This window comes from Lacerta agilis, chromosome 5 (genome assembly GCF_009819535.1).
Source record: "Lacerta agilis isolate rLacAgi1 chromosome 5, rLacAgi1.pri, whole genome shotgun sequence".
NCBI lineage: Eukaryota > Metazoa > Chordata > Lepidosauria > Squamata > Lacertidae > Lacerta > Lacerta agilis.
Window position 1 is genome coordinate 26,078,541 of NC_046316.1, and position 285,540 is coordinate 26,364,080.

At 41.7% G+C, this 285,540-nt stretch overlaps 12 protein-coding genes and 1 non-coding gene across 22 annotated transcripts in view; 11 read left to right on the forward strand and 2 right to left on the reverse strand.

Moving 5' to 3' along the window:
- The first annotated feature begins 5,992 nt into the window (after positions 1-5,992).
- On the forward strand, positions 5,993-32,055 carry CCAR1 (cell division cycle and apoptosis regulator 1). Of its 4 annotated transcripts, XM_033148985.1 has the most exons (26): positions 6,040-6,143; positions 7,138-7,289; positions 7,444-7,564; positions 9,463-9,635; positions 11,188-11,232; positions 13,027-13,059; positions 14,380-14,573; positions 14,705-14,819; positions 14,905-15,097; positions 17,162-17,291; positions 17,525-17,686; positions 19,520-19,745; positions 20,287-20,400; positions 21,718-21,884; positions 22,621-22,831; positions 23,661-23,744; positions 24,340-24,525; positions 25,304-25,495; positions 26,423-26,656; positions 27,338-27,449; positions 27,835-27,917; positions 28,361-28,507; positions 28,914-29,034; positions 29,502-29,687; positions 29,999-30,204; positions 31,520-32,055. In XM_033148985.1, the coding sequence occupies exons 3-26, from the start codon at positions 7,492-7,494 to the stop codon at positions 31,571-31,573; spliced, it is 3,441 nt and encodes a 1,146-aa protein (XP_033004876.1). In that variant the 5' UTR covers positions 6,040-6,143; positions 7,138-7,289; positions 7,444-7,491; the 3' UTR covers positions 31,574-32,055. The 4 variants fall into 4 exon arrangements, with proteins under 4 accessions (XP_033004875.1, XP_033004878.1, XP_033004877.1 ...); XM_033148984.1 differs by lacking the exon at positions 7,138-7,289 and having other exon boundaries at positions 5,993-6,143; XM_033148987.1 differs by lacking the exon at positions 7,138-7,289 and having other exon boundaries at positions 5,993-6,143; positions 13,033-13,059.
- Positions 21,162-21,225, forward strand: LOC117047658. The gene has a single exon (XR_004426724.1). It is a non-coding gene; the product is annotated as a small nucleolar RNA SNORD98 (small nucleolar RNA).
- An 8,459-nt stretch (positions 32,056-40,514) lies between the features above and the next one.
- On the forward strand, positions 40,515-60,339 carry STOX1 (storkhead box 1). The gene is made up of 4 exons (XM_033148988.1): positions 40,515-41,080; positions 54,295-54,447; positions 56,613-58,926; positions 59,985-60,339. The coding sequence occupies exons 1-4, from the start codon at positions 40,708-40,710 to the stop codon at positions 60,142-60,144; spliced, it is 3,000 nt and encodes a 999-aa protein (XP_033004879.1). The 5' UTR covers positions 40,515-40,707; the 3' UTR covers positions 60,145-60,339.
- A 2,291-nt stretch (positions 60,340-62,630) lies between these two features.
- DDX21 (DExD-box helicase 21) lies at positions 62,631-76,674 on the forward strand. The gene is made up of 15 exons (XM_033148990.1): positions 62,631-63,065; positions 64,355-64,612; positions 66,532-66,607; positions 67,928-68,106; positions 68,380-68,497; positions 69,113-69,298; positions 70,038-70,183; positions 71,163-71,312; positions 71,682-71,843; positions 72,095-72,214; positions 72,337-72,410; positions 73,160-73,319; positions 74,694-74,828; positions 75,576-75,620; positions 76,412-76,674. Exons 1-15 carry the CDS (start codon positions 62,646-62,648, stop codon positions 76,598-76,600), a joined length of 2,418 nt encoding a protein of 805 aa, XP_033004881.1. The 5' UTR covers positions 62,631-62,645; the 3' UTR covers positions 76,601-76,674.
- A 1,978-nt stretch (positions 76,675-78,652) lies between these two features.
- KIFBP (kinesin family binding protein) lies at positions 78,653-89,122 on the forward strand. 2 transcript variants are annotated; one of them, XM_033148991.1, is made up of 7 exons: positions 78,654-79,079; positions 81,294-81,392; positions 84,340-84,419; positions 84,500-84,683; positions 85,259-85,343; positions 86,180-86,289; positions 87,706-89,122. In XM_033148991.1, the coding sequence occupies exons 1-7, from the start codon at positions 78,705-78,707 to the stop codon at positions 88,582-88,584; spliced, it is 1,812 nt and encodes a 603-aa protein (XP_033004882.1). In that variant the 5' UTR covers positions 78,654-78,704; the 3' UTR covers positions 88,585-89,122. The 2 variants fall into 2 exon arrangements, with proteins under 2 accessions (XP_033004883.1, XP_033004882.1); XM_033148992.1 differs by lacking the exon at positions 81,294-81,392 and having other exon boundaries at positions 78,653-79,079.
- Positions 89,123-104,131: 15,009 nt separating this feature from the next.
- SRGN (serglycin) lies at positions 104,132-112,318 on the forward strand. Its single transcript, XM_033148993.1, has 3 exons — positions 104,132-104,463; positions 109,546-109,693; positions 111,207-112,318. Exons 1-3 carry the CDS (start codon positions 104,373-104,375, stop codon positions 111,409-111,411), a joined length of 444 nt encoding a protein of 147 aa, XP_033004884.1. The 5' UTR covers positions 104,132-104,372; the 3' UTR covers positions 111,412-112,318.
- A 4,818-nt stretch (positions 112,319-117,136) lies between these two features.
- VPS26A (VPS26, retromer complex component A) lies at positions 117,137-134,098 on the forward strand. The gene is made up of 9 exons (XM_033149000.1): positions 117,137-117,262; positions 123,086-123,235; positions 125,353-125,428; positions 126,881-127,037; positions 128,671-128,835; positions 130,085-130,191; positions 130,927-130,995; positions 131,867-132,009; positions 132,513-134,098. The coding sequence occupies exons 1-9, from the start codon at positions 117,260-117,262 to the stop codon at positions 132,624-132,626; spliced, it is 984 nt and encodes a 327-aa protein (XP_033004891.1). The 5' UTR covers positions 117,137-117,259; the 3' UTR covers positions 132,627-134,098.
- Positions 134,099-135,706: 1,608 nt separating this feature from the next.
- SUPV3L1 (Suv3 like RNA helicase) lies at positions 135,707-150,201 on the forward strand. Its single transcript, XM_033148999.1, has 15 exons — positions 135,707-135,919; positions 136,885-136,962; positions 137,598-137,705; positions 139,717-139,831; positions 140,162-140,330; positions 141,645-141,756; positions 142,055-142,132; positions 143,063-143,154; positions 143,664-143,844; positions 145,118-145,211; positions 145,866-146,085; positions 146,729-146,809; positions 147,129-147,305; positions 147,893-148,041; positions 149,699-150,201. The coding sequence occupies exons 3-15, from the start codon at positions 137,642-137,644 to the stop codon at positions 150,159-150,161; spliced, it is 1,995 nt and encodes a 664-aa protein (XP_033004890.1). The 5' UTR covers positions 135,707-135,919; positions 136,885-136,962; positions 137,598-137,641; the 3' UTR covers positions 150,162-150,201.
- A 132-nt stretch (positions 150,202-150,333) lies between these two features.
- HKDC1 (hexokinase domain containing 1) lies at positions 150,334-177,479 on the forward strand. 3 transcript variants are annotated; one of them, XM_033148997.1, is made up of 18 exons: positions 150,334-150,631; positions 159,848-160,010; positions 161,054-161,202; positions 162,387-162,506; positions 163,674-163,769; positions 164,221-164,320; positions 164,563-164,746; positions 165,484-165,639; positions 166,500-166,733; positions 167,966-168,270; positions 168,763-168,911; positions 170,560-170,679; positions 171,557-171,652; positions 171,949-172,048; positions 173,593-173,776; positions 174,520-174,675; positions 176,141-176,374; positions 177,300-177,479. In XM_033148997.1, the coding sequence occupies exons 1-18, from the start codon at positions 150,626-150,628 to the stop codon at positions 177,442-177,444; spliced, it is 2,697 nt and encodes an 898-aa protein (XP_033004888.1). In that variant the 5' UTR covers positions 150,334-150,625; the 3' UTR covers positions 177,445-177,479. The 3 variants fall into 3 exon arrangements, with proteins under 3 accessions (XP_033004888.1, XP_033004887.1, XP_033004889.1); XM_033148996.1 differs by lacking the exon at positions 150,334-150,631 and adding an exon at positions 154,300-154,563; XM_033148998.1 differs by lacking the exon at positions 150,334-150,631 and adding an exon at positions 156,078-156,182.
- A 16,253-nt stretch (positions 177,480-193,732) lies between these two features.
- Positions 193,733-228,338, forward strand: HK1 (hexokinase 1). Of its 2 annotated transcripts, none has more exons than XM_033148994.1 (18): positions 193,733-193,795; positions 203,302-203,464; positions 205,834-205,982; positions 210,461-210,580; positions 211,522-211,617; positions 212,534-212,633; positions 212,738-212,921; positions 213,462-213,617; positions 214,154-214,387; positions 216,606-216,910; positions 220,291-220,439; positions 220,534-220,653; positions 221,450-221,545; positions 222,003-222,102; positions 222,252-222,435; positions 223,454-223,609; positions 224,371-224,604; positions 227,933-228,338. In XM_033148994.1, the coding sequence occupies exons 1-18, from the start codon at positions 193,733-193,735 to the stop codon at positions 228,075-228,077; spliced, it is 2,754 nt and encodes a 917-aa protein (XP_033004885.1). In that variant the 3' UTR covers positions 228,078-228,338. The 2 variants fall into 2 exon arrangements, with proteins under 2 accessions (XP_033004885.1, XP_033004886.1); XM_033148995.1 differs by lacking the exon at positions 193,733-193,795 and adding an exon at positions 202,972-203,069 and having other exon boundaries at positions 227,933-228,077.
- Positions 228,339-233,335: 4,997 nt separating this feature from the next.
- Positions 233,336-244,898, reverse strand: TACR2 (tachykinin receptor 2). Its single transcript, XM_033149002.1, has 5 exons — positions 244,199-244,898; positions 238,641-238,835; positions 235,974-236,130; positions 234,618-234,814; positions 233,336-233,598 (listed from the first exon to the last, which is right to left on the reverse strand). Exons 1-5 carry the CDS (start codon positions 244,591-244,593, stop codon positions 233,400-233,402), a joined length of 1,143 nt encoding a protein of 380 aa, XP_033004893.1. The 5' UTR covers positions 244,594-244,898; the 3' UTR covers positions 233,336-233,399.
- Positions 244,899-249,475: 4,577 nt separating this feature from the next.
- TSPAN15 (tetraspanin 15) lies at positions 249,476-271,615 on the forward strand. The gene is made up of 8 exons (XM_033149003.1): positions 249,476-249,607; positions 255,046-255,231; positions 257,273-257,347; positions 261,901-261,996; positions 263,870-263,986; positions 267,657-267,704; positions 269,085-269,201; positions 270,727-271,615. The coding sequence occupies exons 1-8, from the start codon at positions 249,506-249,508 to the stop codon at positions 270,877-270,879; spliced, it is 894 nt and encodes a 297-aa protein (XP_033004894.1). The 5' UTR covers positions 249,476-249,505; the 3' UTR covers positions 270,880-271,615.
- Positions 271,616-272,025: 410 nt separating this feature from the next.
- Positions 272,026-285,540, reverse strand: part of LOC117046725 (broad substrate specificity ATP-binding cassette transporter ABCG2-like) — a 37,026-nt gene continuing 23,511 nt past the window's right edge. For 2 of the 3 annotated variants that reach the window (XM_033149005.1, XM_033149004.1), the window contains 13 exons: positions 284,821-284,938; positions 283,293-283,448; positions 282,474-282,631; positions 281,821-281,972; positions 281,500-281,592; positions 279,340-279,530; positions 278,305-278,456; positions 276,648-276,737; positions 275,577-275,701; positions 274,236-274,390; positions 273,486-273,575; positions 272,722-272,774; positions 272,026-272,402 (listed from right to left, as the gene is read on the reverse strand). In XM_033149005.1, coding sequence (XP_033004896.1) covers positions 272,255-272,402; positions 272,722-272,774; positions 273,486-273,575; positions 274,236-274,390; positions 275,577-275,701; positions 276,648-276,737; positions 278,305-278,456; positions 279,340-279,530; positions 281,500-281,592; positions 281,821-281,972; positions 282,474-282,631; positions 283,293-283,448; positions 284,821-284,938 — 1,681 coding nt within the window. In that variant the 3' untranslated portion in view covers positions 272,026-272,254. The remainder of the gene's footprint in view (positions 272,403-272,721; positions 272,775-273,485; positions 273,576-274,235; positions 274,391-275,576; positions 275,702-276,647; positions 276,738-278,304; positions 278,457-279,339; positions 279,531-281,499; positions 281,593-281,820; positions 281,973-282,473; positions 282,632-283,292; positions 283,449-284,820; positions 284,939-285,540) is intronic. The other variant, XM_033149006.1, reaches the window with a different exon arrangement.

Here is a 285,540-nt window from a genome sequence, read left to right on the forward strand (position 1 = left end):
TCCCCTTTTAAGTGTAATTAACCAAGTGTTGTACAGTATATTGATAGAATTGAATTAAATCTTTAAAAATACACATCACACACACAAAATGGCACTGTTGCAGCTTTACGTAGGACTCCATGACTATCACAAGTACTGTTGCAGCATGAAAAAGTGTTCTCTAATGTAATGAGCTTCAATTTAATGAACATAAGCCTCTTCTCAAAAGCTGAAAATAAAGGCGGATTTTCATTTATAAACACCAGTTCTTTATCTCCGTCTTGCAGGGTGAAATGGGCACTTGGACTATAAATGAAAAGCATTCCTTCAAGGGAACAAAAATAAAATAAATCAGTTCTGTAATCAATCAAGAATTCTTTTCTTTGAAGTTTTTCTTTCTTTCACTACGGGCCAAGTAACAATTATGTGTTGGTTTCAGTTTTGAAAATTTGAGGCTGAAGCTAAACAGATCTGTGCCTGGTCAGTGCTTGGGAGGGTGACTCCCTAGGAACCATATTCAGTATCTTGAGTTCCGTAACAGAAGAAAAATGGGATATTAAAATAAACACATTTTTATTATCCAGAACATAGGTTTGCAGCTGTAGACATACTTTACCCCAATCCTTCTGTAAGAAAAAACAGGGTGACTGACTGATTTGTTCCGTGGGATGGTAGGAGTCATAATAATAACAGAATGTGGTAAGACTGAATCATTTCAGCATTTGGCAAATGTTTAATTGAACAGCTGTGTTACACACTCCTTGACCTGTTGAGATAGCATTAATACCATTTTACCCAACTTCATTCCCCATTGCAAATCAAACAGCATTTGTAGAAGGTAATTTTCAGTTAATTCTAATAACAGTGGTAGTTAACACGTGTTCACAAATAACTGTAGGATTGACACCTTAACGTGGTGATGCTAGAAAACAAAATAAATTGCTCAAACCTGTAGTTGTGATATGTAAAAGTTCACAAATGAAGGATTTATAGCCAATTATGTGGTTGGAACTCTAGGAAGTAGCTATTTAGTTTGTCAAAAGCAAACTAGCAATTTAATTTGCTCAACTGTTTCTGTGTGCAGGCCATTGCAGCCATCATTTCAGAACTGCAAAATATAATCATGAAATTGAGCAAAAATCTACTAGTTGTCCAAAAATAGTTTCATTTAGCAAACAGCACTATGAATGAGAATTAAAAGTTATAGTGGCATAGGCTGCAAATACAAGCTGGTTTAGATAAATGGCTTGAGAGGCACCTGAAATGTTAGGGTAACAAAGATGATTTAAAAAGAAGCCTAGTGTTACAATGCTATGTAGCTACACAGACACGCTTTAATTAAGCAATTATGATAGTTGGGTTTCTGCTATATAGTATATCAATATTTAATAAATGTTTGCGGTTTAGCAAGACTATACAATGTTCTTGCATTTGTGAATGCCATTTTAGAGCTATAGCAAAACATGGCAGCTTTGAGATTCTGTCTGTTGTGTCCTTCAATGCTGAATGTAGCTAGTGCCCAAGATGTTGAAGCCAGATAGGCTGGTAATGCTTTGTAAAATATTACAAATCTAATGTTTCATTGTAGTTGCAACAAAACATTTTGATGTTAGACATTTTAAGACCTTATAGTTCCAGTTTTTGAAGTGCTGTCTTTTTTTTCTTTTTAAATAAATCTTCACATTGCAAAAATATGTCAGAAGTACAACTGTGATCTAGAGGACCTTCTTGCCTCAAGTTTCAAAAGTAGCTTGATCAGCAGAGTAGGGGAGTTGGAGGAATGCTGTTTAGAAAAGCAGAAATGCTGCTGTGTGAATAAAGGGGTTTACTATACAGTGGTACCCCGCTAGACGAATGCCTCGCAAGACGAAAAACTCGCTAGACGAAGGCATTCGTCTAGCGGAAGGCTGCCCCGCAAGACGAAAAAGTCTATGGGGCTGCCTCGCAAGACGAAAAATTTTCGTCTTTTTTTTTTTCGTTTTGCGGAGCGCGGCTGTCATTGCCGCTCCGCAAGACGAAAAACCCGCTAGACGAAAATTTTCGCAGAACGAATTATTTTCGTCTAGCGGGGCACCACTGTATTATGGCTATGGTAATCAGAAACCAAGGGTGCAATCTAGTAAAAGTTGCAGTCTTAGGCATATTTATTCAGAAATGTACCACTGAATTAAACGAGACTTAGTCCCAAATTAAGTAAATTTAAGAATGTAGTTATGCAATCTAATCCAGTAAATGTTTACTCATAACTAAATTCTACTGAGTTCAGTGAGGATTACACGGGAGTAAATTGTGCACAGGACTACAGCACTGGTGTCAATAAAATCAGTGGGGTTATAGAATAACTTTATGCATATCTACTCAGAAGCTAGCCCCATTGAGTTAAATGTGCGTAGGCTTAAGCATGTTTGTTTGGAAGTGAATTAGACTGTGTTCAGTGGGACTTCCTTTCTAGTTTGTTTCTGAGTAAAAATGCACAATGTCCCATTGATTTCATTAAGAATTAGTTGTGACTAATCTCACCGGATTGTATCCAAAATGTAATACATAAAACAATCACAGCAGATATGTTCAGAAATTCAGTTTCAGTAGCCTAAAAACAAAAATAGGAAAATGCATTATGCTCAAGCAGAAGAAACTTGAGCTGTTGTTGACTAATATTCCCTGTATTGTATTGTTTCTTGTGTGTAGTGTGTTGTTGTTTTTTTAAATGGGGGTGCATACAATATTTATTTTTCAAAATATATAACTTTGATTTTGGTGGATTTTCCCTCTAACGTTCTACTGTATTTAGATGATCTAGTCGTTGAAAAATGAAAAGGCAAATACATTTTTATCATTTACCATTATTTTAAGTTACTAATAAATGGGAGGAAAGCACTTCATTATTTCACAATACTTACAGGAAAAAGGATTAAAGCTACTTCATTTCATTGGGGGAAAATATATTTGAATATTCTCTGCAGACAAGGGAACGCTTACCAGCAGTACTTGAAGACGCAAGTTTTGACTGCATGTTACTTGAAAGATCTTACTAAGCTACTCTTTTTGGTGCACAGCAGTTGTTGTACATGATTTCATGTTTATGTAGCAAGATGCATTTAAATTGTATTGAAACATATGTGTAAAAATTATTGTTGTGGAGATGGTCTGTTCTGGTTTTTTTGTTTTAGTTTTTCTTGTTTTCCCCCCCTTGTATGTGTCATATCTGTTTAAACTTTTAAATGTTCCTTTAAAAATGTCCTAAAAAGGCAAGATAAATTGCTGTCATTGGAAATATATTTTAATTTTTTGTCATGATTTTTTTCCAAAAAAAATATTACAAAGTGTCTCATTTCTGATAACACAGAACATTGTGGATGGTTTCAAATAAATTTTATACTTCTATTTTGCACTTGATTGTCTTAATTTTTTATTTTCTATATTTCTTGGGCATTTTCTCTTCAGAAGAATAGCACACACAGCCCAGCAAAGGAACACTTTATTCATTCATATAAATGCATCTTAGTAATAGCTTGAAGCTACAGATAAGATTGCCCTTCCCCCACTTTTACCTGCTCCTGTGCTTTTAACAGCAGTTTCATCTGCAGGCATTAGCAGATGCAACTAAATTCCACCTCAGTGTCTGGAGCATAGCTGTCAACTTTTCCCTTTTCTTGCAAGGAATCCTGTTCAGAATAAGGGAATTTCCCTTTAAAAAAGGGAAAAGACAGCTATGGTCTGGAGTGGAAGCTACTCCTAGTGATTTCTGCATCTGTAGCTCCTGTTAAAGGCACAGTTACTTTAGGAACTTAGAAAACAAAGAATTAAAACATAATATAAGACATAAGAAATAAAGCAAACACAAAATTAGCCTTAAAACAATTTGCAGACTATTTAAAACCTTGGGAAAATTAAAAGGGCTTCACCTGGTGCTGAAATGACACACCAGGCAAGTTCTCCTGGGGAAAGCATGCTGCAGTTAAGGTGCCACCACTAAATAGGCCTTTACCCCTGTAGTTAACCACCACACCTCATATGAATATCTTGGTATACTTGCAGACACATGCGAAAACAAGCAGTGTTAAAGTATCCTGGAACCAAGCTGTGACAAGCTTTTGAAAATCAAAACCAGCACTTGCGCTTACCAGGTATAATGTATTATAGCCTAACTGCAGTTTCCAAAGAGTCTTCAAAGGGAGCCCAATATATTATAGCACATTAATCTGTTATTAGCAGGTAATCATGTTACCAGGGCAGGGCATGGATTGCTGAGGTCAGGGTGTATCTGTCCATGTAAGCTGCTACAAGAGAGGCGGCTTGATATTGTTATCGTTCCAAACTCTGCCACAGAGGCAGTGTGTACCTCCAAAAACAGATGGGTCAAGGAGCACCCCAGACTCTAGCTTGTTTCTTTGAGGGAGTGAAGCCCAGTCTAGTGAAGTATTACTAGTATTCGTAAAATATTACTCACCCAGGCAGTATTCTACATTTCTAAATAGAGCTAACAGCAGTTTTATGTAAACTTTTAAAAAGCATGTTGGGAGACATGGCAGAACAGTGCAAGGTCCCATAGCAATAGATGGCAAGAAGTGGAACAGTAGCTCTCAAGCACCAACTTCTCTCCAGTCTCTAACCCAGCCAGCCTGTCCATAAGGACATCAAAAGCCAATGCAAAGTTCAGGAGAATCAGCAGGATCATTGCCTAGTACTTCACTCTTTAAATATTTTAAATTGCTTTTTAGCTTTGGAAAGATAAAACAGGATATGGTTTCGCTGTTGAAAGTTTGTGCTTAACAATGTTCTCTTCTGTCTTAATTGCTGTTTTCACTCTGGCACTATTCCATTGCACAAAAGCTGAACACAATTGATCAATTATTTTGGATTATTTTAGGGGGGGGACCACAAATGGAAGCATTGTTGATTCCCTAAGGATGACATCTGTGACAGATGAACCAGGTGCTTGTCTTGATAACCTGTACTATTATGCTTTGTAGCATTTATATCGTTGAGATTTTTTCTTCATCTGGTACAGCTCCTCTGCTGTTAAAGAGTTAAATAGCTGGCAAAAATAAGCAAGTTTTCGCAACGAATGTTTGTTTTGGGAAAAGCTTTATGAGTTGCCTATGTGCCTCTTGTAGCTAAGTGCTTTCAAAATAAAACTGTATTCCTGTTGCTGATACAGTAATTAATATTGTGGCAAAAATCAGTGTGGTTTGTTCTTTTGTTGTCGTCTTGCTTGTGACGTTTAGTTGTCAAGACAAGCACCTGGTTCATCTGTCACAGATGTCATCCTTAGGGAATCCGTTCCACGGAACGCTCAACATTGGATAACCCACCAGCTTTCATTTAAAGTGACATTTCTAACTGTTTTGTTGTTGTTCAGTCGTGTCCGACTCTTCGTGACCCCATGGACCAGAGCACGCCAGGCACGCCTATCTTTCTAACTGTACCTGAAATAATTAAACTATAGTATCGGCGGTTGGAGAGAGAATGTGAAGTATTCTCCTGGCGTGACAGTGCGCATTTGAGCACTGGAAATTTATAAGGTTAGTCAAACAAATATTAAAGCTGTAACATTTCTATTTCTATTTTGGGCTCGTGATTTTTCAACGCTTGGGGTGCATTCTGAGCTTCAGGTAGGCAGCGGGCATCAGGAAGCGTTTCTGTTTGCCTCACGGCAGCGCGGAATCTGAGACGCTCCTTTAGGCCCGGACCTTTGAACCTCGACATTCGCTCAAGGTGCCTACTCTACTGCCCGATAGTAAGATGGCGCTGCTGTTATGACCCGCCAAGCAAAGTGGCGACGGAATATGACGTAATGCAAATCGAATGACGGCTTTCCTCATAGGATTCTTTGCTTCTCGATCGTTAGGTGAAAGAGAGAGAGAGAGAAGGTGCTTCCCTTGACGCATGCGCGCCGTCACTTCCCTTCCTTGTTTTGGAGACGGTGACCCCATCCTCCCGGAGCACGTGTGTGAGGGAGGGGTGGAGAAATCTCACTTCGAGACGTCACCGAGGTGCGCGGCGCCCGAGTGAATCGCCCCCTCCAACTCGTACGCGCTCGCGCTTCACTTCGACGCATGCGCCGTGCCTCGATTATCTGTGCGCGGGGTGTCGGAGGGGGTGGGGAATGTGCCGGAGGAGTTTGAAATGGCCCCTGTGAGTCCCTATTCGGCCCGCGCCAGGTAAAGGGTCGTCGGGGTTGAGGCGCGTCAAAGGCGTCGAGGCCGGGCTGGCCGTTTCACAAGTGACGAGCCTTGAGGTCTCCGACAGCGGCCCTTGGGCGGGCTGGGCAATGCGAAAGAGGGAGGCTCTTCTCCCGGGCGGCAGGCAGGCCTCGGCTCGGCCCCTCATTGTTGTTGCGGGAGAGGAGGAGGAGGCGCGTCTCCCTCGCTGCTTTCTCCTCGGGCCCCTGTCCCTCCACCTGAGGAGGAGGAGGAAGAGCGAGCGAGCTGGTTAGCAGTTTCGCCCTCAAAGGCCTCTTGTTTGTGTCCCCGCCCGCCCTCCATCCGCCTCTTTTCGCCCCCCCACCCCGCGTGCCTCGCATTCATGGGAAGCGCGAGAGCCACCTAATAGTTACTTCTTTGTTTCACTCCGTGAATTTCCTCCACTCGCATTCTCTCGTTATTTATTTGTAGGCCTTGTTTGTGTCCCCCCCCCCCACGTATCCCATTAAATAGAATATATCTTCCATCCTGCCGGTGAGGTTTTCTTTGCAAGTGGTTTACACAGGACAATTGAACGTGTGATTGCTAAGAAGCGAGTCGGACTGAGCTCAGTTAAGCTGGCTGTCAGATGTTTGCGACCTCAGTCTGCCTACCTACATGTTTCTAGTGGACGTTGCTTTTTCTCTCTCCCGCGCTAACTTCTCGGGAAACTTCCGTTTTCAAGAGATTGCTTTTCATCTTTATTCTCCGAATACATATTGCTTTGGAATGCAGTCTCCATTTCTGTCTCAGGCTAAGTGCTTCAGTATACCTGGCATTCCCCCCTGCTGCCAGACACTCTTTCGCGCAGCAGCTCCAGTCGCTGGACTCTCCTAGGTTAACAATCGTTGATATTTACAGTGCAAAGACCTGTTCTTTAACTGTGGTGCCATTTTAAACTCTGCAAGTCAGTTAAACTTATGTGAACAAAGTGATAGCGTTGCTGTTGGTAAGGTGCCATATTATGTTGCAGATGCATCCACACCTTGAGAGATGAGCTTCTAGAAGTCTTGGTTACAGCTACCTATTGAACTTTTGTCACAAACCAGGTTTCTTTATGCATTTACTTACAATATCCAGGTGTTTATTTGCCTGTGACTTTTGTGCAATCCTCCCCAACCAAAGGTTAGTTTAATAATTGTACTGTTGTTAATTTACTTTCTCAAGACGTTATTTGCCACATCTTGCGTTGAAAACCAGTCTGTCTAATCTGGAATAGACTTGCATTAAAATAATTTAAGTGTTAGTGTGGCTTTCATAAAGTTATTTATTTTGATAGGTCACAGTTGTAGAAGACTAAAACAGCAAAATAATTTTGTCGCTCGCCATGGCTCAGTTTGGAGGACAGAAGAATCCCCCTTGGGCTACCCAGTTTACAGCCACTGCAGTATCTCAGCCAGGTCAGCATTTATATTTCTTTTTAACCAGTAATTACTGCCTTAGCTTCAATCTGACATCCTGCAAGGTTTCATACTTTTTGTCAGAGGAAACCAAAATAAAATGAATAGTTCAAAAGGTTTTAATTGATAAATTGGATTGATTAAAATGCTTTGTCCAGCCAACAAGGTGATCCTGTTTAATTAGCAGAACTATTTTTTTTAAAAAAAATAATTTTAATAAGTTCATTAAAAATGCATGCCATCAAACACCTTAAATGAATAATTTATTCTGATGTGACAGATGAGGAATGCTTCTTCTAAGATTTTGCCACACACATGCATTATAAAGATCGTATGCTTTTTTCTTTAGTAATATTTATTTTTCATACAAATATATATGTGGATTTAATAATTTTATCTAGGTGACATCCCTAAAACTCAGTAATTCTTAAATGTAGCATTGTGTTTATATGAAAAGGCCAGGAAATTTGCTTTGAATACATCATGTATTAACATATTGGTGCCCCTGTTATACAGAGACTGGATTTAGCTTGAATAGTAAGTACTGTAGCATATTTTGTTAGTTGTTGAGCCAACTATGCTTTGCAATATACCACATTCAAGCAAGTTATTAAAATAGGAATGCTACATTTCTTCAGTAGCATGGTTTTCTTCCTTGTTCCCAAGGTGGTTTTTTGCTGCTTCAAAGGGAAGAACCTGGTAATTTTTACAGACTTGGGCCTTCGGCTAGTATTTTTCCAACTCTGTTTTCAAAGTTTCTGTAAGTGTTAAAAGAGTTTGGAGTATGAAGTTCAAGGCTAAGAATGCTTAGCTGGACACATCAGAGTTAGTCTAATATATGGTCACTTTACAAATGATACGGTGCTTTCTGTTGGTGCCTTTAGGTAGGATGGAAATAAAATTGAATGAGATCTAAATTACAGAATTACCAGTAAAATTTGAGAATGAGCAGTTTTAACTGTGAGGCCTGAAATGAAATGTAATTGTTAATTGCATAATTATTTCTGAGCTTTCCCCTCTAAGCATGTGCAGCTTCTCTTCCATGATCATGATGAGGCCTACATGCTGATACTAAGCCCATTAATATACCATGTTATTTACCATGTTATAGTTTCTCTTCTTCCCTCTCCCCTGCTGCATCTATCAGCTGGCAATAGCAGGTGCTTACATACTCTTATGGTGCATCAGTTTTCAGCTCCATTTTTATTCTACATATATTTTGTAACGATTGTTTGAATAAATGCAGAATTATTTATATCACATACTGTTTTGTTAATTGTTAAGTAGCACATTATACTGTATCTTTAAATGGTTACGTTACAGTTTGATACATCACCCAGTTTTGCGTTTATTTTCCTCAAAATGTTTCTTCCATGGCTTCAAAAGATCCAGAATTCATCTATATTTAGCATCAGATCATTAAGTCTGCAATGTGGTTTGAAAATGGCCTGTGATCTGGCACTCCAAGAAGTCTTGGCATAAAGCATACTCCATTCTTAATTTCCTATAACTGAATATACCTTAAAGTTAGCTTTAAGGCTAGGTTTTTATTATTGCTCTCAGTTTTATGTTCAAAGTGAGTTGTTGAAGACTCCATTGCTTTGTTGCTTTGGATCTATCCTGCCAACTGTGTGTGCAGCTGCATGTAGTAAATATGAACTATAATATTCTTTGGCTCTAAACTAAAGTTGAACCTTTTCTGCATTTGAACAGCAGCTCCTATATAAAAAGTGCATGTGCTGTATCTTGGTGTGCAAGGAAGAGTCATTTCCCCACATGCTCTGACTTACAGGAGGAAATCCTTAGTGCTGTTAAAGCCCATGTTTGACCATGATGAGACTGTACTACCCACCCACTCCAAACTAAGATGTCCTAATGCTTAAATCCTACATTTTCAGCTGCTCTTGGTGTTCAGCAACCATCCTTACTTGGAGCATCTCCTACAATATATACACAACAAACTGCATTAGCAGCAGCAGGCCTCAGTACTCAGACACCAACAAACTATCAACTCAGTCAGACAGCTGCTTTACAACAGCAAGCTGCAGCCGCAGCAGCCGCATTACAGCAGGTAAATGGAACTGCATCTGCTGACTCCCATTTTTGTGCAGCCAGTGGTCCAGATAAACTTTATAATCTGCTTTGAGATTTTTATTTGTAAAATGACTTCACTATTGTTTAGATACTGAATGTTATAGTTTTTATGTAGCCTGTCATGTCTAGGGCTTTCTTGTAGTCATTACACTGAGCCTCTGTTTGGTGTTCTCAAAATATCACATACCCTCAGAAATAGGGAAATGTTTTTAGTAGGGACAAATGTTACTTGTTAGTGACTTTCTCTAACAATGGGTACCCAAAAAAAGAAACGTTCAGTAATGGAAAAGCTAATAAAACATTAAATCACAATTCTGTAAACTAGAGTAAAAACTAGTGATGCGTCAAATTTTAATGCTTAAAACGTTTTTTGGAGAAAAGTAGGTTTTCAAGGGATTTGGCAAGTCCCTAAACACATTCATGTACCCCTTAGTGGCTTTCCTTAGTTCTTAAGTATGTTCATGGTTATTATTATTATTATTTGTTAGTTGCTTTATACAAAACTCTCAAACATGATATGCTGCTGCTATAAAATAATTTCGTTCCTCACAGTATGATCTTCACTATAGCAACATGATTGGATTTGGCTACGTGATGATGTCACTGAAAGTATCACAGCCCTCACATTGCTTTTATTCCTGAGGAAAAGAAGAAACATTTGCCTGTTGCGAAAGCAATTAGTCTTATGTTCCCAGCCAAACGATGCTGGTGATTTCTTGATGCACAGTACTGGCAAGCAATTACTTGTGTCCTGATCCCGTTCTGTTTATATATTAAATTTGTACCCCACCTTTCATAGTTATGTGTGACCAGTTGCAACAGAATATAGATGAGAATGTGTGTCCTATTGATAATGTAGTGTAGATTAACTGCATCTGTATGCAGATGTTGCCCTTGCCACTGTTTTCAATGGGATGTATTTGCAAATGTGTGGACATTCTTTTATAACTAGCAAACTGCAACTAGATTTGAGTGAAGGAGCGTTGGCCTAATTGACCTTCACATATTTGCAAAGTGGTGTGAAAAATTGCAGAAAAGTAGGGGGCACTCTTCATGGGGTGAAAAGGTTCATACAGGGCTCCTTTTGCTTGCCACTAATAAAATCATTACAGCATATCTGTCCTCTATGGTTTAACACAAATTAGGTCAAACTGGGATGTGTTGATGAACTAGAATATTTAATCAGCAGCTGGCATAACTGGGTGTTGTGATCTTGCAAAGCTCCTGTTCATATCATTAAGGCTTGCTTATGGATATTTCATAGCAGATTGTACTCGGCATATGTTAAATTAGTTCATGTTGTAATATCTAGACTGATTTGAAAAAATAAATAAATGCTTTTCAAAGAAGATACAATAATGTTTTGTTCAGCTGATGAAATAATAGAAATGCGAGTATCATCTTTTTTTTGTCTTAAACTTTATTTCTACAGTTTGGTTTTGCCATATTTACATTTCTCTGAGATTGTAGTATACAGACATATCTTTTTGGAGTACTGTCTAGTTATCAATTCTGATTCTGTTTTTCAGCAATATTCACAACCACAGCAGACCCTCTATAGTGTACAACAACAGGTTTGTTCACCTCTTTGTGTGCATATTGTCAGTCTCTTATTTGCTCTGTCTGAATCGGTCCATAGTCTTCCAGTTCTGGATGACAGCCCAAAAAATGTATTTTAGTTTTATGTCGTTAAGTACAGAAATGATTGAAATGTTCACATTAAATGACATGTAAAACCATTGATCCCCCAATATACCTCCCTACTTAACTTAGCCTCACTTTAACATATCCTCCAACACTCATAACGTGGTGGGGGATTCAACAATGAAGTCTTATATTCCCCACCCAAATAGCTACCTTCTCATAGTGGGTTGTATCCAGCACTGCTGTTCTGCTAGCACAGCAACCTTCCCCTCTTATCTCTTTCAGCCTCCCTGCCCACAACCTCAGAATCTGCTCCAGAGGGTTGGAAGACAATTCAGAGCAAATTCTGAGGGCATGTGGGGAGAGGAAGAGGAAGGGAAAGTCTCATTGTGTGAGCAGATCTCTGCAAATGCAGTGTGGTATGCAACCCTATGTGTGCAAATTGTTGTGCCCTTATATTTGAATCTCTACAGAACCGTAGTGACTTAACTAAGGAATCTTGGAAACTGTTTTTCTGCTGTGATGAAACTGATCTATATTGTAAAAAAAAAAAAAGCTTCATTTGCTGAGTTCTTTGAGAAGAGTAATGAGGAGACAGAAGTTGGTCTGAGTATGGCAACAAGGGAAGTAGATGTACCCCAACCCTCATATATTGTTCCAGATATTAAGAAGGGGGAGGATTGGTCTTGCCCTTATCCTTTGTATCACATCTTCCCACTGAACCTCAGCCACTGGGGCAATTCCGAATGGGCCACAAAATGGAGGCTCATTATAATCTAGAATTTGTGGATGGGATAACTATATTGGTAGTGTTGGGAAATGTGCTTTGAAGGACTCATCTTTGGACAATAGACGTCTGTTGTTGATACATGGTGATCTTGCCCTGCCACTGCCACTGCCATTTATAGTCTTGAATCATCCTGTATTACATAAAAGGGGAAATCCCAAACCCCAGCCACTGGCCTGTGTGGTTTTATGGAGTTGTGGAGCCATTGCTGTATCCACAGCCCTAACATGCCAGGGCAAAAGTTGTGGGGGTAGGGTGATAGCTGCAGGAGCCTGAACTTGACACAGCCTGATGCCATCACACAATGGTAATGATATCTGCTCAGGATCCAACATACGCTGGGCCAGCCCAGCCCACCCCACATCCAGAATGCTCCATTTTGGGACCTTCTGCTGGCTCCTGCTGGTGGGGGTCATGCTAGTAAAAGGTAAAGGTACCCTTGACCATTAGGTCCAGTCACGGACAACTCTGGGGTTGTGCACTCATCTTGCTCTAGGCCGAGGAAGCCAGCATTTGTCCGCAGCCAGCTTCCGGGTCATGTGGCCAGCATGACTAAGCCACTTCTGGCGAACCAGAGCAGCAAACAGAAACGCCGTTCCTTCCATATACCCATTCTGGCAGCAAAGTGATGCTTCTATCCTCCTGGTGGTGGCAGCCGGTGGAAGACCAGTATTGCTGAGCAGAGGGACACCACCTAATTCATCCCCTCTGAGCCTAGCACAAGGGGAGTTTGGACTACTCTGCAAGAGAGGAAAGCCAAGTGTTGGCCAAAACTACATAAAGAGCAGCTATTGTATAGATAAATAATGTGCTAGAATTCAGGTACAGGCAATCAGGAAAACATTTTGCAGCTATTTCTCAAAGCTTGATATGGCTAAAGAGGAAGCTGGATTTGCACAAAGCATAAAAACTAATTCATGGTCTTGTATTTTTTAAGTTGCAGCAACCTCAGCAAACTCTTCTAACACAGGTTAGTTTTATTAAAGCTTTCATCACTATATAATAAATTTCCCTATGCACTTGTTGGCTCTGCTTTTGTTTAAAGTTTTAAACATAATGGTAACTTTATTATGTCTCATGTAATGCAGACAACTGGTAGTTCAATCCAATGTGTTCTTTATCCCTATGATTGCCTCCCCCTCCCAAACCAAAATATAAGTGCCCTTGTAGTTCTACTGTTATAGAGAGATACTAATTTCATGTCATTAGAAGGGGTATTTCTAATGCATATTTTCTCTTAGACGTCTGTTGAAGTTTTTAGATATTTACACCAATGCATAAGACTAGAAACTTAGGCTGCCATTCTGTGCACAATTACTAGGAAGTAATCTCTGTTGAATATGATGAAATTTACTTCTAAGTAAACCTGCATAGGATTGTGCTGTAAGTAGTATACTGATATTTGAAGAGACTTTTCTTAGGACAGGAAAGTAATTATTTTATGTTCATAAAAAGTAGTCGTCCCCCCCAAGGCAGCCTATGTTACACTTGAAAATTCTCAAACATTTTGCAGCAATGTAAGATACTCATTCATATTTTTGTCTGTGTGCTAGTCTTTCAGAAAATGGTTTTAAACATATATTTCAATGTGCATGACCACTTTAGGGAGGTCAAAACATAGCAATGGAAAGGAATAGGAAAGAATAGGTTGCCGAAAAGATTATTGACACAAATTAAATAATAGAAGCAAAATTCAAAATATGGAAGTGTTCTTGGAAAACATTTGATTACATAGCAACTGAAAAACAATCTATGCTTCCAGATCATGAGTAGTGCTAGTTTGAAGGCATTTCTGTGTTCTGATGTACATTTACAGTTTTCATATTTGAGGTTATTTTTATAGAAATACAAATAAGCCAACAGTTTGAGGAAATGATTTGGAAGAAATGGCTACCATAATAAGCAGGTGGGGTTTCTGATATATTGGTTGAACCAGCTTGTGCAACTGCAGTTTGATAGGAGAAGAATAAAGGTTTATCTGTTTTTTTTCTCCCCCAATGTAAAAAGGTATCGTTTTTATGCACTTTGTACAATGCAACTTTAGTTCAAAATAATTTTCCAGAGCGTGTGGCCTTTGACACCCAAGACATGTTTTCAGAACCCACCCTATTCCTGTGGATGTAATTTTAAAAAAAAAACATTTTAAATATTGAATTTTAAATTGTTGGGACCTGATGGTGAAGAATGGGTAATAAATTGAATAAATACAAATTATTATTATCATTATTTCAGCTATACTATTTAGAAAATTTCAATGCTTACATAATTTTGTGTTTTATTTTGCATGCAGCCAGCTGTGGCACTGCCAACAAGCCTTAGCCTGTCTACTCCTCAGCCAGCAGCACAGATAACCGTTTCTTATCCAGCACCTCGGTCAAGTCAGCAGCAGAGCCAACCACAGAAGCAGCGTGTCTTTACTGGAGTAGTTACCAAGCTACATGACACATTTGGTTTTGTGGATGAAGATGTATTCTTCCAGCTCAGGTTACTTAATTCTACCATAAGTGGACAAGTGGTGGTACTGATAAAATGCATGAGAAATAATACAGAGAAAGAAGTTTATTGAGAATTACGGTAGTGTGACATCTAACCATGCGACTCTTTTCATTTTACAGTGCTGTGAAAGGGAAGAGTCCTCAAGTAGGAGACAGAGTTTTGGTAGAAGCAACATATAACCCTAATATGCCTTTCAAATGGAATGCGCAGAGAATTCAGACTCTACCAAATCAGGTATATACAGCCACTCAGTCTGACTCTTGTTGGCATTTTTAGTGTAAAGCTGATTCACAAGTTGTTCCCTTTTCCTCCTCATTAGAACCAGGCTCAAACCCAGCCTTTACTCAAGACTCCTCCACCTGTACTTCAGCCTATTGCACAGCAGACTGCATTCAGTGTGCAGCCACAGCCACAGCCACAGTCGCTGTTACAGGCACAGATATCAGCGGCTTCTATTACACCTTTGCTTCAGACACAACCACAGCCTTTGTTACAACAGCCACAGCAGAAAGGTATTTCTTCAATACTTGACATTTATTGGATGTTTTCTTTTTTAAAAAATGTGGAAGAATATACTGTAACTGACTGAATAGTATCAAGGCTATATGGTCTTCAGTTTACCTTGTAGCTGTAGTGCAAGAGAGATGCTGCATTCTGAAGTCAGAACAAACCATGATTTGTTGTGATGGGAACTTCAGGCTTGCGTATTCCCACACACGCAGGGTATGGTTGTTAAAGCTTCCAGTTGCTGTTTGTAACCACAATTTCAATTTTATCCCAGTACGGAAAACTGTTTTTACAAACCATGGTTATTTAACGAGGTTCAATTCTCATTTAACCAACTATGATATGTATAAACCACACATTCCCATATTCAGATGAAATGGGAAACTGTCTTGTTGCAAACTGCAACAGAAATCCTTGTGTGCAAAAGGTGGGAATGTAGCTCATAAACCTGACGTTCACCACAGCACATTCTCATAACATTAAACTGGTTTATTATAGCATTGGAATGTAGAACCCAGCCACATATTTTGTAATCAAGGTTATCTGTGGATATTCTATGATTTTGTTTATAGCTCTGGTCTAAACTTTGTTTGTGTTGCCTGTTAGTATCCATAATATATATGCATTTTAACATCATCTGTAGAATCCCATGCTTCATCCTTCTAAAGAATAAAAAGAGCCCCTCCATTAAGAACAAGGTACCTCTTTAAAAAAGTTGTAGCACCAGCATTCATAATCTCTTTGTGGTTACTTCTTGCATAAAATAGGTTGGCATTAGGGCTGGTAAATTGACTAGTTCTGTGTTTTCTGAAGAGGTAAATAAAAAAGATGGGCGTCATTCATATAGAGCCTTAACCTTCAAGAGAATCTGTTTAGTGTCTACATAGAAACTGTTGATGTTTTGGACTTTACTTGAGTAATCTGAACTAAGGAGAAGTTACCTTGTTTGGTTTTGTTTTAAATCTGCTTTGCCTGCATGTTCTTTCTTAGGCCTCCTTCTGCTCTGTGGACTTTGTATTTGCTTGCACTATTTCTGAGGCTCATCCCGTTGTGTGACATCTGGCACAATTACATGCTATTATATGCTCTGGTAGACATTTTCTTGAGTACTGTTGCTCAGTCTTCTTTCCTACAGCTTGAGTCTAATCTAGACCTCTTTTCCTTTGCTGCAGAGAACTGGATTGCCCAGTTGATGAGAGTAACCTCTATTTGTTGTACATGTTGTAGTTTATGGCATTGCCCTCTCACAGTGCTTAATGAGGAAATCATTGTGGTGGTATAGCAACAGAAATAATAAATTGTTGATGATTTCAGGGCCAGTTCAGACTACTTGGCAAATAGTTGTGACCCTTTCCCCCCATCATGTATGTTCTTGTGAACATCTGTAAGTCTTGAGGGCAAGCTGCATTTCTCTGGATGCTTACTGATTAGCAGTGACTCTCCAGCATATAGTCACTGCCTGATTACGTGCGCTTGCTTCCCTATCAGATATCGAGAAGTGTTAAGCAGGGGGCATGTGGTGGACAAACAGTCTCAAAGTGAGGACTGGCCCTCAGAATAAACAGCAAGAGCAGTATTTTGTTGAAATGGACACTTATTTACACCCCACATTGCTGGAAACGGAATGGTTGAGTCAAAATCTTCCAGCATGTTACAATTTTCTGAGTAATGTAGGTTTAAAGCATTCAATCAATATAATGGTCTCTAGAACCATTTTGTTCAGAGTTGTGTCCCACCCCTTGAATTCTGTTAAAGTGAAACTAGCTGCATATCCCAGTAAGATGAGGCTTGAGTTGAGGAAGAAAAATTCATCATCTTGCCTATATAATTTGAAGAGTTAAATGAACGCAGCCCATTGGATTAAATATGAGAAACCTTATGTTGCTTATACCTATTGTTATTAGCTGATTATTATTGCCATATTCTTTTCTGCAAAACAAATGAGCCAATGTTCTATGCCATAAAAAAGCATGAAAACGGATATTCCAACAAATAAGCTACATTTATGTGTTATAATTTGCTTACTGATATGATTCTAAAGAACTTGTGGGATTTCCCCCCCCTCCTAGCTGGTTTGCTACAGCCCCCTGTTCGAATAGTTTCACAGCCTCAGCCAGCACGGAGATTAGATCCACCACCCAGATTTTCGGGGCGAAATGACAGAGGAGACCCCATGGCTAACAGAAAAGATGACAGAAGGTGTGATACAAAAATTCCTCTCAATTTTCTGTACATATTAGAGAGAGCAAACAATTTAAGTATTTGAAGTTTGAATGTAAGTACTGTTCAGTTTTGTTAATGATGATTTGAGAATGGAAGTTCTGTATGTTTTGATGTTTGTTGCTGTTGGTTCTAGAGTTATAGGCATGTGAGCTCTGCGTTCATAATGATAGACGCTAAAACAAGACATTTATATTTCACACATGGTTAAGTCGTGAAAGGGAGCGTGAGAGACGTAGGTCACGGGAAAGATCACCCCAGAGAAAACGCTCTAGAGAAAGATCACCTCGGCGAGAGAGGGAACGATCACCCCGAAGAGCCCGGCGTGTTGTATCCCGTTACACGGTCCAGTTTTCCAAGTTCTCATTAGACTGGTATGTTGTCTTGGTGTCATATTACGATTTCATATTTTTCTGTGGAAGGTATCTTGCTGCCGTAAATTAAGCATGCATTAAATAAACCCAAGGGATTGAAACATAGCTTCATTTTTGTTGACTTCAACGTTACTTAATGTAACTCACAGTTTTACTTGAATGTTGTTCTTTCTCCACCCACCCCCATCCACTGTAGACAGAATATTGTGTGCAAATTAAGGAGATGTGCTTTTTAAACTTTCAGCTGTACAATGCCCCTCTTTGTATTACACATTTTTACAAGCCTGTGAGGTGGCTGTGGACATTGTGCAGGAATTTTGGAGCAAGATATGTTGAAAAATGGAGAGCTGAAACAGTTTACCTGGCAATAAAGCATTAGCTAATCTTTAAGATGTTGCAAGTTGGGTGCATAATTCAGTGCTTTCAGAATCTCAACTTTAATTTGAAAGAACGTGTTTCTAACCCTTGAAGGGGTGAACAAAGGCTTGAAAATGTGAAGGGAATGCAGTATTTTCATGACTGGTATAGGCTGTAGAATTCTGAGATCTATGGTACCTTATTATATGATACATTAAGGGTATATACCTTAATAGTGTACTTTGCAGATTATCATGATAAAACAGGGAGCTTCTGTCTGTACCTCGGCTAAAGCCTGATCAGGGCTGGACTGTAGTGATTTCCATTTACTCTTGACAGTTGCCTAACTGTTCAACAGCTTCTAGAGAAGCAACTTACCCTAAAACAAAAAATGGTGTTGGTTGGGTTTATTTGTTTGTTGGTTGACTGATTAAAACATTTTTTTTGAGATTTCTTATACTTGATAAAAGTTTAATGGCTGTGACAAAAAGTAGCTTAGCTTCTACAAAGGGCTGAACCAAACTTTTGTGAGTCTTGGTTTTTGTTTCAAAATTTGCATGTTCTGTTCCAGAGAATGTTTCAGCAAGCAAAAAAAACAAATTACACAAAATTAAGTTACTGTCTTTTTCTTCCAAGATGTGGACACTAACGGCTCTGAGCTCTGTGAAAGCCTCCAAAGGCTGGCTTTTGATGTTCTAAGAACTATGCAGTGTTGCAGCTACCTGCAGCCCATTGGGCCCAGTTCAGGGGAAGCTCTTTGGCCTTGAGAAAAAAAGGAACTTTCCAAACAGCAGTTGCTGGAAACCACAGGAGCAGAGAGTGCTCTTGCACTCATGTTCTGCTCCCTGGTTTCCCAAAGGCATTTGGTTGACTTAGATAGTCTGGACTAGATGGGCCATTAGCCTGATCCAGCAGCCTCGTCGTATGTTCCTATGAGCTCTGCAATCCCTGAGCATGTATGATCAAACTGAGGAAGTTCCCTGACATGAACAAACTAAAGCTTATGCAGAGTTCCTTTCCATATACAACTTCAGCATTTGCTCTTCCACCCAACCACAAAACCTTGTGACTGTAATAAGGTGGGCTAGAGCTGAGCTCTTGCCAGTCATATGCGCAGGAGATTGTCCCACTCCTTTGCTCCCAAGGCTTGGGAGCTTCCTGAGCTGTGCCCACTGTGCTAGTTCAGTGATGGCAGTTTCCCAGAGCCTTAAAAACCAGCCTTTGTTTTGTTTGCTTGTTCCACACAGCTCTATATAAACAATTAGAATTGACGACTTAGATGAAAAACAGACAATACTACAAGGAGCAGTAAAATCCACACACAAAATGGAGCTGCTTTTCAGTAATGTCAAAAGTAGAAGCAAAAGTATAAAAAGAATGTTTGAGCTCAGTTCTCATTCTACAACTTGCTACAAATTTGTTTTTAAGCCCCAGCTCTTTTTATTGTTGTAAAATATATTTTCTTACTGTTTAAAGCCTTAGCTGTGATATGATGGAACTGAGACGACGATATCAGAACTTGTACATCCCAAGTGACTTCTTTGATGCTCAGTTTACTTGGGTGGATGCATTTCCTATGTCAAGACCATTTCAGCTAGGCAACTACTGCAATTTCTATGTAATGCATAGAGAGGTAGATCCTTTGGATAAGAACACTTCTGTACTGGATCCACCAGATGCTGACCATCTTTACAGTGCAAAGGTATGTCTAACCTAAATCATTCCTGCTTGCATAGAAATGTTTGGAAATGCTACTTTGAAGGGATTCCCATTGTCTTCTGTGCATAGGTTTTCAATGATGTTACCTTCGTCGCAAATCTTGACTGAACAGTAAGCTCAGTTGGACCAGATTCGGTTTCAACTATTTTTTTCCAGAGTGGGTGACATCTTTCCAGGGATTCTTTAGTTAGGCCCTTGATTCATGTTGTGTGTGCATAAAATCTTTGCAAGATTGTAATGAACTGTATGTAGCAATTCAAGAAGCTTTGGATCTGCAGGCTACTTGCTAATTTAGACAAGTTTTATTTTGTGCTTTGGGCATGTTAGATGCTGTTAGAAATTTAAAATCAAGTGATGATTTCATTGAGATTTTTGGATATTTAACCCTTCAAAATAGGTGTATCTTTTTTGACTTTGCATTATTCTAGTCCTATTTAGTTTAGCAGTTAAGTGTAAGATACCAAGCTTTGAATCATAGCTTTGTTACATTGTCTTGTCTTTTTTTTGTCATATTACTTTAACAGGTGATGCTCATGGCCAGTCCTAGCATGGAAGATCTCTATCACAAATCATGTGCTCTTGCTGAAGATCCACAAGAGCTTCGGGATGGTTTTCAACATCCTGCTAGACTCATAAAGGTAAAAATATGCATTTCTAGCAAACAAACATAAACTTAAAAATTTTGCTGGAAAATTGATGCAGGTACAAGCTTTCCACATAGTTTTCTTTATGTTAGGAACATAGAATTCCTATATGGACACAAATAATTACTTTTGAAATGTGTTTTATATATTATTATTACAGGAGGCCCCCTGTAGTCTCCCATCCAAATTATTTGCATGTTTTTTGCTTTCAGCACTGCTGAAGCATGTGGTGCTTCCAACCCATTCACAGGACTAGTTTCGTTTTTAAAAATGGACTTAGATCTGTTGCATTGGAAAAAGCCCTTTCCTTGTGCATGAGTAGGAGGAGAGAAGGTTATCGCCAATTCCCCCTGCTCCCAAACTGCTCTGGATCTTCCGTGAGACTTTGTTCACACAGCAGAATCTTTAGATCCAAACTAGTAAGGTGGTTTTTGCGTCTTGAAAGCAAATAACATTTTCTCTTTGAGAGAAATGTTGTGGGTTCCCCCCCCCCCATAGACATTGTGAAACCATCAGTATAATCACATGCATATTTACTGTGAATCAAGTTCTCCTTTTATTCATTGGAACCTACTTCCAAGAAAATGCCTTCTTATGTTTCTGGCTAAAATACTGTTAAACTCTCAAGGTTATGTCAATGAATGTTTATACAATTCTATAAGCCCCTGATTTTACAGTACAGAATATTATTTTAATCTATTGTTTAAAGCATTTTTATATGATGACAAACTGTTCTGAAGTCTTGCAGAATGAATGAGTAATGATGTTTAAACCTATTCCATTACTGAAATGCGCTGTGGAAAAAAAGAAGCTGAACTCATTCTTGAGCAAGACTTAGGCTGCAAAACTATATTCACTTACCTGGGATTATGCCCATGGTAGACATGTATAGAATTGTGCTGTCGTTATTGCAGATTAGGGATAACTGCTTGTGATGGCATGTAAACTGACAAACAGGTATGTGTAATTTTAATGGGTTGTATCCAATGCAGAATGGACTTCATCACTCTCCAGGGTGTTGGGAGACTGTAGGGCAAGCTTCCTTAATTTCGACCCTCCAGATGTTTTGAGACTACAATTCCCATCATCCCTGACCACTGGTCCTGCTAGCTAGGGATCATGGGAGTTGTAGGCCAAAAACCTGTGGAGGGCCGAGGTTGAGGAAGCCTGCTGTAGGGCATTCAGAAGAAGAAAGGGAATTCCAGTTGAACAGTCAGAAATCATTGCAGCATAGGATTCTACCCTTTTTTGCAGTTTGGATAATCTTTTTTTTCTTGGAAGGAAAGTGCTAAGTAGCCTTTTCTGCTCTAGTTTTTAGTGGGTATGAAAGGTAAAGATGAAGCCATGGCTATTGGTGGACACTGGTCTCCCTCACTGGATGGACCTGAGCCGGAGAAGGACCCATCTGTGCTGATTAAAACTGCCATCCGTTGTTGCAGGGCTCTAACAGGGATTGATTTAAGTGTATGCACACAATGGTAAGTACTACGTTCTTAAAAACATTTTGATGAAATAGCAGCATGCTTAAAATCCTCATGAAAATGATTTGGGCAAAATCAACCACTTCTTCATCAGCAGCTGGTAGTAGCTGTGCAGGCAAACTACTCAAAGTGATATCCTAGTTGACAACGCAAATGTGATTTTGGTGCCAAAAGGTTTGAAGAACGATGAACTTTAAATAATGTGTTTTATTTGTTGTTTGAACTTTGCAATGCTTGTATGTTAAAATATTCTTTCATTTCACGCATAGCTGGAGGAGATCGCCAAGGAAACTTCATTTCATTATTCTCGTGTTTATAAATAATTAGATGTTTGGGGTAGCCATATTTTCTCTTGGTTGATTTACTACTTGTGTTAATCAGCTGTCAATCGCTTTGTGAACAAGCACCTTCCACACAATAAATACAAAAAAAGAAGAATTTAACTTTTATCTTTTATTTCCTCCCGAGTCAGATGAAATGGCACATTTTAGTGCCAAGTGCAAAAATAATTGCCTTCAGCTTTTTTAGTATTAAATTTATTCCCTAGCAGATGTCTTAAAATGCGTTGTACACAAGTTTTTCAAAGAGAACATATGGCTTTCATATTTTTTTTCTTTAGAAAAAATTCAGGTTGTCGCAGCAAAGTTGCTTTACTTGATGTGCTACAGTGATCTAGGCTCTGTAAAATGTATTGTAGAATTTTTTTTCCAACATGCTTCTTCCCTTGCAACAGGTACCGTTTTGCAGAGATTCGCTACCATCGCCCTGAGGAGACCCACAAGGGGCGTACGGTTCCAGCTCATGTGGAGACAGTGGTTTTATTTTTCCCGGATGTTTGGCATTGCCTTCCCACCCGCTCAGAGTGGGAAACCCTCTCCCGAGGATACAAGCAGCAGCTGGTCGAGAAGCTTCAGGGTGAACGCAAGGAGGCTGATGGAGAACAGGCACTGAACGCTAATCCCTTTTTCTATTTCTGCTTCTCACAGGCGCAGGAACACAGGCACAAAATGCACACCACATGCTACACCGCAAACATACCTAGGAGGAACATAATTGGTAACAATGACTGGTAAACCAGCTTTCAGCAGTGTAGAACTTACTTGTGTTTAATTACAACTAGTGTACCAACTTAAGTGTATACTGATGCAACAAGTGGAATTTAAGCTGTGCACTCCATGCACAAATCTTTGTAATCTTAGAACTAGTTGCTGGAATCTGGGACCAGTTATTGAGTTAAGATTTCAGCTTTAAAAGTTGTGTTAAGCATTTTGCCGTTCTACAAAAAAAAACCCTTTTATTTTTTCTCCCATGTGTTAGCCTTTTAAAAAATAATATTAATAATGGTACTTTGAAATAGGCAAGACATTGAAATAACATAGCCTAAAAGAATCTTATCTGGCTGATTGGCAACTTGGTAAATGTAAAAAGGTCTAACAAAATGAGGAGTGTTTTGGGTGGTTTGAAAATTGGGGGATATCACACACTGTGTGGTTGGTGGTGACCAGCAGTGTCTGTGTGTCCCCGATGATCTTTGTGTTGTTGTTCTTTATCACCCTTTTGTGTTTCACAGAGATGGCTCTTATTGGCTGATGAGAGAGGCACTGTTATAAACTAGTAGAATGTGTGTATGTGGCTTTGTTGAAATGGTAACTTTAGGAGAAGACTGTCTGATGAAACAGTTGTGGCCTTGCCCAGGTCAGCTGCAGAATTTAAGAAAGAAACATATTCATTTTGAAGCTTTCTGAAGGATGATGACTTTATTTCATTTTTTAGGATGAAGAGGAGAAGGATGATGGGGAAGCAAAAGAGATTTCTACTCCTACTCATTGGTCCAAACTTGACCCAAAGGCAATGAAGGTAACCATAGCTGAAGACTTCAGGATGTTTACATTACATTACAAAGTCTAGTAAATATTGCAGTATTGTTTCTTTTCTGAAGGTAGTACAGTTATTGAGAATTTGTGTTGCTTTGATCTTTTTAAATGAGTGAAATCTTTGAAAATCACTGATACACATTCAGTATACCTGAAGGAGCATCTCCACCCCCATCGTTCTGCCCGGACACTGAGATCCAGTGCCGAGGGCCTTCTCAGTATTGGCACCTGCCCTGTGGAACACCCTCCCACCAGATGGTGGGAACCAACTACCAGACTTTTAGAAGACATCTGAAAGCAGCCCTGTTTATGGAAGCTTTTAATGTTTAATAGATTATTGTATTTTAACATTCTGTTGGAAGCCACCCAGAGTGGCTGGGGAATAAATAATAAGTTGTTGTTGTTGTTGTTTGTTATATTGGGGCAAATGTATCATTAATTTTAAAAAAATGAAGCTTTGTGATTTTTGCCAAGTTTTGCTTGCCTTATATTTCAGTGATTTGAGATGTGCTTGTCTCTGAATAGGTTTGATTATATAAATTGTGAATTGAATGCTCACTGTAATATTTATCAACTAGGTTAATGACTTACGCAAAGAATTAGAAAGCCGAACTCTTAGCTCAAAGGGCTTGAAATCCCAGCTGATAGCCCGACTAACAAAGCAACTCAAAGTGGAAGAGCAGAAGGAAGAACAGAAAGAATTGGAGAAGTCTGAAAAGGAAGATGAAGAGGAGGAAGAGAGGAAATCTGAAGATGACAAAGAGGTAGAAGTCTAGTGGATTTACTTAGGTAGAAAATGTTCACTAGTAAATGTTTAGTTCATTATTAAACTGAACTTCAGGTGTGTTTGTGTGTGATAGGAAGATCTTCATAATGAGAGTAAGGACTGATCTTATGCATGCATACTGTAGTGGTGGGGGGCTGCTTTCTCATAACTTCTTGCCATACCAATCCAAAAGCTACAAGATCTTGTCTCCAGTGTTACCTAGCCCCTGAGGGAAGGTGGTGGTAGCATGGGAAGGAGCTGCTAAGCCAGTCTACATCTCTGTTTACATGTGCATCTTCCTTGTTGCAACAAACATTACTAATGCTAAGAACACTAAATAACAGGGCTTGTTAAGTTACATTAGGGTTAAATAAATTTCCAGCCACATCATAGTGTTGGTTAGGCCTTCGCTTTGTAGAGGAGAAGTATGCTCTCCTTTTCCTCAAATGCAGGATACATAATCTCTCATCTCCTTATTCTTAGCTCTCTTAGGGTAAGAGAAATTGACCTGGGGATCTTGATCACTGAGTGAAAATTTGAACCTGGATCTCCCAAGTCACTCTCACACTAGCTTGACTCTCCAGGTTCTGTCATGGAGTGCCCCAGCTAGCATGCATATAACATTCACATAGGGGAAGGGAACAGGAGTGTCCAGTAAAACAACTGAGTATGTGGCTCTCCTCACTCCCCCTGCCTTTTCACTCCCCTCAAGAAGTAAATATTTAAAGTTCATACTCTGAAGATTCCACTCCAAATTACTTTTTTCAAATCTTTAGGAAGAAGAAAGGAAACGCTTAGAGGAAGTGGAACGCCAGCGTCGAGAGAGGCGATACATCTTGCCTGATGAGCCAGCAATCATTGTGCATCCTAACTGGGCAGCCAAAAGCGGAAAGTTTGACTGCAGTATTATGTCTCTTAGCGTTCTTCTGGATTATAGGCTGGAGGATAACAAAGAGCATTCTTTTGAGGTCATCTCTTCACCTAACTTTCTCCCCTCACTATTTCTGAATAACTGCTTGTGTGATCACCCTTCTGATCACACAGCATTGGATACAATTAATTAAGGTGCCCCTGTTCTCTAAAGAGTGCAGCCTCTCTGGCTTCAAGCTTTTAGTTTTATGCCCCATCTTGGTTCCGTGATGAGACAGGACCAGCTCAATTACTTATGTCAGATTAAGAAAAAAGGACACTGTTTACCAGCTGTACAGCTGTGAAACCTCCATTCATTTGAATTGGATTTGCACCAAGCTAGACTTCTGTGCTCCTGTTACAGTAAATAAATTATGACAATTTTATCCCTCTCTTCTACTGTAGCCTGGCACCATACATGCAGTGGCTTGGTGATCTTCAAGTGGGGCCTGCTTTATAAGAGAGTTGAACTTTGCCATGGGATCAGGGGATATAGCTGGCCAACTCCTTATTTTGTAACTTCAGCCTGCCTTTCTGTAAAATGATATGGTGAATTTCCTCACTAGAATTTTGTTTAAGCAAAAGAAAATATCATAAAACTGCAGAATTTCAAGTGCCAGATTAATTTTTTATTTCTGCATTCTTTTAATGAACAGGATTTTTGATATTATTGTTTATATTGGAGTTGAATATTATGTAACTTTTCTCAGGTGTTAATCACTTCTAGCAAAACCAGCAAAAAGTCTTGTGGCATGTTAAAGACTAATTTATTTAATGGACAATAGTCCATTTTTTCAGATGTATAAGGTGTTATCCTGGGTTGTAGGTATATTGAGGATGGGGCATAGTACACAGTGAGGTAGAAGGAAATGAAATGCATGAAAGTACAAGCAGAGTTAATTACATTTTAACAAGATTATGCGAGCATACTGTTTGTAATTCTGTTTCGGTGCTTTGTTAATTCTAGTTTGTCGCTTCCTGTGCAGGTTTCATTATTTGCTGAACTTTTCAATGAAATGCTTCAAAGGGACTTTGGTGTCCGAATATACAGATCCCTCTTGTCGCTTCCAGATAAGGAAGATAAAAAAGATAAAAAGAACAAAAAAGATGAGAAGAAAGAGAAAAAGGAAGAACGAGATGATGAAAATGATGACCCAAAGCCTAAAAGAAGAAAATCTGGAGATGAGAGAGAAAGAAAAGATGAGAGGGATGACAGGAAGGTTAGTGGCCATTAGAAGAAAGAACTAATCAGCTGATTGATTAAGAACGGTTTGTGGAGGAAGGGCTTGTTACTAAATTTCATCAGTTTTAATTTTATTTCTCATGCTGGTTAATTTTATCAGATCTTGCCTGATAGGAATTCTATAACTGATTTCTTCCCATTACAAGGAGTTCAAATTGTTATATGAAAAAATAAATTCTCCCCTACCCCCAGACAATGACAACAACTGGAGCACTGCTTCAGCTTAATAGTTTTCTGGCTGTTGGTTCACTCTTCAGGGCAAATAGGAAATGCAGAAACGTAAGCAATATCATCATCCGTTTTCAAGTCCTCTTGCTAGGGGAATGGGATTGAATCCCAGATCTCTGTGATTTGTTTTAGAACCTTTTGCACCAAAGGTGAGATCCAGTGTTTTATGAATGGACTCCCCCTTCCTCTTCTCTCTGGGCACTCCAGAATCTGCTCCAGAGGGCTGAGGGTTCTTCTAGAGTGGATTTAGAGATATACAAGGGAGAACAGGGTAGAGGCGAAGAAGGGATACTCACATTACATAAGCAGAAACGGATTACCCAGTCGGGCAGACACAGTTGGATATCACACCCAATTTGTGTGGTTTGAAGGTTTTTCAATTACTACTGCCAATCATTGGATTGTGTTAATATTTGTGAACTAATTACAGAGAGAAGATAAGAGGAAGGATGATGCTAAAGATGAAGATGAAATGGAAGATGACAATAACCAGGAAGAATACGATCCAATGGAAGCAGAGGATGCTGAGGATGAAGATGATGGTATATGGGCATGATTACTCTAATTAAAAGGTGGCAGGTGCAGACAAGGGCAAAACTGTAGAGCCCTCAATTATGTGTGTTGATTTACACTAGTGAATTTGCAGTGAGTAACAGAATGTGTACAATACTTCTGTACCTTTTGATGTGAAAATCCAATCTATAAAACTACAATTATTGCTTAAGATTATTGAACCAAAGTGGTTCAGAAGAGAAATAATATCTTTGGCACATGCGTGTTAACAGAACTTCTGCTGTTTTTTTCTATGTTGTAAGATGCCCTTAGCATCACATGAGCTGTGTGCATCTTCATTCTAAGATATGCATAATAGCAGTATAAAGCGCTAACGTATTATGAATATGCTGAAGGTAATGTTTGTTTCCATAGATAGGGATGATGAGGAAATGAACAGACGAGATGACAGAAGAGAGGGGAACCGGCATTGCAAAGAGAGAGCTTCTAAAGATAAGGTATTTAGTGCTGTGAGTTGCTAACTGAATCGATGAAGATGCTAGAGAACTGGGAAGGAATAGCCTGTCTGCCAAAACTGTCTTCATCAGTCTTAAGTTCTGTTTCCTGACAGGTTTGTTTACTGGAGATAGTGTCAAAAATCAGTTGAGGTGAAAACTCTCCATATTATGTAATATACTAGTAGCTCTGACCTGTAATCAGTGTGAGAACTAACTTCTGGAAACAACTTTTGTCAGATCCTGCTGCTCCTATCTCTTGTCCTCATAAATTGTATAACCATCTATGAAAGTGTTTAGTGTTGTAGTGCTTTAGAAAATTTGTATATATGCACATGCCTTTAAGGAAGCTGTACTTAACATATTTTCTAATACTGAAATAACTAATGGATAATAAAAAGGGGGGAAAGCCTTATTGTTATAAAATGTGGGTTTGTTTTTTTTAGGAAAGAGACAAAACACAGATGATAACTGTTAACCGCGATCTTCTGATGGCTTTCGTTTATTTTGATCAATGCCATTGTGGATACCTTCTAGAAAAGGATTTGGAAGAGATACTGTACACACTTGGACTGCATCTCTCACGAGCTCAGGTGTGTTGCTAAAGCTTTATGGGAATGAAGAAAAGGGAAGGCCTTGCAGCGCTCAGGTTTTTTTTCTCTCTGATTAACTGCAGTATAATAAAGAGAAATAAGACTTGTCCAGTCACTTTTTAATACATCTGTATTTTCTTTGCTAGAGAAAAGGGAGGAAACAAGGGGGTGCTCATGATTTAAAAAATGATAAATGATCAAAGTCCACATGCATACAGAAGAATTATATTGTCAAGAATTTACGTAAAATTACTCTATTGCTGTAAAATATTTCAAGCTTTGAGATTTGATTTTTTTGCCCTTTTAAGGCATTTATATTGTAAAAATGTATTGCTTATATTATGCATGAGAATCATGCCTTTGTTGAGCAAACCATTAATGTGAATTTGATTTCTTGCTATCTTAGGTTAAGAAGCTGCTTAATAAGGTGGTGCTTCGTGAATCTTGCTTTTATAGAAAACTGACAGATACTTCAAAAGATGAAGAAAATCAAGAAGAAATTGAAACTCCACAGGAAGAAATGCTAGGTGACACAATTTTGTTAGCTATGAAGACATGTCAACCATTATGTATGTTGAAATATCTTCTACCTGTGTCACTTTAATAGCATGTACTCTTTCTTCAGTGTGGTAGGTAGTAAAGGCTGCAGCAGTGAAATTCAGAGAGGGGACCATTTTGAATGAGCAGAAATCCCTGTGTGCTTGCACATGGCACATTTGGATCCCATCCTGTTTTTTCCATATTTTGCCAACATGACGATCTCAACACTATGGACAATCTGAAAGTTAAATTTTGAGTGGAAATTTTACTCCTTATGTTGGGACTGAGGGTGTGGGGTAGGGAAACATTTGTTTCACTCTTGGAATATGCGAGTGCACTGGAATTCTTGAGAAAACGTAGAATGGTGGTAATTTTCTACTGTAGGAGTCTTGAAACACACCAGACATGTTTGGTGGTGATGTTGATTTTAATGATATTTCTTAACCCCCCTTAGGAAACAGGCTGCTGCTACCATCACCTGCTATAAAACAAGAACCAAGAAGCTCAGAAGAAAATGTTGGCCTCATTGTTTACAATGGAGCTATGGTGGATGTAGGGAGTCTCTTGCAGAAACTAGAGAAGAGTGAAAAAGCCCGAGCTGAGATGGAACAAAAGCTTCAGTCACTAGAAGAAAAGACAGGTGGGAGAGTGAGCTTTGAATTATTGCTTCACACATTCAGAAAGGTTTATTATTAAAACTGAAAAATACTTTAAAGCCGAACAATTAAAATGCCTATGATTTGGGTGGAGTGTATGAATACTCATATCTTCTGGCCTGAATAAAGAGGACACATCTTACCAAATCACATTACTAGCTCTGCTAGGTGATACAGCTGTATAATTAGGTACATAGCATCTTTAACACTGTTTGTTCTGTAATGCTTGAAGGAATATAGAAAAACCAAAAGTGAAAGATTAAGTGATTTAAAATCTTTTTTGGGGGTGTTTCAGATGAAGATGAAAAGACTATATTGAATTTGGAGAATTCGAATAAAGGTCTGTCTGCAGAACTTAAAGAAGTAAAAAAAGATGCTGGCCAGCTACAAGAGAATTTGAAGGCATCAGAAGATACAAATTTGCAGTTTGAGGGGCAGCTGAATAAGACAATCAAAAGTTTGGCTACAGTTATGGATGAAATACACAGCGTTCTTAAAAAGGTAAAGGTTTTTCTAATTCTGGTTGGGATTCCACTAATCTGTTGCGTGTGCACAGCGAGGCCTGCTTGTGCAACCAGACAAACTGCACTTTATTAAACTTTGCCTAACCATGGAGGTGCTGTGGCATGGAGGGTGTCATGAAGGCCACACAGAGGACTGTATTTGGATCCTGGGCCTGAGGTTCCCCATCCCTGTGAAAGAGGTGTATAAGATTAGGCATTGCATGGAAAAACTGGGTCGGGAGAAGTTTTTTTTCTTCTCCCTGTCATAATATTAGAACTCTTGGGTTCTAACAAAGCCAAACACAAAGAAAGTAAAATAAAAAAATAAAAAATCCTTCCAGTAGCACCTTAGAGACCAACTAAGTTTGTCCTTGGTATGAGCTTTCGTGTGCATGCACACTTCTTCAGAAAGTACTTCACACAGGGCATGGAACTCTCTTCCCCAAGAGGTGGTGATGGCCACCAACTCAGATGACTTTAAACAAGGATTAGAAAAATGCATGGAAAATAGAGCAGTTGATGGCTTATGTTCCCCTCCACTCTTAAGAGGCAGTATGCCTCCGAATTCTAACTGCTGGGAATCAGAAGTGGAGAGAGTGCTATTGTACTCAGATCTTGCTTTTAGATTTTCCATAGGCATCTGGTTGGTCAATGTGCAAATAAGATGCTGGACTGTGACCTGATCCAGCAGGGCTCTTCATATGTTTATATAATGAATACTCCCTTCCATCAAAAAACAAGCCTTAAAGAGTGTGGTTCTTTAGTCAAGCCACATTGCAAGAGGAACAATTGTAATCTATTTCCTTTAGAACCAATGGATACTGTCACACATGTGGAAGATAACACCCAAAATAACTTCAAGAAATTGAAATATAGCTTCAGTTATATTATTTTCTTGCCAGTCCTGGCATTGAAAGTGTGTATGTGGGAGGGAGAGGGAAAGAAAGAAAGAGGGAGAAAGAGTGAGTGGTGGGTTTGGTTTTTGTCTCCTAGCATATCAAAAATGTGCAAATACCTGTGATTTCACATTATGTAAAAGAGTAGTGTTTGAAATCGCACTAGTATTTGCAACTATTGAAATCTGGTTTTCCTAGGTATTCAGGTATTCATTTTAAGTGTATAGTGTCATAGTTTGGCACTTCAAGCACAAGACACAAAGATCCATGCTTATTAATCACTCAGTGGCTGATGACAGGTGATTAAAAAATAGTACCTGCTATTAGCATGGGAATAATGCTGTATATGAATTTATACATTACTTAGGGCTTCAGTTGATATAACCCTTCATTAGTGTATTTCCTCCTTTTCTACAGGATATTGTGAAGATTGAAGATCAGAAATCCAAAGAAAATGGAGCAAATGTATGACAAACTTGCTGCTGCTGCTGTGGGGAATATGGTGTCACATAATGTAATATAAATCATGAAACTGGAGTGTATGAAAGTGGTGCATGTTTGATTTTAGTAGTATAAATACCTTAGTCCAAGCAAAGGATGTAAAAAGTTTTATAAATGTGCGAGCCTGCTTCAAAGCATTGCTTGTAATTCATAGCTCTCAATTTATTAGACACTCCTTGAGTGAAAATAATTTTGCATTGCAAATATGTTTTAGGGCAAACTTCGTTATAGTTTGAATGCTAATAAAGTTCATCAATTTAATGGAAAGTAGCAAGTATTTAATTACCAAATGTTTTCCTTTTAAAGTCTAGTGGAGACTCCCCCCCCCCATTATTTATAGAAATACCATTCTTAGGTTTTTATTTCAGTCTAATTAGCCTTTTTAAATTCGGGTATAAATCATAGCATGCTGCTTAATTTTGCAAGTAAAGATTTTTAAAGAAAACCTTGAATTTCTTGTCACAGTTTCTTCCCTTTAAATCAAACCTTCTCACTTGGAAGATGTTCTTATTACTGTTTTGGTGCCCAGTGATTAAGAAAAATAATAAGGAACTTACCAGAATGGTAAGCGGATTTATATGAAAATACAGTGGTACCTCGGGTTACAGACGCTTCAGGTTACATACGCTTCAGGTTACATACTCCGCTAACCCAGAAATAACGCCTCAGGTTAAGAACTTTGCTTCAGGATAAGAACAGAAATCGTGCTCCGGCAGCGGCAGCATGAGGTCCAATTAGCTAAAGTGGTGCTTCAGGTTAAGAACAGTTTCAGGTAAAGAATGGACCTCCGGAACGAATTAAGTACGTAACCAGAGGTACCACTGTACAGTTTGGTTTTGTTATGCATTTTTTATTATTACTGCATCAATATACCAGACACTTTTAAGTGTATGAAAATGTACAATTGCATAACTGGCCAGTAGATGTCACTATAATGGTTTATGGGGGTGGGGTGGGGATTGCTACTACTTTCTTATTGGCTCTCATTAAACTGGTTGTTTATTTTCCAGTGTTAATTCATTAAGATTTCAAAAAGTCCAAGTGAGTAAAGTATTACGTGCATTTCAAACAACTTCTTTAAAGATCTAAATTTAAGAAGTGACACAGCATTTTTGTTGTGAAAACAGAAGGTGGTATTTAAGGGAGAGTGTGTAGGTACATGAGCTTTACTCAAGTTAAGCAGGAACATGACCTTGGGGTTGTGATGTGCTACTCAGTAAAGACGTTGACCCAAGTGTGTGGCAGCTGTGGGGAAAAAGGCAAATTCTGTGCTAGGGAACCTTGGGGAAAGCACTGAAAATAAAGCTGCACCTGAAATAATAGGTATATTTCTGGTTGCTGCACCTCAAAAAGGATACCGTAGAGCTGGAAAAGGTTCAGGAAATGGCAACCAAAATGTTAAAGTGATGAGGAAAAGGTTGCAGCAGTTGGGCTTTCTACCAGTGCAGTAGCAAGGTCTCTACACACTGATTGTAACTCAATGTACTGTCACTACTTTCCTAAGCTCTGATCAAACCAAGTTAAGTGTGTAGAATTTAATGCCTTGGATTTTGATTTGTAGAATATGGGAGTCTCTATGTGCCCAGTATTTTGAAAGCTGAGAGCACCATGCAGTTAAAACATACACAGAATGGAGAAAACGGGCACCACAATGCTCAAAGCTTTTGTTTGTCATTTGTTTAAATACAAGTCTTGTTGCTTAGTTGCTACCTATTTAGTTCCATGGTTCATGAAGACCTGTTGCAACCTATGAAGAGGAAAACATAAAAAGCAGTCTGATTAGAGCACTCCTCTTTATTATTCATCCCTTTAACTGTACAGAATTAACTGTATTCATTGGCCCAATTTCTTACCCATAACTACCGGTATATCTCAGTACTGTAGTAACATTGGCAGCTTTTGTGATTGACCTAAATAAAACGTCTGGTACATCTGCAGCAAACAATATGCGAGTGGGGGTGGAAGTAAGGAGTCTATAGTCTGCAACCTTGCATAATTATTTTGCTGCCTCTGGTACTTCTTGTTTTGCCTTGGGATTAACATCTTTTCCATGCAGTTGTAATGTCTGGCTTCTGTAAACCTGAGCCTATGAAATGTAAATGTCTTTTAGTGAGATTTGGGTTGTTTCTTCCTTCCTTTTACTCACATGTTTGCATATTTGCCTTCCTGTTTCCTGTGACATTTAAAAATGGGAAAGCCCCCTTTGTAGGTTGACATTGTGAATTTTAAAGGATTATCCGGAGGACAGGGGAGAGAGACTTCTGTCAAAACCTTGAATGCTCCTTCAGATGGACATATGTGATGATTTGTAAGTGTGAAATAACCACTGCAGATCAAACGCCACAAAGTTTGCGCATTTCCTAAAAAAAAAAAACCCCACTATAGTGAAGACTATTCACATCTTGGAGGTGTTGTGTGCTCTGTTCTTAATGTTGTATTTAATTTGCTTTGATTGTATGCTTTCATTTTAGATTTACTTTGGGTGACATGTAATGGTATTGGCCTGTTTATGGAATGGATTTCAGCTTGCACAGTAGAACTTTCCCTTCTTTCCCTTGTAGTCCCCCAAGGTGGGGAGAGCCTTTGGAGCAAATTTTGGGGTTGTGTGAGAGGCTTGGGGGAGGGAAATATTGTCATGTTCATTTGCACAACACTGGATATCATGCTTTTTTTACTGTACATTGCCCAGAGATCTTTGTTTTATAGGGTAGCATATAAATGCCGAAAACAATGCGTTTGATGCTTATGCTATAGCAGTGCTCCAAATTAGTTGTCTCTGTTACGGAATTCATATCAGAATTGTGAATCCAGGGCTATAGCAAGGTGCATACCTGTCTTGTAGCGTGTACCTTCTTTTCCAAGATGCTGCAGCTAACCGCTTCCCCGCTTCCTCCTTTCTGTAACAGCTGCTGCGGTTAGTGTCTTTTTCAGTATTACAGGTTTATTATGCTAAATTTGTTTTCTAAACTGATGGAAAACCCAGTTCGTTTTGTTTGTCCTTTGGAGATAAAAGTTGTGATTCTATTGCACACGCAAGGAGGTACATCATATCTTCATATAAAGAAGTTACCTGTTTTGATGGAGGAAGTTTGTTTTAGGCTTGCTATCCTACCCACTCTTAGCAACCTCTGTTGAGGATAGGACTGTTAAATTATTAAATCAATTCAGATTATTATTAAATTCACAGACCAATAAGAGGTGGTGCAAATAGCCTCAGTGGCGAGAAGTGCCTTTTACCAGCTGCACCTGGTGTGGTAGCTATGATCATTCCTGGACCCAGAGAACTTGACCACAGTAGTTCAAGCGACTTCAATATTGTATTACTGTGAGGTTTCTCTTGTGCTTGTCCTGGAAACTAGTTAGTGCAAAATGCCGCAGCACAATTGCTGACAGGAATGGCACCTCTGCTCGCAGATCTGCACTGGTTGCAGATTTGTTACCAGGCCAAGTTCAAGATACAAAAAGACCTTAACTGGTGCTGTTACTGGTGCCACAAAATACTTGCTCTGCAATTGTAAATATTCAGTCTTTTAGTGTGGCAGCACCTACACTTTGGAACACTCGACATCAGGCAGAAGCCTTCACTCTACTCTTTGTTTATGCAGGACCATCCAGACATGTAGATGCTGACATACTTTTATATTTTTTGTTAATTTTAATTGTTTTAAAATGCTTCATTGTTTCAGTTGTGTTTATTGATACATTGTGTATTTCTTATAAAGAGCTTAGAAGTTTTCCTACAACAAAGTGGTATATAAATTTTATTTTAAAAATTACACATTGAAAATACTGATTGTCACAGAGGAGCCAAAGAGTTCCTTACCATCTGCTTCCTAATTTGTGTTCAAAGTTTAAAATTGAACTTTTCGGTGGCATAGCAGGGTGATCCCTTAAACAGAAAGATGGTTTTGTAGGTATTCCAGCTTGTGTTCTTAATAAAAGGAAAAGTCAGCTTCTAAGGGCTCTTTTACACAAATTACCATATAAAAGGACATAACCCATGGATTCTACCTTTCTAGTTCCACATTGACATTCATTAGGTGCAATTGTATTAAATCAGCCGGATAGAAAAACAGGGCAGACCATTAAGATGAATAAGCGTAAATGCCTCTCGTAAATTGCATTACGAATGAAAGGAAAGAAAGGCACATACTGATGTAATCTGGATTCAGTTTCAAAGTTGGGACAAGAAAAAGAAAAGTCTTAAAGGATCACTACTTACTCAATCACTACCAATAGTATAGAGAGAGAAGTTGGTATTTCAGGGGGGAATTGTTTGCTGCATATTCTTGTTCTGAGTGCTTTGCTATCAGACATAAAGAGCAATGTGAGAGACTTCTACTTTAAATTAAAATTAGTCCCCTCTTCACCTTCCTTTTTTTAATAACTTGACTCCTTTGAGGGGCAAAGGCAAACATAGGAAAACTACTTTCTAAGAGCCTGGTTAGAATAAGTATTAATTTGCAGAATTTTGCCACTTTTCTTTGATAATGAGTATTTTGAAGTTCTGGGTCCTTCCTGTGAAAGAGAGTCCTTTTGGTTTAGCAATATTTACTGACAGTTAACATTTCACAGTTACCTTATTTTGCTTTTGGATAAGGAAAACCAGTTGGTTTATCATACTTTTTAGTTTTTTGATTAACAGTATTTTATTTGATCCAAGCATCATTATATATATATATATATATATATATATATATATATATATATATATATACACACACACACACATACATACATACACACACACACACACACACGAGTAGATTCAGATTGTGTTCCATATGGCTGGGGTGAAAATTCTGGCTTAAAATTAAAGGGAAAAAAGTAGAGAACCCTATTTTATAAAAAGGGTAAGGGGGCAGAACCCCCACCTTTTTTACCTTTCTCTATTAATCATGCTGATCGCCGAAGAATTGATGCTTTTGAATTATGGTGCTGGAGGAGACTCTTGAGAGTCCCATGGACTGCAAGAAGATCAAACCTATCCATTCTTAAGGAAATCAGCCCTGAGTGTTCACTGGAAGGACAGATCCTGAAGCTGAGGCTCCAATACTTTGGCCACCTCATGAGAAGAGAAGACTCCCTAGAAAAGACCCTGATGTTGGGAAAGATGGAGGGCACAAGGAGAAGGGGACGACAGAGGATGAGATGGTTGGACAGTGTTCTCGAAGCTACTAACATGAGTTTGGCCAAACTGCGAGAGGCAGTGAAGGATAGGCGTGCCTGGCGTGCTCTGGTCCATGGGGTCACGAAGAGTCGGACACGACTGAACGACTGAACAACAACAACAATTAATCATGCATTGTCTCCTGCCCAATTGAACTTAAGATCTGTGGACGGAAGTAGTCTTTCTATTTTTTGGATCAGGAACTGTGTGCCTAAATTAGAGGCATGCAAGCTGTTGATCCACACTGCACTGCTTTCAACAGAATGCACAACTCTGAGATCAGCGCACTGCAGCTAGCCTGTATTTGGATCTGCATGTATATCCAATTTACCTTCAGATTCTTAAAAGTACGAGAAGGCATTCAGGGTAGAGAATCGATGGTCTTCCAGATGTTGCTGGACTGTAAATTCCATTATCTCTGACCATTGGCCATGGGGCTGATGGAAGTTGGAGGACAAGAACATATGCAAGACCACAGATTCCCCACCTGTGAAGGAACAGCCCCCTTACAAGTTAAAGCATGGCTGGAAGAGGGAAAGTTGGGCTATGAACTCAATCGCTCCTTCATGAGACACTGGGTGGCATCACTAATATGCGTTCATGCTTCTGCACTGCTCTCTGTTGTAAGTGTCCCCCACAATCCTAGAGCAGTGTGTGTGTGTGTGTGTGTGTGCCTGCCCTTGATCTCTGCCAGGTGAAGGCATCTTAGGGTAGTCGGGGCTCCCCCCCCCCCCGCTCCTTTCATCCCTCAGGTATTTGTATGTATATTCACTGCTTTACATTTTGGCACCTAGTACAGTGTTTCCCAAATTTGGGGCATCATTGTTGTTTTTTTTACTACAACTCCCATCATTCTTAGTTAACAGGAACAGTGGTCACGGATGATGGGAATTGTAGTCCAAAAAACAACAGATGGAGACCTAAGTTTGGGAAACACTGATCTAGTCTAGTGCATCTGCATGTAGGACACACCAGTAGAAGGAGTGATTTGAATAGGCTTTTTTGTCATCTGAAGAACAGAAAAGCCTACAGAATAATTATCCCATTTTCTCAGCTGCACTCTAGAAGGAATTGGCTAACAGCCAGCCATATTTGCATAAAAAAGCCAAATGTGTTGCCACAAATTCAGCTTCTGTATCATTGGAGACCAAAGTGCCGTATAGTGCAGGCTTAGATTATTAAAATTATTTTTTAACTAAAGGATTGGAAGACGGGAGGTGGCTTGATTGCTATGTTTCAAAAGAAGTATCATCATTGTATTTAACTATAAGAGGAAAAGAAAACCAAACACGTGTAACAATAAATTTTCCACCGTTTTGAGCTAAGTCCTGATTAGAACAGAAATACTTTGGTTGGTCCTTATTCTTATTCTTCCAATCAGTAATATCATTCATTGTAACACTTGGCAAGTATCATTAAATATAGGGAGATATCTGACCCATATAAGCATCTATCCATAACAAATGTGGAGTGTGCCATAATTGGAAAGCCTCCCCTTTCCCTTTGTTGGAAGCTAAAGTGTATCTGGATACTTTTACTGAATAGATAGGCTTGGAGTTGAGACTTCAGCTTTTTAGGAGGACATATGACCACCCACTTGACAAATGGGGCACAAACACAAGATACTGGCTCAGTGCCCAATGCTGAGTCTTTAACTCTTCAGCAGCAGTATTTATGCCAACTGCTTTGTTAGCACAGTGTGCCATAGGATTGGGCCTTTTCTCAGTTTAAAATCCTGTTTAGATGTAATAATACAGCTTTACAAATAAGTTATTTTATTTCATAAAATTTATATACTGCCTGATTGTAAAAAAAATAAAAAGCCCTCAAAGTGGCTTGCAAAAAGAATAAAATATCTGAACAACTTCCAGCACAATCTAACCACAGCACAATCTTAGTACATCTAAATTTACAGCACCCTTCTAATTGTCTATTCAGAAGTGAGTCCTATTGAATCCACTGGTGCTTACTCCTGAGTAAGCAGGTTTAAGATTGTGGTTTTCACGGTGGGATCATTATCTCTTAACATTTTGATCCTAAGCACATTATCGTCTTAGTAACAGCTACTGACTGTCACACAGAACTTGTTTGAAACTATGGGTTGTACCCAATGCTAGTACTACTCAGAGTAGATCCATTGAAATTAATGAACATGAGTACATAACTGACTTAGGCTCATCGGTTTGCTCTGAGTAAACCTAGTTGGATACCACCATAAGTGCATTTAGCACTGGAACATGTAAGGGACAAATCATTTGATGTGCAGGCAGTTGTATTTGCTACTTAAGACACTGGTGCTTGTGGTGACAGCATACATTATGCAGTGGACATGTGCTAGGATGTACAAGGTGGTGTACAATATATACAATAAAAACATAAATCCTCAAAACCAATACAATTATTAACATTTTTGAATAATCAAGAAAATAAAAACAGCTGCATAAAAAACTTTCTTCCAGAGTTCATGGTGGTGAAAGCCCCAAAAACCTTCAGTTGCCAAACTTGGAAATAAATCCTACTGCACAGTTCAGTTGGATTTATTCCTATAGGACTATAGTTTTAATTAACTGTCAACTTAGGCAAGGATACCCTGCTTCTCCCCCATCCCCCAAGTGTTAACTGGGTCTGTTCTGTTTGAGTTGCATTATGATTTTAAAATGGGGTGGGGAGGACAAATAACAATTCACCCATTCTTACTCTTCTCCCAGCATATTATCATATCTAGTTTTGATGTTAAAAGTAGGTAGAAAAATAATAAATGAAATAGGAATGGTTGAGTAACACATCACTACTTACTCTTGTGCCACTAAGTATATCCTGCAAATAAACAGAGCTGTTAATGCTTCTTATTGTCTAAGAAAATGTGAGCAATTTCATATAAAGATCCTTTTAAAACCGTAATGTACTATGTCGATAGCTTCCTAAATGGACAGGATTAATTTAATGGAAGTGCAGGTGTAATAATGTGCAAAAGCTTTGGAACGTAAGATGTGCATGCTGGTTTTTCAAGAATGTAACCTTCCAACTGGATATAAAAATATGAGTGACAGCAATACAAAGTTTCTATTATGGTCGTCATCACAAAACACTTCTTTCTCAATCTCAACTGTAAAAACCTAAACTAATATATACATACTTTAAAAAAAAACAAAAACGTGGAAGGATGCTCACAGAACCCAAACAACTAAATTGAAGTTCAGCTCAGAATGCTGAAGTATTCTGCAAATCAACCGAACACTTTAAAAATAATTCCCAATTCCAAAAATCACACAGAAATAGGAAGGAGATAAGAACATGCAATTATCTCGTAATGACGAAGGTACATAAACATCTCTGTTCCCAGCATTAGCCCATTCTGCATCACTTGTGTTGTTTTATGCATGTCTGATGTGTCAAAGTATTGTGACGAGGACCCTTTCTACTTTAGCAGTCTTTGAACGGCTAAAAATTGGCTGATGGTGCTGCTTGTTTTTAAAGCATGATATATATCGCAAGGTCCTGAATGGTTTTGGGTCCCAAGTGCTGAGAACCTCCCTCAAGAAGCCCTACCAACCCGACACTGGTGAGGATCTGCCCTTTGGCAGCCTGGCCAGAAAACGTGCGAGCGACCTCATTGCCTGCGGGCTGCGACCCTACGAGGATGTTCAACGCAACTTAACGAGCCAAGTTCCCGCCGCGGCTTCGGCTGCGCTTGTTCCCCGGCGCGCGCGCATAGGGTCGGAGCCTGACTGAAGGGGAGCAGGACCTGCCATTTCCAGAGGCGGGCAGGGGGGTCGGGCCGCAGCAGCCGCTTTCCGGCAGGCCCTGCCCACCGTGTGGAGACAGGCCCGCTCTTTCCCCGCCCCCTGCCAGGAAGGGCTCGGTTCCCTTGGTAGCGACCGCAGCGGCAGCAGTAGCGGCGGGAATAACGGGCAGAGTCTGAGGCACCTTCAGGATGTCGCGGCCGACTCGGCGCGCCGTGCAGCTGGCGCCGAGCTCTCTGGCCCTGGTGTTGCGCCGCCTGCAGCAGCAGCAGCAGCACGAGGACGGAGAAGAGGCGGCGGCGGCTGCCCCGGGCGAGCCGGAGGCGGAGAGCTGCGGCTACGAGGCGAGCGGCGCGGCCGTCTTCCAGGCGTTCCGGCGCGCCAATGCCGCCTGCTACTGGAACGGCGGGCTGGCGCGCGCCGTGGCGCGGGTGTGGCTGCAGGGCTGGCTGCGGGGCGGCGTGCTCTTGCTGCAGGGCCCCGCCGCCCCGCTGCAGCTCCTCCGCGACGCCTGGCTCCGTAGGGCGCTGCGCCCGCCAAAGGGCTTCCTCATCAGGGCTGTGGGTAAGTGCGCGAGTGCGCAAACCAAGCAGGTTGGCCAAAGCTTCACCAGCTCACCTGCGCTGGGGCTCCGAAAAGCGCCAGCGCGCGTGCCCAGCTCCGCCAGATTCTCTCTTGGTTCCTCCCTCTACCTTGCGGCTGCAATCCTGGCTCCGTTCCTTTCTCTGACGGATTCAACCAGAACCGACTCCTGGATTGTTTATTTGCCAATTGCCAGGTTTTGCTTTAAGCTGATTCTGGGCCCTTTAGGTTTTTTGTTTGTTTAAGGATGCTCTGAGCCCTAAAGCACGTGTGCTAGTAAGGAAGTGCGTCTCGAGCACATGCTGAGTGTTTTTCTCCAGCTCCAGACTCATGTACAACCAGTTTTCTCGTCTCAGGGCTTCTGATGCTAGACCAACATACCCAAGCTAAGGAGTTTGGATCTGCCCAGGGCTTGGATGAGAGACTGCTTAGGTTCCAGCTACATGTGGGGTTGTATACCTCACTGCTGTTTTGCTTGTGCAGAAGGCTTCCACTTCTGTGATGGTTCCTCTCCCTGGAGGACCCTCTGGAGCAGATTCTGAGGATGTGCATGGAGAGGAAAGGGAAGTCCTATTGCAGGAGTGGGATCCCATGCACGGTGTTGTATACAACCCTTATAAAATGAGTGATAAGCATTAAGGGTTGTTTTAAAAAGCCTGGTAGTGCTTTCCGCATGTGTAATGAAGAGTTAATGTGTGAAGAGTGAAAACAGACCTTATATAACATTTGGGTATGCAACATCAGGGGATGCTGGCTGGCACTGATGAACCTGATACAGCTACCAGGTGGAATTTGCTCTAGATGGCAACTATCCCTATGTGATGCATTGTGGTGTGGAATACTTTCTCTGGTACTAAAAACTCTCTCTTGTGTATGTTTGTGGTAGTGTAGACTGAATGGCCCCAATGAGGCACTGCATGTTAATGGTTTACTATGTAAATTCTTTTAAAGCAGCCTCCAAGCATACATCTGGGGTCTGCATACATTCAGAAAAGGTTGCTTCATTTCTCTCTCTTTCAACCCCTTCGTTCCATAATTCCAAACTCCTGTCCTTCTGTGTGGGAAGCCCTTGACTACCGTAACTCTGGCAAAGAAACATAGGACAAGAGAAGTAAGCTGTTATCCCTTAGAGGACCAAGGTTTTTTTATTAAATAAAGAAACCAGTGGAAATGAGCATCTGGACTAGGCATTTCTTCTTAGGCTTAAGTGATTTGAAGCAAAAAATCAAACCAAACAAAAATCCTCCAGTGTTTCCTGTCAGCTGGGGGTGCCATTTTGACTGTAATCTCTTCATTGCCTTATACCTAATGGGTTCCTTAGCTCACAGAAAGAACCTTGCGGTCATGCTATTGTGTGTAGGGAGATGGAGGGTGGGGAGAGGGTAAACAAGGATTTGTCACACAATGTAGGCACAGGGAAGGTTAATCTGTTCCTTTCTTGCTGTCTCTGTGGAGCTAGGGAGAGCATACTGCTTTTTAATTGAAAAAGAGGAAGGTTCTTTTATTTAAGAGAGAAATATGCTCCTCCGGGGGCACTCATGTGCCCTCTTGATAAACAGCTAACTTCTTTACAGAAAAGAAAAAAGGCATTCAAGCAGGATGAAAATATTCTTGTTTTAACCACTGAGATGTTAGCAATCTTTTGCCTCACCTCAGTAAAAGAAATTTTTAAAGACTTCCTACTTTAGATTTCCCCACCTTAACCCCAGACCCTTAAGTATTTATATTTGTGTGGTTTCGCTTTGGTGAATATTAATCTCCCTTGGCCCTGCAAAATGGGGAGCTTGTATGAGTTTGGTGTCACCTGTGTGCGTAGTAAACCCAGTATTGTAGACAAAAACATTACTGTTCCCATAAATGTAGCAATATTCTGCCATACCCTCTGGTGTGGTACTCTTGGTGCCATATTAAGTAAAGCCAACATATAAAGGAAATGGTTACAAATGCAGAATTCTATAAACATTGTTGTAAGTTTTCACTTAACAGCTATCTCCTTGGTCCTGCAACTGGATCTATATGGGAGACTCTGGTGCCCATATAGAGTCCTGCTGAAGTTAACCGCCAAGTAATACAATTCCTTCAGTGTTAGCTGTTCAGGAATTTCTTGCAAGTGGTCTCATATTCAAGTGCTGAAAATCCATTGAGAAGATGACTGCACAGCACCCTTTGTTTTTGCTTCTTTTTTAAAAAAAACTTTCCTAATTAAAGTAGCTGAAAGTTAACATTTCCAGGTTTCTTGCCTAATTCTACAACTCTGTTTATATTAGTTTGTTAATGTAGAATGAATGAGTTTTAAGAACCGTACTTGTGATGCTCTTATGTGACTCCTTATGTCGAGACGAAACAGGATGAGGCAAAAGGGCCTTGATTATTTGGGAGTTATTCTCCTTCTTACTTCCTTGCTTCAGCCTCTGATTACCATCTTAATAAGGTTGAGGTTGATATTGGTAGAATCTCAGGTTAATAGGGGTTTCCTAATATTGTACCAACATCACAAACATTCTTAAGAAAAGTGCCAAATATTAAGTGCTTCACATTTATCATTCTATGCAACAAGTATGTAAGAATGGCCAGTTCTGGAGTCAGACTAGAAGGTGGCAAGGTCAGTGGGCAGAATTTAGTTTGTTGTTGAACCCCTATAGAATGATGAGGTGAGACAAAGCACAACAGAGGCACCTATACTTTTCCACTGCAAGGCTTCGTTTTTAGATGAACAATCTCCTTAAGAGTTACATTGATTTCTTCCCCATGTCACTTGAGAAAGATTTACCGGTACCTATCTTCTTGCCTGTGTATTGGAATATTTTCTCTTTTTCTTTATCTGTTACATGCAAGAAACAACTACCCTTTTGACAGCCTCCTAAATAGCCAAATAGTTGAAGGTTTTAACTATTCTCTGTGGTGTTTGTCATTAGTCGATAGGTATTTTATTGCAACATCAGTATTTTCACACATGCATGTCCATAACAAATGACAGTTGAATTATTACGGGACTATACTGATGCTTCCCTTAAAAAAGCACAGAGAAGGGTGCTTTGGAGTTTGGATTACTTATTATCTTGGATCACTTTTGACATGGTAATGTGGCAGTCCGTAGAGTGGTCTTAGGAAAAGGTAACAGATGTGTTATGCACAGCAGTTAATCATTAAGCAATATACTAGCTGTATGTCAATTTACAGGCTTGCTTGAGCCTGTGGATCTGAGGTGTATACATATTACAACAAACTACCTCAGCTTATAAAGTGGTAATTATTAACACTTGCACAGGAAAAATTGGAACAATAACTTTCCACAAAAGTGAAAGCTGAGAGCTGGTTATCCAGTGAGAGTCCTTTCAGGGCCCTTCCAGATGATAGTGTGCCCCCCTCCTTGTTTTATTCTTCATAGCCCCATCTTGGTCCAGTGCCAGTGGCACGATAGCCAGCACCTGTGTAATGTACTGGGAGTGTAGCTTTGCACAGAAGGATAATATTTCTACTTCCCCCTCCCTTTTAAAAGGGGAAGATATGAAGTTCTGCACTAGAAAGGCAGAGTGCATAGCTTCCAGAAAGTTAAGGAAAAAGAAACCATAAGGACCTCAAAATTGCAGGGCTCTGCTGGCTATACCTTTGTTTCAGTGTTAGAAACTCAGATAGATAAGCTAATTGCCAAATGGAACCTTAAACCTGGGTTACTGTTTAGACGCCATTCCTCCAATAATGCTATTATTATTATTATTATTATTATTATTAACAATGGTAATAATAAATTTCTATATCGCTTTGTAATTTAAAGACAAAATCTCAAAGCGGTTTACAGCACATTAAAACATCAAATAAAACAATACAGAATAAAACAAATTCAAGCTTCAAGGAAAATATTTCAGATCCTTCTCTAAGTGACATGTTGCTTTCCCCATATTTATTTACTGTACTACATAATTTATATAGCTGCCCCATAGCAGAAGTACTGTAGGAAGCAAGTGTGGTGTAGTGGTTAGAGTGCTGGACTAGGACCTGGGAGATCAGGGTTCAAATCCCCACTCAGTCATTAAGCTCACTGAGTGACCTTGGGCCAGTCACAGCCTATACCTCACAGGGTCGTTGTAGGGATTAACTGAGAATGGTGGGGGTGAGCCATGTACTCCTTGAGAAAAAAGTGGGATATAAATGCAATAAATAAGCTCTTCTGCTAACCTGCTTAAGAAAGCTGGAGGGGCCAGCCAGATGGAGATGTCAACCTGGCATCCAGAGATCTCCACATGGTTGCAACTGGACCTGCGCCAGTCGCAAAACATCCCTGGCTAATTTCTAATACTGCTTTGTTTTTTATGTTTTGTGGGCCATGGCGATATCCACAGAGAAGTTCTCCTGTGCAAGCCTTATTACGATGCTCTTGTGGCATTCTTGTCTACAAGAACAGGATTTGTGCAGGACATTCTGGTGCTGTCCAGCCAAGCCAAGCCAAGCCAAGCCAAGGTGCTTTTCCCACACTTTTAATTTTACAACAGTTGAAACAATTGTGCTTTCAAAGCTCAGGACTAACATTAGAGCTGCATACCAGGCTACACAGGACAGATGCCTTTGGCCCAGTAAGCCATCTCCTCCTCTTACATCTGTTCCTTTGTGTTTTCCCGTTCCCTGTGATGTCTTTCATTCCTGCCTCATTCCATAAAAACATCCAGTTGCCTGTTGAACACGTTCCTGCGGCTTGCCCTTGTGGCTTTTACCTTATAACGTGTTCCATATGTTTGCTGGGCTTTAAGTGAAATGGTTTCAATTTAAACCTGGTGGTTCCTTTCACTACCCACCCCCACCCCAAATATATCCTTAAGGGCAAGAACAAGGCCTATGTTATATAGGAGCTTCAGGAACACAATTGTTTGCCACTGACTTTTGTGCCTCATATTTTGATTGCTGAGCCCAAATAATCCTTCCTTCCTTCATTTTACCTATTGCTTGGTGTTGTGTTCTAGGTATTCCTGCATATCCTCTGGAGTACTTTGGTTTTAGGTTTCTTCAGAAATCAATGGCCCCTTTCAGTTGCTGACACTGTAATTTAAAAGGTATCAGTCCTGTGAGATGGCTTGTGCTTCATTTTCCTATTCTGCTATGCTTTCTTAGTCCTATTCAGAATTAGGACTGGTTCATATGATCACTGACCACACAAACAGTTCCTTTGCCTTGCCCAGGACTAGATGACAATTTACTTATGCCAAACTGATTTCCTGAGGGCTCCAGCAGAGCCACAGAACAATGTGCCTAAGCATACTCTGTGTGTGTGGTGGAGCTCTCATAAAATATTTGACATGGAATGATAGAAATAGGTGTCCTCACAGAAAAGCAACCAGTAATGTGCTCAGTGGTTACATAAGCCTGCTGTTTTTTTGATACAACCTTAGTGGCACCAGATAATCTTTTTTGAGTTGAGGGGGAAACACTGAGTTACACAGCATGTCCTCTCTCATTCTCCTTTGTTTTCTTGGAATGAAAGTACAGCAGTAATTAGGGAGGCCCAAGTGCAACTCTCCACTTGGCCATGAAGCTCATCGGGTGACCATGGGCCATTCATCACCTCTCAGGGTAGGCTTTCTTACAGGGTTGCTGTGAGGATAAAATGGTAATGGGGAGGAGGAAACCGTGTGTGCCATTTCCAGCTTCTCGGAGGACAGGAATATAAATTAAAATAAGAAATAAATTAGCCAAAAAAGAGAGAAAGATTGTGCAACACACTTTTTCCTGCAGTACAGGCATCCCCCCACTTATGTGGGGGTTATGTTCTGGGCCCCTGCATGCATAAGTGAAAATTGTGTAAGTGGGGGAGCAGCCTCTAAACATAATTTAAATGCCCTCTCTGCAAAGAAATTACCAGCTTCCCTTTTTGACTGCAGTCCATTGTGTTGCACTGAACTTTTGAGGGTCCCCCAACTTTTAGTTTGTTTTGGGGAACCACGAGAACCAAAGTTGGAAGGGGTGGAGGAAGATACTTTATCCCATAACACTTTAGATCCTAGCCATTATTTGTGGGGAATATTTATATGTTCATGAACCAGTTCTTTGCCCTTCTGTTAAAGGAACTGAGAAAATTTTCACCTGGTTAAGAATTAACCACCTTTTAATTGTCTGGTCTTGAAATTAAACCTCAATCTACAGAGGATAATAATTAAAGGGTAGAAAATTAATGGATGTCAACCAGTGACCCTGTAATTAGTGCTGGGTTTAGATTATTGATGATAGATGATGTTTGTGGTATGTTATGCTTAATAGTGAAATTGGTGCTATATGCCACAAAGGCTTGTTGTTAGTAAACAATTGTAATGCTGGCTTGGTTTGGTTTCAAAGTTGGGAACAGGTTTATAAACACCCCCCTCCCTGGTCCAAGTAGCACTGGCAGTGATTGATTCAGTTTCAGTGCCAGTTTTTTAATATTTATCTTTCATAATTTCTGTTTGAAACAAGATTTTGCCAGTGGCCACCTTTTAAATTTTATGACATTTTCTGCAATTGTTAAAAAAACACCATAAAACAAGTAATGGGGGGTAACAGGGGGGTAAGAAAGAAGTAATTGAAAGAGGGAAAAAGACAGCTTTGGTAATGGGAAATTAATATGTGTATCATCATTTTGAATATTTGGGCAGCACGTGCAGTCAGGAGCATTACATTGGGATGTTAAAATGCAAGGGAAATGTGTGTTTTGTAAGCAGCACACCTGAGCTTTGCTTAAATGCCGAAATATTCATGAAACTTGTTCTAGCCACTTGTTCTGTGGGACGTGTAGTCTACCAATACCACATGAGCTTAATGAGGGATGGCAAATGAGCAGACGGTTGTGTGTTTTTCTGCTGCTTGGATTCCTTCCATGACTGCCTGCCTTTCATCCGTGTTTTGAACCCACCTGGCAAACGAGCATAGGTTTGAAAACTCATGGCCCATTAATGCTGGACTTAAGAAGTCCTGTTTTGTTTTGTTTTGAAAATCATTCATAATCATTTCATGCATTCGTACGTTTTAATGATACTCTTACAAAAAACAATGTCTGAAATCCATAGAATATCCTTGTAATGGATCAAATAGTTGCTGAAACAGTCTTTCAAATAATTTTGCTAATGCTGGTTGCTTCTGCCTCATTAAAAGGCTAGCCAGGGAAGCCCCACAAGCAGGTCAAAATGGAAACAACCAACCTTGTTTGTTCGCACCATATGGAACTTAAGAGGTATACTACATCATAACATACTGCTTAAGCTGCTGAATCGATCTGAGCCTTCTCTTTATGCTGTTGGCAAGAACAACATCCTGTGACAATTAACAGAGTTTTGGCCACAGGGAAAGTTGGGGGGGGGATGAAAGCCATGGTCTTTAAAAAGTAGGTGGAGGTTGGTTGGTTGGAAATTAACTTTGAGATGGAATTGGCATCAGTCATTATTCACCTATTTAAATCCTGAGTTAATCCTATACTCCTGTTAATGGAGGATAAGGATTTATTTGATCCATTTGACTGGTTAGGCAAGAGAAAGCCAGTCACCTAATAAATCGCCTATCACTGCCAGACAGATCTGTGAATACTCTCATTGCACCTTTTCCCTCTCCCTTTTAATTAGCAGATGAGTTAATAAAGGACTAAGTGTGTGTTGCAATCTGCAACACGACGACATACCATCATATGTTGATGTAATCTAAAAATGTGGAATTACGCATACATTCAAGCAAGCAATTGAACAATGGTCAAGGTAGTTGTTTAACTGAGCAGAGATGCCCAAGTAATCAATTAAGCTTAGTCCTCATACTTCTTTTATCACAACTTTAATAACCAAAATGATTGCAAAAGCATCCTTATCTAATACATGGTGTGGCTTGGGTGAGATTTCTTCTATGCTGGTTAAATGTCTGCCTTACAACAGATAAAAATCCTCTCCTCAGCGAAGTTTTGTTAAATTCCTTTCTCTCCCCAGGGCTACAACAGTTTGACATAAATATACAGCAACTTCGGCTGTCAGTGGAACTTTTGCGTTAGATGTCCCTATCAACTGCCAAGGCTATAATAAAAACTAGGTTGTGGGATATTGAATGCCAGGAACTAACAGCAGCAGCAGAGAAAACATGTTCCCCTCTTTACTTTCAACTCTCTTGGGCACATGAAATCAATCACAATTATCTTGAATTTTTGCTTAACCCCCAAGAAAGAAGGGTATTTTCGCTGGCCAGATTTAACTCAAACCCATCAAACCTTTGGGGAAGGTTCTCGGGCATGGTGGAAGGAGGAAGAATTTGCCCATGTGAAGACCACCAGGTGGAAACTCTCACACATATGGTTCCTAAATGCAAACTATATGTAGATCTCTGTCAGCAATTCCTTGATCAACTCTGCATCCCCAAATAGAAACCAGAGATGGAGGTCATACATTTTCTATTACTGGGGATTGATCAGGAGTTCACCAAGTTAGTGGCTAAATATCTTTATCTAGTTTTCTGTTGTCGAAATACATTGCAGACGTCTGTTCTCCCTGGAGACTCAGAGACGTGACAATAGACTGCTCTGCCCTCATCTTTTGGTAAATGACTTGTGACGCTGGGGAGGTGGTAACTTTGTGTTGATTTGTTATGGATGTTTGTATGTGATGCCAATAAAAGGTTTGATGATGATAATACATGGTGCTTTATAAGTCATCAAATCCAGTTTCATAATGGTACAGTGGAAGGTTTTGGTTATTTTAATTTAGTTGGATGATCTGGTGCTGATTTTTTTTAAGAAAAAAAATATTTCACAAGATTTATATACCACTTAATCATGGAAACTAGGTGGTTTACATGAAACTGAAGTCAAACCTAACTTATGTAGCAGCTAATCATACACTGCAGCAGTGAAAAGAATATACTGGTAGTGGGAAGAAAGCTCATAAGCAGGAATTCTGGGGTCCTAAGCAAATGGACTCTACAAGTTGAAGTCCAAGGCAGCAGTTAAACAGTAGAATGAGGGACAGGCAGAGCAGGAAGGAGGGCAAGGCTGCAGTGAATCGGTCCAGCAAGTTGCTACAGGAAAGTCCTAACAGTGATCACCTGTCCAGGACCTAAATTGGCCTGGAAAATTTTACAGCTTGATTTAAAAATCCTAGCCAATTGGAAGACTTGGAGCTTCTATTTAATATGCTTCCTCATTCATGAAGCTCTTTGAGTTACAAATTCAAAAGAAGACTTGCTACATTATTAAAATACTAATTAAATGTGGCCCAAATCCAAAGAAAGCTTAATATACAATTGAAATCAGGAGGACCTGTTACTTGATGCTATTATATGTCCCATTAAGTTCAATGGGACCTCATAGTGTGACTTTCTTTGAATTTTGAGTACAATGCAAAACATTGTGTTAGAAGAACTGGGGCAGTGGAAGAACTAGAGGCAAACGGGCAGAGGTCTTGTGTAGAATGGAGCATTTTTGGAAGAGAGGAGGACATTGTCAAGTTTGTCCTCCATCCTGATCTTCAGTAGTAACCCCCCATCCCAGGAAGCTGGTCCTGTAAGCAATAAATTATTACCGTAATTCTGATGTCTAGATATAAATAAATAGAAGCACTACCTCCTCACCAAGATACAATGCACAAAATGCAATTTCACAAAATTATACAAATGTCTACAGCCAATCTAAAAACAAGAAAGAGGAAGCTACACATCTCGCTGGAGAGTGTTAGGAAAGGGAAGAAATGCCTCTCCACTGGTAGGCAGGAGCTTTGCCCATGAGGGCAAGGGACATCTACTACACCCATGAAAAGCTCCTCTAGCATTGCCTGCAGTAGCTAACATGACGGCCTGAAATGACATTCTGTGGGCTGGAATCAAAGGAGTCTCTTTATTCTTCCAAGAGGCTTCAGGATTGGGCTCATCAACTACACCACATTGACGCTGTCATAGTCAATTCTCCCTCACTGTTTTCAGTGGGATGGACGTTTTTACAAAATATAGATTATCTGGGCCAAAAAAAGAAATACGGTACACCCCCTCGCAACATATCTTGCTTTGTAAGTGGTTGACAATCTACCTCTTCACTCCCACCACCACGTATTTATTATATATTTATTTTATTTGCCACTTTCTACCCAAGTCAGAGTGATTTGCAGCAGTAAAATTAACACTAATGTGGTTCATGCAAGTACAAAAGTTAAGATCAATAGCGGCAAACTAAAAGTGATCATTCACTAAAATCATCCTGCCCTATTAACAAGGAGTGCTCCACCTTTCAGCTTATAAGTTGCCAATGATGGTTCCAGTTACCATCTGGCCGGAGCTTATATTTCTCCAAGCATTTATTGTTTTGCAGTGGTCCAAATGACATAATTAGCAAACCGTTCTGTTATGTGACTTGGGAATCTTACCACCACATTGCAAAACTTGTTAGAAATTGCCTTTCTAACGGCTAGGGCTATATTAATTCCTCACACATACAATCTAGCTGTGGCTCTCTGGTAGTGTCAGCTTGCTTCCTTTTCTTTTTCGAGAAAAGTTGCTTGTCCTCATTACCACTCAGTGCATAAGGGAGGTGGTCCAAAAGGATCTCTTAAAATTGGGTAAATGGGTTTTTAAATGGAAAACATTACTCAATTAAAAGTGATGTACTTGGGACAAGAAATCCTAACTTCACTCATGCATTAATAGAGTCTGGACTGGTAGTGCCTGGCCAGGAAAGAGACGTTGGGGTTGTGACAGCTCAGGCTTCCTCAACCTCAGCCCTCCAGATGTTTTTGGCCTACAACTCCCATGATCCCTAGCCAGCAGGACCAGTGGTCAGGGATGATGGGAATTGTAGTCTCAAAACATCTGGAGGGCCAAGGTTGAGGAAGCCTGTGATAGCTGAATGAAAATGACCTATTTATCTTTGTGTTGCTGATGAAAACTGATTTAGGCTGCACACTTACCTGGAAGTAAGCCTTATTTAACACAATGGTAGTTACTTCTGAGAAGACGTGTGTATACTGTTTGCTGGGCGCAAACACAGCAGGTGCTTTTTGGAGGAGGATAATTTAGTGCAAGGGAAGCGAACAAACAAAAACCTTTTCTCAGATCTGCTGTTCTGAATAAATTCACACACACCGCCTCTGTGGCTGCTATAAAGTAAAAAAACAAACTCTTGTGAGATGCAGTTCTAGATCTTCCAAGTCTCCTGTAATTTATTCCTAAGCATAATCAGTATTGTTGAACTACCAAGTATGTTCAGCTTTAATAACCTTAAGGTAAAGTTGAGCTCTAGTATCCAGCAGATTGGTTGACCATAACAGATTTGCGCCGACTTGCTCTACATCTGAATCGGAATGTTGAAGGGAAGACAGAAATGTGCTACCTGCCCTGTGAAGGCACCATTAATCCAGCAACACTCAAGTTACAAGGACAGAACAAAACATCTTTTTATGTTGGTGAAGCGTATCTGGAGACTTTTTGTTCCCTATGTTTTGTTATCTGACTCTTGTATTGCAGATGACTTTCCCACATTGAGCTTCGGTATATGCTCTGAAAATGCGTTCTCAGATTTCGCATGTGTAAACAATTATCTGTGTTTGAGTAGACTGGTAAAATCATTTGAGGGCCAATCATACATGAATTTTTGGCAGGTGGCCTATGCTGGAGTTTGGGAAGTTCTTTTTTTAAAAAGTTACTTTGCTCACTGTAGAAGTTGGAGCTGTATTTTTGCAATCAATGGGGCTTGCATTTGCTGTACCTGGTGGGTGCCAGGTTCCTTTGTTCTGGGCCAAAACAAATATTTTTGTTAAGCTTTAAATATATTGTTATGAAAAGTGCCATGCCAGGAGGTGTGCTTTATTTCTGCCGCCACAGAATGGTAAGCACTATATTCCTGTTGGTAACAAACCAATAATTGCTAGGTGCATGGGTTTCTAGTGCCAGGTCAACATATTTATAGGATTGTTGAAGCAGAGATATGACTTTATGTTCACATTTGTACTAGATGTGTGGATACACCAGTGAGTGGAATACTTTCTAAGTAAAGATGGTACTTCTGAAAGCTGATGGTATAGACTTGGGCAAACAGAAGTCCTCATGCAGGGCTTCTGCTGATGGGACTTGTTAGGTGCATCCTGCTCAAAGGGTTTGCAATCCAAAATAGCTATGGATATGAACAATGACCCCAACTGTTGTGGTGTGTGGGTGTTTATCCCCTATACAATTTATTTGTGTAGATTAAGCTTTATGAACAGTTGGATAATCTTGATCTTTCAAGATGCCCTTTCAAGATGGGTGCTGCTGTGTTTGTTAAGCTGAAAAATATGAGGGCTTGAGCAATGTGTTGAGGGACGCATAATTGGGAAGAAATTAGTCCGCCACACATGCTGGTGCTGGTGCTGGTCTACCTTTTGTTTGGAACCTTGGCTTTTCCTGGAAAACTACCGGTAACTATGTAATACTGTCAAAGATAGAAAATAGCCATTTTAAGGTGTGCTTTGCAAGAAACTGTGAAACCAGCTTTTCCATTTACAGTAACTAGCCCCAGTGTTGTACTATTAAGTGTTTTTTCCCCCTTGAATTCCTGTTCCACACAAAGCAAGCTGACACTGATTTATACACCTGCTGGAAGTAGCTTAGCAACGTCATAGAGGAAATTCTTAGGAACTTCTCTAAACACATTATGTTAAACAGAACCATTCCCAGTTGTAAAACAGAGGTCAAGAAGTGTTTAGCAACTTCTTCAAAAGGGACTGTTGTTTATTTTGTTGACTTAAAGAGAAAATAATCCTAAAGAGACCTTTTCTTGCCCTAGCTGTAACACGAGACAGCTGTTTTTAGTAGGCTACATTTAATTTAAACCTCAATTAGATTGCATTACTCATTGAATTGCATAAATGTCTTGGGAAGAGTCCTGCAACACCTTCTAAAATGTTTTAACAGACTACGTGTTTCACATAGTTCCAAGGAAAACCTATAGTGTTTTCACTTCATATGGTATGTATTTGGGGAGAAACCAGAGAACTTAAGTGATGGTCTAAGCATCCAAATACACATATCTGCCTGCAGCATCTGCTTAACACGCTTCAAGATGTTTGTTTTTGAGCTAATGATTGCTAAAATGGCTTTTATTTCTTTAGAACTATGATCATTTATCCATCATGCTGAAGCTAAAACAAGCCAACATTTTGAAAGGACAATAGGGGGGAAAAAAAGAAATATTCCAAAGTAGAAAGGAAGTTCATTTCTCCCCCCCCCCTCTCTATTCCTTTTAGGTGATGTATCTCCAGTGCACATGAATCCCATTTCACAGTCCCAGTTCGTTCCTTTGGCAGAAGTCTTGTGTTGTGCTATATCTGATATGAATGCAGCTCAAATTACCGTTACACAGGAAACCTTACTGGATCAGCTGGGGAAACATTACCCAGGTAATCTGTTAAATCATGGGTTGTTGACACTTCACATAAACATTGGACTCAAGGGGGTTTGCAGCTAGCAGAGTGAAAAAATGCATGCTGTCTGGGACCAGGAAAGCAATTAGAATTCCCTTTGCAAATCAGCAGATGAAGAACAAAACACAGAATCTAAGTGTTCTAACTCGCACTGCATTACAAATCCGGGCTGCCAGCTTGCAGTCCTCAAAATTCATGGGATTGGGGGGAATTAAATATCAGGAGCATAAAGATGGTTGTGTGAAAACAATCTGGGCAAAGAATATACCAGATGAGCAAACCTATATGATAAATGTGTTTGTCACAGTAACACTTTCCATTTTCAGTATATTATATTTACAGCCAAAAACATTTAAGTACAGTGGTACCTCTGGTTGCGAACGGGATCCATTCCGGAGCCCCGTTTGCAACATGAGCAACGCACAACCTGAAGCGCCACGTCTGCATATGTGCGCGGTGCGATTTGGCACTTCTGCACATGCGCAAAGCACGCTTATGCACCGAACCCGGAAGTAACCCGTTCTGGTACTTCCGGATTTGGCTCGTTCGTAACCCGTGCTGAACACAACCCGCAGCGAACGCAACCAGAGGTATGACTGTAGTCTTTAGTGTGTGTATTTTTTTTTAATCCCTCATTAGGCAGCACCCAGATGCCTAATAATATAATATCCAACTTTCCTTCACACTTGAGCACAGGAATGAGAAGCCTGCATCCCTCCATACTTTGTTGGATTTCATCTATCAGCTGCAGCTAGCACAACCAATGGTCAGAGATTGGAGCTGTAGTTTTAACAACATCTGGGGGGCCACAGGTTGTGTTTCCCTACCCCAGCTTTAGCATGAGTGAGAAACAGAACCCAGGATGAAGCAGTGCAGATGTGAGCTGGGTTGATTCTCAGCGGCTGAAACCACTAGAGATGGAGCAGATCCATACACCTCTTTTTACTTCCCCCTCATCAGAATGAATGGCAGTCATTCTGTGTGACAAAAGTAGCATGCTGGAGACACGGCTGTAAATACTGGCACTGAATGGCCTGGCCCTTGTACACTTTGAGTCTGCAGCATGGAGAGTATGCAGGGACCTCCCTGCAAGAGACTCCTGTGTCAGTCTTCCTTCCATGTATCTCCCACTCATTGTAATTGCAGGCAGTTTGCTGATTTACAAATAAATACATGTTATGACGCTTCACCTTTACAAATCACCCTTTGCTGAACTGGAGCGGTAAACTTGCCTTTTGCTTAGTCTAGTTGAGGGAAATGAAGTTGTGGGAGGTGGTTCATATTAAAACAATGAGTTTGGCTACATCTGTGCAGAATGTGCCTTTCCCTCCTGGACTGTGGCAGAAATCGGAACCTGACTGCACTTCTACTTTTGGGCCGAAGCACTTTTCTTGGCTGCAAATATATTGGCAAACTGCCAATTCTGCACTTGGCTATGCTTTGTTGTATTGCACTTGGCTCTGCTTTGTTGTATTGCTCACACTCGAGTCAAAATTTGCTACTAATCTGAAGGGAATTGTAGGATGTCAATGCTGAGTAAGCCCCTTTTGCCCTACTAAGTGTGTTTGCTTTTTAACCCTACAAATGACTCAGTAATTTGTGTGGTAGGGATTTCACTAGCCATCTTGGGGACTCCAATGAGCCTGTAAGCATTGATGATGGATTTTGTCTGCAAGTCATGCATTTGCAAAACCTTCGGTTTGGAAGCATTCTAAATGTGTATTTTATTGTTCATGTTTTAAAGCAACCCCTTTAGTGTGTATTTGCTGCCCCCTCTTGTCCAACCGGGAGAAGGCATATTGCCTTTAGCATTAAAGGAAGACAATTGTTCCATATAAAAATCTATGGTGCATCCATATGAATAAGTTAAAAGTCAGAAATCAGTTAGCGGTAAGCAATCCCCCCCCCCTTTTCCATTTGGAAAAAGATTGGGGCTGCAGTTCTATGTGCACTTACTGAGGAACAAGTCCCATGGAACACAACAGTAATTTATTCTAAGAAAGCACACACAGGAGCAGGCTATAACAGGGGTTTACAGCATAAATTTGTTGACCCAGAAATGTGGTAAGTTATAAAATATTTTTCATATTGACTATGCCACAGAAATGACTAATATTATACTATCATCCCTTTTATTCTAGGTATTGCAACTCCCACACATGATATTCTATATAGTACACTTGGGATGCTGATTAAAGAACGGAAGATATATCACACTGGGGAAGGATATTTCATAGTGACCCCAAATACATATTTTATCTGTAATAATGCTATGAAAAACAACAAGAGAGTCCTTTTGGAAGATAATAGCCCTCAAGAGCCTTCTGTTACATACCTTGTAAACGTGGAAGATGCTGCAGAACTTCTACAAAATAATTTCCCTATTGCATCCCATTGCAGATCCTGCCATTGTTTCCCTGGGCCTGGGCAGACTGCAGTCAATGAGCAACATGTTAGCCCTGAGCCTAATGGGAAAAGTCAAAAAGGGTCTTGTGAATCCAGATTTTCAGTTCAGAATCAGGCCACCAATACACTTGTTGAGAACCGTTCTTGTGGAGCTGCTCACTACATGCAGTCGGGGAAAGAGAAGGAGAAGATAAAGAAGTTTGGTCTTAGCCTTTTCTGGCGCAACACTTCCAAGAAAGAAAAACCAAAAAAAGTGCACACTTCATTTTCTGCCCAGTTTCCTCCTGAAGAATGGCCAGTCAGGGATGAAGATAATTTGGATAATATCCCACGTGATGTTGAACATGAAATTATCAAACGCATCAACCCTGTGCTGACTGTGGACAACCTAACCAAGCACACTGCACTGATGCAGAAAATAGAGGAGCAGAAAAAATATATCAGTAAAGGAACCTCTACAGAAGTGTTGACAATGAAGCACAAACATCTTCCCAAAGGGTTCACTCAGAAAAAGCAAAATAAAGCTGCAAAGCATCGCAGAAAAGTGCAGTCCAACAAAGAAAAGCATGTTAATAAGTCATCAAGGGAGTTTAAAAGTGATGACCAAATACCAGCTAATAGCAAACTGGAAAACTGTATTGAACATCCATCGTCTTGTATTACAAATGAAACTATAGTATGCAATCAGCAGCTGTGTGAGGATGCAATCAATGTTGAGTCTCATTTCATATACAAAAAAGAAGTTACTAATCCATTTAAAGATGTTTCTTGTAAAGGGAATAGGTCAGCGAAAGGACATAGGAGTCAGAAAAACTATGATGTAAAGTCCGGAGCTCCAAGATCAGAGAAGAATTTCCCACAGTCCTGGTCTCTGGATTCCTCAAGAACTGTGAACTGTAAAGCTAAGCAGTCAGTCAGCATCAAATGTGATGCTGAAGATGACAAAATGAAACAGTTAAATTACCTACAATGCAAAGTTTTACAAAAAGAAGTCAAGTATAGTTGTCTGGAGGAAAGTGCAGCTTGCAAAGGTAATTTTCATAGAAGGGCAACCCCAAAAAGTATGGAGATGCAGGCAGTGTCTAACACTTCTGCTGCATTTGTGGACGAAGCAGTAGTGGAGAAAAAGCATCCTCAGAATTCCAGTCAAACTCACCAGTGTGATCAAGTTGGCTTGCTGGGTCAAACAGCACATCAACTAACTGATACCCATCTTCCCAGTGAGGCAGATGCTCAACAATTTAAACAATCTGAAAATATTGTTGCTGACATACAAAATGACAATTTAAAGAGTGAGTGTACTAACATGAACAAATGGCTTGAGTCTGTTAACCCACAAAATGAAAGATTCACTTATGATAAACCAACTCCGTATCAAGAATTGGATGATGGTAACACTTGTAGTTCTCTATATCATGGTGATGAAGAGCAACAACACATGGATTTGTCCAAGCTGCACTCCAGCCAACTTCCATATAATTCTTCAGATACAGGAAAGTGGAACAGCATAGAACAAGAACTAGGCTCAACTGTGTTGGGAAATGGATGTGTTAATTCTCACTTCTCAAGGTACAGAATTGATACAGATACTCACATTGGTCCCTGTGAGTGTGAACAAAATGAATTTCTTGGTTTTTCTAGATCTAAGGATAGCTTAAAAGAATATCAGAAGATGAGCCTAGAAGGAGAAAGTTGTGTGTGCCACCAGGTATCTCAGTATGCCCACAAAAGCAATGAAGAGCGAGAGGATGTTTATGAACATGGGCAGACAACTGATACTGCTGAACCATGTTTGTTTGATTTCTATGATGTTCATGAGGCAAAGACCAGAGTTTGGCAGAAGTCAGTAAAAGAAGTGGGTGGAAAATTAGCATCCTTGATGCTGCCACCAAAAGGCTGGGAAATTAAGACAAATGATAGGAGAAAGCAACAGTCGTTTGATAAAACTGATGCTGCAGTTCTAGATCAGTGTGTCCAGTATGAGCAAAACCACTTGGAAGGGATGGGAAACCACAGCATAACAGGAGACAGTGGGATAGATTCTCCAAGGTAAGAACAACTGTTACAAGTGACTTTCTTAAACACATAAGAATGTTAATGGTATTTCTTGTACACATATGTGAATCGTACTTTAAGGTGTTTTTTTAACAGGGCCTTCAGCTGTGCACTGGAAAAAAATGCAGATTGTCTATTGTAATAGATAACTCAGGACCTTGCAAGGCTGGGAAAGCAGTTTTCCTTGTCCTTGAATGCAAGGAGTCCTCATTATTTTAATGTATTTTATTATTTGTTGGAAGCCACCCAGAGTGGCTGGGGAGACCCAGCCAGATGGGCGGGGTACAAATAATAAATTATTATTATTATATTATCATGAATGCTTGGATAACTTTGCCCACTTACACAACCTTTTAAATACAATGCTATAATTGTCACATGTGTGTATGAATGGTCAAATCATGTATACCACTACCGAATTCTGAATGGCAAAGGTAGGCCATTGTATTCAGTCAATCCTGATGTAAGGGACCTTACGGCATGCCCAAGTGTCTGCAGGGGATAGCAGGTGGTAGTAGAGTACTCTTACTGCAGCACAGCATGTGGAAGAAGTTCTCTTCTCAGTACTGTCACTGTACACTTGCTTCTGGAACAGCACTGATAAAGAAAAGCGGAAATCGGATATTGCAGGAAGGCAAGAAAAAGCCAGGCAATATATCCCAGTAAATGGGTCTTGGTAAACTGTCAAGTTAAATGATGTATACTATGCTTCACCAACCTGATGCCCTCCAGATGTTTTTGGCTGTGGCTGATGGGAGTTGTAGTCCAAAACATCAGGAGGGCATCAGGTTGGTGAAGGATGATGTATAAGGAACACTTGCTGGCTGCATCATATTATGACTCCATATTCCTTACCCTTCAATTGAAATAAATACTATAATTTCCATAATATTCTTGAGCTGATTCAAAATAAAGATGACTTTTTTTGTACTTGTTTAGCCACCCAGTATTTCTTTTGGTAATTTATGGAGAAATAAGTCACTCTGAATGTTTGAATATGGAAAAATAGGTTTCTTATTTAATCTTCTGTCTTACAAAATAATAATTTTTAGAACACAAAGTCTGGCATCTGCGAATTCTGCCATCTTAGATGGACTGAAGAAAAGACGAAGCTTTCTCATGAACTTGGAAGGCATAGAGAAGACTATACATAATGGAAAGACTCTGACACGAAGCTCCTTGCTTCAGTTGACTCCAGTCATGAACGTTTAATTTTTCTTACCAGGTTTTGATAATTCCTTTGTAAATATGTTAATATATTTACTGTAAATTCTTTGAACTGTCATATACATTAAAGTAGGTAAGATCATTATATTCTCCTAATATGTATTAAAACTTTGTAATAAGCATTTTTTCCAGCGACTTTTTCTAATGTTTTATTTCTAGTAATAAATTATATTGCAGAATCGATGATCTTAAGTTGCACTTCATTCTGATTGTCTCCACAAACCATTTAGGATGCCAACTTGTTCCAAGAGTCCTATGATTGTGCTAGATCAGTCCAAGCAATGATCCTAAGGGTATTTACTGATGCACCTCAAACCAGGAGTTAGTGTGCACGCATGCACAGAAACACACACAAAAAATCCCTTAGCTGTGCAGTGATCCAGTGAATTTGGTGGTCAGGATATACCGTAAGTCCCATCTTCACATAACGCAAGTTTATTGCAATTTGCTGCCAGCTGAAATGATGGCCACTGGCTCAGATGCGTTTTAAAGGGAATTAGGCAAATTCACAGGGTACAAGTCTAGCTGATATTAGCCATAACAGTGTAAGCCGCAGCCAGACACGTACACGTTCACTTGGTGAAAGGTTGAAGTTTATTAACAGAAAAAGAAAACAACCAGCCTCAGGTCTGGAGCCCCTTGCTTTCATGACTGCCAGCTACATTGGACAATGACTCATCTTGCTCTACAGCGTTGTTTCTCCTTCCTTTATCCCCATGTGAGGACCCCACCCTCTGACGTCGCTTAAGTAACAACAACTTCCCCTTCTCTTGTAACCCACCCCTTCGATGCTCCTGCAAGCTGGGGGGTGGGGTATCAGTCTCTGACTCTCTTCTGATGTGTCTTTCTGAGCTGCGCACCCCCTCCTTTGCTTCCTTCTGCAGCTCTCTTATCAGTCCTCCCTTCCTGGCCTGGGCTGGAGTCCAAGTCAGACAGCTCCACCAACACGACTACCTACCTGTAACTGGATTGCTCTAGCCTGACAAACAGTTAACTAGAATATCTGTGTTCAGATGCAGTGTATCTGAATACCAGCTGCTGAGGACATACAATATAGAAGAGCTCTTGCCTGGTTGGTTACTATGGGAAGCAGTAGGATGTTGGACTAGATGTGCCTTTGAGAAATTCTTAAGATCCTTAAGGTATCATTAGAATCAGGTCAGCAATAGGAAATACATGATCCTAAAAAAAGAAGCTGCCTCTGTGCCACAGGAGCCAACTCCAAGGGGCAGAGGGGTCTTCGTCCCCCAAATATAATATCTGAGAGGAAAGGCCCACCAGGCCCGCTCCAAAGTTGATGGGCATTGCCATTCAAACTGTGTGTGCCTCATCCTGTTTTTTGATTATGTGGGGAAGGGCTTACCTGGGTCCTCCGTATTTTATTCAAGTTGCCCCCCCCCCTGCTCTGGGCATATGCAGAGTGCAAATTCTTAAGAGAAAGGGGAGGGGGCATTTTCTTACCAAAACATGACTACCAGTAATTTTTTTAAGTTTTTACTTTCGGCTACTCTCTTTAAAGCATGGAAAGTGGGGTGGCGGTGGTGGCTGAAGCAGTGAAGTGGGGGGGGGGTGCCAGCCCAGTTTCATTGAGCCAAGTTGCCACATTTGTTGTTGTTCAGTCGTGTCCGACACTTCGTGACCCCATGGACCAGAGCACTCCAATCTTTCACTGCCTCCCGCAGTTTGGCCAAACTCATGCTAGTTGCTTCGAGAACACTTTCCAACCATCTCATCCTCTATCGTCCCCTTCTCCTTGTCTCCTCCATCTTTCCCAACATCAGGGTCTTTTCTAGGGAGTCTTCTCTTCTCTTCTTCAGGATCTGTCCTTCCAGTGAGCACTCAGGGCTGATTTCTTTAAGGATGGATAAGTTTGACCTTTTTGCAGTCCATGGTACTCTCAAGAGTCTCCTCCAGCACCATAATTCAAAAGCATAAATTATTCAGCGATCAGTCTTCTTTATGGTCCAGCTCTCACTTCCATACATTACTACTGGGAAAACCATAGCTTTAACTATACAGACCTTTGTCGGCAAAAGCAGAGACCTTTGTCTCTGCTTTTTAAGATGCTGTCTAGGTTTGTCATTGCTTTCCTCCCAAGAAGCAGGCGTCTTTTAATTTCGTGGAGGAGGAACCGGCAAGCCACTCCAGTATCCCTGCCAAGGGACAAAGACAAGTTGCCACATATCTCTCTGCAAATTCTTTTCTCCGCTGGGATTTACTGCTCGGCCTCAGGCAGCTGCGACACGACTCGGGCCAGAGGGAAACGGTGCTGAACGATACGGAAACCTTTCGGCTTCACCCCCGAGGCCGCCCTCTCGCCTGCCACCTAGTGCGGCGTCGACCGCAGAGCAGAGCCAACGCAGAGAAAGACGGCGATGACTCACGGGGGAGGGGGAGTGTCCGTTCTCCGCGCTTCACCTCAGGGGAGGCGGAGCAGCGGGAGCTGCTAGCCGGGGACAGTCGCACTCGCTGCCGCCTGGGAGGGAATGGGTTGCCTTGGCCGCTGCCTCACGCAGCACTGCGCCCGCTCGCCGGCCCTGCAGGCTTTGGGCCTCGTTCGCTCCCGGGCTTTGCCCTCCCGCGCCACCAGCGACTGCTCGGCTTCCTCAGCCCCAGGTCTCCCCACGCTTCGCTCCCCCTGTTGGCGGGGCTGGGCCTGGCCTAGAGCCGCCTCCCGCAGCCAAGCACCGCCTCGTTTTTTCGTCAGCAGCGCCGCCGGGGCGGGGCTCTTTCCTTTCGTCCCGGCGTCGGCCTTGAGCAGCCGCTTTTGCCACCACCTCAGCGGAGAAGAGTCCCAGGAAATGCCCGCAGCCCCCCGGCCAGACTACGAGAGCGAGGACGAGATGGAGACCCGCACGCCGATGGACGCCGAGGCCTCCCTGGAGGGCAGCGGCAAGAAGCGCAAGGTATCCGGAGAGAGGGAGAAGGGGAGAAAACGCCGCGCCGGGCCGGCTGGGCCTCGTGGCAGCGAGTGGAGAGGCGAGGCGGACCCGGGAGGAGGAGCCAAAGGCGGCTTTCCTTCCTCATCCGCGGCCCTTGGCGGTCGCGTAGTGGAATTCTCGCTTCTCGGAAGCGCAAGAGCGCGTGGGGTGAGCCGCTGCCACGCGGCTGCCTTTAACAACGTGGGCCTCGCCAGTTTTGCTTCTCTCCTCCAACTCCCCCCCCCTCGCCGAAATTATTTATTTTTTTAAAACAACCAAACACTACTGATTTTATTTATTTTTAAAAAGGGGAAGCGCTTCTTTACGCAGCGCATAGTTTGCAACTGCGGAACTCGCCAACTTGGATGACTTTCCAAGAGGATTAGGCAACGGGAGGATAAAGCTATCCATGGCTACTGGGCACGATGGCCAAGCTCAGCCTCCCCAGTTGGAGGCAGCGGCGTTTCTGAATGCCGGTTGCTGGAAACCACCGGGGGGGGGGAGGAGAGCGCCCTTGTGCTCCTGTTCTGTTTCAGGTGTTTGCTTGGCCAGTATGAGAGCAGGATGCTGGACTATAGATAGGCCATTGGCCTGATCCAGCAGGCTCTTGATGCTCTTAGTAAAGGTATAGGTAAAGGGACCCCTGACCATTAGGTCCAGTCGTGTCCGACTCTGGGGTTGTGGCGCTCATCTCGCGTTAATGGCAGAGGGAGCCGGCATACAGCTTCTGGGTCATGTGGCCAGCATGACAAAGCCGCTTCTGGTGAACCAGAACAGCGCGTGCCCGTTTACCTTCCCACCGGAGCGGTACCTATTTATCTACTTGCACTTTGACGTGCGGACCGAGCAACGGGAGCTCACTCCATCGCAGGGATTCGAACCTCCGACCTTCTGATCAGCAAGCCCTAGGCTCTGGTTTAACCCATGCTCTTAGTACTTGCATGTAATTTGAAAGATGCATGGTTGAGCTGCATTGTAGTGTAAGCAAAGCATTATTATTGTTTATTAAGTTTGTTATTCACTTTATCTTGCCAAACAAGCAAACAAACAAACCAGATACATTAAAGCCAGGGTGGGAATTACATAACAGAAAAGGCAACAGAAGTAAGCCTCACTGAGGTTCAGTGAGACTACGTAAGGATGTAATTGCATACAAACACAATGAACTGCATAGCTTCAAATCGTAAAGGGGGAAATGTGTTTTCCCATGCCGGGGAGGGGAAGATATGTCTGTGCATATTAATTTGAGGTTGTTTATTTATTATTTATTATAGAAGGATAAAAAAGATAAATCTAAAAAGCATAAAATGAAAATACAAGAAACACTGACAGAGGAGAATGAACTGTCTGATGCAGAATTGGAACCACCCAAACCAAAGAAAATTAAGAAAAAGAAAGGTGGTTTTGATGACATTGAAGACATAATTGCAGAACACAATGCAACCTCCACCACCACTAATGGGGTTGGCAACTTAAAAAAGAAGGGTAGTGCTGAAGAATCAAATACGGAATGTGAGAGTGACCAAGATCAGGTGAGATGATACCTTCAGACCTTTCATTTTGTATACTTAATTTAAATGGAATTTCAGTGCAGAAGTTGGGATAGGTAAGTGTATTAACCCATGTACTGAGGCAAGGTATAGTCATAATTCCTTTTCCAAGCACAATTCATAGTGTTGGTACTTAATTTTTGAATCCTAACATGGTTTGGGACTTGGATACATGAAGGAATTCCTTTCTGTGGATCAATGCCCACAGGCTTAGGTTATCTGTGGAGGCTCCCTTTGTGCCATCGCTAACTGAAATGTAGATTGAAGTGAGGAAAAATTACCTCCTTGGTCTGGCACCCTGTTAATGTAAACTTGCTATACAGGGAGGCTTTCCTGGTGATAACTTTATAATCATTTTGTCACCAGATAAATTCTCCCAGACTCTTTAGGTTCCAAGTTTCAGCAGTTTCAATTACTTATATCAGTTGCTGGTTTTAGTTGGGATGTTTCATTTATTGTTATTGTAAAGACTTTATGGTGGTGTTTTGTTGTGGGTCACCCTGGGAAACAGCATTTATTTCAGATATTGCCTGAAGGGAAGAATAGATGAAATAATAATAATAATTAAAAATAGAATGTGCCTCATATTTTCATTTCCCAATCTAGTCCACACATCTGTATTTTTTCCAGCATTGGAAAGTTCTTTCCAAATAATCCATACATTGGAGATGCCAGGGCATTTTGTTAACCTTGGGACTTCAAACAAAATAAAAAAAATTCCTTCCAGTAGCACCTTAAAAGACCAACTAAATTTGTTCTTGGTATGAGCTTTTGTGTGCATGCACACTTCTTTAGTCTTCAATTGCACAGACCCAAGGGTTTGGGTAAACAGGCTGAAGGTATCCATTTTATGAGTTCAGTTTGAGGATAAAGGGCTATGTTCTTGTAGGTGCCATGGCAAAAAAAATACTCCAGCATAAGGGTGGCTAACTCCTAAATTGACTGAAATTACAGTAAAACACCACAGTAGGAAAACCAGTAACATCAAGATGAGTAGCACCAGACTCATTTAAAAAGAGCTCATCTGATGTTTAAAAGGTTGACAATGAAAAGACATGGGAGCATCCCTAGCAAAAGTCCCACAATTGAGATAATGCAGTCAAAATGTTTGTGGTTGCTTTAGAAGTTGGGGTACCCAGAAGAAGGTTTCTAACACAGAACGCTGCCGCCAGTCCATGTAAATCCTGAGATAGATGGACCAGTGGTCTGAATTGCAGTGATGTAGCTTCTGATGTTTGGAGGCTACCAGACTTTGTATGAGGAACTTAAAATAATATTCTTTATGAATTGTCACTTGGTTCCTGTTCAAGTATGTAGTGCCGTCTCTGAGCCACATCATCAACGTTTTGCCCTTGTTTAGCTGTTCTGTTGATAAATTATGTCTCCTGACAATGCACTTTCGCTATAATAGGCTTGCTGTAAGTGTTTTGAACAGTGGTGCCCCGGGTTACGTACTTAATTCGTTCCGGGTTACAGTATGTAACCCAAAAAGGATGTAACATGAACAATTCATTCCGAAAACCCAGAAAAAAACCACGGAAAACGCTCTGCGCAAATTGCACGCGCGTCACATTGTGCTTCTGGGTGAGCGGAGTTCGTAACCCGAAAAGTACGCAACCCAAAGCATATGTAACCCAAGGTACCACTGTACTGAGGTTTCTGTTCTTGTCTTGTTCATCTACAGGTATACTACAAGTTTATGAGAGCCTTATGTACAGGATGTCTTTGTATCTCTTGCCTTCCATTTCTTATTTTCTCCCAAGATGTTTGAATCTGTGAAAACTTTTACCAGATATATTAAACACTTGTTTTTGTTTTCCTTTCGGCACTTCTAGCACTTTTTGGAATATTTTAAATTGATTTTCTATAACTAATCTTTTGCATTTAAAAAATCCCAACAGGAATTGACTGAAGAGCAAAAGGAGGGAGACTTTGCCAACTTTAATCTCTCTAAAGCAACTATTGACCTTCTCAAAGGTATGTTCTTTAAATTTTTACAGTCTGAAGCAGAATGCTCCTCCCCTTCCCCTCTCCCTGCCCATTTTCATCTTGCTCTCACCAGGACTGGTTATTTGATTATGTCTTAGAACAGTGGCTGAGCAATAGTAGATGAAATTCCATGTAAGTACAAAATGATGCACATTGGAACAGTCGTCAAAGTTTACAAATACTCTGATGCATTCTAATTTGGCTGTGAACACCAAGGAGAGAGATCTCAGAATCATAGCTGAAAACAGCTTGGTATACAGTGACAAAAGAAAAAAAAGCATATTTGATACTGAGAATAGAAAACAAAATGGGAATGAAAATTTCAATATAATAACCAAACTGTTTGTCTAAATTTTAAAATGCCAGTTCTAGTAATTCTATGCATTTTTCTTAAGAAAGAAGTTGACTTAATGCATAAACCTTTCACACCTTTTGTGGTGGCTATGCAGTGGTAAAGCCTCACAAAATCTAACACAAAAAATGATATATACAACTGTACAGTAATGTCATTTAATTATTGAAACCTTAACACACCTGATGAAAATGACAAATCACACAGCTTCTAAACATTTTAGACCCATTTCTAGATCATAATGATTCTCTCCAAACTACAGCTCCACCTGAGAATTACCAAACTCTTCTAAATTAAGTGATTAGATTACGTTTTGAAATATTTCTTGTACATTTCTCTGTGGTTCTTCCCCACCCTAATCATTCTTGTTTCTTTCTATCTTTAAGTATCTGAAAATATTTTTAAATTACCTTTGGAATTCTTTACATGATTTTTTTTGTATGAAAATTTCAGTGTTAATTCTTGAGCATCCAGTGCAAGTTGACTGACTAGATTCAGTTAAGAAAAAAAGAAAAAAATTCTTACACGACTCAAAATGCATGACATTCATTGCTTAGATTACTAATTTAGATAAGTTTGAAGAGAGGTTAGACAAATTCATAGGTGGCCATCAGCTACAGTAATTAATTGCAGCTTCTATTTTAAAGAGGCAATAAACCCCTGATTACTAAATAATAAACGAAGAAGTCATCACATTTGTGTATAGCAAAAGCATCTGGCTAGGGAACTGCTATTAGACAGAATGCTTGACTAGTAGTACCTTGATCTACATTGGAAATGTAATTAGCAGCGTATTCAATGAAGCTTCACATCTGTTTTCTCCAATATGTAAATAAAAACAATTGAATTGCTTTCATGCTATGAATGGGGTTTTTTCGTATAAGCAATTGTCAGCTGTTGAATAATGATGATTTTACATCTTTCTATATAAAAGCCTTAACTGTATTCTTCCACAGCCCGTGGAGTTACCTACCTGTTTCCAGTTCAAGTAAAGACTTACAAGCATATTTCTGATGGCAAAGATGTGATAGCCCAAGCTCGGACTGGAACTGGGAAAACCTTCTCTTTTGCCATTCCTTTAATTGAAAAACTTCAGGGAGATTCCCAGGAAAGAAAAAGAGGCCGCACACCAAAGGTAAGTGAAATTGACTCGTGCTTCTTCCCCCTCCCCTGCTGCAGCCCCCACATGCTCCCAGATGTGCTCCACAAAGTTGGGAGCAGATTGGGCAGGTAGGAGGAGGAGATTTTCACCTATGCAGCTCTGAATATCTGCCACCATGTGTATAATAGTGTATGTTCAAGTAAAATTAAAATTGCAAAAATTCAGAAGATTTAAGTAAAAGGATATTTCAGCCCATACTTTTACAACACTCAAAAAACACTAACTGAATTTCAACAAAATGTTTAGGTTATGGTCCTCACTCCAACCAGAGAGTTGGCAATGCAAGTAGCCAGAGACTTCAAAGATGTCACAAGGAAACTTACTGTGGCTTGCTTCTATGGAGGAACAGCATACAATGGACAACGTAAGAAATCACAACTGTGGTTTTTTTTTTTTGCAGTAGTAGTAGCACTTAAAAAAAAGAAAGGTTATCTGTGTGACTGGGGAGAAAACACAATTAAAATGTGAAGAAATAGTGTTACCTTTAGATTAGGCTCTATTACTGCCTGTTACATAAATGTTAGCATTGGTGGTGTGTTATTAGGTGCTAAAGAAACATTCACTCTATATCCCTGCTTTTAAAAAGTACTTTTTTTAAAAAAAAACCTGAAGCAGTACTGGTCCTCCTTTCAAACAAAACTGAACAGTCTGAAGTACAGTCAAACCTTAGCTCCCGAACACCTCCGTTACCATACATTTCGGCTCCTGAATGCCGAAAACCAAAGTGTTCTGGTTTTCGAACGTCTTGGAAGCTGAATGTCCGACATGGCTTCCGCTTAAGTGCAGGAAGATCCTGCAGCCAACGTAGTTCCTGCAAACTTTAGAACATTGTCGTAGATATGATCATGTGTCACAGGAAACTGTTTTTTAGAAATGTACTGCAGAGCTGTTTCATCTTCACATGGCACTTTTGTCACAATTCGTGAAACTTAATTCTTCAGCAATTTAATACATAATCAACATTAACTTTCCTTCTCAGTTGATCTTATGCGTAATGGCATTGACATCCTGGTTGGGACTCCAGGTCGAATTAAAGACCATCTTCAAAATAACAAATTGGACATTTCCAATCTAAAGCATGTTGTCCTGGATGAAGTTGACCAGATGTTGGACATGGGATTTGCGGAACAAGTAGAGGAAATTTTAGCATATGCTTATAAGAAAGGTAACTACTTCATGTGTTCACCTGTCATGTCAAGCCATAGAGCTCTTTTGTATCTGGATCTGTTTGCTCAGCAGACACTGTAGTCCACCTTCGTCTCTCACCTGAATTGAAAGTACTGTGGAGGATTGGTCAATCTGTAGTGGAGGATTAAATTTGAAAGCAATTTAGTCTTATTCTCTTTCAGTGTCAGAGAACTTTAAATATAATTTGAGCCCAGTGCACAATATAGCATATATATGAAGAAATGAGCTGTATGTACATTGGGTTAAAATTATTAAGATACTTTATTTTTAGATTTAAGAGTTATTTTTAAATATTTTGAAATATCCAGTGTCACACATTGCTTCTAAAAGGGAATGATTCTCTTAAAAGGTTTGGGATGGGGTTGTGTTCCTAATGGCATTTCAGTAATGTTTTTAAATTGGAGCTTATTAAAACTAGAACAGGAAAATGCTCACAAGTAAAGCATGAGACACGATATACAAGATATGTGCATTCATTTGGGTTTCTATTTTATACTCTACACCTGCTTCTGTTGAATAGTAATACCTTGAGTGCACATGTTCAGAATTATCAGGAAGTAAGAGTGCACAAAAGTTAATGTAATTTCTTCTCTTATTCTGAGTGGCGTTTTGCCTTTATTATGGATATGATGATTATAGATTTCCTGTATTTTTAATTGTGGAAATTAGTTTATTACTTTAACTTTGTATGATACAATATTTGTTTTGTGTTAAAGATTCTGAAGACAATCCACAAACATTACTCTTTTCTGCAACTTGCCCACATTGGGTTTATGATGTAGCAAAGAAATACATGAAATCTAAATATGAGCAAATTGATCTTATTGGAAAGAGGACTCAAAAGACTGCAATGACTGTAGAAGTAAGTATTTCTTCCAGTGAAACAATATTAAATTTGTGTGTACCAAGTGTAATTCGTTTCTTTAAAAAACAAGCAAACCCACAGTAAAGATAATTGGGTTGGATCCAGAGTTGGTTATACTTCGGTCTAACTGAAATCAATTGCTTTTAAGTCATAACTGATGGCCCACTCCTAGCCATGTCTACTTAGAAGCAAGTCCTATTGAATTCACTGGGGCATAAAGGTAAAGGGACCCCCTGACCATTAGGTCCAGTCGTGTCTGATTCTGGGGTTGTGGCACTCATCTTGCATTACTGGCTGAGGGAGCCGGCGAACAGCTTCCGGGTCATGTGGCCAGCATGACAAAGCCGCTTCTGGTGAACCAGAGCAGCGCATGGAAACGCCGTTTACCTTCCTGCCAGAGTGGTACCTATTTATCTACTTGCACTTTGACGTGCTTTCGAACTGCTAGGTGCGCAGGAGCTGGGACCGGGCAACAGGAGCTCACCCCATCACAGGGATTCAAACCACCGACCACTGGAGAGCCAGTGTGGTGTAGTGGTTAAGAGCAGTAGACTCGTAATCTGGGGAACCGGATTTGTGTCTCTACTCCTCCACATGCAGCTGCTGGGTGACCTTGGGCTAGTCACACTTCTTTGAAGTCTCTCAGCCCCACTCACCTCACAGAGTGTTTGTTGTGGGGAAGGAAGGGAAAGGAGAATGTTAGCCGCTTTGAGACTCCTTCGGGTAGTGAAAAGCGGGATATCAAATCCAAACTCTTCTTCTTCTTCTGATCAGCAAGCCCTAGGCTCTGTGGTTTAACCCACAGCGCCACCTGGGTCCTTACACTGGGGCTTACTCCCAGGTAAATAGGGCTAATATTCCAGCCTAACTTGTACCATTGATTTCAGTGGGAGGAATGTTCAACTAATTTAGCCTTTAGTCATAGCTTCTTTTATTGCTAACCATCATTAATTTCATTAATTTCATTTTCTGACAGCATTTGGCTATTGAATGTCATTGGTCCCAGAGAGCTGCAGTCATTGGAGACGTTATTCAAGTCTACAGTGGTAGTCATGGACGTACCATCATATTTTGTGAGACCAAAAAAGAAGCAACTGAACTGGCCCTGAATGCCTCAATAAAACAGGTGCAATGACCCTCATTTCTGTAAATGATTGCTACAATTTCAACTTTGCTTGAACTGAATGTGGGAAAGGATGTCTTGTTTGCTCTTAGGTGCCTTGCGTGGATGCCATTTTGGCAGTCTCACAATGCAAGGATCCTGTTTTCTGCATGAATGCATTCATGCAGCTATGGATATTTTGGACATCACACTTTTCATGAAAAGGGGGGAAATAGAAAATGGGTATGTCAGAATTCAGGGGAAATATTCTTTTGCATCCAAGATCTGTCAGAGCTCATTTAAATTGCTTTTGGGGTGGGGAGGAAACTGATCCTTGTCATTGGTTGTCACTTCTGCCAATAATCTCCCATTAACTCTGTTTTATGTACTTAGGATGCACAGTCTTTACATGGTGATATTCCACAAAAGCAGAGAGAAGTTACACTGAAAGGCTTTCGCAATGGATCATTTGGAGTTCTGGTTGCAACCAATGTAGCTGCCCGAGGTTTAGATATCCCAGAGGTTGATCTGGTAATACAAAGTTCGCCACCAAAGGTAAATTACTACTGTAGTTCCTAGTGGAAAGGAGAGAACCCCCTTAAATTGTATGTTCATGTTGCAGGCCAGAAGTAGCTTACTTAAAGTGACACTCAACATTGGATGCCACATGCAGTGTTTTGTGCAATCTGTCTTTCATTTTGCATAGCTAAACACTCTTGCATGTCAGTAAATGTGAATGTTTGGCTTCTCTGTAGCTTTTTGGTAAGATTAATATAAGCATTTCCCACGACTTTTCATTTGTGAAGGATGTAGAGTCCTATATTCATCGTTCTGGGCGCACAGGTCGAGCTGGCCGAACTGGGATGTGCATCTGTTTCTATCAGCGCAAGGAAGATTATCAGCTGAGACAAGTGGAACAAAAAGCGGTAATTATCTTCTTCACAAACTTTTTTGTGTCATTTGTATGTTGGATATCTAAGACACTGCATGTGTCTCCAGGGGTGGCTTTTTACTTGAATAATATACAAACTCTTACTCTTAACTTCAGGGGATTACATTTAAACGTGTGGGTGTTCCTACAGCAACGGACATTATTAAGGCTTCCAGTAAAGATGCTATCAGGTACTTCATTCTTTGTTTATATTTTGAACTTAATGCAGTGTCCAGCGCATGTCACGAGTTTCCATTAACCATATCTCTCCAAGATCAGGAATATTGACTTAATGAAGACAGATTAGATTCTGCTTCACAGCCTTCTATTTTAGCTCACAAGAACAGTAGCACTGTTTCACATTTTTGTTTTTCTGCAGCATGATAATCAGCACTTTTGTCAGCTGTGGAGTGTATATATGTGGGTGTGTACTGATTTGATCTGAATTTGTCAGGAAAAACTAAGAAACAAATTACTGGAGGCATATGGGGAAGTTAGGGTAATAATCCATGGGTTGCATCCAGCTGGTTTTCCCCCTCTGTGTTCTCCATGCTCCTCAAAAAGCTGATGCAGAATTTTGGGGAGGGGACTCGCCTGAACAACATGGGGAGAAGGAAATTATCTACCCACTTCTGTTGTAGTCCAGCATATACTGTTGAGTGGAGCTCCCTAAACCCCTGGAGAAAATTTTTGTAGAAGGCAAAGTGGGAAGAGGAGAAGATTATGCAAGTCACCCTCTGTCAGCCATTGGATACAACCCTAGAATTCCAAAGTTGCAATCCTGTACATGTTCTGAAGTAAGCCCCAAAATAGTGGGGTTTGCTCTGCAGTAAGTGTATTCAGGATTGCAGCCTTGTTTAAGCTTCAGTATCTCCTGTGTTATAAAATGTGCACTTCTCATTTCAGCAGTTTACATTACACTGACTAATCTTTTGCTCAGATCTTTGGATTCCGTTCCTCCATCTGCCATTGACCACTTCAGACAGGCAGCTGAACGGCTGATAGAGGAAAAGGGGGCAGTGGAAGCTCTGGCTGCTGCACTGGCTCATATTTCTGGAGCTACTTCCATTGAACAGCGTTCTTTGCTCAACTCGGATGCGGTAAATACAGCATGCAGTTACATACCATTTATATATTCTAAGATCTATTTTAAGGATAATCTTAGTCAAACTTTCCTGAAACTGCCACACCCAAAAGGTCACATCCGTCCCCACCCCCCGACATACTGAATGTACCAATACATTTTCTTTTTCACAAAGGACTAGCCAGTGTGGTATAATGGTTAGAGTGTTGGACTAGGACCTGGGAGGGTTCAAGTGCCCACTCGGCCATAGAGTTCACTCAGTGACCTTGGGTCAGTCACTGCCTTTCAGCCTAGCCTACCTCACAGGGTTGTTGTGGGGATTAAATGGGAGAGGACCACATATGCCACCTTGAACTTGGAGAAAAAGGTGGGATATAAATGCAACAAACTAAGTAAATGAACAAATATTTGAGCCATAATTAAGTGATCGTGCATGGGCCCTGTAATTACTTCTTTGGCAGGGAATCTTTTCCTCCCACCATCAAGGATAAAACACACACTCATAAGACATTGAATTTTGTGCTGGCACCAATATTAACTACTGTTAAGGTTTTCCAGGATTCCCTTTTAACTGGAATTTGAATGCTGCTTATATCTGCACTGGCCCTAAGTGGAAATTAATTGTATGACTGGCCTCCCAATGAGAATGTATTAAGGATATTAAATATAGATTGGTTTTATAAAAGCTGAACAGTCTATTTGGTAGTTTCACTGAATTATAGTGAAACCCTTTTTGTACCCTATGTTGTTTTTATTGATAATAATCAAATTCTTATACCTCACCCTTGGGGTGGTTCACAGCATAAAAATACAAGATAAAACACAAAACACATAATAAAAACAAGAAACAAAACAATAACCCCACCCCCTCTCAAAAACACAATATATAGGATGTCAGTCAGCCAAAAGCCTGGTTGAATGGGAATGTTTTCACCTGGAGCCTAAAGTTGTATAATGAAGGTGCCAGGGGAATCTCCTTTGGGAGAGCATTCCACAGACAAAGATATAATAAATCTTACCAGTATAAAGGCCCTGTCATGCATCACCTCCTACCAGACAGCCCCCGTTGACAACATCACCAAGGCCTTGCATGATTGTAAGGTCCAAATATGGTTGATATCGGGGAAGGCACTCTATTAGATACTTGGGCCCCAAGCCACTTAGGGCTTTATATAGGCTAGTACTACCGGTAACACCTTGAATTTGGCCTGGTGGTTGACTGACAGCCAGTGTGGTGCTTTCAGGATTGGTAGCACATGTTCTTATCAGGCTGCCCCACTTACAACCTAGCAGCCATTAGTTGTAATGTAAATACCTTTATCAAAGCTCTTAACCGCTTATATCCCTCTGCTGTTATTGTAAATGTCTATCGCTGCTTGCTTTTTTAAAGGGTTTTGTGACCATGACTCTTCAGTGTTCAGTAGAAATGCACACCATTGGCTATGCTTGGCGAGGTCTGAAAGAACAGCTGGGTGAGAACATTGACAGCAAAGTGTCCCGAATGCGCTTTCTTAAGGGCAAGACGGTAAGAAATATTGATCTAGACATTTTGTAGGTATTTGCTAGTTGAGCATTTTATAGTATTTGTTTTTCCTCATCTGTTCTGGTAACATGCAAAGCACAGGTTTTGCACTTGAAAAACAAAATGGTATTGGTGAAATGATTTGAGGATGAATTTTATAATTAGAGTTGGTGTTGTTGTAGGATAGAACATAATACATTGGAAATATACAGAGTTGAATCATCACTTTTATGTGGCCGTGAATAAGTCCTAGCTCTCTAACATTGTAAATAGACACATTATGTACTGTAGAATTACTGTGAATAAGGATTGCAGAGCATGTTGTAACATTCATAAAATGTTTGGAAGTAAGGGTTATTTGATTTGCTCTATAAGTGATGGAATAAAATACAAGCACTTCTTTGTGTAGACTTCATATTTTTGCAGGAAATTTTTCAAGTACTGTACAGTTATTACTACTGGTTAGACTTGTGTTTAGTTATTTAAAAAGCAGCCATCTGTTTATCCTCATCAAACGAGTAGCCTTTTCTGGTTCTTAATGCTGGTCTGTAAAATACTTGGCCTTCACCAGTACCTGAACTATTCACTTAGACGCTGCTCTATAATTCTTTTGTACAAATCAAATGTTGGCACTTTGTCAGGCACTTACTGTTGCATCTTAATATGTGAACTAATAAGTTTGCCTTCTTCAAAATGTTGCAGATTTCTTTGTTCAATGCCTGACGGTCAGTCTCTCTCTCTTGTATTCAGGGTGTGTGCTTTGATATTCCTGTAGCTGAACTAAATAAAGTACAGGTGAGAAATTGCTACTTAATGGATTTTTAAGTCCCCCCCCCACTTTATTATTAATACATAAATGAAGAAATATGACCTGCTATCATAAACACATTAAATAGGAATTTTTGCATTTTAGGAAGGAAGAAATTGGTTTAAGAAATTTAATCAAGGGGTGAAATGGAACCTGATAGTTTCTACTCTTCTTTATCATTAAATACCTCTTGCCCAATATTAGATTCCATTCAGTGCAACACCATCACATGGTTAAAACATGTATTTTATTAGATTATGTCCAATAACTAGAGGCAGTGTAATTAACTTTTCAGTGGCTGAATAACATTTATAAAGTGTTTTCTAAACCATTGTTTCTCAAACTTGGGTCTCCAGCTGTTTTTGGACTACAGTTCCCATCATCCCTGGCCACTAGTCTTGCTTGCTAGGGATGATGGGAGTTGTAGTTCAAAAGCAGCTGAAAACCCAAGTTTGGGAAACTGATCTAAACACTAGTAAAAGTAAGAAACATGGCTTTTTTTTACAGAAATGCTCGCTTTTGGAAGTTTAGAAACTTTCCTTTAACCAACTTTCGTTGGTCATTGTATGGAAGAAACATATAAGAGGAAATAACAGGTTACCGTGAGGTGTCAAGAGGCAATAAAACATTACTTTTCTTAACTTACTTGGATGCCTTGGGGGGGGGGGGATCTTCCATGTAGCTCAGAAAACTTCTATCCTTTTATGTGATGTTTGCAAATACTGGTTTGTAAATTCAGTGCTGATTGTCGAGATAACAAAAAATTGTTTTTTATTAGGAAACATGGCAAGATACAAGACGCTGGCAACTTTCTGTGGCAATGGAATTGCCCGAGCTTGAAGAATCACGTGACAGTGGCCGAAGTGGTGGCTCGGATTTCAGGAATGGAAGGCGAGGTGGCGGCTCCAACAGGCACGACAGATTCAGAAACAGGGGCCAAAAAAGAAGCCATAGCCGGGCTTTTTAATCATTTGTTAATATGTCATACACAACTGGGACTAAATCACTTGTTTTATCAGAAGTAAAGTTGGTTACACTTTCCTATGTGCTTTTTATTGCTAGCTTGGATTTGTCTCATTCATACAATTCTGGCTGCACAACTCACTTGTTGGGGGTAGGGAAACAAGAGTGAATCATTCTAGTATTGAATGTTACTAGGTAATTTTGCAATAAGGAATGGGTCCAGAGTTTGCTTAATTCCCCCTTTAAAAATTGCTCTGGGGGGTTAGAGGATCCTAGGGGATGGCTCTAGGGGATTGCACAGGCAGTTGGGGAATTTGACAAGTGTTGCCTCATCCTCTCTCCCCCATTCCACTAGCAGGATTTCACCACTCGATCAAAAAGCTGTGGACAGAAGGAGCCATTGTGTTTGCAGAATGCAAAGTACGGATCCAACCCAAGGGCTGCTATGCCATCCCTTTGTGCTAGTGTGAGTGGATGGTGGTGTAGGATCAGGAGCCAGCTGTACTAAATGTAGTGGTGCTCAACCCCAGTCTTCTACATTTCTCTTAAGGCCATAATCATGATCACTTTGCTTGGCTGCTGACAGATGGCACCACAATCTACAGCTTTCTGATTGCTGCCAGGCCATTGTAGTAGCCTTGGAGGGAGGCGGCAGTGGGTGTTCCAGGCAAGCTTTGGAGAAAGTTACAACTAGCCAGGGCAGTTCCTCATCAGCTGTCCTGCTCCGCTGCCCTCTTTACCCACTATGTTGTTTCAGCTTTGGTGGCAGAAGGCAAAGAGGTGGGAAGTGACAGAGCAGTACGGTTGCTAGGGAGCTGTCCTTACATGAGTGTCTTTCCACAGCTCACCTGAGCTGTTGTCTTCTCCTTGTAAAAGGTCTCAGCTGAGTGGTGTGGGAGACTTTGTGAGGCCTGGAGGGAAGTAGGAACTTTGTGGGGAAGAGTTGGGGCACCTTGACACTGTTTTGCACCTCTTGACATGGGGTGGGGCGCAGGTGGATGGGTTGAAGAACGTTGAAGCTATTGGCCTGGGGCAGGCTTGGGAATCCCTCCCACTTTCTCCGTCTGATATTTCAGATCAGGATGTGTTAGTGGGATAATCACATTTCAGTTATGTGACACTGCAATTATGTCATGTGATGAGCTGGTGGGTTAAAAATGGTAGCCTTGGTGCACCCAACAGGCCACAAAGGGCAGGTTTATATCACTAAACTCCAGAACATTCTATTAGTTGCACATATTTTTTTAATAATATAATTTATTATTTATACCCCGACCATCTGGCTGGGTTTCCCCAGCCACTCTGGGTGTGGATGGCTTTTAATGTTTGGTTTTAAACTGTTGTAACCCACAGTATTATTATTATTTACTGCTTTTTTGCCCAAAGCCCTCTAAAAGCATGGAAATGCATCATACAGAGGAGCATAAGAGGGGAAGTGCCATTGATCAGTAAATAAAACAACACAAGATTGCAAAATCACAACATTGGAGTGTGAAAAAAATACTTCCCAAGTTACCGTAATTGACCACTCTGGTAAATATTTTATATTTAAATATTAAACCATGGGTATTCTACTCGGTTCGCTCCCCTCTTTTGGGGGGTTTTGTGCTCCAAGTTAGGAACCACTGTAAATCTCTGGGCTATGAAAAATCATCTTTAGATCCAGTACTGGACCAAAGACAACAGAGTGTCGTGACACCCTTAAGGACACTTTAAACAACAGTCGTGGCTCCCCCCCTCCCCGCAAATTATTCTTCCAAAGCGATAGCTTGTAGGGTCCCGGGAGTTACTGGGAGACCCCTATTACCCCCTCACGGAGATAATCACAAAACTACGCTTGAGCCCAATTTCCTCTGCAGCCGCGTTCTTTCCGCGCGCGTTGCCTTTGGCGCCCACGGCGACCTCTGCTCGCTTCATCCCTCGGCCGCCTGTGACCGCTCCCTGCGCCTCCATTTTGACTGAGGGAAGGAGGTTGACGCGCATGCGGACTACCCTTCGGGAGGGTTCTGGGCGGGCATAAGGCCAACTGATCGGGAGAGAGAGTGATAGAGCGAGTCGAGGAGGCGAGAGACTAGCGAGGAAAGCGCAGCAGTCCGTTCAGTGTGAAGATGGCGATTCCTGCCGAGTGGGCCTCGCTGTGCGAGAAGTTCCGCAGCGCCGTCAACCTCTCCTACGTGGAGTCCAAGAAAGACCCGGAGACGGAGCCGTACCGCTCCAAGTACAGCGCCCGGGAGCTGCTGGAAGGCATCAAGCAGCAGCTGGGCTCCGAGGAGGCGGAAGGCAGCCCGGGAGGCGCGGCCGGGGCCGACGAGCGGGAGCGGCAGCGCGCCGTGGCGCTGGCCGCCGTGGAGTACGAGCTCGGGGTGAACCACACCGACACCCAGGAGTACTCGGCCGGCGAGGAGCACCTGGTGAAGTGCGCGCAGCTGCTGGAGCCTCACCGCCTCTCCCGGGAGTGCGTCTCCCTCTACATCCAGGCCCAGGTGGGGCAAGGAAGGAAGGGGTCGTCGGTCGCTCCCCCCCCGGCAATAGCTCACCCAAAAAGGGGGCTCAGACCCACAACTGCGAGGAGCTGTGGATAAGAAACAGGGTGCATGAACGCGTGCGCCCCCCGCCCACGCGCGTCAAACCTCTGCGTCGCTTGCGCTTGCGGTGTTTGGGATAATGCAGGTTTTTAAACCTCAGAGTGCCGCATACTTGCCGGGGCATTTAAACATCAGCCCGGGCACGTGGCGCAATGTGTACATTCATCGCCCACACGTCTTAACAGCAAAGGTTTTCTTGGGCCCGGGCAGTCACCGTTTGTCCTGGGAGATGGAATCATTTGGAAGTCAGAAATCAACTAGGGAAAATGAGCTTTCCTGGCCTGTGCAATTTTCCTTACGGAAATGGCTGTGTTTTTAGTTTTGTTAGCCTAATCGATTCTGCTGCATCTCTTCTCGTTATGAAATCTAGTCGATGCCTAATAGGCATCTATTGTTGGCTTGGATCCAGAGTCGGATCTAATGACTCGCGGAAGAGAGCAGGCAACGTTTGCTCCTGCACCTCTTCCCACACTTCCGGTGTTCCTCCATATTAGAAGGGGGGAAGGAAAGGTTAAATCAGCAACAAATATTCTTTCATTCTCTCCTTTTCTTTGAGCATAAATTTTTGTCAGTAACTTAACTCACAGGATCTCAAGATCCAAGTTATTTGATTTGGCACTTTGGAACTCTTGTTGAAGTATTGGATGATGCCCCCAAAAGATGTGTGGAATGTTACATAACAAACATTAACTGTCCACACTTTTTAAATCCATCAATGAATGAAGTTGTTTCCTCTTCACTCTTCTCATTGTTTTGCCTTTTTGCAAGAATAACCTTTGAACTGTTAGCCATTCTGTAGAAGTATTGATGAAACTCCATTTCAAAGTTGGAAATCCAGAAGGAAAAAGATGATGTAATAAAGTGTTATGCTAAAAACAAAACCTAGTACAGTACTGTAATTGATATGAAGTGTGCAAACATTGTAGTTCTGTTCTTGTATTTGTAGCAGTGTTAATACAGCTTTACAGTTTCCTGCAGGCATCCTTATCTGAAGCAAGGAGCAGTTGGCTCTGTTGCCTGTTGCCATAGTATAATTGACCAGGCGCTAGCATTTCTGTGTCTACAAGCCTTGGGAAACTTGGCATGGCCTGTGGCAGCTGTGCCCAGAAGGCCAAAGAGTAAACTATGAGATGTGTTGCTATACAGTTTTCTTCAGTATCCTGCCCACAACAATGCTTTCTATGTTTTGTTGCTGCTGCAGCCATGTGTCTATTTTTCTTGTTTTAGTGCAAGGGGGGGGGCATGTGTCATATTGGAGAAATGCAATGCTGTGGTGCAAAATATTAAGGGAGGGTTGAGCTGGTGGTGATGGCAGACCATCCTCTGGAATATTGGTTTGCAAGGCAGTAATGCTGTTACTTCAAGAAATGAAAAACAAATTTGCAGTTCATGTGCTCACAGTGATTATTTACTATTGCAGTTTGAGAGCTGAGTAACTCCACTCACAGAGTCTGTGGATCAAAATAATTTGTGTGCCAGTAGCAGGCTGTGTACAAACATGTTTAAGACTTCCCCCCGAAACTCTTCCAACAGTAATTTGTTAAGGGTGCTAGGAATGGTAGCTCTGTGAGAGGTAAACTACAATTCCCAGAACTATTAGGGGAAAGGCATGTGGTTTAAATATATGGGGTGTACACAGCCGCAGTGGCAAGGAAGGAAATATAACATTTAGTCCAGATGGCTTTTGTTCGCAAACTATAATGGTGTTAGAACTAGACCACAGTGGCTCCCAGTGACCAATAACATGATTCGAGTCTTAGAATTGTAACCTTTTGGACTAGCTTGAAGCTTATTCTGTTCCTTGCATGTTTATACGAATTGTTTTATTGCTTGCACGTTTCCCATCCTGGGCTCCTTTAGGAGGAATGTCAGGATACAAAATTCAAGAAATAAATACTAGGCACTGGAAAGGATAGCTCATATTGAGATAGTGTGCTGCACATCCCTGGCCTGGCTCCCCTGTATGTGTCTTTAAGGCGGAAAAAGTATAGTATAAGTCTGGTTCTTGTATAATATGTAAGGGGGTGGCCCCTCTTCCCTGTTCAGTGATAGTGGATTTGTACCATTCATAGCTTTACAAAAAAATGTTTCAATTTCCCTCTTCTTTTGTAGAATAACCTGGGCATCCTGTGGTCAGAAAGAGATAACATTAAAACAGCTCAGACTTACTTGGAATCTGCAGAGGCTTTATATAATCAGTACATGAAAGAGGTAATGTATTGTGTAAGCATGCCTTATGTTTCTTTAATGTGGTAGCATCTCAAGGTGTAATAAAAATGGCAAGTTCTGATATCAATGAGTTGCAGTCATTAAATAATAAACAGGCTTTCTGGATTAATTGTTACTGAGCTTTGCAAGTTGAGAGGCCTGTTTTTTCACATTATAAAATGAGACATTTTGATACAATATATGTGTTGTCAGGAGTTTTGATGCCTGAATTCTGAAAAATGATTATAGTACTAAGTGAAAAATATATCTACTGTTCAGATATCATTTTTAGATAGCTTCAAAATGGTTGGCATTTATGCAGAGTGTTCAGTGCAAACAGCTGACTAGAAATCAGTGTCATTTCACAATGGCAGCTGTGCTTTCATCCCTCTGTAACCACATAAAGCATCTATAAAACAGCTTAGGGACACTTCCATTATTAGTTATAATAGCTGGAATATTCTAAAAACACTTGGACTTACTGCTGTATGGCTATAATGCAGCGCAGAATTAACTCTCACCGCCAAAGAAACACAAGCAAACAACAGAGAACCAACACAAACGATGCTGACACCAAATCCTACATATATTAAGGAAAATAGAAACATCGCCTCCCCACCCTCCCTCCCATCCCACCCACCTCCTTCCCCCTTCTCTCCCTAATGTCTCAACAATCAAAATTGATCTGTAAAAATGTTACATGGAAAAATGAGAGAGACGTTGTACACACTTTTGTAAACCAAGAAAATCTTTAATAATAATAATAATAATAATAATAAATAGTTTTCTAAAAAAGAAAGCTTTTCTGTATATCAGGAGGACTTATAACAAGCTAAACTCCTTATGCATAACAAGCAGCCTTCTAAGTTGTTGACTCTGCTGTGCCATAGCATTAGCACAATGGAGCCTTTGTTATACCCTCGGGGGCGCTATTTATGCACTGCACTGCCTTTCTGCATTTCCAGTGTTTGTTCATTCTCTGACACGGCATCTATGAAACCAGTGGAGTGCTGCTCTTTGGCAAATTCTGAAATGTGATGCTGAAAATATTTCACTTGTTTCATATTAATGCTCTTGTCTTATTTTGCTGAATTTGCTTTTGACTAGAGATGATGATGCTTTGGAGAAAGGCCTGAGAAGAACATGCCTGCCTTCTTGTTCAATCCAGTGTAGTTCCTCTGTTTCTTAACAACCTGCCTGTCAGGTTTAGAGTATTCTTCCTGGATTGTTGAATCTAGGTTCCAGTGGCCCAACTTCCTGTGTGCTGGTTTATGTTCATGCTAAACCTGCCATCTTCCTAGTGTCAAAACCCTGCCTTGGGAGGTGTGTCCAGTCCCACTTGATCATCCTTGATTTGAGGTTAAATGTCTCACGCCCTGTCAACTCATTTCCCTTAGTTTTACTTGGTTGAAAATAAGAATTATCTGCCTATTAACACCTGTCATCTTCCAAATATGATGGGCGACCTTTCCCCCTTGCAAGTGCATTTAAGATACCATTGTGATATTGTATGTCTTAGATTATTTAGTGAGGAAGCTGCTTTTATTTCTATATGAAACCGTCTCTCCCCCTCCCCCACTTTTCTCTGTCCCTGATCTTAATTGAGCCTCTTAATTCCGAACCTGTTATTTAACCAGATACCTTGACAGTGCAAGGAGCAGCTGTCTCTCTGTGCTTGGCCAGTGGTTTATGCAGACATAGAGCAACAAAACGATTGATGAATTGACAGGTTGAATGCTGCAACTCAGTGACAGGGAGATAGATAAAGGTGACTGTAGGCAGCTGCCCTGGTCTGGGTTTCACTTGAAAGCGCTTACAGTTGTCCCTGCCGAAGAGGTGAGGTAGTAGTTGGGTAGTGGTGGCAAAAGAAATCTGGGAGTCCAGACTGTTAATCACACCTATAACGATGGAAGGGTTTGCAGCTCCAGAAAGACCTAAAATGAAATGGAGCTAGAGGAACCAGATTTGTATTCAGAACATATTTCCAGAAACCTTTTGTTGGATTTGTTAACTATACATATGGGTCTTATTTATTATTATTTATTTAAAAAATTATCTTGCTTTTCAGCAATTATTCCCTCAAAGTGACTTATTAAAGGTAGAAATGTGGTGAAACATTAAAAGGGGTATGTGGGGGCCAGTTGCTACCCTCTCCCTGATTTTTCAAACTCCTCTATCTCTGTTAGCCCCATTTTAATTGGCGTAGAGCTGGGGCTAACTCAAAATGGCGTCTGCCACTATCTCACCAGTTCTCAAGCAGAAAAAAGAAGAAGCCTTAGTGATTTGCAAAGAGAATAAAAGCAGTTACAAATTAAGCTTGAGAAGTAAATTTATAACAGGGACATGTGACTACTTTGTGCTCTAGAGTTGTTTAAGAGCTTGAACTAATAACTGGATCTCAATATTAAATATGCTGTTCATTCAGTGGATATATTTCTCTTGTGTTACTTGTTTTTACCTCTGTGTGATGTCTTGTATTCAAGTTGCAACCGCTTTTGCCTTGAGTAGCACATAAAGCAAAAATTTCTGAAAGCATATTCCTCCAGAGTTTCTGGCTTGTTCATTGAGGTAAACTTTCTCTCCCCCCCCCCCCCCGATATTGTTAAATTTACTGAAACTCTTGTTTAAATGCATCACATTCTTTCTGTCAGTGCTGCAGAGTTCAGGAGAAGTAACTGTTCAAGAGGATAGAACAGGTTTTTAGAAGAATGTGCAGTTAGAGATGCATGATTGCAGGTTCTACAACACAACAGGGAAGAATGGATTTTTAAAAAAGAGATATGTCTTCTGGTTGGATGTCTTGATACTTACTGGTAGATGTTTAGTGCAGTAAGAACATATTTCTGGATGCATCTTAGCTTAATATTCTCTGCAGTACCAAAATGCAGCCTGTAGAGAGCACAAATCCGCTGTATGTATTTATTAAGTTCGTATATGCTATGTTTTGCAGAATGGGAATCCCCCGCTTGATTCCAGTGAACATTTTATGGATGAAGAAGGGAAACTTACTGACCAAGAAAGATCAAAAAGGTATATGTTGAATTGTAAAGTCAGAGATTGGGAGGGGTGTTTCTGTCTTAAAATTAAATCTAAACCCTCTGTTTCCCCAGATTTGAGAAGGTCTATACTCACACGCTATATTATCTGGCCCAAGTCTACCAGCACCTGGAGCTGATTGAAAAGGCTGCACAGTATTGCCATACCACCCTTAAACGGCAGCTTGAATATAGTGGCTACTATCCAGTAGAATGGGCTCTCAATGCAGCTACTTTGTCTCAGTATTATCTCACAAAGGTAATCACTTCAATGTTCTCTTCAGTGTACTTAATTTGTTAAGGTGCTACCATTGTCAGAGTTGCTATTTGACCAGCTTTCAAAAAGTTATCATTATCTGTGGTATGAGTCTTATTGGCAGGCATTGGGTTGCATCATCTTCCACACTAAGTTAATTACACTTAAGTTCCCTTTGAAATCCATGGGACTGAAAGTCATGACTAACTTCCTTATTGATTTTGTAAGTCAATGTTCTTTCCTAGCTTTGTTGGCATTTACAGATGTCAAACTCGCAGCCAAAAATATGAATAACAAAAAGGTCATGTTTCAGGAGAAGTAGATTACAGGAATTTATTCCTCAAATTTGTTATGATATGAGTGTGTATGTAAGGGTGGGAAGACTTCTTAGAAGACCTTTATGTGTTTGTCCTCAGCTTTCTTACTATACAGCACTGCCAGATTATATCATCAGATCCTTCAAAGAGCACGCATTTGGGCAAACACTTGGGCAACTGAATTATATCGTTCTTAAATATTAAGAGAAAAGTATCTTACTGTGTGTCAGGAACAAACGCCACCATATCTTCTCCTTACAGCAATGTTTCATGGAGTCCAGGCATTGTTTAGCAGCTGCCAGTGTCATCTTTGGCCAAGCTGGACAGGTGCCATCTGTAGAGGACAGTAAGTCATCTCATTTTAATCCTCACTGTAGTGGCTTTGAGTTATATGGGTTAGCAAAAATGTTGAATTCTCAACCATTCCTCATAAAGCCTGCTTTCCAGAACCTTGATCATCTTGGCTGCCTTCCTCTGCAGATGTTCCAGCTTGTCAATATCCTTCATAAATTGTGGTGCCCAGAAGTGGACACAGTACTCCAGGTGTGGTTTGACTAGGGAAGAACAGAGTGGTACTATGACTTCCCTTGAAAGGAACACTAGACTTCTATTGATGCAGCCTAGAATAGCATTAGCTTTTTTTACTGCTGCATCACACTGTTGACTCATGTTAAGCTTGTCTACTAAGACCCTTAAATCCTTTTCACATGTATTATCGACAGTCCAGGTGTCCCACTTCTTATATTTTTGCAGCTGCCTATAACCTGCTATAGCTTGTATTGGTAGTATACCTTGCTGTTTCATTTTTTACTTTTTAGGACTGTTAATGCTAGAAATGCTTAAACTATTTTAACTATGTTATGAAAACTGTGTTCTAAGATGTTCATTACACCCTGTTTCCCTGAATAGAAATTAAATGTCTCCCTGTATTTCCAGTAGAAATATATTGAAGCTGTTTGATCCCTGTTACAGTATGGAAAAGATTCAGGATTAGAAAATATTATGACCAAAAGTTAAACCCTCCTCCTTATAACCATTTAATAGATTCCAACTAATGCTTACTTGAATTCTGGGTAGTCCTTCAGGTAATTTTAAGTGGCTGACTTCTTTTCCCCCCTGGAGATGGCTTTTCAAAATCTAGCTGTCAACTAGCCTAATGAATATTGTAATATTTTAAATCAGATGAAACAGAACAAGATCAGCAAGACCTTCGACAGAGAAGAGCTGAAATTGCAAGGTGTTGGATTAAGTACTGCTTGAACTTGTTGCAGGGAGCCAGGAAATTGCTTGAGGTAATCAAGAAACGGAGTGCAAATAACCTTTTTAACATTTGCAGGAGTAACTAAACACAGTACAGTGGTACCTTGGGTTACATATGCTTCTGGTTACAGACGCTTCAGGATAAGAACAGAAATTGTGCTCTGGTGGCGCAGCAGCAGCGGGAGGTCCCATTAGCTAAAGTGGTGCTTCAGGTTAAGAACAGTTTCAGGTTAAGAATGGACCTCTGGAACGAATTAAGTACTTAACCAGAGGTACCACTGTAGTCGTAACAGCTGCTAGTGGTGCTTGGACTCGAGGGTATAGTAAGTGTAAGTCACAAGGTTGCTGTGTGTACAGAGATAGGAACCAAAATCAGTTGAGTGCTGGAATCTCTGCTTAATTTTTAAACCTTCAAGCAATATTCTGCTTGGGCAGTAGAACACTTAATCTTGTGTTTGCCAGTTTTGACCATATCACCTTGATTTCATCATGGGCCTTGATGCTTTACTGATAGTATCCAAATGGTTTCAGTTCTAGGAGCTAGGTACATTACCTAATCAAGAAAGCAGAGTTTTCTTTGTTAAAGCTAGTCTGCCATTGGTGCATACTCTGTGTTTACACAGTTTTCCACTTCGACTTCTTCGGTAGTTTTCTACTTGCCTATATTGTCCTGTCAGAGTGGATATTTAGCAGTTGGGATAGGCAAGCAGGCAGGTATTCCCATATGTCCCAGTGGCCGTGAAGATTTCAGCATCTCGTTTATTAAAAAATCAGCTGTGTAATTTCCACTGCCTTGTTAGGTTTTCCTTAAATTGTTGTTGTTGTTGTTGTGCTTATATACTGCTTTTTGTCCCAAGTGACCCCAAAGCAATTTTAAAAATAAATAAGAAAATATCATTATGAATCACAAAACACCATTAAGATAACAGTAAAATATTAGCAGCATACATGAGCTGTTGAGATTTTCAATTTGGGAAAGCAGTTCCTACTGTCTGATAACACAGTAGTATTAACAATGGATAGGAAAGGAAAAAGAGAACCCTACAAGGAAATAAACCTGGCACCTAGGAGGTGTCAGATATATTGGGAGTGGTTTAACAAAAAGTTCAAGAATGACAACCACTTGCTGTGAAATACTTAAATGAAGTCAAGGAAAATATCTCAGGGTTACTGCTTGGAGAATTGTTGAAAACTCTTTAAAATGCCTCCTCCACTAAGTTGCTGCTATAAGCTCAGCTTGTGTTTCCATTGAATTATCAAAATAAATAAGAATAATATATGGAAGTACTAAATAATTTCTAGAAATCCAAAACATGTATTTTTCTGTCATGCAAACATAGGAGTAACAGAAGTTGCTACTGTGAACCTGATTAATTTATCAAATTGGCGGTAACTAGTTTTTGGACATCTCGTGGCAAAGTATTTCACACTGTGCGTTCTTGTTTTAGGACAACATTGGGGAGCTGGATCCAGACAGGCAGTCGGAGCTTAAAGCCCAGCAGAAGAAAGAGGAGGATGAGAAGGAAGAGGACAGGAAGAAGGCTGTTCTGTTTGGAACTAGTGATCTGTGTGACTCTATTTTGGCCATGGAAGAAAAAGTGAGCTGTGTGTTTCCACTAGACTTCAATGAAGCTAGAGAAGTCTTCTTAGTGGGTCAGAATTATGTCAATGAAGCAAAAGATTTCTTTCAGGTAGATGGGTATGTCACTGACCACATTGAAATTCTTCAGGATCACAGTGCCTTGTTCAAGGTGCTGGCATTCTTTGAAGAAGATTATGAGAGGCGTTGCAAGATGCACAAGCGTAGGATAGATATGCTAGAGCCCATATATGCTGGCTTAAACCCTCAGTATTACCTTCTGCTCAGTAGGCAGCTTCAGTTTGAATTAGCTGACACCTATTACGAGATGATGGATTTAAAAGTTGCCATTGGTAATAAGCTAGAGGAACTTGACTCCCACACAATAAAGAAAATAAATTCTCTTGCTCAGATGGCCATGAAATACTATGAACTCTTTTTAGATTCATTGAGGAACCCTGATAAGATTTTCCCAGAGACCCTAGAGGAGGATGTCCTGCGCCCTGCAATGGTGGCCAAGTTCCATATTGCCCGCCTTTATGGCAAGTTTATTACTTCGGATGGCAAGAAACAGTTGGAGAACATGCAGACTTCGTTGGAATATTACTCGTTTTTGGTAGACTACTGTGAGAAGCACACAGATGCCGTCCAGGCCATTGAAACTGAGCTAGAGCTCAGTAGAGAGATGGTTGGGCTTCTCCCAACAAGAATGGAAAGGCTTAGAGCCAAGCTTTCTACATTCACTTAAACTCCTTCCTCCCGTGGAAATGTGCAATATTAACACAATCGCTGTCCAAAGAGGCAGTTTCCCTTATGGCAGTTGCCTTGTAGTCATCCGACATCTGTTGTGCGCTCCCACTGTGACAGGCAGCATAGAACCCGTATAAAATGGAAAACTGTCAAGTGTAGTAATTCTCCCACACTTCAATATTAAGTATACAGTGAATGGTCAACTGGTGCTCTGTATTGCTTGCTCCGTACTGACATGCACACCTTCCTGCCTTATTTTTCTCCTTCCACTACGTGGTCCAGTTTCCAACTGTAGTGCTGCTCTCCAACTGTTTCTTCCAAAAGGGAACTTTTTGAGTACATTGTGTTTACAGCCCAATCCATCCCCACAAAATAGAGACTTAGGTAGGTGGAATTTATTTTCCTCATTAACAGTTCCTTTAAAAAAACTTAACATATCTCTAATTTAATGGTGTCATATTTATTTTTGTATATGTTAGCTGTCCTCCTTTTGAATCCTGTTAAATAGGATCAATAAACAAACATGCCTGATTGCACATTCTCTTGCCATCTTTTTGTGTGTGTGTGTGTGTGTGTTGTGGCCTGTTTGGCAGTAGAAACCTGTTCCAGTTTTTCTCCACAAGTTACAGCCTGAGTCTTTAATACATTCCAGCAACAGTCATACCACGGGTTGCGCATGTAATTCGTTCTGGGGTGCCGTTTGCACCCCAAAATGTGCACAACCCGGGCACCGCTTCTGCGCATGCGCGAACTGCGTAGAACGCTTCTGCGCATCCACGGACTGCGTGGACATGCGCAGAAGCGTCCGCACTCCGGGTTTCACTTCCAGGTTTGTGGAGTGTGCAACCCAAACACCCGTAACACGGGATGTTCGCAACCCGGGGTATGACTGTATTACCAAACCATAGGCCAGGACTCTTGTTGGTTCTGTCCTAAAAGTGAAGTTTATATTCCCAACTGTAAGGACTAGAGTTGAACATTTAAAGACAATAAAAGCAAAGATTCTCTGGCTGCTCACATCTATGTTCAATGGCATATTCTCTTATTAATAGTGGTTTTTGAAAAGGAGAGGTGAAACTTAAGAAATGCCCACCATCCTATTCTCACAGTGGCCAGTCAGATATCTATGGGAAACTAGCATGTAAGGCATGAATACAACAGCATTCTTCCGCTTGTGATCCCCAGAAACTGGTATTCAGAGGCATACTGCCTCTAGCAGTAAAGTTAGAACCTACCTGTAAGCATCATGGCTAGCAGCCACTCTTCCATGAATTTGCCTAATCTATTAAAGCCATCCAAGTTGGTGGCCATCGCAGCTGCCTCTTATGTGAAGGAGTACTTTTGCCTGTCCTGAATCTTCCAACATGGAGCTCCATTGGACACCCATGAATTCTAGTGTTATGAGAGAGGGAGAAAAACTTTTTCTTACCCACTTTCTCCAAACCACACATACTTTTAAACACTTCTGTCATGTTCTCCCCCACCCACATACTTGCCATTTTCCAGACTAAAAAGCCCCAAATGTAATCTTTCCTCATTGGAGAATTGCTCCAGTCCCTTGATCGTTTCTGGTTGTTCTTTCCTGAACATTTTCCAGCTCTACAATGTCTCTTTTGAAGTGTGACCAGAACTGTACATAATATTCCCAGTGTGGTCACACCATAGATTTGTCTAATGGCCTTATGACATTGGCAGTTACATTTTCAACCTCTTTCCTAATGCTACCTTACATGGACTTTGCCATTTTCACAGCTGCTGCACATGTGAGTCAACATCTCCATCAAGCTGTCCTCTGCAACCCCAAGGTCTTGTTCCTGGTCAGTCAACAGCAGCTGAGACTCCCATTGGTTGGTTTTCCCCCCAGTGTGCATCACTTACACCAGCCTTTCTCAACCTTGGGTCCCCAGATGTTTTTGGCCTACAACTCCCATCACCCCTGACCACTGGTCCTGCCTGCTAGGGATGATGGGAGTTGTAGGCCAAAAACATCTGGGGACCCAAGGTTGAGAAAGGCTGACTTGCACTAAAATATACCTGCTATTTTACTATCATTCACCCAATTTGGAGCGCTCCCTTTGGAGTTACTTTCAATCACTTTTTTTTTAACATCCAAAGCAATTTGGCCACCTCACTGCTCACCCTGACTTCTAGATAATTATATAAAAAAGCACAGGTCCCATCCAATACTAATCATTTAGGGACTCCACTTTCCCCATCCCCCGCATTAGGAGAAAAGTCCCATTTATTCCTGCTCTCTGCTTACTGTTTCTTAACCAGTCATTAATCCACAAGAGGGCCTGTCCTCTTACTTCATGATTGTTAAGCGTACTCAGGAGTCTTTGGTGAGGTACTTCATCAGCAGCTTTTTGACATAAGTACACAATGTCTGATGGATCAACTTGTGTCAATATGTTTGTTCGCACTCAAGGAACAAGGTTTACTATTGCAGAAGCCATGCTGGTTCTGCTTCGGTAAGACCAGTTCTATAGTCTTAGTAATTCTGCCTTTACAGTGCTTTAGCTTCCCAGCACAGATGCTAAGGTAAGTTGCCTGTAACTTCCTGGATCCCATTTGGGTTCCTGGTTAGGAGCTGAATCCTGGCTTGTTCAGCTCTTTGCACAAGAAGAGCAAAGCAGCTGAAAAGGGGCTCTATTCACCTGCATGCAAGTCACCACAAGCCCACCACAAGACAAGAATGAGCAACGTGTTTGCTGCAGCTTGGGCTGGATGTTTTTGATTTCGCAGTTCTGCCAGCAACTCATTTTTTTGTGTTACTAAATACAGTACCCTTAGGGAAATAGAATTGGGGACGGACGGACGCAAGGGCTGCCATCTTCGGTGTTCCTTGCATCTTGATGTGGGTGGGAGAGCTATGGGTAGACTTGAAGATCACATTACACTTCCATTCATCTGTCCCTCCTGTACGCAGTACATTAACCATTTGGGGAAAAAAAACCTATTCAAGAGAAACACCATAGCAGCAGGATGCTAAAATTGTAAGTTAATTACAAGCTCACCATGGGTAAATATTGGTTGTAACAAGGCAGTGAGGTATAATTGGGGGAAACTATATATTTGATTTAGCATCCCTACAAACCCCCTCTCCCCTCTGTGCTCCTGCTGGTGCTACAATCTCTGACTGGTGCGCTGTGGAATTCTTCAATGATAGGTCGAGTACCATAAACAGTTACTCTGGAATTAGAAGGGTCTGTTATTTGTTTGATGCAGTCTGGAATACTTTTTCGTGAACTAAGCAAAGTTGTATTTTGCCATTTTTAGCTCTTATCAGGAAAGAGGGAAGAGTTGCCAGGCAGCGCTCACAGAGCAACCGTTGCTGAGAGCTTACGCCGCCTCCTCTTGCCCTAGTGAGACTCTCATCACATCACAAAGACCAGCTGGGTTGCTGAGGGCAGCTGCTTAAGGGTCTGGCTATTCAGGATGAGAGAGGTTGCTCTTTGTTCTCTTCCGTTGTACAATTGCAAATTGTTTTGCAAGCCACCGAGAGCCCTAAGCATAGGACAAGATATGTAATCTGCAGGGTGCTGCCTTTGTAGATGGTCTGAAGACTGCAGCTTGTTCAGAGTGCTGTGTTCAGGCTACTGTCAGTGACTAGCTGTTTGGAGCGTATCCCTTTATTGCTCAGTCTTAGGAAGCTGCCTTATGCCTGGGCATATTATTTATACATCTAGGCCACTGTTACTTATTCTGAGTGGCAGCAGTTCAGTTGCACATAACCTAAATTGTCTTGGTCAATGTTGGCACACAAGAACATTGTTTAGTGAATGTAATTACCTCCTCTTCCAATCACAAATTATCCTGTATTAGTATTTATTTAATATTTTTGTTGTGGGGAGGGGAAAAGAAGCTACTGTTCTCACTGAGGCCCCATCCCCGAGCAGCAGAGATCTTATTCAACAACACCTCTGGCTACTGAGGGCTAGAAACTATTATTACTACTGATTTTCAGAAAGCTGAATTCTGTACATTTCCTATGTGCTTACAAAATAACAGGATCACTTTGGCTGTAAAGAGAAGCTGGACTCAAAGGCATAGCGGCCCCTCATCCTTTTCTTTTTTCTTTTCTTTTCTTTTCTTTTTTTGCAACATTGTGTGGACTTCTGAAACCATAACTGCTATGTGAACATCCAGTGGGTTAACCTGTGTTGAAAAGTTATGGAGCAACTTTCCCAATTTCCTGTTGCACTGTAACAGTGTAACAGCGCAGATGCATGCATGTAATTTTCTTAGAAGCAAGTCTCACTGGTGGTCAATGCGACTTACTCTCTAGTGAACATGTTTAGGTTTGGAGTCTAATAAGACCGTTGTCAGTTGAGCTGACTGCCAAAGTTAGGCCTGGATGGCTGTAACGCTCCATAGCTTCCCAGGCAAGGTGTTATGTTGAAAAACTTTGTGAGCACTTGAGTGGTTGGTGTGTTTATGTAAAATCTATCAATGAAAATAACGGTTTTATGTCCTTGGTCTGTTGTTCGGAGAATATTAGCAAAAACAGCTGCACATCCCAACCACACAATTTCCTCTCCCAACTGGTAGTGATGTCAGTAAATGTTAGGTTTGGGTATGAAAATGCAATGCTGATAATCAAGTTTAATCTATTCACCATGACCGCTGACATACACATAGTTTTGCTGCTCTGAAGGAAAGGCTTTGTTTAATCAGGGCACAAGCCAGCCAAAGGTTATTTACCAATTAGTTGTATCAGTTTCAATTACAGGTAGGTAGCCGTGTTGGTCTGCCATAGTCGAAACAAAATAAAAAAAAATCCTTCCAGTAGCACCTTAGAGACCAACTAAGTTCGTTATTGGTATATTTGTCATACAAATAACAAACTTAGTTGGTCTCTAAGGTACTACTGTAAGGATTTTTTTTATTTTGTTTCGATCAGTTTCAATGAGAGAGTTATGGGGAAGAGGCTTTCTCAGTGACAGAGCACGTGATTTGCATGCAAAAGGTCCCAGGTGTTCATCCCTGGAATCTTTAGGTAGGACTGTGAAAGTTTTTCATTTGAAACCATGGTGAGATACTGCCAGTCAGTGTAGAGAATACACTGGTCTAACTTGGTATGGCAGCTTCCAACATTTCTAGTATGCACTATTGAAATATAAAAAATGATGCTTAGCTTTGGATGGATGGTGTTGTAGATCTAATTATCTTATCAGAAAATAAGGCAAGGTTTCCTGGAGCATACCTCTTCACATATCACCAAAAAACGCACACTGCAAGTTACATGAAAGTTACAGCAAGAGGGTGGGGTTGGGGAGAGATAAGCACGTTTGTTCATTAATGATCCCCGCTCTCCTTAATTGCCCCATTGTCCTAAATATGACGCAGTAATTTATAGGATCATGGCGTCTCCCCAACACAGCAGGAGTCATTGATATGCTGGCACGTTCTATGTACAATTGCTGAGGAGTAAGACCTGTTGAAAACACGCATAAGAGTGGGCTGCAAATAGTTAAATTTGGTAGGGGTTCATATTGCATGGCTTTGCAACATGCCTGCCCAACGTCTGTTGTAGCCTCAGCATGAAGCAATTACTGTGAGAAACAAGTGAATTGCACAAAAAACTCCCTCTAAGCCACAAAGCGACAAGAAGCATGGACTATAACTATGGCCTTGTTCTTGGAAACAGCAGATGAGGTGATAACAGTTACATGCCAGAACTGCAAATGGGGCTCGCATGACTGAATGATACTGCATACGATAAAAATCAGGGTCAGGCCAGTTTGTTTTGTGACCTGAGGCATAGGAGAAGATGGCATCCTCCAATGTGCAGAAGTCAGCTAGATTGGCAGTTGACTCTTTCTTCAACACTGACAACGGGACGGCAACATCCACCACCGCAGCCTGGATTGGTACACACAATTCTGTCATCGAACACTTGGGCAACGTTCCCCACCTCCAGCTGCTGCCACCAGAGGCACCTGCCTCACCCTGCCTAGCAGAAGGACCCTGGAAGACATTGCCTATTTCTGCACACAGAAAACTTGATATTGAGGGGAGAGCTTGGCCTTCTCCCTATCACAACCAGCTTTTTCCATGCAGAATTGTGTTTGCAGGAAAGAGCATTCTTTCACATAGCCAGGTGGGCAAACTGGGGGAAGAAAGAGTTCCTTACACGATATGTGTTATGTTCACTATGCATTGGATTGCCAGCACTTTAAATGGAAAAAAAAGCTGGTAGCATGATGGGAGAGTACTACTCCGGATGTAAGGCCCAGAACAGGCCCAGTACTGGAGTCTAGTGCAAATTTCTTGTCACAGGACAGAGCTCAGTGTTTAGGGGTGGGTCTGAGGGGCCAGAGTCTCCCCACCCCACCCCGTTTATTTTGTTATCCCATTCATTTTTGCTATTGAAGGCCACTGCTGGATGTCATTTCGCCACCATGACTATATGCACACAGTGCCTTGGAAACAATGCAAAGTCCCTCGGCAGTCTGGGTAAATAAAATGAAGGCAACCGTGTAACAGTTGCTGAGAGAAGAAGTTCTGCCACTGCTGGAGAAAGATGATCCCTCCTGCCCGCAAATGATACAAATGTCAATAATAAAAAGTCAGTGTGTCGTGCAAAGTGTTAAGACTAGGACTCAGGAGACCCAGGTTCAAATTGGCTAAAAAGCTCACTGGGTGACTTGGGCAAGTCACTGCCTCTCTGCCTGACCTACCTCACAGGGTTGTTGTGGGGGATAAAAAGGGGAGGGGAGAACAATGCACATCTCCTTGAGAAAGGTGGAGAATAAATGTGATAATAAATAATAAAAGTATTGACTTTGCTAGAGGGGCAAGGGGTTGTTGGTTTGTGTTGTTTTTCTTCTTGTTTTTCTTATGTGCTTTGTGTTTTTATTTTGTATTTTTATACTGTGCACCACCCTGAGATCCACATATGAAAGGCAGTATAAAATTTTAATTATTAATAAATTTGATTAATAATAATAATATACGTGTATGTTTTAAAATGGTCCCATTGATGACTACAGATTTTCATTAATTTTGAAATTGGTACTGACTGCACCCCTAGGATATTTGGTTGTGTGGGTAGAATCTAGTAGTAGAGAGCAGAGGAAAAAAATTGTCTGTTCACCTAAATAGTTTTGTTTGAATAATAAGAAGGCTTTTCTTTTTTTTAACTGCTGCTGCTGCTGTTGGTAAAATGTGAACTTTGTCTTTTCTTTTCTGGCAGCTGGGCAGAAAACTGAAATGTAATGGCTTGGTAAATTGATTGATTGATTGATTGAGTGCTGGGTAGTTAGTTAGGCTTCTATAATGTGAATAAATTCTTAGAGGAAAAATCTATCTGGCAATATATTAATGCTGGAGGAAGCAGGTGGGAATATGTTGACAGCTTTTGGTATCTCCCATGACAGTTTAACAGTTATACAGTCAAGACATGCAACTAAGGTAGCCTGTGTCCTCTATCAGAAGGACATCTGTTCTATGATGTTTCATAGATTGGAACTGTGTGGAACAGCTGTTTGCTGTTGATTTACAGATGTTTCCTAATTCATCTTATTTGTGGCTTTAACATTTGCAGCTTTTTGAACTTTCTGCTTAAAACAATGTTGAGCTCCCCCTCCCCCCGGTCATAGAGGATCATATGCTAAATTTCTGTTTAATATCTGTAAGATAAGAGGGTAGCAGTATTTATAGGTAGAATGGACGAATCTGTCAATTTCAATTTGTCTCCGTTTTTCATTCTTGCAATTATAAATCCAGTTTTCCACATTTCCACAGCAGCTTATCCCCCCCCCCCCGGAAGTAAGTGCAAAGAACCACTCTGCAACCAATTTACACAAAAGATGCTTAGGCAGGCGATCACAAGAATCTGGCATCATGTATATGGAACTTTTTCTCCAAGACCCAAGTGTAGTGCAGGTAACTTTTTCTACATTTTTATTCCTCTGTGAAATGAACACCTCTGACTCTCTGCAAGACTCCAACACAACAAGAAGTGTGTGTGCCTACCCACTCAATAATGAGGAAAGGTTCAAAGCTTTTTTTTTTGTTTGTTTGCTAGGGGTGATATTGTAAGGTGTCACCAATTTGTGTCTTTGCCTTGGGTCAGGCTTAGCAGGATTGTAATAGGACACAGGACACATTGTTGTGCTGTGTTGGAACTGCGGTATTTGACCTGCTTTTGACTGCAGATCAATAGCACTGATTCTAGCGAGGAAAGGACCTCAATCTGCTGTTCATCCCTGCTTGTTCTAAATAACTTCAGCCTTTCCTTCTGTTATCTGACAGACATTTCTGTGCTACGCTGTAAGAATCATTGATCCGGATGAACTTAGTCTGGAAGCAGGGGGAGTGTTGGATTTTACAAATCTCAGATGCTACCCCATCATTATCTATGGCTTTATGAAATACATAATACCCTTTGGCAACTCTTTACCCCCACTGTGCATGCAGTGACTACAGAATGCCTTTGTCTTATATCTGGCATATTTAACCTTCTGTATATAAATCATGGCAAACAAAACAAAACAAACAATTCTGTAAGCAGGCATCTGGATATTATTTCATAGGCGGGCAAACATTTTGAATCAGCAAATGCTTATTTGCTCATTATTAGCTACTTGCGAAATAACCCCTAGTATGCAACAATAAGCCACCCGTGCCTGCTTGGATAGGCAGACTCAAAAGTATTCACAGGAAAGAAATATTTCTCCCAAGTTTAATGCGTTGGAAGAATGCAAAGCTCTTAATCTACTTTCCATGTGGCTTGAAAATAGTGTATGCATGTTGGTCCAAAGTGTAAGAAAAAGTTACAGTAGAAAGTAGTATATTGGGCTAACCTAAATGTTGTGTTTCTCCAAGTAGGATATACTACTAGATGATAATGATGGTGGTGATTTATGAAAGATGATGAATATCTGGCCAGTTCCAATGCAACTTTAAGAAAAACAAAACAGCCAGTAGATGCATGTGCTCATAGTTTGTGGACAATATAATCTGAATTTGATATGACTTTTGGTATTTAATAATAAGAATAAGAATAGATAAAGCCATTTGATTAGGTGTGACTTCCCCCAATAGGGAATGAAGTTAGTATGTAAATGACTTTGTCACCAAATAGTTGTGATTTAGGCCTCATTCTGTTCCAGGGAATGCCAGCCTCGCACCCACAGGTGCCAGGGAGCCTCATGCAGATGTCCCATACACTGAACTTTTTTTTCTTTTTCTTTAAAAAAAGGTAAGCCTCTAGCCATCCTAGAAAGAAAGTCACCCTTCTAAGCAATTTATGTGAAATGCGCAAGTCTGCCTGCTCCTGTCATGTGAAAAGGATCTAGGAGTCTTGGTAGACCATAAACTTGACATGAGTCAACAGTGTGATGCAGCAGCTAAAAAAGCCAATGCAATTCTGGGCTGCATCAATATGAGTATAGCATCTAGATCAAGGGAAGTAATAGTACCACTGTATTCCGCTCTGGTCAGACCTCACCTGGAATACTGTGTCCAGTTCTGGGCACCACAGTTCAAGAAGGATACTGACAAGCTGGAACGTGTCCAGAGGAGGGCAACCAAAATGGTCAAAGGCCTGGAAACGATGCCTTATGAGGAACAGCTTAGGGAACTGGATATGTTTAGCCTGGAGAAGAGAAGGTTAAGGAGTAATATGATAGCCATGTTCAAATATATAAAAGGATGTCATATAGAATAGGGAGAAAGGTTGTTTTCTGCTGCTGCAGAGAAGCAGACACGGGGCAATGGATTCAAACTACAAGAAAGAAGATTCTACCTAAACATTAGGAAGAACTTCCTGACAGTAAGAGCTGTTCGACAGTGGAATTTGCTGCCAAGGAGTGTGGTGGTCTCTCCTTCTTTGGAGGTCTTTAAGCGGAGGCTTGACAGCCATCTGTCAGGAATGCTTTGATGGTGTTTCCTGCTTGGCAGGGGGTTGGACTGGATGGCCCTTGTGGTCTCTTCCAACTATATGATTCTATGATTCTGTCAGTGTTTTTAGCCAATGCGGGAAGTCAACACAGTGACTGATGAGTTGTTTAGACCCCAGTCAATAGGAACCCCTAGAGACGTAAAGAGCTGCTGTTTCCCCTTCCACTTTAATGTTCTTTTTCCTGATTCCGCCTTATTTTCTATGCAGAAATTGAACACATTAAGCCTTTTATTGGATGGCAATACAACTGAGTGAGACAATACCGACAACCAGTTTATACCAAGTGGTTGAATATATACATCATGGTAATAATGAGTTAAAATTGCAAATTACCAAGCCATGTTTTGTTCTACAGATGAAACAGACCTTCTTTTATGTTGGTCATCATGATTATGACTTAGATACATGATATAATGTGATAGCTCAGTTGGTAGAGCATGAGACTCTTAATCTCAGGGTCATGGGTTCAAGTCCCATATTGGGCAAAATATGACCCTCATGGTCCCTTCTGACTTGGTATGATTATATGTGTGCTTACGTTTTGGTCTCTGAAGAAAGGGTTAAAGACAGGGAGGCAGTTTATCCTTTTGAAAAGATTACTGCTGTAGTGCAAGATAAGTTGTGAGGGATTTATCAACATCTTTGAGAAGAAGGCACTTCCTTGAGGGAAGTGTTAAGATTAGATTTTGTCTGAGTAGCTAATTTGAACACATCTTTCACTAAACGAACCAGGAGCCTACTGAAGTACACATTTACAACTCATTTTTAAACTCTCTTTCTCCAAACTTAGGGCTATCTCATACATGACAGTTATGACTCTGGCTTAAATTAGTATTCAGGAAAAATGTGCAACTTACATTGGCAATCATGCACGTTAAATCTCTCTCCCACATCCTGGCCTGCTTGAACGACTTTTGCATTTGACCAAAGCAAAGCACAAGACATCTGAAAGCACTTTTAAGGGCCAAATGACAAGATACTACTCAAATGTTTAGGACTGAAGTCTTGTGCCATAAAAGCTTTGAAGCTGATGCTGTAAAAGCTACTTGGTGTGTGTGTGTGTGTGAGAGAGAGAGAGGGGGGAGGGAGAATATTTGGGGTAACAAAAGAATGAGTGGGAAAGGCCTTTGCCACTTCTCTGTTCCAACTCACCTCCTCCTGAGGTGGCTTTTCCTGTGAAGTAACAGCTACCCGGTACTTATTACACAAGTTTATGCGTAACATACTGTTTGGCGCTTAGTGTCTCATGTGAAAATGACCGTAGATTGGTTGGCAACCTTCTCTAACCTTGCTAGACCCTTAATGGAGAATAGGGCTATCAATGGCTACTATCCATGACTGATGTTCTCCTTTCACTGTCAGACATTATACCTCTGTATATGGTTTCTGGGGGGTCACAAGTGGAGAGATTGCAGTTGTGCTCCTGTCATGCTTCTGTTCTGTTCTGTTCTGATGTACTTTCAGCTCTGCCTCCTTATAAAGAGTCTCTCTAATGGCTTCTTAATCATTTTCTCTCTCATTTGCCTTTCTGTCAAGATTATGTTCATCTTCCCTTTGTACATGGGCATACAACCCCATGCTGCACTTTTGCATCCTATCACGGATAGCACCTACATAAGTGTAATTCCTGAGGCATTTCCTGGTGACATGAAATTTATTGAAGACATCATCATAACTTTATCACTGCCCTCAAACATGTCATTCTGGTTGTTGTTGTTATATCTATGTTGGGAATCAATGGCTAAATAGAAAAAGGGGGGGCCAAGTTTTTAAACAATGGGACTTAGGTTGTGTGCACACTATACATTTAAAGCACATTTGAAGCATACAGTATTTCTCCCCTCAAAGCAATCTGGGCACTGTAGATGGGTGACTGAGGGGAGGAACGAAAGGGAAACAAAGCACAACCCAGTCTGTCAAGCTCTGCTCACTAGTGTAAATGACTGCCAGCAGCAGAGTAGTGATGAATATCCACCATGACTGGAAAAAAACAGGAAAGTGTGTAAGCTAAAGTGTTGAATGTACAGAGACAGAAAAACCATATCTTTATGACCCATTCACAATATAAAGCCTCCATATGGAAGCACCTTATGAGTAGGTAATAGTGGGCTTCATAGTCGTGCACAGGATAAGGCAGCTTCCTATGTGTTCATGATTTTGTGCCATTCTCTCTGACCAACCGGGGTGTCCACAGCATGCCCACTCCATTTTGAACCCTGGCTTCCTCTATTCTCACCATTGCTTCCTGTTCAGCCAATGCTTTAAGTTCTTCAGTACCTCACGGGGGAAGATTTTTGGCACCCAATTATTTGTATTAGGTGTAAGTGGTATAGAATATATGAGATGGAATATGGAGGTAGCTGTGAATTTGTTGTGTGACTTCATACTATCCCAGAATATCACTCACATTTCCATATGCTGTAATGGAACACAGAGGATTTCAACTCTTCCCATCTCCTTGGGAATGTTCCTGTCCTCAGAATCAATGTGAAAGACTGTCAGTCTTGTTCAGTGTTGTCTACACTGGCAGACAGCAGCTCTCGAAGGTTTGAGGCAGCGGACATTTTTGGATGGAGTAGCCAGCTTATTATTGGTGGGAAAGTTTTGTGTGGATTTTATTTCTTCAGTCATTTCAAAAGTGTCAATGGAAAGTTTGATAGTGATATAGTTAAAACCCTTTCTGTGACATAAAGGAAGTTGCAGAAGATTGTGTCCTAAGTGCTCAGCCACAAAGTGATTCTATCAAACTAGCTACCCACTTAGGCTGATTATCGTGTCATAACACAAAAGAACACAGTAAAAATAGGAAACAGCAGGCACTCTTAACTGCTGAGTGTATGGCCTGCCATTTCCTTGAGTTGTATCTGCTTGGTATTAACACCACTTGTTAGAGGTTTTGACCATGATGCATATTAAAATGTTTAGGAATTCAGATAAATGTGAAATTGCTTGGTGTGCAATAGCATGATAGAATCACAGAGTTTGAAGGGAACACAAGGGTCATGTAGTCCAATGCCCTACAATGCAAAAATCTTTCACCCAACATGGGGATTGAACCCATGACCCTGAGATTAAGAGTCCCATGCTCTACCAACTAAGCTATCCAGCTACCCCTTCACTCTTCTTAGAGTTTAATCTCTTAATCTTTACTGGAAAAGTTTGAAAAGAAGGAGTGGAGATGGCAAGATATTGATTGCAGAGAAAACTCTTGAAATAAATGGTTGCTCCCATTCACCTGTTCCTTGTGGCCTGCCAAAGAGTTGCTATGGTTTCTAATAATGGCTCGGCCTGGCTTTGAGCCCTCACCCCACCCTACGAAAAGAATGTTCCAATTCGTCTTATCAACTATCCGGCAAGTAGCTTGTGCAGATCATTTGATTTGCTGCAGAAAGAATGACTGAAATTACTATGTGCTTCTTATGGTCTTTAAAAAGCTAAAGGTATCTGTGAGGGGACAAATGACTTTATACACCACTTTGAGGTTTCTTTCTACAATCAAGCAGCATATAAATTTTATGAAATAAATAAATGCAACCAAAGATGGGTATTGTCAGACTTAATGAACAGTTTCCCTGCACAATCATTGGATTCCCCACCCCCGCAAGCAGTGTTAGTACTACATTCTGTTTTCCCAGTGCTTCCTTACCTGATAATTTCCCCGTCTTATGTGATCTTTTACACAATGTAAACATCACTTTTATAAATGTTGTGGGATCTAGTGCATGTCTGTTTTAATTGCTTCCAGACAAAACTCAATTGGCAACCCCGATAACCCCAGAAAATTGTGGGATGGAATTGGGGGCCGTATCCTGGTTTTCTGTTCTTTCCCACTGTTTTTGTTGGTGAATAATGGGGGGGGGGGAACCATACGTACATGTACTTAAAGGGTGGGGAGTGGTGTGTGATGACGTCACACCATGTCCACCACTGTGAATGAAATTTAGTGTCATATATAATTTAGTGACATGGTCATATATCCATCAGAAAGCCACAGTTCCATAATGTGACAGGAACATTTGAAAGCGGGACAGATGTACTGGCATTACAGCTGTGCTGGCTCTCACCTTCAAACACAGTACTTGGACTCTCAGCTCAGGGAAACCAGAGAGCTTTATTTAAGAACTCAGTGCAGGACACATGATTCACAAGTCTATAAGCTTCTAATATTCATGGCTAGGCAGCAGCTAATATATTATCCCAACATTTGACACGTTCCTCCTGCTCAACTTTTGAAGTGGGGCAGGGCCAGTAATTTGCATGGTTCTTGTCCCAGGCAAAAAAGACTACACTTGCAAGCATACACTCCTGTGGGTGGCTGGGTCTGTTCACACCAACACAATCATTGGCACATCCTTGACAATGGGACCTGTGTTGGTTTCTCCAACTCAACTTCTGCCTCTGATTCAGCTGGCCCTATTCATTGGCCAGCAGCCTCCTTAGTTACCATGGGAACTTCACTCTCAAGGGGTTGGGTAAGGCTGACTTAGACAGCTTCCACTCCCCATCTCTGATGTCCAATAACAAAGGGGTCAATCAATCAACTCACTGCTTGGCCTCTCCCCATCTCTGAACTCTGTATCCTTCTCCTTCTCTGCTACATCCTGCCCCAGTTCATGCCACAGGATCCATGACACTAACCTGGAAAACTAAAGTAATAAGATCCGTATGGTGTCAGTGTGGCCGGAGCTACTTCTTGGAGCTTTGGTTAGGTGTGTCTGCCCCATGGACAGTGCAGTAAATAGTGCAATACTTTATATGTCTGTTCAGAAGCAGGCTCTATTGACTTTAATGGGACTTACTCTCAGGTAAGTGTTTATTGGATTGCAGATTAAATTACTGAAAAAACACACTCTCCCCTGTGAAGGAAACCAACCCTAGGAAGTTTTAGTAAGAAATAACTACTGCTCAGAAAAAGAGAGAGAAGGATTTAAAAATATTTCTTTCTTTCTTTAAACCACCCATAATCTGAAACTCTTGTGGTCATTTACAATATTTAAAATGAGCAACAAGATACTAATATTTAGTATTATTTATTATAGCTATATTATACTATAGTTATGGTATATAGTCATTTAAAACAATATTATTATTTGGTATTATTTAAATATAATACTATAATTATTAGTTACAGGTGGGTAGCCGTGTTGGTCTGCCATAGTCAAAACAAAATAAAATAAAAAATTCTTTCCAGTAGCACCTTAGAGACCAACTAAGTTTGTTCTTGGTATGAGCTTTTGTGTGCATGCACACTTCTTCAGATACCAAGTGTGCATGCACACGAAAGCTCATACCAAGAACAAGCTTAGTTGGTCTCTAAGGTGCTACTGGAAAGAATTTTTTATTTTATTTTGTTTTGACTATAATTATTAAATATAGTCATTATTTTAAAAAGCATTTGGGTTGGTATAAAACTGGTCGGTAGATACCCTTATCGTTATAAAACCGCACCCTTAACTACTCTATATTGTATTGACTTGCTGTGTGCATAGATTCTGAAAATTCATTTTTTAAGCCTGCAATCCTTAATGCTAAGAAAAAGCTGTAAGTTTTCTTAGAATGAAGCCTGCAATCCAGTTACTTTGGAGTAACTCCCACTGAATTTGGTGGGACTTACTTCTGGGTAGCCATGCACTGGATTGCGCTGTAACCTGACAGTCTTGTTCGGGCAACTTCCTTCTTGTGCTGAGTGGTTTGAGAGCTGTAGAATTAGGGCTCCAGGTTTTGATGTTAGATGCGTCACTTTTCTGTGCTCAGGAAGTTGTGACGCAAGTCATGGGTTGGGTTTGAGGTTTTGGAAACCTTTTGTAAAGGCAAATCACTCTCCTTGCCCTGTTTCATTTTCAAAGTAGCAGTGACAGTTGGAAGAGTGTGGAGGCATGCAGGCCAAAATGCAGACGCTTGTCAGACATAACGGGAGGATTTTCGTGGCGCTTTGTGTAATCCTCTTTATGGGATGCACAGTACAAGGTAAAACCGCAAGTGGCTGTTTTTTCTTTTTTCTTTAATCTTCTTCTTGTGCTACGCAGCCTGATATAGGAAAAACAAGGCTAGTTAGTTGTGCAATCCTACACCTGTCTACTCGGAAACAAGTCCTACTGAATTCAATGGGACTTAACTCCCAAGTAACTGTGTAGAGGATTGCCGTCTAAAACAGAGCTGCTCCATGTCCTTCTCATGTGGATTTTAAGATTAGCATTATATACAACACCAGTCATGTGTTACTCCAACCCCATGTATGAATGTGGAGGTAGCCTTGCTACAGGAGAGCAATTTGCTGTATTTGGTAAGTTATAGAAAATAATAATTAAAAATGATATCTTATTATTATTTTATAAATTGAATATTACCTTAGGTATGTTTCACCTATGTTCTCTATAGTATAATAGCCAAAAATGCACCAGGGAACCCAATTCTATGCAGGTGTATTCAGAAAAAAAGTCCCTCTGAGTTTAATGGGGCTTACTCTCAACCCTAAGGCTGCAACCATAAATGGACTTAACCTAAGCAAACTTATTAAGGATTAAACTGTCAGTTCAACATACTCATTTTTTAAGTCCTCCGAGCTGTTTCTAGTAACCTATTGTTATACAGTATAGTTAGGGTGGAATCCAACCCTGTGTTTGGTCCATCAGCACAAGGATTTCTGCTTGTGTAATGGAATGTTCTCCCTTCTGATCCCCCTAAAATCTGTTCGAGGGCTCCCACAAACCACCTGCACCAGATTTGGGGGCTGCCATTGGGAGGAACGAGAGAAGGGGAAATTCTATTGTAGAAATGGAAAGTTTGCGCTGACAGGATGCGTTAGTATACTACCCTCGGCTGGAAAATGTAGACACTGTTTTTCTCTCAGCCAATTTCTAGGTGCCTTGTTGTTTTTGTTTGATTGGTGTGTGGTATGAAAGAAAAAAACAACCTGTTTTAGAAGGCATTCAGCTTCCTGTGTTAGGGCTTCAGGTTGTCTTCTGGTACAAGAGGAAATTTGTATAGGTGTGAAGGAATTGAGGGCTCTGTACCTCAGGAGTTACCACACAGGATACATGAACAGCTTAAAAGAAATGCAATTCACAGCCCAAAGATCTGGACCTATTTATCCTCCCCCACACTATACATTTAAAGCACATGGCCTCCCCCAAAGATCCCTGGGAACTGTAGTTTGTTCAGGGTGCTGGGAATTGTAGCTCAGTGGGGGGACGGACTCTAGTTTCCAGGATTCTTTGGGAGAAGCCATGTGTCTTAAGTGTATAGTGTAGATGTATAGCAAACTCATTCTATGAGTGATGGTGCTTATGTAGCCAACGGGGCACCATCCTCACACAAGAAGGGAGTTATCAGCAGACTTAGGGGCACCTTAAGGTTGGCAGAAATAAAACAAAACAAAACAAAACAAAATCTTCAGATTAAAAATCCCTAAGGGTGGATCCCTCACAAATGACTGACTGAGGACTGAGCGTGCTGTGTAGGCACAGAACACCGGCTGACTGGCTGACTTTTGGCAGGGAGAGGAAATGGAAATGGTGCAGAATGGAATAGAGTATTGCAAAGTGTTCTGGAAGATGTCCTGAACAATGAGCACCTTACACTGCATCATTATGTTGAAGGTCCGACTTGTGAGACCTCTCATTTCCTTGGGATAATAACATGGTGCCACATGTCGAACTGTGGCTCATCTTTTGGCGTTTCACAGTAAGCATAGATGGCAATATGCCCTCTTTGTATTCAAACCTCTCCATAGGAATAGCTAAATCTGTCAAATTCAGTTTATTCTCAGTTTCTCATTTCCCTCTTAGTGAATTCAATTCTCCACATTTCCACATCTGTTTGTGGGAGAAATTGTGCTACTGAAAATTCACCAGCATTTTAGTGTGAATAGACACACATTTCATTTTAGTGTGAATAGATACCATTGTGCATGCAATTTTGTGTAATGCACACCTTTTTGAAAAGCATTTCTCTCTATATATTATTGTTCGTTATTTTCATCAATATATACTTTTTATTGCACACTTTACATGACTAAATGACTAAACAACAACAAACGCCAGTCCAGCATATGTCTTTTTTCTTTTTTCTTTTCAACACATTGCTTGATTGGAGAATCAATTGCAAAATTCAGGAAAGTGCAATCTTTGAAGGATGCCTGTGTTTTCAGTTCATGTATTGTTTCGGAAAGGGTTAATTAGGTAGATTTGCCTTTAATGTGAATTTCTTCCACATTCCTAGCTCTGGCATCTAAAGAACTGATTTGGTTTACATAAGGGCACTAGCCCAGCAGATGTTTTGATTCCTCCTCTCCCTTTGAATGGCAGGCAGCATGCCATACACACATGCCACTTTTCTAACTCTCCTAGATTTAAAAACTGGCTGCTGTTTGAGCAAAAGAAGTGCGGAATCCTGCTTGGGCTGATGAAAAACAGTTTTCACAATTTTGTTAAACTGTTGCCTATGGCACTTTTTTAAAAAATAACTCAAATAAAAGTGCTGTTTGAAACTACTATACACAGGCTAAAGATAGCAATCCAAAAGGAAACAACTTTCAATAGCTATCCCCCCTCCCAAAAAAATCCTTAATAAAACCAGTCTGTGCTTTTCAGAAGGCTAGGAAAATAACTTAGTGCAAATTTTAAAGCAAGTGTAACAGGAAAGACACTGCCATAACTTTAACTTAGGTTAAAAAGCATCAAAGGATGGACACAACTATAAAGCTTACTATGTAATCAGTTAATACTATTAAAGAACAGGATGAAAGTTTAATTCCGTAAATTGAAATGCTTATTTCTGCTTTGATCTTTGGATTGGGGGGAGGCCTGCACTGGAATGTGATTAAGCTAAAAAGGAAGGAGTTAAAAGTAAGAAAATATCTAGGAAACATCTGCAGTAACTATTTATCACAAGTGGTAAATAGGCCTTTAGGAGGATTTAATCTATTCTTATTGCCTTTATCCAAACCACTTTCCTATCCTTTGTATTAATATACCTGTTGACACTGGAAGATCTGAACAGAGGAAATATGCCATGATTTCCCCCAATACAGCTGTCTGATGGGATTTGTACTGTAGTCTAAAACATCTGGGCAGCAACAAATTGCGGAAGTTTGGGCCAAAGGAATCACAGCTGTGGGGAGCTTATTTTCCTTTCTTGCCTGAGAGACCTCTGTGGCAACTGTCAGTTAGGCCTTGTGGGTACAGATGTTAGGAGGACAACCTGGTCTGTTCACAGGTCAGAGGACCCAGGGCTTTTTTCAGCTAGAACTCACTGGAACTCAATTCCAGCACCTCTCAGATGGGCGCCATTGCCATTCTAAGAGAACAAGGGAGGTGTTCATTGTGAGTTCCAGCACCTCTTTGTCTAGAAAAATAACACTGAGAGGACCAACAGTTTAATCCTTTCTCTCTCAGAAATAATTTGTATTGTGACCAATAACTGCTGCTCTGCATCACTGCTGTAGAGCACAAGCGGTAACTCCTCAGTAAGATGAGATCTACTGGTATTAAAATGTAAGCCTTTGCAAGCCACAGGAGGGTTTACAACTAGGCAAATGGATAAAAATACATATCTGTGGATAACTATTACCAGATAAAAATATATAACAATAACACAATCCTTAAAAACACACACACACAAAATCCCTGAATAACAATTGCTAGTAGCAGCAGCAGCAACCACAATTAGATCGCCTCAAAATGCCCACTAGGATCTTTTCTTCAGCAGGGAGGAAATTCCACATGAGGAACTGCCACTGAAAAGGCCATATTTGGGGCCTCCACACCATAGAATTAGAAAGAACCCCCAGGATCATCTAGTCCAACCCCCTGTAATGCAGGAATATACAGCTGGTCCATATGGGGATCATTGAACACCCATAGAGGACTTTCTCAATGTCATCTGAGCCACCAGAAACTAGAGGTTACTGGACTTGTAAACAGTCGACAACTTGTTTATAGTTTATATACAGCCATACATAACTTATTTGGTGGCTGCTCCATTTAGACAGTCTGCCTGCACTGATTGAGGGGGAGCAAAAGGAAGTGGTCTGGCTTTATTTCAGATTTGACCAGAATCAACAAGGTTACGTCTGCATGAAAAGAAGTGGAATGGCATCCCCACTCATTCTGTTTAGTAGATAACCTCATGGGACTGCCTTTGATCATCCATGGTCGGACTCCTTCAAAGCCTTTTGAGTCATTTGTCTGCTTGTCAGTCCTTCTTTTGGCCAGTCTTTGGCCAGACCCAGTAGGTGGAATGCTGCTAGAGATTTTGGTCACCATAAGCTCTTAGGCACCCTGATTTGCCTCTGGAGTGATGCAATTCCTTAAGCCTGCTCAGTACAGTCAAACCTCGGCTTCCAAACACCTCTATTTTGGAACATTTTGGCTCCCGAACACTGAAAACCCAGAAGTAAATGCTCCGGTTTTCAAATGTTTCTCAGAAGCTGAATGTCCAACGCGGCTTCTGCTTGCAGGAGGCTCTTGCAGCCAATCGGACGTCACGTCTCAGTTGTTGAACATTTTGGAAGCCAAATGGGCTTCCGGAATGGATTACGTTTGACAACCAAGGTTTGACTGTATTCTGTATTCAGGCCCAGCTTACTAAAATTATTTTCAAACTGGTAAGTATGAGATTGTACTTGCCAATTCTAATATACTGAGGAACAGGCTATGGAATTTTAAGGCTGATCTCTCTGTGTCTTCCATCAGCCACCAACTCTGCTTTGGTTACTCCCTGAGCCGTAGCCTCCATATTTTTAAATGTTACTGTGCATATATGTTCAGAGGTGCCCATTTTAAAATGAAGCTACTGATGGTTTCCCCATGAAGTGATATTTGTGAGAAGTTACTCATCCAGAGTAGGTTGCTAACCTACAGACCTTGGCAAAAGACAACTCTGTTTGGAACTTGAATATTGAATTTTCTGTTCTGTTTTCCATAAAGTACCGTGATTGCATTAAATGTGAGGAGTCTGTATTAGTATTTAATGCAGGGTTATCTGTTGATATTTAATTGTTAAGGGTTATGAATACACCTGATTCTAACAAATGTACATTTTCACCAGGGGCTCCTGTTCAGTCCGGCCACTATGCGTGGGTCAGGTGCAGACCTGGTGCTGGTTCTGCAAATTGCATTGAAGAGCAAGGGCTTCGCTTTGTGATTCCTGATGGAAGTGCTAACATGATCCTCCCTCCCATGGCTGATCCAATGCTGTAAGGAAAAAATAACTTATGCCTTTAGTACTTATGCCTTTAGCCGCCCAGAGTGGCTGGGGAGACCCAGCCAGATGGGCGGGGGTACAAATAAAAAATATTATTATTATTATTATTATTATTATTATTATTATTAGTTTTCACTAAGCCCTGTTTACTAAGCAGTGTTTACAAGATGATGATGCAAAACACAATAGATTTTAGGCAGCTGTACTGATGCCACGAAGTATTTTTCATTTAACCACTATACATCTGCATCACCATTATCTGGATTCCAAAAAAACACAGGCAAATAGAATTGCTGCTCCTTTTTTTCTAGCAGGGTTCCTGTGCATTTTACAGCAACCTGACAGGTTACCCCCTGCTTTCTTTTCCAAGCTCCTTTCATAGAGGTGTGTGTGGAGTGGAGACCTATTCTTTGCTAATGAAACTCTGCAAAACACCATCTATTTTATTTCTTTATATCCTGCCTTTCTCCCATTATAGGAGCAAAGGTGACTCACAACATGAACGAAAACAGATACAGCTAAAAATATACAATCAATATAAATATTTTAATAAAATAAAAACAAGTAGCCATATTAAGAACAGCACTGAAAATACTATAGCTATTTTAAAGCAAACACAAACACGAAAAGAATATTCAACACCCACCCTCAGCAGCCTAACTGCAGCCAGTTAGTGGCCAAAGGTCTGTCTGAACATAAAACCCTTTGCCTACCAGTGAAAGGAAACCAGAGAGGGTGCCAACCTAGCCACCCATGAAAGGGAGTTCCACAATCTGGAAGCAGCCACTGAGAAGGCCATCTCTTGTTTTCACCAAACATGCCTGTGAAGGGACTAAGAGAAAGTCTTCCTGAAGATCTCAAAGCCTGGGAAGGCTCATATAGGGAGATACATCATATCTACTAGAGATGGGCAGGTATTAGACTTTTAGGATCTGCTTAATCTGCTTAATTTTAGAAGCCTGGTGTCAACTAAATAGAGGTGCAACACAGTGTCTTGGATGTTATATGCAAGGAATAAAGGTTGCCTCTGGGTGCATGCTCAGCCTAGGACAAAAAAACCTAGTTTCCCCCAGCTTTGTTTCAACAACCCAACTTAGAGTATGGGGGGGGGGGTTGCTTTTAGTTGTTGCTATGTTTGGACTACTGGAAGTCAAACTCCATTTGATATACTGCAAACCACCCAGCAATCTTTTAGTAGATCCTGATCTACATTCTGCTCACCCTTTATCTACGCAGTAGCGGGGCTGTATATGTAAACAATGAAGCAACCATGCCGCTCATTTATTGCAGCAACCCTGTCAAGTTGCTTGGGCTCTGCCTTTAAGATTTTAGTTCAAATCCTCCCAAGTCTGTTTCATCAATTCCATTTTCACATTTGCTCCACCTTTCTATCAGAATTGCCAACACCTGGAGTTCACCTCTCAGTTTCTTGGAAGAATGAGGATTTCAAAGTTATATCCAAGGTTTAGAATAACTTTATTTTTTATTTTTTGGCTATTTTTCAGAATGAAGAAATTTCAAGAGCACCCTGAACATTTTCTAGTTTCTGGAGATGAGTATGGATCAGGAAATGAAATTGAACAAGAATATGGGTCAGGCATTGAATTTGACACAGATGATGCCACTATTTCTGACCAGATCACACCTGATCCAAACCTGAAGTTTAAACTAAAAGATGAAGCTTTGTTTTTCCAAGATAACAGACTGTAATCTCTGTTATGGCAATCACAATCTAATTTCTTGCATGCTTTTGTGTTTTATGATTAAGTGAAATGACACCCAGTCAAAAGTGTTATAAAAACTATCAAACAAACTATAAACGCCTTAATTTTTTAGTGCTTCTCTTTGGTATAAAATGTGCTGGATGCAAGCTTTCCCTTTTTTTAAGATGTAAACTCACCTTCCAAAATTTGGAATTTCTTTTTAGTTGTCAGAAAATAGAATCTGAACATATCAGCCATTTGTTCAAATAGCACTTAAGTTAGGGGGAAATACCATTTTAAAAAAGCACCAACTTTGGTCACATCCACAACATATGTTTAAAGCACATGACTATTCCCCAAAGAATCTTGGGACCTGTAGTTTTGTGAAGAGGGTTGAGAATTGCTGCTCTGTGAGGGGTAAACTGGAGTTACCAGGATTCTTTGGGAAGCCTTGTGCTCTAAATGTCTGGTATGAATGTGAAACTGGATTAGGTAATGGAATGTAAGGTAAATTTCTTCCAAATGCCTTATTTCCTTTTACTTGGCTTTTGACTTAGGGGTGGCTCACTCTTTTTAGCAGCCCAAGGCAAGCCAGCAAGAGTGTGCCCCATAGCCCTTGTGTGATTCTCAACTATCTGAAGACACATTCTACATTTAGCCAAGGAGTTGGCCATGTAAGAAGCAGTGAAAGAACCCAGACGTTTCCACTGCTTCAGGTTTGGTGGGCATCCTTTGAATTATACCAAACTACGCAGTTTCCTAGTCTGTAAAACACTTTTCAAAAGTTTAATTAGTTCGCTGTTCTTTTAAAAAATAGACATTCTGGATAGTGATGGAGAAATCTGTCAGATTCTCATTGTTCCCATCTTAAATTCAGACCACCAGAATTCTGCATCAGTTTGCATTAAAAAAGGGGAAAAGCGCCTTTACAAAAATTTGTATGCATTTGTCCTAATGTGGTGTAAACGCTTCTAATATAACATTTTTGTAAGCAATTTCACCTAATATAATGCATTTTGTATGCTATTTTCACTAATAAAATGTATATATTTTGGGGTACACTTTCCTTGGATATATACATTTTAAACATATTTTCGAATTGGAGAACTGCATTGAAACATTTGGAGAAGTGGATAGGAAGTGAAGGATAGCTGTGTCTTTGCGTATTGTTTCAGGAAATACAAATTAGGTCGGTTCACATTCAAATGCAAACCAAACCAGATTTCTTCCCCATCCCTAATGCCAGACCACAAAATAGTTATACTTACATTCTATCCCTTCTGGAATTTGTTATTTGCAATCTGAGAAACTATACTGCTCTAGTCACCCAAGTGTTCTTGTCCTGTTTCAGTTTTATCATCATAATGTGGCCTTGTGTTTGCAAATCTGCACATCCTGAATCTTTTATTCATCTTAAAAGCAGCTGCAGAACTTCTTTTATAGTATACTTTAAACTGCTTTCTAACTTTGCCCTGATACCTGCATTTATTCAACTATTATTCTATTAAAATCTAGATGCAATGAAAGACTCTTTTATTTCTTCAGTAATAGTCTAAATATTCTTGGTTATACTGCTATAAATATGGTGCTAATGTTAAAAATGTTAACGTATAAGGCACAAGAAATCCACAAATTGGAGAATATACATATAAAATGCATATTTCAGCAATGCTTTACACGGGAGAGGGGTAGGTTAGATTGTTAGATTATTATATGATACTAGTGGTTTCAGCCCGTTACAATAACGGGCGCTAGAACAGATGCGGGCGGCGCGGGAGGGCTCGCGGCCCTGCCGTCGCTTGTTGTTGGGGCCTCCCGCTGGGCCGGCTGGGCCGCGGGAGCCCAGGAACAGGCCACTTGGCGGCCCGAAAGGGCTCAGGGCCCGGCCGCCACCGCATTTCATTGGGGCCTCCCGCTGGGCCAAAATGGATGCGGGTGGCGCGGAAGGGCTCGCGGCCCTGCCGCCGCCGCCACTTGTTGGGGCCTCCCGCTGGGCCGCGGGAGCCCGGGAGCAGGCCGCTTGCCGGCCCAAAGGGACGCGGGCGGCGCGGGAGGGCTCAGGGCCCGGCCGCCGCAGGTCGTTGGGGCCTCCCGCTGGGCCTGGCGGGCCGCGGGAGCCCGGGATCAGGCCGCTCGGCAGCCAAAATGGATGCGGGCGGTGTGGGAGGGCTCGCGGCCCTGCCGTCGCCGCTGCTTGTTTTTGGGGCCTCCCGCTCGGCGGCCGTTTGATCGGCGGCGATACCTTCCTGCACCTCCTCTCCGGGCCCCCGAGGAAGAGGGAGGCGTCTTCTGCCTTCTTTGCCCGCTGCCCCGCCCAGGCGCCGCCTCCGCCTCGCCGGGCAAAGAGGCTACGTGAGGCCGGGGCGCCCTGCGCAGGAAGGTAGGCCTCGCCGGAGGAGGAGGAGGAGGGAGAAGAGACGGAGCCCCGCGTCGCCATGGAGACCGGGGGAAGGGAGGGAGGAAGGAAGGAGGAGCAGCCGCCGGGGACAGAGAGGTACCGGAGCAGGATGAGGCCTGCTTGGAGCTGGTTGCAGCGATGGCGGGCGTGCGGGGCGGGCAAGGAAGGGGTCGGTTCCTCTGCTCCTCTGCTCCTGCTGCATTGCAGCCTCCCTCCTCCTGCTGTCCGTCCCCTTCTCCCCCCTTCCCTCCGCGTTTGGCGCGCTGCACAATGGCAGGGGGGGCGCAGCCGCGACTCCCAGGCTCCGGCAGAGGAGAGGCCATGGCCTGCAAGAGCGGAGCAAGGAGGGAAGCCGGGGGTGGTGGTGGAAGCGGAGGTTGCGAGCGAGTGGGGGCCTCCGGAGCGTCGGCGCTCCACGGGATGGGCTGCTCTGTGCCGCTCCCGGGCTGCTAGGCCTCGGGGCTCTGTTTGTAGCGGCAGCAGCAGCGTGACCTCCCTCCTCGGCCTCCCCTCTTCCTCTGCAGCGCCGCGTTCCGATTCAACTGCCCCGCTTCAACTGCTGACGCTGCTCGCGGCCCGATCTCTCTCCATCCAATCCCTGTGTCCCTGGGGCACATGCGCAGTAGCGCAAACCCAGAGACACACGGACTGGACGCAGAGACACTTGCGTTTTATATATATAGATAGATAATGTTCTCTGAACAGTGTTACCAGCCACCACTGCCCATTGCTCTGTTTACCATTTGCTCTGTTTACCATAGGTGTATGGAGAACCTGAAAGCTTGCACACTATTTTTTTGATGTTCTGGTTGGCCTAATAAATATGGCTGCTGAAGAAGGGAAGCGTGATACTGGCTTAGTTTGAATATTTTTGCTATCCAAGACCTCTCTGATCTGGTCTTCAATGGTAGTGGCAGAGAGGCACTAACACTTGTGCTAACCGAGAACTGTTCTAAGGAGCAGCAGCGTGTACATACAACCTAGTGCCAATTCAGTGACTGTGGGTCCCTCCTCCAGCCACTTGACTGTAGGTAGGGCAGTATATTTTGGAACCTTGTTGTGTTGCAGAAGTGCTGCCTGAGGCGAGACTTTCAGCCTACATGACTCCCAGTACAAACACACACTATCCCCACTTTCACCCATTCAGTAGATGCCCAGAACTGATGGCTTTTTACTGAAGAACATGGATGCCCTCTGCATGCAGCAGGAGGTATATACTCTTTTCCATATCATTGTACAGTCATACCTTGGAAGTCAAACAGAATCCATTCCGGAAGTCTGTTTGATTCCCGAAACCGTTTGAAAACCAAGGCACGGCTTCCGATTGGCTGCAGGAACTTCCAGCACTCAATCGGAAACCGTGGAAGACGTTTGGCTTCCAAAAAATGTACCACTTCCAGGTTTGTGGTGCTTGGGAGCTGATTTGTTCGGGAGCCAAGCTGTTCGAGTACCAAGGTACCACTGTACTAGGATGTGAGCCATAAAATACAAGACGTCTGCTGGTGATGATGAGAATAAAATCCTAACTTCATTTTTATTTGATGGAATTTTACATTGCAGCAGATGACAACAACTAATGCAAAATCTTGTAGTAACATAAAACTTCATTGGGAGAAAGTTCTCTCATTACATGTCTTCAAGCATGATAGCTAGGAAAAGGGCCATAGTACAGTGGCACAGTGTCTGCTCTGGCTGCAGAAGGTCCCAGGTTTGATTTATGGCATCTCCAGACTGCTTTTCTGAATCTCTGGAGAGCTACTGCCGATCAGTTGTAGAAAATACTGAGTTAGATGCACCAATGGTGTGACTCAGCACAAGACAGCTTCCATATTGCCAAAATAAAATAAAATAAAATAAAATTAATGAGAGATCCAGGAAGAGCTTCCAGCATGCAGTGGACAAAACAGGTGAGAAATGCTGTAGTCCTACATGTACTTATCTGGGAGAAAGTTCCATTGAAGTAGGTGGAATCTACTTCTGAGTAGACATCCACAAGCACATGACTTCTCCACCAAAGAATCTTGGGCATGATAGGATGCTGGACTTGCAGCTCTGTGAAGGGCAAATTACAGTACTCATGATTCTTTGAGGGAAGCCATGTGGTTTAAATGTGTGGTGTGGATTGCACTACAAGTGCAATTAAGATTTGATGAGCATACGTATACTGTATATAGTGAGGAATAAGTGGAGATTGTGCCTAACTTAACTGTGCATTGTAATTCTGGCTTTGTTTTGATTTTTTAATGTAGAATAACCTAGATAACACAGGGACGCAGGTGACGCTGTGCTCTAAACCAGTGTTTTTCAACCTTTTTGGGGCAAAGGCACACTTGTTTCATGAAAAAAATCACGAGGCACACCACCATTAGAAAATGTTAAAAAAATTAACTCTGTGCCTATATTGACTATATATAAAGTAATTCTCTTGAATTTTTCAATTTTTCCCACGGCACACCAGGCAACATCTCGCGGCACACTAGTGTGCCGCGGAACAGTGGTTGAAAAACACTGCTCTAAACCACTGAACCTAGGGCTTGCCAATCAAAAGGTTGGCGGTTTGAATCCCCGTGACAGAGTGAGCTCCCGTTGCTTGGTCCCTGCTCCTGCCAACCTAGCAGTTCGAAAGCATGTCAAAATGCAAGTAGATAAATAGGTACCGCTCCGGCGGAAAGGTAAACGGCGTTTCTGTGCGCTGCTCTGGTTTGCCAGAAGCAGCTTAGTCATGCTGGCCACATGACCCGGAAGCAGTACGCCGGCTCCCTCGGCCAGTAACGGGAGATGAGTGCCACAACCCGTCCGCTTCTGGACCTAATGGTCAGGGGTACCTTTACCTTTCCCCTTGATACCAGAGCTCATGTCCACAACCAATCTGTTATGTCTTTTAAGATTCCACAAAGCTGTTGTTTTAGGAGGAAAAAAGTAGTTGCACTTACAAAAACAGAATTATCTGTATGTTTTTGACATGTGCCATAATATTGTTTCCACCTACCAAAATATATGTAATGGAATACATATTTTATTTATTTTGTTAAAATGGGTACCAGCCAAAAAAGCAGGCAACAGGGAATACGCCCACGGCTACAAACCTTTATCAAAGTAGTTGAGAAGCCCCATTGAATTCAGCGGGCCTTTCACTTCCAAATAAACATGCCTCGGATTGGGCGGCACGGTTAGCTCATTCGCAGAACGGAAGACGTCAAGAGGGGGCGGGACCAAACTTTCTGCTTCCGTGTGTGTTTTCAGCTTCTCTGCGAGAAGTAGCGCCCCTAGCGGCCATCGCCTCCCTGCCTGCCGGCGCCGTTCACCTAGCCCGGCTTTCTCCGTCGCCGCCCCGAGGGAGGGGTGGTCACGTGCTGGGGGCGTGGAGCCGAACGGCGGCCTCTAAGGGTCACATGACAGGGGCGCGGGCCGGGATTGCTACTGTTGCTTGGGGAGGGGGGCTGGAGTCCGACTGACCATGGTAAGTGAGCGGCTGCCGGGCTTAAGAAGGCGGCGGCGGCGGCTGGGTGCAGGGTGGAGAGAAGCGGGGTTGTTCATGGCGGTGCGTCGCCTCGCCTGAACGAGGCCTGCAGGTTGTAGTATGAGCAGCGGCGGCGGTGCTGCCGCTGCCGCCTTCTTCCTTCCTTCCTTCTTGTGAGGCGGGTTGGGCCCCGGGGTGCTCTTGAGGTGAGGGAGGCCGCCGGGCGAGCCGTTGGCAGTTCCCATGGATACGGCACTCTCGGCGCGAGGGGCTTCCATTCGATGCCGCCGCCCCGCTTCCACCACGCGCTCCACCCCGCCTTTCTGGGTGACGCGGGCGGCGTGTGTTCCGCTGCTTCTTGAGGAGAAGGCAAAGTACGCGGGGAGGGGCGCTCTTGCCGTCGGTGCCCCGGGAAGGTCAGGCTCTAGGTTTCTCACGGCGGGCTAAGCAAGCAGGGCGGGGTGGAGGGAAGTGGCTGGGATTTTCATGGAGTGGGGGGACACGTCAGAGTCACCTGGCTTGTCTCTGGTGGCAGTCCCAGGTTTGGCTTTTAGGGGGAGGCATACTTCGAGGAGGAAATGTGGGGAGGGGGCGTAAACGTGTCTGCGGGTTTATATTCTCGGGGGATTTACGTACCTAATCCGGCGTCTTTTAGTGTAGGGAGAGACGACCGCACCACACAGTTATTTACAGTGCGCTGTTACTTCACGTGTTGCCCAGCAGCCCTGGCATGAAAAACCTAACCAGTCTAATAGGGTAGTAGTTGTTGTAAGTTTTAATTTGAAGAATGCTGTTAGTAATTACCAGTAGGGATGAAAGGTGTATAGGGAACCTAAGGAGAACTGGGAGCAGGTTGTAAGGATTGGACTGTGAATGCTTATTTGCTTTTTTTTTTTAATTGACTTTATGTCCTGCATTTCTGCCAAGACATTAGAAGTGGTTTACAATTTTAAAATACTATAATATAAAATGAAGAGTTGATAGAGCCCTTTCAGGCCGACTTGGGAGTTGGTGGCACAAGCTCCCTGACCACCTACCCTCCCTTAGGGCACACAGGTATTCCTGAAGCAACCCTAGGAAATGTGTAGCAGGCACTATCCCAATTCTCTCAGGCCACTGATGGTTCTATGAAGAACTGGGTGGTATGAAGACTTTGCCTGCACAACTGGTTGCAAGTGGTCAGACTGAACCTGGAGTCTGGAGTACTCTAGGCATCACACTTTGAAGAAGGGCATTGACAAATTAGCATGTTCAGAGGAGGAGGGCATCTGAGATGGTGAGGGTTGTTGAAACAAAGTTCTCTGAGGAATAGTTGAATGAAAAGGTAAAGGACCCCTGGATGGTTCAGTCCAGTAAAGGGCGACTGGGGTTGCAGCGCTCATCTTGCTTTCAGGCCGAAGGAGCCCCTATTTGTCCTCAGACAGCTTTACAGGTCATGTGGCCAGCATGACTAAACAGCTTCTGGTGCAAAGTAACACCGTGACAGAAGCCAGAGCGCATGGAAACTCCGTTTACCTTCCCGCCACAGCGGTACCTATTTATCTACTTGCACGGGCGTGCTTTTGAACTGCTAGCTTGGCAGGAGCTGGGACAGAGCAATGGGAGCTCATGTGAGGATTCATACCGTCAACCTTCCACTCGCCAAACCCAAGAGGCTCAGTGATTTAGACCACAGCGAGCCTATGTTTGGCTCGCCAAAAGATTAAAAGGGAGACATGAGAGTGGTCTTCAGATATCTGACAGGTTTAATGAAGAAGATGGAGCAGGCTTGTTTTTTGTTTCTCCAAAGGGCAGGACTGGAACCAGTAGGTGGAAAGTGTAGGGAAGCAGATTTCGGCTAGGTTTAAGGAGAACATTCCTAATGCGGAAGTACCATTTGACAGTGGAATAGACCACCTGAGGAGTTGATGATGGGCCCTCCTTTGCCAGAGGTATTTACACAGAGGTTGGAAGTCTTAATCCTGAAGTTACTCCTTGCACTGGGCAGAGAGGGGGTTGGATTAGATTACCTCAAGGGTGTTTTCCAAATTGTTAGTCTTTTGATTCTAACATTTTTTAAAATCTTGGCAGGGTGCACCTTGTTCAGTGATTCCGTCCAGGTGTGTACTGATAGATAAGTAGCTTAATGGAACAGGTTGGGTATACTATATAGAATCCTTAGGAATTCTAGAACTGGTTTAAGACCTTCTTTATTACATATCCATCCATAACAATGCCTTAAAGAATCTGCATGTGGTCTTACACTCATGTAATAAAATGTAAATTGTTTGGGCAATATATTCTTGAGTCACTAGCAAAATAATATTTATATGAATCCTTAGGGTCAATTGATTAGAAGTGACTTATGTCTGTAAAAAGCCTATGGGGTATTAGTGAGCTTTCAGGCAGTGGCTTAATATTGCAAATGGGTCATTCAGATCTGGTTTTTCTGTGAGTATGATTGGGATGAGTGTTGACACGTATTTTCATAGGCATTATGTTTTTCCCCATCAGTACTAGTGGGTGTTGGAGCCAGAATATTTTCCTGCTGTGTTTTCTTGTTCCTCCCCTGTATTAGTACTGCCCTGCTCTCTGCTACTTTTCCCAGTTTTAAATATGTGCACAGGTATTTCTGTACCTGGGTACACACCTTTAATCCCCCTACTTGTAAATTCACAAAAGCAAACTTAAAAACCCTTAGTTATCATGTTTTATGACTTGTAAAATGGAGACTTCTGATTCTACAGGGTGACTCATTTTGATATTTTTTTTTAAAAAAATAATAAGTCTTGTGCAAGACCACAGAGGAAAGTAGGAAGGTCTTGTGCAAGAAAGGTATTGCATAAGACCTCTATTTTTTAAAGTCCCAATGCATGTCCTACAGTTTGTCTCTGAGATATGCCCCACATATACATCTACCTTCTCTCAATTGGTTAGCTGAAATTTGAAGGTGTTCAGTGTATGGCAGTTGGTGGAAATAGGTAAATAGGCTGAGATTGTTTGGGTCGCCAGAAACAAAGTGACCAGGCTGTGAAAAATGGAAGTAGGGGTGGCAGTAGAGACCACTCATCAAAACATCACAACACATATGACAAACTGCTTACCAAAAAAAACCATAGTATAAGCGTCCGCACCAGGCGTGCCTGTAGCTGTATAATAGGTTGTTTTTACTTTTTTTTTCTTTGCATAGTATGGTGAAATTCAGATTAAACAGATTAAAAAGTCTGGTATTATGATACAGATGTCTTGTGGATGCTGTCAAATCTTGCATCCATGAACACCTACTCCAGAATAAACTCCAGTCTGGAAGCACCCTGAGTCATTTACTTTATTTGATATGTTAAAGTGGTGTGACAATGCCTACAAGAATTACATACAGGGATTTCCTCAGTCTTCATAAGCTGTAGAAATCTTTGGTGTAGTTTGTAGGTTGTAAAATAACTATTTCAGGGATGGCTGGCTACCATTAGTAACACGGTCTGGAAGAGCTGCTGTGAATTTAAACCCCATGACATGTCAAACCAATGTAACCCCCCCCCCCCCCGGCCCCACATGCTGAATTTCTGCTTTTCATGCAGCTGTTAAAGGCAAATGAGGTCTGTCAGACCCAAAGGTTGACAATGCTAATTTGCCTTCGCTTTACTAGCCTACTTATATTAATAAATGAATTCTTGGATGTGTGGCAGATACTACTGGTACCTAGATGTTGAAATACTGAGGAGACATTTGCCTTATATAGTCATCACTTGATGACTGCAACATCAATGTGTTGTGCACGCTTATGAGTGTGCCAAGAGCCCATACAGATAGATGTCTGAATAACTCTTCAAATACAGCCTTTACTCTGGGGGCCTTGCGCATATTCAGCTGACAGTCATTGAGATGGCTCCTATTTAATGCTAAGGTTTGCTGTTAATGTGAATGAGCCTCCTAGGACCCTTGGGCTTACATGTTTCTTCTTCCCAGCACATGTTGTGATCCACTTCCTCTTGGTATATGACAAATTTGCCATCTTGTCTAAAGTGACAAACTATGCTTTGTGATTGACTGCATCATGTTCAGTGCCTGGCTAATTTTGAACACTGCTGTAGAAGCTGAATGGCCTCTGCAATCCAAAGCAAGACAGGATAAACAAATTGTAGAGTTAGACTTAAAGTATGTGTGTGTGTGCAAATATAACAACAGTGTGTTGCAAACACACTCATTTTAGGATTTGAAGGTTTTTTCTAAATTAATTGCTTTTATTGTAGTTATTCCTTAAAGATGTAGTGTGTTAAGGCACTCAACAATGTTTTTCAATTCAATCAGAAAGTGTAGTTTGTTTTGCCTTTAATGGTGGCTTATTAAATTCTTGTAGGGCTCCTTTGAAGTCTGGACTTCCATTGTGCATATTGTTTGGATAGCTTGGTGTTTGCTGATTAGCAAGAATTGAATGCCATCTAGGTTTTCTTTTTTTTACAATGCTTTGAGGCACTGAGACAGGACAGGATACAGGTGGTCTGTTTTGCTTCTGTTCCTCCACAAGTCTCCTTCCCTGTTTGTTTTGGGGCCAAATTAAAGAGTCCTGCTGATTCCTGAAAGAAGGAAATAGGACAAAGGGATTTTAAGTACTGGTAACTTCAAGTATATGCCAGGTGTGGGGACTGGAAACCTTTGGCCCTTGCTGTACTTAAGTTCCCATCAGATTCAACAAGCATGTTGATGGCTAGGGATGCTGGGAGTTGTAGTTCAGCAACATCTGTCAGGCCAAAGGTTTCCCACACCTGGTAGAGAGTCATCTAATGTCTACTCGGAGTAGGCCCATTGAAGTTAAGAAATATGTGATCCATTAATTTCAGTGGGTCTGCTGTGAGTAAAACTTGGTTGAACGCCACCCATAGTCTCTGGATAATTCATTAGCAATTGAAATGCATCAAGCACTTTTTAAATGTCCTTTGGATACCCAAAACCACTATTTCTAATAGTCTAATACAGGCATGTCCAACCGGTTGCTCATGGGGTAGGCGATCATGGTTGATTGTGGGTTCCTGATCATTGCCCCCCCCAAAAAAGCTCAACAACTTTGGTGAAGCCTCCGCAAACAAAGGTCAACAACTCTGGTCAATCCAATGGGTACTGTGCCATTTATGGTGTGAGTAGATCGCAGTCTCTTGGAAGTTGGACGTGCTTGGTCTAACCTTTTCCTGAGTAGTGGTGCTTTTCTTAGATGAGACACAAAAGATTGATGAGCAGCAACTGCAATAATAGGACTAGGCTGCAAACTACCAGTATTTTGGAGTTTAGGGCATGGGGCCTTAGCCTGTCATTTCCCTATTTTGTTCAAGTGGCCCGCAGACAAAACTAGTTGCTGATTAGATTTCTGTAATGTAATTTTAATGTATTTTGTATTATTTTTCCCTTCCTTCAATGCAGAAACATATATGTAGGAATTGTTTTAAGTTGCTTTAGATTATCTTTCGCTTCACCTTTAAAATATTTTGATTTAAATTAATTCTTTAAGAAGTAAAGTTTTATATGGGGTAGCATGTGTGGTGGTGGTGGGGCTACATTGGCACATAAGACAAGGTGAACCTGTATTTCTGTTCTAGCATGATGATTGCTTTTCCACAAATACGACAATTTATAACAGTGTTCTGTTGCTATCTCACACCAGTTCAGTTTCTTTCTACAGCTGAATTTTTTGGTAGAATTAATTTTTTAAATATATGTTTAAAGGAGCAATTAAAACAAGGGCCATAAAACTTTTTCTTCACTATTTAGCTACACTTTGTGGCTGTTATATTGAACTTGATAAAGTTGCTGTATATTTTATCTACGACTAAGTGAATTTGCTTTTTATTGCAGAGTTTTCTGGGAGGCTTGTTTGGTCCCATTTGTGAGATTGATGTTGTTCTTAATGATGCAGAATCACGAAAAACAGCTGAAATAAAAACAGAAGATGGTAAAATAGAAAAACATTATCTTTTCTATGATGGAGAATCAGTTTCAGGAAAGGTAATTAAAAAAAAAGTTTGTACTTTATTAAGATATAGGGAAGAAACGGTTATTAATGATATAGCTGTTCCAGGTAATTTCATAATAGAAACTAGGTTCTAGTGTATGTGTAATATTGAGGTTTGGTAGTAAACAAATTGTTATTGTTGATGTTATCAAGTCAATATGTATATGTCAAGGAAGAACCAACACATTTATTTTGTTGCGGAGCAACCTCTTTCAGTGTTGGCACAGGAGATAGATAGTACAGTCATCCTCATTAATTTTTATTACACAAATATTTGATAATGTCATATTAATGATCTATGGTGTTAACTGATAATTTGTGGGTTTTTTGCAATATTTTATCCAAATATTTAAGTTGTTGACATTCTTATTTTTATAAGTGGTTTCTCTTCATACATATCCCCCCCCCCCAGTCCTTAAAACTACTCTATATCTACATCTTGTAGTTCACAAGCTTGTCTTCTGTGGAGCTTGGTTTCAACACTACTTTTTTGCTTCTCAATTTGATATGGAAAGAATAGAAGAAAATAATATATTCTAATGGTTCAAGTATAATACAAGCAAATGTTGCTGCACTTGGTTCATATTTAAGGTGTTCTGTTTTCACAAATGTTATACAGGGGAACTGATAATTCTCCAGATGTTGCTGGACTACAACTCCTGTTATCTCTGCCCAATGTTCTAAGAAGAGCCTTCTAGGATTAGGCCAAAGGCCTGTCTAGTTCAGCATTCTGTGGCACGGTTGTATTGAACTGTTTTATTCAGAGTACACTCACTGAAATTAATGGACATAAGTTGGTCTTGTCTAGTCTAACACTAGATACAACCCACAGTCTTATATAGCCTTCATGTAAAGTTGCCAAGGATGGGACGCGGGTGGCTCTGTGGTCTAAACTACTGAGCCTAGGGCTTGCCGATCAGAAGGTCGGCGGTTCGAATCCCCGCGACAGGGTGAGCTCCTGTTGCTCGGTCCCTGCTCCTGCCAACATAGCAGTTCAAAAGCACATCAAGTGCAAGTAGATAAATAGTTACTGCTCCGGCAGGAAGGTAAACGGCATTTCTGTGCAGTGCTCTGGTTCGCCAGAAGTGGCTTAGTCATGCTGGCCACATGACCAGGAAGCTGTACGCCGCCTCCCTCGGCCAGTAAATCGAGATGAGCGCTGCAACCCCACAGTTGTCCACAATGGGACCTAACAGTCAGGGGTCCCTTTACCTTTAAAGTTGCCAAGGATAGTTTTATCTTCTACAATTTTTCTTAAACCCTTTATAAGAATATAGAGTCCAGCAATACTAACCCTTTTGTGATGGTTTTGAATTTGCCTTTAACACAATGCCTTCAATTCTGGCAAATGATTAGAAGGGAGTTCTGGTGCAATCCAGACCCACAGTAGGGGGTCTGATGTGCAGAAGAAGTATTTATAAAGCCTGAACCAGCCCCATCTTCTACACAGAAGAATATTCTATTGAAATTCTCTTATTTATAAAATGAAAAAGGGCAGTGTCTGTGCGCATTGCACATGCCCCGATCCAGCACCTCAGTTCTTCTTACCTTCCGCTACTCATTGCCCCTTTAGAATGCTGGAATGATGCCATATTTATCTCCATTCTTTGCTTTAAAACTTGTCTTTTTCTGCTTCTGTCATTTAATGAACTATTTTCACCCATTGCTAAATAGCTGCTTCACCAGTTTCTCTTCCCACAGTCCTATTTTTTTAGTGTTGTAAATGATTGCATAAGGAGGAACTGGCAGGCAGTGCTGGTGACATCTAGCAAGTTTTAACCATTTTTGCTGTGAAAATTCACTAAATAAGAGTTGGAAGAAGGAATGAAAATGCCATGTAGTCCAGCATTGTAACACAGGGCTGAAAAAGGGGCAATGACCCAGAACCACACTTCCTTTTGAAAAATACTGGTTTTATCAACTGCACCTATCTGTTTTTAACCATTGTTTTATTTTGTTACTGATTATTTTTATTGTTCTACATTGCACTTAGTGCTGCAAATGCAGTGGAAAGATGGGATATATATATAGTTTAAATGATCTAAAATAAGTTTTTGTACAAATGGATCATTACACTTACACCTTTTCATTGGTGTTTTGACTTTTTCAGGTAAACATAGTCTTTAAACAACTTGGAAAGAGGCTAGAGCATCAAGGAATTAGAATTGAATTTGTAGGACAAATTGGTGAGTCTCTTAGAATTACCATTTGGATAACTTTGAGTGCTCATAACCCTGATATAGGAATTGTAATCTAGACTGGTCTCTAGGTAGTTGAATACAGTGTTTAAAATTAGCCAGGCTCATTTTGAACCTGGCTTTTGACCTGGGCACCAGGATGTCACCTGACATCTCCACCATCTGGAGGTACATGCTGGGGATCATTGTATATGAACTGTTTTCACACACTAATACCACATCCTGTAGAACTCCATCAGTTACATTTTATCTGCACAACCAGGAGCCAAAATTTTATTTCTATGCAGTCTGAGCAGGAGTGGTGAACAACATTACAGTAAATTGTTGCCTGTCTTCACTTACCCCATCCCACTGCCCTGCTCACAGTTGTGAAGAATATGGTTACGTTATGAATGGTCCATGTCACTATTAAGAAAAAGAGCTCTGAATAGGCCAGTATATATATGTGAACTGTCCCTGGATCAAGTGATTTTTCTTCTTTAAGTTCTCAAAGCTCTTAACCTAGCTCAAGGTTGTCATCTGAACTAGGCAGATGTGTAACTGAGGATCAGTCACAGTCAGTCCACCATTTGAATAATAAGATTTAAGAGCCATCATGCCCCAAAATGGCAACCATTCTGTTTTGGCGACTATAACATTGGTTAAGGAGCCATTTGGCGCCTAGCTTATATATCTGAGTTTCTAACACTGGTTGTATAACAAGTATCCCAAATATGTTTGTTTTGAAGTAAATAATGTTTGCTGTCTGTGATTCAAATGAATTGCATCTGTGATATGTTGCCAAGCAGCAGTTACAAAAACAGCATGCATCTTAAAAATAGTAACTATATTCTAGCTAGATCATATGTGGATCCTGGAGATTAAGATGCAACAAGTAAAGATTACGTAATTTATTGAGAACATCTTTGTATGTTCTGCTTTTGTTTTTTCTTGAAGAGCTTTTCCTTAAAGCTTGTATATTCTGTTTCATAAACCAAAATTTGTTCAGTAAATTCTCTCTCTGCTTACAATATGAGAATATAAAATAAAATGACACATTTTGGAAAACATTATACTAGCCTACCTTTTAAGTTACTGAATTTACTCCATAAAGTCATTTGCTTGTTTGTCAAGCTGACTGTTGATATTAATGCTGGGCTATTCTGCAGTATAATTAACAAAACAGTTGTATTTTGTACTTGAATGGAGGATCTTTGCAATACAACTGACATACTGAAGGAGTTTTAAATTAGACCACACTGTAAAATAAAAAAAATAATTTTTTTGAATTCACATGATTAAATGGAGATAGAAATAACGCCAATATTTTAATATCTTTCTATTTATTTTCTTCTTTTCTTCCTTGCCACTTGCAGCAGTCCCAAGTGTCAAGCCATTGTATACTCCTTAAGGAAAGCTTCTGTTACATTTCCTCTCTGATTCTATTCATTACTTTCTTAGAGCTTTTCAGTGACAAGAGCAATACTCATGAATTTGTAAACCTAGTGAAAGAACTGGCCTTACCTGGTGAATTAACACAAAGTAGAAGTTATGACTTTGAGTTTATGCAAGTTGAGAAGCCATATGAATCCTACATCGGTGCCAATGTCAGATTGAGGTATGGAAACTGTAAAGTACTCTTTCTGCAGTTATGATTATAATAGTTTCTAACTTATTTCTAACTTGTGTATGTGTAAAAATATATTAAAAATTGGTTGCATCAAAAGGGCCCATCTGTTTGTGGAAGGAATTTTGATCTAGCAGAGACATCCACAAAGAGGCAAGGGGTTCTTTTGCCAAATCCCCCTGCAGCCTCTCTCACCCCTTAAATGCAAGGAATGCTTGCACAACAATGTTAATTCTCAAACTTAGTCCACTAATGTTATGTTGGATGTTGCCCATAGTTACATACATTAATATGCAGCTTTTGAGAGATACCATATATACTTGAGTATAAGCCTAGTTTTTCAGCACATTTTTTGTGCTGAAAAAGCTGCCCTCGGCTTATAATCGAGTGAGGCGGGCGGTGGGGGGTGGCGAGAAAGAAGCCCTTTCTCTTCGCTCATGCCGCCACCCGCTCTCCCCAGTCAACCATTCCTTAAGAAGTGTACAAGAACAGCGGTTCTTTACTCTCCCCAGGCAGCTTGTTCCATTCCTGAACTGCTCGCATAAATGCAAACTTGGCAAAGGAGGAAGAGGAAGGAGCAGCCCAAAGGGCTGCTTTCGGGCTGCTCGTTCCTCCTCCTCCACAGCGGCAAAGGTGAATCGGCTTATACTTGAGTCAATAAGCTTTCCCAGGTTTTTGAAGGAAAATTAGGTGCCTCGGTTTATATTTGGGTCGGCTTATACTCGGGTATATACGGTAATTGGAAGGTGTTGGAGCCAAAAGGCATGCAGTGATGGAAGACTCTGAATTTCTGTTCTTTAGTCATTATTAAAATACTTGATTAACAGCATTGTTAATTTTAAGAAATACAAAAATGAAAACAAGTTACACTAAAATGAAAGAAATATAAATTTCTACATAGAAAAAGTAATGTATCCATACAATAAATATGATTATAATAATGATATCAGGAAACTATATGGAAATGGTAAAAAAAGCTTTAGCAAGCAATCTGCTTTCTGAAACACTTCTGAAACACAAAAGGCATGAATTTGGATGTGCCTGCCTTAAAAATAATATGTAAACTTTGAATTTAAATGTAAGTGGGTCCTCAAAATACATTCTACCCTGTTTATAGAGCTGTAAAGAAATACTGGATTGAATATTTTCAGTTTGCAGAAGGGACTCTGATTCAGCAGAGACTCCTGCTAGATTGAAGGAATAGATTTCCTCTGCAGCATCCCACCACATCTCCCATACTGTACCAGAAGGACCTTCAATCCTCTCAAGCCAATCTTCATGGGATGCTGCAGGGGAGTGGGAATGAATTACCTTTTCTCTTCTACCTGCTGAAGCTTTAGAGTTCTGTTGCAGGCATGTCTGGTTCCAACCCATTGTGCTAATAAAAGTTGGAATCGCCTCCTCTCTTGCTATAGGGAAAGCCCTTATTAAGTTCTCATTTTGGCCTTGCAACAAAAGGAGTTAGAATTGTGAGCAGATTGGTTTAATTCAGATTTAACTGCTAATGCAGTTTATGAATCTCAATATAATCTATTTCTGATGTTTGCTAATTTGATAAAGTTGGCCACTTCATGTATGTAAAATATTCTATGGATACAATCTGTGCTAATTTCCTGTTTTGTAGGTATTTCCTTAAAGTTACGATAGTAAGAAGGTTGTCAGACTTGGTAAAAGAATATGACCTTATCGTTCACCAGCTTGCGACATACCCAGATGTTAACAACTCTATTAAAATGGAAGTCGGCATTGAAGATTGTCTGCATATAGAATTTGAATACAACAAATCCAAGTATGTATTATGAATAAGTGAATGTGTGACCTTGAAATGGGTAACCAGGGAAGCTCCTTCAGGTCAGGTTAAAAGTGTGGAACACATAGCAGTAATTAATAACTGATTGCTAATGGACCATGTATAGGTAGGTATAGGTGGGTGAAGCTTGTCCTTCCAAAGTTGTTACAATTCAGGAGTATTATATTACTGTCTTCTTGAACCAACTGCCCACATGGAAACTTCATCTGATACAAAATGCTGCAGCCAGAGCCGTAGCTAGAATTATGATTACTATACCAGCTCCTGGTACTATACTGTACTGTGATTTTGATTACTATATCGGCTCCACTGACACCCAGTCTGTTTGTGAGCTCAGGTAGTTGGAGGAGACCCTGCTCCATGTCCCAACAGTGTTTAAGATTGAGTTGCTGGGTATACATAAAACTATAAATTTTGAGAACTATACTCAAATTTTGGAACTCCTTTCTCTGGGAGTCCAACTGGCACCTCCTTGATGACATTTAGAAAGCAGGTAAAAACTATTCTGCTTTGGTGGCTTATGACTTGATTTCTTAGTCTTGCCTCCTTTAAAATTGTTTTTCTGGTGGCTGTCTTTATGCGTTTCTTTTAATTTTGCTGTTTTTTTAAAAAAATATGCTCATTGTATGCCAATTGAGTGTTCTGTTACTATGAGTGGGATTCAGACTAAGTTAGTTGTACTTATCTAAAAGTTAGCCGTTACTAACTTTTCACATTGATTGCAGTGGGCCTAAGTGCAAATAGCTTAGTTTGCATCCAATTCTACATGATGCAAAAGTAGGATACAATTTTTTTAGGATAAGCATTTTTTTAAATGCTTAGACCAGACCTATGTCTTATGTTAGCATGAGGCTCTTTAACCCTAACTCCCTAAGCAAAAGAGAAGAGATCATTTTTGCAATCTGATTTGTTATGACTTAGCTTCAGTGCATATTGTGATAACTTGTAACAGTCTCTACTATTACTACTAGCACTTTCTGTTCATTGGGCTTTAAAGTGGCTTCTGAAAACATACTGCCCGATTGAGGAATAAAACTGGGTAGCAGCTACAAACTTGAGTGTGGGTCTGCTAGTTGGTAAAATGAGTAACTCTGTTCAATATAGACAGTTCTGTTTTCTTATCCTTTTTCAGCAATATGAATACACACAAGCATTGTAAAATGCTGTAAACCAGTTTTAAAATGTTAAATTCTGCAGTTTACAAGCCCCCTTCCTTTGTTTCTGTAAGGTATCATCTAAAGGATGTGATTGTTGGAAAAATTTACTTTCTCTTAGTAAGAATAAAAATTCAGCATATGGAATTACAGCTGATCAAAAAAGAGATTACTGGAATTGGTAAGATGAATTTTAAAACTGTCATGAATATTTTTACTTTTAATTTGATGTGTTCTAGGACTATCTTTTCTGATATTTCCAATTTATAATAGGCTGTTCTATTTTGCATATGTATGTGTAGCTAGTTAGCTTCTTTTGGCTGTACATAGTGACCAGTACTGGTTTGCAGGTAACTAATTTATGCTTCACAGTGAATAGGTTCCTGAAACCTGTCTTCAACTGTGTTTAACAATATACATGGCAATCAGGCATTCTGTTCAGCTACTTTTCAACTTGAAAGACCTTCTTGTACAATTGCTTTGCACTTCTAAATGTAGTAATATTTCAGAATTGGCATGGTGGGTAGGCTCCAAGTGGCAGATATGATTCACATTAAACTGGGGTAACCTGTTCAGATGTAAGACTTGGGTGACATTTGTTTACTTTGGCTAATTGGTGTACAGAACTACTAATCATGTTGTTGGTCCTGATTAACAGCTGTAATCAGGGCTCAGAATTCCTCTGAGGTTGTATTGGGCTGAGCTGGGGAAGTACAAATATTGGATATTACTAAGAGGAGCCTTGTCTTGAAGAGCTGAGAAGTAGTGATATTTTCTGATTACCTGTGTAATTCAATACCTATTCATAAGGTATAACTGCTAAGGGGCTTTAGTCCATAGAAATAAATAAATGTATTCAACTAAATATGCAAAATTGAATTAAAGGACTTTAAAATAAATATAATTGTTTAACCAGGACCCAGTACAACAACAGAGACAGAGACCATTGCAAAGTATGAAATAATGGATGGTGCACCAGTTAAAGGTGAGTTGGTGTTTGTTAACATTATCAAAGCATTTTTATGTTAAAATATAGATTGTTTCTCTAAATTGAGTGTTAATCCTATTATGGAGTACATAAAAATTATCTTGAAGCCTAGACTGATACAAAAAGAAAATCTAAAGCACTAAATTCCAACTTTGCCTTATGCATAATTTAAGTGCCTTAAATGAATAAGGGGCTCCTAATCTGGGGCCTTCACTCCTTAATACCAATTGGATAGTATTAGTTGGTTTCATAAATTAGAATACTGATTTCTGGTTTGTGCCAGGTCTATCATTACTTTTTCTTGTCTTCTTAAGAGTCAAGAAAAAGAGTAGGGAAAACATGGACAAATGTGCTACCCCTGAACGTAAAAAGAGCTCTATTGGATTGGACTAGTCTAGTGTAGCATCATCTCTCCAACAGTAGTCAACCAGATGCTTATCTTCTGCTGCTGTTCCCCAACAGTTGGTATTCAATAGCAATTAGCTTGACCCTTTAAAGCCATCTACTGATCACCTTGCATGTTGTGATAACAAATTCATATTTCAGCTTTGTGCTCTGGAAGGAGTAGTTTCTTTTGTCTGTCCTGAATTGTGCTCCCCAGCTTGACTGGATGACAGAAATGGATGCAGAGCCATGCTCGCATTTAAATATATAGCCATTTTCCTTTTTAGAGGCTGCGTCCGCCCAGATTAAAAGGCATGTTGAGATTTAGTGTGACTTGCTTAAAAAGAAATTCTCAGCCCCCTTCTTTTTAAATTGATGTCATGCCAATCCCTGTACCTCCAAATTATTCACTGTCAGGAACTATTCTAATCCTTTAAATGTTGCGGAAAGAAGCAAAACTAATCACGACTTCTTTTTATCTAAGGTGAATCTATTCCTATAAGACTCTTCTTGGCGGGCTATGATCCTACTCCTACAATGAGGGATGTGAATAAAAAGTTTTCAGTAAGATACTTCTTGAACCTAGTATTAGTCGATGAAGAGGACAGAAGGTACTTCAAGCAACAGGTATGACATTTTGCACTGAAGTATTGTAATGAGGTGGGTTATTAATTTGTGTTGCCTTTTATGTTAAAAAATATTCAGGGCAACTTTCAAAGTAACTAAAGCCAGCAGCCAATAAAACAATAATTGGGATACTTAAGCAGAAAAAATGCAGTCCTTTCAAACATCAGTAATAAAAGCAGAACAATGCTAATAAAAATCTTATGTCCCATTACCTGCTTAAGGGAAGGCTTTATGAAACAATGTTTTTATGTGCTGGCAAACTGTCTAGAACAGGAGCAAAGGAGGCCTCATGAAGAGAGCTGCACAATATGGGCACCAATCCATGCTTCAGCACAACTTTCTGAAAAGGATTGTGGCTTTCAGTATCTAGGTTTTTCCAGAAGTTTATATGGAAATGCTAGGGGGGGGGCACACGAGTATTCTAGCAGATATGTTTCTATCTGTGACATCAATATGTTTCAAATATGAAGCCTCTAAACTACATTTTCTTCCACCTTAAACAGGAGATCATTCTTTGGAGAAAAGCTCCTGAGAAACTGAGGAAACAACGAACCAACTTCCACCAGCGGTTTGAAAGTCCAGAACCACAGGCATCAGCAGAGCAGCCTGAAATGTGAACTGGGTGTTGGGAGTGAAAGAACTGTTGATAGATCAGCAGGTTAAAGGTGGCAACAGCCTGTAGGGAAGAAGGCCACAACACCCATTTCAACAGTCTTCCTCATCTTACAGTGCTGCATTTCCCACACTACTAAAACAAAACATTCTTTAAGTAAACATTCAAGTGTGTACATACATTTAAAATAAGCGCTTTCTCAAACACTGGAACTTTCTTAAGCTATTTTATACTGCACATTTTACTTTTTGTCTGGTGTGATGCACTCAGATATATGCATAAAGCTTAAAAAAGTTACATTTTTCCATGCATGTAGGCTGGTGCATTTAAGTTTTGCTTATCATCAATGGTAGACTAAAGCGTTTCCTCTTCCTATACCACAGTCATATCATACATCCTTCCTCATTGTCTACTGCCTGTATCCTTCGAAACTAATAAATATATTGTTCTAAAATGACAAATTCAGGGTTTATAATGGGATTTTGTCCATACACTTGGAATAGTTCTCATGCCAGAGTTTTCAGACTTTGTCTCCTTCTGAGGAATGTATATAATAAAGCAAGCTTCTTTCTCATACTAGCTTTATAAGAGGGGTGATGACTCTTCTAATTATTTACTTGGCACCTCCATCTTAATGATTCTATTATCAAATTGCAAAGCCCTTGAAGGTTTATATGCTCTAAATGAAATTACAGAATTATCCCATTGAGCTGTGTTTCAGTGGCAAAGGTGTGTGAAAATGTAGCTTTTACTGATTACACTTTTGGAATTCGGGTCATAGGCACAAAATTCAGATCACTTTGCATTAAAATGTACACTTCATCTTACCACCTCAGACATCGGGCTTGTAGGAAGGAGTGTATGTAAACCAAATTGAATTCTAAGTAGGCTTTGGAATTCTGTCTAGCAAAACACCCAGTCATTTTTAACTTTAGTGAATTTAGTCTTTGGACAACCCTTGTTAGCCTCCATCTATCCACAATTAAGCATGTAGTTTTCAGAAACGGAGTTTCTAACTATGGTCACAATATGGAACCTGCTGAATTAGATGGCTACTCATATTTGTAGTTCACTTGGCCTATCTACCAAGAATGTTTCTAAACTTCACTGCAAGTGTTATTGGTTACCTTACTTTATGAGTAAGTGAAATTCTCAAATTATACTTCTGTAAGAACTGTTTTACTACCATGGCACTTTGATAAAGCAGTCAAAGATGCTGCGTGCTGGGATATTTCTCTTTAGCGTGGATGCCTATGGCTGAGAGAACTTAACTCCCTCATGTAAGTGCCTATTCAGAATTTCAAACAAAAAATGCCAAATATTTTCATGGACACTTGCATGTTGTAATCTGGAAACTATTCCAATAAATTTTTGAAAACTGATTGTATTTAACCAGCCTCAAATTGTGCAACTATGTATAATAGACATAATAAACTGCTCTTTGAATTATTAAAAATAGCTGTATTCTCACTAAAATATCTAGATTGTGTCTTCAATTTTAAATTGTGCTCTAGTGAGTTTTACTTATAGAATTATTGAGTATCTTAAAGTTAGACGTGGGATGTTCTTAAATAGCATTTAATGCATTGTTGGGGTGGAAGGAATTCTAGTTCATCTCAAGTTTTAGTGATCACAGACTACCAAAACAAAACTCTGATTCTCAATGGGTGGCATACTTTCCCTTTGAACCTGTTCATTTAGATATCTTTCTTACACTGCCACAACTAATTTGGTTGAAGTGAATTGAACAGATCAATGTGTTGTAGACAGCTAAGTGGTACTCTAGGTAGAAGTACTGAAATTAAGGGACCTCAATTAGTCATGCCTATTCATTTCAGCAAAGGACCAATCCATTTCTTTCAGTTAGACGTGTATTTATGGAGATCAGCTTTTAGTGCCATGGTGACTAATTATCTGGATAGAGACAATTTTCATATCTAAAACCAAGCCATTATCATTTGCAACTCTAAAGAAATATGCTGCCTTAGGATGTGGTTGATGCATTAAAAATAAGTGTGGCAGTTTTTTATGTAGTTTTTAATCTAAATTGACTACACAAATATGTTTGAAGTCCTCTCTAACACCATTTTTTTGTTTCAGCCTCTTGAAATTGATAAGGGCTTTTCTTTTGCATATGAATTTATAAAGTGTTTTGAAGTGCAAAGCCCAGTTTCCTTCATTTTGTTGTTACCTTAAGGCTAGTTTAAGGTAGTACTTGGTCCCACACACTCCTTAAAATTAGAATATGGCATTCTAATTTAAGAAATAAATGAAAACCCTGAATATATACTTTAAAAACACCTCAAATGCATCTACTCTGAGGCTTGGATGACAGTGCCAATAGACAACAATAACCTATTTACTGCAGCTTTAGTCATTTGCAGATTTCTTTATGGCCGACACATCTATTTATACAGACGGGTTTGATTATAAATGCTGGTGACCTGGGGTTTCCCAAGGCTGCGGGCACGTTTATCCTTAAGCGAAGGTCTGGAAGAACTTCTGATTCTTGGGGTGGAGACTAGAGAGCAGGACAGGCATTGTACAGGCTCAGTTAAGAGCAGCTGATAAAATTTTGAGCTTGGCGTGGCGAGGTTCGAGGACAAGGCGCTACCCGCAATCGCGGAGCGTTATCACCACCACCCCATCACGTGCTTACTGCACTTGCATTCTCGCGTAACGTCAATTCGCCCACGATCCTAACAACCCAAGCCAATGCGCCTTACAGACACACCTCCGCCTCAACGCACGTGGCTGCCAGGGTGCTCGCTTGGCTGCCCTTCTTACTGCCTGCGAGGCTTCTCTCAGGGGCCCATGGCTTTGCGAGGAATGTGTTGGTGCGGAAGGCACTCCAAGTCTTTCCGCCTTCTAATAATACCCCTCCTAAATTCACCTTGCCAACCGACGCCGTCTTTAGGCAGCTTTCCTCCGCACTACTTTTCAGGCACGACGACCGACTTCCCTGAGGACCTGGACCGCTGTCGCGATGACGAAACAGGCGCGCGCCGGCGAGCTCAAGGCGCTCTCTTGTTCCAATGTCTGTGAGCCGGTGTGCGAGGCTGCTCTCTCGGCTGCCGGCTGCACCACTCCGCTATGGCGGCCTCTTTGCTCTCAGGAGCCGGCGCGGTGGGCCGAGCCTGCCAGCCCCAGCAGCGGGTTTCTTCTCCGACGGGGGCGGCAACGGCGCGGGCGCCAAAGCCCCGGACACTTCCTTGTTCGTGCCTCTGCCCGTGTCGCCTTCATCGCCTGGCCCGGAGGGGGACATTGGAGCCGAGCTCACGCGCCCGCTCAACAAGAGTAAGCGGCGGCGGCGGCTCCGCCGGGCGGGGGTGGCGGGCGGAAGGACAGGCGGGCGCGTTCGGTTAGGGGGCAATGGGAGTGCCCTTTCCTTGCCCGTTTCTTGGATTTTTCTGTCATCCAAACAGGGGTGGGCAGCGGGCAGCTTGTGAGTCGCACCTGTCCCACAAGGGCAATTTTACCTGTCCTTTAGTAGCCCTTCCAAGTATACATTGAGGTAGTGCGTGAGGGGAAAGCTTCAACTTGAATAGTAAGCCTGTGAGAGTTACGTTCCGAGGATAGTGCCTAAAGCCAAAATTGCATATACAGTAGTCCAAACAGATTGGGGTGCACTTGTGGTGTTGGTGGGGGATTGCCAAAGGTGCCCCCCCAACACCCGTCATTTAAAAAAAAATTTTTTTGCCAAGCATGTAAAGCTGAGTGTGCACAAGTTAAATGGCATATGTTGCGAGCGTACTGTGTAGAAAATAAGCAATATTGGAGACCCCATGTGCATTTTGTTGTATTATGGCCTCCGCTAGTTTCTGGGAAGTGAATGGGCCACAGATCTTTTGAGGGGATCGTTCAAGACACACGTTTATTCCACCCCTATGTCTGCAAACGGCCTCTTATAATCTGTGATGGACTTACTTTAGATCATGCAGAATTTATTGTACAACCGGACCATCCATGAGGTATCAGACAGGCCCTCCCCTCACTTGCCCATCACTGTCTGGAGAACAGAAATTGACCATCCCTGATCAGATGGCAATTGTAAAGTTACCATAAAGGTAACTATTGTTAAGATTGTTAGTCTCCATAGCAGGTTTATAGAAGGTGGATTTCACAATATGTTTTTGGGGGCTACTTTTTCTTTCGGTGTATAACCCTTTCTTGATTAAATACTTGAAGTGTATAAAGTATTTTTTAGCACAATTAATTTGACATTCCAGTTAGCATGACAGTATCTGTATTTTGTCTTCTAGGTGAAGTCCTGAAAGTATTAAATAAATTTTACAAGAGAAAAGAAGTACAAAGACTGGGGGCAGAAAATGGACTAGATGGTATGCAATATGTGGTTCTAGGAATAATATAATATTGTTGGGTGTTTCTACATGCTTTAGGAGAAGCTCATATCTAGACTTAATCTTTTTTTTACTCTTAAGTTGTTCTAATTCTACATCTAAAACTGACTGCTTAAGTCAGTGCTTAATAAAATAGTGTGTTGTTATTATGATTATTTATTGAATTTATATCCTCCCAAAAGAGCCCGGGCAGCAAACACATTCACTTTTTGTAAAGCACTCCAAAACAGTTAAAACATTCTAAATACAGTTACAATTAAAACATTTTAGAAACAGTTACAATTAAAAACTTTAGTTCATCCAGGAGTTCATGGAAGTAGAATAGGCAGATTTTAGCTGATCACCCCTTTCCCTTAGTTGGAGACATTCTAGAATAGTGTGGGAAGCATTGCAGGGTTACATGGGAATTGTCAGGTATCTTAACATGATTTGAAATGTCTTGAGTTTTTCAGTAACCACATGCATGGGTACAATCCTACTGAAAGCAAAGCACTCTTTAGTTTTGAAGCTAAAAATCTTGTTTTGTCATTAGATCTCTGGTACAATTTGTAGGAAGTGGAGTTTTCTGTGCAATACTGAACTTGCTTGTGTGTATTTCCCCCTCCCCTTTATAGCTCGTCTGTTTCATCAAGCATTTATAAGCTTTAGGAAATACATAATGGAATCAAGTTTCTTGGGTCCTGATGTGCACATTCTCCTAAATGATATATGCTGTGGTGCTGGTAAGTATATTGAGCATTTTCCCCCCCTCCCCTCCCCAATCATTCTTCTTAAAAAAGACATTTGCTTAAATGTTATGGGTGATAAACCTATGGGTAAATAAAATTTGCTTTACCCTTATAAATAAGGAACTTAATGGGTTAGATTATAATCTTTGCCTGTGTATCATAATGGCTAGGAACAGGTGGGTAGCTGTGTTGGTCTGCCATAGTCAAAACAAAATAAAAAACAAAAACAATCATTCCAGTAGCACCTTAGAGACCAACTAAGTTTGTTCTTGGTATGAGCTTTTGTGTGCATGCACACTTCTGCAGATACAGTTCAGTATCTGAAGAAGGAATTTTTTTATTTTTTATTTTGTTTTGATAATGGCTAGGAGTGAGAGATGGGAAGCTGTGAACCAGCATATGGCCTTAGGCAACCCTTTGTTGAATATGTGACAGAGGTGTTAAGTGCTGTTGTTTAAACATCAGATACTGGTTCGTTGCCAAGACAGAAGTGTAACTGCATTACTGTGTCGAACACAGATACAAACAAGTGAAAGATCCAAGAGTGGGTGTGCCCAGTTCCCAGGTAATGATGAATTGACAAAGCAAAATAAAGAGTTTGGATTAAATCTTCAAATAAATTCCAACTCAGCAACTTCATGCTGAAGCCTCATTTTGAACCCTTTTCCTTGAAGTATGTCATCTTAGTCTCTCCTTGCTGGCTTCTGACTGTTGACATTTTAACATCTGGTTTTATTCAGCTTGTTTCTGTTTCAGAGCTTATACCTCTACTTAAATGAATGGGCACAAGTGTGTACTTGTGTCTGCTGTGCTCATCAACAGCCTTAATAAGTTAATAATGAGAATGTTTTAAGATTATAGTAGGGAGAACAAAGAGTGAAAATTATACGTTGTATTTGCTTTTATTTCTGGTACAGTGGTGCCCCGCAAGACGAAAATAATTAATTCTACGAATTTTTTCGTATTGCGGTTTTTTCGTCTAGCGAAGCGGCAATGACAGCCGCGCTCCGCTAAACGGAAAAAAAAGACGAAAATTTTTCGTCTTGCGAAGCAGCCCCATAGACTTTTTCGTCTTGCGGGGCGGCTTCCACTAGATGAATGCCGTTCGTCTAGCGAGTTTTTCGTCTAGCGGGGCACCACTGTACTGAATTCATTAGAGTTGACCCTAATTGCAAAGGAACAGAGACTAGGAAACTGGGCACCCAGAGAGCACTGAGAAGGGAGGCAGAGAAGGCTGCTCCAGGCTGCTCCTTACTCCAGCTTCTCTCCTGGCTCTCTTTCATGTCCACATGGGACATGGAATCCTTCTGCATGGGGGGAGCAGGACTCCAACCCAAATCTCATGGAAACCTTTTGATGGGATTTCTTAATTTAAAACAAGGCATATGAACTTTTGATTCTTGAGGCCATGATTGAAGTTGTTTGCTCAGTGCAGTACTAGAGAAGAGCTGCTGCAAATGGCCTGTAATACAGAAAAGTATGTGAAAATTCTTGAAGTATATTAGAAATTATTTAGTCCCCAAAAGACAATTAAAAAAAATTACAGTGGATGCTTGGGTTGCGAAAGTGATCCATGTGGGAGGCACGTTCGCAACCTGCAGCATTCGCAACCCGCAGAGCCACTTCTGCGCACACGCGGGTCACGATTTGGCGATTCTGTACATGCGCAAAGTGCAATTTAGCACTTCTGCGCATGCGCTGAACCTGGAACTAACCTGTTCCATTACTTCCGGGTTTGGCGCGGTGTGCAACCCAAAATCACGCAACCCGAAGCGACCGTAACCCGAGGTATGACTGTATATTGTGAAATGATAACAAGTGTCTTAATTCTGAGTACTTGGGTTTTCTTGTAATTTAGAAGTTTATTCGCAGTTAATAGAGTTCTAAGAATTGTCCACTGACATTATTTATATCACCAGACTTAGCAATATTATAATTATTCTGAATACACCACTGGGTGATGGTTTACTTGTTGATTTTAATGCACCTTTCTCCTTCCTTCTAGGGCACGTTGATGATCTGTTTCCATTTTTCATGAGACATGCTAAGCAGATTTTTCCTATGCTGGAGTGTATGGATGATCTGCGTAAAATCAGTGATTTGAGATTGCCACCCAACTGGTTAGCTTTTTAAAATCACTTATATGTCTTATGATAACAGTGTCAGCGCTTGGACAAAGTGCATTTTATGTTCCTATCATGTCAGTTATTCTCACTGAAGTTGCCATCATCAGTGTCTTGTGTTACTTTGAGCTACTTTGAGTGTTTTTCTTTAACTGAAAAAATGTTATCAAAAATCACAGAAATTGAGGTGTGAGATTACATGGTTTGAAATCAAAATATCTAAAGGTGTATTTAGTTTTCAGCTTATGTATATACTACAAAGTGAGGTAGTGTTTAAACAAACAGACTGCCAGGCTCAACTATGCATTTCTCTATGTGTCGTTCTAGGTATCAGGACGCCAGAGCTATCCAAAGAAAAGTTGTATTTCATGCTGGTCCTACAAACAGTGGAAAAACCTATCATGCAATCCAGAGATATTTAGCAGCAAAATCAGGAATATACTGTGGCCCTTTGAAGCTTCTGGCACATGAGATCTTCCAGAAGAGTAACGATGCTGTCAGTATGTTAAATGTGTTTCCATGCTTCTGTGACTGTTACAGTCTGTGATGATTCATGATACAGTATTGTCAGTGTACACAATATTTTTCACAGTCACATAAGCAAAAAAACCCCAAGTACCCCAATAAGCGCATAATTATATTTTGACTGCGTGTGCACGATAGTGGATGGGGAGAGTATATAGGAAGAGGTAAAAGAAAGAATAAGTGCAAGAATAAATATTAGTAAAAGTAGTTATCTAGCGATAATTTTCGTTATGCTGCATTGACTACCCTTTTTTGCTTGAGGCATTAGTAACTTCTGGAGTTCTGTAGCTGTCGAAAGAGTAAACAGAATATCTGTAGCCGATACAGCAGAATCCAGATCTTGCGGCTGCTGAATGAGTACCTCTGTCATATTTGAGTATGTGCTTTCTGCAACAATCTCAGTTAAAGGAAGCCAAAACAGTTATGAGCTGTTCAAAGCCTGTATTGTAAGGCTCAGCACACCCTAAACCAAATGCACCGAAGGCAGCAACATTCAGTCACACTGCCGCACCAGTTAACACTACAGGTCCATGACCATTGCAACTTTCTCCACCCATATAGATTTATTTGCCATCATATTTATGTCTTTATCCATGATGGCTTGATAGGAAACTTTCTTTTTTTTGTATCATAGTTGTTTCTGAGACTGAAAGGGCTATAGCTCTTTGGTCAAGCACATGGCTTGCTTGCAGAATACCCCAGGTTTGAACCCTGGCATCTCAAGGGAGGGCTGGGAAAGGCTGCTATCTGCCACCCTCGTGACTTGCTGTCAATTGCTGTAGGCAGTTCTGAGCTTCTAGAACTTAAAACAAATTAAATGTGTCTGTTAAAGCCACAGGGACTATCTCTTGGAATATACTCTCTTAAGAAGTATGTCTATTCCAAGCCGCCTGTGGAGAGTTTGCCTTTCTCTGAAGCAAACCTGGGAATCCTAAGATGGTGGGGTGCTGGCTGGAGAGTGACAGTGTGGGAAGGGTGGTTAACTCTGGCTGCTAGAGGCCTCCTTCAAGGACTTCTGCTTAGTTCCTACTTCCTTGCTTTGGAGGGATGCTCTTCCCATCTACCCGTTCCTCTATTTGCATCCATTTTTTTAGTAGCTCTTGTTTGAAACAAAAATTGGGGTGCTCTGGATTTGTTTTCTAAGATTTTGATTTCTGCACAAGATGCTTTATTGGGCTGTATGTTGTCTGTTTTCATATTTCAGTGTAGTATCCTTTGGGAGCTTACATTGGATTTCTCTTCCTAGAAAAACCACCTGTATCCTCTCTCTCTTTAAACCTTATAGAATGTGCCATGTGACTTGGTAACCGGAGAAGAACGTGTTTGTGTTGATCCTGAAGGCAGGCAGGCTGCCCATGTTGCTTGCACTATTGAGATGTGCAGCGTCACTACACCTTGTATGTAAACGTCTTTCCTTTTTTGTGTTCTTCAAGGTTATTGAAGCATATCATGTTCTAGTTTTATAAATTTTGCCTCTGTAGTGTTCTGATATTTTTCAATTTAGAATTTCTTCTCTGTTATAGCAGATTAACAGGCCAGATAAATGACAATGTAGGAACCATTCTTAAAACTGTTTGTAAAAACTGTTTAAAGAAATTCATAATTGAAATTATTATTTTTCTTCTGTCTTTTACCTTTTAATGTTTGTTTTTCTGGTCCTTTTTACCACATACCACCATTTTTTGTATTTTTAAGATGAAGTAGCTGTGATTGATGAAATCCAGATGATTAAAGATCCTTCCAGAGGTTGGGCCTGGACACGAGCGCTCTTGGGTATGTTTTCTGCAGGTTTCATGTTAGTAAAACAAATTACCTTTAGCTTCTGATATGTGACTTCTCTTTCATATGGACAGTGTAGTGCAGGGCTCCAGAACAACCTTCCTTCCCCAAGCTGGTGCCCTCCAGTTCTGAACTGTTTCTCTGATCATTTGCCATGTTGGCTGGAGCGATTGGAAGTTGTACTCCAGTAATATCTCGAGAGCACTTTTGTGAGGAAGGCTGCTCAGGGATGTTAGTTGAACCTGTCCTATGTATGAGTATGGTGTACGGACACATTGAACTGTATCCAATTTTATTTAGATTTAAAATAAAAATAGCCAGTCTACTAAATTTGTAACATGTGCATTTTGAATAGCTTTATTTCCATCCTGCGTGGTGGGATAGTGATGGCCGGGATCCAAAGAACCACTTAAGGGACACGCTTAGCAGACCATCATACAAAGCCAAGTCCCCTCCGTTTCAAAGTCAGTTCACTATGTGACTTGAGGGGTTGAAAAACAGGGTGTGCAGAGCCAGTTGCAATTGTTTTGATCCTAGCACTTGCTTCCATCTTGGGTAGGTGTCGGACAATGAAATACTGTCCAAATTTGGCATGGTTTACTCAGAAGTAAATTCCTCTGTCTTTCCAGCAAAGTGTGTAACTTGAGATAGCTATTAGGGTGGGGTCAGTTATTCTCCTTGATATTACAGTTTTGAACAAGTGGCTCCACGGAACCTGCATAACATTTGAATGAGGTGGTTATTCAGATTCATGAACTGGGCAAGTCTTAACTGGGCTTTGCTAGCTACAAACGTCTGCAAGCAAAACATTTTATTATGATAGCCTAATAGTAGCAATGCAAACCATAATGTCTGTTTTCAGTATGTGTGATCCATGTAAACTGCTTTTACAGTCCTCCTTTCTTGTGTGCATTTTTTATTTAGGACTCTGTGCAGAAGAAATCCATGTTTGTGGTGAGGCTGCTGCTATTAACTTGGTGACAGAGCTCATGTATACTACAGGGGAGGAGGTTGAGGTAGGCATTGTCCATATCTGTATCTATAGATACAAGGAAAAACCTGTTCCTTGATCTTGGGGACCATCATACAAAATTTGGTTGTGATATTTTAAGAGGGGTCCAAATGCATAGTGAACAAGCAGCTTTCCAGAACATACTCCGATTTTTAAAGCTCCCTTTCTTAAAAATACTACAGCCTGTGCATTAAAATCAGTGCATCAGTTGTGAAGCTGTTAATATGTTTCTGGCATTAGCAAGATTATCCACCAGGCCTCTTCTCCCTTAACTGTCTCAGTGGGAGAAATGAGAAGCAGGGTTCATTCCATCAGCGTTGCCAAAAACCCCACCTCCACCAGACACCTCCTGCCGATGAACTGCTTCTATGCCAGCTGGTCACTATATATTATACTTCCACTTCAACCAACCCCTTGTGTGTGCTAGTGTAGTTTACCTGATTGCTACCCATGTCTCTTATTGACTGCAATTCTGTGATGGTTGCAAGGGTAAATGATGCTTTTTCTCTCCAGGTGAGAAACTACAAGAGACTCACCCCTCTAAAAGTCCTGGATCAGGCCCTTGAATCTCTAGATAACCTTCGCCCTGGAGACTGTATTGTCTGTTTCAGTAAGAATGATATTTATTCAGTGAGCCGGCAAATTGAAACCCGGGGCCTAGAATGTGCTGTCATATACGGAAGTCTGCCACCTGGTAATTACTCTTTGATATATGTTGGGGGAGTTGGGAGGGGTGAATGCTACGTGAATAATTAGGAAATTTCTGTTCAATATTTGAAGTACTTGCAACATCATACGTAAGAATTCTGAGAAACCCCAAGAAACAGTGCAGTTTTTGAATCAGTAGTTAAAATCAGTGCAGGTTCAGTCTTCTATCTTGATTCAAAATGCCATCTGTTTGTATCCAAACAAAGGAAAAAACTGTTCCTTGATCTTGGGGACCATCATACAAAATTTGGTTATGATATTTTAAGAGGGGTCCAAATGCATAGTGAACAAGCAGCTTTCCAGAATTTATAGTATGCTGTGTTTTTAAATGTGCATTTCTTTCTTTGGCACCTTGTCTTGGAAAATGTTAACTTGTTCATTTAGTACTTGTCTGGGTCACATATTCTTAGCAGGGATGGCCTTGATTACCATAAACTATACAGGGGATAGATCTGCCCATACAGCTTTAATAATATGCAGCTCAATCTAGTTTTTAGTTCTGTACTGACTGCATTTCCATGTACAGTTTGCACTTCCTGAAGTGTCCCTTCTTCTCCATGGCCACTTACTATTTCTTTAAGAATTTCTAAAGAGCCCTTCATCCCAACAGATTCCAAGCAGTGTACAGACACTTCATGTTGGGTGTGGGCAGCATGAACGAAAACTTCCAAGTTGCCTGACACACAGGAAGAGGGTAAAGCAGTGGTGGTACTGTCCTAGGAGCTGGTTCAGTCATGTCAGAGTCATCTTGGAAGTCAGCAGAGTTGCCAGGGTGGGATGGAACGTGCATGGCCCCAGAAGCTTGGGCAATACTGGCAACTTAAGGTTCTGCTGTCGCCAGCAGTGTTCCCCAACCTTGGGCCTCCAGCTGTTTTTGGACTTCAGCTCCCATCATCCCTAGCTAGCAAGGCCAGTGGTCAGGGATGATGGGAGTTGTAGGCCAAAAACAGCTAGAGGCCCAAGGTTGGGGCCCAGATGCATATATGGCCACATATACGCTACCCCACATGGAGATACCAGCTCATGCAGATAGTGCTTTTCATGTGAGCCCGTGTCTGCTTCCAAGTTAATCTCAGTGGACCACTGACATATCTGAACTGCCGCTAAGTAGTTCAGAATATTAACTTTTTTCACTGTCGCCTGCAAAACACCATTGTGGAAGGGTAATTTTAAAGTATTTACATTATTTGCTTTATTTCAAACCAAACTTCAAACCATAAATGTAAATTGCAACATAGTCTACATTGTGATTGTTTCAGGGACAAAACTTACGCAGGCAAGGAAATTCAACGATCCCGATGATCCGTGTAAAATCATGGTTGCTACAGATGCAATTGGAATGGGACTCAATCTGTAAGTATCCTGGGTGAATTGCTGATTCTATCAGAATGAGTTAAATGTGTTGGTGGTAGTTCTTGGCTTTTTCCAGAACCATATCTAAGTGTTACATATCCCCTGTGGCCCTTGTGTATAGGCAAGTACTGGTTTCTTAATTTAACCTGACTGGAGCAGGATTTCTAATCATTTTTGTCCCATTACTCAATAGAGTGCTGTTTCCAGTGCAGACACATTAGAAGAAGATGATGATCTAGATAACTAAGCTGTTCATAAGAGCCTGTCTGTGTGGCATTGAGCCTCATCATATCTATTGTACCCTTCCAGCAGTGTGGAAGATTGAACGCCATCAAAAGTTGGATAGGGTTGGTGCATTCATTGGGAGTTGCATTGCACTGGGCCTAGTGAGCATAGATGTATAGGGGTAGAATGTTTGTTCCAGAATGGACATTGGACATCTACCAGACACCCACTACTACTACTACTACTACCACTACTACTACGAGACTGTGGAGATATCTGTGTTCGGAGTCGATCTGGCTTTTCCTGACAAACCTTTGGGTTTGTGGTAAAATTCTGCATTGTATCGACAAGGTTCATGTTTTGAGAATTACAATGATAGCTCTTTGTTCCGACTTCAGTGTTAATCCACTATCTATGCTTTTGTTCTAGGAGCATAAAAAGAATAATTTTTAACTCCCTCATTAAGCCAACTATCAATGAGAAGGGTGAGAAGGAAATGGATACAATTACAACATCTCAAGCTCTACAAATCTCAGGCAGAGCGGGAAGATTTAGCACTGTATTTGGAGAAGGGGAAGTCACCACCATGCATCGAGATGACCTTCCTTTGTTAAAGGAAATCTTGAATAAATCAGTGGATCCTATAGTGGTAGGATATTGTTATCAACAACATCCTCATATTATTGGTGCATTTTTCAGCTGTCTGACAGTGGAGCAGCATTGGAGCATCTTAAAACGAGTTGATCAGTCATAGGAAGCTTCTACTGGGTTGAAATGTTTTGTTTTTCTAGCTCAGTATCATATTAATCTGACTTGCAGCTATTCTCCAGAACCTCTGAGAGGGATCTTCCCATCATGTGCTGCATACAGCTTTTAACTGGGGAATGAATCAGGGGCCTTTTACCACTGAGCCATCTCCCCCCACACCCTGCCAACTTATTTGTGCAAGTAACAATTCAAGCAATTGGCATGACCTGGAATATAAGTACTTGTATGAACATTTGCAACATTTACTAGCAGAACACTTTGGAAATGAGGAAATCCCTGCTCATGGGACTTACTGCTGCTTAATCAGATGAAGATGATAATGTATGAGCTGGTTCTCTGGAACTTTTTTGCCAAGTAGATCAATTACATTAATATTAGTGCAGTAAATGTTGCATAGGGCATAAGCTGACTGGGCCACCTTGTTGTTTAGATGCTTGTTCTGATAGTCAGATAAAATAAATTTAAGAAGGTTTAATTCTTGTAATAATGAGACCCTTTTCTCCCCACCTCTTTTTTTCACCCAGACTGCTGGCTTGCATCCTACTGCTGAACAGATTGAGATGTTTGCATATCATCTTCCAGATGCCACTCTATCAAATCTACTTGTAAGAATCAGGAAACCTGTTAAGTTTTAACATTTCTGTGTACAGCAGTTTAAGCGCTGCATTATCCTAACTAGAGAATGCTAGTTAGGATTTCGAGGAGCTGTTTACCAACATCTAATCTGCACAGCCAGGGCTATCTTTGCAGTGTTTGCTTCTGCAGTTGATAGGTTTCCCTTTTCCTTTTCAAGTCTTAAGAAGGACTCGCCTCATTGGCTGCTACAGGAAATTGCTGGTTTCCTTGTGTGAATATTGATAGATTTCCATGGGGATAGTCAGGGCTTTGTCTAACTAAGAGCATGTTTATCTTTATTTAAAACAGGATATTTTTGTGAGCCTCTCTCAAGTTGACGGCCTCTACTTTGTGTGCAATGTTGATGACTTCAAATTTCTAGCTGACATGATTCAGCACATTCCACTGAACTTGAGAGCCAGATACGTGTTTTGCACAGCACCCATCAACAAGAAGCAGCCTTATGTCTGCACTTCGCTGTTGAAGGTAAGTGACTTGCCTCTCCTGTGTGTATGCATCAGCGTGCATTTTTGTGGGAGTAGTCCGTGTTGTACTAAGTTGGTGTCAGTCTCTCCATCCATTTGTAGGCATGATAAAAATTAGGTGACCCAAATGACAAGTTGAGATGGTCTGGTCTCCCAGCAGTGGTGCCACTGTTGCATCCTGGGACAGTGAGGGGTTGGAGCAAGATGCTGGTAAATTTGTGTTGGCTTGGGCTCAGTGGTGGGTGCACCCGATTGCTTCTGCTGGTGCACCTGAACTGCCCCAGCCTTTAACTCCTGTTCCATAAAGAATGAGGAGTTACTGGACATTTCACAGGCCGACAAAACTGTATCTTATGATTACAGAAGCATTACAACCTTCAGCATCTCCCTTTTCCAGTGCCTGCTCTGAGACACTAGTGGGGAAATTCGGGGGGGGGGGGGTGCATCCAAAGCATTGTAGAAAGTTTATATCATAAACTACTGTCATGGCTGGGTTTGGCAGGAAAAAAGTAGGCTGCTGCAAATGGCATGGGTGGTATTGTTCTTGGGGAAATATTCATTGCTTAATGCTTCTTTTTCATTTTCTAGTTTGCACGACAGTTTAGCAGAAATGAACCTCTGACATTTGACTGGCTGTGCAGGCATATTAATTGGCCTCTAGTCCCACCCCAGAATATAAAGGACCTTGTACACCTTGAAGCTGTTCATGATGTCCTCGATCTGTATCTGTGGCTGAGGTACTGGAGGCTTGGTTCCTTCTTCCTCCTCTTCCTTAATTTGGGCAGCTTTGGGGCATAAGGAGTCCTCCGCTTTGGGTAAAAGCATGTTTCAGTCCTCATGTGAGATGACACCAACACAGAATGTTGGTGGGGAACTATTGGTCTTAAAGCTCCTCCTTTTCAAAATTTCTCTGCACGCGGAAAACACCCAACAGGGAGATGGTGTCTAATGCAGCCTCTTCCAAGATAGATTTGCTTTCCATGTTCAGGGAGATTTTGAAACAGAGGCACTTTGAAACAAGCTATTTCCTGCATGGATTTGGGGAAGGAGCAGTCCTGGGAGAGAACTGTACCATATCAGAAACTGCATATTTGAAGTGTAATTAAGTTGGGACCAGAGAGGAGTCGTTTACTGTCAGCTCTGCTAAGACAGAGGCTGAACAACCAGTTCTTTCGACCTATTCACTTAATGCAGAAGAGAAACAAGAACTTTTTTTGGAGGTGGAGAACAGGTGAGGGACAGGTGAGGGGTGGGGGTGGGGTGTAGAGCACTGGACATAGATTAGGGATACTTGGATTTAAATCCATGCTCAGCCTAAGCTGTTGCATATGACTGATGCAAGTATAAAATGGGTAACCCACTGTGTGCTGCTGCCACAAACATCTTGGAGAACTGTGGAATAAAACACAGCTATTTTATAATGGTTTCAAACCAGGGTGGCTAACGGGTTGCTCTCCAGATGCTTCTGAACTGCAACTCCCATCGTCCTTGGGGCAAACTGGCTAAGGCTGATGGGATTTGTAGTTCAGCAACACTTGGAGAGCCACATGTTCCCTCCCTTCATTTAAAATATTGTATCTTGTCTACTAGGCTATGCATAAACTGTGTATGATATTAGCTTCTTATTGTAAGCCTTTTGGCTTAATGGTACAGTGGTACCTCAGGTTACAGACGCTTCAGGTTACAGACTCCCCTAACCCAGAAATAGTACCTCGGGTTAAGAACTTTGCTTCAGGATGAGAACAGAAATTGGGCAGTGGCGGCGCGGCGGCAGCGGGAGGCCCCATTAGCTAAAGTGGTGCTTCAGGTTAAGAACAGTCTCAGGTTAAGAACGGACCTCCAGAACGAATTAAGTACGTAACCAGAGGTATCACTGTATTGCATATTACACTTACCGGTACACACACACACACACGAATTACATGTGTTCTTGAGGTATTACAACTTGATCAGCGGTTTGCTCTAAATTGCTACATAGTTTCATTTGTATCTTAATCCCAGTAACTTGAAGTGCATAACAGATAATATGCTGATCAGTTAATGCCCAGGACTACAGATGTCCAAAGACGTTTGGGTTGAATCTAGTCAAGTTATTGCATGAGTGGAACAACTTCTACTTGCATAACAGAACTTTATTTTATTTGCTTCACCCCACTTTGCCAGCACCCCAAAATGGGGTAGGGGGAAGCTCTAGAGCAGATCCAAAGAGCATGCAGGTGATGAGAGAAAAAGGAGAGGAAGTTCTGTTGCATGTGCAGAAGTTCTGCTCACACAAGTAGCTGGATTCAGCATTTTATTGAAGAGGTCCCAAAGTGCCTGTTGAAGGGGCTGGGGGCTGTTAACCTTTCAAGAATTATTGGTCTGAACTTCTCATACATGCATGTTTCCTTGTAGCTACCGGTTTATGGACATGTTCCCGGATGCTGCTCTCGTCAGGGACATACAGAAGGAGCTGGATGACATTATACAAGTCGGGGTGCTTAACATTACGAGACTGATCCGAGCATCGCAGGCCACTTCTGGGTCTGTCACTTTACCAGACGACTTTCCTCTCCAGAGGGCTAGCATTGGCGATGGGATGTTGAATGCGGAAGACCTCCCAGAGGCTAACGGAGAGCTTTTCCCAAGCGATGTGAAGACCCAAGGGCACCGACGAGCAAGGGGATCCAAAGCGATGAACTATAGGCCTGCTGAAGCACAGGGCCGAGCTCAGGGTGCTCTGGCTGCCAGACTAATACAGCAGGGACTCCTCACCCAAGATATGCTGAAACAGTTGGAGCATGAGTGGCTAGCTCGTCGCAATGGCGGTGCCACAGATGAAAACACAGGCCCAAACAAAGGGAAGAAGAGGAAATAGGATGCTGTGTCTTTGCAAAATAAAAATTATATTTAATAAGCTTTGGTCTTTTGATGGTATAGTTTAGGAAGTGGGGAACTTTTGCCCTGCAGATGTTTTTGGACTACAGTCAGCCCCAGCCAGCATGGCCAGTGGTTAGAGAGGACAGAAGTTGTAGTCTTAACAGTATCTTGAGTGGCACATGTTTTCCATCCTTATGTAGGTATAGATTTTAAAAAATTGTATTATAAACAGTAAAAGAATTTTCCAGTTGTACATTGCCTTAAACGGTGCTTTACACCAGAAGCAAGAAACAAAATGGGGCACTTAGAGTCTTGGTTTCCAGTTATTATGAACTGCATCTCCCATTTCAGCCTCAGCGAAGTTAATGGTCATGGATTGAGAGAACTGCAGTACAGCACACCATTCCTGATTGGGGCAGGTGGGTGAGAACAGGAGGAGAGGAAAACATAATACCACAAGAGATGAATGTGAGTAAATGCAGCTACATGAACTTTATTGGGCTTGGAGCTGAAGTTGTAGGTGTCATTATAAATGTAAAGTTTGCAGCAAGCATATTCTGTGAATGTCATGCTACCCCAAACCATAACATTGATCCAAAGGGACCACACATCTTTGTTTAAACACTGAATCTCATATAGCTCAACGCCAATGAGTCACATCACAAAGTTCATGCATATTTTTCTAATAATGCAACCTAACTCTGCAGTTGTTCATCCATCTCATTCGACGAGGTACATAGTTCAGCAGATAAACAGATTAGTAGAAAGGTCTTTTGATTCGTAACACCCTCAGATAGGACACCCAACCCACACTTTTTAGTTGTCCTTCACAGGAAGAAAATGGGTTGCATTCTTTGGAAGAGTGCTTTGGAGGAAAGGTCATGATTCTATCTCACTCTGTCTTTTTTTGAAAGTAATGTTCAGTACACTCGAATGAAGTACAAAGAAAATCTATACAATATTTCTCTCTGAAAGGGAAAAATATATTTAGTGGAAAGTGCCCTTAGAATTGAGCCTTTCATTCTCTGAACACTCAGACCCTAGCAGTTAAGAGGGGTGGATGCTGCCTATGTTGTAATACTTGCACAGAAGCAGACTTGGAAAGGGAGAACTTTGCTCCATGGAAGGGCACGTTGGCTACCTGAAGCTGATACCGTAGGCTTATCATTTATTGCTGTAGTATATATTTCAAGAATGAACTTTGTTGATTGCGGCAGTCAGTTGGCTGTGGCTCCCTTCCATGTGACCTTGAGATTGTGGCTGTGTGACATTTGAATGACTCGGAATGTCCTGCAGACAAGAAGGCACTGGAGCTGTGCGCTTGTGAAGTACAAAATGAAATACTGGGTTTTTGAGTTGTGAGCCTTTAAGGAGCAGAGCACTAACTGGGACATTCTTTTGAATTTTGCTGAGATTAGCACTTCCTTTAATTTGCTGCGTGTTCCCATAGTGTCGCCATAGCAACTGTTATAATCACTCTGAAGTTTGCTCAAGCGTTTCTAAGGCTGATTTGGACGAAAGTTTACTTCCACACTAATGATGTGGATACAATTAGACTCGATGAAGAGTTAACTGGGTTCACATGATCTTCTAAATGAATAGGGTGTACTACTGCACTAATCCTCTGCTAACAAGTTCTGGAGCTAGCTAGCTCAGGACAGAATTCTCCACATGTTATTAACCTGAATGGCATTTTAGGATTTAATAGAACTGGGGTGTGTAGACTGGCACAGTAGGCAAATTTTGGAACCTTGATTTTGCTATGGGGGAGATTAATGAATGCCAAGTATTTTGTGGAAAGGAGATAGGTAGTAAAGACTAAGCTCCTCTTCAAGGTTGACTGTAAGAAACATAACAGCTCCCTCCTGAAATGATCTCCTGTTTGTAGTGCTAATACAGAAGGCTTGCATTTAACTAGTCTGATCTCCTGTGGTGAGTAAGAATTGCCACCAGGTAATATGAATCACCATCCTCTCTTTTTGCTTTAAAACATTCCTGTGACCTCTGAGGTTATACAGGAGTTAAATGGGAGTGTCATGCACAGTCTCATTATGTTCCTGTGGTCTGGAGGCTGTGTTTAAGATAGTGTATTAGCATGCTTTTGAGTGTTATTGTTGGCTCCCCATCCAAATTCTCCCTGTCTTTAAAAGACTTTGGGACCACAGAATAAGAGACCGGGCACAGTTGGTGACTGGAGAAGTGGCTAGAGAAGTGCCAGGAAACCTGCCTTGTGCAGTGGAAAGAAAGGAGAAGGGCCTGAACTTTTATGTACATAGCTGCGATAGGTTCGTAAAGTGGTGTGTCAGGTGGGAAAGCAGCGACCTTGGGATGGTGGCAAGCTATGGAAGCAAGCTCGGGAGGAACATATTTTTTGCACACTTAACTTTTACAGACTGAGAATTCTCCTTTAATGTAAATATGCATTAGGGGACCCAGGTCTTAATTTTTAACTGCTGTCATATCCACCTTTGGTCAGGCAGTAATGGGTGCCAACTCGTCCGTTGAAGACCAGCATGTTTGGGAAACTTTTCTTGCATTCGTCTCCCCCACTGCCGCTTCCCCATCAGCCATTTTCCAGGAGGTCATCCGAACAAGGATGACATCGCTGTGCTGCCATTGTTCAGCACTCTGTAGCTGCTGGCCTTTTAATTGAGGGTACAGGGGAACAGATTGACAATGAATCCATTGTTCTTTCTTTCTGTGTGCAATTGAAGAGGCTGAGAGCAGTTGCAGCGGAGTCTCCGAATGCCAGTTGCTGGAAATCACAAGTGCAGAAAGTGCTGTGCTCTTGCTCCGCTTGCAGGCTTCCCAGAAGTATCTACTACTGTGAGAACCACCTTCGTAGCTCAGTCGGTAGAGCACGAGACTCTTAATCTCGGGGTCGTGGGTTCAAGGTCCACACGGGACAAAAAGATTCCTGCATTGCAGGGGATTTGGACTAGATGACCCTCGTGGTCTCTTCCAACTCTGTGATTGTATGAACAGGATGCTGCGTTAGCTGGACCGCTGGCCTGGTCCAGCATCTCTCTTCTTATGTTATAATGTTCTATACCGTTGTATATGCTAGGCATCAGCCTGAGGGGGTGACGTTTTACTTACTAAACAGAGCTAATCTAGGGCTAAGGAAGCTTTCTCTTGGATACACCTTGTCTAGCAGCCACCCGCTAGAGACAGCTCTAGTTCAGCTAGCAGCAAATTCTGGTAAACAAAACTCACAAGCTGTACTGGCGCCATGCTTTTTGGGTTCTTCAATTTGTTGTGAAGTTATTTCAGCTTCGGAAACTTCACCAGCTATAGGAGGCTGGGGATTGGTCATGTTGGAAGATGCAACTGAGGCTGCCGTTCTCTAGATAGATCCACCTCCTTGGTTATGAACATTCAGCATTATAAACCGCAGGATAGGCTGGACCTAAAGTCAAGTGCTTGTGATGTCCATTATGCCTCTGTCAAAGTACTACACAGCTCAGCTCTTTGTGTTTAGTGGACGATTTCCAGCAATAAGAAAGGCTCCTTTTGCATCTGTTGCTGTCCAAGATCTCAACAGCCATGTTACTTCATTCTGCTATGGCAGCTCCTAAGCATCAGTGCATAGTTGAAAAATACATATTTTTTTGCACAGCTCTTCCTTTCTCAAACTCTTTGAGATCTAGGGGTTGTGTGGCAGACGGCTGGCACTTGAGAGCCCACAGGCAAATTATTGCGAAGACTTGCCTAGATAAGACGAAAATGTAGAGGACTGGGAAAATGCACTTTGCAATGCTGCAGAGTGCCAAGCAGCAGGGTGGCTGGGAAGGAAAGTGTCCTCTATTCCCATGCCGTTCCCAGCAGTGTTTCTGAGCAATACAATGCCCATTGAAGTGGCTTGTTTTTACTACTTTTCCCCTGCTGGAAGTGTGCCATGCTGTGGAAGATTGTGCTGGTTTTCAGTTAAGCGAAGAAGCCACCCATAGCAACTGGTTTGTTCAGGGGTAAAACATTTCCAAATTGGGCCAGTAGCTAATTGTTTCCTTTTCCCTGCTTTTGGCAGTTAGCCACCTGTTGGGTATTAGACTATACCAAGTGGTGGGAGGGAGGGAGGGAGGGAGAGAGAGAGAGAGAGAGAGAGAGAGAGAGAGAGTGTATGGGCGGAGAAGGAGAGAGCAAGAGGCTGGAGATTAATCATTGAACCAACTACACTGAATGGACTTGTTTAGGACTCGCTGCTCTGGGGTTTCTTATTAACATCTCTGCTGGCAAATGGCCCCGGCAAGTGAGTTTTGCTGGCCTCATAGTATATGAATGAGATCTGGAGTTAGTTGCTCACAGCCGTTCCGTCAATACTGAGGCAATAGAGAAAAATGTTTGCTGTACACTTAGTCTCGTTTTATTTCACAAAACTAAAAGAGGACCAGATCAAAAAGGTAAGAGTTGGCTGGGCTCGCTGTTTTGACATCAGCTGCTTTAAATTAGAGAATTGTTTTTTGATTTGTGGGTTGTCATTAAAAAAAAAGAAAGTTTTGTGTATGTAGTTACACCATACAATTAACACTTAGCAAAAATTGGCAGAGGGTGAGTTTATTCGGCTATTTTTAATTTAATTGCACTCTCATAGGTGGAAAAAATATCTAAGGAAAGGAATCTTGGTGCAAGCAAAGTTCAGAATCTGTGACAAGTACACCTAAGCTAGAATGCTAATTTTTAGATTTAACAACAATGGACTGTCCCTATAATGGAACTGCACAAGGCTAGAGCTGCTAATCTGGATTTGCAGTCACATTTTAATACTAACATTTTATATGAGGACAAAGCTGCAGTTTTCTTCCCATGGGTAAACAGGCAGCAATAAATAAATCTTTTTAGAAAACACCCCCAGGAAAATTACTACTACTACAATAATTCCTTTAATAATCAAATGGGCTATAACTTAAACCCAGAGGTTTAGTTAAACATAGCATTAGTTATCTCAGTCTGGGAAAGGCTTTCAGATCTAGTTCTGTGATGTGTCTTTCTAAGGTTGTGTTATTAGCCTTCCATCATTCTCTGCGACCTCTGCTCTTCTCTCCTGTCCACCTTCGCCCCATGGTAGAAGAATGCCTTTTAGTCATTCTTCCATCATCATAAAAGAATTCCTAGAATTACGTGTAGGTTGTCACACAACATGTGCCCTAATCTCTTCAGATGATGGCTAAGTGAAGTAATTTCCCTATCTTGTAAATATGTGTCAACGGATTTGTTAAGAGAAAATGTGTACCTTAACATAAAATACACTTTTAAAAAAACAAGATGATCAGTCCTGTAACAATTTTTTTAACATTGATGGTATATTTTATTACATTTCTATTACACACATCGACTGCCTGTGTCCCCTGCCCTGCGGAGGAGGCTGCCCCATCACTGCTGTCAAAAAAAGTCTAAGCAGCTTCTGCATTGAAATGGAGGAAGCTTCACTTTGTCCTTTGCCTCAGACAGCAAAATGTATTGGGTGGGCCTTTGTATTCCTTTTTCCAGCCAGAAAGCTATCTGAGCGACTTTAAAAAATGTAATCGATAAAGGCAGCCCCTTGCTCTCAGACCTACAATCTTAAAAAGACACGACACAAATGGAAAAGGGATTGGAAGGGAGGAGGAAAAAAAGCAAATCCAGTCGTTAGGTCTAAATTTGTAATGACCAGCTGGCATGAAAATATTTGAAGGAGAGGAGGAGCCAAAAATTGTGGGTCTGTCAGCAGAGCTGATGGAGAGGCTCTGTGGTCCCATCTTTCTCCTTGGCATTGTCTATCATCTGATGGGACGGCTGCTGTAGATGACATTTGGGTCTGCCCCAACTGTGCATAATGTGTGGTCTGAAGTGGATCTAATTTCTAGGAAAAGGGGGTGTATTTGTATCTGCTACACCTCCCCTGCTTGACCATAGTCTGCCCTTTCAGCTGCTTTTTCTCCTCAGCTGAACTCTGATCCTTGGCTCAGCAGAAAGAGAATCTTGTGGGGAAGAGGCAGTGAGGAGGGTGCAGCCCCTGCAACCTTCATACCCTCTTCATGTGGTAAACATTAGACATTTCACCCTGCTTGATATGCACTTCAGGGAAGGCCCAGTTTTCAACAAACGGCTCTGTTGCTGCCATGTGTTGTTTGGTCTTTAGGAGCAGTTGCTTGCTAAATTTACAGCACCACACTGGAGATTAGTGTTACCTTCAAGAACACACGTCCCAACTTTTCCTTCTAGATAGCACAACAAAATAGTTAATGGGAACATGGCTAATTTGTAATCCCATATATATCTTGTAATATATTAATTATTACCAGCTTTGGGCCCTGCCGCCATCAATAAATAAAGCCTGCTGAGGAGAAACCCCAGTTTGTTGGAGTAGGCCTTAAACATTTCCTAAGCGTAAAGGTTGTCAAGTAACACTGGTAAAATGTTCTATATTTTTTTCTTTCTTTCGCTTTCTGCGGTGCATTAGCTCAGACCAACTTAAAAGATCTTGTGGAATTTTTATATTTAGAGACCGTTGGTCTAGTGTAGCAAAAACGGCAATGCAGTCCTATACATATTTACACAGAAGCCCTGTTGAGTTCAGTGGGGCTTACTAAGTGGATATAGAAAACCCCCAGTTTGATGATGATGGTGATATTATTATTATTATTATTATTATTATTATTATTATTATTATTAATGCTGCCATCCACTCTGGGCGGCTTCCAACAAATTATGAAACCACAGTAAACCATCAGATATTAAAATCTTGCTTCGTCCATATGTAGCTTTAAGCAAGCCACCTGTCCTCAGTCACTCCTTCTCAGTCGCAGTATGTGGTAAACATGCTGACTTTTACAGCTAAATAATGCATGTGAGTTGGGATGCGGGTGGTGCTGTGGGTTAAACAACAGAGCCTAGGGCTTGCCGATCAGAGGGTTGGTGGTTCAAATCCCCGCGACGGGGTGAGTTCCCGTTGCTCGGTCCCTGCTCCTGCCAACCTAGCAGTTTGAAAGCACGTCAAAGTACAAGTAGATAAATAGGTACCGCTCCGGCGGGAAGGTAAATGGTGTTTCCATGTGCTGCTCTGGTTTGCCAGAAGCTGCTTAGTCATGCTGGCCACATGACCCGGAAGCTGTAACCTGTTCTGGTACTTCTGGGTTTGGCACGTTCGTATCCCGTGATGAACGCAACACGCAGCGATCGTAACATGAGGTATGACTGTATTTGGAAGCTCCCATAAGCTTGTAGCTGTGCACAGAGGCAATACATCTCTTCTCCCGAATACTTCAGTGACAACATTACTGCCTTATCCATGGTCCTCCTGACTCTTGGCAGTGTCAGATAGTCTTCCTGTGTTGACATGGAAGCCCGGGGAATCATTTCTGCTCATTTGGTTTCCAAAGGGAACGAGGAAGGGGCAATATGTCCTCAAATGTGCCCCAGCAGTACAGTTGCTGGCTGGCTGAGTGCGGAAAAGACCTATTTGTTCAACACCCTTGTAAATAGAATTCCCTTCTCATTAGGTCACTCACATGGCTAGTTTTACTCATGCACCAGACTACTGTCTCTCACATCCATTCTACCTCAGTGGTACTTGTAGCCGTGAAAATATAATTTAATGTAGAATAGATTGTTGACAAGGATTATAAAGCTAGCTTTTCGCTCTGACATGGTATGTTGGATGCTACACATTCCTAGTGCAAAGGAATTTACAAAATGGGCCTCTTTCAAGTCCTAACAAAGCAGCTGTGCTTACCTTTGAACCAAAGGAAACCCACTGATTGCCTGTTGATTTCAAGTCTGTGCCAACCTCTCTTGAATCAGGCAGCATCAACAACATCCTTAATTTTGGCTAAATTATGTCTCAGTGGCTTATTTTCACTTTGCTACCATAGCACCTCACCATCTCTGTTTTGTTGGCAGTCCCACAGTCTTCTAGGTTTATTGCATGCTCCTATTTTAATTCCCCATGGGCAGGACTTTTTTTCCCCAGCTGGAACTGTCCAGAAGTCAGTTCCTGCGCCTCTCAGGTGGGCGCCATTGCCATTACAAGAGAACAAGTTCATGGTGGGTTTCGGCACCTCTTTTTCTAGAGGTGCAACCTTCCAACAGTTTGACTTCACTCCCAAAGGTAAAAAGGTAAAGGTAAAGGGACCCCTGACCATTAGGTCCAGTCGTGTCTGACTCTGGGGTTGCGGCGTTCATCTCGCGTTACTGGCCGAGGGAGCCGGCGTACAGCTTCCGGGTCATGTGGCCAGCATTTCTAAGCCACTTCTGGTGAACCAGAGCAGTGCATGGAAACACCGTTTACCTTCCCGCCGGAGCGGTACCTATTTATCTACTTGCACTTTGACGTGCTTTCGAACTGCTAGGTGGGCAGGAGCTGGGACCGAGCAACGGGAGCTCACCCTGTCGGGGATTCGAACCGCTGACCTGATCAGCAAGCTCTAGGTTTAACCCACAGCGCCACCTGCGTCCCAAAGGTACACTTCTCCATTTGTCTCCTGAGACAGACTGATGCCAGCAACTGTCTCTGTAATTTCCATGGTTAGCATAGCTGTTTTGTCAGTGCTAATCCTCTGCTGCTAAGTGGAAAATGTTTTTAAGATCCTTCATTGGATCTCCCTCCCCACTGCCATGCCTCCCAATAAGAACTGGATTTTCTGAATAAATATTTTGAAATGAATTTGGGAGGATGGTTGAAGGGAGGAAGGGAAACAAAGCATTCTCTCTGATCTGACCTCTGTTCATTGGATTGGCCTGGTTATTTACCCAAGGGTTCGGATGTCAACAACTCAGTTAAGTGGGAAGCAGGATTATTGTTGACACAGATAAAAGTGACAAGATAGCTCAGTCAATCCATAAATGGGGGGAACGACATGAGGGCAATAACCTCCATTAGGACCAACTGAGTGGTCATGAAGAAGTAAGTTTCCAAGATAATAAAAAATGCATAACAAAAATAAGAGGGAGGAATAGAGAAATAAAAATATATTGTCAAGGAGGTGCAGGGCCAATGCCAAACTTCTGACCTTGGGGCCACTGATGCCAACAAGTGCTCCTGCTGCTGTTGTTTGCCACTGCTACCAAGCCTCCCCTCTCCCTGCTTAGCCCCCAGACATGCTTTAGTGATGGCACTTTTAAATAGTTGCTAAGCTGGTGCTTGACTCTAGAAGGAAAATGTGTTTGAAATCTAGGGCTTCTATGCAGCCCTACATGGATGGTGCGTGGGTTAAAAGCAGGTGGTGGGAGGATATATATATATATATATATATATGTAAAGTTTATAAGCATCACTGCTACATTGTGGGATGGTAGCAAAGTCAGGGAACATGGACTCTGAAGAATGTCTAGTAACACTATATTGAACAAAAATATTGCAGGGTTTACACAGCTTGCTTGGCTCATGGTTTTTCCTTTCCAAAGCAAGGGGAATTTCTTGCCCTTTCTGTTCCTAGTAGCAACTTGCATTTTGAAGTTTCTTTGGGCAGATATGGGTTGTTGATTGAGTGTACACCAATGAGATTGCAAGCACAGGTCTGTGTACATAGGATGTGTGCATGTATTTTTGCATGTGTGTTGCTACTAGTCAGTGCAAAAAAAAAGAGGCCACTCTTCTGCAGGGGAAAACTGCCTTAAGGTGGTTTTTTTTTTTAAAAAAAAATGAAATAAACACATATTTATTCATAATAACAATGAGTAAAAAATATCTTGAATCTCTTGCCCCAGGTTGATCGGTACTTGTACCACATGCGTCTCTCTGATGACGTTCTCCTTGATTTGATGGCCCGTTTCCAGGCAGAAATGGTGAAAGGCCTGGCAAGAGACACCAATCCAACAGCCACACTAAAAATGCTGCCAACTTTTGTGCGGTCCATTCCTGATGGCACAGGTAAGCAGCCGTTTTGCATTCCTCCTGCCATTATCAATGATAGCAATGAGGCTATCAATGGCTACTAGCCACAATGGCTATGATCTGTCTCCAGTGTCAGAAGGCAGAACACCTCTGGATGCCAGTTGCTGTTAATCACAAGTCCTGCTTGTCTCATGTCCTGCTTGAAGGCATCTCATGGGCATCTGGTTGGAGGATGTTGGACCAGATGGACCTTCTTATTTTGTTTATTTTAAGAGGATGGTTCATGATAGCGGTGCTGAGATTCCCCAAGCCAAAAGCAGAGAGCAGGGAGGCAGTGTGAGGGGAGAATGCAGCTGCCTATCTTCCCCATCTTCCCTCAAAGAGATGAAATGAATTTCAGGATTGTATAAGTAGGCAGTTAAAGCACAATGAAGGAAAACCAAGATCCTGTGTCCTCTAATTTTGGGCAGAAAGTGCAATGCACCAGAGTTGGAACAGGTACTTGCCTTTGGTTGCTGCATGCCAACCTGGAGATGGGAGTGATCTAAGGGTCACTGGTTCCCCATCTCTGCTCTAATATCAACCATATAGTACAAATACATTAGATGATCTGTAAGAAACAGACAACACACAATTGTTTTTTACGTTGAGATTCCTGCATTGCAGGGAGTTGGACTAGATGACCCCCGGGGTCCCTTCCAACTCTACAATTCTATGATTCTGTGTCTGATAATCTTTTGTCTGTGTGTATTTTGGACTGTCAGAGGCAGTATGTCTCTGAATGCCAGTTGCTGAGAATTGTGACTTTGGGGGAACCATTTCACTACTGTGGCACATGGTATGCTACATAGCATAATGCTAGATGCCTGGTGGAGATGCTTCTGGAGAAATCTTTTAAGAAGCATATATGCCTCATATGTGCAAACGAGTTTCTAGAATATTTGGCTTTTATAAAATATAGTAAGAATGGCACCAATGTCCATGTCTGATCTCTCTACTGAGACCCTGCTTGGGCTCTGATGCAGAGTTACCTGAAGTTTGGAAGATCCAACCATTTCTACCTGTTGTTTGTGTTACAGAAAAGGGCGAATTTCTTGCTTTAGACCTTGGGGGCTCCCGATTCAGAGTCCTAAAGGTCAAAGTGTCTGAAAATGGGAAGCAAAATGTTCAAATGGAGAGTCAATTCTATCCAACACCTAAAGAAATCATCCATGGGAGTGGGACAGATGTAAGTAGCGTATCATCCTCTGAAACATGTTCTCTGTGAAGAATGTATTCTAAGACATAAAAAGATCATATTAGCCAATTTTAGTTCTAATATTTGCAAGCTCCCAAGGCTTGCAAACTTTCTCCGGGAATAGTTATTCAGAGCACCTCAACAGATGGCAGCTGCATCTGGAAATGAGCATGGCTTACTAAAAGTCAAACCAAACCATGGCTGCCACATGCTGAGAATATGCATTAATCTTTAGCAAACCAATGACAATTATGGGATGATAGATGCATAGGATACTGGGGGATAATAGATGTGCAGATATAGGATGCAGAGGCTATGGCTGCATTCAGATACATTATTGTGTTAGTTTTGTGGGTTATAGTGCTAGCACTTCTGTCCCAAATTCTAACATTCCTTTCACACCACAATACCCTGTTGTGTTTTGATCACTATACTGCCATGCTGTACTAAATTTTAAATGGCAGGAAATAACAGTATGCCAGGATACTGTCCCAAATTTCATCACATGGGTGTCAGTGAAAACCACAGGGAAGCTACAGAGCACAAATTTCCCGAGGTTCTCCAAGTTAATAAAGTTGCAAACAGATTTTATTTTTCTGGAGAAAATTAAGAGGGAATTGAGTGTTAAACTTCTGCTAGATTCCACTAGATTTTCAAAAGTGGTTTTTACATTGTGTGAAATATTACACAAAACGTGAAAACTGACAGGTAAGAAACTGTTGGGAAGATGAGATAAAGTACCCTCTGAATTAGGGTTTCCATATTTCAATAAGTGAAAATCTAGAAGCAAAGGTTGTTGAGCTTTTTGGGCAAAACTGGAACAACAACAAAATGGACATTTTTGATCCCCCTTTGCAGTAAAATTTCCAAAAACGGCACTGCCGACATGTAGTGCCATATGACATTTCTGCTGATTTCAGCCCAGACACTGCTTCCAAGAGCAATACTCCAAGAAATTCTGGACATATGACAACCCTACTCTGAATGCAGCCTCGTTTATGCTGACCTTGTGATAATGTACCTTAGGCTTTTTTTGTTATATCGCATAGAAAATATAACCATTGTTAATTATAAGCATTGCTTTATCTCCTGTTCCATTTGAGCTGTACAGAGCCTGCATTGTATTCTAGTAGGTAATATATAATAACTCACACTTCTCCCCTATTTTGATGCAGCTGTTTCAGTATGTAGCTGACTGTCTTGCAGACTTCATGGAGACGAAGAATATAAAGCATAAGAAATTTCCTCTTGGCTTTACCCTATCTTTTCCTTATATACAGAGAAAATTAGATGAGGTAAGACCAATGTTCTTTATGGCTTTGTAACCGGGGTGAATCTTCTCCCAAATTACCGTATTAACCAAGAGCTCCAGAGCTGAGAGGCTGCCATTAGCAAGCAGCAGGGGCTCTCGTGAAATGCCACTTTGCCCATGCTAGGAAGGTATAGAATTCATTATGCAGAGAATACAGCTTTGCAAAAGTGTGCATTATATCTGCTGGTTGTGACACTAAGTATATAAAATAGGTGTACAATGCTTGTTTCTAAAACTCGGGGGCTGAGAGTGTGATGGGATGGGAATAGCAGATGTGCAGAGACAAGAATACTAGGACAAGGCACTACATGGGACTCGGAAAGCAGGAAATAGGAGTCCTGCTGCCTTAGGAAAACCTGAAAGCGCATAGGGATAGACAAATTTGTCAATTTCAGTTTCCTTCAGCTTTTTGTTTTCCGAGCCAGTTCTCCTCATTTCCATTTTTTAAATCCTTTCGAAAACTCATCAGCATTATATATCTTCTGATGTACAAATTTTTGTACAGTATGCTTTTGATTAATGTTTTGATGAAGGGAGGCTCAGCTGGTGCCTTCATTATACATCTTTAGGTGCCAGGCGAAAGCATTCCTCTTCAACTGGGCCTTTGGCTGATTAACACCCTATATCCTTTTTCAATGTGTTCCGGTTTTTATTGTGTATTTTGTGCTTCTGTCTTGTATTTTTATGCTGTGAGCCACCCCGAGATCTTTGGATGAAGGGCTGTATACAAATGAAAATAATAATAATAACAATAACAATAATAATAGACACATTTTTCAAGTGATTTCTCCAAAGATAATCAATTTCTGTATTTTCCCCAATAATATATGGATTTCATACTACTTCTGCCTCTTGGAATATCTGTCCAATCAAATATTTCATGCTTAAAAAATGTTTTAAGGTTTTATACACTGTTAATTTTTTTTATTCATATTTAAAATTAGGGCAAAACAATACATTAGATCATGGACTACCGGTAAATTATAGTAAATATGTTACACCAGCCAATGCGTAAACTAGAGAAAGAAAAAATAACAGTCACATAATCACACACACACACACAATAGGCTCTCTCTCTCCTTTATATGCCACTCTTTAAGCCATGCTGCACACATTGTTAATGGATAATTGCTTCTTCTTTTGTTTCAAGGGTATACTGATTTGTTGGACAAAGCATTTTAAAGCCAGAGGAGTGCAGCAGACAGATGTGGTGAAATCTCTCCAGAAAGCCCTCAGAAAACACCAGGCAAGTTCAGATTTAAGATTTGTTTTTAATAATCTGTACTGGGTCATGAAGAGTCAGACACGACTGAATGACTGAACAACAACAAATTAAAAAAAGTTGACATTTCCTAGCAGTTCTGGTGTTCAAGCTGGGACATTGGCACATTCCGTATGTAGCGCTCTGCAGAAAAAGAAACTGCCTCATTCAAACCTACAAAATTGTTATTGCAGAGCTTTTTCCTTCCTTGAAGTAAATGAAAGGACTTGATCAGCTTGTACATTTCATCAGAGAATAATGGTCTGTCTGTCTGAAACTTCTAGGTGGTGGTGATGATATGCACCTCCACTTTGAAATTCCCATCCCTAGGTATTAAGCTGATTTTGTTTTTGAAAATATTGTGGTTCTTAATGACTGTAAGAATCTGAATATGTATAATTTTGACTTTACTGGTATGTTGCATTTGCCTCATTAGGACATTGATGTAGATATCTTGGCTTTGGTAAATGACACAGTTGGAACGATGATGACCTGTGGATACGATGATCAGCGATGTGAAGTTGGTGTCATTATTGGTAATTCTATATCTTTTTTTTTTACCAGAGGCAGGGCTAATCTGTCTTAAGATAAAGTGAGTGTTCTGGGAGTGTAGAACAGTTGAGCCCATGTGGCATTGCCCAAGGCACGGGAAATTATTTTTTCTTAGAAAAATTCAATTTAATTTTTTTTTAAATTATGAAGTCTACACATTTCCATGTGTTTCTTCCCCCCCCTTCCCATCCCCCACCAACCTCCAAAATGAATCCGCTGGACTCAGGAACAGGCACAAATGCTTGCTACATGGAGGAAATGAGCAATATTGACTTAGTGGAAGGTGATGAAGGAAGGATGTGCATTAATACCGAATGGGGAGCCTTTGGAGATGACACATCACTGGATGACATCAGGACAGAGTTTGACAAGGAGATTGATTTGGGCTCTATCAATCCTGGAAAACAATTGTAAGTTTAGTCATTAGCTTGGGATAAGGCGTCTTTCTAGTAACGTAGCTATTTAGGCATGTGCACAATCTCAAAACAACCATGAAATAACATTGGCACAGAAGTAGCATTGAATAGTGGCAGGCAAGTACTGTGAAGCGCCATCAATACCATTTAGGAGGAGTGTTTTGGCCAAGAATCTGGTTAAGTCCTAAATCCCCAGGGGTTTAGTATCCTTCCAGTGATTGTTTGGGGTAGGCGGGGGGACAGTGAGAAACTGGGCTCAAAGGAAGTGCCCTCTTCTCTGACCCCAAACACATTTCTAACTGTACTTTCACAGAGGGGTGCTGAATGGCCCACGTTAAAGAAATTGTGTGTGGTGAAGTGTGTGTGTTCTGAGTTGGGAGCTTTTTCTGAGTCCTTCCTCGATTCCAGCAGTAACTTAACTGCAAAGAGGAGGAAGGGGGGGGGGAAGAATAACGAGTCCTTTGCTGCCTTCTTTCTTTCCACAATCCTTTGTGGGTCTCTAGCAGCAGTAGTAGCAATAGGTAATAACAATAATGATTGTAATAGGGAGCGCTTCCAGACAGAGGATTAATATTACAAATGAGTCATTGGGAACAGGTTTTTTTTTCTTCTTTTTTTTTGGGGGGGGGGGAATTATTGGATTTCTCCCAATAAATGTAAATCCAATTATTTATTAGAAAGCATGAAATGCCCTTGATGCTTTCTAACAACAGCTTTCTGTTGAATTACAGGTTTGAGAAGATGATTAGCGGTTTGTATTTAGGAGAACTCGTAAGAATTATCCTTCTGAAAATGACAAGGGAAGGTTTGCTTTTCAACGGGAAGTTGTCAACAGCTCTCTGCACCAAGGGCAAGATTGAGACAAAACACATTGCTGCCATGGAAAAGTAAGAGGCTTTAATCTGTACATCAGAGAGTTTTCTGTAAGTGCAGCTTCCGTTCTACAATTTGTGCAAGCATTGATTTTGGCCAGCTACTCTGCCTTCAAAGTTATCTGCTTTGGTGAGGCCAAACACTTGCAGATGTTATTTAGGACAGCCTCTTCCTCCTTCTTGCTCCATAGATCAGACCAGGTATGATGAGATTTCAGGTAGGGTGGATAGTCAATCACACAAAAGCAGAACACGTTGCTGCAAAAAGGAGGACACAGTTTTGCATGTAATCTGCATGTACTAATTGGCATGTATAGATGCACCTTTAGAAATTACCATGATTTAAATAGAAACATAGTACATCCCAGGACAGGAGGGAAGGTGGTAGCCAAGGGACTTTTGTATGCCTGCTCAGTCTGCTGACCAGGTAGAAACTGCTGGTGGGCAACAGCAAGACCTCTGCTCTCTCTTCTTATGGTTTCTTGGCTGTGTAAGCACCATACATTTAAAGCACATTACTTCCTCCAAAGAATTCTGGGAGCTGTAGTCTGTTAAGGGTGCTGAGAACTATAACTCTATGTGGGGTAAGCTACAGCTCCCAAGATTCTTTGGGGGAAGCAACACACTTTAAATGTATAGTGTATATGCTGTCTTCATCTTTAATTTGATTTGGACCAGATAGCCCTCCTGATAGAAGATGCCTTCAAATAGAGGACTGTCCTCTGCAAAGTAGGACACATGACAACCTACTTTCAGAAATTTCTGTCCTGCTTATTGGTTCCATACAGAGAGTGGTTCACCGCTGTCTCCTTCTCACTACTAAAAGCTGGAGTGGTGCCCTCAGGCATGTTTCTGATTCCTTTGTTTCGGGTTAGGTACAAAGAAGGCCTGAGCAATACTAAAGAAATTCTGACGGAACTGGGCCTGGCTCCATCGGAGGATGACTGCATTGCTGTTCAGCATGTCTGCACCATTGTTTCATTTCGCTCAGCAAATCTCTGTGCTGCAGCTTTGGCAGCGATACTCACACGCCTCCGTGAAAATAAAAAGTTGACAAGGCTCCGAACGACAGTAGGAGTTGATGGCACGCTGTATAAGACACACCCTCAGTAAGTCACACAGCGAAGTAGGTAGGGTCGTCATGCCTGGGGAAATTATCATTGCTCATCTGCATATAATAATTAATTTAATGGTATGCAGACATCTAGCAGTCATGATGACTATGAGCCAAGTTGCCTTTGAAAAAGGGTCAGGAAAATTCATGAGCTGTCAGCACTTACTGTATCCCATAATGTTTGTCCACTGATGGAAGACTCTTTGATCTGGTGGAAGTTTCCATTGGCAGAATGGAGTTAGAGGGGCATTTTTTTGTCCACTGATGGAAGACTCTTTGATCTGGTGGAAGTTTCCATTGGCAGAATGGAGTTAGAGGGGCATTTTTTTGTTGATTTTCCTCTCCCTTCAGAAGCAACATGGAAGATGGTGTGGAGGCTGCAGTGAGGAATTGGCAAAAATGTGCCTCCTTTGCCATTATAGTGACATAATCATCTGCTGGATCAAATAACCTTCTGTCAGTAGAAGGGCACCAGTAGAAGGGATACAACTTGATACAGTATTTCTCTGGTTACCAGATGCTGTAGTCAAACTTGAGCAATTGGCTATTGCTATTACAGGTACTGTAATGCCTAACTGATGAGCTTTCCACAGATATTTGGCTGGCCACTGTTTGATAGTCTGATCTATCAAAGCTTTCTTCTTTGTTCTTGATTAAAACTGCCCTCAAAGGCTCTGCTTGGTCAGCAAAAAACTAGCCTAAATAAGATCTTATGGAACTTCAGAAGAATGGTCCGGCAGTGGTTATTGCCAGGGAAGTCTGTGGACAGTTCTCTGCGATTCTGTTTCCCTCACACGTCCTGCTTTTGACATGGATTTAGGGTGGTTTAGGCGGTTCCACTAAGCTGAGCGGGTGCAAAATTGAGATGATCCATAACTGAGAAAAACCATTGATGGTGCCATATTTTGGCCTCAAGCAGGGCACAATTTTCTGAAAAATTATGGAAGACTGCCCCTGCTTATGGGCTTTCTATTGGCATCTGGTTGGCCAATGAGGGAAACAGGATGCTGAGAGGAGGGACTACGTAGGCCTTTGACTTGATTCATCAGAGATCTTTTGCTTTGTGCTCATGAACTGTATGGACTTGAATCAAAAGGATTTCCTTGATCTGTGAAAGTGCTAAGCGGCATAAGGGAGAAAGCAATTTAGCGCAATGGTGTGTGCTCCCTTGTATTTTATTGTGCACACAATATTTGCAAGCATTTAAAATACCTTTTTTGGCTTTAGGTATGCTAAGCGTCTCCATAAAGTAGTCAGAAGGCTGGTGCCCAACTGTGACGTTCGATTTCTGCTGTCTGAGAGTGGCAGTGGGAAGGGGGCTGCGATGGTAACTGCTGTTGCGTGCAGACTCTTATCTCAGCGCAAACAGATCAATGAGGTCTTGAGCCTCTTCAAAATAACCAAAGAGAACCTCATAGGTGTGAAAAACAGAATGAGGGCAGAACTGGAGTACGGCCTGAAGAAAGAAACACATCCTACAGCCACTGTGAAAATGCTGCCCACATTTGTTTATGGAACACCCGATGGAACAGGTAAGGACCCAGAAAAGCATATCTAAAACGAAGGGGAATGTCGATGCAGATTGGTTTCACTTATTTGACTATATTAACAGGGAAGGGTGTTCCCATATCCCTACAGCTTCTCATTCTTTGTTATGGTTATATCATCTGATATTCCAAGAAACAAGATTGTAGTTTATTACACTGGTTTGCTGTTATTTTATTTCACAACTCTGTATTTTTCTCTGTTATGCGCCTGGTTTTTCTGGTCTTTACATATTCTTGTACATAACAAAAACATTAAATAAAAAGCTTTTAAAAAGAGAGAGAGGAGGTAATAAAAACAACAGATCAGATCACAGGAACCACAGAAAGCAGTGAACATATTTGAAAAGTGATTTATAATTTTTTTGAACAAGAAGCTCAGAGTCAGCAAGTTTGATCTGGAAATTCCAGAAACCTTTCTGTCCAACAGTTAGGAAGGAAGACTTCAGTCAGATTAAAATGCTGATTTTTCTGTTGCAGAAAATGGAAAATTTCTGGCCCTTGATCTTGGGGGAACAAATTTCAGAGTTTTGCTTGTAAAAATCAGAAGTGGAAGAAGCAAATCAGTCCGAATGTACAATAAAATCTTTGCCATTCCTTTGGAAATTATGCAGGGAACAGGTGAAGAGGTAAAGTAAAACAAGCCGGTTATTTATTTTTATTGAACCTGTGGAGGGAATGGGGTATTTACTTGCTTACTCAGTGTCACTTATTCCTTCTGAACCCTTAACTTACCAATAAACCAGTCACTATGGGGTACAGGCATGATACAAAGCCAATCAGATATAGATATTATACGTGAAGTGTTTACGTTTATTTGCAGCAAGATTATTAAGTGCACAAGCTTATCTGGTTACTTTAGGATAGTATAGTATATTTAAATGTGTACACTTTCTTGTCACTTTAAATACCAACAGCTTGTCCCCAGCTACTTTGAGTTTGCCCTCACCCCAAAGACGCACTCCTGCATTGTCTCCTGAGACAGATAGATGCCAACAACAACAATATCCAGCTATTAATGTTAAATTAAGATAGCTTTAAGGAAGCAGTTAGTTACCTTATGAAAGCGTTTGCAAAACTGCCCTTTTATTCTCTCCATCCCAGCTAAGTCCCATTAATGCTATAACCGAGGACTCCCCCCCCCCAAAAAAAAACCTTTACTGATTTACTGAAGTGCAGGTGTGTCTTGCTGTGTTGCTATTGAAATCTTCTCTCTGGTGATCCTGCCAATCACCAGAGACCAACATGCCAGGCTGCTCCTCACTTCTCCTCCCCCCCCAAGTGCAGACTGGTTCTTTCCTTGCCCCTTCAGCCTAAGCCAAACAATTAAGCTACCCCCAGCAAGCCTTTGGCCACCAAGTCATCCCACCTGCCGCTCAGACCTTCCTTCTACATTTCCCAGTCCATGTCCTCCATTGCCTTCTTCTGACTCGACTCCACAAACACCAAGCACCAAGAACTCCAACACTCCAAGGAACTAACTTTCCACTGACCAACACATGGCCATATATCACTGGCGGAGGAAGAGGAGTGTCTAGCCCTGCCCCCGCCTGCTCTCTGCCCCCCCCCCCCGAGCTGGAGTGTGAAGCTCCACCACTGCCATATATATACACTTCTTCTGGTGCCTGTGGTCAAGCCCCAGCCAATCACACTGCCTAACTGAAAACACTGAACCTGCAACCACCAATAGCTTTTATGTTGTTTTGCACGCAGAGAATTCTAACACCAACCCCTCCTCACAGCTGACAGTTAAGACCCTGAGTGACAGTTAAACTGACTTTCAGCGGACCAGTCAGAAAAAGCTCCACATCAAATACATTACAACTTACATTACAATACACATGCCAGAGAGCATTACCCCAAACCCATTAAAACTCAAATAAAATAAATGGGATTTATTCAGAATCCAAATACAGTGTGTGTGTTTGTGTGTGTGTGTGTGTGTGTGTGTGTGTGTGTGTGTGTGTACAGTGGTGCCTCTGGTTAAGAACCTAATTCGTTCCAGAGGTCTGTTCTTAACCTGAAACTGTTCTTAAACTGAGGTAGCACTTTAGCTAGTGGGGTCTCCTGCTGCCGCTGAACAATTTCTGTTCTCATACTGAGCAGTTCTTAACCCGAGGTACTACATCTGGGTTAGCGGAATCTGTAACCTGAAGCATTTGTCACCCGAAGCGTTTGTAACCCAAGGTACCCCCCCTCTCTGTGTGTATATACATATGTGTGTGTGTGTAGTTTTTTTTTTAAATTTTTAAAAAAATTCTCTTTCTTTCCTTCTAGCTGTTTGATCACATTGTCCAGTGCATTGCAGACTTTTTGGAGTACATGGGCATTAAGGGTGCCCGGCTTCCTCTTGGCTTTACTTTTTCCTTCCCCTGCAGACAAGCATGTATTGATAAGGTAAGGAGGGGAGCTGAGATTTGACATGCTGTTTTGTTTCCTCTTTTAATCTGTCTTAATCTTTGTAGAACTTTCCATGGAAAAATTTCATTATTGCTTTTATTATTCCCTTCCCTTCCCTTCCCTGTGGACTGACAAGAGTTTTATCACACGTTTTACCAGAGAGTGTATAAAATTGAATGTTGTGTTAAACAAAAACCATCTCATTCTTACATGCACTTAGGCAGATTTACTTTGGACAAGGCATGCTTGACACAAGACTGCTGATGCATACAGCAGCTCATGGAGAGTTAAAGCAAATTATTAAGGATGTGTGGAATAAAAACAACAATTAAGATCGGGCCCAATGTATATGTTGTTTCTGCACTGAAAAACCACTTCTATATTGTCATAGGCTTTGTGTTGCAACAATAACAGGAGTGGCAGTCAGTTTGAATTGCATGGCCACTTCTGATACCAGTGTCGCACCTCCATCCAGCTTTCTGCTTCAGCCATGGCCAGTCAGTTACTTATGGCACCTGGCATACCGTGAAGTACCACTGGTATAAACACTAAGTATGTAACAGGCTGCCTTGGGAGTTAGCAAGTTCTCTTTTGCTAGAGAGTGTACATTTGGAAGGGATCTTAGAGATAGCCTTGTCTGATCTCTTGCTTGGTGCAGGAAACCTACAACGACAGTGTGTATAGCCCTTCTGCTCTATTCCCTGAAGCATCCCCCTCTATCAGAATGGGAGCATTTTGGTATTTTAACACTTCCCCAAAATGTTGAACCAAGCTCCTCTTGAAAGTGTAATCCAACTTTTAAGTGTTCTACCTATTTTTCTCCTTTTGGTGTAAGCATCTTTCACTTATTGATTCTACAACTTCCCCACTTTAGGGAACTCTTGTTGGGTGGACAAAAGGGTTCAAGGCAACAGACTGTGAAGGAGAGGATGTTGTTGATATGCTCAGGGACGCTATCAAACGAAGGAATGTAAGTACCATTCTGGGAAAATATCCCAAAGGTTCAAGCACCAATCTCTTGCTATGACAGTAGTATAGAACTGAATTTCAGTTATCCAAATGTAGCTCTATCACTAGGAGCTGCAAATACTCTAAATGCTTTCAAAGGTGTTGGTTTCATTCTGTGGGCTCCTCCAGACATCCTTTTTATTGTGCTTTCATGATGATAGATCGTATAAAGCTAGTGCTTGATGCACAATACATCAACAGGTGTGTGTGTGTGCGTTTTACTCTTCACATATTCACAAAATCAGTTTTATATTTCAGGAATTCGATTTGGATATTGTAGCAGTGGTAAATGATACCGTTGGGACAATGATGACATGTGGCTATGAAGACCCAAATTGCGAAATTGGCCTCATTGCAGGTAAAGAGCAATCCTGTAACACGGGTGGCACTGTGGTCTAAACCACAGAGACTAGGGCTTGCCGATCAGAAGGTCAGCAGTTCGAATCCCCACAACGGGGTGAGCTCTCATTGTTCGGTCCCTGCTCCTGCCCACCTAGCAGTTTGAAAGCACATCAAAGTGCAAGTAGATAAATAGGTACCGGTCGGGCAGGAAAGTAAACGGTGTTTCCGTGCGCTGCTCTGGTTCGCCAGAAGCAGGTTAGTCATGCTGGAAACATGACCTGGAAGCTGTCTGTGGACAAACGCCGGCTCCCTCGGCCTGTAAAGCAAGATGAGTGCGTGACCTCAGAGTCGTCCACGACTGGACCTAACGGTCAGGGGTACCTTTACCTTTAACACTTGTACAGTGGTACCTCGGGTTAAGAACTGGGTTAGCGGAGTCTGTATCCTGAAGCGTCTGTAACCCAAGGTACCACTGTATATAGATGTTCCAGGGTGTGACAGAATAAGATCTGTAATCAACCGTGAACTGATAGGCTGAAATCCTTTGGGAGATGGAATCTCGGTCAACTTGCTGTTTCTGGTGAATGATTCTTGTGGGCAAGGAGGGGAAAACCTTTGGTCCTCCAGATGACATTGGACTCTAATTCCTATTGGCCCCAGTCAGCATGGCCAATAGTCATGGATGGTGGGAATTATAGATGATGGTAATTACAGTGGGCCTTGATGGGAATGATGGAAGCTAATATTGTTTTGAGCAATACAAATTTTGGCAGTGAGGAGAGAAAGGGAACTGACAAAGTGTTGCATGCCACCTAGTGGTATAAGGTATACACTGTACCCCAAGCTATACAGTGGTACCCTGGGTTGTTGCGCATCCATGTGTCGCGCGCCCTCCAGGTTGCGTTAATGGGTTACCGGAGTTCGTAACCCGAAAAGTACATAACCCAGAGCGTATGTAACCCGAGGTATGACTGTAATATGAACCTTAGTTACCTGGCTATAGGGCATAAAATTGATTTAGTTTGCATTTAAAGGTGACCCTACCTAAGTCACACTTTTTGAAACAATATACAAACTGAAACATAGCCACTGTTTGAAATTCACACATCTTTGAATTTTGCAAAGCCAGGTAATGTGTACAGAAATGTATATATTGCAGTCAAATGTGTGTTCACATGCATATATTATTGAAAAGAGAATACCAACATGCAAAACATAATGGAAAACTGCTTTGCAAAATTGTGTATATTAAAATTGCTTACAAAGATATGTCTGTTATTAGAATTTCACAGTAAAATGCTGCTGAATTTTCAATGGCAGTGTTGTTTTTTTAAAGTGGGAAATTGAATTTAAGACTAGAAACATGAGAAACCGATTGAGTAAAACAGAAGTTGACAGATTCGCCTGCCCCTACTTTTAGCCCCTAAATTTTATCTCCCACTTTGAGAGAAAAAAATTAAACTTCTTCCAGGAATTTTTTTTTTCATTTCCCAGGTATTGTGCTTCTCCTGGTGGTTGCTTTAAAGGAATAAAATACACATGCCTCTTTCTTTCTTCCAGGGACAGGCAGTAATGTTTGCTACATGGAAGACATGCATAATATAGAAATTGTAGAAGGAGATGAAGGCAAAATGTGCATCAATACAGAATGGGGAGGATTTGGCGACAATGGCTGCATAGATAATATCAGGACAAAATATGACAAAGAAGTGGATGAGGGGTCATTGAATCCTGGGGAACAGAGGTAACAGTTGGCATTTTATTGCTATTGTAATGTTTTCAGGACGTATGTTGGAATGTCAGGTAATTCTATCAGAAAAGGAGGTGGAAATAGTAGTTTGCATGTTCTTCTGTAGTCAGGAATAGAAATCACTCAAGCGAACACAGTTGGTATTTGTTCACAGCTGTTTTTATGTCCACAAACGTACAACAGTAATAACTTTTTTACATTGGTTTGATATTTCCTTGACATTGAAACGAATGTAAGTTACGTAAAGTATGTTAAGTAGCAGACAATGAGGTGAATGTTATTACATTTAGTGGAAACCACAGTTTCTTCCATTCCTAGGCATATATGAACTATGAGTAATCTTTCCACTTAAGAACACCCCCGCTATCCCACTTTAAAACACCTTACAAAGCATGAGTCTGTTGCTGTCATGTTTATTTTTATTCTAAGAGTCAATGCACATGTTTAGAAAAGGTATGTGGTATTTTCTCCAGCAGGAAGGTAAACAGTGTTTCCGTTTGCTGCTCTGGTTCGCCAGAAGCCGCTTAGTCATGCTGGCCACATGACCTGGAAGCTGTACGCCGGCTCCCTCAGCCAGTAAAGCGAGATGAGCGCTGCAACCCCAGAGTCGGCCACGACTGGACCTAATGGTCAGGGGTCCCTTTACCTTTTATGCACAGACTATATCCCATTTTTGCATATGTAACTGAAAATGTGTTAAATGCTGTCCAAATCCATTTTCTTTTTTTCTGTATAAGGTATGAGAAAATGACCAGTGGAATGTATCTGGGTGAAATAGTGAGACAGATCTTGATAGACTTGACCAAGCAAGGACTTCTCTTCCGGGGTCAGATTTCAGAACGGCTGAGAACAAGAGGAATATTTGAAACCAAATTCCTGTCCCAGATTGAAAGGTAAAACAATGTGTTGTACTGATAGAGTATTTTCCCCACTGCCTGCCACTTTCACACATATCAGACTAGTGAGAAGCAGCTGAATGTTTGCAGCTTTGTAAATATTTTGTACATCATAAGAAAATAATACAGTTGGGAAAAAGAAGTGTTGGTTGACTGAGATGCTGAACCCTGTTACTCAGGGCCACCTGCAGTTTTATAGTGAACAACTTTACTTGGGTTTTATTGGGTGTGAATGAACCCAGTGTATTTCAAACATCATATCACACTGCTTTCAGCAGTAAAGTACTTCGTGTCTGTACTGTTTGCACTGCTGCTTCATAAACTTTAAGTGATCCTTTCTGCTTTGTCCTCAGATTGGAGGGGGTGGAAATGAGCAGCTATTCCCTATGCCCTTGGATTGAGTGAGCATGGATGATGCTAATTTTGAAAAGTACATTTCACCCAGGAGAGCTATAATACTAGCATTCTGCTTTTAAACTAGTATCTGCATTGGGACAATCAAATCTTGGCTGAATAAGCTGAAGTATCAATAAATGTTTTCCCATGCACTCAGCCTTTTCTCTCCTCCCTTTGAGGTGTGAGCAAGGAAACAAGAAAATATTTAGTTATTTATCATAATTCCCTGTTTAGTCTGAACAGGGTAATGATGATTGCCACTCATGACACAAGGCCGGCCCACCCATGAGGCAAAATGAGGTGACTGCCTCTGGTGGCAGTGTCCACAGGGGTAGCAGATCCTGAAATAGATTATTTATTCCCCCACCTTGTTCCTGTCGTAGATCTTCACTCACTGCTTCTTCCCTAGCAGGGAGGAGGGGTGCCATTTTGTGGTTCGCCTCAGGCACCGAAATGTCCTAGGCTGGCCCTGACATGACAGGATATCAAACCATGGAGCAAACACAATTCCACAAAAGGTCAGACTTTTTGCAATACAGTGGTATCTCTGGTTATGAACTTAATTTGTTCTGGAGGTCTGTTCTTAAGCTGAAACCATTCTTATCCTGAGGTGTGCTTTTGCTAATGGGGTCTCCCGCTGTGCGTGCGCTTCTAGCACACAATTTCTTTTCACATCCTTGGACAAAGTTTGCAACCAGGAGCAGCTACTTCCGGGTTAGCAGAGCTCGTAACCTAAAGTGTCCATAACCAGAAGCATTCGTAACCAGAGGTACCACTGTAAAGGAAGTGATAGGGAAATGCAGTGGAAAGTAGAAGTCTCCTTTGTGATTTAGGCTCAGGCAGTAGGAGGAGTAGAGGTGCTACATGTGTGGGGGAAAACCTGTTCATCTATTGACTTAATTAAAAAAAAGTAGGGGCATGGTCACAGATGGGAAGGAGTAGTGCTGGAAAAGTGTGTCCCTGCAAATGACTTTGTGTCTTCTTACACCAGTGCTACCTTCCAGTACATTTGTCCCTAGCTCTGCGTCCTAACCAGAAGTGCCTGTTGTGTTTTGGCTGAGTGCAGTGACCGGCTTGTCCTACTTCAAGTAAGAAGAATCTTGCAGCAGCTTGGGCTTGACAGCACTTGTGATGACAGTATCATTGTAAAGGAAGTTTGTGGCTCTGTTTCCAAGAGAGCAGCCCAGCTGTGTGGGGCTGGCCTGGCCGCTATAGTGGAGAAGATACGGGACAACAGAAACCTCGAGCACCTAAAAACCACTGTAGGTGTGGATGGCACCTTATACAAACTACACCCACAGTGAGTACACAGCATCACTGTTGTTGTTTTGCCTTGCAGAATTGACCAATTTTTAAAAGATAATATTCTGCTTAGTTGTTGGGGATTAAAAAAGTTGGGAAAAAGAGAAATTGCCACAATGCTGTATCAGTTAGCCCTATTACACTTGCTTGAATAAGATTGTAATAAAGAGCTGGGAAAAGTTCTGCTTTTAATGGGCTACAGGCTCCTCCAGAGAGATGGGTGATTTTCTGAAGGTCTTCTGCAACATGTCATTGATGGGAAGGGCCATAGCTCAGTGGCAGAGCATTTGTCTTGCATGCAGAAGGTCTTAGGTTCAATCCCCAGCATGTCCAGTAAGGCTGGGAGAGAATCCTGCCTGAAATCCTAGAGAGCCACTACCAGTTAGTGCAGACAATACTGAGCTAGATAGACCAATGGTCTGACTCGGTATAAGGGAACTTCCTATGTTCCTGTGCAATATGGATGCATTAGTGGTGGATTTATACTGGACCATCCACACCACATTGCACTTTATTAGCTGTTCTGCACTGCTTCCTCAGTACTGCACCCCAGGGCATCCCTCAACTTCCCCTCCCACTTATATTAGTGGAAACTTTCCATGGAGAAAGCTAAAGAGCTGCACTTGCAGATACAGCTGAGGTGAGAGAAAAACCTGCCCTCTTGCCCCGATGCTGGTTGACTTACCTGGCGCTGGGAGCGGGATCTGCCAGGGGGTACAAAGTGAGTGCAGAACATATATATAAAGAGAGAGAAAGATAGACTGGATTACTGTCAATGCTTACAATGTAAAAGCCCTTCCTCTGTATTCTCCTGTCCCTACCCATCATAATGACAGACATTTTGCCAGTTAAGAAATAAACAGCAGTGTGTGATCATTGCAATTTCTTTTTTTTCTTTTTTCTTTCCCCCCCCCTCTCTTTAGCTTTTCTAGGATCTTGCAAGAAACAGTGAAAGAACTGGCGCCTCAGTGTGATGTGACATTCATGCTGTCTGAAGACGGGAGTGGAAAGGGAGCTGCCTTAATTACTGCTGTTGCGAAACGAGTGCATAATGTTGCTGAAAATTAAGTGGTCATGCAGGCATCTGTGTCCAGCAGTGATTTTTGTTTTTTGGTGAAACCAAACGAAGCAGTAGTTCAAAAGTGGTGCACACTTCTGTGGCCCAGGGTTAGCCGATGCTGTGGCCTTGAGATGCTGTTGGAGTAAAACTCCCATTGTCCCTGGCTGTTGGGACTTGTCATTCAACAGTCTCTGGAAGGCACCAAGTTGGCTACTCCTGTTTGTATCCTAATGGTTGGGCAGCTGTGCAAACAGAAAGCAGATTGTCTTGCCAAAACTGAGGCAGGTTTTGGCGCATCTGAACATAGGTTTCCATAAGTTGTCTTATGTTTAGAGATACAACAATATACTTGACATTTCTGTGTTATGCTCATAATATAAAACAGCCAGGCCTTATAAATGTAACTATTTTGTCAACTATTTTAAACATATTTATATGTTCTACTGCTCCCTTTCCCCTTTTCCATCCATGTCCCATTCACGTCTAAATATCTTTTGTAATGTACAACTCATAATTTGGAAGTAGATATTATGTCCCTGTATAGGTATCCTTGGATGGCCATGTGCCGAGAGCTGGCACTTTTGTTTTACTTGTTATTGTTTCTTTTAGAAAAGGAAATTAAAAAGGCTGATGTGCAAAAGGTCATCAATCCATGTTCTTTTTCAAACAAATTGTTGTGTTTAATGAGTTGCTCGCAGTTGGAGCTGCTTGGGATGGAAATCCAGGACCTTGTACAAGGAGAGGGGAGAGATGGTCGGTCTGCACCATTCCACTTGGTGATTTGAAAATAATAATCTACTGACTGCCCACAGCAATATGCAATGTGGCTCAAAGACTTTTTATGACCCCACTTTAGATAGATAGATACTTTATTTACGACCATAGGTCCACAATATAAAGCCATATACAAAACAATATACATCAACACTAAGTGAAACAGAGTAAAATGAAACGAAACGAAGCAAAAATATGTAGATAAAATAACTAAAATAATTCAATACATATATACAATTATAATTTATATAAATTCCTTAGCTAAAATAAATGCGACAGTACATTTAATTCAGGAGATCTCTACTGTAAATCAGGTAGTAAATTAAGATGTCAATAATCATAAAGTAAACCGTTTCCCCTTTTATACGAAAGAACTGTAATCAAATATCTTGCTACAAGCAGTGTTCTGTTCGGAACATTGTCTTGTAGCAGGTGTATTAATTGAGTCTCTGGGGTCTCATCCAAAGTTTCTGATATTAAAGGGAGTAAAAATCTGGTCCGGGCCTCCATGTGCAAGGGACAACAGAATTTTACACTTTTAAATCAAGCTAAGGTGTTGGGCTTTGTGACTAGCTTTGGAGCATAGTCTGATGGTCTGTGCACTTTAAAATTTAGCCTGTGGGTAGGGATGGGGGAGAGATTTGATTCAGTTTGCATTTAAAAGCGAATCTTATCAAATCTGCACTTTCCAAAACAATATGAGTACTGGCACACAACTATCCTTAAAAATTCATACTTACCTGAATTTTGAGATGCAGTTCTCCAACCAATACTTTGTATTTTAATAAGAGTCGCTGAAAGTTTTGAGTGTAACAACACACAATACCATCTAAAGCAACATAAACAAAAGTAGTATGGGAAACAGCCCTACTAGAAAAATTAACCAGCAACCTAAAACTAGCACGGGGACAAACAGAAGAAGACACCTTCACCCCCGTATGGTCCCCCTTCATCGCACACACAGCCCAACAAGACAATGACAAAAATCTACCGACAGCATACAAATCAATATGGCTAACCTGATCCAAAACACCCACCCACCCCACTCACACAGGAAACCAAAGATCACCACAGCCAACCACAAATAAACAAACCCTACGCCAATCGCGACCTCTCACCACCAAAGAAACACAAGCAAACAACAAAGAACCAACACAAGCGATGCTGATACCAAATCCTACATATATTAAGGAAAATAGAAACATCATCTCCCCCTCCCACCCACTTCCTCCCCCCCCTCTCTCCCTAATGTCTCAACAACTAAAATTGATCTGTAAAAATGTTTTATGGAAAAATACGAGAGACATTACACACACTTTGTAAACCAAGAAAATCTTTAATAAAAAAAAGAAGCAACCTGAAGTATTTGTTTAAAAGGGCTTTGTTTCCTGCTGCTGTCAATCCAACCAGAACTATTTCCATTTTTTAACAAACGAGAATGTGCTTGGGGAAACACCTCTCTGGCAACTGGAGTGAGGGTTTGCAAATAGCATTGTCTTTTTGTATGTGGGAATCTGATTTCATATAATAAATATGGAATAAAAGGAGGACCTTATATAATTCTTAATGGTACGTAATTCCTTTAACACTTTAGAAGATGCTGCAACAAGCTACTTTCAAACATGTTTTGGTTCAGTTTATGGAAATAGGTTGTTGGATTAAGCTTTGTAGGAGCTGTATACATTACCAAATACCTAAAGCAAAGAAAGGAACGAGTGGACTTTAAAGATTTTCTGTTCTGTACAGATCCTGTTCCATACATATTATTTATAAGAAATTAAAAAAAGCACATAGCTGGTGCAAAGTAAATTGGATTGTCAACGTATGCTTTCAATATGCTTTTTCTGAGATTGGAGACGTGTTTCTTGTTTTAAACTCAGTGGTTTCCCTTTAAGATCAAACTTCACTTGTGCTTTTAGGCCGACTCTTTTGCAATTCACACTGTGTGGTCACCAGCCTCGCTACTGCATGCCAAAGCACAGCCACAGAACAATGGAAGGGCCTGCCACATGCCAGCTGCAGCATTCAGTTTTGCTTAACTGGCTTTCTGAGCCATACTTATAGTGCAATCTTACACATGGCTACTCAAAATTAACTCTCCCCCCCCCCATTCAGTGGAACTTACTTCCAGGTAAGTGTGCATAAGATTGTAGCCTTGAAGTGCTACAAGACACCATACACTTATGATCAAACAATTGCCAATGAATAAGAGAAACTAGCAAGGGTACATGCTTTCCAAAACTATAAAGGGGAAGGTGTAGGATTTTATAACATACTGTTGTGAGTTTGTGGGTTCCAGACCACTATAATCTCTGGATCAAGCAAGTGTCAGAATTTAACTGAAGCTTAGGGTGCTGTGTGCTAGACACTTCTAATCCCATGGAATCAGCAAGTGTTAAAAGCTAATTAACCCAGGCTGGTTTCCCACAAAGTTATAGCCCAGGTGATGGACCATTAAGAGAACAAAGCATCAAAGGGACTCCTGTAACATGGCAAATGGTTGGGGCTCCTCTCCCTCAACAGATAAGGGTACAGCTTAGGTTAGAATAGAGTTAGAGTTACATGACCTAGAGGTGGGGAAAGTTTGCAGGTTGGTAAAGGCTGGAGAGAGGGTCAGAGCACAATGGTTGATGCCTGAATTAAAGGCTGCAGCTAGATGAGAAGCAAGATCCTCTTGGGGTGATTATGCTTGAGGTGATGGAACCCCTCCGTCATAGACACAGGTTGTATATACAGGGTGAGTCCTTTAAAAGAGGCCCTGTGGATACAGAGTACACATGTTCCACGGGTCCTCTTTTAAAAGACTTACCCTATATATATAATCATAGACTTTTAGGCATTTGTGGGCAGGACACAATATATCTTTATCAAGTTTATTCCCTACTGGCATTTCATAAACTTTCCTGTTGCTTTCAAGTTTGTGTTTTCAGAGCAGCATTGTGCTTCCAAAGCCCAGGCAGTTACTCTGAAATTTAAATAACTGCATGGTCATTAAATTTTATACAAAAAAGGAATTGACTCTAAAACCAGCTGCTATGTTATCATGATGAGAGCAATAGCAAAGCCTTCATTCATTGCAGCAAAGCTACATTGTTGGGGAACATAAATCACAGTTATTGTTATTATTTTTGTCCCTGGAAGATTAAGAAGAATTTGTTTTCAGACGAAGAGCTTTTAATTCAGCAAAGCAAATGGGAGCGTGCAGTAAGTAACATCCCCCACCCCATCCCAGACAAACAGTTAGCCTCTCTCATTGTGGCATGCGTGTGACAGAGAAGCTAGGAGCAATTTACAGCTAGATATTCTGCCCAGTCAAGGCTGCATTATACCTTCTAGAAGGTGATACCATATCATCTTGAGTGTCTTGACACAAATGAGGATTATTTACGTCTAGCATTATTTAAGGGGGTATGTTCTTGCTCCACACTGTCTCGGCTGTCTCTCTTGCAGATACAACTAAATCCTAGGTTTGTGTGGCAATGCCTTTGTCAAGGATGCTTGAGGTTGACACGCTGGCTTACAGTAAAGTAGGTACTTCATTGTTACTTCATTTTACAGGATTGGTTTTGCTTCATTGACAGGAAGTTGCATTAGCCTTCACCAACCTGACTGGAGGCCGATGGGAATTGTAAACATCTGGAAGGTACCAGGCTGGCAAAGGCTGCAATAGACAAGAGGCTGATAACTGTTGCTACATGGCCTGTTGATTAAATTAAATTAAATTAAAACAGATTAATTAAAAGCCTAATTGCTGATTTGCTTATTTTATGTGTACGTGCTAGTAGTATTATAGACATGGCCAATGGTCTTACCAATCAATATGCTTTACTGAGTGGAAAGTTTTTAAATGAAATTTGACTTTATCCATTCTTTACTTTTACAGATCTTTGGAATTATAATGTAAACCAGGAAGAGATGCTCCAGTGATGGCCACAGACAAGGAGCCTGATGGATCAGACTATGGTTCTTCAGAATACAAAGTAGGTGACTTAATTTAGATAAGTAAAAGCATAAACCTCACTCACTGGAAACTGAAAGGAGGCATGTCATTTTGTGTTGGGGCTTTTCTCCACAATCACTAAAAGCATGTCAAAGGACCCTTTTGGTTACTTTTGTAAGAATCTAGTGTTTGTCTTTTTAAATGTCCCTTATCCATGTAGATTGTGCACAAGGGAAGGGAACATGATATCTATGCTACTCTTTACCACCTTTAAAAAAAGCTGAATATATTTGCATTCACCTGTAAGAGTAATATAGGGGTGATGAGTTCAGATAATAAAAATGAATGCAAACTAAAACAAAATGTTTATGTCACGACGTAGACATTACTGGAGAACACGAGAGAGATTGCTGTGTCTGTTTGCTTAAAAGTAATCTGTCTCGATATGCATTCCCACATTAGAGGTGTAGAATTTGGGAGTACAACAAAATTTTGCAAATAATACCATTTAAAAGTCTCAGACAATGGGAGAGTTGTCCTACTTGTCACTAGTTACATTTTTGAAAAATATCCAATAGCTGCTTGTGACCCTTGTTCAACCATACTCCACAAAGTAAAAACAGAGTGATTTGGGTGGAAGCAGTATAGCATTTTCCTTAGCATAAAATATTGTGGTGGAGTCAGTGGTTCGAAGTTGTGAAGGCCTAGAAGACATCGTGTATTTGGACTTTCAAAAATCTTTTGATAACTCCTTATTTCCTCATCAAACCTTTACCCTCTTCCTTATGCAAAGTTATTTTGGAAGAAGGGAAATAGAAATCGGATAGAAGGAATTATTCTACCTAAACAGACCAACCCTAATCCATACCCATGCTAACGATGGGCCGATACTCATACAGGGATGGCCAGGGATCATGGTGAGATAGGAGCTAAAGAGGTGCACCATGCAGACACATGTTGCCTCTTTGTGGGGTTTGCTATGTACCAGCACTGTGAGAGAGCTGCTTTTATAGAGACATGGAATGGAGAGCAAAGTCCTGTGCTCTAGAATGCCAGTTGCAAAACTTTGCCAAAAGCTATATTCTAGGAATTGAGAAACGTCTCCATTTCTCCCTCTACTCATACTTGGGAACATCCATTAGGTAGGCCCAGAGTAGTCACACTTCACATCCGCTGGACCCACCCTGCCCCTTTGTTCTCAGCCTCTGTAAGAATGAAACCATTCACACAAATGTAACCTTTTGTGCTATGTGGTCGCTAAGCAGTTGCTAAAGACATTTTGGCTTGGTATCAAGATTACTGCTAGAACAATGCAAAGCTTCATTTACGCCAAGTTTCCAATCTGTCAGGGTTAGAGACGCTTAAGTTTAAAATGAAAGGACAAGGGCTGAATTAAGAGGAATGAGAGATATTTTTAAAGCCTTATATGTAATAAAGAATTAACAAATAATAAGCACCAATTGATTTACTATGTTGCCAAATGCACAAGGTGACCATGGTGCTTCTGCTTTATTAGGGCTTGCCAACCGTGTTTGGAACTATGTTTATATAATACAAGGGAAGGCTGCCCTAATTTATCATTTTTTGTATGCACTTTTGGTTGAGGAAGTGCTTCACAAAAATTGGAGAAGCTGTGTTTTAGTTCAAATATTGGTTTGGGAACTGCAAATTAGGTAGGTTTGCATGAAAGTGCAAATGGAGAAAAAATCTCCCTCTTTGGAGGATTTCTGTGGCATGTGCTTGGCTTCCTCCTTAAGAGATTAACATTCTACAGGAAGTGTGTGGTAATTCACACACTTTTTTATGAACCCACAGAACAGCATATAATTCAGAAACCGCTTATTTGGAAGAACAATTAGCTCAAACTATGAAAGTTTTAAGATCGGCTTTTAACAAAATTGGATGCAGAAGCTATTGAGATGGGGGGAAATGTACACTTCACGGTCCCTTTTTCCGCAAAACTAATTTGTGATTCCTTCAGGTTTTCCTCCAATATATTATTCTGTCTTAAAATTGTGAAGTGTGACCTAACGACATTCCCCCCATGATCACTAGAGGGTGCTAGCGCATTAATACAGCTGTTGGATTCTTCACTGCAAGTGGGCAAAAAACAGCTTGCCAGTTCCTATTTTCACAAATGAATGGTTAAACATGATATTATATGCGGAAAGGTTGAATCAACCGAACACATTCTCCTGACCTGCCCATTTTATGTTGCTCTTAGACAGAAACTGATAGCTCCACTCTTAGGCCACCTTAGCCTGGTAGATGGAGAATGTCAGGTTTCGTTTTTGCTGAATAATTTTACTGGCACCACAACTTTTGAGGTGGCCAAATTTCTTTTTTTGGCCCTTAAACAGCGTAAGGTCAAAATCGATGGTATCGATATGGGTTTTTATGTATAATTTACTTTTACTGTATGTTTTAGTGTAAACCCCTCTGAGTTGTCTCAGGTTTTTAAAATTTGTATGGATGATTGTGTTCTGACTGACGGTCGAATAAATTGTTATTGATTGATTGATATTATATGCCAAATTCCAGTCAGTTGAGATAAATTATGAGTTTAGAAATGTTAGAATTTCCAGGCGTTATAGTGGTAGAAAACTCCTCCCACTGCCCCCCAGTAAAGAATATAGCATTTCCAGTAACTGTTGTTGTTGTTCAGTCGTTCAGTCGTGTCCGACTCTTCGTGACCCCATGGACCAGAGCACGCCCGGCATGCCTATCTTTCACTGCCTCCCGCAGTTTGGCCAAACTCATGCTAGTCACTTCATCTGTCCAACCATCTCATCTTCTGTCGTCCCCTTCTCCTTGTGCCCTCCATCTTTCCCAACATCAGGGTCTTTTCTAGGGAGTCTTCTCTTCTCATGAGGTGGCCAAAGTACTGGAGCCTCAACTTCAGGATCTGTCCTTCTAGTCAGTACTCAGGGCTGATTTCTTTAAGGATGGATAAGTTTGATCTTTTTGCAGTCCATGGGAACCCAGAAAACTGTCTCATACCAAGTCACACCCTGACTGGCACTGGTTCCTCAGGATTTTCAACATTTCCAGCCCTACTTGGGCATGTTGGGAAATAAGCCAGGCAACCTTCTACTCTCAAAGCAGATGTTCTACTGCTGAGCTGAAGCTGTACTTCCCTCAATTAGGTCATATCACAGAACAATCTCCATTTACAAAGGTAATAAATAAATGCCACTTTTTATTTTTAGAAAGTTCAGGATGCTAAAGTGTGTAAAGAAATTTTAAAATCTGAAACCCTAATTCAGTTTGTATAGTACTTGTCTTTAAGCTTTCATGAGTATACTTTTTTCTTCTTCTCCAAGTCTCCTGCCTCTTTACCATGGCTTACTTAGTAATGAAATACTTTCATATGAAGGGCTTAAACTGTGGCCTATATACAAATGCAAGCTTCACACCCTGAAAGATAAGAAGGGAGTGTCTTACTGATTCAGTAGGCTAGAATGAGAAAGTGGCTTGGCCAAGGTCAGACAAAGCAAAGAGTTCTGACCATTTTACCTGCATTTCACACTGATAGTTCTTCTGCTTTTCCTCTCCTGCAGTTACAGTAACCAACACAGAAGTCCTCTTGTTTACTTATGGTAACCAGAGAAACTCCTAACCACAGAACAGAGCCAATACAGACCTGCCTACAAACCTTCCCATACACACCTATGTGGGAGCACGACCCATTGAACTTAGTCTCCTTTCTTCTGAGTAGGCACCCATAGGATTGCACTGTGGGGTACATTTAATTGTATTTTACTAATGACAGATGTGATGACACCAAGTTCAAGGGCTATTTTTTATGGATGCAACATTTCACTGATGAATAAAGTAATCTGTTAAGACACTTTTAATTAAAATGTGTCCTTTATTAATTGGGAAGCATAAAAAGTAAAAAAGACTACATACTTAAAAAAAAAACCCACAGAAAAGCTATCCACCTTCCTCTTTGTAGCACAGGAAGAAATGCCTCTTTTAAGATGGAGCCAACCACGAAACATCTGTGCATCATTCACAAATAAAGTTATACTTTTAGCTTCAGAACTATAATTCTTACATGCAGATTTATTCAGATGGAATAAATTCATTGATTAATCAATCAATTAAAATTCATGTAATCAACAAGCTACGGCTAAAGCTTTATTCATTCATTCATTCATTCATTCATTCATTCATTCATACTAAACTTCACCAGCAGGGGTCTCCTTCTAAGAAGGGGTCACCTACGTTTAAAATTCAGGGTGCTGCTAATTAGAATTTTAAATGGTTTCCTTAATCTGTAATGCAAACATATGGAAGAATGTGAATTTTATTACACATGTATTCGTTCTTCCAAGGAGGCCAGGAATAATGAATGACCCAGAATTATCTGGCACACTTTCTAGCCGAGTCAAAATTTGAAGTCAAGTCTTCCCAATCCAAGCCCAACCTTCTGTGTGATAATACTGCGCTATCTCTCACATTCATACATAAATGCAACCACATCCCAGGTAAATACGATGCAAATTCAGAGATATATTCTGTTGAATGAAGCTTGTCTCCAGGTAAGCATGCGCAGAACACTCAAAGTTGTTTTAAGTGTAATGTGTGCAAAAGGCTCTCAATGTTTGGTCATATCTTCCTTTCACAGAGCTTTACGAATTGTTTTCTTGAGGGTTTTTCAATGTTTTTTTTTCTAACAGGGAGCTGTAGAGTTTTTTGGGAGAAGCAGTGGTGTACCATTGGAGGGGGGGTGGCAAAGGGGCAGTTGCCCCGGGCACAAAATTGTTAGAGGTGCAAAATTTCAACACTTGGTGCTGCCTCAATACAGCTGCATGCTTCTGTCAGTGGGCTTTGTTGAAAACAATTTCTCCATGCAAACCAGGAAGTGACCTCTCCAGACAACTGAATGACTCTTATTTTCTTTCTTTTGCAGCTGTGATCTCCTGGTCACCATTAGGCAGTTGAATGCGCATGCGTACTCCATCTATTCCCTTCCCTCCCACCCACCCCTCCATGCAGTCCTGGGAACCCACGCCACACCACTGGGGTGGGTGGTAAATATGCACTGCTTCGTTGCTGTATAGTCACGCTCTTAAACTTTCTGATAAGTTTCTGAGGTAAAGTAAATAATAAGAACCTGATTTATAGCAGAAAGTATGGCGCGAACTGTTAACATTTATTCACTTCTAGTTTTCAAGCACAGCAGTAAAATGGAGAGTTGTATAATTTGGGGGAGACTGAGCAGAATACACTGCAGTCTGCTTTAGCGATAATCGTGGTATCTAGGCCATTATAGTGCAGTCATTCTGACATGCATCAGCCTCATTCCCTCAAGTGGTGATGTAAGTGCTGCTTCAACATTAGGCAGCACTGGGTTCTGCAGCTGACACTGCGATGTCTGATGTCGACTGTGTGTTGCCTTCATAAATCCAGTCTGCTTCTAGAGTAAAGCCCGAGTTCAATCTTTCTGCGTCTACAGCATCCAACTAACCCATCTTAGCCCCTAGCTTCTGCTTTTGAAAACTAAGCTTTATTTATTTTTAGATTAGATCAGCTTGATGTTTTAGGGACACGTCTGTTGGCCTCTCCTTAATGTTATATTTCCTCAGTTTGCTGTTCACTTTTGCCTTAAAAGCTCTTGCACGACCACCAGCTCGCAGGATGCTCTGCACCTTTGCTGGTGTCACGTTTCTCAGGAGAGCTACTGTACTTGCCCTTCACAAATGCACACTCCTGGTGTGTTATATACCACAAAAATAGTTCATCCAGTGAGCGCTGTTTTAAGCTGGCTAGTGTGTGACCTTTGTATGCGTTCAGAGAATCCCCTCAGGGCATTCAACCCTGATAAAATCTCCTAGTAGGGAACATGAGTAGGCCTATAGGCACCAAGGTCTTGCTGCACAGTGGTGTCTGTTTTTTCTCCCCTTTGCCCTTCAGTAAGGTGAAAATTGTGTCTAAATTCAAACCAGTATTTTCCTGCCATTTCCTGAGTTGTTCTCAGTTCACTGACATATATTACAAAGAGGTAAAGGCAAGAGAGACATCATAAATCTGGCTCTTAGCTTCTTACTGCCTCAGTCCTTGCCATTCTAAGAGAACAAGGAAGGCGTTCATGGTGAGTTCCGGCACCACTTTGTCTAGAAAAATAGCACTTAAGTGAAGTGAAATAACATATTTTAAAAATGATGTTGCAGTGAGTTATAACTTGAGTCTCACATTTTTAAAACTAATCTGTCCTGTAGCATCAATTATAAGGATTTCCCTTCTGCTTCTTCTGTTCATTGTTGGCTTTTGGCTGCCATAATTGCAACCTGTCATCATTCTGTCATCTGATTCAACAGGAGCATGGCACACATGACTCAAGGCAGAGTTAGCCTTTGACAAAATGAAAGGTTCTCTCAATAGGCTTGTTCATCCTTTCCAATAATGTTTTTCTTCTTCTTCTTCTTCTTCTTCTTCTTCTTCTTCTTCTTCTTCTTCTTCTTCTTATTATTATTATCTCACTACTATAATTAGAAGAATGAGCTTTTCCTAAACTTAAGCTTCTCCTTCATTACAATGGAACATTAATATTTTTTAACACCACACACTGTTTATTATATAATCATGTTTTATTTCACTAGCTTTCCACATTTGGAACTGCAGGCTATTTTTACATTTATATCCTGCTTTTTAAGGTGAGTTCACAAAATGGCTTACAGTAATGTAATGAATACAAACACCATTTTAAAAATAACAACCATTAAAAAACAATTCAGTAAAAATAGTCTAACTATAATTACAGAAGCCAAGCAGCAGCAGTTAAAAATTAAACTTAGCAGCACTTTAATTAAAAAAGCAAAACTAAATTAAAACCAGCAGTACTGTAAGTGAGTAAAAACCCAGCTGAGCATGTTAATTATAAGTGGATTGCAATAGAAAACATTTCAAGCCAGTTTAAAGGATAATAAGGAGAGGCCATATTTCATGAGAGGGAGCTCCAAATTTTAGGGCCACTACTGAAAAAGGCCTGTTTCTATTGCCTGGCAATATAATACAATAGATATTGATGGTGGGCCTATCAGCTGGACCTCTGAGGGCAATCTTAAGGTCTTGGTAGGTTCACATGGGTCTAGGTCCCAAATAAAATTTGGACTGAGTTCTTTAGGAAGAGGGATTGGTTGTTAAAGCACTTTGGGAATTGTAACTATCTGAGAGGAATAGGGGTTCCTTTAATAATTCTCACCACCCTTAACAAACGACAGTTCCCAGAATTCTTTGGGGGTAGCCATGACTGTTAAAGTGCGCTAAATGTATGGTGTGGTTATGGCCTTGCATTCCTGTCTCAAGATTTCTGGAATATAAAGTGGGCAGTGCAATCCTGTGCAGGTCTACTCAGAAGTAATTCCTACTGAGGTCAAAGGAGCTTACTTCCAAGTAAGTGGGTACTGTATCACAGCCTAGGTGTATCAGTTTGTCTAATGTAAAGGGAAGTTAGCTGAGGTGTTGGTTGTAGATTTCCCCCCCTCACGCTTAGCAAGATACTTCAAGTAAGATATCAACATCACTGCCCAAGCTATATTTAAGCTTGCAGTGTATTCCCATATTTAGTAAGACCTTTTGTCACCCACTTAAGTGTATATGTGTGAATGTGCACGTAGCATGTGAGGTCTGGTGAACCAAGAAATTAAGAATGGTTTAAGCCAGAGTTTCTCACATTTTTTGAGCTTCAGTCCCACCCCCTTTCTCACAACCATTTTTTTAAAGCAATATAATGGGGATATTTTTAAAGGGTTGAAGCATTAGCACCGGGAGAGGATTTCTTTTAACCCTTTCTCTGATCTAAATTGTTCCACAAAGCTCATTAACCCCAGAATGGCAGCGGAATAGGTATATAGGATAGGTACAGGATCTTCACAGCAGCACGGCTGGGAAGATGGTCCAGCTGGGGACTTGCCAGCTGGCCTTTCGACCCCCGGATGCCGACATATGTGAGGCTAATAGAAGTTTCAGGAGGGTGGATTTAGATTGTGAAGCCAACATGGGAAGGAAATGGACCAAAAAGGCAAAAAAATAAAGAAACCCTTGCCCTGTGCCACTGCTCCCAATTCATCTAAGAGCATTCTGCAGCTACTTTTAAACAAAACAACAACAACAACAACGGTTGAGTTTGATCTGACCATGGATCTTTGATGTCACTTGTAGTTTGTACTCAAAATGTATTGTATGTCTCAGGCTTCCCAACCAAGGGTGGGATCTAAAAGCCACGTAAAGAGCTACAGATAGAAAAGGGGAATCCTTAAATTTCCAGTGAATTTGGATGAGAAGAGAGTACAAAACTTTCTGCACACCATTACAGATTTTCAGAATTTATTATAGATTGACCAGATAACCTTTTTGGCAGATATACCTGAAGAACAGTGCTGAGGCCAAGCTATGTTGATCATAAATTGTATTTGTGTGTGCATTGGTTTCTGCACACTGTACTCAGGATAAGGCCTGCAGACAGGAGCAATTCAAGGTAATGATGTGGGCACTTTAGTGGAAATTTCGATGTGAACACTGATGAAGCATCAAAGAGCTTTGTTTGGCACAGGACTGCAAAGTATGAGCTGGGAATTCTTTCAATTCCTGCCTCACACTCCTCTCCCTGCACAAGTCAAGGAAAGAACATTGTATTGTTGCCCAGACACTTGCCCTCTTGCCGGATGAAGGACCTGATGTCCTCTATTTTATGGAGAAAAAAAATGTTTTATTTGCAGTATTAGAGGGCAAATGAAAGAGCAAGAACATATTTTCCCCCAACACAAAATTCTGTTGCCCCTTTTAGAACTGTTCAAGGGGAATTCTCAAGAATACTGTACTTACCGGTAATTGCTCTGTAGTGTCCTCACTTCTACACAGTGTACACTTTTCTCAGCTACACTGAAAACTGCAGGCATGCATTTTTCCCAGCCCCTTGTTTTTCTGCTCAGGAAATCCTGTTAATTTCATGGGTTTGGCCAGGCCAAGTATAGCCTGGCTCCTTTTATCATTTGGAAAATGAACCAGGACAGGACAGAGCAAGAAAGACATTTTAAAAAACAAACAAACCCCGCACTAATATAACCCACTCTCCTCGCTCCCACTGCAGTTATAATACAGTATCTGAAAATATAATCAACATTAAAATGACCATCTTCTCTGTTTATTTCATGTACCTGGTGAAATGGGCTCTTGCCAATTAAAGTTCCTCGTAATATTAGTTAAAAAGTAACCAGTAATATGTCATATGGACCTGTATGTTTCTTTCCACAAGGCAAAAAACAGCTTGGGAGGTGGGATTTAAAATTACAGTGGAACCTCAGAAGCCAAACGATTTGGAACCAAAACACTGAAAACCTGGAAGTAATTGCTTCCGTTTTCAAACACGCCTCAGATGTCGAACAGCTTCTGAGGGGCGTTTTTCTCCCCCCCCCCCAATTGACTTTGCAGCCAGCCCATTGATCCTCAGTTTTCTAACGCTTCGAAAGTTGAGCGGTCTTCTGGAATAGATTACGTTCGAAAACTGAGGTTCTACTGTAGCAGGAAAATAGTGCAGGGGGAAGGACTGATCTCTCCATCCTCCAATACTATGGTCCTGAGTTGATTTTTCCCTCCATCTTCCCATGTCATATTATCGTTGCGTCAGAAGATTTCTGATGCCATGGGCCCTTCCTAAGGTCATAATCCTGTGTCTGGGGTGTACCCTGTCAAACTTCAGAAGAGGGATCACATGAAAGAATGAATGGAGGGAAGGAGAAGAATCCTGGCTTGTACACACAAAAAACCAGGTCCAGGAAAAGCCTTTTAGTCTAGCATGCCCTCTGACATCAAGTCTTTGAGGTGGAATGATGTTTTTCTATTTTGGGATGGAGTAACATTCCATTGCTTGAGCTTTGTCTTGTAAGATGTTTAAACCCATGTTTAAAGCACATCCAATGCACATGTAAAGCACAATTTCCCCCAAATCCTCCTGGGAACTGTAGTTTGTTGAGAGCACTGGAGATGGTGGCTTTGTGAGAGGTAAACTACAGTTCCTATGCTTTATGCCTTGCTTTACAGGACAAATATGACAACTATCCTGTTCTCTGATGCTGATGCTATGGAGGAACTGGCAGCTAACATGCCCTCGATATATGAGGGACAGCAAAGGAATGTGGCCAGGCAACTACAGTATTTAGCATTAACTAAGCGGCTAGTAAAAATGTCCTACAAACCTGCCAAGACCTGCTGCTCCTTGGAAAAACTGGCATATTCCTCTTGCGACTTGCTTCCATGATCTTACAGATTTGGAGTCAGGATTTTATAACGAGAGTATATAGAACTGTACGGCACCCAATTACGCATCCCACTCTTACAGCCCGATCCTATACGTGATTTTTTTAAAAATGCATATAGTTCTAAACCTTTGGGTACCGCTGTAAAATCTGCTGCTAGGCTTAATCTTACGCTTACAGTAATATAATACCGTGAAATGTATTTTTTTGTTTTGTTTTAAAGGTGCTTATTATATCTCAGACACATTCTGCTTGCCTAATGCAGCAAGGTCAGGACGCATAACGCTCTTTGATTTACCAGCTTCCAAACAAAGCAGGTCGAATAGCCCTTGTTACAAATACTATTCCCAAGGGTGGGAGAGAGCCGAGAAAGGATGCTGCATCATCGGAGTACAGGTCACATGACAGCGACTTGGGCAACGCCCACATTGCTCAGCAGACGGTCGAGTGTCTAGAAGTAGCGTGCGCGTGTCTGTCTCCTCCTTTGCGCTGCCTGTTTTCCTTTCGCTAATAATTGCAGAAGGCAAAATGCACCAGCCAGAGCCTTTGCAAGCGCTTGGGTCAAATACTGCGCGCGAGCTCAGCGTTTGCGCGCGCTGCTTTCAAAATGCATGCATTTCTTTTGCAGTGACACAGCAGTTCCGCTGTCTTTTTTTTGTATAATTTATTTAAAGCCTATTTGCTGCGTGCTTTCACTGTTCCGCCCTTGCCTGCTCAAGGAGGGTGCGCTTTTCGGTGCAGAGATGTTCTGCCTTAGGAAAGCAATGAAAATGCATTGCCCATCTGTGGGGAGGTGACCCGAGCTTGGCCGGTGGTCTGGATCTCTTTCTCCCGGAAGGTGTTGAGAGCGGGTATAGGCCATTAAAACACGTCTTGAGGATGTGCAGGGACGTGAGGAACGTGCACGGATGCATACCCGTCCGGGGTGACCACGGCCATGCATCCTCCCCTTCCTGCACATAGAAGGCAGCGGAGGTTGTCCATCAAACCGGGAGGAGGAGGGTGTGGAAATCGCTTCTTTCGCGACCGCTCCTTGAACAGCCAATCGCAAGGCAGGAAGTGGGCAGGTTTATAGTCGGTCGCTATCGCGTGGAGGGAAAGGAGGAGGGAAAAGAGAGAGAGAGCGTTGTATTTTATATTTATATATTTTACCTTGTGAGGCTGAAGGAAGGACCTCTAGAATTTTTCGCTTGTAAGAAGAAAGGGGAGGAGAGAAACGGATCGCTTTGCATCCTTGCAAATTTCAGCTGCCCTCCCCCGCCCCAATTGTGCTGGTTAGCAAAACCACCCTGGAAAAAAGCTCTTATTTAACCAGACAGAATGATAGCTGCTCAGCTTCTGGCCTATTACTTCACAGAATTAAAGGATGATCAGGTCAAAAAGGTAAGGTACAAAACGAACGTCCTTAAAAAACCTGCAGGTATTATCAAGTTCTAAAGTCTTGATGGGGTGGCGGGGTGGGAGGGATATTTTTTTTTTAAAAACTATGGGGTGAATAATTTGTGTTTATATATACGTATGTACACGCATTTCTTAGAATCCAGAATATTAAATAATTTCTCTTTTAACCTCTGCTTTGATCATAGGGGGTTTTGGGTTTTGGTTTTGGTTTTTTAAAAAAGCTTGAAAGATGCGGCCCATTGCAAGGTTTTCCGAATGGGCTGCAGTGTCCTTGAAGGAGGATGTAGATGTCAGATGAGTAACGCAACAATCATGGTTTACTCCCCTTCTCTCCCCCCCCCCCTCCAGGCATGAGTTGGATCCATCTATCATGTGTTTATTATTATAATCGGCTGGTTGTCAGCTAAGTGACTGTGGGAATTGTGAACTAGCTCTTTTATGAATGTGAGCATTCAGGGCCTACTGAAATCGTGTATACAGATGCGTGTTTAGGGCCTGCTAAAAACAGGTGCATTCTTTGTAGCTGGCAGTGATAAGCCTCTAGACACAAAAGAGAGCCTTGGGTTACCTGAATGACTAACAGGTTTCTTTTGTGGTACTGTTTTTTTGTGGACTAGAGCATAATCTGTGTCTTGAATCTTCCCTCTGGAATTTGTTACCAAGGCAGGTGCTGGATTTACCTGTTGGTTGCTCTTCTGGGATTGGTAGCAATCATAAGGAGATAGCAGGACCCTGCAAAAAGGACTGATAAGGCTTAGCTTGTTAATTAGATTCTAAAGATGTAAATAGTTTGATAGGTATAAAAGTAAAATTGGGCATTTTGCTGAGCTGGATTTATTATATTCACTTTGGTCCCATATTGCCCAGGAGGTCTCTTAAGGACACCGTCCCAGAAATATGGGGGAAATAGCTCCTTTCCAGGAGAGATGGATACCGGTAGTAGGCCTCTTCCTTGGCACTGGGCCAATATTTTAACATGTTAACTTGCCCAGTGCTGTAAGTTGAGCTAATGAGCATGTTTTGCAGCAATAATATTTTATTAGGCAGATGTTAGTGTGTCTGTGTTTCAGAAATGCGTTGCTGATAAGAGAGGGATTTGATTACCATGAAGAGGAAATTATAAATAATCCAATATGAAATTACAAGAAATAAATCATAGGCATTTTCTACTTTGCTTCAAAAATGTAGTTTTCTACTCTATCATCGGTGTTTTCCAATGGAGGCCTGTCATGATGATTGTATTGTTGCTTGCATGTTAAACAAAACTGTGAACTCAAAACAAGCTTCATTACTTACCACCACCTTTCCATGTGTTGGTATTTTATCAGTTTTGCAGCATGTGGAATTTTGCTTGGAAACTGATATTTGGCCTGTTGTTTAGATTGATGATGTTTTAAAAATAATGCGGATGTCATCATCAAGCTCATAGTACTGAAGGCACACATATCTTTGTTTCACTGAGTTATTCTGGATTTTATTTTGTGTGAAAATGAACATATCTACTAGTATCAAGCTTATTGTGAAGAAAAGGCTATTGGGATTTTCTGGGAAGGATGTGCGTGCACTAGATCCTGGTGATCTTTTGCCACCCTGTACTGGAGAATACTAGCAGATGGGGAAGGACCATGTGATTAGCCATAATCCCTTGATTATGTACGTATATATGTATACTCACACATATTCCCCAATAGTGTAGACTAGCATACCAGAAGGAAGTGGCTCGTTCATTGTTTTGGGTGTGGTGTGTATAACGAGAGGGAGAAGGAAGGAAGCCAATTTAGTGGAGTAAGGATAGCCCTGGAGGCCTCTTGCTTATCTTGGATGGTGATGCTGAAGCACTGCCTTTAATGCTCCAGCAGTCTTGGTGAGAGTTGCCATTCACACCCTTGTATTCAGAATCTTACAGATAGGCATTTACATTCTTCCGCCTTACAGAAACATCAATAAATATGTACTCTGGTGTGTTCAGCAAACAATTGATTCCTGGCTTCTTAGATAAGCCACTTGGGGTCACCATGCTGAGTGCCAGGCAAGATGGGACTGGGGCACTGCCCACTTCAAAAGATTATAGGAAACAGTTTATTGGAAATATATCATAGGAAAAGGTTTGGGTTTCAGTAAGGCACAAGAACTGTTAGCTATGGCTTAGTTTTGGGGGTTTGGAATCTTCTCACCCCTGCCAAAAAGTAAATGCTAACTTCAAAAAATGTTACCTGCCACTTTAAAACCATGTATTTTTGTTTTTGATTAGCCTGAAAACTGTTCTTTCTCTCAGTAACTTTGTATGAATGTTGCATTTTTATATGTAGCTTGTCTGTTTGTAATGTTTTAAGTTATCTGTTGTTGCTTACTTTTTTGTACACTGCTTAGATACTTAAGGTTTAGGAATTCTTAAAAGATTTAGAGAAGGGAACTAAAATAAAACGATTGACATGTGTGGGCTAAATGAGTACTGCTGGGAAATAATGGAAATTACAAACAATGTCAAGGTCTGGCTTTATTCCTCAGTTCTTGTAGCAGCTAGTGGTATGTTCACCTAACTGCTACAGCTTTCAAGGTGCTACATCTAGAATGGCTTTATGATTCCCTTGGGTAAAATAAAACCATGCAAGGCATGTTTTGCATCTTGGTATGTGATATGATGTGATCACTCACCTTGTTAATACCTCGTTTGGTATTATTCTAGGCACGGGGGTGTGGTCTCACAACATTCCACTGGTACATTAAAGAGATCCAGCCTGGTGTAGCTCAGTTGTAGCCATATGTATGTATAGTATCATAGAATCTTAAAACTGTAAAGTTGGAAGGGACCACAAAGACTCATCTATTCTAACCCCCTTCAATGCAGGAATCTTTTGCCCAGCGTGGGACTCGAACCTACGACCCTGAGATTAAGAGTCTCTTGCTGTACCAACCAAGCACAATAAGGACATATTTAACCAAGAAACTGGAAGACGCAACCCATTTATAAGGCACCTCTTTGTGTAAAACCTTTAGATTTCTCCAGAAAGAGAAATGATTGTGTTAGCTTGCCTGCTGAAAGTTTTAATTTGTGGTAAGCCAGCAGTCCCGGCCAGCCCACAAGGAACACATGTGTGCCGATGTCATAGAATCATAGAGTTGTAGAGTTGGAAGGGACCCTGAGGATCATCTAGTCCAACCCCCTGTGATGCAGGAATATGGAACTGTCCCATACGGAGGTTGAACTTGCAACCTTGGCGTTAGCAGCTCTGCTGTGGGAAACAGTATGATTGTGACCGACATAAGCCATTCCTAGTGCATGGGTTGCTGCTGTGGAGAGCAGGTCTGCTGGTATTAACCCTCCACATATTGATCTGTGAGATTATTAAATTGTTGCATTTATATCCCACCTTTCCTCTAAAGAACTGAAAGTGGGATACATGGTTTCCCACCCCCTGTCTTCCTTTTATCCTCAGAACAACTCTGTGAGGTAGGTTAGGCTGAGAGACTGCAACTCTCCCAAGGCCGCACAAGGCGTTTCATGGCTGAGTAGGGATTGGATGAAGTGTTGTAGTTCAGGGGTGAAGCTGGCTCATAGGCATTTAAGGCATTAAGCTCTTCCCACACGATTTGTCTGTGTAATATCTTTATTTTCATTTTGTTGATGTGCTGTCTCAGACTGTGGGAAAGGTGGGTGTCCATGCAAAATGGCTTCTTCTTCTACAAACTTGTTGTTATATTTAGAAATTTGACCTAACATTACACAAGCAGGATGCTAACAAGCTCAAGGATGTTGTATTCTTCAAAGCTTGTTAAACTACATTTTTAAAGCTGTTTCTAATTTCTAAATTATTTGAATTTGTCAAAGGCAAAGTTTATCATTTTTGGATTATTTGTCAGGAATGCTGGGGAAGAATGTTGCAGGGCGTGTTTCAGAAATAGTTGTAGATAATAATAGAATCACAGCACTGGAAGATTCTCAAAGGCCATCTTATTCATCCCCTGCTGAGCTCACCCATTCCCCTAAGCTCCTAGAGGTGATTACTGTATAGACATCTCAGACCAAAGCAGAAATGAGATGACACAGGACAAAATCACTCTAGAGGACTTGAGCAAGGAAGCTGAAGTCTGAGCTTTGGTTTAAAAACACTTTGATACAGAGCAGCATCCTGTTCATTTGGAACTTGAAAAGTAAGAATACATAGCATTTATGTTGCACACTTCTGAGTGCTTTGCATTATCTCATAGATTTTTACAACAGCCCTGTGAGGTAGGCCAGTGTTGTTGCCATTTTTGCAAGTGGGGGCCAGAGTAGGAAGATGGTAGCTTGCCTGGAACTGCTTGGTGAATTTGAGTTCTTAAAACTGAAGAATTTCTCAGTTCATACTTAGGCAGCCTAGTCCTTTCAGGGTTGCTGCTGTGTAGAGCAGCTATATGTGTGTTTACTCAGGAGTAAATTTCAAGGTGTTCAGTAGACTTACTCCAGATGACATATGCTTGAGATTGCAGGTGCAGAATTCCAGCACTACTTCTCCTTTAAAAGGTAAAGGGACCCCTGACCATTAGGTCCAGTTGCGGACGACTCTGGGGTTGCGGCACTCATCTCGCATTACTGGCTGAGGGAGCCGGCGTACAGCTTCCGGGTCATGTGGCCAGCATGACAAAGCCGCTTCTGGTGAACCAGAGCAGCGCACGGAAATGCCGTTTACCTTCCCACCGGAGCGGTCCCTATTTATCTACTTGCACTTTTGACGTGCTTTCGAACTGCTAGGAGCTCACCCCATCGCTGGGATTCGAATCTCCGACCTTCTGATCAGCAAGCCCTAGGCTCTGTGTGCTTTTGTGCAATTTCTGCCTTGTGGGCGAAGCTTTTCAAATTGAGGGACTTGTCCCTTTTGGGGAACTGAAAAATCTTGATTCCATGTGAATTTATGATGCCAAAAGTTGTAGTTGGCTGCTTATGCTTGCTCTGCTGTATCCACCCAGATGCAACTTGCCTAGTGTTAGATTTCTCCTTGCATTCAGGCAGCTTAGCATCACATGACAGAGACACAGTAGGTAACATTATACCCTTCAAGCTGTCAGCAATCCTCACGCATAGAAGCTGCCAAAGTATTGCTTTATTTGGCCTGTGGTATCTGAGTGTAGGGGCAAGCCCAGGGACGTTGTTTTGTCAAAATAAGGAAGGAAAATAGAGAGTTAGCTTCTGTAATTTTATCCTCAAAACATTTGGTTAACTGTGGCTTCTCAGTCAGTCTGAACTGGGGGTTGTGGTTCATGCTAGCGATGGTCAGCTTCAAAATAAGCCAACTCCAAACCATGGGTTATGATGCTGGCCTCTTCCAACTAAGCAGAGTTAGTGCTAAATCATGACTTCTGGTTCAGTTAGTGATAGTGGACATAAAACCTTCTGGAGTTGTTTTCCTAGTCATGCAGGGTATGGAAGGAGCACATGAGCCCAAGTTTTGCTGCAGCTTGTGTACATCCATGTGTCGCTCCTGCCAACTTAGCAGTTCGAAAGCACACCAGTGCAAGTAGATAAATAGGTACCACTGTAGTGGGAAGGTAAATGGTGTTTCCATGTGCTCTGGCACTCGTAACGGTCCTCTATGTGCCAGTAACAGTTTAGTCATGCTGTCCACATGACCCGGAAAGCTGTCTGGACAAATGCCAGCTCCATTGACCTGAAGCGAGATAAGCGCCACACCCCATAGTCACCTTTGACTGGATTTAATTTTCCAGGGGTCCTTTACATTTGCCTTACATCCATGTGTGAATGCCCTTGGGCCTTAATGACTAGAAACCAGAGCAAAGATGAAAAGCCTGTGCAGTTTTTGTGTGTGTTTGTGCTGGAGAGAGCTATGGCAACAACCTGTCTTCTGTGTCCCATCCTAAAAGCCCAGATCCCAATCTCTTAATGCCTGGGTGAGTCTGGAATAGTAGCAAGGATATTTCTCTCTTTATGTCAGGTTGCAAATAGACCTTGCATGTCTTTTGCAGGACATGCCTGATTTGATTTGATTTCAGTATTGTGGCACAAGCCTTGGCTAAACCCGTGGATATGACTGAGGTGCACATTTGGATTCCAGCTGCTATGTATTATCCTTAGGAGGTTACCTGCTTTTATGTGATATTAGGACACTGCAATCAGTGCATTGTAAAAGTCCTTAGAGTGCTAATGTACAGAGTGATTTCTTGTAATGATTAGTAATTTGCCTGAAAACTGTTCTAATCTGTGCTTGAGTCACTTTCCAATTTTCTTCTATAAAGTTTTACAGCACTGGGAGTAGGTGGTTAGAAGGAGGAAAGAAAGACAATCTTTTATCAAGTTGGAAGGATGTCATAGTGACCATGTCAGGCCTTTGGTAATAAAATCTGGCTGCACTTTTAGTAGACCAGGGGTGGCCAACTCCCTAGAGACTGTGATCTACTCACAGTTAAAAGCTGGCGGTGATCTACCCCCTTTTTTGGGTTCAGGTCAAAATTGTTGAGCTTTTTTAGCAAGGAGGAAGGCCCGTTTTGGGGGGGTTTAGGTGAACGTTGTAGGGCTTTTTTAGGGGGGAGGAAAGCCCCATTTCTTTGGGGTGCAGGGCAAAAACGTTGAGCTTTTTTTAGGGGAGCCAAAGTTGTTGAGCTTCTTTGGGGGGAGCCAGTGATCTACCACAGACGTCCAGTGATCTACCGGTAGATCACAATCTACCTGTTGGACGTGCCTGTAGTAGTCTATCCCCCCCCCCGCAACTTCTATTTGTTTGCTTTACAAGTCTTGCTGAATGTAATATGCAATAAGATCACAATGTGTATTGCATACAAGGCAATAACACACCACATCCTTTTGAGTTTGTTGAAATGTTTCATTATGGCAAATGTTGAGGATTGGGGACATGAACTTTGCAGGGGTCGCCAATGGGCACATTTGCATATCAGAGAAACTGTTGTTGGTAGTACATATACACCACAGCAAACTGTGCAAAGAGTCGGACACGACTGAACGACTGAACAACAACAACAACAAATACACCACAATAGAATGCTTCTTTCAAGTCTTAATTCCAACAAGTGGAGGTGACCCTGTGGGTGCCAGGAAAGGCCTTGTGGGTGCATGGACACTCATAGGCACTGTGTTGTTGACCCCTGATATACTGCTACAGAGTCTGGAACTGATGGTCATGTATACTGCAGAAAGTAGTAGGAGGCCATGAGCCTTGGTTTATTAGGATTATGCTGTGTTTTATCATATCAGAAGATTAAGCTGTACCTCATATCACATCAAAAGGGACAGTTGTGGAAAGTTATGCTTTAGGCAAAGTGGTTTTCCATATCCAAAAATGTTTATCGACATGGAGAGTCTTGAAATTGAATTAATGACACGGAGTTGAATTAATGACATGGAGAGACTAGAAGTTGCTTGCAAAGCAGATTAAACAGCCAAAACAGTTTCTGCACTTTCTAAAGTTGCAGCAAAATTTAAATAATGTTTCTCTTTTTGAGGACCATAGGAAGCTGCCATATCCTAGATCAAACCATTGGTCCATCTAGCAACTCTTCAGGTTTTAAGATTGAGAACGTTTGCTTCTCAAATGGAAGCAAATGGAATGCATATCCTCATTTTTTAAATGGTTTCATTGGCTCCTTGTCTACTTCCAAGCACTATTTAAGGGGCTGGTGTTGATCTTTTAAAGCCCTAAATAACTTAGGACTCAAATATATCAAGGACTGGCTTCTCTCATATGAGCCTGCCTATGCATTAAGATCCATTTCCAATGTGCTATTAAGGTAAGATGGGGAATACGCAGGAGAAATGATTTTGAGGAGATATGGAAGGTATTTGTAGAATTTGTACTGTTAAAACAGAAAGGGGTCAAACCATCACAAGAGGCGTTGAAATTTTGGGAGAATGGATAGTTCAGTGGAATGGTACAATACAATACAATACAATACAATACAATACAATACAATACAATACAATACAAATGGAATGAATGTTTTTATTTATTTATTATTATTACTTTGTCAAAAAAGAAGGAAAGATCCATTTCCAGAGCTATTCTTGGAGTCCCTTCCCTCCTCCATTGGATGAACGGTAGGTGGGGGGTTGACTAGGCAATAAGGCATTTGGGGATCTATGTTTGTAGTTTTGTGGTTGTGAGCATGTCTGTCCACACACATATAGTGCAGTTCCCAGAGTGAGTTGGGATGAAGCTTTGGGGGAAGCTGTGTTGGTCACACCATTTGAGGACCACCTGGGCTGCTTTGGATCAAGGCCATGGATAGCTTTTGCTAGAGCAGAATAGTGAGGAAGCTGGGCATAGCAGAAAGCAAACAGAACAAGCTGTCTGTGCTTCAGGCAGGAGTGCCTGTGCCTGTCGGAGAACATTCATTTCCAAAACTTGAAACAGAACCCATGACTTCTCCGTTTGCAGCTCTGCTGCCGGTAGCAGATAGCATTTAATAATACCCACTTGGAGAGCCCCGTCTCTCATCGCCTTCAGCAGCTGAGCCACACAGAATGTCACAGTCTACTGCTCTATTGGTAGTTACTAGAGTATATCCTCAACTGTGACCCACCAGAAATCAATCCATCATTGTGTTAGTAGAAGCCAGCACAAAGACCCTAGCTAGCACAATGGGGCTTTCTCCTCCCTCCCCTACCTGCCCCCTGTGCCTCTCCCAGATCCACTCTCAAGGGTCAGCAGAACCCCGAGGACAGTGTATTTTCCCTATGCATTTTTTCCTGTGTTATATTTCCCCTAATCTAATGCATTTTTTCTATGTTGTTTTCACAAATGCATGCATTTAATGCAAACCTTCGCCACGTGTATGCATTTTTGTACACATAACTTGGCTGGAGAACATCATTTGAAAATTTGGAGAAGTGTGAATTTCAGACGATGGTTATATTTTGTTTCACCTGCTGTGTTGGAAAGTGTAGACTAGATAGGTTCACCTTTTAATGCTAACTGAATCAAATGCTAAGTGGGCTTTTAAGTAGAGAAGGACAAGATGATGATGATAACGATGATAAAATAATTTCATTGTGCACAATTTCTGCCTATTGCTTTCTGGGCTCCATACAAGGTGCTTGTTCACCGAACCCTAAGAGGCTTGGAGTCATTCTATCTCAGTAATGGCTTCCATCCCTGTGTTTCATCATGACCTTTAAGATCAGCTGGAAACACCTCTTAACCTTGCCGTTTATGCACCACCAGGACCACAAATACTTTTTGGTTGCTGCCTCTCGACTCGAGAATTGTCTTCCATGGAGGCCGAAGCCTAGGGGTCTTTTGGAAGCAGCGTAAGACCTTTTAATTGGCTTTTGGTGCCAGGGATAGGGTTGGGGGCAGGGCAAGATGGTGGTTAATTATTTTGTAATTGGGAGCTTTGCAGCTAAAATATTGTTACCTGCCCTAAGCACTTGGGATGGAGCCAGCTGGAAATCAAATGACACAAATTAAGAATGTAGTTAAGTTAACACAAAATGGTGCAAGGTCTGAATGTTGTGTGCTTTTCTCTTATGTCCCCTCCAGATCGATAAATATCTGTACTCCATGCGGCTCTCTGATGAAACTCTGATGGATATTATGGGACGCTTCAGGAGAGAGATGCAGAATGGACTTTCCAGGGACTTTAACCCAACAGCCTCGGTAAAGATGCTTCCTACATTTGTAAGGTCTATTCCTGATGGCTCAGGTAAGGATTATGTGCTGTTGTACTTCGTTAACAAACAGTTTTCTGAAACAAAACCAGAACAATCTCTTGTTACTATTAACGAGCACAGTGAGAGCCATTAGCTACACATGTATGCATGAAGTGGTCCAAATATGTAAAACTAAAAGAAACTCTCAACAATGTTTGTACCAAAGAGAAACAGTGTTGTTGTTTTTTTTAAAAAAGAAACAAACCTCAGCCTATTTCCCTATGGCAAATAGCTTTGGCTCCTGTTGTCTTGGGGTCAGGGTGTGTTGTTTGTACAAACTTAAGAAGAAGACAGTGTGTTTGAAACCCAAATCAAACAACAAGTTGCAGTCTATGCCTAGACACAGTGGCTGCATTCAGATATAACACGGGCCCTTCCTTCTTTGGTGCTGCCATGAGGAGGTAAGAAGCTTCTGCTTCTGCCTTTGATTAAACACAGTTTAGTTAGCTATCCAAACCCTAAACTGTTGTTAATCTTAAATTCAGTTTCTGAAAAGCTTAGAACAAAGAATCCCTGTATGCCCCCAGCTGCCAAAATATTCCATACATACGCAGTATAAATTATTCAGTCAAATATTAAGCAGGTTTGCATAATAGTTAAAAACTGTAACTTGTATAACCAGTTTTAAAGTGTCTTGTTGACTTGGATGTGAGTGTGCAGACAGGGTGTTAATTTGCAGCATATCCCAGAGTGGACATTTCTGAAGTGCTGCATTTGTCTGAAGTGTATTCCAGTGTTCAGTTACTTTAGGGGGAAAAGGCCATCTGTTCTAGTGTGTATCTCCCCCCCTTTTTAAAAGCTAATGGGGCTCAATCTAAATTAGCGATGCACTACAGTGATAAAAGTCTGTTTGCACATTTTGCTTAATGCTCAGTACTTGTACAGAACAGTGATATTTAATTGGTTTTATCGACATAATGGTTTAAAAATTACATTCAGCTTCAAAATGATGCCGGTCCTGGATATTATGCTGCCCCAAGCTACTGAGATTATATATATTTTTAATGAAAAATTGAGTACAGGGCTGCTTGCTAAATAAATAAAATTATAATACACAATTTGGAGAGCTTTGCTGCAAATAGAGTATCATGCACAATGGAGCATAATCAAAGAGCCATGGCAGTGCAAGTGATTCTGGGATGCAGCTCCCAGATCTCACGCTTCTTCATTGGCACCCCTGAAAGTATCGCCTCTTGTATGCTTTTGTAGTTTGCTCTGCTATATTTAGAAATGTGGTTTCCCAAACTGACAGATTTGGGTCTCCCTTTTTTGGTGACAAACAAGACAAGTGCATTTGTATACCTGATACGATTTGCATAACTTTGGGCAAAAACACTGCTGTAACATCAGCTTGCAGGAGACTCAGAGTTGCCCTCAGAATAGCAAACTGATTTACTTCCTGGCCTAATTTCAATTCTTCATTGATTTCTCACCCACATGAGTGGACAGGCCCAAAGAGAGGCAGGTGAGAGTAAGGAATTTGTTGCCATTTTTGCTGAGATGAGAACATTGTTGGAGGAAAACCTCCTTTGGAAAGAGTAATAGAACACCTAAAAAGAGGAAATCCATGCTTGACATTTTATGTGGGTGTGATGTTAGTGCTGAAGACAGAAACAAGGCTGCTTTAGTGGGAAGTTACAGTTGTGTTGCAAGATTGTTGGAAGAGTATGATGTCCAAGGCTTATTTGTATGGGCGAAATTGGTTGTGTCCAGGTGGCCAAGAATGCGTTGGTGGTGATGAAGTAAGAATGTTGTATTTAGCGAGTCTCAAACTGAAAGTGAATGGTAAGCCAACCAGTGTCCTAAATGATCCAACATTGTATTTTGCTTATTACCCTTCCTGCTTTTTGCTACTTTTAAAGCTTAAGGAAAATTCAGAAATCAATGAAAAATTGAAATTAGGCCAGGAAGTAAATCAGTTTGCTATTCTGAGGGCAACTCCGAGTCTCTTGTAGGCTGATGCAGAGCCTGTTTTGAGGGTTTGAATATCCTTTTAAAATAGAGTAGAGGGTGTGTGTGTGTATTTGCATCTGCATCTGCATCCATGTACCTGAACTTCAATGTTTGCCTGTGCTCTGTTTACACACACTGGGGTTTTTTTTTATCTCGTTCCATAGGTTGTTTTAATTGGTAATCTCAGTCTCCAGACAAATAAAGGATTGTGGTCTTTGCTTGTCTGATTAGATAGGATGAGGCTAATCACTTGGGTTGATCAGATATATTTGCAGTGTTAAAAGGTGAATGCTGATAGTTTAACTTTCAGTACCCAATGCATTATTTTACGTAATGGATGGCAAAGATTCATTGTGCACCCAGAGTGACTTGATGCTTAAGTGTTGATGTTCTGTTTCATCCAAAACAGAGAAAGGAGATTTCATTGCCCTGGATCTTGGTGGATCTTACTTTCGTATTTTGCGAGTGAAAGTGTCTCATGAGAAAAAGCAGACGGTGCAAATGGAAACGGAGATTTATAACACTCCCGAGGATATTATGCATGGCAGTGGAACACGGGTAAGATTGCTTCCTAGGAATGTTCTTGCAAAATATGGGGGTTGTAAAACATTTTTTGAAAAAGCTTCCACATGGTATTGTTTGGATTTTCTCATACAGTTTTGAAGGATAAAATAAAGACTACTACCTTGTAATTTTAATTTTTAAAGGAAGTAAAAGACTTACCTTCAAAATTATTTGGTGGAAAGTTAGGGTGTATATTTTGAGACCAACTTCTCTGTGTTATTTTCATATTGAGAATAATGCAGAATGCTAGGTTTTTTATATTAGGAAATTGGATTCTTGAGATAAATTCTTCTAGTTTATTCATTGTAAACCAATGTTTCCTATACAATGATGACTTGTTGAATTGGAAGGCAGCTTAGAATCCATAAAAATGATGACCCAGTTGTGAGCTAAAATATTTATTGCTGTTTGTTTTTTGGTTTATTTGTACACTTATTATACCCCTTTAACTTTGTGACCCAAGATTCATAATACAGCAGTTCAGCTACAATCACAAACAACTTGCTGTTATCTTTCTTTCTCTTGCCTTGCATATGTAAATTTGTCCAAGTATACATTTTGCAGCCAGCAACTCAGGCTGTAGAAGCTACATGGATGGTTGGTGAGACCAAGAAAGGCTGGAGGAGTTTCTCCTATTTCCCCCCAGCAAAAGCTCCTGTGTAAGTTACAGGTATTGGAATCTGCTGTCACCAGTGCTGCCATTTTTTTAAAAAAAGCCTGCCTTACCCAATCCATTGCCATTTATTTATCTTGCTTTCCCTAGGATGAGCCTTAATGCCTGGTTTCCTGAATACTGGCAGCATGGCTGTTAAGCCTAAATGTCAATAATTTGGCCAGTTAGGCAGAGGCACTCTGGGCATCTTCTTGCTGTTGCAGAAATTCCCACTTTGAGCCAGTAGATTCCAGACTCGCCTGTGCTGTTCTTGCTATTTGGCTCTTGAAAACATCTGTGCAGTCACTTCAGCATGTGAAAGTGGCTCTTGTAAATGTACCAAATGGTCTTGTTGGTCATGACTGAATGAGAGAGGTCAGCATCAGTCATACAGTAGTCAAAGGACCAAATTTCTTCCGTTTTATGTTTTGGGGAAAGTCTGTTGCGTTCCTGCGGCCGACAGCTTATTCTGCCTGTGGTTCAACAACGATGACAGTGCATATATTCTTTCATAGTTATTTAAAATGTATTTGTATGTTTTTCAGGATCCTTCCAATATCCCAGCTCCATGACATTTCAGTTTCTTAGGCACTAGAATCATTTTTTTTTAAATAAACCAGTATCAAAATGCTAAGGTGCCTGGAATGGTGGCAAACCTTACATAATTTTATCAGGTGTTTTGGTTTGGATTTCTGATGACATGTTCAGCAACTTGTTATTGGACCCCAATTCCCATTAGCCCCAGCCAGTATAGCAAATGGCTAGGGATGCTGGGAGTTTTAGTCCAGCAGCATCTGAAGAGCTTAGGAACTTCCTCTGGCTTTAAAAGATGGCACAAGCTGCTGTTTCCACCACCACAAGTAAATAAAGGGTAGAGGTTGGGCCCTAAAGCTTCAGTGCTCTTGTCACTATTTACTGCAGCTTGGTGATCTGAGCCCTATGCCTCTTCCTGGAAGGGATCCTGAGGGTCATCTAGTCCAACCCCCTGCAATGTAGGAAGGGATGCATTGGCCTGTTCAGTTTTGGAACATGCATGTTGTTGCCAGGCTGTAAAAGTCAAATGGATGGTTGGCGATGCCAACAACAGCTTTAAGGCTCACCGAGCTTTAGGCTTTGACCCCAAAAGATTTTGGAGATAAATGATGGGGCGTTTTCTGTGACTTTGCAAGGAAGATAAATGAGGAGGATATGATGTAAAAGGAAATGGCTTTGTGTAAAAAAAAAAAAAAAGCATGGAAGCTTTTGGGATTTTACTTGATGAAGTAAAGGCTCAAGCATCAGAGGAGCCAATTCTGTTGTTCTGTATCTGGCCATATTTGTGCGGTGCCACCATTTCCAGCTTCCCCATTGCAGCACTTGTCACACCTGTTCCATGGCATGGAAAGAGCTACAGCACTGAAACTGTAATTGGAGCTCAGAGTTCTGCATTGTTTGCCTGCATAGTGCTACATTAAAAAATAAAAAATAAAAAGCCCTACATAAATTAAATATGAAACCAGTTCCAGGCATATGCTTTTAAAGAATGAGAGAAGACATTTTCACTCTGTATGGAATCAGCATTCTGGTTATGATTCATCAGTGCATTTAGGAGCTGCCAATTGAAAATGCTTGCTTGGGATTGTTGAGCTGGGGAAGGAGGACTGAGTGGAAGAGGCAAATCGTGACTAGCCCAAAACTGAAAGTTACTTCCCAGTGTTGCAAACATTTTGTTCCAGAAAGCAATGGGCTATATTCAGATTTTCCACTCAACTGATGATAAAATGTCCATCAGTGGGATGGGGAGGGTGATTTTTCTTTACAGTTAGCTGATTACACCATTGAATGCAACTCAGTAGGTCTGTGACACCTGCAGCTCTGTAACTTTTAAAAGCAATTGCTTAAAAAGGAGCAGTTGGGTGTTGAGCTTCTTGGGGGGGGGGATCAAGGAGGAAGATTTTTCCAGCAGTACAAAATCACCCCAGATTTAAATCGGAAATATTTGATTTAGATCATTATTTTTATTTGTGGTGTATGAGTGTTGTTTAGCCTTGTAAATAATAATATACTTGCTCGTAGAGGTTTTTAACCTGCCAAATGGGCATTCCTACTCTAAACCCAGTTGCTCAACTGTGACATGAAATACATTGGATAATGTCCGTCGAGAGTGCTAGTCTAAACTTTATTACCCAGTGCAGAGGTAATATTTCCAATTTCGTAACTATGGTTAGGAGATCAGAAATGTGCTGCAGGCTCATGTTTCGTCCTTCCCTCTCCCTGCATCAGTTCCTCCCTGCCTTCCCTTTTCAGAGTTGACCATGGTTAGTACAGTATAATGTGTAGCAAACCAAGGTTAATTCAAACCAGATTGTGTTATAACCACAACTGAAATTAACACTAAGGACATCAAAAGAGCACTGCTGGATCAGGTCAGTGGCCCATCTGGTCCAGCATCCTGTCCTCACAGTGGCCAACCATAAGCCTAGGGGAACCCACAAGAGACTTGAACCCAATAGCGCTCTTCCTGCTTGTTTATCCCAGTAACTGCCATTGAGAGGAATACTGACTCTTGACAGTGGAAGCAGAACATGCACATCGTAGCTATCAGGGTGTTTCACATAGTTAAAATGACAAATAATTGGGGAAAGAGGGCTTTATGGAACAGGCTGTCAGGTTTTTTATTATTGTGTCATAAGCCATAACTGTCAGGGTGCTGTTGACAGCTCCTGGCTGATTGCCCAGGAAAATAGAGAGACAGAGAAAATACTGGCTTTTTAGTCCTTTTTATTAGTATTCCAGATGCCAAGACAAGTCAGCCAAGCACCTTTCAGTATCTAACGTTGCTCCGAGTGTAGCTCCACACCTCCCCCTCCTCCGTACTTCCCTATTCATCAGACTCCTCCCCTCTTCTACGGTGGCTGTTAAGGGTCCCCTGCCTTTGAGCCCTTTGCTCTGCTATTCTCAGTGAACACCTGGTTTGGGGGCACAGGACGGGTTGTGGGAGACTCTGCAGCGACAGCATATCAGTCAGCTGCTGCTTGGGCACTGTCTGCTCAGTACTGCATAGCTCCTCATCTCCCATAGTTTCCCAACTTCTTCCCTCTTCTTCCTCTGGTGTGTGCCCTGTGTCGAACCAGTCCTGTAGATCTATGCTATCTGCCCCTTCCTCCTCTCTGGGAGGCTCCAGGGGAGGTGGTCTCCACCACTCCTCTTCATCTGCCCAGTCCCCGACAATAACCTAGCAATGACTAGGAGATCAGGAAGATGTATGCCGTCCTAGCATGACAACATTTTTCGTACCATGGATTTCACTGTCACGTGCTTCTAAGGAAGTATGTTTATGGTTGCAGTGACAACCAGTGAGAGTTGTTTGCAGAGAAGTCTGCTGAGTGTTATGGCTTCAACGGAGGATTCTGCCCCATGAAATGCATGCCACAGGACCGGATTCATCAGTGTTGTCCTGCCAGAGGATGCTCACACAAGGTGTTCTGCTGGTGCAGCAGGGCTCCTCCTCTCGCTCCCCCTGCACACCCCTGAAATTGGCTTGGGGAGGTTCAGAGAACCCCCAGAACAACCTCCCCAAGTGGGAGGAGAAAGCAGATCATTCCTTCAGGCAAGCAAAAACGCTTGCACTGACTGAGTGATCTGCTTAATACTACGTTGAATTCCACCCCAAAGCCTTACTTTTCAAATGTTCCAGTTTTATAGGACTGCCACCAAAATAGTATTTATTGGTATGGGATCACCTAATAATTTTTCCAGTAGTGGCTATGGGGATGAAGACGCTGTTATTATTTTTATCAGGGTTTAAAAATGTTGTCTTATTTCCTTCCTGTCTCCTCAGCTTTTTGACCACGTTGCTGAATGTTTAGGCGATTTCATGGAGAAGCAGGAAATCAAGAACAAGAAGTTGCCTGTTGGGTTCACATTTTCTTTTCCATGTAGGCAAACCAAGTTAGATGAGGTAAGAATGCAGGCGGCATCTGTGTTGCATCTGAAATTGCTTTTAGATATGTAATTGTCTGAATCTGTTTTTATATATGTAACGGTTTTAAATTGTTTTTATTTATGCACTTCTTTTATATATATGTTTTTATGGTATTGTGGAATGGCTTTGGGATGCTTCATGGGAAGCGATCCATAAATACACAAATAACACTGCACAACTTTATTACTTTGCGGAAGAAACATAGGAACCTGCCTTACCCCAAAGCAGACTGCTAGACCATTTAGCTCAGTACTCTGTCTATGCTGACTGGAAGCAGTGCTCCACGGTTTCAACTTCCTCAGCCCCATCTGGAGGTAGCAGAGATTGAACCAGGGACTGCTGGCAGGCAGAAAGAACATGTGCTGTGAATCTTCCCCAGCTAGATGGTACTAAAGTGCCCTTTAGCTGATATGACTTGGTTCCACTGAACGTGCTTGGAATATTATTCCTCTTGCAATATTGTGTGTGGAAACTGTTTGAAGACACTTGAATTAGAACTTCATCTCTCCCAGTACATGGCCAGAAATAATGCAGTCTTTTTGGATTATGGAAGTATGGACCTGTTTAATGTTATGAAGAAGACCACTGAGAGCCCCATATAAATCCATCGTATGGAAGAATTAGCATTTAAACTGTATATGCATACTGTTAAGCATGATTCCCTGATTGTGGTACCTCCAAAATGGAGATGTATAATTGTAGCAAGGGGGGGTAATGCAGTATGTGTGTAGATTTGTTCACCCATATTATGTCCTCCATGAGAACGTGGGCAAATTGACACGTAGGAAATTAAGTAGTCTCGCCACATGTGAAAACTGATCTTCAACTCATTTTTTTTAAAAAAAAAACCCTGAAAAAGTGAGTCTTGACCAGACAAACACTGGGCCATAATTTCATTTCATTTTTCATTTTATTAGGGTGTTCTAATAACTTGGACAAAACGTTTCAAAGCAAGTGGTGTCGAGGGAGCAGATGTAGTGAAGTTGCTAAACAAAGCCATCAAGAAGCGTGGGGTAAGATTATCTTTATATACACGTATAGCTAGCATTGAAACCTGTACATGAACTTGGCTGATAATGTAACATCTTTTGTTACTTGCAGGTGTCAGGAATTGTGTCAGTCTTTTTCAGTGTCATTGTAGAATGATTAGATGGTTGCTAATTTCATGGTGCTTTTAACTCCTAGTAAAAGTATTGTGCCAAGAAGATGTTCGGACTAAGAAACCAATTTCTTGCGGAGGAGCTATATAGCATTTCTTGTTCTAGATAATATTATATACCAAGCTCCCATAGACTCAGCAGCCTTAGATTCAAACAATCCTCTCTTAATATCACAGTGAAGTTTTATGCATGTTAACTTGGAAGTTCGTCCAGCTGAATCCCCCATTGAATGGGACTTGCAGCCAAGTCAATGGACCTAGATAGAAGAGAAACCTAAGATAGTTTCAAGTAGTGGAAAGTTCTGTTTATGTAGCTGCATTTGACATGGATAGGAGGGGTCTTTTGGTGGTCCGGAAGTCAATGGGTCTTATTTTTCGCTGATGGAGTTTTTGAGAAGAAAAGGCTCTTAAGACTCAAGGGTAATGTATGTGAGAAGTGTGGTTATGTAAACCAATTTTAACCCTTTTTGTGTTTTTCTTCTTCTTCTTTGTTTTCTTTTTCTTTTTCTTCTTTTTTTATCTGTATTGATGAGACTGTAAATATTTTTTAATGTGTGTAAATAAAACCAATAAAGATTACTTAAAAAAAAAAAGACTCAAGGGTAAAGTCCCTGGGTCAAAATATGAAACCATGAATAGCTAGCAGACCTAAACAATGTGTCCAGTAAATAACATTTACCGAGATTCTGAGTCACAGTAGCAAGTAGAATATGCCTATCAAAAAGTGTTGGTAAAATTGCATATTAGAAATATTCCCTTTCATTTTGAAGGACTATGATGCAGATATCATGGCAGTTGTCAATGACACCGTAGGGACCATGATGACCTGCGGATTTGATGACCAGCGTTGCGAAGTTGGCTTGATCATTGGTATTGACATTTGATTCCTTTGCCAAGCATAATGCATGTTGGCATTTTTGCTTTGCTCTTTTTTTTTTAAAGCCTGTTGACTAATCCCATGACCTTCTTTTAAGGTACTGGCACTAACGCCTGCTACATGGAAGAAATGAGACACATTGATCTTGTGGAAGGTGACGAAGGGCGGATGTGCATCAATACCGAATGGGGAGCGTTTGGAGACGATGGCTTGTTAGAAGACATCCGGACTGAATTTGACAGGGAGATCGATCGGGGTTCTGTTAACCCTGGGAAGCAATTGTAATTGAGCTTCCTTTCTTCTACTGTTCTCGTTTTAGACTTTCATGCCTGTCCCAAAGGTTTCGGGGGGGGGGGTTAACACCTTAAGGCTTGGATCCAAAGACCCATGAGCAGAGTCTCCTTCCATTCTTGCCTCCTTCCCTTTTGCTCACCACTCCCCAAGAAAAATTGTGGATGGTTTCGGGACTTTCTGGAATGACTTGGGGAAGTAGCATGGCAGAAGGGTTCTTGCAGCTGGGGGGAAATTTGTCAGAAATTGGGGACCCCCCCTTGAGTGAGTGGAAGTTCCCTTCATTTTTGCCATCCATCATTCTTTCCTAATTTTATTCTGTTGGCAATTTTGTGTGTTTGTTAGGGTGGGTGGTCAGGACTTCCACACTGTAAGCATGACGGCTAAAGAAGGATTTGAACCCTAAGGATGCCTCCCATTGGCACCTACTGGGAATTGATCTTGGGTTGCTATATGCAGGAGCGGGCTACACACCTGTAAACCACTTGTGAGTGTGTCTGATTTGTGTTTCTGCCTTAATATATTTCCAGGTTTGAGAAGATGGTCAGTGGCATGTACATGGGTGAGCTCGTCAGGCTGATCCTTGTCAAAATGGCCAAAGAAGGTCTTCTTTTTGAGGGAAGAATCACTCCCGAACTTTTAACCAAAGGGAAGCTGGAAACAAAGCACGTTTCTGCCATGGAGAAGTAAGTAGCTTTGAAGTTTTCCTCCTACGCTTCCAACCTAAAATACTTGTGTAATGAATAGGGGAGTGGAATATATGCAGTTGGATTCTAAGAGCAACTCCTGGACGGTCTTTTAAAAATAGAGTTTTGTCATTAGTTTAATAGGCAGCACTTTCCAGCTTTCAAATGACATCAGTGTATGTATGTCTTCTGAAGCTGCAGCCTTTTGACCTGACATTTTCTGGTTTTGCACCATGTGGCCTATTTTAAAACAATGGCTTCCAGAATTTTACCCTTAACTGGTCCCACTGATTACAAGTGGTTCACAATACAGAGAACCCACCACCCAAATCCAGCACAGTGGAACGGAAAACCTCTTTGTGCTCTGTAGGCTCTTAATATCTCAGCCTCCACTCCCCTTCCTTTCCTCGCAAGATTTCCACGGGACTCTGCTGCACCCATTCTCAGACTCGCAACACTCTCCCTCAGTGAGCAACCTGCCCATCCATCAAAATTGTGTTACCTTATCGTAACTTTTTTGCGGTTTCTGTTTTTAGGAGCAAGGAAGGTTTGCAAAAGGCCAAGGAGATACTTACCCGTCTTGGGGTTGAGCCCTCCCATGAAGACTGCGTTGCTGTCCACCACGTGTGCACAATCGTCTCCTTCCGCTCTGCCAACCTGGTGGCTGCCACTCTGGGTGCCATCCTTAACCAGCTGCGGGACAACAAGGGAGTGGGCCGCCTGCGCACCACCGTGGGGGTTGATGGCTCCCTTTACAAGATGCATCCGCAGTAAGAGCCTGCCGGGTTTCCATAATTACATCTTGGCACCTGTTAGGGACCGTCTCTTGCAAAAGGTCAGAGATGTAGCACGTCCAGCTGACATTTGGCTGTGTGCTCTGGGCTTGGGCTAAGTAAACAGAGCTCTCAAAGGAGGTGAAAGTGGGCTGTAAATAACACAGTCCAAAGGCAGCTCAGTAAGTTAGGCAGGAGGCAGTGCTTACAATGCACGTGGAATAATAGAAGTTGTAAGGGACCACAAGGATCATGTAGTCCAACGCCCTGCAATGCAGGAATCTTTCACCCAATGTGGGCTTGAACCCACGGCCCTGAGATTGAGAGTCTCAGGCTCTACCAGCTGAGCTATCCCTTAGGGCTAATACCGGGTAGCTGCTTGCAGCAGACAATCTTTGCAACTAGTTTTCTGCACATTGCAGTGATGGGCCCATACACTTCAGGTTACAGACTCCGCTAACCCAGAAATAATGCTTCAGGTTAAGAACTTTGCTTCAGAATAAGAACAGAATTTGTGCTCTGGCGGCACAGCGGCAGCAGGAGGCCCCATTAGCTAAAGTGGTGCTTCAGGTTAAGAACAGTTTTAGGTTAAGAACGGTCCTCTGGAACGAATTAAGTACTTAACCAGAGGTATCACTGTACTTTACCCCCCCCCCCCCATGTTAACTTGTACCATGCTAGGGGTACTATGTATGGTACAAGTTACTTTGCAAGGGGGTACTTTGCACTTACACACTCCAGACCATCCTGTGATCCTTGGATGAAGGCCGCCTAGCTCAGTTGGTAGAGTATGAGACTCTTAATCTCAGGAACATGGGTTTGAGCCCCTGCATTGCAGGGGGTAGGACTAGATGACCCTTGTGGACCCTTCCAACTCTACTGTTCCATGATTCTACAAAATCACCCAGCCAGTAGACCCCAATGGCTGTTTTCCCACCCACCTCTGGTGTTGGCTGTGTGCGCGCGCATATAAGCAGAGTGGGAGTGGATCAGTATCTGTGCGCAAAGCAGGCACACTATTCCCAGTGCCCCGTCCATTAGACCTGCAGTGCTGGAGCAGCGTGGGAACTACTTCTTGTGATTATTTCTCACTCTGCTCCTGTGACGTCTGCAGAGAGGAACCATATGCAAGAACTGGACCATGTGGCTCCTTCCCACGCTGGCTTTGTCACTCTCCTGGTGATGGCATTGTCAGTTTTAGAAAGAACCATGTCCTTCAGTCTTCCCACAGCATTCTCCTGTATGGATATTTCTGGTCAGGTATCTCTCAAATGGCATCGACTCTCAGTCAGTGTCTGGACTGCAGTTATATGTGCTGTTTTTGCATCATTAGGTGCTCTGCCTTATATCTATAAAGCAAACTGCTATTACACTAGATCAGGATGGGGAACCTGTAGCCTTCCTGATGTTGCTAGACTACAACTCCCATCATCCTGACCACTGGCTGGGTCTGATGGAAGTTGTAGTCCAACAAAATTAGGAGGGCCACATGTTTCCTATTCTCTGTATAGACGAGGGGTCAGCAACCTTTTTCAGCCATGGGCCGGTCCACAGTCCCTCAGACGATGTGGTGGGCTGAGCCTTATTTTGAAGGGGAAAAAACGAACAAATTCCTGTACCCCACAAATAATCCAGAGATGCATTTTAATAAAAGCATACATTCTGCTCATGTAAAAACACCAGGCAGGCCCCACAAATAACCCAGAGATGCATTTTAAATAAAAGGGCACATTCTACTAGTACCCTGTTTCTCCTAAAATAAGACATAGCCATAAAATAAGCCATAGCAGGATTTCTATGCATTTGCGAAATATAAGCCGTTCCCCAAAAATAAGCCATACCCCGAAAATAAGCCATAGTGACGTGGTACCTCCCATTAAAACAGCCTGGGGAGGTGTGGCTATGCAGCGTACCGATGCGACACGGTTAAAATAAGACATCCCCTGAAAATAAGCCATACTGTGTTTTTTTGAGCAAAAAAATATATAAGACGGTGTCTTATTTTAGGAGAAACACGGTATAAAAACACGCTGATTCCCAGACTGTCCGTGGGCCGGATTGAGAAGGCGATTGGGCCACATCCGGCCCACGGGTTTTAGGTTGCCTACCCCTGGTCTAGACAGCTCCTTGGCCTGACCCAGTGATTCCCCCCCACACCTTTAATTAAGGGGAACTTCCTATTGCTGACCCTACTGTTCCGTTCCCCCCCTTGCAGGTATTCCCGACGGCTGCACAAAACCGTGCGCCGCTTAGTGCCTGACTCAGACGTGCGCTTTTTGCTGTCTGAGAGTGGCAGCGGCAAGGGCGCTGCGATGGTGACAGCGGTAGCATACCGGCTGTCAGAGCAGCACCGCCTGATAGACGAGACCTTGGCTGAATTCAAGCTCACTCACGAGCAGCTGCTGCAGGTGAAGAAGAGGATGCGGATGGAAATAGAAGCAGGCCTCAAGAAGAAATCGCACGATCACGCCAAAGTCAAAATGCTGCCCACCTTCGTCCGCAGCACACCTGATGGGACAGGTAGGTCTTTAGTCCTTCCCGGAAGGGACCTTTGGAAGAGGCAGCCTAATTTCCTCATTGCAGAGTAAGGCAGCTAATAATCTAAGGCTGGGAGCCCCCAGATACAGGGGGTGCATTCTTTCAATGCGTTTCTGGTTTGCTTGTTTTTAAAATACTGAGATGCTGCTTTCCCAGCATCAGTTCAAAGTGACTTAAGAACACACAGAGAAAAATACAGGTAGAACCATATCAAGTTCACAGAATTAAAGAATTAAAAGCATATGGACCAGTGAGAAAAGTTGCTCTAGGGGGACATTTCAAATGAAAAAAGGAATATTTTACAGCCCCCCCCCCAAAAAAACGCAGCTAAGGAGACATTCCTTCATAACTGCCTCCCCCCCCCATTGTTCTTGTAGAATTTTGTGTTCAGCAAACTGAACACAAAAGGCAGTTTCAAGTTGCTATCACTTTTAATTGGGGAAATGCAAATAAAATAGATTATGTCCTCAGACTGATGTCTCCCTCCCCACTTTGGAAAGCTCCAAACTGCTTTGTAGAACCAGTCAATGTTGAAGAGCAGTTTGGAGAACCTGGTGGAAGCATTTTCTGAGGAGGCAACGGGGTGCAGAGGGTGTAGATTCCTATTTAGAGCTTGGCCTATATCTAAAAGTTGAACAGATTTTGAATGCATTAGATCTAATAAATATGTGCCATGCCATATTGATCCTTAATATCAGTCCTGCAGATTTATTTAGTACGTTTACAGTGCAGTCTTATGCATGTTTACTTGAAAGTAACGCCCACTGTGCTCAATTGGACTTACTCCCCAGCAAGCATATTTAGGATTTTAGCCTTAATAACTTTTCAGCTGATGAAGTTTTTCCATGCTCTAGTCATCTCGATTCATAAGAAACAGAAAATCACAATTGTGGTCCAACTAAAATTTCCCGTGCCTTTCTTCTATGAGGATGGCAATAAAAACATATTCCTGCTCCATGATGAGCTAAGATTCACAATTCCTGGGGACCACTTTGTTCTTAGTTTGCCGACATCTGCCTCATTTGATTTTTGGTACGTCAAACGAGTCCAGTGAACATTCAAGACCCGTCTTTGCTCAGATTGTAGATGTGCTTTCAGAAGGTTTCTTAGGATGCGGAGAATTCCAGTTTGAAACCCATCACATCACATACAGGTTCTGGTCAGGCTCGGTATTCCAGAATCAAGTGGAGATAAAATCAGTTCAGCCTCATTTCACCACATAATAAAATGCCATTGGCAACGGACAGGAGTCCTTGCTTTGTCACTTGCTCATTAACTGAGTGGTCCTTTAGACTTCCAGTGGGTTTTTGATGTGGCACTCAATTGGTTCTTACATTTTCTTGTCTCTCTTCCTGATGGCTCTGTAAAAAACAAAAGCTTGTGTTTCTTTGAAAGAGCACACCTTTTAAATGAAGATGGAGAAACATCGCCATCTGCTGGCTAATGTTCCATGTATGTATAGTAATTCATCCATTCCCAGCGAGCCAACTTCTTTTACTTTTTTGAAGAGAATAATTGCATTGCAGTGTGTCCCCACCCTCCACTCCATAGAGAAATCCTCCTTGTTCACCCAAGGGTTTCCCCCAACACTGTCCCCATGTAAATACGTTCCCTATGTATAGGGCTTTTCTTTCCCACACTGCCAGCATGTAATGGTTTTGTTATTCCAAGTTGTCAGTGTGAAAGAGAGAGACTAGTGAAAAAACCAACCCTGCCCACTAGTACTGCCACCACCCCTGTTGTCCCCACCCCCCAGGGGAAACTCGGATTGTTTCTGGGTGTCCTTGGGATTCACACAGACAAGAGCCAAAAAGTTTATTCACTGTCTTTTGAGCCTCCAACCTACAAGTCGCTCAGCCCAGGTACAAGATGCTGAGCCAAGCTTACTCTAAGAAGCCACCCGAGGTTAAATGCACAAATGTTTGTAAAAATAAGCATGAGAACCCAATACCATAGAAGGTGGTTAATAAAAGGCTAAGAATGTAAAGATACCATTGGGAATTCAAGTACAGATAAAAAATAATAAAGCTAGCTTGTCTCATCCTCTGTTAGGGTCACAGACCCCACCAACAAGCTTGAACCCAGGCATATGTGGTGAGATTCACAATCAGCATCCGAATGGGGGCCATTAGACCCAGGCCAATGACCAATTTTTATCAGAAAGGCAGAAGGGTAGCTTTTTCCATTAGCCAATCAGGGCCTAGGGGCATCTTTCCCAAGCACCAGGGGGTGTATATGCTGAAAGACCATGTAGCGACTCGAGGATTTTTGCACTAATTTGGACTAATAAAATGGCACTTCTCCCCTCAGTAAGATGGTTCTCAGAATCCTGAGCAGGAAGCCATTTAAAAATGAGCCAGAAAAGGGGAATACTCCTCTTTCAGTCCTCCTTTCTACTCTCCTTCAGTTAACTACATGTGTTGTAACTCGTGTATTTTGAAGAAGTATGCTTCACCTGGCTGCTTCTATTTTGTAGTAAAAACAGTCATGTTTGTGTGTCCAGATTAGGGTCCCGTCCTGTTTTTTGTTGCTTGATTCTGAAAGTGCCCCTTTGGGGGCAAGGAGAATTGGGCACTAAATTGCACTAGGCTGCTTTTTCACCAAAATAAAAGTAGCCAGGTTAAGCATGTTTGTTTAAATGCACAAATAACTTGAGCTCAGCGTAAGGATGCGTTCTCATTACCGCCTCAGAGTGCCGTGAAGCCCCACCCACCAGTTTTACATTGCCTTTGGCGTGGCTTCATTTGTGTCAGATTGGTTTCTGTTTGTGTACACACCAGAGGGCATTGACAAGACAGGGATGTGCTTACACCATGCAAAGGAGTTCACACCTTGGCTATGGACAAATTAGGAATGGCTTCGGGCAGAGCTTTCTAAGCTGTGTGTTGCCACACATTAATGTGTTGGTGTGTCACACGAACGCTGTGCCCGCGCTCCTGCCAGGGCTGGAAAGGTTTAACCACCTGTTTGCTAGTAAAACTGAATCACTGTGTCGTGAAATGATGCAGACCTTGAATTACAGTACTGTGTTGCGAAATGATGTATATCTAAAGAAGTGTGTCACCAACATAAAAAGTTGGGAAAGCTCTGGCTTAGGGACTCCTATTGATGTGAAGCTGGGGTGAGGAACAATGCACCACACGGGTATGTATATATCCACACATTTGTACAGGATGCATATGCATTTTGGATAAAGTTGTGTAAACTCTTGATTAAAAACCCAGCACTGGAAACACAACGAGTTCACAGTAGATGAGAGAGCCTTTTCCTCCTGTAACATAAAAGCACTGGGGACTAAAAGTTCAGAAAATTTAGATGCGTTGTTCCTCACTTCCTATTTGGTCAAAATTATTTCATTGCAGAGAACGGAGACTTCCTGGCCCTGGATCTTGGAGGAACAAACTTCCGAGTTTTGCTTGTGAAGATCCGAAGCGGTAAAAGGCGAATGGTGGAGATGCACAATAAAATCTATGCCATTCCTATAGAGGTCATGCAAGGTACCGGAGAGGAGGTGAGCATGTAGTGAAGAGGATGTTGTATTGTTGCTAACTTTCAGAGACTGCACAGTGCTTGTGATATACACTACACTATTTTGCTTTTTCCAGCTGTTTGATCACATTGTTTCCTGCATCTCGGATTTCCTGGACTACATGGGAATAAAAGGTGCACGACTCCCCCTGGGCTTTACGTTTTCTTTCCCTTGCAAACAGACAAGCTTAGATGCTGTAAGTTATTGTTCTTATTTCTGTAATGAAACTTTTCCATATGTGTTTTTTAAGAGTGGATTTTCAGCTGCAGTTTAGCTGTTGAGAAGAGGTATGCAGGCAGACAAGCATGAGTGTGAGCTTTGCACGTGCGCAGAATATTGACACAGTCAGTGTTCCTTATACTGAGTTAAGACCATTGGTCCATCTGGCTGGGGATAATCTACACAGAATGGGAGCCACCTCTCCAGTCTTTCCAAGGCCTTAATGGAGATGCTGGGGATTGAACCTGGGAGTTCTTGCATGCAAGGCATGGGCTGTTATCACTGAGTTAAGCCCCACCGTACCTGCAGATTCTAGACTTAACTGCAGTGTGCCTTTAAAAATGATGCTGAAACAAGATATTGCAGGGGCATGGCTGGTTGCCATTAATCTTTGTTGTTAACCCATGTTTCCACGGTAACAGCTAATGAAAGGAGATGCATGATGTCATCTCACTTGTAGTTTGGCTATTCCCCCTGCTCCACTTCATTGGCTGCCATTTGTGCTCGGCTGGAAACTGAACACAATGACATCACACCGTGCATCATCTTTCAGAAGATGCTACTTGGATAATGTGGACTAGTGGTAAATACCACCCCACAGCTTGGATCTCCAGGAACAACAGCTGCATAAAACCATCATATGAGGAGCTCTTGATCCCATCGTGGGTTCATTAGCTGGTTGGGTTTGCTACTGCACCTGGATGCCTAGGTGGTGATTATTTCTGGTTTGTTCTGATACTGCAGTGAACTGAGTTTCTTGTTCCTTTTCTTAGGGCATCCTTCTGAACTGGACCAAGGGCTTTAAGGCTACTGACTGTGAAGGGGAGGATGTTGTTAATTTGCTACGGGAAGGAATAAAAAGAAGAGAAGTGAGGTTTTTTCCTGTGATTTCTTAAAATTAGCAGTTGGTGTTGATCTTCTTAAAAATCATGTAATGTTTGTTTTATGAGTCACTGTTGTGTGTACTTATTCTTCCTCTGGATTGCTTAAGATCCCCTGTTCTGGGGGTTCTCCTAACCTTCCTGAGCAGATCTGTGGAGGGTGTGGTGTTGGGGAAGGAAAGGGTCGCTTTTCACGTTCTGCTGGCGGAACTCATTGCTCTGGCTTCTGCCAGTGCAACAACTTAGATGAATCCAGCCCTCTGGACATCGGAATGAAAGTTAAATTGCTATTATTTAAAACAGACCTGTGTTTTCCTGATTGTTATGAAATTTGCAAATGACAGGCATGGGCTTCTTTCCCTCAACTTGTAACCGTTGGTGAATACTACTCCGCTGTGTTTCGAGAGAAGCAATTGTAGTATATAATTTTGTTCCTTCTTCCAAGGAATTTGACTTGGATGTTGTGGCCGTGGTGAATGATACAGTTGGGACTATGATGACTTGTGCCTATGAAGATCCCAATTGTGAAATTGGACTCATTGTGGGTAAGAATGGGACTTACTATTTAGTTTGGTTTGTTGGGTGCCTCATTATTCTAAGACCCATTGCAGAAGGTGCTATAACTACCAGGTGATTTTGTGCGTCCTTTTTTTGGTCTATTCTGGTATTGAATCTGATTCTTTCACTGTTCCAGGAACTGGCAGCAATGCATGTTACATGGAGGAAATGAGAAACATAGAGATGGTAGAAGGAGAGCAAGGAAGAATGTGTGTGAACATGGAATGGGGCGCGTTTGGAGACAACGGATGCCTAGATGACATCAGGACAATCTATGACAAAGCTGTTGATGACTACTCATTAAACAGCGGCAAGCAAAGGTATTTCTGGGTGAAATGTTGTCAGAAATGGGTGAAGGCTTGTGCTGCGGTGCCTCAGCAGAGATGGTTTTCGTCACATGCACTGCTGTGATCAGGGGCGTAGCAAGGGGGCGGGGGGCGGTCCCCGGGTTCCAGGGGAGGGGGGGTGACACTTTGGCCGGCCCACTCCACCCCGCCCTGCCTGGCAGGCCCCGAACAAGGGCATGCTGCCTTTCCCCCCTTCCAGCAGCTATTTTTCGGCGTGAGGGGCAGGCCAGCGAGGAGAGGGCGTCACGCTTGTCGCTGGCATGACACCCCCTCCTCGCTGGCCCGCCCCTCGGGGGAGGCAAAGCAGGCGCTTGAACGTGCCTGCTCTGCTTCCCTTTCCCACCCTCCCAGTGGTTTTTTTCGGTGGGGGGTGGGCCAGTGAGGAGGGGGCGTCATGCCAGCGACAAGCTTGACGCCCCCTCCTTGCTAGCCCGCCCCTCGCACAGAAAAAAGCCGGGAAAAGGGGAAGCTTCAGTGGCATCCATGTGCGTTGTGACGTCACAACGACGTCACCATGCACACTTTGTGCCCCTCCCCCGGGGAGTGCCTCTGCGCTGCCGCCACCCCGAACAGCGCAGAGGCTTCCTACGCCCCTGGCTGTGATCACCTGATTCAAGACAAACACATCCTTTTGGCATTCTTTCTTCTGGGAGCCTAGGTGCACAGAGGCAGCAAACCTGGTGGGTGTCTGAAAACTCCCAACATAAACAGGAGAGGAAATTGTGTGCTTCTCCTGTGTCCAGAACAGAAATCTATTCAGCAAACATAGCTGCGTATTAGCGGCTGCTGTTGCTTTCAACCTGCAGACAAAATGTATTTGTATTCCCCCCCCCCAAAAAAAATGCATGGTGTTCCCTTTGAAACGAATGGGGTGGAATAACATAATCGGGCTTTTCCTGATTAAGGATTAATCACTAGCAAAACTTTTATCTGTTGTCCTTAACACACAAACCCCTTCATTCTGACCGCCTCTTCTGTCTATGATTTGCAGGTATGAGAAGATGATCAGTGGAATGTACTTGGGGGAAATCGTCCGGAACATTTTGATTGACTTCACGAAAAGAGGGTTCCTCTTCAGAGGTCAAATTTCAGAGACACTGAAAACGAGGGGCATTTTTGAAACAAAGTTCCTTTCACAGATAGAGAGGTAAGTGAGCTTAGATGTATATGTCATTGTCAAGCTATTGCTAACAATTGCTTTTTTTCGGAAATCTTAGCTAATGGTATCAGCATTACAATAATGCTCTACAATCTACTGTGAGTTTTTACACAATCCATATTTGTGGTTCTCTTTCACAGTTTGGTTTGGTTTTTACTTATGCATTTTTTGAGTGGCAAGCTTGGGCAAATCTTTTTTGTTGTTGTTGATTTTCATTTGTTTCCCCCAAATTGGTCACTAATTAAAACAAATTAAATTTTAAAAAATCAGCATTTTCCCAAATCTGAACAAATTTAACATTTTTACAAATCTGACTTTCTGCACACCCTCCTGGATGTGTGGATGGTTCTCCTTGGTGCTGCATCATATTCCCCAGGACCTTTGAACTTAATGTGGACTGGTTTGAGGTTGAGCTGGCATTCCAGCGGGGAGGGGGATGTTGAGTGCCTGCTCCTCCATGTACAGCCAATGTATCTTTAGCCTGAATGCCAGAATAGGGCTTCAGTTTTACACTCAGTGATGCATGTGGTACCCAGGCCAACGGGAGTCTTTGACTGCATACACCTGTGGCCCTCCAGATGTTGTTGGCCACATTCCATGGACCATGTTTGCTGGACTGATGGGAGTTGCAGTCCGACAACATCTGGTGTCCTTATCCCTGGTGTCCACCGAAGCAGAGGATTTTGGAAACGAGTTCAATCCTCTGTTTTCTCTCTCTTCCCCCTTCTCCCCTTGGGCCTTCTCAACAGTGACAGGTTAGCTCTGCTTCAGGTCCGTACAATCCTCCAGCAGCTTGGTCTGAACAGCACCTGTGATGACAGTATCATCGTCAAGGCGGTGTGTGGCGCAGTGTCAAGGAGGGCGGCTCAGGTGTGTGGAGCTGGGATGGCTGCCGTTGTAGACAAAATAAGGGAGAACAGAGGCTTGGACCACCTGGATGTGACGGTGGGCGTTGATGGTACGCTGTATAAGCTTCACCCACAGTAAGTACTGGGAAATTATGTGCTTATGCTGCCTGTGCTCCGGGAAACAAAAATACCAAGTGTCTTAAAGCTTTGTGAAAAGTAGTGCTTGACTTGTGAGAGGTTGGGGATACTCTGATGAAATAGCCAAGGGAGCCTTTTCTCCTAGCCTGCATGTTTTGTGGCTTACTGTGTGCTCGCTTAATGAGTAGTTACTGTGCACTCCACCACTCTTTTGGGCTTGAGCTTACGTTTCATTGCAGACTCCATAGGCATAGGTTAAGGATAAGGGGTTTCTAATTCTCATTTCCATAAAAATGAATGGACCCGGCTGCGTATTTCAGGTGCATGCCTTATAGAAATGACTGCGGATGGGTGTGTGAAAGCAGTGAGAAGGAATTCCCTTTATACCACAGCTGCTCCTTGCTTCCTTCTGCGATCTCCTGCCAGTTTCTTCTGTAAAGTCTGCATGTTGAGTGTCTGGCTCCATTAACTGACATAAGGAAGGCTTCCGGTTTAACATGGAGGAGCATAAGAAGAGCCTACTGGATCAGGCCAGTGGCCCATTTGGTCCAGCATCCTGTTCTCATGGTGTCCAACCAGATGCCCTGTGGGAAGCCTGCAGGCAGGACGTGAGCACACAAACTCTCTCCTGCAATTTCATAGAATCGTAGAGTTGGAAAGGGGACCCTGAGGATCATCTAGTCCGGGGGTCTGCAACCTGCGGCTCCGGAGCCGCATGCGGCTCTTTTACACCTTTGCCGCGGCTCCGGGGCTCCGGGGCGGATACGCCTGTCCACTTCTCCAGCTGGCCAGCGGCAGCGCCCGCCCTCCAGCTGGCCGGCGGCCCGCCCTCCGGAGGCTGAGGGTGCTGCTGCTGTGCTGCTCTGCTCATGCGTCGTGCCTCGTTTCTGCCAGCGCAGGCGCAGCAGCAGACAGCAGCAGTTTCCCTCCAGAGGTGTGGCTGCTGCTGCTGGTGTGGAGCTGCTGCTGGCTGCTGCATCGAGGCGCCGACGAGGTTGGCAGCTGTGGGCTGGGCCAGGGGCGGCGGGTGGTGGGCGAGGGCGAGGGGGGAAGCCCTCCTTTTAAAAATGGTCAAGGAAGCTGCGCCTGTTTCCCTGCCGCTGCCTCCTTCACTCCTGGTTCCGCTCGCAGCCTCAGACCGCGCTCTCGAGGGCGGGCGCGTGTCTCTCTCCGCCCCGGAGCAAGGCCGGGACTCGCCCTTGCCCGGGACCCGCGTCTCAGGAGCCAATGGGTGCACGTGTCGCGAGGGGGCTTGGAGGCTCCTAGGAGCCCGAGCACGCACAGCAGGGACGTGGCTGCTTAAAAAGGCTGCATGGAGGAAAAGGCAGTTGTGCATTCTTCCGCAGCAGCGTCGAGCGGAGCCGCCGCCGGACCTCACCAGGCAAGGTTAGTCACGTCGCCCCCACCTTCAAGGGCGCAAAGCTGGGCTGGCTGGGCAGAAACCACCGTCGAGCTCTCTGCCTGCCGCGGGCGGGGGGCTTTGCAACCCCCCAACAAGTCCCTTGGGGTGGGGGACTGGGACTGGGGAGGGGGAGTCCTCTGCCGCTGCTTCCTCAAGTGTGTTGCTTAGGCTGCCGGGCGGAGCGCGGGAGCGCAAGTTGGCCGCCTGCGCTGCGCCCTCCGGCTGTGGCCTCTCCAAAGTGGCCTCTCCAAACGCGCAGCGCAAAGAGCGGCGCCTTGGCTTTGCCCCGGTTTGGTTGGGCAGCCTGTGGCTGGAGGAGATCCGGGGGATTCCTCCTCGGCGGCTGAAAGAGGGGCTTGTTCTCCCGCGCTTTCTTTTCTCCCAGTTCTAGGTCACTCGACCCACAATAGCACTTCTTTAGTCTCCTTGCCGCACGCGCTCTGGCAACTTTTCAGGCTCCGGCTTGCGTAAAAACTGGGAAAGCTTTCTCTCGCTTCCTTCCCCCCTCCCCCTCTCATTTCCTTTCCCCCTCCCCCTCCGATGCTGCTCTCCAACCACCTACCTGCTTGTCACGAGTTTTGACCCCCCCCCCCCACTCCTTGGAAGGGTTTCATTATTGGAGCTGAGCTTGTCCCCTGCTGAGGTAAATGACTTATTGCTCTGCTTCGTCCGGGGGGGGTGGGTGGGTGGGTGGGCTGGTAAAGAAAACCAAACCTGAGTAACTTATGCAGAGGCAGAATTTACTAGGTGGGGGAGAAGCCCCTGTCGTGACTTCCAGGTGTTTGGAAGCACGGACAGCCCACCAAAAAGAAAACTTGTGAAAATGCTTCCTTCACGAGGGCAAGGAGTAATAGGGGTGGAGATGGGCCGAAAGTCCAAAGGAAATGATTTCTTGAAGGGGGAGGATGTACTACGGGAGGCAGAATAAAGGGCTGGTTCTCACAGAGACATGGGTAGGAGAATGACGCCCCAAAAGGTTGCAGTTTTTCCTCTGTCCTGAGTGTGTGTTAGGGGAGCCTTGACAAAGCACCTGTTGGCGTGGAAGAGAGGAGTCCTAACTTGGATCTGTGTTCATGTGCAAAATCTATCGCCATTGTCATTAAGGGGGCAGGGAACTCCCCTAAAAAGGTTTGAACACTATGAACTACTACAGCCACCTGTATGCAAGTCAGCACAAACATCACAGGCTTCTCTGGTGCAATTCTGTGCTTTATTTAGCAAGAGAGGAGGTTGGAAGAGGTGAGCATAGCCTCTGGTCTGGAATATTAAGGGTAAAAGACACTAAGATTATTGTAAAAGCCAGCAGTCTTCAATTAGACATGGGACAAACATTTAACACAAGTGTGCAGTTGAGGACTCATTTTTTAAAAAAACAACAACAAATCAAATATTTGTATGCTGTTGCAACCCACCTTGGATCAGGCTGTGACCTGGTAGTGGTCCCCAGGTTGGATAAAAATGAATGATTTTTAAAAAAAAAAATCAAAATTTTTTTTTTTATTTAAATCAGATTTTTTTAATTTAAATTGGATTTTTTAAATTTAAATCGGATTTTTAAAAATAAAATGCAGTGTTATATTTGTTTTAAATGTCGCAGTGGTTTTGCGGCTCCCAGTTTCTTTTTTTTTCTTCAGAAACGGGTCCAAGTGGCTCTTTTTGTCTTAAAGGTTGCAGACCCCTGATCTAGTCCAACCCCCTGTAATGCAGGAAGATGCATGGGGGTCGAACCTGCAACCTTGGCATTATCAGCACCACGTTCTAAGCAACTGAGCTATCAGTTCCCAGCAACTGGTATTCAGAAGCATTGCTGCTGAAAAGAGAATGAAACCTGCTTGGTAATCTTGAGACCTTATCGTGATTATGGACTGGCAGAGAGAAGGCCTCCCTCACATTTCCCTCTTTTTGTTTGTTTCCCCCCCACAGTTTTTCAAGGGTCATGCACCAAACAGTAAAGGACCTGGCCCCCAAGTGCGATGTGACATTCCTTCTCTCCGAAGATGGCAGTGGCAAAGGGGCTGCCCTCATCACTGCCGTGGGATGTAGACTGCGTGACGCTGAGCATAACTGAACTGTGCACCACTGGCTCATTCTGCCTTCCGAGCACTTCCTTGCGAAAAGCAGCGGTTCCGTAGTCTGAACTGGCAAGAGGGGAAGCCCAGAGTCCCACTGCTGCTTTATGGAAGCGTTGGAGTTAAAAAATAAAAATAGGATACTGAATAGAGTGTGCTGCTGTTGCTGATAATATCTCCCACCTCTGAACCCCTTGTCTGCATGTGTCTTTTTCTGCCCTATTTGGTACATTCCCCGTGTGTAAATCATTCAAAGGAGAAAGAAAGAGGATCTATAATCTAAACAAATGTCAAAAATAGGTTTATTATTCGAGGTCTAAAATTACAGCCAAATGATGTCCAAGGACAAGAGCAGGTGGTTCTGTGTGTCAAGTGTATTATTTCCAGCTGATACTACATCCGTGTTAAATACATATACCACCAACAATGCTGAGTAGGAGACAAATGCTTATGCTAAGAGAGCTTAGCAGTTCTTTTCCGAATTTCTAGCCAAATGTTTGATTCCCTTCACCTTTTTCCTTTCAGACAGCTTTGGAGTTTTCACATCTGCTGAGCTGCACTCCGTGCTCCTGTAGCAAGGTCTCCCTTAGCGGCCAGAATTGTCTTCTGCTCACAGAGAGCCAGTGTGGTGTAGTGGTTAAGAGCGGTAGACTCGTAATCTGGGGGACTGGGTTCGTGTCTCCACTCCTCCACATGCAGCTGCTGGGTGACCTTGGGCTAGTCACACTTCTCTGAAGTCTCTCAGCCCCACTCACCTCACAGAGTGTTTGTTGTGGGGGAGGAAGGGAAAGGAGAATGTTAGCTGCTTTGAGACTCCTTTGGGTAGTGAAAAGCGGGATTTCAAATCCAAACTCTTCTTCTTCAATAGGAAATAAATAAGGGGCTCTTCCGACATGTCTTTATATCACTGGCCTTTCATGTTGCTTTGGTGAACGATGTTGTGTTTCCAAGTAAGATTTGTGCTGTTCCAAAAGGCAAGTCTGTGCTAGTTAAAAAAAAATGTAATAATAATAATCAGGAGATGGATTAACCCTAGAGATAATCCAAACCTCTGACCGTAGAGATATCCATGGCTTTCCATGTGCCCTTCCCTTGGTTTGGCTAGATTCTGGTGAGTTGAGGATGTTAATTTTTAAAAGGGGCATCCTGGTCTCCCTTGCTGCTCTGAGAGCCACTTCCAGTGTAATGAGCTGAGTTCACGGACTGCCTTTGTGTAGCAATTGCGTGAGTGCTTGCAGTGTGGGAGTGACATGGCTGCAGGTTATCTAGGGGAGTTCCAGCAAGTCCACGGCATGTATTTGCTCCTGGAAACGTCGTGCCACACTGCAAGGCCAGCACCATGCCCAGCATCTTTGTCCACCTGCCAAAGCTGGAGTTAACTTGGCTTTCTGGCCTGCCCAGGCCTTTGGCTGTGAGCCTTTGGCAGCTGTGACCGGGAAGCTGCCATTTTTATTTTCCCACAATGTGCACCCAACGTAACATTGCCCTGGAATGTGGTGGACAAATTAAAATAGCAGGTAGCTTCCCAGACACAACTACTGCCTCCTGGTATGTCCATATGTATGGGAGCGAATGGATGACCAGACCTGAGTGAGCAGTGTGGTGTTTGGGTGCTTTGCTAGGGAGCTCTCTAATCTCCATTAACAGCTAGTTTCCACATGGCAGCGCTCACATGAGTGCTTAAAAGAACTTTACACTCTGAGTCTAGCTAAATCATAGGAGAAGGGGTGTAATGAAATGCATCCTCATCGCCATTAACATCAGTGGGTCCTATGGAGGGCAAAACCACACTGATTTTTAATGGAGCTGAATAATGCCTCCTGGTGTTTGGAAGTATATACCTTTCCATGTGGTTTTAAAAGTGACAATAACTTCAGAACCAGACTTTTAAACAGTGCTATTTTTCTAGAAAAAAAGGTGCTGGAACTCACCATGAACGCCTCCCTTGTTCTCTTGGAATGGCAATGGCGCCCACCTGAGAGGTACTGGAGCTAAGTTCCTGCTGGAAAAAAAGCCCTGCTTTTAAATATATAGATAGCAGCAGCGTCTAATGGTTTAGATGAGTAAAGTTTCAAGGAACTGTCCTTGTGTCAATCCACATAGCATGTGCGGCAAGGAACTCCAGGGTGCTTGGGAAAGCATTGCGGGCAAGTAACACCAAACTAGCCTGCTCCAAAGGTGCCTAAAGCAAGGAAATTTTCAACTTTGGGGCTAGATTCAGCTAGACTTGCAAGTTAAGCCGGCAAATAGAAAGTGCTGGTAAACAGTGAAGTGGGATGAATTCTGCCTCCCCCCCCCCACTCCCCGGTTATTTACCTTTCCATGGATCCCCCCCCCCCGTTTTGTTAAGATTCTTAGTAACAGTGCATTTGCCCACTGCAAATCAGCCAAGCTTAGCAGATTAAAATCTTTTGGCTTTGTTTTTTATTTTATTTTAAATGCAAGTAAAATAAGCATGCCAGATTATAGCCTTGCGTGAAATTTTCTGGTGCAAATTAATTTATGCAAACTTGCCTCGTTTGCATAGAAAATTTGCACACAGACAACCCACATCACCTTTCTCTTCCTATTTGGAATTGCACAAATACAAAATTAGCTAGCTTGTCTTTTAAGTTTGGGTAGCCTGCAGTTAGTTTTCTGAACAGCTGCCGCAGCAGCGACCCACTACCATTCTAGATCTTTCTGTTCTCCAAAGTATGAATTGTTGTTTGTTCAACTAAATACCACCATTGGCCAGAAGAAAAGAGATTTGCAGACTTATTTTTCTTCTCTGCTTCTCAAGATTTGGATTCCCCGTGCTAATAAAGCATTTCAGTATGCATTTTGGTGCACTGTGATCGAATGTTGTGTGGTAACACGAGTCACAAGCAGTAAGCTCAGCTTTAAGTGTGTGTGTGTTTTCCTGAAGATCTGCATGATTCCCTGGATTTGCAATGCTAGAAAGTCTTTTTACATTGCACCACTAGTAGCAGCAGTACTTACTAGTGCAAAGTGAATATTTGTGACAATATTAAACTTTTTTTGACGTGTGTTTATTGGTGTTTAGTTATTCTTTCTGGCAAAGGAGTGATTGGTGCTTTGGAGAAGGGTGGGGGAGGTCCCTGTGTGTTTTAAAAGCAACGGAAACAAACTGGAAATAATTAAAATAAAAACTCCTTGATTCAATTCTAGATTCCAGATATTTCCTGAGAAATGTGTGCCTCTAGCAAATGTAGCTTTAAACAACAGTGTTAAAATGTCCCACCAGATCTCAGCCTTGGGTTGAACACACTTGCACACCTCTTTGACACAAAAACTGCTACGTGTTGTGTCCTTGGGTTTGAATCTTCCCACACACTGGCTGATGGTTAATATTCTAGGACCAGGCTTTACTTCCACCCCACCTCCTTGCAGGTTCACCAGCTATAGCATAATGTATAATCTGATGGTGTTTGTGTAGCTTGTCCCTTCAGTATTGAGGAGGTAGAGCACATGTGTTGCATGGAAGAGTTCTAGGTTTCAAAGACTCCACTCAAATCGTGGAGAGCAGCTATCAGTCATTATATAGACAATGTGGATCTTAATGGAAAAAAATAGTTTCCCGTGTTCTAAAAGGCAATCCAAGTGATACTCTAAAAATGCTACTACTGTTAAAGAATACATTACATATTTTAGTATAGTGGTACCTTGGTTCTCAAACGCTTTGGTTCCCAAACGCTGAAAACCCAGAAGTAAGTGTTCTGGTTTTTGATAGTTTTTCGGAAGCAGATCATCCGATGCGGCTGTCGGCTATTGTTTCCAGGGCACCTGCACCAATCAGAAGCTGCGCCTTGGTTGTCGAACGTTTCAGAAGTCAAACGGACTTCTGGAGTGGATTATGTTTGGCGCTTCTTGCTATTTATTTTGTCTTTTTGTTTTTGAGGCTTTTTCGGTTTATTTGTTTTCGTGATTGGAACCCAGTTCAGCTACTGATCGATGGATGGTGTGACTGCGGAAATGGATAAAGCCCCCCCCCCCCATCCAAACAATATCAGTGCAGGTAAGGAAAAATAATAATTTTAATTTTTATCATCTGCAATACTGTCTTACTTATTTTATAGTATAGTACCTTGATTATTGCTTTCATTTTATGGTTCAATGGTCTCGTTAGATAGTAAAATTCATGTTAAATTGCTGTTTTAGGGGTGGTTTTTTTAAAGTCTGGAACGAATTAATCTGTTTTGCATTACTTTCTATGGGAAAGTGCGTCTTGGTTTTGGAATGTTTTGGAACAGACTTCCAGAACGGATTACATTTGAGAACCAAAGTACCCCTGTATTTGAATTTTTAATGCCAGCTGATTGACTGAAATAGAAAATTAAGATTTGGTTTGGGGTTGCATACACAATACACAAAGATGAATTTGCACCTGTGAATCATAGGCCATAGCACAGTAATTAATAGCCATCATAAACATAATTCTTAAGTTTGGTGAACTTCCACAAATCACAGTTGCTCATCATTCTTATCAGAAATGTGTTAGTGATCAAACTATTTCGAAATATCTTCCACCTTGATTCAACTAATGCAGTTGTCATTGTTTTACTCAAATGACTGAATATGGTGATGGTCTTTCACTTTTAAAAGTATTTTAAAATAACAGGACAATGCTTACATTTTCTGGGGAAAGGTGTCATTTGTGTACATGCCATGAGGAATGTAAGTCAATCAGTTAAATGTGCATAACAACTGGCCGTTGTTCACCAGACCTGCTGGAGACCGTGCACATAACCCTCCCATGAAGAGAGAATTGTGCAACAGGCCTTGGGGAATTGTGCATATTTTGGCTGAATTTTGTACATTCTCTGGGCAAGATGCACATTCTCCAGTCAGCATGTACAGTTGGAAAAAACATGCCTTTTTTCTGTTTGTTCTGAAATACGCAGTCTGCTCTGTGTGCTCCACAGTCCATCCTGGACCCCCTAAACTAGTCTGTTGCCATCAGGTGCCATGATGGATGCTGTCCCATTGCCAGCATTGAAATAAGATTCAGCAGCTAGTCCAGTTGGCTTCTGTACATGGAATAGGGAGGTGAGCTACCTTGTCCTTTGCCTCAGGCAGTAAAATGTCTTGGCTCAGCTCTGTGGCTTTCTATAATACTATGAGTGTATGGCATTGAGATTATTTTCAGACACTAAGACATTCAAGAAATAACATTGATGGAGGAATTGATCGGTTGTGTTGCTGGCATGAAGCACTGCAAAGAATACTCCCAAATCTATTGCAAACCTCTGTGGTAATATTTTTAATCTGCAGTGAAGAAACACGACAAGAAGCCATTAATCAAGCTATTGGCATAACAGTCAAACGACCAAATACATAGTACTTAATGGTACATTGTCCGTATTGGTTGTCTGTGTTCCTGTGCTTGTCTGGTTGTTGGATGCTTGATCTCTCCAGGTCTTCTTTAAAGGCAATCGGGGAGTAAGGTTAAGTCTGTCTCTTTCCGTTGCTTTGATGCAAGGGCAGCACTGGAAAGCTATCTTGAAACCAGAGCGGAACCTGTAAATGGGTGCAAACAAGCCAGGTGTTACATGGTATAGATAAGGGATGGGGAACCTCAGACTTCAGGGATTCCTCAAGTGTTTTGTCTGGGTGGACTGTGTCCTTGTAGGGTGATCACACTTCTTGCCTGACAGGGTGCAGAGAGAAATCTGTATAGAAAAACCTGACTTGTGTGTGGCCTATACCAAAGCATAAGTCACATTGGCTGTTCTGCCAACTTTTACCTCTGGCCCCAGCAACCACTAGCATATGACCCCCAGAATGTAGTCAGAAAAAGCACCCCATCCCTTGTACAGACTGAGAAGGTAGAAATTCTGCAAAACCCATAATCCATGAGGATCTTGGATCACGTATGCAAGAGTGCAGTCTCGCCCCCAAGAGTGCAGTCTCGCCGATTGCTTGACAAAGGCATAAGGAAGTCTCCTCATGTACAGCAAAAAAAAACTTGGGTTGAGTAAGTGTTTTCAAGGACTATGGTTGGATGAGAGAAAGTGCTGAGGTGGCAGAAGGTGGTTGGCTAGAGAATGAATGGTCAAGGTGATGTATATTTCTTTATATAGGGTGTGTGCTCTCACAGACGCTTTTGAGGAATTTTGTGTGAGCCTCCGTATTGAACCCCCAAAGGAATTTTTCTCTCATTCCAAAGAAAAATGGACTGTTTCCCTGATGGAATAAATGCAACAAAAGCTGTCAAAGGGACATGATGCACCTCCAGAGAAAACCGCTGTTTTTTTGTGGAATTTGTTAATACTGTGCCTGAGAGTAAGCACCATTGAACTCAGTGGTATTTGCTTCAGAGCGGGAATGTAAATGATTGCATTGCAAATGTTAGAGGTCAAGCTAAATATGATATATGGATAAGCCCTGGGCGTAGGCCACACTGAGCAAAATGGGCCAATGATCTGAACTGGTATAAGACAGCTTCCTAGGTTCCTACATTTATATACGAGCATTTTTATCCTACACTTTAGATATTCCCAGGGTGCTTGCACCCACTTAACGCATGCACTACTCACTTTTGATTGAGGCAGCAATAAATAATTGGGCTATACATCGCAGAGCTCATGGCAAGCAAAAATACCGCCAGGTATACTTGTTGAATGTACTTTTGCCTGTAAATGTCTTTCCGGATGTTCCCCAAGACGAAGTAGAGATGATAAGGGAACCAGCAGATGGCAAATGTGATCACAACTGCAACCATTGTCCTGACAAACTAGAAAAAGGAAAGAGAAATATTTGAATGCTTTGTCATTCTTCTGGTCCTAGATTCGTGCCTGTGCTGTCAAATAGAGACTTCCACCCATTTCTCGTGAAATACAGGCCTAGGGTGGGTACTCAGCAAGTCTGTGATGCGTGTCTGTGCAGCAATTTGTGCCTGGAGTTTCTTATGAACCAAACCAGACAATATGTTAAATGCATAGTTGTATTAATGTCAGTTTCCTCATCCCTGCAATATATAGTAGTAACTTCATTATAAAGGCAACTGTGGCTGTGCAGAATGCTGCTGTGATAATGTTGCCGCAAATCCCAGAAACATGCACTTTTTAGGACTGGGGAGTGATGGGTGGTGACTCTTCAAGTTGAGCCCCCTTAGCTAGCAATATATTGTCCTACTTGTTTGCTGCCAATGTATATAATGTTGGTTACCGGGACAAAGGTGGCATTGGTCTAAACCACTGAGCCTCTTGGGCTTGCCGATCAGAAGGTCAGCGGTTTGAGTCCGTGTGATGGCGGTGAGCTTCCGTTGCTCTGTCCCAGCTTCTGCCAACCTAGCAGTTCAAAAGCACACCAGTGCAAGTAGATAAATAGGTACTGCTGTGGTGGGAAGGTAAACAGCGTTTCTGTGTGCTCTGGCTTCCGTCATGGTGTTCCGTTGCACCAGAAGCGGTTTAGTCATGCTGGCCACATGACACGGAAAGCTGTCTGTGGACAAACATCGGCTTCCTCGACCTGAAGCGAGATGAGCACCGCAGCCCATAGTCACCTTTGACTGGACTTTACTGTTCAGGGGTCCTTTACCTTTACCTTTTATAATGTTGGTTAGAGGCATCGTGCTGTAGTACCTATCCAGGACAGCAGAGGGCATTTGCTGAAACTTATGTGGTAATTTGCAAAATCAAGACTGTACGCATTCCCACAAACTCTGCACCTAATGCGCTCCTACCATTGGTTTGGGAACAGCGATTTGTCATGATCTGTACCTAACCTGTTGTTTTTTAAAGAAATACTGTATACACAATCTGAGTCTTAGCCGGAGGTGTGTCTGGTCTGTCGTTCTTGCTGGAAACGAAACTATGCAGCAGTGAGATTTGCCCCGGGGTTCATGTTACCATTGTGCTATAAGCAGCAGTTACTGGCTCACAACGACTAACCTTTTTTTTGGCCGTAATCATATGCTGGTAGCTGAGCACATTAGTGTGATCTCCAGGAACAGCATTATTCCACAGAGCCTTTCCGATTGCACTGTATGTGACAAACATCACTAGGAGAGGCAGCAGGTACACCAAAATAATGACTGTAATGTGGTACCTGAAAAAGAGAGAAAAAGAGCTGAGCGTGGATAGAGCTTGTTTCCCTTCCTTCAGTCCAAAAAGAACCTCTGTGTATTTGGAAGCTCAAGGAATGCTTTTCTGCCTGAGTTTCCAAAACTTTCCGGGGGCCAGTGGTTTGCAGGGCAAGAGGCAAAAGTGAATGTAAATGGTATCTTTGTACACTGAGCTAGTTTTCACACACACACACACACACACACACACACACACACAAATCCTATTCTCCATCCAGGCAAGCAACAAGTCATTCTTAGAGTTCAGTGGCATGTTCCAATCAGGCAAAAACACTCAAGGAGGATGTGAAGCAAGGCCAGTGAGGGGAAGCTATCAAAACACAATGTACCATTAATGGTCTTTCAAAAGTGATGCTCTCAAAATTCTAAACTGCTGTTTAGGGTGACCATCTGCCCTGCTTTGCAGAGGACTTGCAGAGGTCCCTTCTAACTCTAAGGTTCTATAATTTCCACTGTTCTGAAAGTGTCCTCTGTCAGAAGGCCTGACCAGATACTTATGAAGGGAGAGTAAGAGCCTTGAAGTTGCCCACCAACAGTTAACATGGGGACAACAGACTAAGCAAACCTACAGATCACCAGGTCACAGTCTTCTCCACTATGACAAGATATAGTTAATTTATATTTGAATTATAGTGATTATTTCTAAATTTGCAACCATACGTATAAATTAGCATATCATGTATACAGTGTGAATTTGTGTAAAATTTGTGTGCCCCCCCCCACCTTTTTTGGGTGGTGTAACAGTGGCTGCAGTAAAACAGTGGCATGAAGACAGCTTGTCAGAAGGCAACTATTTGTAGAAGATGGTTGATGATAAACGTTCAAGGAGTGATGTTAACGCAATGCTTAAATAATCGTGCCTCATCCTTGGAGGGAGATGAGAATTGTACCCAAAGCTCCATAAATGTTTGGCCTCTTGAATTCCAGAACCTCTTAAATAGAACAAAGGACTCTGTGTTTTAGCCTTGAGTTTGCTTTTCCCCGGACTAAAAGGGGGAAGAGGTGAGCCAGGCAGAGGAAGAGATAAGAACACATGGAGGAAATCCCCTTTGCCACAAATAGCAAGGCTAGTCACTGCAAGACTAATCACTGCAAGGTCTCAAGATATCTCTCCATTTTCCCCTCACCCCTTTTATCTACTGGAGCCAAGGCCTGTTTTTTGAGGTCACACCGCTTCCCCCTTCTTTTTGCATCCACCACCTTGCCATGTTTTGACATTTTTTTCACTACCAATAATCAACAGTCAAAATTTCTCTTAGAGATTTCATGGTACTGTTACTCTATAGAAGTACTGCTTCATATCACAGTGAGGGCATCCCATTCAGTGCCAGATTTTGATTTGATATTTCTCAAACAGGAAGCATGGCGATTGTTGTTCAAGCAGACACTCCTTGCTGATCCTTGTTTCTGTGTGAATCTTGATTGGGCCAGAAGATTACATATCTGTGCCTTTCTCATCAATTTCTTGCAATGGGGAGGGTGCTGCTGCTGAGGTAAGTGCTTCGCTTTTTGTGCTGGGACAAAGGAAACCCACCCTGCAACTTTAATTAGAAGCTTGCGCCCTGTGATCCCTTCCTCTAAGCGTTTTCTGTTCAGGACGGTGTTTCATTGGGGATGAATTGCCCCATATTTGTGACACTATGCTATTTTTCAGTTAAAAGAAAAAAGAAATCTAGTAATGAAAGTGTAGAGCAGGAAGGACTAATTAAAGGACAATTATAGGCTCAACAAGAAGCAATTAAAGTTGGCAGCTGCAAAGAGGAAGCTTTTAGGTAAAGATACAGTAGCTCTGAAAAGCCTCAGGAATATTTTGCTAGACAATGCATGGAAGCTAATGTTGCAATTGACTTTTAAAGAAAAGGTGAGAGGGGTAACACAGCCATCCCTTAGCACTCCAGTGCTATGACATTGCCAGGATTGTCCAGCAAAGGCATGTTAACCGATAGATGGGATCCCAGACTAAATTACTAGTATGGAAGGAATACTGGTATCCCATTTCCCCCAAGGATTTAAAAGTATTGGAATGGTCCTGCCATTCAGTTAACATGGGTAAGTCTGGAGCATTTTTAAATGATGTATGAAGCCCTGTTTTAATTAAATTTGATCACCTTGGTCTAGAGTTCCTGGATTCAACCCTCAATCCCCCATCACAGAATGTCTCAGCTGAATAGAAGACAACAGACTTCTTTCACTTTAGAAAACTGCAACTTCATTGAAATCTGTGGATCAAACACCCTAAATTGCCAGTATCCTTGATTTCTGCATGAATATTAACATGGTCACCTGTTTGCCTCCACTCTCCTCCATAAAGTGTAAAGAGGATATACAGTAGTAGTAACACAGATTCTGGCTGAAAACAGATGGTTAAGGCAAGATTTTCAGCGACACAGCATTCGCGTGTTCTCTTTCCCCCTTAAATCAAGCGATCTCAGCTGCCAACATGTATTTTGGAGTTCAGGATTTGGGATGTTCTTACGTGATGAGATGTTTACGATGAACGTCATCTGGCCAGGCAACAACACATTTGGTCATTCCGTAGTCAACACGAATTTGTGCATAAAAGAACTGTGGGAAAGCAAGTCCAAAAGCCACCAACCAGATTATTCCTATGACCACTTTGGTGCACCCAGCAGAGAGCTTTTGCCTGAAAGGGTAAATTATAGCCATATACCTGAAAGGGAGAGAGAGAGAATTAGGCCGCAGTTCAGCCTGCACAAAATTGCAATTCCTAGCAACCATTTGCAAACAGCAGCACCCAGAATTCTTTGAGGGGAAGACTGTGCTATGTGCTTTGAAGGTATCGTGTGTACACAGCCATATTCACAATAAACATGTCAAACATAGAAGAGGCGAATCATTATCCCCTCCACCCTACTCTACTGTGTACATTTATGTGAAAAGAAATCTACAGATCCAAAGGGCTGTGGGATACGCTCTGTGTGTACAAATGTCTTCTGAGCATTCACTCCCAAGCTGATTCTGAAACTTGGGAAACTTCTGGAGTGACCTCTAATCAAAAGCTGTGGCAAGGGGAATATACAGCTCTACTTCAATATTCGCATGCCTCCAAATTTAAAATGGAGTTCTCTAGTTAAAGAATGCATACAAATATGCATAGATTGGTGTAAATAAGGCCAGACTAATTAGTGATTTGTATGAGCTTTGTGAGGGGCAATCATTTATTTTTCTAAGAAAAAGTCATGCTGCTGCATTTTACCACAGGCCTGATTTGTTCACTGAGCAGTGGAAATGTTTCCCCCTCAGCCTCCCTCCAACCCTTGCGCCTTCCAGTTTAAATGGCATGTTGTGGATTTTATCTCACACCTGTTGTGAACACTCATCTCGGGTTGCTGCCTGACACATGACTAGGAAGCCAATGTGGCCTGCTTGATAAATGTGCTCTGTGATCGTAGCACACACGTACTGTAGGATACACAGAAAATGACATTTTCGACAATAATTGATGTTGCATGGCCAGTGGGGCTGAGTTTTTCCAAAATTGGTAGTTTTTTCTAACACCAAGGATAGGATTTATGATCCTAGGGTTTTGTATACCTAAGTAAGTGGCTCTGCTGAGAAGAGTTATTTGTACAATGATTAATTCCTGCCTCGTAGTTTGTTTACTCTGAGATTTCAGGAAGTAATTCAGGCCAAGTTATTCCATGGAAGTGCCATAGCTATGGATGAACAAATGTCTCAGTTTTGGTTTCTCCAGGTTTCTATTTTTTTCCATTCTTAAATTCATCTCTTCATATTTCCACAGCAATTTGTGATTTAATTTTTTTAATGCCTCCCGCAAATTTGTCAGCAACTTTGGTGCAATTTTCTCCTAATATACACCTTTGTCCATGCAGTCTTAACCAATATCCACATTTTTAAAATATACCTCCCTAATATAATGCATTTTGTACGTTATTTTCACTTAACAAGCATTTCTATGCACACTTTCCCCCTAATATAACCATTTTTGAACACGCTGGTTGGAGAATGGCATTGCAAAATTCAGTGAAGTGCTACTTTTGAAGTGTTTCGGTTCACGTATTGGTTCAATGTTTCTCATTAAAAAGCAAACATAGTTTAGTGATAGGGCACCTGCTTTGAATGTTAATAAGAATTTAATTATTTGTACCCTACCCATCTGACTGGATTGCCCCAGTCACTCTGTTGAAGGTTCCAGGTTCAAGGTTCAATGCCTGACAACTTCAGACAGTGCAAGGGAAGAGAGCAACTGCTAGTTGGTACAAATAAGAGTAGTCCTACTGGATCAGGCCCCAGACCCATCTAATCCAGCATCTTGTTCTCACAGTGGCCAACCAGATGCCTATGGGAAGCCTGCAAGCAGGGCATGAGTGCTACAGAGCTTTTCCTGGCAATTGGTATTCAGAGACATACTGCCTCCAACAGCTGAGGGAGAACATGGCTGCTGTGGTTAGTCGCCATCGCTAGCCTCCATTTTCCTAATGCTTTTTTGGGGCCATCCAAGCTGGTGACCATCATTACATTTATGTACTTTCTTCTTTCTGTCCCACTATTATACTGGGTCAGTAGTGTGTGAGATAGACCAACAATCTGATTTGGTACAATGCAGCTTTCTATGTTCCTAATACAACTTGTGCAACAGTACTTGTCCTGTTGAATTTATATATTGTCTTGTCGATTCTTAACTTTTGCACCTTTGAGTCAATCGAAACCCAAACAAAAAATATTCGTTTCCAGTTACTTACTGCCAAGGTACGACAGCCTCTGCTTGGAAGATCTGTCCAGAGCTTTTGCAGAATGTATAAAATAAATTTTAGGGGTGCCAACTTTTTCTGGCACGGCTCCTGTGTCTTAAAAAGCCACATGACAAGCAGAAGTTTAGCAGGCAAAGCTTCCCCACATCTTAGCTGTGTGGGGAGGAAGATAACTTCATCCATTTGTCACACACGGCGCAGGAAAATCTGGCACCCCTAATCCAAACAGTAAGAAATTGATGGCTTGTTTTCCAAGGATGATAAATGCAGCCTACCTGTTTTCCTGAGAAATCTTTTATGACTAGCAGTAGTGTAAAGGGAAGAAAAACAGAAGAGGCAGCCTCTCAGGCAGGAAAAGGTGGCAGTCCAAAAAGGCTGAGCCAAGGCTGGTGTGTGTCTCCGAAAGGGAGCATTCTGGGGCATGGTGGGGGCAGGACCGGGAGGGGGGCCTTAGGCTGGATCCTAAGTAGATTCAGCCTAGTTACGTGACCTGGCAACCCAGCACAGAACACTATTTTAAAGACTTGTTTTTCCTCTGCCAGAGTTAGGCAGGGCAGCAGCATCTGCCTAGCTGCTGAATGGGATTTGGATCAGGTGTAACTTTATGCCAGCTTTATTTCCACTGGCTTTCTTTACACCAGCTTCTTGCACATAGCGTAGCTCCCTAAAGAGTGGTGCAGTATAGTTATGGCACAAACCTTGTGCTTCTATAAAAATGGAAGTTCAACTTTTCCTATGTAACTAATAAAAATAAAAAAGGCATTGGTTTTATAAGTTCTTCCCCAATAATCCCAAAGTGGTAGATGTAGAGAAAATAAACTGATCTGGAGGACTGTTTTCTAAAATAAATTTGTGGTAAGCTCCAGACTAAAGATATAATATATACACAAGGTATCCGTTACCAGCAAACTTTGAACCAAAAAAGCTACTTCTATTAAAGTCATCATTAATCTTTCCCAGAAACTGATTTATTTCTGTTTTCATGATCAAATACTACTGCCTACCCCACCGAGGAGTAGGCTTATCTGCGTAATAGCACATATTGCTTGCATTCTGCAAGTGTGGATATATTTGGGTTGTCCTGGCTGATTCAGGTTTGTGAAAAGGGAACCCCTACAAGCCTGCATTTTGCCCCATGAGCAGTTTGGCTTGCTCCACATTTGATCTCTGCTTATTCCTCACTCTCCTCTGCCTCCTGAAAGGAAATGTCTGCACAGTTCTATTTTCTTCCTGTTTGGGTTTTTTGCAGCCCTATGAGTATATACCCACTCCGAAGTAAGCCCCAGTTGAGTTAAGTGGGACTTACGCTACTCCCAAGTAAGGCTGGCAGCCTTGTATTGGTCCTCCCCTCCATTTCTTTCCACTTGTGAAAATCCAAGGGTTCACCAAAACACACAGAGACCTCCTTATATGCCATATTGACTATGTGACAATTGTCTCACAGCCCTGGACTTTATTGTTAATAGGAATATAGGAACCACGCAGACACTGAACATAATGGGGAAATACAGTGTTTTTGTTGTTCAGTCGTTCAGTCGTGTCCGACTCTTCGTGACCCCATGGACCAGAGCACGCCAGGCACGCCTATCCTTCACTGCCTCTCGCAGTTTGGCCAAACTCATGTTAGTAGCTTCAAGAACACTGTCCAACCATCTCATCCTCTGTCGTCCCCTTCTCCTTGTGCCCTCCATCTTTCCCAGCATCAGGGTCTTTTCTAGGGATTCTTCTCTTCTCATGAGGTGGCCAAAGTACTGGAGCCTCAACTTCAGGATCTGTCCTTCTAGTGAGTACTCAGGGCTGATTTCTTTGAGAATGGATAGGTTTGATCTTCTTGCAGTCCACGGGACTCTCAAGAGTCTCCTCCAGCACCAATTGTCTCACAGCCCCGGACTTTATTGTTAATAGGAATATAGGAACCACGCAGACACTGAACATAATGGGGAAATACAGTGTTTTACATCTGGTTAAATCTTGGGCGTTTATGAATTCTAAATTAATTTGAACACAGTAGCTACGCTGACATAATTTTGTATTATTTGTATTTTATTATTAAATAAATTGATGACTAGTACACTAGGTGTTTCCCAGAGGTGACTTTTGTCCTGTTGACTCTAAGTGAAAGATGTTTCTGAACTGGCAGGATCTTGCTAACTTGTCCTTTTTTTGACAAGAGGAAACGGAACCTAATTTGCATTGTCCTCTGTAGAAAAAGGCATTCAGATATTTCCTGTATTGTGGGTTATGAGTCACTGTCTGTAAATGATGTGTGAACAAGGACTCAATGTAACACTAAACACTAAAACAAAAACAGATAAATAAGAACATCAAGTATATTTGTAAGTCTTGCTGGAGACTAAAAAAAACCCCTGGGGAACAGAATGGGACTTACAGAAAATGATCGAGATAGTAGAAGCTATGTAGCAGCCCGCTGAAACTTCTGTAATATCCCCTTTTTGATTTGGTAATGATAAACAATTTCCATAAAGTTTAAATTAATAGGAATGGACGGCCTTTTTGTGTCCTGCAGAGTGCTTCCCTGCTGAATTATAAGACTCAGCCAGACTCTGCTATGGTTGAAAACCACAACATTTAACCTTTGACTTAGGGATCTGCTTTTACTCTGTTATATAAGCTCTTTGATAGCACGGAGGGGTGGTACCTGTGTCTACTGGGTACCAAGCTGTGCAGATTTCAGCAGCTTCAGAGTGTCTAGCCCCTGATGTAGGCATCTTAAAGGAACCAGATGGAGCTGTTTGGGATCTGGTGGTGTGCATATGAGCAAGGAAATGGATGTGTTTTATCAGTGAACTTTGTGAGCTTTGCCCCACATATTACACCTTTCAGTGCAAAATAATAATTCAGGATCAGAATATAATGTCCCCTTTGTTCATTATCCCATGTTCCAAATGCAAGTTCCAAGTCATAGTATGACAGCTTGATTCTGGTTGGATTTAGAAGTGGGGTGTGTGTGTGTGTGTGTTCCCAGGTATAGGACTGTTCCCGCATGACTACACTCTTAAACATACTTACTAGAGAGTAATGGTGCAATTATATGCATGCTTACTTGGGAATAAGCCGCAGTGAACACAATGGGACCTACTTTTGAGTAAACATGCATAGGATTGTGCTGTAGAACTCAGTGAGATCTACTTTTAAGTAAATATGCCCAGATTTGTAAAAATTCAGCTGCTTTTCCAGTTCGGTTAGTATAACTTCTTTTCAACCCAGCTTTTACAAGTTAACCCTTTAAAAACAAATAAGAATAGGACAACAAAATTTAGCTCAACTTCAAAATTCTTACCTCTCAGCAGCAAGAGCAGTCATAGAATAAATGCTCACAAACATTGCCGTAACAGGAATAAAGTTAAGAAACCGACAGAATCCCTCACCGAAATACCAGACATTGTGGCTGGCATAAATAAAATTGAACACTGTGTTCAAGGCAGTCATTAGCAGGTCAGAAAAAGCCAAGTTAACAATAAAATAGTTGGTAACAGTCCTCATCCGTTGGTGAGATAAGATAATCCAAATGACAGTGCCATTGCCCACAACCGATACGATGACTATGAATAAATAGGTGATAGCCCAAAGTGCTATTTGCCAGCCAGGCTGAGAAAACGCGGTCTGGTTGACGTGGTCTATGGAAATGTCGCCCACTGAAATGTCGCTTATGTTTGAGGAGGAAATTGTCTTCATAACTGTCTTCAGCTCACTGTCGAAATCTGTGTGAAATGGGATTATTTTCTTACAGCAGTCCTAGCATTGTTGCTGTGAACTCGCAGTTTGGAGATCTTCAGAACATGACACACTGACTTATGTTCATCCCACATTCAGTTTAGAGATCTTCCATGCACCACACAATGGTTTTCCACAGGAAGCGATTACAGCTCTTCTATGCTCATATCCACCACAAATCCATTTGAATAAATAATGACATAAGAAACTATCTGCTGGTGTTAACGACCAACAGAAATATGCAGAAGATCTGTGATAAGAATCTTCTTAAGTGTCAGGTTATGGTAACTCTATTAAAATGTGTTGTTTTTTTTTTAAAGAAGAGATAAAAGATATTGCAGCATTAAGTTGTTGGACTTTAATTCTCCCTTCCTTTGTAACACTGAAACATTTTGGAAGCAGCCAAACAGGCAAAAAAAAATCAAAAAAAAATCTACAGGCTTAACGAGAATTGAAAAGAGGTGGAGAGGCTAGAATATACAATAGCTAACGAAATCCAGTTTCATGACGCTGGAGTTCCACCCCTTCTCCCACGTTTTTGTAGTAATCTTCATAGCTCTGTTCCTCTCAGATTTAAAGCGAAGAGTGTCAAAGATTTTACCCTATTAGGGCCAAGACATTTATCCTTTGCGTATCCACAACTCACATTTAATTTGGTGAGAGTTTCACTAAGAACTTGGCCTGCAGAGTGCCATAAATATTATTAGGAGGGTTTGTGAGAACAGTTCCAAAGCAACTATACAGAAGACAGTAAAAATGTATTCAGGATTGTGAAATCCATCTCCTGCTGACTGCTGTGAGAGCTTCACAGAAGCTCACACACTGGACTGTGAACAGTGGCTGGGAGCTCAACTACTGTGAACCATATTCTGCTCAGAGGTAGTCATTTTCATCCTGCGAAAAGCTCCCAATCTCAAGAACAGCCTTCCTGAGAAGGCTCTGTAAAGCACAAGGGAATGCCACAGGAAAGAAATACCGTTCCCCCCCACCCATGTAAGCATAACTGCTTTCTGCATATGCCCAGGAGTTGGTTGCTTGGATCCCATCCATTATTTTCTCCTAATAAAATGATGCAGTGAGTTGCCTTCAAAGTGTCTTAAAATATGCCTAACTTATCTATGGCTACTATTTATTCTTATTACTATGCCTGTATAGTCTAAAACAGTTTCCTGAGATGTGCCCATTCCTCCCCCCCAAACTTTTAAGTAATTTGCATCACACACAGAACCATCTCTTTTACTGTGTATTTAAATCCCCAGTGGAAATTCTGAGATTATCCCATTGCTCTGAGACTACCCTTAAAATATAGTTAGATTTCCACTATATTTAAACTGGATTATTCAAGTCTGTTGAGAAATTTCTGCAGAACAGTAGCTTATCCCATTTTTTAAAAAAAGGAACACAGGAAAAACCTCCGGTAATGAAATAGCTAGCATGCCACAGGTATATAAGCACTATTTCAAGAATGTTTTGTTCAGCATCTAAAATCATGTAGTCTACTACTTGAAAGCCAAAGTTATGAATCCAAGCTCTGACTAGTGTGCACCATTGCCAGAAGACTACATCTAATGTAACCTGTAGTACAAGACTTTGTTTAAAACCAGGGTCCAACCTTGAGTCAACATTATTTCACCCCAACTTCCCCAGCTGCTTATTCATATCAGTACATTTCCATATATCAGTTCACCTGCGCAAGTGTACCTATAAAAATTCCTGGCCTGCAAACATTTTACTAGCACATGAAGAAGTTACGTAGCCTTAGTTTCTATGCTGGCCAGTGGCCACAGAGGAAAGGAAAGTTCTTCAACCGGTATGGAAGTGTAGGCTACTACTAAGCCACCAGCCAACCACAACAATCAACTTCTACCAAGGGGTCTGGCATAGGTACAGAATAGTCTGTTCTAATAGACTGTTCACTCAGCTGCATGGCATGTGTACCTGCAGCTGCATGGAATTCCTGGTGGCCTATGGCGACCAGGCAAATGGTTAAATACAAGGCTGGATTTGATTCAAGTTCTGCTCTCATGTTTCTTATCATCAAATACTTTCTGCTAGAGACACTGAACTCTCTCTAGACGCTACTTATAGAAAAAGGACCACTCTGTATACTGTAGAACAGAGGCAATTTAGTTAGTGCTCTCTGCAAAATATCCTGTCTGCCAAATGTGCAATTATTAACAGGGACATTATATACCGTTACCCTCGGATAAGGTGAAAAAAGTACCGGACTATTTGAGATGTCCCAGCTTTATTGAAGATGCGCTTTAAACCTTGGATAGCTTCCAAAACACCTTTGAATTGAAGAGATTTAAAGGAGCATCAACTCAACTGACTTGTGTAAACAAGTCCTTAAAGGATAAACCATTTTAAGAATGCAATATTTAAATGTTAATGCCTGGAATATTCATGTGGAAAATAATCATGTAAGGCATCTTTGAACTTTTTAATGCATTCTCACATATTCTTGCATAGTTGCATTAAAATTCCAGCACATGAAAAAAAGAAGGCTAAAACTATTGGACATTGTCTATGTGGACAAGGACAGTACTTCATTAGAGCCAACTTTACCAGTGACCAGTCAATTTAATGTTATACTGTACTTTATTTAAATTATTGTTTTGTAAAATAATAATAATAACCATATAGCATTTCCAAGAGTTCTCTGACAAGCTGAATATGTGCAATCACATTCTTTCTGTGTTAGTTTCACAACTGGAGTTCCTGATGCTCTAGAAGATGAATAAATATTTACACCGAGTATATATATGAAAGAGATCTGTTCCATTTTACTGTTAGATCCTTATAAGGGGATATACTTCGCTAGCAGAAAGGTTCTGTTCTGTTCCAAAAGGAAAACATGCTGAAAGGTCACTTGTAGAAAGCCCAACAGACTTCCAGGGAAATCACTATGACTTTACACAGTGGAAAACACAGCATAATTTAGCTAGTGATCTTAACAGTTTTAAGATACTCTTGATAAGAGAGATATATAACTAAGAGCAAAATTTACTTTTTTATTAGTAAACACAGGGCTTTATCAAAGACAAAGTGTAAGATTACATTGAATGCTTGTTGCAGGAAGCAAGAAAACCTGAAAAACCATTGAAATGTTTTAATATTAGACACTTACAGATTTCACAGCTTCTATAATGCAAATCATTTCTCCTCAATTCCTTCATTCATTCATTCGCTCGCTTGTTGGCAAGTGGGCAAGAACAAATTCAGCAGTTGTTAGTAGTGTCAATGAGCTATTCTTCCTTAAGAAAATAGCTTTCTTGTGTAGGGCTTGGAGTGAGGCATTTCTCTCTTTTTCTCAGCTAGCTTAATATCAGTCACATATTCTCTTCATGTTTGCTCAATAATACAGCAAAACAATTCACTTTTTTTTTTCTTGCTATTTGCCATTGGGAGAGTGCTTGAACTCACTTTGTGAGTCCTAAAGCATCTTCATCCAATATGCCAATGTTAGATTCACAATGCTAGGAACAAAACCGGGACATCTGTATACAGTGGTACCTCGGTTTACAAACTAATCTGTTCCGGAAGCCCGTTCTTAAACTGAAACCATTCTTAAACTGAGGTGCTCTTTCCCTAATGAGGCCTTCTGCGGCTGGTCCCCTTCCACCATTCGGCTTCCATTCTTGTTCTTGTTCAGTCGTTCAGTGGTGTCCGACTCTTTGTGACCCCATGGACCAGAGCACCCCAGGCACCCCTATCCTCCACTGCCTCCCACAGTTTGGCCAAACTCAGACTGAGGTAAAGTTCGCAAACTGGGACACTACTTCTGGTTTTGCGGAGTTTGTAAACTGAACAGGGCTGTTCTTAAACCGAGGTACCACTGTACTACAATGGAACATTTTTTCCATTGTTGGTGTGAATGGTTTCAGTTTGACTCCTTTGCCCATTGCATTTGTCAAAAGAAAGAGTGGCACCTTTGAAGGAACGCCCACTGATCACAGTCGCACCAGTTCTCAAGTAAACAAGACGAGCAGGGCGGGGCTTTTACAGCGCATTCCGACACATGCTTATTCGGAAATAATAATAATAATAATAATAATAATAATAATAATAATTATTATTATTATTATTATTATTATTATTATTATTTATATCCCGCCCATCTGGCTGGGTTTCCCAAGTCACTCTGGGCAGCTCCCAACAGAATATTAATAGCACGGTAAAACATCAAACATTCAAAACTTCCCTAAACAGGGCTGCCTTCGTTAGTTGAAATGAGGCTTATTCCCAAGTACAGTAAGTGGGGGCACGATTGCATCCTTCATCTAACGATATTTAGAAGGATACTTGTTGTGTTAAGGCTGCCACCGCAGAAACAGCGTGGCACGTGAAAGACAAATTTATTATGACATCAGCGCTTGTGAATTAAACGTCTGCTTCATCCGATGTAATGTAATCAAATGTCAGAAACACACACGTGTGTAGACGCTGGAGTTCGATGAGAACGAGCTGAGAAGGCGGCGATTCAATTAGAGCTTAAACAAGCGCAGCGGGAGACCCTCCGAGGGCGCGAAAGATCCCCGGGGCTGCCGGGCTGCGGCTCGTTTTGAGGTGCGAAAGCGGAGCAGTCTCCGACTAGCTGCCGCTCCAGGAAGCCGGGGCGCCGTCGCTTTCTTGCCTCTCCCTTCCCGGCTGCCCTCGGGGACACAGGCAGGCTCCTCCCGCTGTCTGGCGCAGGCGAGCCGCTTCCAGAGAAGAGAGCAGGCGCAGCCGCCGCCGCTCGCAGCCTGGAGCTCCGCAGGTGGCTGGCGGGCGGGAGGAGCAGGAAGCGCGGCGGCGGCGGCGGAGGGATTATTGGCGGAGGGGAGGCGCCAGGGCCGCGGCAGAAGCAGGCCGAGGGAGGAGGAGGAGGAGGATGGCGCGGTCGACGGGAGACTCGGAGCAGGTCCGCTACTGCGCGCGCTTCAACTACCTGTGCCTCAAGTTCACGCTCATCACTTACTCCACGGTGTTTTGGGTGAGTGCGAGGGGCGGGCAGGCCGAACCTCCGTCAGGCGGCAGCAGCTCCCATGGAGTAGGGTGTAGCCGCCGAGCTGGGGCAGGCAAGAAAGAAGGAAAGTGGGGCGACGAGCGACGAGCTGCCATGGGGGGGGGGGGAATAGGAGAAATGCCCCAGGCATGCCCTCCTGCTGCGTTTTGTGTTTTTTTCTTTTTTGCCCTCCGAGCTTACAGAACCGAGGCGACCTGTTAGCGACAGGTGTGGTGCGATGCGGGTAAGGCTGCTGGAAAGAAGCACCAGGAAACGCGCCGGCCGGCCGCAACGTTTGGGGTTTTGAGGCGGTTTTTTGTTGTTGTTTAGGGAGTTGCGCACAGAAACCACACACACACACGCCTCCTTCTCAGAACACGCCGGGGCGGTCCGTCCAGTTGCAAAGGTTTCCAATCCCACCCAGTGACGGGAAAGCAAACAGTTCGCTCGATAAGCACGTGCTTTTATTTATTTAAAACAAAATAAAAAATAAAAAAATTCCTTCCAGTAGCACCTTAGAAGCCAACTAAGTTTGTTCTTGGTATGAGCTTTTGTGTGCATGCACACTTCAGTGGGAGGCTATCGTGGTTTAAAATAACGCCGATTTCAAAGTATGTAACGGAGGAGACCATTCAGAGGTGCGGTCAGAACAGTTGTAGCTTGACTTGTGCGGTGAATTTAGGCTTTTAACTTGGCAAACTAGTGCCCTGACTCAGTCGAGGAAGCAAAAGGGGGGGGGGGGGAGAGGCATTAAAGTGCTTGTGGCACCTGCTGCCTTTCTCTAAAGTAATCATATGCTAGCAGTGGCTATTAGAAAAGGCAGGGACAGGTCATATTTACTTGTCATCTCCTGCTGCCCTGAAATTTTCTTCTGGTTCTGTCCAACCATTAATAATAAAATAATTCATTTTTGCAGTAAAATTCGTTTAAATAGAAATAGTCTCTGAAGATTGTACATATGCTTAATTTTTTTATGTTGTCATGCACCTATCATTCTGCAACCAACATTGCAAACAGGCAGGTTAAGAAGTGCAGAAGAAGATAAAAAGCGTGCATTTATCTATGTGCTGCATAGTTCTGAGTTCAAAGTCTCAATTTTTGCTTGTGACACACCCCACATTAGTAGACAGGCAAATTTTAACCTATAAAGAAATATTTAATGAATTAATCGCATGGATGAATTGATAAGAGCTTGCAGGTCTAATTCAAACAGGCTGTGTCGTTTACATTCACCACCATTTCATTCCCTTTCCTTTTCTCTCCCTGCTATGTTGAATATAGACTAAACACCTTGGGACAGGGATCTGTGTGTGCTTGTTCTTTGTAAAACACTTATTACACAGTGACAGTGTACTGTAATATGACTGACTGATTGAATAATATTGCTCCCGATAAGACTTATTCCAGTAAAAGCCCCAAGCTTTCATGCTATTTGAAAGACAGCTCAGCTGTCACTTTGGATTGTATTCATACTTATACTGGATTAATTAACCATTAACACATGAGGATCTGGACTGGACATAATGTTCCCTGTTATGAATAATAGTTTATGAGGAGTGTTAGGTCCACACACTCTTCTCTCTTCTTGGTCTGGAGATCCTGGTTTGTTTAAACCAGAGTTCCCTGTTTAGATGAAATAAGAGACTGTGGCTTAATGTTTGCTTACGAATCAGTACATTACTCCAGGGCCAGGAATTAACCTAAAGCTAAAGATGAAAAGAGGGGCTTTAGTTTAAACAAACCAAGATATCTGCACTGAAGAGGACTTGCAATGGGAGGGGCAAAAGAGGAGCATAAGGTTTTGTCACTGGTTCTTGGCTTCATGGTTTATGAAGCTAGGAATAATTTGAACCCTTACTTTGTTCATTATTGTATCTTCAGATATGTGACTATCGCTCAATCAATACACAACACCACTTAATTAACATGTAGCTCAGTTAACACATAATGCCCAACCATGATTTTGTGACTGGGAGTACCTTTGCTCTTATTCCCTTCCCTCCTCCACTTCCTGAGTTTTTCTAGCTCACATTGCTGTGATGTCCAAATTGGCACCTTATGATTTGTGCTAACCTCCAAATAATTAGTTTGCAAACCATCTTCAAACCAATGTTTCAAATTCTGTTTAACATCATGGCAAACTATGATTAATAAACATCAGTTTGGCCAAACTGCGGGAGGCAGTGAAAGATAGGCGTGCCTGGCGTGCTCTTGTCCATGGGGTCACAAAGAGTCGGACACGACTGAACGACTCAACAACAACAACAACAACAACAACAACAACAAAACATCAGGAAGTATATGGAAGAGGATAGATTGTGGTCTGTTGGTGAACTATTGGCCAGTTTTGGGTGAACCCCATAGTTCAGGTGTGGGTAACATTTGTCCTTGCAGGTGTTGCTGCACTCCAACTCCTATCATGCTTGCCATTGGAGTTCAACCACATCTGGTGGCTCAGAGGTTAGCAACCCCTGATCTTACCCCCCTTTAAGTTGTGTTGTTGGGTTTCTTGCAAAAAAATGCTTGACTAAATGCATTTTGATCTCTTAAGAAAAGAGTGCACATTTTGAATCGGTTAACACCCGTTCGTTGTGCTTTCATTGTTTAGAGGACTTGCATTCTGGAACTTTTGTTTTGTAAATATGAAATATTTTGGTGGACCCCTGGGCTGAAAAGTAAAACAAGACTTGTCTTGTGGATATAGTTAGAGGCTTTCATTGGGCAATAATGGCCTGCCTCAACAGTTAGTAAGCTGAATGAGATGAAAGGTTAGGTAGCAGTTGCTCTGTCAAAATATTGTTCTGTTTCACTGAAGTGAGTTGAAGAGGTCATTGGGGTCATTGAACTAAACTTAAGATCCAGTTAAAAGTGTGAATGTAGAGGCCTTATAATTGTGTTTGTGCTTGCATTGTAGCTTTCTGTGTATTAATTATAGGAATCGCTGCCAGATAATTCCAGTTTTCATTAGCATAATTCTACCTACATTGGGGGATGGAACTTGCCCGTTTTATTAATAATGCCAAAAATCATTTTAGAAATATTTTGGCGATATTTTTTATGGCTCAAGTTTAGCTAGAACTGTTTGGATCTTCAGAAGGTGGCTTAGAGGCTGATATCATCTGAAGGATTATTCACTTTCTTCACTCTATTTAGGCATCACAGCTAATAGATCCTCGACTGAAATACCACTGAAGGTTCATGCTGTTCTTTATCCTTATGGGGAAATTCCTTACTTGCATGTGATGCTAGCTGATTTCCTATTTACAGTTAAAGTTATCTCTATTCCAGGAGGCTAGGATGTAGGTTCCTAGTTCCCAGTTTCTTATTATTAGTTCCCAGTTCAACAGAGAGCTTCATGAACAGCCTAAATGAGGAACTGAATTTCATAACATCTTGGCACCCGAAAATGAGATTTGGGGCTACCTCATACCTTACATCTCCATGACTGGGGGGCTGTTTCCTTCAAGATACAGCAGAGACATGTAGTGGCATTTCCCTGAATGTGCAAATACCTAAGTGTGGATGGGGGCATGGACAAATGTTTGAACCCCTGATGCTGCTCAGGATGACATGCACAAGGCTTTTGAAGCGGGGCTTGTTTGTGCACCCCTGCCTCCCATCCACAGATACGGAGTTTGCATATTCTGAGAAATGCACAAACATGCCTCCTTATTCTCTCTGGTCAAAAGCTTTGCTTTTGCACAACACACGATGCCACCCAGTTCATTCAGTGTCACATCATGAACCAGGAGCCGTTCTTAGCCATATGTTCTAAGCAGCTCACATATGCCCAGGAAGGCTGGCACTTCTTTGCATAATGATGCACACATTCCTATTTATGGATGAAGGCTTCAACCAAAAGTCAGACTTTTCTAGAAAGAAGCAACTTAAGAACCTCAAATGGAGAGGCCTCTTCCAGCCAATACACTTTTGTCATAAAAGATTGGTGAGAGGATCACTCCTTCTTTCTCAGTTTACTTTAAACTACCTTCTTTGGCAGTTTTTCTTCCTCAGAGGAATTTTTATTGAGGGAAAAGAGACCTTTTTAAAGCTATGCTTATTTTTAACTTTGATAAATGCAATGGTTTATATTTCTTAGAAGTATATTTTGGCACTGCTTTTATATATATATATAAAAGGATTTCCCCTTAGTTCCCCGGCTCCCTTGGTTATTTATGGGAGAAATTCTGAAGCTGTGAGTGTGTTGAGATGTGGGAGCTCTAAAAATACAATTCAGGATTGGTCACTCAGGCCATATGGAGACAGGACCTTTCACCCCAGAGCTAATGGCACTGTGGGGAATATTTCCATCAAGATCATGGTTGAGAGGAGGGGAGGCTTAAACATCCCCATGTGCTGCAGTCCTGACAAATTTAGATACAGTACTGTATTAATATTTATTAAATCATATTCAATTTGCATTGGATGATCACGTAGCAGGGATAAACTGATTTTCTCTCTTCTAAAATGTTGGATAAGAAGGCTGCTGAAAATAAGTAGACACACAGTTCTAAACATTATTTTCGTTAGCTTGATTCAGGTAGAACAAGAACGGAATAAATATTACCCTGTACCAAACCACTGCATCTAAATAGTCTTTAAACCTCTTTTGTTGACCAGCAGCATTACACTTTCCATTTTTATGTTTGGAATAGAGTAGTGGCTTTGGAAGACGATAATCAGGCATCCACACAACATGACCAGTCCAACGAAGTTGATGTTGAAGAATCATTGCTTCGACACTGGTGATCTTTGCTTCTTCCAGTACACTGGCATTAGTTCGTCTGTCCTGATTGAAATGCAGAGTGTTTGAGGACTGGGACATTCACAGGGAAACCAAAATGCTTGTTTACAAAGCTATTGTACTACCAACCTTACTATATGCTTGGGTGTCCCTATAAGGCCATTAAGACCAGAGTGTAAGACTACCTCGTGCACCACTATTTTCAGTAAAAACAAACATCGAGTATTGTGGCACTTTAAAGATTAACACAATTATCCTTTTAATAAAATGATATTGTTTTATTGTATGAATTTATTGTATGAATCTTTTATGAAAGTGGCGCAAGACTTTTGGCTGAAGTGGACTAACACGGTTAGTATTCTGGAAATGTATCGGTGATATCGGTTCAGCTACAGAACAGTTCCATAATGCTTTGCGTGTGACATATCCTGTTGGAAATACAATCTGCCCCTGATTTAGGGACCAGACAAGATAATGCTGTGTGCTTGATACTTCCAGTTTGCTGTACCTGGTTTAAGGGTTTGTTTTTTAAAAAAATCAATTCCAACTTTCAAGATTCCAGTTTGTACTCTGTGAAATAAGCAGTAATTTGATTTTCTTTTTTTAATAAGTCAGTTTAAAATACAGCCATTGGTTTTGTTTGGAAAACAACAATAACAAACACTTTCTCTTTCTGTTACAGTTGCTAGGAGCGTTTGTCTTAGCAGTTGGCATTTATGCAGAAGTTGAAAGACAGAAATATAAAACCCTTGAAAGTGCCTTTTTAGCTCCAGCCGTTCTTCTAATACTCCTAGGTATTATAATGTTCCTCGTTTCCTTTGTGGGTGTGTTGGCTTCCCTAAGGGACAACTTATGCCTTCTTCAAGCTGTAAGTACTTTTATATAAGTAGGAGTCTACTTGTAACCTGAACTTGATGTTTATAAAACTTATTTTGTTCTCTATTCTGTAAACAACTTTAAGACAGCTTAGCTAATAATCTCCTTCTTTGCATAAATAGCAGAGAGAAAGGAAAGAGCAAGATGGATTCTAATTTAACCAGTGTAAATGAAGTTGTCAAAGGCAAATGCTTTACTTTAGTGGCACTTAATCATGGTTTTAGAGAAAATGTGGGTGCAACTGAAAGAGCCTGCTTAAACAAAAGTAAGATTTATGTAAGAAAAATGCAATGTAAATTCAGGCATATAAAATGTTATTTTATATTTAACAAAATATGTGTTAACATAGCTTGATGTTAAAAGCGGAGTCAGGATAAAATATTTTCATTCACAAAATGTATTTAGTTATTATTTAAACTGAAGTCCATTGATTTACTGCCTCCAGGTTAGCAGAGCAGGTTTCTTTCACAGCATGTATGCTTGAACTTTGTCCATCTACATGGTTTTTTTTTAATGTGTCATATTTTTATATAACTCATTTATTAATGAAAAGAGCCCTTTGATCTAAAGTAGCACCATGATTCCTTTTGGGGTAGAACCAGTGATTGACATTTTCACATCAACAGTAAAACAATCAATATGCAAATTAAATTTAGAGAAATGTTGAGAATGAGAAGTAAACAGCAAAAATTAATTAACACTATTGGCCCACTAGTAGGGATATAGACATAGACCAGATTTAGCCAAAAAGGAGAAACTGTAGAACAGTGTTAGAAACTGAGATATGAAAACTAGGAGCTAAATGGCACCTTAAACCTAGATTATGAGCGCAACAATGGAATGTCTAGGTGTGCTTTTTTATAACTAGAATACAAAGCTCAAGATGAATGAACCGTAGCTAAAATATTATGTTCATTTTTCACATGGTTTAGTCCAGGCACCCCCAAACTTGGCCCTCCAGATGTTTTGGGACTACAACTCCCATCATCCCTAGCTAGCAGGACCAGTGGTTAGGGATGATGGGAATTGTAGTCCCAAAACATCTGGAGGGCCGAGTTTGGGGATGCCTGGTTTAGTCCTTCCCCTATCCACCCCACTAATATTCTAAAGAGGGTCTCTTCTGCAGTCTTCAAGGAGTAGCTTGCAGTGGGGAGGCAGAAAAAAGTCCTCCTTTTCTTCCACTCTGCAGTTTTAATCTGAAATATTAGGTGCAGTACTGCGCCCAGAGCTCAGAAAATACTTGCGCTAATGAAATTCCCTGTTGCAAAGTGCACCTAGAACAATGGGAGTTTCGACCAGTGCTGTAGAATTTATGTTAATTGTTTCAATATACATTTCAGGAATAAGGGATAGAGTACATTAGTTTGAAATCCATAGCATTCTGACCTGATGCAGGTTTGGCAGGAGAAAAACGCTACTTTTTACGATTTGAAATACATGAAACCCACAACTTACACACGTTTAACTTGTGGACATTCAGCTTTATGTGCATGGCAATTTTTTAAAAAATCAAAAAGGGATGGAGATGGGGCAGGATTTCAGGGAAAGAAAAAGAAAGGAAAAAAACACCCCTCACAGTAACCACTCAGTAAACTTCACTATATTCAAATGTCTGAACTGGTATCCAAACAAAATGGATTTTGTTTGTAAAAAGTATGTTCGAATGTAGCAAGGGCATTAAGGTTTTTGGTCTGTTGCGTAATAGAGTCTAAAACACGAGTGCTGCACAGAACACAGAAGAGGAGGATGAAGGCGGCTTGGGGACCTGACTGTGGTGCCACAGGTCTGCCTTCATCTCCTGTGTTGTGCTGCTGCTGCCGCCTGCTGCTCATCCTCCGTAGTTGAGAGGCAAGATCACCCCAGAGGCACATGAGTCTTTGCAGAGTAGCAGTGGTAAGTGCTCAAGTGGCACTGCCTCATCTACAGCAGTTCTAAAAGTTGCTTAATTTCACTGGAAGTCATGAGTCATGATTTCAGCACTAAAGATTGTAGATTTTGTATGTTTACGTAGTATTTTTGAAATTCTTTTGCAGTTCATGTACATCTTGGGTATTTGTTTGCTCATTGAACTAATTGGCGGAGTTATGGCCTTAATTTTCAGGAATCAGGTAAGAAAACCGAAATATTGAAGAAAATGTACCTTTAAAAAAAACTTCTCCCCATTTGTTATGGAAAAATGGAATCAGTACTCACTTATGTCAAAGCAGAATTACTGATTATTATGGAAGAGGCACAGAAGATCATGTATTTGAGTGGCAAGATTGCAACAAAATCAGGGCTATGCAAACACTACTGTAAAAATAAAATTGCATTTTGGCACTCCTGATTCTGTGCCCTAAACAACTATGTAACTTACAGAAAGCAAGCAAATTTTCATAATTTCTCTTACTTTGTAAAATTTATTCTGCAATATTCACTCTTGCCAGCTATAGAAACTCTTTTTATCCTTCTGGCTTTTCAGCAGGTGTTTTCCACAGTTCAAAGTGTATGTTTGTTACCTTAAAGGCTAAAACTATTACCATTTAAAAAAAATGAAATATGAGATTCTTAGGAAGTTAGATTCAGTGCCTAATACCACATTATATGTTCAGTTTAGTTTATTTGTATGTTGTTTTTCCATAGTCAGCTGTGCCCAAAGCAACTCATTAAGTTATCAGAAATGCAACATTTGGGGGAAATCCAGTTTGTTACCAAATATCAGCATCAATAAATTCAAGTAAGGCAAAAACTTTTCAACCAGAATAGGATAAATTCAGTATTACAAAGAAACAATTAGACTTAAACAGTTAGACTTAAACAATATGTATGAATGAAGCTAATAACACACTTCAAGTGCTGTTCTAACAGCACTCCAAGAGTCCACACTGGTCTTAATAGAGTACATTTCAGAAGGGGTTGGGGACTGCTCATCACCAGGCTAGATGGTTCACAATGGGCTCCCCTTTCTCTCTTCCAGAGGAGACTCTGACAGCAGCAAAAGTGAAGTTCCTGTTAAGGGCCAATTGGTTAAATTTTTCAGGCTATAAAGGATCTTGTGTGTTACTGTAGTAGGCAATGAGAAAGAAAGAAAGATGGTCTTTCCTTTGAAAAAGAAGGAAATATGTATATGATGCCTTGCACTTCCTTCAGTATTTTCAAAACACACCTATAATTGAGTGCTGGCAAAATGAACATTAACTGAGGCTAAAAGTCTGGTAGCTAATCAACTAAATATTCTGTAATTGGTTGTCAACTCTAACATTTTGTCATAAACCGGGAATAGTTTTGAGTGTTGCCAGAATATAACTTCAATAGTGCTTTAGGAAGATAAGGATCGACAAGTTGTCTTTGGCAGTCCTCTACCCCTCTGAAGCTTCCAACCTGCCTGCTGGCTTTGCATGTGTGCAGCAGCATAAATACGATAGAATGAGACAACTTGCCTCTGTGCAGCCTGGATACGAGCACAATATATAGGCATCAAATATCACTCAATACATTATTGCTTAGATTATGTTATGTAAAGTTTCTTTTTCAGTATGGAGAAATGCAATAACATTTTCAAGATGTCAGATTACCTTGTTCGGAGATTTGCAAACCAGGTAGCATGGTACTGCAGCTTCACACTGGCTCTCTGCCTGTGGACTAACACGATACAGGGTATTTAGGCTGTAATCCTGCACACACTCAACTGGGAGTAAGTCCCATTGAAGTCAGGAGGGCCTACTTTCTTCTTAGAAGACATGTATCACATTGCTCCCATGCCTTGAGAAAAGACTTGAAGCACAGTAAGTTGTGAAAAAGTTGTATATGTAAAAATATAACAACCGGAAGAACTGTGGAATAATAGCCAAATCAAACAAATGTGAGCAGATGAAGTTAGCTCAGGTGTTGGAGGGCAAACTCCCTTCTCACATTCTGTGACTCCCCAGCCAAAGATTGGAATAAACATCCCTCCTTGCTAGGTGAATTATGAGCCGTAGATGTGCCTCAAACCCCACTGTTCAGAAGCTTTCATCCAGGCATGCAGCTCCAGTCCAGCGAGCACTCAGCAGCACCCTCAATACTTCCTGCTTTGGGTGATAACTCGTGATTGTCCCCTGCCTAAAAATGCCTCATTTCCTTCATCAGCCCGCACAGAATGCCTCTGAAGCGATCTGTTTCTGCTTGTTTCTGTCCACCCACTAACACACAACTTGAAAATAGCTCTCTGCACTAGCAGATGGACCCCATTGACCCAGTGAGGGGCAGGAATGTCATAACTGATTCTGAGGTGGGGAATATAGCTCCCCTCCACCAAACCAAGAGAAACTGCGTGATCAAGTGGCAGAAACCAACTCAAAGTCTCTTCCAAAATGAGAGGGATAGAGCAGACTTGTTAAAAACACTGAATACTGTTAGTGGAGGAAGAGAAAATTGGAGACAGATTATTGAGCAGCAGGTGTTGTTGTTTTTTTGCAAAGAGCAAGAGCAATTCATTCTGTGTAGTGAGAACTTGGAATTTCCTTAAAAGTCCACAACTATTTTTAACTTGCCAGAGTATCCATTCCACAAGGCATGGATAAAGACTTGAGAGCCTGCCCAGGCATAGAAATTCCTACCCGCAGCACTGTAATGCCCCTTCTTAACTTGTAATAATGAGGCATACATGCTCATTCTGGCTAGGCCCAAAGGGTGGAGATGTAAATTACTTCCTTCCCCGAAGCTTCTAATTTTACAGGTAGGTTTCAGTCAGCCTGTTCCAAACGCTAGTAAGCAGTTCAGAGCCATTGGTATTTTGGAGAAGCGTGGAGCTTGGTGTTTCCTCTTGCAGCACAAGCTGGCCTGACAAGCCTGTTTTGTCTCTAAAGTTGACGTAATTTGCAAAGGCTTGTCTACCTTGAATGTCTAACTTGGGGAAACTGATTGCTTGCTAATAATAGTGAAGTGAATAAAAGTTTATTGAGATAATAGGGACCCCCTCACACACATAATAAATTTTCAGTTATGATGGTGTAGCTCCAGATGCCTTTCCTCAAAGTAGTATTTCTGTAGTGTAGTGTAGTGTGAATATTGCATTTCGCCACCATTCAAACTGAATATTGTGTCTATTTGAAAAGGAATGGTGCACCAATAGAGACAGAATTCGGCCTGAGCAGATAGAGATCTTGGGCCTCGCAAGTTATTTTATTTGGAAGAACTTAGCCATTATGGGGTGTATCTTTCTATTAGAATGATACTCGTGTGGGAGATAGGTATTTGCTGGTTTGTTTGTTTGTTTTAAAGAACCATTGTATACTCCAGCATTAGATGTTGGGGAGAACTGTGCTGATTTGGACCCCACACTGTGGGTGCCCAGCACGACTTGCCCCCTGCCCACACTGTGACAACATGATGCACATGCCATGACATCATGATGCACGCTGCGGTGTCATGACGTCATAGTGTGAGGCGGGACATAAGCTCCAGCGGCACTGCAACTGGACCCCTCCCGCCAGAACTCTCTCTCTCTCTCTCTCCAACTCCACGCTTTTTCTTCCACCCCATGCTTGATCTCCCTGCTTTCTCCCACCCACCCACCCCGCCCGAACTCTGTGCTCTCTTCCACCCCAACTCTGCTCTTTCACCGCCTAACTCCACACTCTCTCTTCCCCTCCTGCCCCAACTCCATGCTCTCTCTCCCACCCCCCGCCTGAACTCAGTGCTCTTTCCATGGGGCGTGGAGCCTGCGTTTGAGCTCCTGCATTTTGCGGGTGCCCAGCCCCTATATGGGAAATTTTCTGGGTGCTTGGGCACACAGCGCCCTGGGGAGATGGTGCCCATGGTAGGTGTGTATGCAATCTTCAAATAATTTTCTGTGTGTGGACAAATTGGAGGAGAGGAGAGCTTACTGATACCCACCACTTGTTGAAGAGAGAGATTACAATCTCCAGGTTGGAATGCTATAGTGGGAGAGTTTTTAATATTCTAAAGCAGTAAAAATAAAGAAAAAAATCCAAATGCTACAAAATGGGCATTGGAAGGATGTATGATTTGTTACTTATGATACATTGCAGGTGTTGTCCAACTGTTAATAACCGTATTCCACACAGCAAATGAGAGGAAAAATCACATTTTCCCATTGGCAAAATTATCCAGTTTGTATGCTGGGAAAATGCAAAAATCCTGTAACAAAGCCACTTTTTTATTAAGTTAGTTCTGTGGATCCTACATAGTGGTCTAAGATGTTTCACATTTATTGCATGAAAACTATCAAACCATAAGCAAACATTTGCAGGAGTAGGTTCTTGTTTTCCTACAATTTTATATATTGACAGGGCATAATACCAAACAAGTTCTTGCATATTGCTTATTTTTTAGGGCTGTCAATCAGTTACACATTCTTGACCCATAATCTGCATTGGATAAATCATTTAAGTATTCTTACATTAAGTTGTAGATATCATCATCATCTTTCTAAGATACCAAAGGAAGTGTGAGAAATTACAGCATGTTAAAATTTTCTCTTTCATTTCCCTTTGTAGCAGCTTATCAGAACTAAGAGTCTAAAAAGCATTACAATCATTCTCAGCCCCGCTGCTGAATAGACTTGTTAAAACTTGTTGCCAGTTACTGGTATATATTGATGGTATGAGTGCATGCTTATACTTTTTTCTTTTCAAATTGTGTGTGCTTGATCTTATTTAGTTTTTCTTTCTTTCTTTAGACAATTGACTTTGTAAATGAGAACATCCGAAGAGGGATTGTGAATTACTATGATGACTTGGACTTCAAAAACATAATGGATTTTGTTCAAAAGGAGGTTGGTTTTTTGATGTCAAATTAATCAAACAGTAGTAGGCTATTTATTGACCCCATCTGCTACAATATAGCAGTAGCTTCCAGCTATTTGCTGTTCAGGTGGATGTGTTGGGGTGCTCAGTGCTGACAGTGGACCCCTCCACTGGTGGAGGCTGGCAGAGCTGGGCAGGGGCATCTGTACTCCATTCAGACCCCCTCCAGCATGGTGGGTTGGGGGTTTGGATGGCTCTGTTAATTGCTTACAAATTTTATTATTTAGTTTCCATACAAACATTTTTTCAGGCACTAAGGTGTTTATTGGAACTTGAAACCCTTGCTGAGGGAAATAGACCACTGAGAGTTAGAAATTGTTTTGAACCACAGCTGAGTCTTATGCCATAGTATGCTTAATTGACTCATTGGTTTGTGTTGAAATACTTACTGGGTTGCTTTTGCTTTGAGCTACAGAGATGTTAAATGAAACATTTAAAAGACAAATTTGACTTTATGGTGAAGATTTTGCACACAACCCAGAAGAGAGGTTCTTTTGGGCAAACTTAATTGAAATGAAGAGAGGTGTGCATAAACATTAATGCTCATTTCAATGAGGCTTGCTCAGAAGACTATTGTGGTGAATTGTGTTTCTTATATTTTTTAAAGGCGGCAGCCTTCTTAAAAAAAAAAAGGTCAGGAAGAAATTGTTTTAGGCGTGTACTAATTCATAGCTTTCCAAGTCTCCTTTTTGTTAAATGTATACACAAAGTTTTAGAGTTCTCGTAAGTATCTGGTTTATCTTTGTTTAGGTCCATGCCAATGAGATGTTTAGTTAATGCATTAATGATTGATTAAGAGTGTTTAGTTTTCTAGTTCTTGTTTTATAAATGAAATTACATTAGCTATTCTCTTTTACTCTGTAATGGTACTGATAAAATCTGGGACGATTCTGTGGGGCGTAGTCAAAGCTGAGAAAATTAAGATGCAGCAAATAGAAGCTGAAGGTCACAAATGATGCAAAGGAAAGTTTAATCAATCATTTTATGATGCTTATTGTAAATAGCTCATAAAAATCCAAATGTTTTTTGAGGCTGACCTTCAGGAATGCAGTCATCAGCAGACCTCCGCTTTTCGTTTTGGCTGTTTTGCCTGAAGGAAGATGCTACCTTCAAAATGTATGGGGATTTTATGATATTTTAGCCATTAAATTAAACACACACACACACACATATTACACAGTATTCAGATCTTTGGCTAGATAGCTGCTGCCCTTTTTGTTCCTATTTCAACCCTACACGTTCATTGCTTTAGTGTTTTTCTTTCCTTTTTTTGCAATCAAAAGGCAGCCCTGTTTAGGGAGGCGTTTAATGTTTAATAGATTATTGAATTTTAGTGTTCTGTTGGAAGCCGCCCAGACTGGCTGGGGAATTATTATTATTATTATTATTATTATTATTATTATTATTATTATTATTATTATATCAGACTAGACATCATATAACAGAAATTTAGAACAACATACTGCTTAGATCAGCCTTTCCCAACTTGGTGTCTTCTGAATATTTTGGACTATTAACTCACATCAGGTCCAGCCAGGGCACCAGGTTGGGGAAGGGTCCCTTATACCTTATACCTATAATTTGAGTTCTTTACAGGCTCTTCCTGCCCCAGAATAGAGCTGCAAGCAATATACATTTTGGTGGTTTTGTGTTCCATACGTTTAAATTTGTGATTTGTAAATAATGTTAGGCACCTCCACACATGCCTATAATAATGAGAAATTAGGACATGAAGTCTCTATAATAATCACGATGTGGTTTTTTTTCTTACTGATAATAAGGTTCTAAATTTCTGCAACAAGGATTTGTCTTTGTGTAACACCTTTCCCCCCCTCTTCAAAGTTCAAGTGCTGTGGTGGTGAAGATTTTAAAGACTGGTCAGAAAACCAGTATCATGACTGCAGTGCCCCAGGACCACTAGCTTGTGGAGTTCCTTACTCTTGTTGTGTCACAAACAAGGTAAAAGTTACTTATTATTCTGGATTAATTTTGCAGTTACTTGTTTGTTCCTCACATTTCACCAATTTTTTCCCCATTAAAGAAAATCAGTCTGGCAAGCTAAAATTGCCACCAAGAATGGAGATCTGTACATGGAAGGGTTTGTTATGTGATTCATCTTGCTTGCTATGATCTGTGCACACTTAGACTATGTGTAACAAATGGTAAGCAAGTGTACATTTTCCACACAAAAGCAGATCACCCAGAAACAACCTTGGTAAGGATAACAGAGGCTCTTTCAGTACAATTTCCTAAAAGGAAAAGTTATAGGAATCCCTTTTAAAATAAATTGGTTTATTTGTGTTGATTTTCTGCAAATATTTTAAGTACTGGATCCCCCTGCCCCCATATATATTTTTTGAAGCAAATGAAGAATTATATCCATTTTCTTCTGGGCTGTTTATGGAATGAAAGATTAATTATACCATGTTACCTTTTCCTGACCAATCAAAAATAACCGTCAAGAAATGTCTTTCATATCAGTATGATAGAATAAAAAGGTTAACAACATTTGGATGAACTGACATTCCACTGAGATTTTGTGACAGAGAGGGTGTTAATAGAATGTTGTTTAGCAAAATATTGTTGCATCTCTTTTGTCGTTATTACCAAATGAAACCAGTAATGTTGCTATAAATAGTATTGGCCTTTTTAGGTTATAAGAGAATGTGTTACCACGTATATCACAGAACAGTCCTTGAAATCTTGCAGCATTGCCTTGTTAACACTCATTTGTCTGGAGGATGCCACACCAGCAGTCTTTAAAAAATAAATCAAGATGAATAAATCTTAGCTGCTTGACATGTTTCCAAAACCAACTTGGCTTTTGCACTGGAAAAGTACAGATGTGAGCAGTAATTAGTCATTTACTCTCTGGTCATGGAAAAGTACTTTTAATATGTGAGGGCAGCGTCTCTACCTTTGGACAAATTTCATGCAGTAAATAAGATTAAGATACTGATACCTAGGTGTAAGTGGCTTCCTATCACAGCCAAGCTTGGGGCAGCCCGCAAATTTGCTTGCCAAGGAACTTTTTTGGGTTCAAGCATGTTTATGTTCTGCCATCTCTGGCATGGCACTGCTCATAGAGCCTAGTAGGGGATGCCTGGGCAGGGTTTGCTCAATTTCTCCTTCCACAGACTATCAGAGCCTGACGGGACTAATTCCCATCTGATGGGAAGGCAGGAATGGGAATGACCTGACAGTCCAGTGGCCTCCTCCCACATCTTAGCAGAACAGAGCCAAAGGGCTTAAAATGAAAAGTTGGCATCCCTATATGCTACTCCCATATCCTGTAATTGCTTAGAGCGGTTCTGCAGATGGACTGCCCCTGATTAAAGAGCACAGTCTTACCATTGCCAGAATGGCGGAGGCTGTTTTGCTGCTCTGTGAATGAACACACATAACTTTCCCTCCAACCCCCTTGCCTAGTTCTGAGAGTGTTCAGTGTGGTAGACCCTGAAAGGAGGAGATCTGCCTGTGGAAGATCCTAGCTGGCTGGCAGCTTTGATGTCCAATCTCTAGAGCAGTTTTATGGCTTCCTTTGCAATTGGTGATTATTATTATTTTTGCTTTAGGAGGCAAGTTAAATATACTTTATACGTGTGTGTGTGTGTGTGTGTGTGTGTTGCCACTTTGAAAAAACCCCAAAAGGGTAGCAACCCACTTGACTCATGATGGGAAAGACAAGAATTAGGGGCCAATCCAGTATTCAACTGTGTTCTGTGTACATTTGCAGTACTTGTGGAAGTTGTACTGGCTGGGCATGAGCTGGGCTCAGCTGCAGTTGAAGAACAGACACTGCTGTTTGCATGGAACATCTGTCATGAATCTCTGTTTCACACCTGGAGGATGCTTTAGAGCAGTGGCCCTAGGGCAGCACCATCTTCAGAAAGATGACAGCCACCAAGAGTCACTGCTGAAGGAAGCCTGCATGCAGCATCATTCCCAGTGTTAGGACATAGTACCTAGGAAGCCACCTTCAGACCATATATATGTTCATCTAGCTAAATACTGCCTGGCAATGTTTCCAGGGTTTCTGACAGGAGTCTTTCCTCGTCCTTCCTGAAGATCTTGGGGATTGAGGCTGGGACCTTCTGGGACAAAGCACAAACTCCATCACTGAGTTGCAATCTTTGTTGTTGAGAAAGCACTTTCTCTGCTGCCACTGCTGCCATCAAGGAAGCATCTGAGGCTGCCTATTTTGTTGTCCTTAAAATGCCCCTCATATTTGCTACCTTAGGTGGGACCTTTTGCTTAGCACTACCTACAAAACAAAAGGCGCCTTTTCTTCCATTATGCTCAGTAACATGAAAATGTCACTGTTTGCACTCCGACGTGGCCAGGCAAAGCTGGAGATCTTTAAAAAATAAAACCACCTATAACTTAAATCATGACTAGTTTTATTCAAAGGTTTTCAACTTTGGCATTGCCAGTTGGTTTAAATGATAGAAATTCAAAAACAATTTAACCATTCCTGTCATAGCTTCCGATGACTTTCTCTCTTTATCAGAAGTCCTTCATCTTGCTTATTGACCCTTTGAAGGTTTCTGGAGCATCCCAGGGCACATCTCGCAAGTAGTCAGTGCATTTATGTTATGTATTGTGAACAGTAACTAAGGGCACAAGGTGCTGGGAACTTCTCTGCAAGCCACACTGAAATATGCCTCACATGTGACTAATTTCTATTCTGATACCACTTTCTCAATGAATAAGTGAATTCCATGCAAACTGTGTTTAGAGAGCTAAACTTGACAACCACACACATATCTGTTTTGTTTCAAGTATAGGCACTTGGAAAGTACAATTGCTGTGCACATGAAACTTCCTACAGGAGAATATAGGAGGTTGTTCAGCAGAGATGACTGGAAATTAATTGAACAGAAGCACAGATTTGTTGTGTTCTATTCCGTTTCCCCTTTGTATTTTTGTTTAAACCAATTCACAAACCAGGAACTTATACATTGACCACTAATAATGAACCATATATTGCAGATATTGCTGCAAAATTATTATGCTATTTTTTGACACGAGAAGACTTGGCCTATTGTGATCCTTGTTTATAAAACCCAATAAAAAGTGTTTAAAAAGCAGCAGCACAAATTTGTTCTTAAGCGATTTCTTCATTTGTGCAAGAGATGTTCCTAGTGGACTTGGTCAGCAGTAGCAGGAGAATCATGATTTATAAGTGGCATTCATGGGCAAGATTGAAGGCTCAAGTGCCTTAACAGCCCTCAAGGTTGGCCATTTTGTTCACAAGAGAAACTGGCCTTGTGAAACGTGAACGCTGAAAAATTGGGATATTACAAAGGGCTGTGTAACTGCAAACAGAATTGTAAAGCTTGGTGTAAGTCTTTGAGCTTTTGAAATTTGGGAGGGAGACTGTAGTAGTAATTGTGGTGGTAGGCAATTCATTTGTGCCATTCATTTGTGTAGCAGGGGCTCTTAATGCTTAGAGTCACTGTTGTTTTCCAGTTTACTTACTGTACTGTTTCAGGTCTGGTAAAATGAAGACATCCAAATATATACTGATTATTTCATAGTTTGCATTATCCAAAAATTGAAAATAAGCTATATAAATATATTCATGTTGCACTGTACTCATATTGTGAAATATGTTTTTTTCCCCCAGACAGCAGTTATTAATACCATGTGTGGATATAAAACTATGAACGAAGAGGTAGGAACATGTATCCCCCCCCCATATACGGTTCAGCTTTAAGCCATTTGAAATGATCTACTGTTTTGAGGGTACAACTTGCAGTCTTGATCCTTGGGCTGTGTCTGCACTATCAAGCATTTCTGTTGCAGACCAGAAAAGGAAAACTCTCCATGTCTTATTTGTTCCTGTGCTGTTTTTTTAATGCCTTTGCAATCCACACATGCCAAGAAGAGCATGCGTATGATTTGCAAGGCTCCAGTCATCTTCATCACAAATAGATCTCTTTGTGGGCACACCAAAATCTGCTGTTTAAGGCTGAGGTAAACAGATCTACTTCTGAGAAATGCCCAAGCAACGGGGTTTTGTTTTGTTTTTAATAAACACATTTTCTGTGATTTTTGTATATCGTGGGTAATTCTGCAGTGAGGTTACTGCTGACTTCACTGGAACAAAACATGGATGCGGGAAGCAAGATGAATTGGCTGTTCTTTAGACCTAGCATGTGAGTAACAGCTGGCACAGAAATACAGTTGCATTCACCAGTCTGTTGTTGAAGTTTCTTGTAATGCAAGAAAGCATTTTAGGCGTAATTAAATGTTCTGCTAAGGCAGCTGTTGCATTTGCAGTGTGCATTTCTGCTTGCCAGATGAAACCGTTCCCCCCCTTTCCTCCCCTGTTTTGGGGGTTCTCCTGACCCAAGCAGATCTGAGGAGGGTGTAGGGGTCACTTGGGGGACAGTGCCATTGGGCTAGGAAGACTAGTTGTGTTGGCTCCCACTAGTGCCAACAACTGACTTGACTGCAGACCTGTGTCTCATGTGGTTGGTCTAGTAATGTTGGCCTGAAAATAGGAATAAATTGCTTGACATCTCTCCCATCCCTTTGCAGCTTAAGATTGGGATAAGATGTAACCAATGGAACTGTAATGGCAGCTTGAACTCAAAAGTATATTTATTAAAAAAATATGCACTCTTTCAAACAAGGCTCTAGGGCTCTCTCAGGGCACCTAATGTTATATAAAAATCATTTAAAAAATCCAATTAAATCATAACGCAACCAGTGTCATCTTATAAACAAATCAGCAGTAAACTGCCCTGGCTGGAGGGGCAGTCTTGTTTGAGAAGCTCTGCAGAAAAATCCCTACTCTTTGGCATTAGTCTGGACTTTGACAAAAAGGGAATTCGAAGCAACAGCCACTCAGACGATCTCAGTCCTAGTATCTGGGGAGGCGTAGTTTATGGAGTAGACATTTTCAACCTGCTACATAAAACCCACTGAGATCCCAGCAGTAAACTCTGTGTGAAAATCAGTGGGGCTGTTAGCATTTAATACAGGGCACATATTGTCTCAGTAGACAAATCAGGCTGTTTACTTAAAAGTCTCTTTTGTTACTTTATAGCGCCTGAGTGTTCAACACGTGATATATGTGAGAGGATGCACAAGCGCTGTACTGATTTGGTTTTTGGACAACTATGCCATCATGGCTGGCATTCTGCTTGGTATATTGCTGCCACAGGTAAGGCTGGCAAGACTGTAAAAGGAAATATTCAGGACAAGGCCTTGGGTCCGTCCTTCCTTCCTTCCTGGTTTGCAGCTTTGATGCGTGGCATGGGGTCAGTTGTTTCCTATATGTGTTTTGAGCTCCATTCTTAGTGTTAATGATTCTGATGACGGCCTGGATGATTCCTATGCTGCTGGTGTAGGGTCTTAGAAATAAGTAGCCCTGGCAAGGATAACCAATATAAATGATACAATATGTTGAAAGATTGCAGTTGGCAAGGGTGGTCGTGTGCTATTGAATTAGCGTTTCCGAACAAAATATTTGTAGAAATGGCAAACATTACACATCAAACTATACATGTTACACAAACTTTACTTCATTAAACAAATCGGGAGGGAAAGGGTTTACAAGCCCTCCTGTTTTCCTCTCCTTCCTTATTAAAATGCTATTGCATATTTCCTCTGAGAAAGTATAACTCCCATGAGATCTCGGGGCTTTCCCTCATGGCATGCTAGCAGCACACCAGAGGGAAGGGAGAAATCCAGGTGGAATTCCAGACTGATTGAATCCCACCTGAAAATACTCAAAAGAGGATTTTGGGTTGTACAACTGTAGTTGATTGGGAGGTCTTGTGCAACAAACTCGCTTCACCCAGAACCAGACTTTTAAAGTGATGAGAAGATGATGCACTGGGAAGTATAGAGTAACGCTTGCTTTGGCATAATGTCTTCTGGAAGCAGCCCCAACCTCTCTGCTTTCTCTTCTTGTGGCATTTGGAGCACCACTCCTACTTCCTCTGTGCCATCGAAGAAGTCGAAATTAAAGAGGAGGGGAAGAGGGCTTAGGAGGATTGTGATCCTGGCACCGATAATGTTTTGAGGATCGGAGTGACTAGGAGGGAGGGAGATTTCTCAAACTAGCTTGGAAAATGTCAGGCTGTTTTTGACCTTTTGGGAAATGCCTTGGCTTACTTCAAAGCCGTTCCATTTTGGTTTGGGGAAGGATTGCTCTTGTCTAACCTTTGTCAAGAAGCTCAGTGGCTGACTTCCTGGGGGATGACGCAAGTATGTTCAAGCATCCATCCTTTGGATGGTGTGGCGATTCATTGCTGTCAAGTCTTGCTTTTTCTGTGTAAAATTCCTTAGCTTAAGCAGCAATGATCTGAGATCCATTCCTCATGTTTTTAGTACTTTGGGCACTGTGCAAATCACGTGTGACTCTCCTCAAGTGCACCAAAGTGCAAATTTCAGCACATTCAGAGAGATGGGTCCACACCTGCCTTTCCTGAAGGTTTTTAAAGGGACAAGTGCCAAATTTTAATATGCCTGAGTTATCCACACTTGTTGCATGTTATAGAATTGAAAGGGACCTCGAGGGTCATCTAGTCTAACCCCCTGCAGTGCAGGAATATCAGCCTGCGTCCTTTATCTATGCACGAGTGCAAACTTTAAACTGAGAATTGTTTTCCCCAAATGAGCAGGAATTGTAAACTGTTAGTGAATGGTGCTATTCTGATCATTCTCGTCACTTTATTTTGCAGTTCCTTGGGGTTTTGCTGTCTTTGCTTTACATCACCCGAGTAGAAGATATAATTGCAGAACACAAGCTTAACGAGACTCTGCTTGATGGAGGGAGACGGAGGGCGGACATTGAATTTACCAGCGCTGGGTGCTGTATGTGTTTTCCTGAGTGATCCCAGGTATTCCTTTAAGAAAGACAAATGACTAACATCCCTTTGCATTGTGCCTTGACTGTAGTCAGAACTTAATGTGATTTGCAAACAATAGTCCTTAGGAAACAAACCTCTTCTTTCCAGACCTTGATTAATTAATTTTCTGCTCTGAGCATTCTTTACAGTTTCACAGGCTTTGAGCTTGAAATGTGTTGTCTCTTGTGGCATCTAAAAATCTAGCCAGTTTCCTGCTTTACGGTAAACAGTATAGCTAATCTGGGAGGAAAATGGTTATGTAAATTAATACAATAATTATTGTAGCCAAACTGACTATGTACAAGGGCTACGTTCCCTGTGCAAGGATGTCACTAACAACATAAAATCATCTTTACTTTCTATTTTTCTAGTCATTTTCAGAACATGGTAAGATTACCAATGCAGGGGGCACAATCTCAAGTTTACTCTAAAATGATCTTTTGGTGACTTTCCCACCTCAGGACGATGGTTAGCTTGAAGTAGCCATTTCCTAATTTTTTCCCCAAAGGATATTTGCTACTTTGTTTTTTATTAGCTGACTGAATTCAGGCTTTTTAAAAACTCGAAAGTTTCGTGTAGGTTCTTTTTATTTTCAAGACTTGGGTCCTACCACTAGGCAGACTTCTTCATGGCAACTGCAGATCATACTATTTTGTGGGCATGTTCATTTTTGGGTGGAAGCCTGTGTAAGTAATACTTACCTGTCCAAATCGTGTTGTTTTATTGATTCCTAACAAATGAAGTATGATGTTAAAATACTGTGCAATTACGTTTTGATGCTGCTTCTTATGGGTTAGTGAAAACCCTCTGGAGGCCTTGATTACTCTTTTGTGCCTTTCTACTTGGATTAAGTCAGATAATGGCAGCTTGCTTTGATGCCAATTTAATTTCCTAATTTATATATTTTTGTATGATATTTGGTATCCCTGATTAATTTGAGTCCTGTATGTATTGTGATGTACTGTATTTTTCCTGCCTATTGACTGGAATTCTGCTGTGTACAGAGAGGCAATTCTTTATACAGAAAATAAATTTTATGATTTTGTAAAAAAAAAAGAAAACGGAAAATATTTTGTTTGGTTATGAGAATGGTTTTTCAATCAACAGGTCACATTGACAGCAGCATGCCACTTAAAAAATTTTACTTTTAAAAAAATGTACAAAGAGTAAGGTGCATTCTGCTCTCTTCAAGAGGAGCATGACAACACTTATTTCACAATCCCAATTGTTCATCTGTAAAAACATCTTAATTTGGCAGGCTATCACCAATTAGAAAAAAAACACAAGTCCTAATTTCATAAGATAGAGGGGAGATTCCAGGAGGATAGCTGTTCTCCTAATGGCTCATTAATGTGGTAATCTATTTCCAACGGTTTACTCTCAAGAGCTGCATGTAAGCAAAAAAGAGGAAGATGCATGTCAAGCAGAAGAGGGCCAGCTCATTCTCCCAGAAACCCCATGTGCTGTAGTCAATTTCTTGGTCCTTCATGTAATGCTCTCCAGGGACCCTGAAGGAAGAATATGGGAAGTAGGCTGCTGGTAAAAGCCCAGTGAACCCAGACCTTCTGAGCATCGCACAGGAACCCTCATAGCTAACAAGTAGCCAAACATTGTTGAGAAAAGCTTCCATGACACTATTCTGGAATAGTGTCTTACTTCCAGGGCTTGCATTTCCCCTCCCTTACTTGCCATCCAGCTGCTCCCAGCCCCAACTTTGGTCCTGGCTGGTTTGAGACCAGCAGAGCTCTGCATTTGTCAGCTTTTCTGCAAGGATTCTGTGTTTCCTGTCCCCCATTAGATTGCTCTCCCCAAAAGGATGGTTTTTACCTGGTAGAGTTCAAGTAGAAGACTCTTCCTTTAAGTTCATTGATGGTCAGAGCCTGAAATTGAAACATGCATTTTACAAACGCAAATTATTGGGGTGGGGGGAAAGCAAGACATTTTTTACTGTCAGGTCACCCAGTTTCTGGGTGCTTTCATATTGCAAACCAGTTCAGATATCAGTTTGTTTGCATCATGTTTTTTTAAAAAAACTTTGGTGGATTTTCTTCAGAAAGTAAATCTGGACTAAATTGGGGTGGGTTAGACATTTTGATGCTGATGCCGCAGCTGAGGCTAGAGTGGGTGTTACAATAAACTTGCATGAGCATCAGAACCAGTTCCAGAATCACCCATTTGTGACACTTTTATCCCCAAGTGCATTTTTGTCATCTTCTCTTTCCCTTTTGCAAAAAATAGCAATAACTGGAGCTAGGTGTATAAACCAGTGTTTGTTGGCAGATGGGAAGTGTCTGAGCATTTAGCCCAGTGTTTCACAAACTTGGGTCTCCAGCTGTTGTTGGACTCCATCCCTGACCAGTGGTCCTGCGCGGTAGGGATGCTGCTGCTGCTGCAGTCCAACAACAGCTGAAAACCCAAGTTTGATAAACAATGATTTAATCGTTTAAATACCCACTGATTATCCTCCTGGGAGATTCTCACCAACCCCTTCCCAGCAGACTTCTTTCCAGACTTGTAGGCCAGTTGGGGAAATAACCTTTAAAACATCTTGGGGAGGGAGCTGCAGCTGGAAAAAAGTCCTTGTGACTCACATTCATGCCATATCTGTAGATACTAATCCATTTGATCCAGGACAGCCAGCTCAACATGGAATTGAGGTTTACAAGAAACCCACCAAAGACCTGCAAGATATAGGATGCCCAAACAAACAAGCAAATAATTAAAGACTACAGTAAGAACTTAACAAGTCCCATGGGGTTCATTAAGCAGTGACGCGCACTTTGAGTCATCCTCCAAGTTTGGAAGCGTTCGCTTTCGCTTTTGGTTAACCACCAATTGTCGTGACATTTGGAGTACCAAATGGATTAATTTTCAACAAGCCAAACTTCAAACCATGGTTTCTGAAATTGGCTTGACTAACCATGACCAAAATTAACCACAGTTCCAGACTGTATGGTATGCTGCAATTAGTGGAAGCTAAGGCTTCCAAACTCCTTAGGAGGGAGTGGGGAGCAAAAGAGCTCTTTAGGGGACCAGGCTCATTCACATCTCGCTTAACCATAGTTTGATGTGACATTTGGATCTAGCAATTCTATAGTTTGGCTAGAAGTCACAGAAGCGAGCAAAGCAATGAGGGACAAATACTTGGTGCTTTTGGGGCTACTGTTTGTCTCCGATTTCAGTATCTTAGTTTTGTCTTTTGCTGTAACGTCTAACTTCACCCTAGATATTTCATACACAGAGCTTAAACTCCAGCAGAAACTGTTTTATAAGTAGCCATGCACATTATTCAAAAAGGGTGCATCATCCGTATGAATGTTTTGAAAAACAGAACAGCTTACCATCATGAAGACATACGGAAGGGCGATCAAGAGGTTGGCAACGGCAAATGCATTGACACTGGCGCTCACTAAGAAAGCCATGCTCACTGCTGCAAGGTTAGTCAGGCTAAGAGACAAAACGTACAGGAAGAAAGATTCTGCATCATATTTGAGACCTGGAGGTGGGCAGAAAGAGAAAAAGTTACATGGTACCCTTCAAACACTTAGCTTGGGGATGGGGAACCTTTGGTCCTCCAGAAACTGCTGGAACTCCAGCTCCCATCATTCCTGGTCACTTTGGCTAGGGTTGATGGGAGCTGGGAGTCTAAGAGCATTGGGTGGGCCACAAGTTCCCCATCACTGTCCTAGCTCATTTAGTGCTTCTATCCCTGCATTCATTCGGGTTCTCCTAAGTGGCCTTTGGTTGGTTGTTTCCCTTCGTAAGTTTCCTGCTTGAGGAAATGGACTCATGTCTTACTTTGGGCAAATATTTATGTGTTACTGACTCCAGAGCTGACACTCCTAACAGAACAACAACAACAACAAAAAACATAGCTGATGGGCTATTCAAAGTTGTGAGGGGGTGGGGAACAGATCAGAAGCATATTTGTGTACAAAGACTCCTCTGAAGAGAGATTTTCAAGCTTTGTTCATGTTTGGCAAAGAACAAAAGGCTCACAAAGGAAGAAAGAGAACAGTAGGTGGCTGGATTCATGCAGTCCATCATTCTCTGCAAGAATCCCAGCAACCAGCAGATCATGGTCCACTCCTAGATGACCTGTTGGAAATTGGCCTAACAGTGAAACATGGCCTACTCTCTGCTCACACTGTCCTTGATGTGTTTGCTGACCTTTTAAATTGTGTGTGTGTGTTTAATAATAATAATAATAATAATAATAGTAATATTTATACCCCACCCATCTGGCTGAGTTTCCCCAGCCACTCTGGGCGGCTCCCAATCGAGTGTTAAAAACAATACAGCATTAAATATTAAAAACTTCCCTAAACAGGGCTGCCTTCAGATGTCTTTTAACAATAGGATAGCTGCTTATTTCCTTGACATCTGATGGGAGGGTGTTCCACAGGGCGGGCACCACTACCGAGAAGGCCCTCTATCTGGTTCCCTGTAACCTCACTTCTTGCAATGAGCGAACCGCCAGAAGGCCCTCGGCACTGGATCTCAGTATCCAGGCTGAACGATGGGGGGTGGAGACGATCCTTCAGGTAAAAATCCTTAATTTGTGTCTTATTTCCCCCCAAAAAAGATTTGGACTGGAAGAAATGTCACACTCCCCACCCCTTATCTAACCACTGCCGCCACCAGTTGATGGTTCAGATCAAAGAACGTAACACTTTACTCACCCATCATGAAATAGGAGATGGAAGAGAACAGTAGGACAGGCAGGATTCGATTGGGAACGAGATCAGCAAACACTTTGGCTAGAAAGTATGCAGATGTCCTGTAGTAACCCCTGGCACTCTCATGGCTAGAAAAAGGAGGAGGAAACTCAGGGTTGTATCCTGTTGTGTCTCCATACTGACAAAAAGCTCTTTGGTCCAGTTGACGTTGAAAGCAGGGAGAGGCTATTATAGCCGATTCTCCCTTCCCTCTCCAGCCTCTGCAGCTGCATCAAAAATCTGCAGGGAACCCTCTAGGATAGCATGGGAGGAGAAATGCAGGGAGTGAGGGCCGCAAGAGGTAAAAAATGGATAATTTTTCAACACCATTCACTTTCCTGGAACCCTTCAGTGAATCAAAGAGCCTTTGATCAGCAGAGGGACACAAAGATACATTCTTAATGTAGAGTTGTTGTATTTAAAAAGCTGTGCCACCCACATGGGATTCAACGGGTGAACAAGGTTTTCAGGAAGGTGGATCAGAGATGGTTTTAGGGTAGTGCGCCATGCTGCAGGGGGTGCCCCAAAAATGCTGAAGTATGGAATGTGAGAGGTGCTGAAATTTGAGAGCCCCAAGTCCACCACTGGGTGGATTTCCATTCCTACCTATAAAGAACAGTGTCATAATGGAACCAAAGTTCCCCCTCAAGCAAGAGAGTGGAATGACCTCTCTTGGAGACATACATATTCAGGATCAAAATACTCTCGGGGAAAGTGGTTGGACTGATGGCCTTTCCAGTTCTACAATCCTATCTCAAGGTGCAAGGCTGTGGCATAGAAGAAACAAAGAGGGGGAGTTGTTGTTTTTAAAGCTGATGATTTCAACCTCACTCCCACTTCTAATCCTGCAAGCAAAATTTGGAGAGGAAAACCTGCATTGGCTAGCTCAAGACGACCTGCTCCTTGATGCTATAATTACACCACTACACATCTAATTAAATTTGAGACTCTGCAGGCACAGTTTTCTGGAAAGGCCATGGCACTGGGCATGTCTATTATAGAATGGATTTCCTTGGAAGCAGGACTGTTGCTCACATGAAGAGCTTTCTGTCGTAGATGAAGAGCTCCACAGCTGACAAGTTCCCAAAGATCTGAGTGAGCACCATGAAAAAGAAAGCTCCTAGTCTGCAGCAAAAAAAGAACAGATGTACGAAAGAGGAATTACATATAACTCTGTGCATGCTGCAATCATGCAGGAGTGCAGACTGCTGTATTTAGTGCAGAATTCCACTGCCAGACACCCACCCCCTTGGCTTTCATTTTAAAAGGGCAGTTTTCTAAGTCAGTATGAAAGTAACAGCTTTCAAATGCATGAGAAATGCCTGATATTGGAAATTCAGAGAGGCAGTTGAGTAAGATGTCCAGTGGTTAGAAGGGTCCCTTTCCACATGTCAAGTTAAAACTGCAACTGTGCAAATTAGCAGTAACAACATAATTCTTCATTAAGAAAAATTATGCCAGTTTGCAACGCTTATCAAATTATACAAATTAGGTGGAATTCAGTTTCTTTTGGCACAGAATTTACATTGCTTGTTTTTAGCAGGGTACAGATCCCTTGAATACACAGGGCAGAATCATTTCAATTCCCACCCTTCATTTACTGCACTCACATATTGTATGGATTTTATATCAATTAGGGGGTGGACAAATCTGTCCGTTTTGGATTCTCTCTATATCGTTTTTCCAGTCTTACAACCCTGCACATTTCGACATCAGTTTGTGATTCCTCCCCACCCTTCACTCAAATGCTCATAAGAATTTGTCAGCGTTTTAATTCACGTTCTTCCAACATTTTTGCATGCATTTTCTCTATTATAATACATCTTGCATGTTATTTGCATTTTTACGAACAACTGTCCCCAAATATACACACATTTATGTACACATTATTTGGTCGGATACCTGCTTTGCAGATGTGAATGTCAAAGGATAGCTGTGTTTTGGTTTGCAAATGGTTCCGACAAGTGCAAATTATGTAGTTGTACATCAAAATGCAAACTGACCCCGATTTTGCCCCCATCTCTAATCCTGATGAGATATTCTATTCTCACAGGATTGCATCCAGAGGAGTCAGTCAGAAACTATAAATAGCTTCTGGATTCATCTAAGCTATGATTGCTGAAACATATTAAACTTCCCACTGGACATGCTAGAACGTGGGAGAAAGAAAGATGGTGAAATTGTTAGAGATTTCAGTGACCTACTGCAGAAAGGAAATGCAGCTGTTATCTTTAAGCAATTAGTAGTTGGCAGAAAGCCCAGATTGCTCTCTCTCTGACCATTAGCAAGCACCTGTGATTGGTCAGTGGAGTACTTAAAGAACTCAGCTTTCTCTGAGAGGGTGTGGTAGGTGCTGGTGTGTGGCGTTAGGTTGATGAGTGAGAGAGAGATAGAGAGAGGAAAAGATTTTATGTTTTGTTTCTTTTATTTTGTAAAGTCTGTAAATAGTAACTTATGGATGCTAGTTGTTTCAATCAATAAATACTGCATATAGTTATCCAGTGAGTTGCTGAGTTCCTGCGTTGAGCTGTCTAGTCAATTTCACAACAGCCAGAAGCTTCCAGAAAGGCTGCGTCTAACTCTGCTGTGTCCAGGAATACATTATACTCCTGACACTAAATCCCAAAGGTTATGATTGTCTTAAGAGAAATGCTGTGCTCTAGGGCCACCTGAGGAGGAACGAGCACCTTACCTGTTCTGTAGGGCTTCCGGCAGAGTGTCTGGGATTTGGTAGTAAATGAGCCCAACCAACAACGAGAAGACCATGCCCAAAAGGATCTGGCCAATGGAGGTCTGAGGATTCCTCAGCAGATGCTTCACATTACGGCAGCTCACAATATACAACTAGAGAACAGCGTGGCATTAATAGCTTGACATGAGGGATCACACTCCCTACTTCTTAACAATTTCCCCCCTAAAGATGTTGCTATCTGTGAAAATGTCCATCTGCCCAGCAAAGTGGCGTCCCATGTTTGGGACAATTATCTGGAAAAACCAAACCAAAACAAAAAGAAACCTTTTAAGTCATAAACAGACTAGACCCACTGAAATGGACAGACTTTGGTTAGTTCAGTCCATTCATTGTTATGGGTCTGCTCTGAGTAGGACTTTGTCGGGTACAATCCTGCGATTGCGCTGCACACACAGCCTCGTTGCTCAGGGCAGGCGTGTCGCCATCTACAATGGGCTTAATGATGTATCACATTCCTCATTCAAAGCGGCAGACATCGCTCTTAGCAGTCGAACGCAAATCAGAATGCCCATATGGCTTACGTACGGCCAAAGTTTGTTGCAAGCAGCAGAAGGCAAAACTATAGTAGCTGGAGATGCTGATGTGAGTTCTAAATACAATATTGGACACAGAGCTCCAGCTAATGAGAGTTGGGGGTGTTTTGGTCAATGATTTAGGAAAGGGAGGATAGCCCTTCCTTGGTGGATGTATGGAGATTACTGTACAGATTCATGGAGTGGGAAGGGTCATGCAGTCCAACCCCCTGCAATGCAGGAATCTCAACTGAGAAATTGCCATCTTAAGAAGAAGGAAAAAGATGTTTAATGTCCCCATATTTGGTTAAATAGGTAGAGAAAACAAAACTGATCTATGCAGATTGTAACCCAGTTTTATTACAGGTTTATTTGAATGGATCAAGGCAAATGTTGTGCTTATTTGCGGATCCATCACCCTTTCTCTGTTCCTGCCCCTGTTCCCAGCCCTTTCCCCCTTCACCTGTTGGGCGAATGAGGTGGCATAAGTGGCTTTTGATGTGGTAGCACTGCAGCCTTGGTTCTGGAATGACTGTAGGCTTCTCAGATCCTCTTGCAGCTGCTCATAGTAGGAGGAATGGCGGTAATAATTGGAAAGCGAGTTCTTGTCAAGAGAACAGTTGCTGGAGAAAAGGCCATCCTTCTTGTTGCCTGCTTCAAACAAAAGGTAGATTTTAAAAACAGACAAACAAACAGTTTATTCATCTAAGATACAAGCGGTATGACCCAATTCCTACCAGCCCAAGGCATTTTGTTGCCTGAGGCGAAGGACAAGATGGCAGCTCCACATTCCACATGCAAAAAAAAGGACTGGACTGGCAGTGGAATGTTCCTTCAACAACAGTGATGGGGCAGCACCCCACTCTGTACCCGTGTGTACCAGGCCCTGGGGGTTAGGTGCACATGGTTCTGCCCTTCGATACCTTGCCACCGCTTGCACACCAGTTCACTTGGCACCTAGTCAGCCATGGTGCCAGCATGCATCCCATGAGCTGAGCAATGTAAGTGCATGTGTAATGCCTGCTGGAGGGCGTGGCCAGGTGGGATGACCTTAGCCTGTTCGCTTAGTAAGGGACATTTCTGGCAGACTGCTTCCTCCCCACCCAGCCCCAGTTACCTGCTATTTGAGGTGGCCGTCTCACTTTGTCTAATGGTGGCACTTTCCCTGATCAATCCCAGCTAAAAATGAATGTGATTTCTATTACCTATGTTGGCGTCAGGTCTCAATCCATTTGTTCACAACAGCCACCCATGCCAGCTACCAACAGAGTGACACTTGCAACACTCTGCCAGTGCAGACCCCCCTCATCCACCCAACAAGCATGCAGGTGGCAGGTGCACCAGCAGGATGCCTCCTGGAGGAACCTTGCGGAAGGCTTCCAATTTGTTCAAAGGGCAAAGCAGGTCTGGATCCCAAGCTACTCTGAAGTCAGCGCTGGCTGGCAAAGAGTCTGACTCAGGCCCAACTGTTGCATCAGCCTGAAACGGACGTAGGGATTGGGCCAAATTTGCTTCTGACCCCAACTTTTCATGGGTGCCACTGTGGGTAGCTAGATGGCTGGTGTGGCAGAAAATCCACTGCTCTTCAGAACCTCAGCGGCGGCAGTGGCAAATTACAATTGCTTCTACCCAAAACTTTTTGTTTTTGTCAAGACATGACTGCAGCCAGTCTCAGGGCAATTTGACCAGGGTGCCCTAAAAATAGCATTGTATAGGGCTAGTCTAATCTTCATTATACACTGGGAAGGAGTATTCAACGATTATCAAAATTACCCATCATTTCAGTGTACAAAGCTCTCATTACGGCTCGTTTTCATTCGTCTGTATAGTTCTGGCTTGCGGGAAACCAGCAAAAACTGATCTCAGTGCTATTATGGTGTTGGTGGAAAATTAAATTTCCTGAATGGCCATATGCCATCTCCTACTTCAAGTCTGATGCAGACACATTAGTTTCTCTGTGGGCTGCATTGCCTCAGTCTCCATTTATCAAAGGCTGAGCATAAAAGGCACAGGACAGAGTACACAGAAAGGGTGGTAGCTGATGATAATTTGACACTGTTAATCATTTGTTGGGTGGCTGGTTCCTGGGCTCAGCGGTGGGCGTTTTTCGTTCTTGTCCCTGATAATATGTAGAGTCTCCTAATCCCACCATTCTGTTAATGGGATAATTATAATCCTCAACATTTCCCCGAAGGGTGCTCAAACATTTTCATATAAATTATTGTTACACCACTCCTGTATGGCAGGTCAGTATTAATATATCCATATTGCAGATGGGGGCCTGAGGCCAAGAGCATGTGGCTAGTCTGCAGCCAACAAGTGCCTTTCAAAACGAGGGGAGATTTGATTTCAATCAGATTCACAGCTTACTCTTTCAGTCCCTCTCCTACCCTTGTTCTCAGGCTTACCTCCAAGCAAAGGTAGAGCAACAGAGGTACTTGTGAGAATTTAAAATGTTGCCATATCTAATGGATGGTCTCTGCCCTTGGGAAGGCAGGCCCTGCTGTCTGAAAGTGAGGCTTCCATAACCACAACTATAACCATTATCGTTTGGGAAGATTACTCCTCCCCCTGACTCAGTTTCTCAAACTGAATCCATTACTGGAGGGGGGAAAACACTCACCCAAGTCTTGTTGAGGCTGGGACTGTATCACCTCCCCACTGATTACATCCAGAAAGAAGTCCAAGGGATTGTTAAACTGCTCACACTGATAGCCTGAAATTGAAACTCATGTGAGAGGGAGACACACAAAGGCAGGCCTAACATTAGCTTCAGTTCAGGGCATCTCCTGCCACAGCTCATGATGATTTACTGGACACTGAGAAGAAATCAGAATATTTTTACATGCTGGTTTAAAATGCTCCATCCTGTCTTTCTAAAGCTCCTCCAGAAGTCATAGATGCTTTTTGTTTCTTTTCTGGGAGAGACTCTTTTCTTCCTTACCAATGCTATTGAAATAAGTTGTGGCTTCATCTGCTGCTCCTGCAAATATTATTTCTCCCTTGCTCATCAAGGTCAGATGGTCAAACAGCCTGAAGATGGAGTAGCGCGGCTGATGAATTGAGAAGACCACTGTTCTCCCTTTCCTGGAAAGCCTGCAAAGCAGATAATGTTTAGTTGTTGGAGTGAAAGAGGTCCTTAGCACATGGCTGCCACCAGCAAGCGCTCAGCGATTGCTGAGTTCTAGTCCTGGCAGTGTGTTCCGAGGACGATGTGCGACTGCTGCTATGCAGATACATATTCTTTTTGGTGCTGTGTTAAACGCCAATAAATAATGCACATTCATAAAAGAAAAAAATCGTATGCAGATGTTGCTTCACCTGCAGCAGATTTCTCTGCCATAGAGGCAAGCTGCTTATTAAACTGGACGGTGGGCTTGTCTCTTTAGCAATGGGGACTACTGCAGTAGAAACAGCATGTGAAGCTCTGGCTGTAGCAACACTAGTTTCCCAAGCTTGCGTATCACTCCTTTGCCTCATTAGCATTTTTTTGGGGGGGAAGTGAGTGGGTGTGTGTGTGAGAGATCTCTGAAGACTTATTTGGATTAAGGCGTTTTTATTTTTAGCAGAGACAGAAGAAAACGCACAGAAACTCACTGGTGCAACAGCTGCATGATGGCATTAGCTGTGTTGGCATCCAGCCCTGTGGTTGGCTCATCCAGAAAGATGAGGGAAGGCGAAGTGATCAGTTCCATGCCAATGCTGCACCGTTTCTTCTCACCCCCTGAAACGCCACGCAGGAATTCAGTCCCAATCTGACGCCACGGAAAGAAGCAGGGAGCATGGGGAGAGAAAAGGATACAAAGGCTTAAAAAATAATAATAATCCATTGAATTTACCTTCCACCAAAGACAAACCGTAACACAGCCATTTTACCATTTCCTGTTTCATTAACATTCACCATTCTAAAGCAGATGCTGAGAAGCTTGGTACTCTATGAAAATCAGGGACAAGACAAAACTGATGGGCTTCTATCTTACTTTCCTATGTAAAGGGTCCTCATACAAGCACAGTCCTCATAGAAGAGCGGAGGAGGAAGTCAACCTGTGTCAGGGAATATGTAGAGTCTCCTCTTCACAAGGCAGATGTGGAGCAGGGGCTCATGGGGCTGAATACCCTCCAAAGAGAGAGAGAGTCCTACACAAATCTATCAAGTTAGGGAGAGGAATAGGCTGGGATCCTCCTCTCCAATGTGCCAGTCTTCCATATACAGGAGAGTGTGTTATCATGCAAACTCCCACCTGCAGCCTGGAGCCCCCAAACAGGCTTTCCTGAATGTTTGTAAGAACTAGGCCTTCTCTAAGCTGTACAACTCCAGAGGTCCCATAATCCCTGAACATGGAGCATGATGGCTGTGGCTGGTGGAAACTGAACTCCAACCAGATCTGGAGGGCCACAAGTTGCTCTGTGGCTTACCTTGGTGTCTGCACAGTCCTGTAGGCCCAGCTCCTGGATCACAGCATCAACCTTGACCTTCTTCTCTGTGTTGCTGTTCCTGTTCTGAGGCAGCCGCAGGTTGGCGGAGAACTGGAGGTTCTCCCGGATGCTGAGGGTTCCTGTCAGAATGTCCTCCTGCAGGTCAGGGAAATTCAGGTGCCTTAGGAAGAGAAAGGATTCCCGCAGGGGAAGGAGGACGCATTGGATAAGAGCACTGACACCATGCTGAGCAACAGCAACTTTTTGGGGGGCAAGCACTTGCTGGGTATTAGGCAGGATTACACATCCAATGCCTTAGTTTGCATGGTGGATCTCTTCAGTGTAACAGAACCAAAGCACCAGAGTCCCACCGTTCTAACATACTTACAACCACTGGCCAATAGATTCAAGCAGAGCCTCTTCGTTGGAGCTGGTTGACATGAGGGAGCAAAGATTGTGAACCATACTGTGCAATAAGTTAGGATATACCTGTAAGCAGTGCTCACATTACTATACACTGAAATGCAACGTAATATATGCAGAATGATTAATATTTAATTCAATTACAATAACCAATTGCAAAATAAAATAACCAACGAGCTACAATAACCAATGTTGTCTGCTTCCCCTGCCCCCTCTTTTCCTTTGTTGCAGCTGTGCAGGAGATTCAATTTCCATTAATCCATGGTTTAGCATTATGCTTGACCCTTAAACTGTGGCTGATGTTAAGCATTGTTGGTTTAAACAAGCCAGCTTCATAACCCTGAAGTTGACTTACTGTATTTCAGACAAATCGTAGTTAACACTAAGCTTTGTTTATCGGGTTCTGATGACACAACCAGCTGTGCCGATGCAAAAGCAGAAATAAAAGCTTCTAAAATCTGCCTTGCAGACATGCATGAGGAAGGGAGAAGAAGTGCACGAGCCTGAATCTTGCTGTGGCTTATCCCCATATGGTTTAGTGTGAATCGGGCCAGTATAGGCATTTTTACTGTACCAAGATCAGGATGCATCTAGAATATAAATTCTGTCCCTAACCATCATTGAGATGTTAACTGGACATTACATACAAATAACATAGCCCTGACACCATCTCCTTTTCTTCTCCCCCATCCAAAGAAGGAGTGTGCGGGCGAGGGGGGGGTGCTTGTTCTAGAGATGCAACAAGAAGGGAATTGACTCTTCCTTGACCTTTGCTTCTCTGCTCTGAAAGCAGAGATTTCAAATGGAAAAGTGGATGGTCAGAAGAAAGTGAGTGTCTAGCTTCTTCTACATGGTGTTTCCATGCAAACTTCTTAAAGACATTTCTGTATAAAGGGAATGCCTGAGGTGGGCCGTAATACCACTGTGATTTCATGAGGCTGCAACTCATTTCTTTTTCTGTTTCCTGAAATTATGTTCCGGTAAATCCAAGGGGTTAGTATACTGTATCCATATCCAGAGTACACTTGTTCAGATTATTGGTTAACATATTAACTATAAAATATGTGAACAAATACAAAAAAGTGGCACATAAAGAAGAGTTTACCTGGACTACATAGGCAGAACATTGATGAAAATTGGAGTCTACCAACTTTCCATCCATAAATATCTGTCCACCTTTAAGTCCTTTGGGGTCTTTCCATCCTGCTAGGACATCGAGGAGCCTAGAGATGGGGTGGAGGGGAAGGAATCAAGTCATGGTCAGCTCATCACTCTGTTCCCAGGGGCTATTGGAATAAAGGGGAAGGGGAATAAAAAATGAAGGGAGGGTGTGAAAAGCCTACAAAATAAAGGAGAAGGAAGAAACAGGGAAGAAGATTTTGAATGGGAAAAAGCTGAGAATAAAGACAGACAAGGGGAAAAAGAGGGGTTTGGGTCTAAAAATAAAAAGACCAACCCTCCCAAAGAAAGAGATAAGGGGAAAGATACTATAGAAAAATGATGCCAAGTAAAGGTATTACAACCCTGATTGAAGAATTGAAATGGAAATAAAAGGAGGAAGAGCAGAGCATGACATGAATAAATGTTTAAATATATATATACAGGCATATATATATATATATATATATATACACAGAACAGGCATGTCCAACAGGGAGATTGTGATCTACCGGTAGATCGCTGGCCGTCTGTGGTAGATCACCGGTAGATCAGTGGCTCCCCCCAAAGAAGCTAAAAATCTTTGGCTCCCCTAAAAAAAGCTCAACATCTTTGCCCTGTACCCCTAAAATGACCTGAACCACCAAAAATAGGGCTTTCCTTCCTA

Bases quoted from the DNA above. Each gene is read 5' to 3' on its own strand.
- HKDC1 (XM_033148996.1), top strand. From the start codon at position 154,501: ATGTTTGCTGTACACTTAGTCTCGTTTTATTTCACAAAACTAAAAGAG. The intron at 160,011-161,053 runs GTAAGCAGCCGT...TTTGTGTTACAG, and splicing joins GTCCATTCCTGATGGCACAG to AAAAGGGCGAATTTCTTGCT. The intron at 174,676-176,140 runs GTAAAACAATGT...GGCTGAGTGCAG, and splicing joins TTCCTGTCCCAGATTGAAAG to TGACCGGCTTGTCCTACTTC.
- KIFBP (XM_033148991.1), top strand. From the start codon at position 78,705: ATGGCGATTCCTGCCGAGTGGGCCTCGCTGTGCGAGAAGTTCCGCAGC. The intron at 79,080-81,293 runs GTGGGGCAAGGA...CTTCTTTTGTAG, and splicing joins CCCTCTACATCCAGGCCCAG to AATAACCTGGGCATCCTGTG. The intron at 84,684-85,258 runs GTAATCACTTCA...TTCTCCTTACAG, and splicing joins CTCAGTATTATCTCACAAAG to CAATGTTTCATGGAGTCCAG.
- TSPAN15 (XM_033149003.1), top strand. From the start codon at position 249,506: ATGGCGCGGTCGACGGGAGACTCGGAGCAGGTCCGCTACTGCGCGCGC. The intron at 257,348-261,900 runs GTAAGAAAACCG...TTCTTTCTTTAG, and splicing joins CCTTAATTTTCAGGAATCAG to ACAATTGACTTTGTAAATGA. The intron at 269,202-270,726 runs GTAAGGCTGGCA...TTTATTTTGCAG, and splicing joins TTGGTATATTGCTGCCACAG to TTCCTTGGGGTTTTGCTGTC.
- SRGN (XM_033148993.1), top strand. From the start codon at position 104,373: ATGCAGGCCAAAATGCAGACGCTTGTCAGACATAACGGGAGGATTTTC. The intron at 104,464-109,545 runs GTAAAACCGCAA...CATTTTCACCAG, and splicing joins TATGGGATGCACAGTACAAG to GGGCTCCTGTTCAGTCCGGC. The intron at 109,694-111,206 runs GTAAGGAAAAAA...GCTATTTTTCAG, and splicing joins CCCATGGCTGATCCAATGCT to AATGAAGAAATTTCAAGAGC.
- VPS26A (XM_033149000.1), top strand. The intron at 125,429-126,880 runs GTGAGTCTCTTA...TTACTTTCTTAG, and splicing joins TGAATTTGTAGGACAAATTG to AGCTTTTCAGTGACAAGAGC. The intron at 128,836-130,084 runs GTATGTATTATG...TGTTTCTGTAAG, and splicing joins TTTGAATACAACAAATCCAA to GTATCATCTAAAGGATGTGA.
- TACR2 (XM_033149002.1), bottom strand. From the start codon at position 244,593: ATGAAGACAATTTCCTCCTCAAACATAAGCGACATTTCAGTGGGCGAC. The intron at 238,836-244,198 runs GTAAGAATTTTG...TCTCCCTTTCAG, and splicing joins ACTGCTCTTGCTGCTGAGAG to GTATATGGCTATAATTTACC. The intron at 233,599-234,617 runs GTGAGTAGTGCA...ACCCATTTACAG, and splicing joins TATTGCTGCCTCAATCAAAA to GTTCCGCTCTGGTTTCAAGA.
- DDX21 (XM_033148990.1), top strand. From the start codon at position 62,646: ATGGGTTGCCTTGGCCGCTGCCTCACGCAGCACTGCGCCCGCTCGCCG. The intron at 69,299-70,037 runs GTAACTACTTCA...TTTGTGTTAAAG, and splicing joins AGCATATGCTTATAAGAAAG to ATTCTGAAGACAATCCACAA. The intron at 72,411-73,159 runs GTACTTCATTCT...TCTTTTGCTCAG, and splicing joins TCCAGTAAAGATGCTATCAG to ATCTTTGGATTCCGTTCCTC.
- HK1 (XM_033148994.1), top strand. From the start codon at position 193,733: ATGATAGCTGCTCAGCTTCTGGCCTATTACTTCACAGAATTAAAGGAT. The intron at 220,440-220,533 runs GTGAGCATGTAG...TGCTTTTTCCAG, and splicing joins TGCAAGGTACCGGAGAGGAG to CTGTTTGATCACATTGTTTC. The intron at 221,546-222,002 runs GTGAGGTTTTTT...CCTTCTTCCAAG, and splicing joins AAGGAATAAAAAGAAGAGAA to GAATTTGACTTGGATGTTGT.
- STOX1 (XM_033148988.1), top strand. From the start codon at position 40,708: ATGTCGCGGCCGACTCGGCGCGCCGTGCAGCTGGCGCCGAGCTCTCTG. The intron at 41,081-54,294 runs GTAAGTGCGCGA...TATTCCTTTTAG, and splicing joins CTTCCTCATCAGGGCTGTGG to GTGATGTATCTCCAGTGCAC. The intron at 54,448-56,612 runs GTAATCTGTTAA...CTTTTATTCTAG, and splicing joins GCTGGGGAAACATTACCCAG to GTATTGCAACTCCCACACAT.
- CCAR1 (XM_033148984.1), top strand. From the start codon at position 7,492: ATGGCTCAGTTTGGAGGACAGAAGAATCCCCCTTGGGCTACCCAGTTT. The intron at 20,401-21,717 runs GTAAAAATATGC...TTTCTGCTCTAG, and splicing joins ATCCTGCTAGACTCATAAAG to TTTTTAGTGGGTATGAAAGG. The intron at 29,035-29,501 runs GTGACACAATTT...AACCCCCCTTAG, and splicing joins TCCACAGGAAGAAATGCTAG to GAAACAGGCTGCTGCTACCA.
- SUPV3L1 (XM_033148999.1), top strand. From the start codon at position 137,642: ATGGAATCAAGTTTCTTGGGTCCTGATGTGCACATTCTCCTAAATGAT. The intron at 140,331-141,644 runs GTCAGTATGTTA...TAAACCTTATAG, and splicing joins TCCAGAAGAGTAACGATGCT to AATGTGCCATGTGACTTGGT. The intron at 141,757-142,054 runs GTATGTAAACGT...TGTATTTTTAAG, and splicing joins GTGCAGCGTCACTACACCTT to ATGAAGTAGCTGTGATTGAT.